Source organism: Oncorhynchus masou, chromosome 24 (assembly GCF_036934945.1).
Source record: "Oncorhynchus masou masou isolate Uvic2021 chromosome 24, UVic_Omas_1.1, whole genome shotgun sequence".
In the NCBI taxonomy this organism is placed as follows: domain Eukaryota; kingdom Metazoa; phylum Chordata; class Actinopteri; order Salmoniformes; family Salmonidae; genus Oncorhynchus; species Oncorhynchus masou.
In genome coordinates this window covers 86276133-86503796 of record NC_088235.1, presented here as the reverse complement: position 1 = coordinate 86503796, position 227664 = coordinate 86276133, and the positions used below count along the sequence as shown (strand labels likewise).

The 227664-nt window shown below is 42.5% G+C and overlaps 1 protein-coding gene across 1 annotated transcript; it reads left to right on the top strand.

The window, feature by feature from the left end:
* Positions 1–52673: 52673 nt before the first annotated feature.
* Positions 52674–217967, top strand: LOC135512905 (probable voltage-dependent R-type calcium channel subunit alpha-1E). Its single transcript, XM_064935404.1, has 48 exons — positions 52674–53146; positions 105542–105811; positions 110948–111053; positions 112223–112362; positions 142786–142889; positions 143487–143645; positions 145721–145911; positions 172706–172809; positions 173094–173209; positions 173344–173397; positions 178234–178323; positions 178695–178904; positions 179119–179231; positions 179934–180046; positions 180353–180484; positions 180975–181044; positions 185599–185716; positions 185832–185899; positions 186010–186101; positions 188850–189734; positions 189931–190175; positions 190383–190494; positions 195888–196017; positions 196988–197047; positions 197380–197486; positions 197719–197730; positions 199287–199383; positions 200969–201129; positions 201308–201445; positions 201945–202146; positions 202650–202814; positions 203365–203475; positions 203585–203665; positions 203769–203888; positions 204084–204149; positions 204284–204375; positions 204464–204626; positions 205255–205382; positions 205697–205793; positions 207461–207566; positions 207696–207803; positions 207922–208022; positions 208122–208228; positions 211728–211872; positions 213770–213898; positions 214460–214604; positions 214849–215030; positions 215150–217967. The coding sequence occupies exons 1-48, from the start codon at positions 52674–52676 to the stop codon at positions 215699–215701; spliced, it is 7470 nt and encodes a 2489-aa protein (XP_064791476.1). The 3' UTR covers positions 215702–217967.
* Positions 217968–227664: the final 9697 nt, after the last annotated feature.

Sequence of the window (227664 nt, the reverse complement as noted above, 5' to 3'; positions counted from 1 at the left end):
TAGGCATAGGTTATTGACCAAAATATGGGTTGATAATTTCAATTAAACTTTGCCATGGTCTCTATGCTACCACCTATTGATATGTAATCTCTCAGGAAAAGTGGCGGTTTCGAAAGGAGTGGGCATTTAGAAAGTAACCATATAAGGAGAAGTGGGGTTTCATAAGTGCCATCCTGTCTTCTTCTTATTTGGCGGTTGGCAACCAACTTTCAGGTGCATTACCGCCACCAACTCGACTGGAGTTGGACCAGCGAAAGGAAAGGTCTAAATTCTATGCAATATTCTCGTCTCCCTAAGGAAACAAAATACATAATTAAATACTTCATCCCCAGTTCTTTTAATATTGGCTCTTCATCCCCATTACTCCTCAAATCTAATAACAATCGCTCCCTTTCCCTCCCATGTTTCTGGCACTGAAATAGAATGTGCTCCACTGTCTCCTTCTCCTCCTGACAATGAGCACACCTCCCAGGTCAATGTTTCCCCACCAATTTCAATGTACTATTGAGCCTTCTGTGCCACAGTTTCAGCTTTGTTTATTACACTTTCCTCCCTTCTCTCTCAGCCTGAGGACCTCCCTGCACCCACCTTTTCCTGAATCTTATACAGGTGCCTTCCCATTCCCTCCCTTTTCCACAACTCTTGCCATTTGTTTTGTAACCTTATGTCCTTGTAGTTTACCCAATATGTCATGGTTAGCTTTTGTCTTTTTAACTCTCCCAACTCTACCTGCATCGCTGCCACCAGGGAGGTCCTGAGTGCTCCACAACATATTCTTAGGGCTTGGGCCTGGATAACATCTAGCTTTTCTAAAGATGTCTGAGCTGCTGATCCGTATGCTACCCTTCCACAATCCAGTGATGACCTTAACAGCACTATATATAGCATTTTCAATGCCATTCTATCTGCCCCCCACTCCATACCAGACAGGCAATGCATCACATTCAATATTTTCTTTCCTTTGACAACTACTCTGTTAATATGCTCCACCCATGTCATTTGAGTGTCAAACCAGACACCCAAACACTCCCACCCTCTTCAGATTCTTTCCATGTAACAAGTATATTTCCTCCCCAACCTCCCTTCTAGAAAAAAACACTGTGTGTTTCTTTAAGGGAAACAGAAGAGGTAAACATAAGCATACATTTAGAAAAGACACAACAGAATGGTTAGATACAGTGGCAATGGTTAGAGATTGTCATAAACTGGCATTGAATTTGGGAAATGTCAAACTAGCAATTTAGGCATTTTGAAAGAAAGAGCTATAGCACCCCCTGCTGGTTGTTCTTCTCAAACATCTTTCAACAAGGAAATTCTTAATGTTGAATAGATAAATCCTCATAGCAGATCATCAAAACAGGATGAAAAGAGTACTTTAACAGCAAAATCCTTGGAGAAGTACAAAGGCCATCACCAAACTTCACAGCTCAAGTCACTTTTTAGGTGCTAGGGGCTGAAATCGAAATGCAGACTATTTCCTTAGCTCTGTACAAAGCAGTGGATGTAAGTGGTTGTGTACTGACACACAGAGGACAATAGCCATACTCTCAAGTTCAAGCCTGAAATCCACTTTAGCAAGTAGTTAGTAGAGTCACTCCTGTTTGGCCCTGTTCGGGGGTGTCCTCGGATGGGGCCACAGTGTCTCCTGACCCCTCCTGTCTCAGCCTCCAGTATTTATGCTGCAGTAGTTTATGTGTCTAGGGTCAGTTTGTTATATCTGGAGTTCTTCTCCTGTCCTATCCAGTGTCCTGTGTGAATTTAAGTATGCTCTCTCTAATTCTCTCTTTCTCTCTTTCTCTCTCTTGGAGGACCTGAGCCCTAGGACCATGCCTCAGGACTACCTGACATGATGACTCCTTGCTGTCCCCAGTCCACCTGGCTGTGCTGCTGCTCCAGTTTCTACTGTTCTGCCTGTGATTATTATTATTTGACCATGCTGGTCATTTATGAACATTTGAACATATTGTCCATGTTCTGTTATAATCTCCACCCGGCACAGCCAGAAGAGGACTGGCCACCCCACATAGCCTGGTTCCTCTCTAGGTTTCTTCCTAGGTTTTGGCCTTTCTAGTTTTTCCTAGCCACCGTGCTTCTACACCTGCATTGCTTGCTGTTTGGGGTTTTAGGCTTGGTTTCTGTACAGCACTTTGAGATATCAGCTGATGTACGAAGGGCTATATAAATAAATTAGGAGTATTTGAATCTCATTATAATATACTATTACATTAGTTGGCTCCAGGATTCTGCTAAATGTCTAGTATTATGTGGAATGTGTTCATTGCACTCTTTGGTACCTATTGCTGAGAAAATAATAGAAATTGTCTGAACATTAGAGATCGTTCACAGGTGAGTCATACATTGAACATTTAAGCTTATGACTATAAGAATTAGGAACTCATTTTAAAACCAGAACTTTATGCTTACCTGTTCATGGGGTGGTTCTACATAACACACAGGGCAATTACAAAAAGTTAATTATGTAGATTTTTTAATTACTAATAAGATGTTGAAAAATAATAAATAACAACTGGCCCATGGGCACTATTTTATGTCTATTACATAATATGAACAATATGGTGGCAGTAAATTACTCATATCCTTTAATTGGCAGTACACTGTGAGTCTCCTGCAGGGACGGCTTCAGGCATAAGCGACAGGTCGATTAAGGCCCCGAACGTTTTTCATTAGGAACTCAGTCGGGTCTCAAGTTAAGAACAGTAGAATACGCCAGGTGCAATTTCTAAATTTGGTTGTGCATCAGCCGTTTTTCTCTTGTAATATCAAAATGAGTAGAATTCCATGACATGGATTATAACGTTGCAAAATTGTTTAAAATTGCAGAAAACTATCTTAAAAACTACAACATTTTCGGTACACCACATGGCAAAATGTGTAGAATTTCAGGAAATTAACTTTGAAACTAAAACTAAACTTAGAGGGATGGCCACTAAAACGTTTTGCCATGAGGTGTGGGCCCCCCAAACCAAATCTCGCTTAGAGCCCCCCAAATGCTAGGGCCGGCCCTGCTCTTGCAGCCCCCCTGTGGTGAACTAACCTGTATGACTACGTGAAACTCAGCAGACTGTCAGTCACTCATATACAGTATCTCTGCCCGGCTCTATCTTTACATCTTCTCATTCACAACAAGGAAATTCTTCGATGAACATGGACATGTCCGTTATCTAAGAACACTTTGTTTTTGGGGGGATTCGAAGATAAAAATGGAGAGACAGCCATTACCTTTAGGTAAAATTGTGAAACTGTCGTTTCAGTTAGAATAAAAGGGAAGGCAAATAGTCTGTTAGAATGTTACACTTGTAGCTCGATCGTCTGCCAATTTCTCAGCAGTCCTCGCAAGTCATTGATATATCATATTTCCCATCTGAAAGCATTGGAAGATCTTATTGTAGTTTTTGTCATGGAGAGTCTCATCATACAACTTTTGCATTGCGTGGACAGCAGGCTATAGGAATGAGTCAAGGTACGTTTTTCATATTTCATTTCTTCATTTACATTGAAATTGAAGAGCCTTGGCTATATCACTTCGGTGAGGTTTCAGAGCTTGATGCGCTGCTGGAGGGAATCTAGTAGTGATTTTGGTTGGCAACCGCTATACATTCTAACGACATTGCACGGGGTCCGCAATTGTATGTATTTTCCAGGGTATTGCAGCATTTTCGCCCTCTAATGGAGAAAATACTTGTCATGAGATGTATTTTTCGTTTTCTTTATCCAATAAATAACAGAGCCTGCATGGGCGGCAAGATCAGTAAACATAATGGGCTACATCTCAATCGCCATATTGTATCCTCAGATTTGGACTTGTTGACTCCCTTTCCTAGACCCCACCTGAACAAATGTAAACTGTAGCCTATGTTAATGATAGCTCAATCTCTGCTTTATGGAGTCAAAAATCTCTTGAATGTCAACACTCACTCTCTGAACTGAAAAAGCTGTGTTAACCATGTTCATTCAATGGGAAAGTCAAGATATCGTACACCTGTTGGGGTCAGGGTTAGGGTTAGCGCCAAAACAAAACAGTTGGACAGGCATTTGATTTCCATAGGGGGCACATTTCTTTCACTGGAACTCTTATGTAAAAAACTTTTTAATGGGTTTTATAGTAAGGCATGTCAGTTAACTGTAAAAATGTATTCGGAGGATCTGAGCCCTGGGTCCATGCCTCAGGACTACCTGGCCTGATGACTCCTTGCTGTCCCCAGTCCACCTGGCCGTACTGCTGCTCCAGTTTCAACTGTTCTGCCAGCGGCTATGGAACCCTGACCTGTTCACCGGACGTGCTACTTGCTCCAGACCTGCTGTTTTCAACTCTCTAGAGACAGCAGGAGCGGTAAAGATACTCTGAATGATCGGCTGTGACAAGCCAACTGACATTTACTCCTGAGGTGCTGACCTGTTGCACCCTCGACAACCACTGTGATTATTATTATTTGACCCTACTGGTCATCTATGAACATTTGAACATCTTGGCCATGTTCTGTTATAATCTCCACCCGGCACAGCCAGAAGAGGAGTGGCCACGCCTCAGAGCCTGGTTCCTCTCTAGGTATCTTCCTCGGTTTTGGCCTTTCTAGGGAGTTTTTCCTGGCCACCGTGCTTCTACACCTGTATTGCTTGCTGTTTGGGGTTTTATGCTGGGTTTCTGTACAGCACTTTGAGATATCAGCTGATGTAAGAAGGGCTTTATAAATACATTTGATTTGATTTGATATTACCTTTTAATATGGCATGAACACAACCAGTCATGATGTTTTCATTTGATTGTCAAACAAATCACTTCATAGGTGGCACTTGAGCTTAAAGTTTGGGGAAGCTTACAATGTATCCTACCATTTCTACTGATCTGCATGACAGTTATGATTTTCATATGAGCATTTTTGTGACAAATGATACAAATCTAAAAGGTAAAATTCAGCTAATGCGAGACCACCTGCCAATGTGTCCATATGGACACACTGATACACCGTGATCCATTGGCGGCTAAAGAAATGAGCGAATGCACGGAACTCAGAGTAGGCCTATAACTTCCATTGTCAACTAAGTAAAAATAGCCAACATGAAGTTGACAAGTAAAAAAGTAGAAAATATCCGGATAAATTCAGGTTCTTTCAGTAGTTTCCATCTCTCTACTCCGCCTGTCTCTGACTCCCTTTCTATCTGTCTTGAACTATCGTTAAGTGCAACATTGTATCAAATCAATCAACTGGGTCACAGGGCTCTAGGTCAGGACCAAATATGTCACTAGCAAACTTGCAACATTGTATCCAATAAGTTATTTGGAAGCCTCAGTTTCCTGCACCAGTGAGCTCGGGACAGAGCTGTTTTGGGGGAAAATGTTCAGGTATTTTATGACGTTTCCACTGAATATATATATATTTTTATTTATTTAACCTTTATTTAACTAGGTAAGTCAGTTAAGTACACATTATTATTTACAATGATGAAGATTTTTCAAATAGTGTGAGGATTGAGGAACTATTATCATTCACAATGGACTTTGATGAGATGTGTGTGAGGTTAAGAAATAATACATGAGAAGCTCAGCTTATTGGTCATGGTGAGTTAAAGGGGATCTGCACCCACTGATTTGGTCTAATTTTTTTGCTTGGTCCTCAAGAAATGCTGGCAGCCATGTCAGAAACCAAATGTGAGATGGTTTTGGTGTGTGGTTTGATGTGGTGTTTCCTGGGTGTGTCCTTGCACCACCAAGACACACCCATCTGGCAGAACCTTGCCCACAGCTGTTTCCCCCTGCTCAATCACAACAAACAAACCTCCTGCAGGTTGAGTTCAATAACTACTGGCAGATGAATGGTGAGATGCCGGAGGAAGCTTTGAATAGGTCAGTTGCTTACAGAGTAATATGGAAGAATGCAATTGCTGAATTTATGTACATATTCTAAACTAAATGTTTTGATAAATTGACACCTGTACCATATAGATTGCAAAATAGTTGGGAAGAGATTTTCGATGTACCGATTCCTTGGCACAAGGTTTATGAATTGACACACAAAATGACACCGGATTCAAAACTTAAAATTTTTCAATTTAAATTATTATACAACATTTGTACAACCAATAGAATGTTATATATGGGGGATACAACCTTCTCAGCGCTGCAGATTTTGCTGCGAGGAGGCAGTCATTAGATAATTTATTTTGGTACTGTCCATATGTAGCTCGTTTTTGATCACAGGTCCAGGAATGGCTAAAGAATTGTAACATTTACCTAGAGCTATTGCTGCAGATAGCAATACTGGCTGATTTGAAAAGTAATAGAACATTGATCAATAATATAATAATACTTTTAGCAATAAAAAATATATTTAATTTACAATCTGTAGAAACTATGAGAATAGAAATGTTCAAAACTTTTGTGAAGCATCACAGCACAGTTAAAAAATATATGGCAAATAGAAATCCAATATGGATGGTGTTAAGAGATAGATGAATGGAGCTGAAGGGTGGGACTAATAACAACAAGATAACACATGTGTCTGTAAAATGTATATAGGTTCAGAACTTTTGTGAAATAGCACAGTTAAAAAATATATGGCAAATAGAAATCAAACTGGATGGATCAGAAATAAATGGGAGGGGTGGACTAAAAGGACAGGACTAAAAACAAACAAAATGTAACTATTGTAAAATAGATTGGGTCCATAAAATGTATATACACGTTTAAGTTGGAAGTAGAAGCCTAAATGTTGTTGTTTATTAGTTTACTCCAATTAAAGGGGGGGGGGGTAGGGTTTGCGGGAAATAATACAAGTAAATATATATTTTTAAAGATATGTAAATGTATATATGTATGCGCATTCGTATGGATATATACAGTTGAAGTTGGAAGTTTACATACACTTAGGTTGGAGTCATTAAAACTCGTTTTTCAACGCCCCACAAATCTCTTGTTAACAAACTATAGTTTTGGCAAGTCGGTTGGGACATCTACTTTGTGCATGTAACAAGTAATTTTTCCAACAATTGTTTACAGACAGATTATTTCACTTATAATTAACTGTATCACAATTCCAGTGGGTCCAAAGTTAACATATATTATGTTGACTGTGCCTTCAAACAGCTTTCCAGAAAATTATGTCACAGCTTCAGAAGCTTCTGATAGGCTAATTGACATAATTTGAGTCAATTGGAGGTGTACCTGTGGATGTATTTCAAGGCCTACCTTCAAACTCAGTTCATCTTTGCTTGACATCATGGGAAAATCAAAAGAAATCAGCCAAGACCTCAGAAAAGAAATTGTAGACCTCCACAAGTCTGGTTCATCAATGGGAGCAATTTCCAAATGCCTGAAGGTACCACATTCATCTGTACAAACAATAGTACGCAAGTATAAACACCATGGGACCACACAGCTGTCATACCGCTCAGGAAGGAGACTGTCTCATAGAGATGAATGTACTTTGGTGCGAAAAGTGCAAATCAAGACAACATTTTGCAACTGCACATGAGGATAAAAATTGCACTTTTTGGAGTAATGTCCTCTGGTCTTATGAAACAAAAATATAACTGTTTGGCCATAATGACCATCGTTATGTTTGGAGGAAAAAGGGGGAGGCTTGCAGGCCGAAGTACACCATTCCAATCGTGAAGCACTGGGGTGGCAGGATCATGTTTTGGGGGTTCTTTGCTGCAGGAGGGACTGGTGCACTTCACAAAATACAGTGCCATGCGAAAGTATTCGGCCCCCTTGACCTTTGCGACCTTTTGCCACATTTCAGGCTTCAAACATAAAGATATAAAACTGAATCATGGGAAGTGGAACAACATTTATTGGATATTTCAAACTTTTTTAACAAATCAAAAACTGAAAAATTGGGCGTGCAAAATCATTCAGCCCCTTTACTTTCAGTGCAGAAAACTCTCTCCAGAAGTTCAGTGAGGATCTCTGAATGATCCAATGTTGACCAAAATGACTAATGATGATAAATACAATCCACCTGTGTGTAATCAAATCTCCGTATAAATGCACCTGCACTGATAGTCTCAGAGGTCCGTTAAAAGAGCAGAGAGCATCATGAAGAACAAGGAACACACCAGGCAGGTCCGAGATACTGTTGTGAAGAAGTTTAAAGACGGATTTGGATACAAAAAGATTTCCCAAGCTTTAAACATCTCAAGGAGCACTGTGCAAGCGATAATATTGAAATGGAAGGAGCATCAGACCACTGCAAATCTACCAAGACCTGGCCGTCCCTCTAAACTTTCAGCTCATACAAGGAGAAGACTGATCAGAGATGCAGCCAAGAGGCCCATGATCACTCTGGATGAACTGCAGAGATCTACAGCTGAGGTGGGAGACTCTGTCCATAGGACAACAATCAGTCGTATATTGCACAAATCTGGCCTTTATGGAAGAGTGGCAAGAAGAAAGCCATTTCTTAAAGATATCCATAAAAAATGTCGTTTAAAGTTTGCCACAAGCCACCTGGAAGACACACCAAACATGTGGAAGAAGGTGCTCTGGTCAGATGAAACCAAAATTGAACTTTTTGGCAACAATGCAAAACGTTATGTTTGGCGTAAAAGCAACACAGCTCATCATGCTGAACACACCATCCCCACTGTCAAACATGGTGGTGGCAGCATCATGGTTTGGGCCTGCTTTTCTTCAGCAGGGACAGGGAAGATGGTTAAAATTGATGGGAAGATGGATGGAGCCAAATTCCGGACCATTCTGGAAGAAAACCTGATGGAGTCTGCAAAAGACCTGAGACTGGGACGGAGATTTGTCTTCCAACAAGACAATGATCCAAAACATAAAGCAAAATCTACAATGGAATGGTTCAAAAATAAACATATCCAGGTGTTAGAATGGCCAAGTCAAAGTCCAGACCTGAATCCAATCGAGAATCTGTGGAAAGAACTGAAAACTGCTGTTCACAAATGCTCTCCATCCAACCTCACTGAGCTTGAGCTGTTTTGCAAGGAGGAATGGGAAAAAAATTCAGTCTCTCGATGTGCAAAACTGATAAAGACATACCCCAAGCGACTTACAGCTGTAATCGCAGCAAAAGGTGGCGCTACAATGACAGTCCATCATTACTTTAAGACATTAAGGTATGAGGTCTGTTTCACCACAAGTGGTGGAGAATGCAGGCACTTCTGATAACGTGGTCAGATCAGGGTTGACGCTTACCCAGTATCAGCATGAACGAGTTGATAGCTCAGTTCGTCCGGGCCCAACAAGCACGACAGGCGGTTTTAGGAACGAACGCTGGAAGAACAGCAACTACAAAACACCAGCCTAGAGCCTTGAGGAAGTCAGGAAGCTGCAAAGAGGAGCGTCTCCTGGATCACATCCCAACCAGTTTTTGATCAAGCTAACAGAAGATGATGACATCAAAACATACCTCTGTACATTTGAACGGACAGCACTCCGGGAAGGATGGCCAAGGCCGCAATGGGCAAGTCTGCTGGCCCTGTACCTCTCTGGGAATGCCCAGAAGGCCTATTGGGACCTGAACAACGAACAGGCGGCTAACTACGACAGTCTCAAACGGGAGATACTCAGCCGCTATGGGTACAGCCTGGCCCAGCGGGCTCAACGGTTCCACGACTGGAGGTTTGTACCCGATGCGAGCCCAGATGAGCGACCTACTGTGTGTCACCAGGGCATGGCTCCTCACCGACTTACGAATCAACTGCACCCATGGTCCCGGTGAAGGTGGACGGACACAACACGGAAGCGCTATTAGACGGAAGCACAGAAGCATGGTTACGCTCGTAACCACGAGCTTGCTGAACCAGGAGACCGAACGGGGTAGGGAGATGTCCATTTCCTGTGTTCACGGTAACACAAAGCGGTATCCCACTGTATGGACCAACATCGTGACACCCCAAGGGAGCTATCAGATGATGGTGGGTGCAGTACCAGAGCTGCCGGTACCTCTCCTAGTGGGATGGGATTGTCCTCTGTTCACGGCCCTATAGGAGCACGAATTAAGGTACAAGCCGGCAGAAGAAGAGAGCAGGGACGACCAATAGCCTGTGCGACCCGGAAGCAACTGGTTAACCAGCATATGTCTACGGCTCCGGAGTCGGAGGGGGCGCAGGAACCCGATCCCCCTGGGGAACCCCTGGAGGAGGAGCCCATCCTCTCCCTCCTCGATTTCGAGGGGCCAGTAGAGACCCCTGCTGGGGGCCAACTGAGGGGACAATTAGGGAAGGCCCAGTGGGAGAATCCGAACTTGAAAGCTGCCGCCGCCCAAGTGATAGCGGTGGATGGACAGCTGCTTCTGGGGGTGAGTGACTGGCGATACCCCCATTTCCAAATGAAGAATCAGGTGTTGCACTGTATCAGGTGTCGCACCAACAGGGGGAACTTCGAGAGGTATTGTTGCTGCCCCGACAGTACGTAGGGACCGTTCTTCAGCTGGCCTACACCCCACCTGTTGGGGGAGCACCTGGGAATGGAGAAGACCCAGGAACGGATCTCCGCCCGGTTCCACTGGCCCGGGATGAGGAGAGCCGTGGAAGACTACTGTCGCAGCAGCCCGGAGTGTCAACTCACTGCCCCGAAAGCACACTTCCGAAACCCTCTGGTCCGCCTGCCCAAAATCGGGGTTCCCTTTGAACGCATCGCCATGGACATAGTGGGACCACTGGTAAAGACTGCACGAGGACACAGGTACATCCTGGTAATAGTGGACTAAGCCACCCAATAAAACTGTCCTTCTTTAGACGAGTTGAGTATCTGGAGCATCAGCATTTGTGGGTTCAATTACAGACTCAAAATGGCCAGAAACAAATAACTTTCTTCTGAAACTCGTCAGTCTATTCTTGTTCTGAGAAATTAAGGCTATTCCATGCAAGAAATTGCCAAGAAACTGAAAATCCCGTACAACGCTCTGTACTACTCCCTTCGAAGAACAGTGCAAACTGGCTCTAACCAGAATTGAAAGAGGAGTGTGAGGCCCCAGTGCACAACTGAGCAAGAGGACAAGTACATTAGAGTCTCTAGTTTGAGAAACAGACGTCTCACAAGTCCTCAACTGGCAGCTTCATTAAATAGTACCCACAAAACACTAGTCTCAATGTCAACAGTGAAGAGGCGACTCCGGGATGCTGGCCTCCTAGGCAGAGTTCATACAAATACATACAAATACAATGTTCATACAAATATTTACACATGTTAAGTTTGCTGAAAATAAATGCAGTTGACAGTGAGAGGATGTTTCTTTTTTTGCTGAGTTTATTTACAAAGAAATATATGGGCGATTGGAAATGATGCAGATAATTTGATTGTAGCTTCCATCAATGTATCTGCAATATAAGACTTGATCTACCCCCTAAACATATTGATAATATTGTATCAAATGGTGTAACAGGTCCATGTAGAATAAATAACCCTTTACAAAATACCATGGAGCAGTGTTACACTAACATAATAATGTGCACCTTACATCTTTCATTGTCATTCCCAGCCAATACAGATACAGAGCCTATCAGTATTTTGTCTGGTGGTAATGGGGCTACCTTGGCAAACATGTCAGAGTGGTCATACCTTCCTGTGTGGTGTCCCGTATACAACAGGAGTTCCCTGATCCTGGTGCAGAATACACAGGGTTTCTCCTTCCCCATAATGACTGATACTATAACAAAAAGACAATACAAATAAAAGTTGTGTCTAGTAAAATGTTGACGCTGAGTGCCAGGTCTCTCTCCATTCAGAGACATCAGTATCAAGCCCGTTTGTCTGTCTGGACTTCAGCACATCATCTTGCAAGTCTCCATGTGCTGGCTCCATACATGTTTCTGTGAACAAATACACACATAGGTACTGTTCTATTCACCTCAATGTGGATGTGTTTAGTGGATGTGTTGAGTGTCAGGTCTCTGCATCTCATGCATCTGTAAACACAAACATAGTCACTTTTCTATTACCAATGGCTGTTAGGGATAGGTGATATCTGACACACAAACATAAACTCTGCAAAAAAAGAAACGTCCTCTCACTCTCAACTGTGTTTATTTTCAGCAAAATTAACATGTGTAAATATTTGTATGAACATAAGATTCAACAACTGAGACATAAACTGTTCCACAGACATGTGACTAACAGAAATGGAATAATGTGTTCCTGAACAAAGGATGGGTCAAAATCAAAAGTAACAGTCAGTATCTGGTGTGGCTAACAGCTGGATTAAGTACTACAGTGCATCTCCTCCTCGTGGACTGCACCAGATTTGCCAGTTCTTGCTGTGAGATGTTACCCCACTCTTCCACCAAGGCACCGGACATTTCTGGGGGGAATGGCCCTAGCCCTCACCCTCCGATCCAACAGGTCCCAGACGTGCTCAGTGGGATTGAGATCCGGGTTCTTCGCTGTCCATGGCAGAACACTGACATTCCTGTCTTGCAGGAAATCACGCACGGAACGAGCAGTATGGTTGGTGGCATTGTCATGCTGGAGGGTCATGTCAGGATGAGCCTGCAGGAAGGGTACCACATGAGGGAGGAGGGTGTCTTCCCTGTAACACACAGTGTTGAGATTGCCTGCAATGACAACAAGCTCAGTCCGATGATGCTGTGACACACTGCCCCAGACCATGACGGACCCTCCACCTCCAAAATTGATCCAGCTTCAGAGTCCTTGCCTCGGTGTAACGCTCATTCCTTCAATGATAAATGCGAATCCGAGCATCACTCCTGGTGAGACAAAACTGCGACTCGTTAGTGGAGAGCACTTTTTGCAAGTCCCGTCTGGTCCAGCAACGGTGGGCTTGTGCCCATAGGCGACGTGGTTGCCGGTGATGTCTGGTGAGGACCTGCTTTATAACAGGCCTACAAGCCCCCAGTCCAGCCTCTCTCAGCCTATTGAGGACAGTCTGAGCACTGATGGAGGGATTGTGTGTACCTGGTGTAACTCTGGCAGTTGTTGTTGCCATCTTGTACCTGTCTTTTGGTGTTTTTCAGAGTCAGTAGAAAGGCCTCTTTAGTGTCCTATGTTTTCATAACTGTGACCTTAATTGCCTACCGTCTGTAAGCTGTTAGTGTCTTAACGACCATTCCACAGGTGCATGTTCATTAATTGTTTATGGTTCATTGAACAAGCACTGGAAACAGTGTTTAAAACCATTACAATGAAGATCTGTGAAGTTATTTGGATTTTTGCGAATTACCTTTGAAAGACAGGGTCCTGAAAAGGGCTGTTTCTTTTTTTGCGGAGTTTATATACTATGGGTATGAGAATTTATTGTAGGGGGGGGTCTGCTTATACAGACGGCTATATTGGTCTGTTAATACAGGACTAGTAAAGGCCCAGTGCACTACTTTCGTTAATATTCTTTTTATTCCAGATTTTTCAGGGGGTGCTTCATCACCCATACTTCCAGCGGCTATGTCTACTTTGCTGAGGAATTAGCCTATTATTTTATCAAGCCAGGTATTTTTTCATACAACTTTTCACATTTCACAACCTGTCATTGTTGCTGAAGCCATCTGTGTCATCAGGGCAGTAACTCTGGTCACTATCAAAGCTCATCAATAAATGAAGGACCCTGGGACTAAACACCTGCCGCTGCAACTGGATCCTGGACTTCCTGACGGGCCGCCCCCAGGTAGTAAGGGTAGGTAACAACACATCCGCCACGCTGAACCTCAACACAGGGGCCCCTCAGGGGTGCGTACTCAGTCCCCTCCTGTACTCCTTGTTCACTCATGACTGCACTGCCAGGCACGACTCCAACACCATCATTAAATTTGCAGAAGACACAACAGTGTTAGGCCTGATCACCGACAACGTTGGGACAGCCTGTAGAGAGAAGGTCAGAGACCTGGCCGTGTGGTGGCAGGACAACAACCTCTTCCTCAACGTGATCAAGACAAAGGAGATGATTGTGGACTACAGGAAAAAGAGGTCCGAGCACGCCCCCATTCTCATCGACGGGGCTGCAGTGGAGCAGGTTGAGAGCTTCAAGACCCTTTATGTCCACATCACCAACAAACTAACATGGTCCAAACTCACCAAGACAGTCGTGAAGAGGGCACAACAAAACCTATTCCCCCTCAGGAGACTGAAAAGACTTGGCATGGGTCCTCAGATCCTCAAAAGGTTTTACAGCTGCACCATCGTGAGAATGGTTGCATCACTGCCTGGTATGGCAACTGCTCGGCCTCCGACCGCAAGGCGCTACAGAGGGTAGTGCGAATGGCCCAATACATCACTGGGGCCAAGCTTCCTGCCATCCAGGACCTCTATACCAGGCGGTGTCAGAGGAAGGCCCTAAAAAATTTCAAAGACTCCAGCCACCCTAGTCATATACTGTTTGCTCTTCTACCACACGGCAAGCAGTACCGGAGCGCCAAGTCTAGGTCCAAGAGGCTTCTAAACAGATTCTACCCCAAGCCATAAGACTCCTGAACATCTAGTCAAATGGCTACCCAGACTATTTGCAGTGCCACCCCACCCTCAACACCCTCTTTACACCACTGCTACTCTCTGTTGTCATCTGTGCATAGTCACCTTAACTCTACCTACATGTACATACGACCTCAAATAACCGGTGCCCCCGCACATTGACTCTATATCGGTACCCCCTGTATATCGTCTCGCTGTTGTTATTTCACTGCTGCTCTTTAATTACTTGTTACTTTTGTCTTTTATTCTTATCTGTATTTTTTTAAACTACATTGTTGGTTAGGGGCTTGTAAGTAAGCATTTCACTGTAAGATCTACACCTGTTGTATTTGGCGCATGTGACAAATAAAAATGGATTTGTTTTGATATCAGCAACCTGGTCTCAGAGAATTTCATATTCTTCTGTACGTTAATCCGAGAGATGTTATTTAGTATGATATGTTACATTTAGCATGGTTACATAAGACAGATGGTTACTTAGCGCAAAAACTAAAGGAGGGTTGTTGGTCGGAGTGGATGGGTAGGCATATAACATGAATGTCTAGCAATACAAGGTTGTGAGTTTGAATCTAATCACAGACAATTTTAGCTTATTAACTACTTTTCAAAAACCTACTACTTTTTAAGCTACTTTACAACTACTTAGCATGTTAGCTAACCCTTCCCCTAACCTTAACCCTTTAACCTAACTCCTAAACTTAACCCAAAACCATAACCCCAGCTAACAATAGCGCGCTAGCTAGAATTCACAACATTTCATACGTTCACAAATTCGTAACATATCATACCAATTGTAATTCATAACATATCATACGAATTGTAATTCATAACATATCATACGAATCGTAATTCATAACATATCATACGAAATGAGTCATGGACATCAAAGTTATACATTCCAAACATATCATAACATATCATACTAAAGGGAGTGTCTCAGATTTATGTACAAACTAATATAAAATACTCGGAGACCAGGTTGGTTTCAGAGGAAGTATCACAAGAGGACTTGTGTCACATGACACACTTTTATTCTGAGATCTTTCCTGACAACCTGTGAAAATAGTAAGTGAACAGTGATTTGAAATTATTTTTGGAGGTCGCTAAACCATTGCAATCACATTGCAGGACATGGTATGATGTCCACTATTGCTCCTTCTGGTAGGTCCCGGTATCCATTCATAACCAGGGGATCAGTCTGGCACCCAACTGTGCACTTTGTCTAACAGAAAAACAGTTCCCGCAGCGCGCCGATGCTGGCCTCGGGGACGACCCGGGGGCCGAGGCGCTGGGCGATCCGGACGGAGGCGATGGAACTCTCTCAACATAGATGGATCTAGAATATCCCTCCTCCGGACCGTACCCCTCCCAGTCAACGAGGTACTGCAGGCCCCACACCCGGCGTCTCGAGTCCAGAATAGCTCGTATCTTGTACGCCGGGGACCCCTCGATGTCCAGAGTGGGTGGAGGAACCTCCGGAACCTCACCTTCCTGTATGGGACCAGCTCCCACCGGCCTGAGAAGAGACACATGAAACGAGGGGTTAATACGATAATACGAAGGAAGTAATAATCGATAACAAACCTTGTTTATTCTCCTCAGGACTTTAAATGGCCCTATACACTGCGGACCCAGCTTCCGGCAGGGCAAGCGGAGGGGCAGGTTTCGGGTCGAGAGCCAGACCCTGTCCCCAGGTGCAAACACGGGGGCCTCACTGCGGCGACGGTCAGCGCTCTTCTTCTGCCTTACACTCGCTTGGCGTAATGACTATTGGACAGCCCTCCAGGTCTCCTTAGAGCGCTGAACCCACTCCTCCACCGCAGGAGCCTCAGTCTGGCTCTGATGCCACGGTGCTAGGACTGGCTGGTACCCCAACACGCACTCAAATGGTGACATGTTGGTAGAGGAGTGGCTTAGTGAGTTCTGGGCTATTTCTGCCCAGGGAATATATCTCGCCCACTCCCCTGGCCGGTCCTGGCAATACGACCGCAGAAACCTACCCACCTCCTGGTTCACTCTCTCCACCTGCCCATTACTCTCCAGGTGATACCCTGAGGTCAGGCTGACCGAGACCCCCAGACGTTCCATAAATGCCCTCCAAACACGGGAGATAAACTGGGGGCCCCGATCAGAAACTATATCCTCGGGCACCCCGTAGTGCCGGAAGACATGGGTGAAAAGAGCTTCCGCAGTCTGTAGGGCCGTAGGGAGACCGGGCAATGGGATAAGACGGCAGGACTTAGAGAACCGATCCACAACGACCAGGATCGTTGTGTTACCCTGAGAGGGGGAAAGGTCAGTAAGAAAATCCACCGATAGATGGGTCCACGGCCGTTGTAGAACGGGAAGAGGTTGTAATTTACCTCGTGGCAGGTGTCTAGGAGCCTTACTCTGGGCGCACACCAAACAGGAGGAGACATAGAATCGCACATCCCTCCTCAAAGTGGGCCACCAGTACTTCCTCTGAAGACCTTGCACTGTCCTAAAAATACTTGGGTGACCCGACGAGGGTAGACAATGAGCCCATCGAATCAATTGATCACGAACAGCCAGCGGCACGTACCTACGACCCTCCGGACACTGGGGAGGCGCAGGTTCCTCCCTTAGCGCCCGCTCGATGTCCGCGTCCACATCCCATACTACTGGTGCCACCAGCTTAGCTGCCGGAGTGATGGGAGTAGGATCGATGGACCTGTCCTCAGTGTCATAGAGTCTTGACAGCGCGTCGGCCTTAGTGTTGAGGGAACCTGGTCTATACGAGATAGTGAAACGAAATCTGGTGAAAAACATGGCCCACCTTGCCTGACGAGGATTCAGTCTCCTAGCTGATCGGATATACTCCAGGTTACGGTGGTCAGTCCAGATAAGGAAATGGTGCTTAGCCCCCTCAAGCAAGTGTCTCCAAACCTTCAGGGCCTTAACCATAGCCAACAACTCCCTATCCCCCACATCATAATTCCGCTCCGCTGGCCCGGGTTTCTTCGAAAAAAAGGCACAGGGGCGGAGCTTCGGTGGCGCACCCGAATGCTGTGAGAGCACCGCTCCAACCCCAGTCTCGGATGCGTCCACCTCTACTATAAACGCCAAAGAAGGGTCCGGATGCGCCAACACCGGCGCCTCAGTGAACATCGCCTTCAACTTATGAAAAGCTCCGTCCGCCTCTGCTGACCACTGTAAATGCACCGGCCCCCCTTCAGCAGTGAGGTAATAGGGGCAGCTACCTGACCAAAACCCCGGATAAACCTCCGGTAGTAATTGGCAAACCCCAATAACCGCTGCACCTCCTTTACCGTGGTCGGAGTCGGCCAATTACGCACGGCCTTTACGCGGTCACCCTCCATTACCAACCCAGAGCTGGAAATGCGATAACCCAGGAAGGAAGCCCATCGTTTGGAAAACTCACATTTCCCCACCTTCACATACAGGTCATGCTCCAGCAGTCGTCTAAGAACCTTGCGCACCAGAGATACATGCGCAGTGCGTGTAGCGGAGTAGATCAAAATATCGTCAATATACACCACTACACCCTGTCCGTGCATGTCTCTGAGAATCTCATCCACGAAGGATTGAAATATAGCTGGAGCATTCTTTAAACCGTATGGCATGACGAGGTACTCATAATAGCCAGAAGTAGTGCTAAATGCAGTTTTCCACTCATCTCCATCCCGAATACGCACCAGATTATAAGCACTCCTGAGATCCAGTTTAGTGAAGAACTGCGCTCCGTGAAATAATTCCACTGCCGTAGCAATGAGAGGTAGTGGGTAACTAAAACCCACCGTGATGGAATTTAGACCTCTATAATCAATACACGGACGCAAACCACCATCTTTTTTCTTCACAAAAAAGAAACTCGAAGAGACAGGTGACATGGAGGGCCGAATGTACCCCTGTCCCAGAGCCTCGGTGATATAAGTTTCCATAGCCACCGTCTCCTCCTGGGACAAAGGATACACATGACTCCTGGGGAGTGCAGCGTTACCCTGGAGGTTTATCACGCAATCCCCCTGGCTATGGGGTGGTAATTGGGTCGCCTTCTTTTTACTGAAAGCTATAGCCAAATCGTCACACTCAGCTGGAATGCGCACGGTGGAAACCTGGTCTGGACTCTCCACCGTTGTCGCACCGATGGAAACCCCTACACACCTGCCTGAACACTCATCAGACCACCCCTGGAGAGTTCCCTGTTTCCACAAAATCGTAGGATTATGAATAGCTAGCCAGGGAATACCCAGCACCACTGGAAACGCAGGTGAATCGATAAGGAACAAACTAATTCGCTCCTTGTGATTCCCCTGTGTAATCATCTCCAACAAAATTGTGGCTTTCCTCACCAGCCCTGACCCTAATGGTCGACTATCTAAAGAGTGCACGGGAAAAGGGGGGTCTACTTTTACTAACGGAATCCTCATCCTCTGAGCGAGTCCGCGATCTATAAAGTTTCCAGCTGCGCCTGAATCTACATGTGCCTTATGCTGGAGAGAAGGGCAATAATTAAGGAAACAAATTAATAAGAACATGTGACCAACAGTAAACTCTGGGTGAGTGTGGTGCTTAGTCACCTGGGGTGACCGAGGAGTGTTCTGCCTGCCTTCTCGATTCACAGATGAATTCCTCCAGCACCGACCAGACGTGTGCCCTCTCCGGCCACAACTGGTACAGGAGGAGCTTCCTCCTCCGATCTCCCTAGACGCGGTCCCTCCTAGATCCATCGGGATAGGAGCAGGAGGGTCAGGAGGTAGAACTGACAGGACCCTTTCAGAACGTCCGCGAGCAGCTAGCAGATGGTCCAACCAGATCGACAGGTCTATCAGTCCATCCAGGCTAAGTGTAGTGTCCTGACAGGCCAGCTCCCTGCGGACGTCCTCTCTCAGGCTACATCTGTAATGGTCTATCAGGGCCCTGTCGTTCCACCCTGCTCCAGCGGCCAAGGTCCGGAACTCCAGCGCGAAGTCCTGCGCACTCCTCGTCCCCTGTCTGAGATGGAACAATCTCTCACCCGCCGCTCGACCTTCTGGTGGGTGATCGAACACGGCCCTGAAACGGCGGGTGAACTCCGGGTAATTGTCCTTCGCTGAGTCGGGCCCGTTCCAGACCGCATTAGCCCACTCCAGGGCTCTACCCGTAAGGCATGTGATAAGGACCCACACTCTCTCCTCGTCCGAGGGACCTGGCCGAACGGTGGCCAGGTAGAGGTCTAGTTGAAGCAGGAATCCCTGGCACCCCGTCACAGCTCCATCGTACTCCCTCGGAGGCGTAATGCGCAGAGCGCTGGAACCGGATCCAGATGGGGGAGATGGTAGAGTTGCTGGTGGGGCGGTCGGTGGGGTAGTAGGGAGACCATTCCTCTCCCAATGATCCATCCTCTCCATCATTTGATCCATCGCTGATCCTAGGCGATGGAGGATGGACGTGTGATGAAGGACTCTCTCCTCCATAGTGAGAAGAGGAGTGGTCGCTGCTCCTGCTGACTCCATATCGTGGTGCGGGCTTCTGTTACGGCAAATGAGTGAGGAGGTGTGGAGTCAGGCGCAGAGAGCAAAAGATGTGGGAAAAAACACGCTTTAATGTCCCGGAAAAATAACATGAACAAAAGTAGGAAAACAAATGATCAGAAATATAAACGGACAGCGCGAAACCCAAAATACAAACAAAATACACTCAAACATAGAACAGACGAACAAGCCCGCACGAAACAGAAGCGGGCTGAACAAACTATATATAACCCTACCCTAACAACCAAACAAGAAACAGGTGATACCAATCAGACAAAACCAAAGGAACACAGAACAACGGATCGGTGATAGCTAGTAGACCGGCAACAACGACCGCCGAGCGCCACCCGAACAAGAAGGGGAGTCACCTTCGGTAATATTCGTGACAGACAGGGCATTTTTTACTAGGATTAAATATCAGGAATTGGGAAAAACTGAGTTTAAATGTATTTGGCTAAGGTGTATGTAAACTTCTGAGTTCAACTGTATATACAGAATAAAGGGTCAGCCCTAGAATTGAACCCTGTGGCACCCCCCATAGAGACTGCCAGAGGCCCGGACAACAGGCCCTCCGATTTGACACACTGAACTCTATTAACAGGACAGAGAAACCAGACACATGCTCAATGCTCACATGTAGCACTCCGAACAAACGACAATGGAGAAATTGACAAAACTCGTAAATTATGGTTCTGAAATATCCCAAAAATTGTTTCTCACATGTATAGCAGGTTGTGAAATATGCAAACAATGTTTCCACTCCGAGAATGAGAACGGTAAATGACTGTAATGAATATATACATCAACAAGTTAATGTAACCAAATGACGGGGATTAACTGTACCTTTACTACAGGTGACAAATGATCAAAATAAACAATCAATCAAAGGGCAAACAATTAACACAGTGAAACAATGAATGCACAAGAATTGTGAAGAGACAGCTCAGGCATTCTGTAACAGTATTTTTTATTGGAATTTCACCATTTTCACCCATATTAAGAGATACATCAACAGAGACAAAGCAACAAAAAAAACAGCACTCACTTACATATACCTGCGTGTATATATATATATATGTACACATAAATGTACACACATACATACATACATACATACATACATACATACATACATACATACACTGCTCAAAAAAATAAAGGGAACACATACATACATCACACAAAAATTATCAATGGAAATCAAATTTATCAACCTATGGAGGTCTGGATTAAAGTGGAAAACCACACTACAGGCTGATCCATTTGATGTAATGTCCTTAACTTCTTGACATACAAAGCCTAGGCTCATTAGTATAATCCCTGCTCAAAAAAATAAAGGGAACACTAAAATAACACATCCTAGATCTGAATGAATGAAATATTCTTATTAAATACTTTTTTCTTTACATAGTTTAATGTGCTGACAACAAAATCACACAAAAATTATCAATGGAAATCAAAAAAATTTATCAACCTATCTGATGGTCTGGACAAATTTGGAGTCACACTCAAAATTAAAGTGGAAAACCACAGTACAGGCTGATCCAACTTTGATGTAATGTCCTTAAAACAAGTCAAAATGAGGCTCAGTAGTGTGTGTGGCCTCCACGTGCCTGTATGACCTTCCTACAACTCCTGGGCATGCTCCTGATGAGGTGGCGGATGGTCTCCTGAGGGATCTCCTCCCAGACCTGGACTAAAGAATCCGCCAACTCCTGGACAGTCTGTGGTGCAACGTGGCGTTGGTGGATGGAGCGAGACATGATGTCTCAGATGTGCTCAATTGGATTCAGGTCTGGGGAACGGGCGGGCCAGTCCATAGCATCAATGCCTTCCCCTTGCAGGAACTGCTGACACACTCCAGCCACATGAGGTCTGGCATTGTCTTGCATTAGGAGGAACCCAGGGCCAACCGCACCAGCATATGGTCTCACAAGGGGTCTGAGGATCTCATCTCGGTACCTAATGGCAGTCAGGCTACCTTTGGCGAGCACATGGAGGGCTGTGCGCCCCCCCCCCAAAGAAATGCCACCCCACACCATGACTGACCCACTGCCAAACCGGTCATGTTGGAGGATGTTGCAGGCAGCAGAACGTTCTCCACGGCGTCTCCAGACTCTGTCACAGGTGCTCAGTATGAACCTGCTTTCATCTGTGAAGAGCACAGGGCGCCAGCAGCGAATTTGCCAATCTTGCTGTTCTCTGGCAAATGCCAAACGTCCTGCACGGTGTTGGGCTGTAAGCACAACCCCCACCTGTGGACGTCGGGTCCTCATACCACCCTCATGGAGTCTGTTTCTGACTGTTTGAGCAGACACATGCACATTTGTGGCCTGCTGGAGGTCATTTTACAGGGCTCTGGCAGTGCTCCTCCTGCTCCTCCTTGCACAAAGGCGGAGGTAGCGGTCCTGCTGCTGGGTTGTTGCCCTCCTACGGCCTCCTCCACGTCTCCTGATGTACTGGCCTGTCTCCGGGTAGTGCCTCCATGCTCTGGACACTACGCTGACAGACACCGCAAACCTTCTTGCCACAGCTCGCATTGATGTGCCATCCTGGATGAGCTGCACTACCTGAGCCACTTGTGTGGGTTGTAAACTCCGTCTCATGCTACCACTAGAGTGAAAGCACCGCCAACATTCAAAAGTGACCAAAACATCAGCCAGGCAGCATAGGAACTGAGAAGTGGTCTGTGGTCACCACCTGCAGAACCACTCCTTTATTGGGGGGTGTCTTGCTAATTGCCTATAATTTCCACCTGTTGTCTATTCCATTTGAACAACAGCATGTGAAATTTATTGTCAATCAGTGTTGCTTCCTAAGTGGACAGTTTAATTTCACAGAAGTGTGATTGACTTGGAGTTACATTGTGTTGTTTAAGTGTTCCCTTTACTTTTTTGAGCAGTGTACATACAGTGGGGCAAAAAAGTATTTAGCCAGCCAACAATTGTGCAAGTTCTCCCACTTAAAAAGATGAGAGGCCTGTAATTTTCAACATAGGTACACTTCAACTATGACAGACAAAAATCCAGAAAATCACATTGTATGATTTTGAATTAATTTATTTGCAAATTATGGTGGAAAATAAGTATTTGGTCAATAACAAAAGTGTATCTCAATACTTTGTTATATACCCTTTGTTGGCAATGACAGAGGTCAAATGTTTTCTGTAAGTCTTCACAAGGTTTTCACACACTGTTGCTGGTATTTTGGCCCATTCCTCCATGCAGATCTCCTCTAGAGCAGTGATGTTTGGGGGCTGTTGCTGGGCAACACTGACTTTCAACTCCCTCCAAAGATTTTCTATGGGGTTGAGATCTAGAGACTGGCTAGGCCACTCCAGGACCTTGAAATGCTTCTTACGAAGCCACTCCTTCGATGCCCAGGCGGTGTGTTTGGGATCATTGTCATGCTGAAAGAGCCAGCCACGTTTCATCTTCAATGCCCTTGCTGATGGAAGGAGGTTTTCACTCAAAATCTCACAATACGTGGCCCCATTCATTCTTTTCTTTACACGGATCAGTCGTCCTGGTCCCTTTGCAGAAAAACAGCCCCAAAGCATGATGTTTCCACCCCCATGCTTCACAGTAGGTATGGTGTTCTTTGGATTCACCTCAGCATTCTTTGTCCTCCAAACACGACAAGTTGAGTTTTTACCAAAAAGTTATATTTTGGTTTCATCTGACCATATGACATTCTCCCAATCTTCTTCTGGATCATCCAAATACTCTCTAGCAAACTTCAGACGGGCCTGGACATGTACTGGCTTAAGCAGGGGGACACGTCTGGCACTGCAGGATTTGAGTCCCTGGTGGCGTAGTATGTTACTGATGGTAGGCTTTGTTACTTTGGTCCCAGCTCTCTGCAGGTCATTCACTAGGTCCCCCCGTGTGGTTCTGGGATTTTTGCTCATTGTTCTTGTGATGATTTTGACCCCACGGGGTGAGCTCTTGCGTGGAGACCCAGATCAAGGGAGATTATCAGTGGTCTTGTATGTCTTCCATTTCCTAATAATTGCTCCCACAGTTGATTTCTTCAAACCAAGCTGCTTACCTATTGCAGATTCAGTCTTCCCAGCCTGGTGCAGGTCTACAATTTTGTTTCTGGTGTCCTTTGACAGCTCTTTGGTCTTGGCCATAGTGAAGTTTGGAGTGTGACTGTTTGAGGTTGTGGACAGGTGTCTTTTATACTGATCACAAGTTCAAACAGGTGCCATTAATACAGGTAATGAGTGGAGGACAGAGGAGCCTCTTAAAGAAGAAGTTACAGGTCTGTGAGAGCCAGAAATCTTGCTTGTGATTTTCTGGATTTTTTTTCATTTTGTCTGTCATAGTTGAAGTGTACCTATGATGAAAATTACAGGCCTCTCTCATCTTTTTAAGTAGGAAAACTTGCACAATTGGTGGCTGACTAAATACTTTTTTGCCCCACTGTAACATAGGTGGGCACACCACTGATAGAACCTGATATTGGGCAGGTCCAAGTCGCCCATAGAACTTGGCAGCTGCAATATTGCCATCTTAAGTCTTGGCTTGCGTTTAATCCATATAAAGGAACTTTGCCAACCATTTACATCCTTTATTACCTTATTGGAGAGTAATACTGGGATCATTTGGATTTGGGAAAAGTAGTCTAGGTAAAATGTTAATTTTCAAGAGGAATATTCTACCCACCTAAGAAATCAGGAGAGAGTTCCAGCGCTCCAGATCCTGTCTAATTGTATCAAACAAGGGAACAAAATTGGCTTTGTACATTTGCTGGAATTTAGGAGTTACAAATATACCCAGATACATGAAACCTGAGGGAGACCATTTAAAAGGGAAGGGGGGAGAAGTATTAGGTACAGAGTGTAGGTTACCAAGTGGCATAGCCTCTGATTTAGTTAAGTTAATCTTGTAGCCTGAGAATTCACTGAATAATTCAATAATATTAATAAGAGATGTAATTGAATTCTCGGGACTAGAGATGAATATCAGGACATCATCAGCATACAAGCTTATTTTATGGTGAACATCACCAATGAGCAGCCCATGTATAGCAAGTGTTACCCTGATGGCCTCGGCCAGTGGTTCCATAACAAGTGCAAATTGGAGAGGGGACAAAGGACAGCCCCGTCTGGTACCTCTGTATATAGAGAAGCTATTTGACCGTAGCCCATTAGTAAGGACAGCAGCCTGAGGATCGTCATGTAAATCTTTAACACATTTTATAAAGTTGTCCCCTAGACCAAATTTATTTAGAGCAAAGAATAGGTAAGACCACTCCACATGATCAAATGCTTTCTCAGCATCTAGGGAGAGCACAAGACCATCCATAGCACTTTGTTGGTAGGCTTGAATTTCATTAAGAAGCCGCCTAACATTGTTGCATGACTTATTGCCCTTAATGAAGCCAGTTTGGTCTCCTTTCACAATTAATGGCAGTGAGTCCTCTAATCTTGTGGCTAGAATTTTAGAAAGCAATTTTCTATCCACATTCAGAAGGGAAATTGGTTTGTATGAGGAACAAGACTCTGGACATTTTCCCTTTTTGAGAATAAGTGATATGTTGGCTTCTCTCAGCGTTTGAGGGAGCTGGTCATTTGAAAATGAATGGTTAAACATATCACGCAATGGCTCAAGGATCATGCCATGGAACTCTTTATAGAACTCACTACAAAACCTGTCTGGTCCTGGGGCCTTACCATTTTGCAGATTCTTAATTGCGAACATTATCTCTTCCTCGGTAATAGGGGCATTAAGGAGAGACCTCTGTTCTTCGGAGATATTAGGGAGCTCAATCTTAGAAAATAAGTTCTCCATTAATTTGGGTGCATTATTTGGCAGTTCTGAGGCATAAAGGTTTGTATAAAATGTCTTAAATTAGTCATTTATCAATTTATTTTCATATAAATGATTGCCATCTGAATCAGTAATAGTAGTAATTGACAGAGTCATCTCTCTTTTTAGCTAGGTATGCCAAGTACTTTCTGGCTTATTGCTACACCTCTACTTCTAGATGTAAATGAGGAGAAAAACACTTGACCAAACCCCCCTTGTTGTAATTTCAGGTGCTCCTTATCATCCAAATGAGTTTCTTGCAACAGGGCAATATCAATATTTTCTTTTAAAAAAGACAGTACCTTCTTCCTTTTAATGGGGTTATGGCTCCCTCTAATGTTCCAAGTACATACACACAGTCTGTTACCCGCCATTGCACCTTGACCATTCAATATCCAGACTGAATCCTACTGTAAAAGTGGGGTAGTACCTTTTTCCATGTGTTGAACTCTCTTCTATCTCACCGAGCATAAACAAATTATATGAGCCCTGAACTTGAACTATACTAAACCCAAAAATTTAACATGTAAAGATCCAAAAGGGGGTTTTCCCACTAGCTAACATGCAGGGGATTTCAACTTTCCAACGTAGACTCTTAAATCCGCATTGCCACTCAATAGCCTCATCCTTTATATATATGGAAATTAAAATCAATAGAAGAAGATTGAGGCTCTTCCACCTAAAACCAAGCCTGGGCACCAATATGGATTCACACATACCTCAGCCTGAGCTATAGCGGCAGTTACTTTAGCAAGAAAAATAATAAAGATACGAATATTACTGAACCGGAGCACGTGAGAACTCACACCACTGTTTTGTGATCAGATTCAACTAAAAATAAAAATGTTATCCAATACTGCGGAGGTGCAGCTTAAAGTTATTTACCCGAGAGCGTCAATAAACACAGCAGCCTCTTCAGGTGTGTAGAGTTTTTTTAGGCAATCCGTTGACCATAATCTTCAATGTGGCCGGGTACAGCAGTGCGTAGTCCATCTTCATTCTCTTGAGTCGAGCCTTCGCCTCATCAAACGCTTTGCGTCTTCGTACAACTGCTGTGGAATAACCATTGAAGAATGAAACCTTTGGACCTTTACGTTGACTACCATCAAAGCCAATGTTTCTAGCCGCATCCATGACGCGCTGCTTGTCGGTGAAGTTGTGGAACTTTATATCCATTGGCCGTTTGCGCTTGTTGGGACCGGGTATCGGTGCTTGAGAGCAATGGGCTCTGTCCAGCTTCACACGACCAGCCTTAATGTCCATTTGTAGGTAGCCAGGGATCCATTCTTCCAAATATTTTACTGAACGTGTCCCTTCAGAATTTTCCGGGAGTCCCACAACATGAATATTGCATCTGCGTCCTCGATTATCCAAATCGTTAATGTGCTCCGCTATTTCACGCACCTGTTTCTCAAGTGCTTTTATCTTAGTGTCCATAGATGTAGTTGAAGTTTCCACTGTAGCAATTCTTCCTTCCGCCTCATCAACACGTTCACAACCCTCTGTAGTTCAGCTGAATGGCCTGCTATTGCTTCCAAGACCGTTCTTATCTCAACATCGATCACTTTAGAAATAGCCGTCAAGACTCACATGGTAGGATAACTTATTTAGCCAATTCTACCACTTTTCAAGCTAGGAGATTAATATAAAAATATAAATTTACGAATGCCACGGGAGCTCGCTGAAACAGTATTCTCTCTACGGCGCCATTTTGGCCCCCGAGCTCAGGCATTCTGGAGAGAGACACTTCAATATCTTCGCCACACACCCCTTCCCTTTTTCTTGTCTCAACATTTTAAATTATACACAAGACACATTATGTAATTTTAGATGCTTTTCACTGACAGCTGCAACTCAATAATCAGCTAGTCCTCTTGCCATGCATGCTGCCCAACTTGCGGGCTTTCCAAATAGGCCTATACACTTGTGATTTGAAACAATCCACAGCTAAATTTCTAAATAAGCTAATGATCCTCTGTGGCTAAGTCATGCTCTCTGGTGAAGTATTTTGAATGATTTTATGTATTTCTGTATAGACAGGAGTACATACAGTGCCTTCAGAAATTATTCACACCTCTTGACTTTTTCCACATTTTGTTATGTTACTGTAAGGGGTGTGTAACTGGTGGCAGGGAAGTCAGACGCAGGAGAGCAGAACTGGGTAATAACCGGAGCTGTTTAATTATCAAGACCAACGGCATCCAGAAATAACAAAATATGGGTATAAAACCCATCGCGCACCAGTCAAAGTGTGCACAAGCACTTACAACAAACAATTTCACACACAGACATGGGTTGAACAGAGGGTTAAATACATGACAAGTAATGAGGTAAATGTAAACCAGGTGTGTGGGAAAACAAGACAAAACAAATGGAAAATGAAAGGTGGATCGGAGATGGCTAGAAGACCGGTGACGTCGAACTCCGAACGCCGCCTGAACAAGGAGAGGAACCGACTTCGGCAGAAGTCGTGACAGTTACAGCCTGAATTTAAAATGGATTAAATTGAGATTTTGTGTCACTAGCCTCCACACAATACCCAATAATGTCAAAGTGCAATTGTTTTTAGTCATTTTTCTAATTAATTAAAAATAAAATCTGAAATGTCTTAAATCAATAAGTATTCAACCCATTTGTTATGGCAAGCTTAAATAAGTTCAGGAGTAAAAATGTGCTGAAGTCACATAAGTCACATAATAAGTTGCATAACTTATAACTCATAAGTCACATAATAAGTTGCAGGGACTCACTCTGTGTGCAATAGTAGTGTTTAACAGAATTTGTCAATATCTACCTCATCTCTGTAGCCCACACATACATTCATCTGTAAGGTCACTCAATCGAGCAGTGAATTTCAAACACAGATTAAACCACAAAGACCAGAAAAGTTTTCCAATGCCTCGCACAGAAGGGTACCTATTGGTTGACGGGTCAAAATAGAAAAAAGCATGTATTGAATATCCCTTTGAGCATGGTGAAGTTATTAATTACACTTTGCATGGTATATCAATACACCCAGTCACTACAAAGATACATGCTTTCTTCCTAACTAAGCTGCCGGAGTAAGGAAACCGCTCAGGGATTTCACCATCAGTCCAATGGTGACTTTAAAACAGTTAGAGTTTAATGGCTGTGCTAGGAGAAAACTGAGGATGGGTCAACAACATTGTAGTTGCTCCACAATACTAACCTAAATGACAGAGTGAAAGGGAAGCCTGTACAGAATAAAACATATTCCAAAACATGCATTCTGTTTGCAACACAGCACTAAAGTAAAACTGCAAAGAATGTGACAAAGAAAATAACTATATGTCCTGAATACAAAGCATTATATTTGGGGCAAATCCAACACAACACATGACATCACTAACAATCTTAATATTTTCAAGCGTGGTGGTGGCTGCATCATGCAAGGACCTGAGAGTTTTTTGTTTGTTGATAAAAATAAATGGAATAGAACTAAGCACAGCCAGAATCCTAGAGGAGAACCTGGTTCAGTCTGCTTTCCAAGACACTGGGAGACAAATTCACCTGTCAGCAGGACAATAACCTAAAACACAAAGTCAAATATACACTGGAGTTGCTTGACATTGAATGTTCCTGAGTGGCCTAGTTATAGTTTTGACTTAAATAGTCTTGAAAATCTATGTCAAGACTTGAAAATGACTGTCTAGCAATGATTACCAACCAACTTGACAGAGCTTGACATTTTGTTTTAAAGAATAATGTGCAAATATTGTATAATCCAGGTGTGGAAAGCTCTCAGAGCCTTACCCAGATAGACTCATAGCTGTAATCACTGACAAAGGTGATTCTAACATGTACTGACTCAGGGTTGTGAATATTTATGTAAATTAAATATAATACTTCTGTGTTTCATTTTTTATTAAATTCGCAAAAACGTCTAAAAACATGTTTTCACTTTGTCATTATGGGGCATTGTTTGTAAATGGGTGAGATTTTTTGTTTTTGTCCAATTTGATTTCAGGTGTATGAATACTTTCTGAAGGCAGTGTATATCTACAATTAAAATATTCATTTTCGGGATGGAAAAAATGCTTTCAGTGTTAACTTAAACAACTAAAACCGATATAAAGTATGTAGAAAAGATGAGGGACCTATATCTTTTTTTAAATAATATAATCTATGAGAACTAACACACCAAAGTAAAAGCTGGACAGTCAGGAACAATGAATTGAGCAGTATTCATTTTGTTATTATGTTTGAGCAGGACACAGCATTAGCCATGGCAAAATGCATAGAATTGCAGGAAACTAGCACATTTTCTCTCAGTTCCATGGCAGAATATGTAGAATCGCAGGAAATTACCTTTAAAACGGCAACATTTTCTCTCAGCTGCATGCGCAAAATGTGTAGATTTGCAGGAAATCAGCTTTAAAAAGGCAAAAGGTCTCTGGCTGGGACTAGGTAGATCAATAGTTATAAATATTTGGTTGGGCTACAACTAGTTCATGGCCATGTGGGACAGACAGAAGCATCACAGGGCAGAGAGGCAGGAGGGAACAGAGAAAATGTCTATCTTCTTTTTCTCTCTCTCTGTCTGTGGACTCTTTTCCCCCCATGCTACTGGAAAGGGAAATTGCAGCACTCCCATCCAAGGGTAGTCTGATTGGAGCATCCTCCAGGGTTTTGGCTGCTACAAACAAATAGATTGACATATTGATGGACATATTGATACACTCAGTCACAAGCACACACACACATACACGCACACCACACACACAAAGCTCTTCGAGACTCACCCAGAAAGACTCAAAGCTGTAATCACTGCCAAAGGTGATTCTATCATGTATTGACTCAGGTGAAATACAAGGAGACATGGTGAGTGTTGCAGCTGTGCGTGCAGACAGGACACTTTACAACAAAAAACATGTCAAATTTGCAGTTTCACGTGTGAAATCACATTTTCACATGTGAAATAGCTGCTTTCACATGTTGAACTTAAAGTTCCCATGTTAAACCATATTTTCACATGTATTAAATGTAAAGTTAACATGTTAATACCACCTTTTCACATGTGAGGAGAATACTATGTTTTCACCTCACATGTCAATTACACTTTCACATGTTAAAAACTTTCATATGTGATAATTGGATTTGCAGTTCCCAAATATGGTTAAAACCGCCGGGTGCGGATGTGGTGTTCGATGAGGATCGTTCGGCTCGGCTTCTCAGAAAACACGGCGATGTTCCAATCGATGAGCTCCAGGAGCACTTGCTTCTGGGCCGGTCCAAGGTCCTCTGCTCGGGACCATTCAACGTCCCTGGTTTTGACCACAACATGGCCAAGGCTGTCCTCACATGCAACCTCTTCAACAGGTTCACATGGTAAATCTATTGGGGTTTCTCTAACCCTAACCCTATCCCCGGCTGCCATACACAATAATTTACTGGTCCCAGCTTCTCTGTCACCTTGTACGGCTCGTGCCATGTTGCCAGGAACTTACTTTCTGCGGTGGGGATTAAAACTAGCACCTTGTCACCCACATAGAACTCTCGGGGCTGGGTACCCCAATTGTAGACCTTGGCTTGGGCGCGCTGGGCCTTCTCCATATGTTTCCTTACCAATGGCCATATGGCTGTCATCTGCTCCCTCATTATCTCTATGTGTTCCACCACGCTGCTTAAGGGGGTCGGCTGGGCTTACCACACCTACTTGGCGAGATCCAGTTGGCCGCGTGGTCTCCTCCCGTAGAGGAGTTCAAAAGGAGTAAACCCAGTGGAGTCCTGGGGCCTGAGGCCACATTAGGTGGGGTAGTAGCTGGTTCCAGTTCTTCCCATCCCGCTCGATGACCTCCGCAGCATTTGTTTGAGCATCTTATTGAACTGTTCGACAAACCCATCCATCTACAGATGTAAGACAGAGGTCCGGATCTGCGATATCTGTAGGAGAGCACACAAATCTTTCATTAGTCGAGACATGAACTCGGTACCTTGGTCAGTCTCATTCGGGATGCCGACCCAGCTGAAGAGGTGGAACAGATCCCGGGCAATTCTCTTGGAGACTGCCGCCCATAGGGGAGAGGGCTCAGGATATCGAATGGCATAATCTACTATTACCAAGATTACCAGTGTCCTCGGGCTGTTTTTATCAGGGAGCCCCCATTCTCCACTCCGATGATCAGTACGGGAACCAGCGGGTTCCAAAAGTGTGCTTTTGGGGTGGAGATTTAACGCTCCGGGCAGCTGCGATAATAGTCTTCACAGCCTGCCTCATCCCGGGCCAGTGGAACCGGGCAGCGATCCATTCCTGGGTCTTCTCCATTCCCAGACGCTCCCCCAACAAATGGGTGTGGGCCAGTTGAAGAACGGTTCCGACATAACAGCGGGGTAGCAACAGCACCTCTCGAAGTTCCCCCTATTCGTGCAACACCTGATACAACAGGTTATTTTTTAATTGGAAATGGGGGTATCGCCAGTCACTCACCCTCGGAAGAAGCTGGCCATCTACAACTATCACTTGGGCTGCAGCAGCTTTCAAGTTTGGATCCTCCCATTGGACAGTCCCAAACTGTCCTCTCAGAGGGCTCAGGGCAGGTGTCTCGGCGAGTCCCTTGAAAACGAGGAGGGGGAGCATGGGCTTCTTGTCCGGTTGTCACGTTCTTCCTGGGGGTGTATATGAACACATTTTTATAAGATTTCATGTTGCCAAAATGCTGTCAGTTCCACTTTAAGCTAACCAAGACCAACAACACAAACAAACTATACATCTACAAGTAGTGAGGAGTTACAAACAAACTATACTAAACAAGTTAAATGTCTTACCTATGATGAAATGTTTTCCACACCGGACCCCACATTTGCCAATCTCCCACTCTGAATAGCCTGAAGCCACAGGGCTCTTCTAGCAGGCCCTATTTGCCTACGTTGGAGCATAGTATACCGCAGGTCAGGATCTTTGACCTGGTTACATGTGCATGGAACAACACAGCAGCTTTTTGCTGTTTTCTTTTTTCTGTACAACAAAAACAATCACTGGGGGTCAATGGGAAAGAATGTTGGTTTTCCCCAATTTGTGGGCATGGTTGAGGGGAATTCCTTATTATTACATGAATATCGACTCGGACTATCAGTTGATACTGTAGAACATTCTAAAATTAAATTAAAAGGATTGCATGACAATATCAGGCAGCCATTGCGAGTTTACCAGTCAAATTGCCAGGGTTAGTGCTTCTAAGGCTGTTCTATTCATTTTATTTCTATACTTTTTGACCCCCTGAGCCCTTTTTGACGCTCCTGAATACCTGCACCTATTTCAATCCAAGTCAAGCACTCTGTATATGTCTGCTTAGTTACAGATGTGATACAGCTTTAGAGTCAGCTCAAATTGAAGGTAGTCCATGAAAAGCTCAGTAACAGCATATCACAATACAACATACAACTTCTATCCAATATCTTCTGCTGAGTATAATAGGGGCATAATAGCTTATGTGAAGCCAGAGCATACACTGTGCAGATAATAATGTTGATTTAACATGAACATTCACTAACCTGATGCTCTATGTTCCTCACGTTTCCTCCAGTTATTTGGGCCTGATTGTTGATGTTGATGTTTTTCTGGGTTTTCACGTGGTCATCATGTTATGTGCCATGGTGGCAAACAAATCGCAGTATCTGAGCGGGGGCACAGACCTTCTCTTTCCATTATCTGCAGAAAGGGGCTTGAGTCTGACAGAAAATTGACATATTTGATTATGAGCCTTTTACTGTATGAGTTAACCTTCTGAGTCAGGTTGTTTATGAACTAAACTGCATTAGTTATACATGCAACTCTACCTTGCTCCCCTTCGAGCACAACACATCTAGGAATCTGAAAGATACATTTGCACTCAATTGACTGTGTGTCAGGAGCATTGGAATTATCTATTTACTTCATCCTAAAACAAGATGTGAGTCATGACTGTGGCAAGTCCCTCAGCAGGTGTACGCTGAATGAAATGGAACCCCATAGTTCATTCATTGCACCGTAATGCTGAGGATTTGTTATGACACAAGGACAGGGACAGGGTGTGCGATCCAAGAAGAGCGTCCAAACATGTCGTTCAATTGGACCACCCACACAGCCAAGTAAGCACATTTGGTTCCTTGGAAGTTGTGGGAATGTATGTTTTTGGTTTCACATTGGTTGTGGGAATGAAGCCATACATTTCCTGACCGGTAAAACTGAATGTTTTTAAACATTCTGAGAACAAAAGTAAACATTTTGTCTGTTCTAGGAACATTTATTTTTAGGTTGCAGGGAGGTTCTGCGAACATTTTACTCTGGTTTCTTGAAATTTTTCCTGGGAGGTTTTATTAACTCTCTGAGAACAGAAATTATATAATAGTTAGTAATAACGCTTCTAGCTTTGGGTTAACTTTTTTTTACTCCAAGCACTAATGTGACACATGGAAATTCATTTCATTAGGCATTAATCATGCAAATACATTTCTTTTTTTAATTGTGATATGGCGAGACAGTGAGTTTCAAACCTATAATATTCTGTTCTCTATCTATGGATTTAGTTCACTGCCCCACCAGGATGATGCTAGCATGCTATGTGTTCACTGTAGTCTATTCAAACAGACCCCATTTTTAAGGAAACAAGCACTCATTAAGATCACACCTGAACACATTTAAGATAGAGGATAGAGAGAGTATTGTTAATGCTGAGAACGGAATGTATATATATGTGTGTGTGTGTGTGTGTGTTCTGAGGCGCAAGTGCGTACCGATAGGACACATGGGGAGGGAGAAGCTCGACTTTGCACCGTCAAAACTGTGATTATATTGGGAAGCCAGACCACATAGTTTAATTAATCCTTTCAAATCAATAGATCAATATATCCCCAAGCAACCGGGAGAGAATGAGCGGTGAGTTATATACAACAGCGAACCAATCTGTGGGTAAAGCGATGCTGCGACTCGAACCCAACAAGCCATGGCTTCCCTTAGAAGAAAAGAGAAAGAACAATTTGGAGATGCAAATGAGAGCAACGAACATCTGAAGGATATCCAGGAAAACATAGCTAAAATTCTCTCAATACTCTGGCCTTCTGGAAATAAAGGTGCAAACTTTAGAAGATGAACTGGACCAGCTATGTCCAGCTATACCAGCTAAGACCAAATAATACGAGAAGATTGTCCCTACCGGAAGACGAGGAAGAAGGATACTTTTTCAGCTAAGTGATCAAGGATCTTGGTGTGAATATATTACCGGAGGATTCAGGATAGTCCTGAATGAATCGTGAATAATGAGTGAGAAAAATGCTAACCTCCTCTGTTATTGTAAGGGTGAGAGTTGACATGTCTTGGGGGTATGATATTTGTGTGTCTAACTTTCCCACTCATCATTATTCACAGTATATTCAGGACTATCCGCATGAATGTAGAGTGTTTAGAAACATATTCTTACTTATAATAAAAGTGACTCCAAAATTACACAATTAATTATTTACCCTTCAAATTTTAAATGAAACATAATACAAAACAAGAAACACGAACACCACAGACAGGAAACTGAAACAATAACGCCTGGGGAAGGAACGGAAGGGGAGTGACATATATGTAGGGTAGGTAATCAGGCTGATAACGATGGTGACCGGTGTGTGCCATAACGAGCAGCCTAGTGAGCTCGAGGCCAGAGAGGGAGTATACGTAACAGTACCCCCTCCCCGACGCGCGGTTCCAGCCGAGCCGATCCCGGGGATCAGGAGAGGACCGGCCACCTCTGCCGAAGTGTGGGAACCAGCTGGCGACCTAGAGGCCAGAGAGGGAGTATACGTGACAGCAACCCCTCCTGGCGCATGGCTCCAGCCGCAGGAATTATAAGTGAAATAATCTGTCTGTAAACAATTGTTGGAAAAGTTACTTGCGTCATGCACAAGGTAGATGTCCTAACCGACTTGACAAAACTATAGTTTGAAGAAATTGGTTGAAAAACAAATTTTAATGACTCCAACCTAAGTGTATGTAAACTTTCAACTTCAACTGTGACATTTAAGTAGAATCCCCCCGAAATAATGGTAATAGGAAAAAGAAAAAGAATAACTCACTTTCTACAGCAATCCTTTACGTGTACCACAACAAATATTAAATACTTAGGGTGCTTAATAATTGACAACAAACAACAAATATATAAAGATAACTTTATTCCATTACTCAACAATATAAAAGCAGATCTAATTAAATTGAGTAACCTTCCCATAAACCTTACAGGTAGAGTAAACCTCTTTAGAATGGCATGGCTGCCAAAGGTTTGTATTTATTTTTGGTAATTGTAATTATCCCACCGAAGACATTATTTTAAAAAGTATACTCGATCATAACAGATGGGCAAATAAAATGCATAGGATAAAAAGGAAACTTTTGCATCTTCCGAAGTCTGAGGTGATTTTAATCTTCCAGTCTTGGAATTGTATCAACTCTCTACCCAAGGCTTTTACTTTCAACATATAGTTATATACACTAAAGAGGAACAATGGGTACATTTTGAAGATGAGCATTCTCATTTTCAAAGGATAAAGCTAAGAACACTTAACAACTTCATAGTTAAGAACACAGTAACAATATAGAAGAAAATGAAATGTATTCTACAAGAGCCCATATCACTCCCTAAAAACACAATCTTATGGAACAATCCTTGGATAGCTTTTCAGAATTCACCGATATATTGGTCCACATGGAAAACTAAATGCTGAGAAACCGTAAATGATTTGGTTTCAGGAAATACATGTATTTCCATGACAGAATTAAAACATTAGTTTGGACTGACCAATGTAGACAGTTTCAGAAACATGCAACTTAAAACAATGACATTTCACCTTGAAATCTTTTAGACATTAGAGCAACCTTGAGGGAATATTATCTAAGTCCAAAAATTATGTTTATATGATAGGGAAGATATGCAAAACCTTGCCGAGAGCATATCCAACTGACAATCTATTAGAAAAAAACAATTAGAATCAAGACTGATGTTGGCACAAGATGGAGGGAAAGTTGGAGCATAACTAACAAATTTACAGCTAACATAAATGTATGCTTAATCCAGGATAAACAAATGTATAGAATGTATTTTACAGGAGGAAAAATTCACTAATTCTACAGCACAACGGCAGTCATGTCTTAAGTGTAAAAATAATAATTACTCAATAATCCAGCGGTTCCCAAACTAGGGAGGTCGCCTGATATGAAAATGGGGTTGTGGGAGAATTTCCAAAATACAACCAGAGCGCGCCCTTAGATCATGGGAAAAGGCCGCACTTGACCGTTGCACTTGAATCATTCCCACGATGAATGGCTAAGCAAGCTAGGTTATGAAACGTCACATTATTGCAGAGACTTTGATATTACCGGCCGCAATTGATATGGTCAAAACAATATGTGGGGAGGCAGAGGCACAGAAACTCACATCAATACCTTTGTCAGATAACACTGTGAAACTAAGAATTGATGCTATAGCTAGCAAGCAAGAGGAAACTCTTACTGAACAGCTCAATAACTCCCCACTTTATAATCTCCAAATGGACGTTAGTTGTGAGGGTCGAGATGGCTATGCATTGACTTTTCTTCACTACTTGTTTAGGGGATACTATTCACAATTAAATTCTGTCCCACGATTCCCGAGCATGAAACGGCACAGGGGATGTTCAGTGTGCTGCATGGCTATATTAATGAAAAACAGATTCCACAGATTTGCACAGATGGGACTCCCTCTGCCATATGGGCCCATCGTAAGATACACCCACTGAGCTATAATGGATACATCAAGAGCAACTGGTGGCAAAAGAGCTGAGCGCAGAACTCAGAGAGATGTATCAGGTGACTTTGATTGTAAACTACATTAACTACATCTACTGGCAAAACTATGTTGAGATATGGGGTCAGAGCATGACAATGTTCTATTTCACACCGAGGCTTGCTGGTTATCAAGGGGGAGTGTCGGAAATATTTTTGAATTGAGAGAGGAATTGTTGTCATTTGCAATGGATGTAAAAAATACTTTCTGTGTAATGATGTACCTATGTAGCAGACATATTTGGGAAACTGAACGAACTGCATGCAAGCAGGCAGGGGAAATACAAAAAAATGTATACACATGAGAGACAGAATCAGCTGATCAAGCTGTCATGTGACTGAATTCTGCAGACATCGCTTTCACGAGAGACTATGGAGGAGTTTTGGTTCATGACTCAAAGCGAAAACTGTGATAACTCAGGAGAGGTGAACGAGTCGCTAGAGCACAATGAACCAAGTAAAGCCACCCCCGGCAAAACCCTTCCCTAATCCGTACGACACTGGGCCAATTGTGCGCTGCACTATGGGACTGACGGTCACGGCTAGTTGTGACACACCCTGGGATCGAACTCTAGGCTGATGTAATGCCGCAACACTGCGATGCAGTGTCTTAGACCGCTGCACCGCTGCACCACTCAGGTAGCCCTGTAAACGTACTTTAAATCTGTCTGTCTGACTATTGCAAGACATGGCATATGGGGGTGCAGTGAGATACCCAATGGGCTGGACAATTCTCTTCATTCATTTTGAAAAAACATACAGTGGGGAGAACAAGTATTTGATACACTGCCAATTTTGCAGGTTTTCCTACTTACAAAGCATGTAGAGGTCTGTAATGTCTATCATAGGTACACTTCAACTGTGAGAGATGGAATCTAAAACAAAAATTCAGAAAATCACATTGTATGATTTTTAAGTAGAACTCAATCAATCCGCCATCATTGACACAATAAAAAAAATCTAATGATTTATTATTGAAATATTGCAATAGCATGGGCGACCGAGAAAAACTAATTGGTACAATGCCAAGTGGCAAACACTAATGCAGGCACAGGGGATGAGTTTGTGAGCATGCGGATCTGGGCAGATGAGATGGAGTCATTGTTTGTGTGGATCTGTAAGTTGTTGTTCGTATGTACAGTATATGTATATGTACAGTGCCTTGCGAAAGTATTCGCCCCCCCTTGAACTTTGCGACCTTTTGACACATTTCAGGCTTCAAACATAAAGATATAAAACTGTATTTTTTTTGTGAAGAATCAACAACAAGTGGGACACAATCATGAAGTGGAACGACATTTATTGGATATTTCAAACTTTTTTTAACAAATCAAAAACTGAAAAATTCAAATCAGTTTTATATCTTTATGTTTGAAGCCTGAAATGTGACAAAAGGTCGCAGAGTTCAAGGGGGCCGAATACTTTCACAAGGCACTGTATATACTGCCTAAAATGACTACCGACCCGTAGCACTCACGTCTGTAGCCTAGAATTGCTAAGAAAGGCTGGTCATGGCTCACATCAACACCATCATCCCATAAACCCTAGACCCACTCCAATTTGCATACCGCCCCAACAGATCCACAGATGATGCAGTCTCTATTGCACTCCACATTGCCCTTTCCCATCTGGACAAAAGGAACACCTATGTGAGAATGCCTTTCATTGACTACAGCTCAGCATTCAACACCATAGTGCCCTCAAAGCTCTTCAATAAGCTAAGGACCCGGGGACAAAACACCTCCCTCTGCAACTGGATCCTGGACTTCCTGACGGGCTGCCCCCATGTGGTAAGGGTAGGTAACAACACATCTGGCATGCTGATCCTCAACACAGGGGCACCTCAGGGCTGCATGCCCAGCCCTCTCCTGTACTCCCTGTTCATTCCTGACTGCATGGCCAGGCACGACTCCAACACCATCATTAAATTTGCCCATGACACAACAGTGATCACCGACAACAACGAGACAGCCTATAGGGAGGAGGTCAGAGACCTGTCCATGTGGTGCCAGGACAACAACCTCTCCCTCTCTTTTAAGACAAAGGGGATGATTGTGGACTACAGGAAAAAGAGGACCGAGCACGCCCCCATTCTCATCGATGGGGCTGCAGTGGAGTAGGTCGAGAGCTTCAAGACCCTTTATGTCCACATCACCAACAAACTAACATGATCCATCGAGAGCATCCTGACTGGTTACATCACTGCCTGGTATGGCAACTGCTCGGCATCCGACAGCAAATCACTACAGAGGGTAGTGCGAACGGCCCAGTACATCACTGGGGCCAAGCTTCCTGCCATCCAGGACATCTATACCAGGTGGTGTCAGAGGAAGGCCCTAAAAATTGTCAAAGACTCCAGCCACACTAGTCATAGACTGTTCTCTCTGCTACTACAAGGCAAGTGGTAGCACCCCTTTTACTACACGAAGCCCTGCTTATCCATCTCGACTGTTTTTTTTTTCTACAACAGGCCCCTCCATCATGTCGTCCCCTGAATGCCCATCTGCTAGCCGTGGCCAGCTAGCTGTCTAGAGCATATTGGACTGTTAGCTGAAGAGATCTATCTGCCAATTTCTTGGGCCACTATACCTATTTTGCCAATTGGACTGGACCCCTTTGATACACGGAACCCTACTAATCCATCACGACTGGTCTATCGACGTAACCGCACAAGGAGGCTATAACAGACTTCCTTCGTTGCGACGTCCCTCAAAGGTTCTTCTGCTAGCTTGCTAGCCCCGGCCTGCTAGCTGTCTGAATCGTCGTGTTTCCAGCCAGCCTAACTACTCATTGGACCCCTATGATCACTCAGCTACGCATGCCTCTCCCTAATATCAATATGCCGTGTCCATTGCTGTTCTGGTTAGTGATTGTCTTATTTCACTGTAGAGCCTCTAGCCCTGCTCAATATGCCTTAGCCAACCCTTTAGTTCGATCTCCCACACATGCAGTGACATCAGCTGGTTTAAATGTTTCTAGAGACAATATCTGTCTCATCATCACTCAATGCCTAGGTTTACCTCCAATGTATTCACATCCTACCATACCTTTGTCTGTACATTATGCCTTGAATCTATTCTACCATGCCCAGAAACCTGCTCTTTTTATTCTCTGTTCCGAAAGTACTAGACGACCAGTTCTTCTAGCCTTTAGCCGTACCCTTATCCTACTCCTCCTCTGTTCATCTGGTGATGTGGAGGTTAATCCAGGCCCTGCAGCGTCTATCTCCACTCCCATTCCCTAGGTGCTCTCATTTGTTGACTTCTGTAACCGTAAAAGCCTTGGTTTCATTTATGTTAACATTAGAAGCCTCCTCCCTAAGTTTGTTTTATTCACTGCTTTAGCACACTCTGCCAACCCGGATGTCCTAGTCGTGTCTGAATCCTGGCTCAGGAAGACCACCAAAAACCATGAAATGTCCATCCCTAACTATAACATTTTCCGACAAGATAGAACTGCCAAAGGGGGCGGAGTTGCAATCTACTGCAGAGATAGCCTGCAGAGTTCTGTCTTACCATCCAGGTCTGTACCCAAACAATTCAAGCTGCTTCTACTTTTAAAAATCCACCTTTCCAGAAACAAGTCTCTCAACGTTGACACTTGCTATAGACCACCCTCTGCCCCCAGCTGTGCCCTGGACATCATATGTGAATTGATTTCCCCCCATCTATCTTCAACGCTTGTCCTGCTGGGTGACCTAAACTGGGACATGCTTAACATTCCTGCCATCCTACAATCTAAGCTTGATACCCTCAATCTCACACAAATTATCAATGTACCTACCAGGTAAAACCCAAATCCGTAAACATGGGCACCCTCATAGATATCATCCTGACCAACTTGCCCACCAAATACACCTCTGCTGTTTTCAACCAAAATCTCAGTGATCACTGCCTCATTGCCTGCATCCGTAATGGGTCTGCAGTCAAACGACCACCCTCATCACTGTCAAAAGCTCCCGAAAACACTTCAGCGAGGAGGCCTTTTTAATCGACCTGGCCCGGGTATCCTGGAAGGATATTGACCTCATCCCGTCAGTAGAGGATGCCTGGTTATTCTTTAAAAGTGCCTTCCTCACCATCTTAAATATAGGCATGCCCCATTCAAAAAATTTAAAACCAGAAATCAAATCAAATTTTATTTGTCACATACACATGGTTAGCAGATGTTAATGTGAGTGTAGCGAAATGCTTGTGCTTCTAGTTCCGACAATGCAGTAATAACCAACAAGTAATCTAACTAACAATTCCAAAACTACTGTCTTATACACAAGTGTAAGGGGATAAAGAATATGTACATAAAGATATATGAATGAGTGATGGTAGAGAGCAGCATAGGCAATATACAGTAGATGGTATCGAGTACAGTATATACATATGAGATGAGTATGTAAACAAAGTGGCATAGTTAAAGTGGCTAGTGATACATGTATTACATAAAGATGCAGTGGATGATATAGAGTACAGTATATACGTATACATATGAGATGAATAATGTAGGGTATGTAAACATTATATTAGGTAGCGTTGTTTAAAGTGGCTAGTGATATATTTTACATCATTTCCCATCAATTCCCATTATTAAAGTGGCTGGAGTTGAGTCAGTGTGTTGGCTGTTTAACAGTCTGATGGCCATGAGATAGAAGCTGTTTTTCAGTCTCTCGGTCCCAGCTTTGATGCACCTGTACTGACCTCGCCTTCTGGATGATAGCGGGGTGAACAGGCAGTGGCTCGGGTGGTTGTTGTCCTTGATGATCTTTACGGCCTTCCTGTAACATCGGGTGGTGTATGTGTCCTGGAGGGCAGGTAGTTTGCCCCCGGTGATGCGTTGTGCAGACCTCACTACCCTCTGGAGAGCCTTACGGTTGTGAGCGGAGCAGTTGCTGTACCAGGCGGTGATACAGCCCGCCAGGATGCTCTCGATTGTGCATCTGTAGAAGTTTGTGAGTGCTTTTGGTGACAAGCCGAATTTCTTCAGCCTCCTGAGGTTGAATAGGTGCTGCTGCGCCTTCTTCACGATGCTGTCTGTGTGGGTGGACCATTTCAGTTTGTCTGTGATGTGTATGCCGAGGAACTTATAACTTACTACCCTCTCCACTACTGTTCCATCGATGTGGATAGGGGGGTGTTCCCTCTGCTGTTTCCTGAAGTCCACAATCATCTCCTTAGTTTTGTTGACGTTGAGTGTGAGGTTATAGCCCTTGGTTCACTCCAGACCTGACTGCCCTTGACCAGCACAAAAACATCCTGTGGCGTACTGCATTAGCATCGAACAGCCCCCGTTATATGCAACTTTTCAGGGAAGTTAGGAACCAATATACACAGACAGTTAGGAAAGCCAAGGCTTGCTTTTTAAAACAGAAATGTGCATCCTGTAGCACAAACTCAAAAAAGTTCTGGGACACTGTAAAGTCCATGGAGAATAAGAGCACCTCCTCCCAGCTGCCCACTGCACTGAGGCTAGGAAACACTGTCACCACTGATAAATCCACTATATTTGAGAATTTCAATAAGCATTTTTCTACGGCTGGCAATGCCTTCCACCTGGCTACCCCTAACTCGGTCAACTGCCCTGCACCCCCCACAGCAACTCGCCCAAGCATCCCCCATTTTTCCTTCACCCAAATCCAGATAGCTTATGTTCTGAAAGAGCTGCAAAATCTTGACCCCTACAAATCAGCCGCGCTAGACAATCTGGACCCTCTCTTTCTAAAATTATCTGCATCACTACTCTGGACGGTTCTGACTTAGAATATGTGGACAACTACAAAACTTCCTGATTGATGTCTTGAGATGTTTCTTCAATATGTCCACATAATGTACCAGTCTCATGATGCCATCTATTTTGTGAAGTGCACCAGTCCCTCCTGCAGAAAAGCACCCCCACAACATAATGCTGCCACCCCCATGCTTCACGATTGGGATGGTGTTCTTCGGCTTGCAAGTCTCCCCCTTTTTCTCCTAACACGTCATTATGGCCAAACAGTTCTATTTTTGTTTCATCAGACCAGAGAAATTTCTGCAAAAAGTACGATCTTTATCCCCATGTGCAGTTGCAAACCGTAGTCTGGCTGTTTTATGGCGATTTTGGAGCAATGGCTTCTTCCTTGCTGAGCGACCTTTCAGGTTATGTTGATATAGGACTCGTTTTACTGTGGTTATAGATACTTTTGTACCTGTTTCCTCCAGCATCTTCACAAGGTCCTTTGCTGTTGTTCTGGGATTGATTTTGCACTTTTCGCACCAAAGTATGTTAATCTCTAGAAGACAGAACGCGTCTCCTTCCTGAGCGATATGATGGCTGCATGGTCCCATGGTGTTTATACCTGCGTACTATTGTTTGTACAGATGTACATGGTACCTTCAGGCATTTGGAAATTGCTTCCAAGGATGAACCAGACTTGTGGAGGTTTACACATTTTTTTCTGAGGTCTTGGCTGATTTCTTTTGATTTTCCCATGATATCAAGCAAAGAGGCACTGAGGTTGAAGGTAGGCCTTGAAATACATCCACAGGTACCCCTACAATTGACTCAAATCATGTCAATTAGCCTATCAGAACCTTCTAAAGCCATGATATAATTTCCAAGCTGTTTAAAGTCAACTTAGTGTATGTAAACTTCTGACCCACTGGAATTATCATACAGTGAATTATAAGTGAAATAATCTGTCTGTAAACAATTGTTGGAAAAATTACTTGTGTCATGCACAAAGTAGATGTCCTAACCAAAACTATAGTTTGTTTACAAGAGATTTGTGGAGTGGTTGAAAACTAGTTTTAATGACTCCAACCAAAGTGTATATAAACTTCCAACTTCAACTGTATATACACACTGTATTAGACACGTATACTGTTCATATCAACAGTCATGTCATGTTTTTAAAGCATGCGGCATAGACTGTTTATGACCTGTTCTACTGTGTTTCATGATTTGGGCTCAGTTCATCAATTCGTAGATGCCTTTGCGGTCTCCATTCTCAATGAATATTCTACATCTCCTGTTTTTGATTTTCAAGAGTTGCTGTGTGTAGTGATGTCAATAGCACTCTAATATTTCCCTATGATGCTTTTTCTAGTAATTACATCTCTTAATTAACCTCAATGTTGTTTATTTGTAAATAATGGGAATAACCTCACATAAACTCGAGCTACTCAACGAGATGTATATACGGTATTTGCATACTGTATGTTTATGTATGCCCATTGAGATGCAGAAAACAATTGAAAGTTGTACATTTTCCCTATAGATGTTGGCCCCAGGCCATGCACCCTGTCACGGATTATAGACAACTGTAATATTGTCGAGTAATTCTGTCAGTGTAGAGATCAAGAGGCCCAGAAGAGAAACATAATATTCTCGCTAGGCAATATTGCTTTGCAATATAAGTAAGAACATGTATTTTTTTTTTGTTCTTTACATTGCTCTCCTAATGTTGTAATTTAAATTTTTTACATTTTATTTCACCTTTATTTAACCAGGTAGGCTAGTTGAGAACAAGTTCTCATTTGCAACTGCGACCTGGCCAAGATAAAGCGTAGCAATTCGACACATACAACAAACACAGAGTTACACATGGAATAAACAAAACATACAGTCAATAATACAGTAGAACAAAAGAAAACAAAAAGTCTATATACAGTGAGTGCAAATGAGGTAAGTTAAGGAAATAAATAGGCCATGGTGGCGAAGTAATTACAATATAGCAATTAAACACTGGAATGGTAGATCGGCAGAAGATGAATGTGCAGGTAGAGATACTGGGGTGCAAAGGAGCAAAATAAATAAATAAATACCAGTATGGGGATGAGATAGGTAGATAAATGGGCTGTTTACAGATAGGCTAAGTACAGGTGCAGTGATCTGTAAACTGTTCTGACAGCTGGTGCTTAAAGCTAGTGAGGGAGATGTGAGTCTCCAGCTTCAGAGATTTTTGCAATTTGTTCCAGTCATGGGCAGCAGAGAACTGGAAGGAAAGACGACCAAAGGAGGAATTGGCTTTGGGGGTGACCAGTGAGATATACCTGCTGGAGCGCGTGCTACGAGTGGCTGCTGCTATGGTGACCAGTGAGCTGAGATAAAGCGGGGCTTTACCTAGCAGAGACTTGTAGATAACCTGTAGCCAGTGGGTTTGGCGACGAGTATGAAGCGAGGGCCAACCAACGCGAGCGTACAGGTTACAATGGTGGGTAGTATATGGGGCTTTGGTGACAAAACGGATGGCACTGTGATAGACTGCATCCAGTTGAGTAGAGTGTTGGAGGCTATTTTATAGATGACATCACCGAAGTCGAGGATCGGTAGGATGGTCAGTTTTACGAGGGTATGTTTGGCAGCATGAGTGAAGGATGCTTTGTTGCGATATAGGAAGCCGATTCTAGATTTAATTTTGGATTGGAGATGCTTAATGTGACTCTGGAAGGAGAGTTTACAGTCTAACCAGACACCCAGGTATTTGTAGTTGTCCACGTATTCTAAGTCAGAGCCGCCCAGAGAAGTGATGCTGGACGGGCAAGCAGGTGATTGCAGCGATCGATTGAAAAGCATGCATTTAGTTTTACTTGCGTTTAAGAGCAGTTGGAGGCCACGGGAAGGAGTGTTGTATGGCATTGAAGCTCGTCTGGAGGTTAGTCAACACAGTGTCCAAGGAGGGGCCAGAAGTATACAGAATGGTGTCGTCTGCGTAGAGGTGGATCAGAGAATCACCAGCAGCAAGAGCAACATCATTGATGTAAACAGAAAAGTAATGCTGAAAGCAGTCTATATACTTGATCATCTCCAGCATTTATGTGTTGAATTGAGCTCTGTTAACATTTCCTGACAGCCTTTGGCCACAGCAAAGGGAGATGAATCAACAGTGGAGAGGAAGAGATGAGACATACATGGTTAATCAGGCTCTGTCGTGGGTAGCAGTTTATTCTCCTCCTCGCATGGCAGCTCTTGTTCTTTTCACCCCGTAATAATTAGCCACTCTTGGATTTGACTTCAAAGTCTTCCGATGAGCATGAAACAGGATTGTATGTCTGTGAGTTTATCTTTCCACTCAGTTTGACGTTATCAGTTGGTAGTTGGTGTAGAAAGCAAAGTGACTGGTGTGAGACTAGGGCTTAGGGCTGGGGGTTTGAAAGTAATGATAATGGTCATGAGGGAGGGTAATGAGAGGTGGTTGTTACACAGCTGTTCAGCTATGATCTACACACAAACACACACACACACACAACCAAAGGAAGTGCCTCTTCCTCTTTCTGTCAGATGTTTTTTTCACCCATTCACATTCAGCTCTACCAACCTAGGATTATATGATCCATGAACAATATGTGTCATCCAGTCTTGCAAACATGTTTGCCTGGCCTATACAGTACCTTCAAAATAAAGTGGGATAAGTCAGGAAACATAAGTGGTGGTTGTTAACCAGTGATCCACAGCCCTGAGTTAAAGAAATACAAACAGTGTTCGCAGATAAGACTTGGATTGACCCTGGTCTGGTGCATTTACAGTTGAACTCGGAAGTTCACATACACCTTAGCCAAATGCATTTAAACTCAGTTTTTCACAATTCCTGACATTTAATCCTAGTAAAAATTCCTTGTCTTAGGTCAGATGGGATCACCACTTTATTTTAAGAATGTGAAATGTCAGAATAATGGAAGAGAGAATGATTTATTTCAGCTTTTATTTCTTTCATCAAATCAAATCAAAGTTTATGTCACACCCTGACCATAGTTTGCTTTGTATGTTTCTATGTTTTGTTTGGTCAGGGTGTGATCTGAGTGGGCATTCTATGTTACATGTCTAGTTTGTCTATTTCTATGTTTGGCCTGATATGGTTAGCCCAATTGAGGTAGTATGTACATGAGTGTATAGTTATAGTGACTATGCATACATGATATACAGAGAGAGCAGCATCAGTGTAAAAAGAGGGGTTATGGGTGGGCTCACAATGCAAAGAGTCCGGGTAGCCATTTGATTACCTGTTCAGGAGTCTTTCATCACCTTCCCGGTGGGTCAGAAGTTTACATACACTCAATTAGTATTTGGTAGAATTGCCTTTAAATTGTTTAACCTGGGTCAAACGCTTCGGGTAGCCTTCCACAACCTTCCCATAATAAGTTGGGTAAATTTTGGCCCATTCCTCCTGACAGAGTTGGTGTAATTGAGTCAGGTTTGTAGGCCTCCTCGCTTGCACACGCTTTTTCAGTTCTGCCCACAAATCTTCTATAGGATTGAGGTCAGGGCTTTGTGATGGCCACTCCAATACCTTGATTTTATTGTCCTTAAGCCATTTTTCCACAAGTATGGAAGTATGCTTGGTGTCATTGTCCATTTGGAAGACCCATTTGCGACCAAGCTTTAACTTCCTGACTGATGTCTTGATGTTGCTTCAATATATCCACATAAGTTTCCTACCTCATGATGCCATCTATTTTGTGAAGTGCGCCAGTCCCTCCTGCAGAAAAGCACCCCACAACATAATGCTGCCACCCCCATGCTTCACGATTGGGATGGTGTTCTTCGGCTTGCAAGTCTCCCCCCTTTTCTCCAAATCTCACAATGGTCATTATGTCCAAACAGTTCTATTTTTGTTTCATCAGACCAGAGAACATTTCTCCAAAAAGTATGATCTTTTATCCCCATGTGCAGTTGCAAACCGTCGTCTGGCTTTTTTATGGTGGTTTTGGAGCAGTGGCTTCTTCCTTGCTGAGCAGCCTTCCAGGTTATGTTGATATAGGACTCGTTTTACTGTGGTTAGATACTTTTGTACCTGTTTCCTCCAGCATCTTCACAAGGTCCTTTGCTGTTGTTCTGGGATCGATTTGCACTTTTCGCACCAAAGTACGTTCATCTCTAGAAGACAGAACGCGTCTCCTTCCTGAGCGGTATGACAGCTGCGTGGTCCCATGGTATATATACTTGTGTACTATTGTTTGTACAGATGAATGTGGTACCTTCAGACGTTTGGAAATTGCTCCCAAGGATGAACCAGACTTGTGGAGGTCTACAATTTATTTTCAGAGGTCTTTGCTGATTTCTTTTGTTTTTCCCATGATGTCAAGCAAAGAGGCACTGAGTTTGAAGGTAGGCCTTGAAATACATCCACAGGTACACCTCCAATTGACTCAAATTATGTCAATTAGCTTATCAGAAGCTTCTAAAGCCATGACATAATTTTCTGGAATTTTCCAAGCTGTTTAAAGGCACAGTCAACTTAGTGTATGTAAACTTCTGACCCACTGGAATTGTGATACAGTGAGATATAAGTGAAATATGTCTGTAAACAATTATTGGAAAAATTACTTGTGTCATGCACAAAGTAGATGTCCTAACCGACTTGCCAAAACTATAGTTCATTAACAAGAAATTTGTGGAGTGGTTGAAAACGAGTTTTAATGACTCCAATCTAAGTGTACGTAAACGTCCGACTTCAACTATAGTTTTATAAACTGACAGTGGCTTTGTTCAATGCTGTATGTGATATGGAATGACTGATTTGTGTTCTCATGCCTACCTATTGATAGAAGTCTGATTTCTATTTCATATAGAGTTCCTTGTTAGTAATGACTATGTTACTACAGTAATCTATTGCAGTGTGTTGATCTCAAAAGGTTTCCCTTCTGCTGTCAATTTGTCATGATTTTTCTGCGTTGTTACCTTCAGTGGGGAATTGTTCATATTATCAGTATACTGTTTTGGCTCTGGTCTATCAAATCTACATAGATTTGCTTCACACTGCCATATTTCTCCCAGCCAGTTGAGCTGGCTTTCCTCAAGCCACGTTGAAACAATTTTCTAATGGATAAGTTAGGCTCCAGATCAATGAATGACTCTGCATTTTTGACATAGCCCCTGTGCCAGAAACCTGAATAGCTCCATTGTTTGAACAAATTCATATTTATTCTACTAGGGTGCTCTTCATTCTGATATTGCCAAACACAAGTGCAGCTAAAGAGTCTAATTAGGCTCCTTGGAGGAGACTTGGCCGCGGCAGGTGTACCGTTTTCTGACTCCGTTGGAGCACATTCATTATTATGCAGCTGCAAGTAATCGGTCTGATTTCACTTTCCTGGAATCCAGTGCTGGTGTCATCAATCAGCCTTTCATTATCTCCAAAAGCCACATAGAACAGGGCCACAAAGAACAGGGCCACAAAAAACAGGGCCACCTAGAGCAGGGCCAGATAGTACAGGGCCGCATAGAGCAGGGCCAGATACTACAGGGCCAGATACTACAGGGCCATATAGAACAGGGCCATATAGAACAGATAGTACAGGGCCATATAGAACAGGGCCATATAGAACAGGGCCAGATAGAACAGGGCCATATAGAACAGTTAGAACAGGGCCATATAGAACAGATAGAACAGGGCCATATGGAACAGGGCCATATAGCACAGATTGAACACTGCCATATAGAACAGATAGAACAGGGCCATATAGAACAGATAGAACAGGGCCATATAGAACAGATAGAAATAACAGGGTCAGCGAGAACAGGGCCAGATGGAACAGGGCCATATAGAACAGATAGAAATAACAGGGTCAGCTAGAACAGGGCCAGATAGAGCAGGGACACTACTTTCACTGCTCAGCGAGCCTTCATGCGGCAGTCAAGTAGGAGTTATGTAGATGGGAATGACTGATGTGAAAATTTTAAAAATATCTGTTGTAATGGTTGCTGATGTGTGACTGACACAGTAAACATTCTGTGTATCTCTCCATTTGACAGGTTTTTGAAATTAAATATCATGGCTGAGGCGGCAGGGTAGCCTAGTGTTTAGAGTGTTGGACTAGTAACCAGAAGTTTGCAAGTTCAAACCCCCGAGCTGACTGTTGTACTGCCCCTGAACAGGCAGTTCCTGTTCTAAAATAATACTTTTTTTCTTAACTGACTTGCCGAGTTAAATAAGGGTAAAAAAATCAAAATTAAAACTCCCTAGTGTTTGGTTTTCATTATACAGTTGAAGTTGGAAGTTGACATACACCTTAGCAAAATACAATTAAACTCAGTTTTTCACAATTCCTGACATTTAATCCTAGTAAAAATTTCCTGTTTTAGGTCACACGGATCAATTTTGTCCCCCCACACCAAATGCGATCACGACACGCAGGTTAAAATAAAAAATAAAAACCTCTGAACCAATTATATTAATTTGTGGACAGGTCAAAAAGCATTAAACATTTATGGCAATTTAGCTAGTTAGCTTGCACTTGCTATCTAATTTGTCCTATTTAGCTAGCTTGCTGTTGCTAGCTAATTTGTCCTGGGATATAAACATTGAGTTGTTATTTTACCTGAAATGAACAACATCCTCTACTCTGCCAATTAATCCACACATAAAACGGTCAACTGAATCGTTTCTAGTCATCTCTTCCTTCCAGGCTTTTCTTCTCTTGACTTTATATTGCGATTGGCAACTTTCATAAATTAGGTGCATTACTGCCACTAACCACGTTCGTCTTTCAGTCACCCACGTGGGTATAACCAATGAGGAGATGGCACGTGGGTGCCTGCTTCTATAAACCAATGAGGAGATGGGAGAGGCATGCCTGCATCGCAGTCTGTGTCAGAAATGGAACTGATTTCTATTTGAGCCCTTGGCAACGCAGACGCTCGTTGGTGCGCGCTAACAGTGTGGGTGCAATAATTGAATAACATAGATATCTACATTTATTTTGCAACGCTCGCGCACGCGACGCAAGCTGTGTAGTCAGCCTGTTAGGATCACCACTTTATTTTAAGAATGTGAAATGTCAGAATAATAGTAGAGAGAATGATTTATTTCAACTTTTATTTCTTTCATCACATTCCCTGTGGCTCAGAAGTTTATTTTGGTGGATGGAAGGTAGCGTAGTGGTTAGAGTGGTGGACTTGTAACCCTAAAGGTTGCAAGATCAAATCCCCAAGGTAACAATCTGTCATTCTGCCCCTGAACAAGGTAGTACACCCTACTAGCACTGTCACCAATTGCCCCACTTTCAGTTGTTTTAATGAGCTGCAACACTAGCTGCATCTAGGATCAATGTGATGGATTACTGTACTCCAAGGCAAAAGATTAATATATTTATTTGTCACAATGTTTTATTTATTCCATCTTTATAATTTAGGTCGTGTCAGTGTGTGCTTCATGATTTCGAAAAATTTGATACTTGATCATTATGGTCATGACATATGTTTTTATTAACAAACTGTTTTCTGAAAAATGATGCTGAACAATATTTACTTCAATTAACCCTCTTCATGAAAGAAAAGAAAACAGTCTGTGTTATCGGAATTGTCCCTTCGATTCCTAGGCAGTCGTGATCAAAGGACTTCCTGGAATCAAAATGACAGTACCATCATCAACTCAAGCGAGTCACAGCAATTTACTAGTGCTCTTTTAACGGTGGTTTCTTATGTCATTCTCAGTAAGGCAGCACAGATGATATTGATTCTTTGCACTCTTGTGGACGTCTGAAGGCCAGCTGGAGAAATATGTATCCCTCTTTATTCACCGTTTAGCTGAAGTTTTTAAGTATTACATAAAAGTCCAATACACTGTTATTATTCTCTGGAGGATAGAGCTTCAGTCTAAAGATGAGTGAGTCGAATCCTTAGAGGACCTAGTTGTGGAAGAACAGGTGTGATGAGTATTACTGTTGCTCCTAAGAAGCATATCACTGAAGATATTAGATAACCACATTTGTTTACTCTCCATTTAATTGGTTCCCATTCTAAGGGGCTGGGGAGCCTGCTACAGCCTTAGTCATTTTAAAATGTTAAAATTAGTGTTTCATTGGCAAATTGCCTGTGAGGCGTTGCTGAACAAATGAACACTACTAAAGCTGCATTCATCATCTGGCCCTGTTGATTCATCCACTGGCCCTGTTGATTCATCCATCAATACATCACATTCCACCATTGAGTGCTCCATCCCTCAGTGTAAGATATCTCAGTGTACACAGTTCTATTATTGAAAATGACAACACTTACTGTAAGCTTTTTATGTTGTACAAAATTTGAATTGGGATCTGTTGAGCTCTCAATAAGTTAGTGTGTGTATGTGAGAATAGACCTCTGCCCTCCCACTGGGAGGTCCTTTAGTAACCCCACCTAGCTTTCCCCATTGTGGTGTGTTAACTCTCTCTCTCGCTCTCCTCTCCACAGCATTATGCTAAGAGCCTGGCCCCAGCATGTTGGAATTGGGCTCCTGTTCAGTCAGTGCTCAGACCCTGGCAGACCACAATGCCCTGGCGGTGCCCCATCTGGCCAGGGGGGGCGTCTGTGGGAGCAGCAACCCACACCAATACATCCTCCACCCCGAGTCAGAGAACTGGCGCAAGCACCGTCTGGGCCTGACCGAGGGTTCCCACTCCTGCTCCCTGCTGGAACCCCAGAGCCTGTCAGACAGCCTGCTTTCCCACACATCCAGCTTCAACACCCTCTACCTCCCCCACAATGCTCATGCCCCCCATGGCCTCTCCCTGGATGTGGCCAGCTCCTACGACAGGGCCGGGGAAGCGCTGGTGATGGACCCGGACCGACCCGTCAGCCCCATCGTCATTAAAAGGCGCCGGGGGGGTCTCATCGAGCAGCGGGACATTGTTAAAGCCCACCAGGCTCACAAGATTCAGAGCACCCCACAGGCCCTGCGCAAAGAATGGGAGTAAGTACTACGTGCCTCTCCTCTCTAAGCAAGTTACATAGTATATACAGGAAGTATATACAGGAATGGGTATATACAGGAAGTATATACAGGAATGGGTATATACAGGAAGTATATACAGGAATGGGTATATACAGGAAGTATATACAGGAATGGGTATATACAGGAAGTATATACAGGAATGAGTCTGTGAAACATCTTTCTATTATTTTTTCTACTTCTATTCACTGATGTAAGTCTAGCTTCACCAAAAAACACGTTTTTAATATCACGTGCTCAAATACAGTGAAATGCATTTCTTGCAAGCTCCATACCCAACAATGCAATAATCAATATCAACATAGCACTAAAATTAACATAAGGTAGAACAAAAACAAAGTTTTATACAGGGTCAGTTGCAATACCTATATTTACAATGTGCAGGGATACTGGATTAATAGAGGTATATACAGTGAGGGAGGAAAGTATATTTCCTGCTGATTTTGTACATTAGCCCACTGACTAAGATTACTATTTTTATTTGACATTTATTTAACTAGGCAAGTCAGTTAAGAACAGCTCGGGGGTTTGAACTTGCAAAGTTCCAGTTATTAGTCCAACGCTCTAACCACTAGGCTATCCTGCCACCCCTGAATGATGCAGAGGATCAGTCTATAATTTTAATGGTAGGTTTATTTGAACAGTGAGAGACAGAAAAACAACAAAATAATCCAGAAAACCACATACCAAATGTTATAAAATGATTTGCATTTTATTGAGGGAAATAAGTATTTGACCCCTCTGCAAAAAATGACTTAGTACTTGGTGGCAAAACCCTTGTTGGCAATCAGAGGTCAGACGTTTCTTGTAGTTTGCCACCAGGTTTGCACACATTTCAGGAGGGATTTTGTCCCAATCCTCTTTGCAGATCTTCTCCAAGTCATTAAGGTTTCGAGGCTGACGTTTGGCAACTCAAACCTTCAGCTCCCTCCACAGATTTTCTATGGGATTAAGGTCTGGAGACTGGCCAGGCCACTCCAGGACCTTAATGTGCTTCTTCTTGAGTCACTCCTTTGTTGCCTTGGCCGCGTGTTTTGGGTCATTGTCTTGCTGGAATACCCATCCACGACCCATTTTCAATGCCCTGGCTGAGGGAAGGAGGTTCTTACCCAAGATTTGACGGTACATGGCCCCGTCCATCGCCCCTTTGAGGCGGTGAAGTTGTCCTGTCCCCTTAGCAGAAAAACACCCCCAAAGCATAATGTTTCCACCTCCATGTTTTGCAGTGGGGATGTTGTTCTTGGGGTCATAGACAGCATTCCTCCTCCTCCAAACATGGTGAGTTGATGCCAAAGAGCTCCATTTTGGTCTCATCTGACCACAACACTTTCACCCAGTTGTCCTCTGAATCATTCAGATGTTCATTGACAAACTTCAAACGGGCATGCATATGTGCTTTCTTGAGCAGGGGGACCTTGCGGGCGCTGCAGGATTTCAGTCCTTCACTGCGTAGTGTGTTACCAATTGTTTTCTTGGTGACTATGGTCCCAGCTGCCTTGAGATCATTGACAAGATCCTCCCATGTAGTTCTGGGCTGATTCCTCACCGTTCTCATGATCATTGCAACTCCACGAGGTAAGATCTTGCATGGAGCCCCAGGCCGAGGGAGATTGACAGTAATTTTGTGTTTCTTTCATTTGCAAATTATCGCACCAACTGTTGTCACCTTTTCACCAAGCTGCTTGGCGATGGTCTTGTAGTCCATTCCAGCCTTGTGTAGGTCTACAATCTTGTCCCTGACATCCTTGGAGAGCTCTTTGGTCTTGGCCATGGTGGAGAGTTTGGAATCGGATTGATTGATTGCTTCTGTGGACAGGTGTCTTTTACACAGGTAACAAACTGAGATTAGGAGCACTCCCTTTAAGAGTGTGCTCCTAATCTCAGCTCGTTACCTTCATAAAAGACAACTGGGAGCCAGAAATCTTTCTGATTGAGAGGGTGTCAAATACTTATTTCCCTCATTAAAATGCAAATAATTTTATAACATTTTTGACATGCATTTTTGGGATTATTTTGTTGTTATTCTGTCTCTCACTGTTCAAATAAACCTACCGTTAAAATAATAGACTGATCATTACTTTGTCAGTGGGCAAACGTACAAAATCAGCAGGGGATCAAATAATTGTTTCCCTCATTGTATGTATAGGGTTAAGGTGACTAAGCACCAGGATATATGATAAACAGAGTAGCAGCAGCGTAAATTATAATTGTAGGTGTGTGTGTGTGTGTGTGTGTGTGTGTGTGTGTGTGTGTGTGTGTGTGTGTGTGTGTGTGTGTGTGTGTGTGTATGGAGTCAGTATAAATGTGTGTGCATGTTATGTGTGTTGGCGTGTCAGTGTGCACGAGTGTGTAGAGTCCTATGAGTGTGCATAGAGAGTGCAAAAATAAAATACAATTTCAACTCAAATTTCCCGGCAGCATCCTCCTTGTGTGGCTGTATTGCCCCCCTAAAAAATCCATGCCTTTTTTTTGCCAAGGTGGCAGTTGTGCCCTTGGGCTGAATATAATATGCTAATTATAATTTCTTTAGCCAATGACCGTCATGTGATCGGGTCCAACTCACAGGCATTTCAGAAAAGAAGTAGACTACAAGTAAATGACTGCAGACACATCGTGGGTCCCTCTTATCAAATTCAGAAGCAAATATTGAAGATATTAGAACGGTCCACATTTAGCCTACTTTTCGTCAGCCAACAAGATGAGTAGGCCTAACAAACATCAAAAGACTAGCCTATGTCAGTCTACTATCCCCCATATAGTTCAAAAGTTGATCTATTCTGTCTGGGACAGAGGTGGGATGGGGTGGTTCCCAAATTAATACAACCATAGCCTATATATTGATGTCAGAATGATTAGAGGGACAATAGAGTGCTGAGTACCAGCACGTTTGGTAGGCTACTAATCAGCAGCATCAGAGTTTGGAGAAACCTAATTACCGTGACTAAGCTGGTGACTGCCATCCTGACTCGTGACCACTGGTTTGGCGATGATACGGTCATTGTAACAGCCCTAATCCCTACCATCAGAAACAATGGAGAAAAATACATCCCATAACATTTAAACATGGAAATTGCTGCTCTGTCATTCAACCTACATTAGCAGCAAATGTGTGGTTTTCAATCTAGGCCTACATTCCATGAGACTTTTGAAAAAAAACATGCAGGGCTCGACATTAACCTGTTCATCCACTTGTCCTTTAGACAAGGAGGTGACTGAAAATGTTGTTGTTTGATGCAAGAAACCACTTTACAAAATAACATTCATTATAATTCCCATACCATTATTACAGAGAATCAGACAAATTATGCTACCCTCTGCCCATTGGCTACTAATCTTATTCAAGACCACTCAAAATACAACACTGCCACTTTAAGATATAAAAAAAACTCTTTACCAGACCGCACACATGTTGCGCTCTTGTAGGCTTACTGCAGCTCTGATTTGTTGCACTGGCCTGTGTAGAGTATGGGCCTGCTTGTCATTGCAGTAGAATCCTATTTTATTCATTTTTATTTCACCTTTATTTAACCAGGTAGGCTAGTTGAGAACAAGTTCTCATTTACAACTGCGACCTGGCCAAGATAAAGCATAGCAGTGTGAACAGACAACAACACAGAGTTACACATGGAGTAAACCATAAACAAGTCAATAACACAGTAAGAAAAAAAAGGAGTCTATATACGTTGTGTGCAAAAGGCATGCAATAAATAGGCCATAGGAGCGAATAATTACAATTTGGCAGATTAACACTGGAGTGATAAATGATCAGATGATCATGTGCAGGTAGAGATACTGGTGTGCAAAAGAGCAGAAAAGTAAATAAATAAAAACAGTATGGGGATGAGGTAGGTAAATTGGGTGAGCTATTTACAGACGGACTATGTACAGCTGCAGCGATAGCAGGTGTTTAATGTTGGTGAGGGAAATAAAAGTTTCCAACTTTCCAATTTTTGCAATTCGTTCCAGTCACAGGCAGCAGAGAACTGGAAGGAAAGGTGGCCGAATGAGGTGTTGGCTTTGGGGATGACTAGTGAGATATACCTGCTGGAGCGGGTGTTGTGTTGGGTGGGTGTTGTTATCGTGACCAGTGAATTGAGATAAGGTGGAGTTTTACCTAACATGGACTTATAGATGACCTGGAGCCAGTGGGTCTGGCGACGAATATGTAGCGAGGGTTGGCCGACTAGAGCATACAGGTCGCAGTGGTGGGTGGTATAAGGTGTTTTAGTAACAAAACGGATGGCACTATGATAAACTGCATCTAGTTTGCTGAGTAGAGTATTGGAAGCTATTTTGTAGATTACATCGCCGAAGTCGAGGATCGGTAGGATAGTCAGTTTTACTAGGGTAAGTTTGGCGGCGTGAGTGAAGGAGGCTTTGTTGCGAAATAAAAAGCAGATTCTAGATTTGATTTTGGATTGGAGATGTTTAATATGAGTCTGGAAGGAGAGTTTACAGTCTAGCCAGACACCAAGGTATTTATAGATGTCCACATATTCTAAGTCGGAACCGTCCAGGGTGGTGATGCTAGTCGGGCGGGCGGGTGCGGGCAGCGAACAGTTGAAAAGCATGCATTTGGTTTTACTAGCGTTTAAGAGCAGTTGGAGACCATGGAAGGAATGTTGTATGGCATTGAAGCTCTTTTGGAGGTTAGATAGCACAGTGTCCAAGGAAGGGCCAGAAGTATACAGAATGGTGTCGTCTGCGTAGAGGTGGATCAGGGGATCACCCGCAGCAAGAGCAACATCATTGATAAATACTGAGAAAAGAGTCGGCCCGAAAATTGAACCCTGTGGTACCCCCATAGAGACTGCCAGAGTACCGGTCAATGTGCCCTCCAATTTGACACACTGAACTCTGTCTGCAAAGTAGTTGGTGAACCAGGCAAGGCAGTCATTGAGTCTGCCGATAAGAATATGGTGCTTGACAGAGTCGAAAGCCTTGGCCAGGTCGATGAAGACGGCTGCACAGTACTGTGTTTTATCAATGGCGGTTAGGATATCGTTTAGTACCTTGAGCGTGGCTGAGGGGCAATAATAGGTAATAGGTAATAGGGGTTGCGACAATGGCGGCGGATAGTTTCAGAAATAGAGGGTCCAGAATGTCAAGCCCAGCTGATTTGCATGGGTCCAGGTTTTTCAGCTCTTTCAGATCATCTGCTATCTGGATTTGGGTAAAGGAGAAGCTGGGGAGGCTTGGGCGAGTAGCTGCTTTTGGGGGGAGGAGCTGTTGGCCGAGGTTGGAGTAGCCAGGAGGAAGGCATGGCCAGCCGTTGAGAAATGCTTGTTGAAGTTTTTGATTATCATGGATTTATCGGTGGTGACCGTGTTACCTAGCCTCAGTGCAGTGGGCAGCTGGGAGGAGGTGCTCTTGTTCTCTATGGACACTTTACAGTGTCCCAGAACATTTTGGAGTTAGAGCTACAGGATGAAAATTTCTGCTTGAAAAAGCTAGCCTTTGCTTTCCTGACTGACTGCGTGTATTGGTTCCTGACTTCCCTGAACAGTTGCATATCGCGGGGACTATTCGATGATATTGCAGTCCGCAACAGGATGTTTTTGTGCTGGTCGAGGGCAGTCAGGTCTGTAGTGAACCAAGGGCTATATCTGTTCTTAGTTCTGCATTTTTTGAACAGGGCATGCTTATCTAAGATGATGAGGAACTTACTTTTAAAGAAAGACCAGGCATCCTCAACTGATGGGATGAGGTCAATATCCTTCCAGGATACCCTGGCCAGGTCAATTAGAAAGGCCTGCTCGCAGAAGTGTTTTAAGGAGCGTTTGACAGTGATGAGGGGTGGTCGTTTGACCGCAGATCCGTAGCGGATACAGGCAATGAGGCAGTGATCGCTGAGATCCTGATTGAAGACAGCGGAGGTGTATTTGGAGGGCAAGTTGGTCAGGATAATGTCTGAGGGTGCCCATGTTTACAGATTTAGGGTTGTACCTGCTGGGTTCCTTGATGATTTGTGTGAGATTGAGGGCATCTAGCTCAGATTGTAGGCCTGCCGGGGTGTTAATCATATCCCAGTTTAGGTCACCTAACAGAACAAACTCTGAAGCTAGATGGGGGGCGATCAATTCACAAACAGTGTCCAGGGCACAGCTGGGAGCTGAGGGGGGTCGGTAGCAGACGGCAACAGCGAGAGACATTTCTGGAGAGATTAATTTTTAAAATTAGAAGTTCGAACTGTTTGGGTATGGACCTGGAAAGTATGACATTACTTTGCAGGCTATCTCTGCAGTAGATTGCAACTCCTCCCCCTTTGGCAGTTCTATCTTGACGGAAAATGTTATAGTTGGGTATGGAAATCTCAGAATTTTTGGTGGCCTTCCTAAGCCAGGATTCAGACATGGCAAGGACATCAGGGTTGGCAGAGTGTGCTAAAGCAGTGAGTAAAACAAACTTAGGGAGGAGGCTTCTGATGTTGACATGCATGAAACCAAGGCTTTTTTGATCACAAAAGTCAACAAATGAGGGTGCCTGAGGACATGCAGGGCCTGGGTTTACCTCCATATCACCCAAGGAACAGAGGAGGAGTAGGGTGAGGTTGCGGCTAAAGGCTATCAAAACTGGTCGCCTCGAGCGTTGGGGACAAAGAATAAAAGGAGCAGATTTCTGGGCGTGGTAGAAAAGATTCAGGGCATAATGTGCAGACAGGGGTATGGTGGGGTGCGGGTACAGCAGGGGTAAGCCCAGGCACCGGGTGATGATAAGAGAGGTTGTATCTCTGGACATGCTGGTTATAATGGGTGAGGTAACCACATGTGTGGGAGGTGGGACAAAGGAGGTACCAGAGGTATGAAGAGTGGAACTAGGGGCTCCATTGTAAACTAAAACAATGATAACTAACCTGAACAACATAATACAAGGCATATTGACATTTGAGAGAGGCATACAGCGAGGCATAAAGTAATCACAGGTGTTGATTGGGAGAGCTAGCTAAAACAACAGGTGAGATAACAACAGCTAATCAGCTAACACAACAACAGCAGGTAAAATGGTGATAACTGGGCAGAACATCTCTGCCTACAAGAACATCTCTTGCATAGTCTGTTTTGTTTCAGTATGCTTCATTGAAAGTGGCACATTTTGCATTTATTTGAGCACAGTAGAGCAAAATGTTGATAGTGTTAACTAAAGGGGAAAGCTCTAGAAAGTTGAGTGAAGTTCAATCTCGTGCTTCTCTGCACGAGCTGATATTTCTTCTGCGTGGCAGTCCAAGGGGAGCTGCACGCTTGCAGCTTAGAGGGAACATTGGATATCACACTGAGTAATATTATCAGGCTTAGCATAACATATAAGCAATAGCAGCAGACAAATCAGGTTGAAAGCAGCATACTGCAGACTGAACACTCTCACCACCATGCTAATACCCAAACCAGCTATAGAGGAGGAGGAGGGGAGACCGGCATCTTCCCTCCCTGTGGTGCTGTGGAATCTGTGATTTCTGACAGTGATGATTGCCTCTCTCTCGCTGTGGAGCAGCCCTCCAGTGACCTTGCCTTCCTCCTCAGCACCCCAGGCACAGGAAGACTTGCCTGGTTGGAGAGGGAGAGGAAGATGGGGGTCTTTAACTGGAGCTGATGGTGTCCTTAATTGCTGCTTTAATTCTCTGCCCTGACCCCTCCCCTTGGTTTTCATTAACAAGGTGTCAGGGGAGGAGGCAGGGAGCAGGGAATCCAGACATGATTTAAGCTGTTGATAGCATCTTGTATGTGTTGTGAAAGTAGAAAATAGATGGTTCATTAATGGTTCATTCCTGCATCATCTGGCCGGTTCAAATGATTGTCACAGTTTGGTTTGTCTTCCAATGTCCAGGATAATTGATGTTACTCTATTTGGGATAATAATCTACCTAGCCAGTCAGGATGTTATTACCATGGCCTTTACCTCTCACTGTCATCTTCTCGGAAGAATTGAATCACCCAAACAACAGTATTGAAAGGCCTAAACTGCAAATGATAATGACAGTACTCTTGCAGAGTTGATCTGACATTTCTTTGAGCTGAGAATTAGGTTGGAGGGCATACAGGAAGGCTATTGGTTGACCATGGTAAATCATGGCTGGATCGAAGTTACACTATACAGTACATTTATGTAATCGTTTCTTTGCGCTTTGACCTAAAAAGAACTAGGAGACACAGCCTTTGAATGACGTGCTTTAATTTGTTCAACTTTTATTTTGTTCTAATGCGTAAATAGCGGAGTCACTGATGAAAGAGCAAACACTAGGCCCAAGACAAGTTGTTCAACAAGTGAGCTCCTCCCCTCAGTGAAAAAATCAACACAGAGGATTTGAAGGCCGACATTCTTGCTGTCCTCAGAGCAGACATTTTATCAATACTCAAGGAGGCGCTCAGTGAGATCGGTACTTAAAGCTCATTAAAGAGCAGTGATACTATCAAGAGGAGTGTGTGGGTTCCCTCTTTTTTCTAATTTTATTCAAATGTTACCATGCACCTCCAAAACCGATAGCTCAGATGTGCGAGTGCCTTTTGAATTTTGAATGAAGTCGGAGTTACAAGCAGTCAAGAATGAACTCGCAAAGCATACAGCATGTCTCTGATATGGAACGAGGCTTGTCAACATGCTCAGACAACACAACTACGCTACAAACCATGGTTAAGAAGCTCGAAACGGATGTGGCCAGCCTTAAGGAACAATGCATACATTTACAAGGTTATACGCGAAGATCCATTATCAGGATCATGGGGGTAGCTGAGGACCCGGGCTCAAGTTCTACTTCATAGGTTTCAAAGTTATTGAAAGAAGCCCTCAAATTGGATAAAGACATCTTTGTAGACCGCTCACACCAGAGCTCTCAAGCAAGAAAGCCTTTCGGAAAACCTTGCGTCATTGTGGCTAGACTGCACGGCTTTCAGGATTGTGGTAGATGTTCTCCAGAGAATTTGGTCGACTTTGATGGAACAGAGTACCCATCTCTAACTTCCCAGACTATGCCCCCACCGTTGTGGACGCACCAACGTTCGGTATGGTGTGGCTTTTCCTGCCTGCCACCGTATAACATACAACGGCACGAGAAAGAGTTCCAAGACCCCCATAAAGCGATGGCATCTGTAAAGGCCAACATTCTACCGAGGTCGGACGAAGCAAATGGCTGAATGTTCACCTGTTTGACGAATAGGGTAATGGACGAATGTGTCTACCACTGCAGACTCGGTTTCTCTTTCGTAGATACTGTATAGCGTTGCCAGTGGTATCAGTTGATATTGTTATTATTAGGTCATGTTAATGCCTTAGTTCTGGTGAGTCAATTCTCTGTTTGTTTTAACGTTTTATTTTATTACCATGAAGCTGCTGAGTTCTACTTCTCGATGGTACCCGTATCCAGGGTAGATAAAGCATAGTTCTATTATTAGGTTATATCATTTCTTTAAAGACGTTGCTGCTAACTTAGTGGTATTGTGGTAAGATGTGATTTGTAAAAATGTATTATACTTTCTTGTAAAACAGCCTAGTTTGGGGTTGTAAATAAGCATTTATTATTTATTTATTATGTGCAACTTGTTTTAAAGTCCTTCACTATTTCAGCAGGGCTCTCTACTCGATATGTTTAATGTTCCCCACTACAAGCACATCATGTGTGGATATCTTTACGTGCGGATTAGTGGTTACCTTGTTCTATTAAGTGATCAGGGTGGGTTTTCTTTTTCATACCAGACTTCAGAGTAATGTTTGTTTATGTTTTTTATTCTTCTTCAACTTTTTTATTTGCTATTTTTGGGAAAAAATGTTTAGTGGATCAATTGTTGTTGTAATCTGGCATCTATCCTTTTCCCACCTGACTATACATGAGAGGGACAGCTGGTTGCTTTTGCTCGCTGGAATGTTAAATCTTTAAATCACCCAGTGAAACGTAAAAGGGTTCTTTCTCATTTAAATCACCTTAAAGTACATATCGCCTTTCTTCAGGAGGCACGACTCCGAACTTTTGACCACTCTCGTTTAAAAGGAGGGTGGATCGGTCAATCATATCATTCCAATTTTCATTCTAAAACTAGAGGAGCTTCGCTAATAATGAGTAAAAACATACCGTTCGCAATGTCAAGTGTAGAGGCAAACTCAGCAGGCCGTTTCATTATTGTAGTAAGAAGACTATATAATACACCTGTTTTCTTGGCTAACATGTATGCACCAAATTGGGATAACAGTGAATTCTTCACAAATGTATTTTCTCGATTACCAAATATGGACACACACCACATACTAGGTGGTGATATGAATTGTTTACTGTCACCCAATCTGGATCGTAGATCTCCTAATGTATCATCTTCATCAAAGACAGCATCCACAATTCAGCTATTTCTTAAGACATATTTTATTTTTTATTTCACCTTTATTTAACCAGGTTGAGAACAAGTTCTCATTTGCAACTGCAACCTGGCCAAGATAAAGTAAAGCAGTTTGACACATACGACAACACAGAGTTACACATGGAATAAACAAACAGAATCAATAATACAGTAGAAAATATATAAACAGCATGTACAAATGATGTAGGATAAGAGAGGTAAGGCAATAAATAGGCCATGGTGGAAGTAATTACAATATACCAATTAAACACGGGAATGGAGGGTGTGCAGAAGAGATGAATGTGCAAGTAGAGATACTGGGGTGCAAAGGAGCAAGATAAATAAATACAGTATGGGGATGAGGTAGATTGGATGGGCTATTTACAGATGAGCTATGTACAGGTGCCAGCTTCAGATTTTTTTGCAGTTCGTTCCAGTCATTGGCAGCAGAGAACTGGAAGGAGAGGCGGCCAAAGTAGGAATTGGCTTTGGGGGTGACTAGTGAGATATACCTGCTGGAATGTGTGCTACGGGTGGGTGCTGCTATGGTGACCAGCGAGCAGAGGTAAGGCGGAGCTTTACCTAGCAGGGTCTTGTTGATGACCTGGAGCCAGTGGGTTTGGCGACGAGTATGAAGCGAGGGCCAGCCATCGAGAATATACAGGTCGCAGTGGTGGATATTATATGGGGCTTTGGTGACAAAATGGATGGCACTGTGATAGACTGCATCCAATTTGTTGAGTAGAGTGTTGGAAGGTATTTTGTATGGCATATCTGATGCGTGGCAGTATTCTTTTTTCCCGTCAGTTCATAATACCTTCTCACGTATAGACTACTTTTTCCTAGACAATAGATTTCTGCCACTTATCACGGAGTGTGATTACCAAGCTATAGTAATTTCGGATCATTCTCCTCTTACTATGAAACTACTTATAATAAATACACAGCCTAATTATCACACTTGGTGGCTTAACTCACTACTATCAGAAGAAACCTTTGTTGTTATTTGGAGCTATTTGTTGCTATTTGGAGCTATTTGTCAAGCTTAATAAACCCCTGGAATGTCTCCTACAAGAGTATGGGAATCAATGAAGGCTTATCTAAGGGGCCAAATGATTTGTACAGCGCAAGATTAAGGAAGTGCAATATTTAACACCTAGGGGAACTTAAAATAAAATCTTGGCTTTGGATATGGCATATTCACACTCTTCATCCGCAGATTTACTAAAACAACGTTTGACACTTCAGACAGAGTCTGAAGAGTCTTTCAACTCGACAAGCTGAAAATCGAATTAGTAAATCTCGATACAAAAATGATGAACATGGAGAGAAATCAGGGAAAGTGCTAGCACACCAGCTGCATCAGAGAACCAAATCAAACCATACCTGAGATAACTGACGAGCTGGGTATCAAATGTATTGATAATTTAGAAGTCAATACATGCTTTCACAACTTTTACTCATAATTATACACTTTAGAATCCTCTGGTAATGCTACCTTACTCGACACCTTCTTTGAGAACTTAGATATTCCTACATTTAAACCTGAGATACCTGCTGAATTAGAAGAAAAGTTATCCGTAGAAGAGATTGTGTTGGCAATTAAATCTTTGCAGTGTGGTAAATCCCCTGAACCTGACAGATTTCCCAGTACATTCTTTAAAAAATTGCGTTCTGTATTTGAGGAATCATTCTCCTCAAACTCTTTGCCCTCAACAATGAGACAAGCATGTATTTCACTTATTCTAAAAAAAAAACAAGTGCGTGTGGTTAATTTAGGCCAATTTCTTTACTGAATTGCGATGTAAAGATACTTTCTAAGATGATTGATTGCCGTTTTGACCATTATCTCTACAGATCAAACTGGTTTCATTAAAAATCGTCATTCTTTTTTTAATATCAGACTTTATAACATACTTTATAATCCCTTTTCATCTGACACTCCAGAGATCTTGTTATCACGCGTTTGATCGGGTGGAGTGGGATTATCTATTTTATACTTTCAAACAACTTGGATTCGGTTCCAATTTTATGTCCTGGATCAAAGTTCTTTACTCCTCCCCTATGGCTGCAGTGCGCACAAATAATAACCTTTCATCCTATTTCCAACTTCAACATGGGCAAGACAGGATTGTCCTCTATCCACTCAGCTGTTTGACATCGTAATTGGGCTTTTAGCCATAGCAATACATAATAACACCACTATCAAAGGTATTTGAAGAGGGAGCTTAGAGCATAATGTTTCACTCTATATGGATGACATGCTATTATATATGTGTCAGGAGAATTCTATACTCCTGTTCATTTATCAATTCAATTAAGTTACCCATAGTCTGTTATATCAGGATTTGTAAGATACTGATAGAAAAGGAAACAGACAGAGGCCCAGTCTAACAAAGTTAAATGTTTATTCACGGGAACATTCTGAAGTCAAGAATACAAATCAATTCATTTTATACTGACTTCTCATGCCCACGCATATACACAATCATACGCACACACATACACACAATCATACACATACACACAAACATACGCACACACATGTCCTGCTACACACACACTGTCTGTCTCACTTCCCAGCCGACAGAGATAGTGACTTTGTCCTTGATACATACTCCCCATTCTCACCCAAATCTCTAGTCAGGTCGGCACCAAGCTCAGACAGTCTGTGTTTAGAATACCATAAAGGCATATTGTTTCACCCTAATTCTGACTAGGACTACACATTTATTGATTATGATTTCATATATTATAATCAATTCCATACAATTATATGTTTCAGGGCGGAACATTCTAATAATTCAATTAACAGACAATTCTCACCTATCAATATGTCTGACCCTTTAACTGGTCTTCCAGAGATGCAAGTTCTACTAATGACATTTGGTAAAATATCCAGGTATAAAAGGTTAATCTACAAAAAAGTTAATTGATGCCTATTAATCCTTCTGCCATGCAAACTTATTTTAGTCATGTACCCTTCAGAGTAACTACACAGAAATGTAAATATTTGGGAATTAGGGTCACACACAATTTCAAAGATCTCTATAAAGCCAATTTCCCAGTGTCACGAACATTGTCTTGAAAATGACCGAACCAAGGTGAAGCGTGGTGAGCTAACATTTTTCTTTATTTTTAAAATTCGCCAACAAAACAATAAACAACAAAAACGAACGTGAAGCTCCGTAAGGCTATACATGCATTAAACAAAGACAACAGGTCTCACCGGACTGAGGAGATGTACTGGAAGCCTGGTGCGTGGAGCTGCCCCAGGGCTTCCCAGGCTGGTAAGACATACTGGAGGCCTGGTACGTGGAACCGGAACAGGTCTCACCGGACTGGGGAGATGCACTGGAAGCCTGGTGCGTGGAGCAGCCACCGGATACACTGGGCCGTGGAGGCACACTGGACGTTTCAAGCGTAGAGCTGGCACAACCTGTCCTGGCTGGATGGTTACTTTCGCCCGACATCTGCAGGGCGCTAGCACAGGATGCACTGGGCTGTGCAGATGCACCAGAGACACAGTGCGCAGAGCCGGCGCAGTACCAGGCTCCCTATCGTGAGCACGGGGAGTTAGCTACGTCAACCTCCCCCGTGTGCCCCCCTAAATTTTCTGGGGGGAGTAGCCTCCCGCTCTTCCTTGCCAGCCGTGATCCTGTGTAACGCTGGGTCCCTTAACTAACTGCCTTCGCCTTCCTCGCTGCTTCCACCTGCTTCCACTGCAGGCGATCCTTTCCAGCCAGGATCTCCTCCCACGTCCAGGATCCCTTTCCTTCCAGAATGTCTTCCCATGTCCACTCTGTCTGCTCCTCCCGGCCACGCCGCTTGGTCAGTTTGTGGTGGGTTGTTGTTTTCTGTTTAGTTGATTTGCCTTACAGAACTGTTCATTTTTTCTCTTTGTTATTTTGTTTGAGTGTTTTGAGTAATAAATCATCTTGAACACTTACCACGCTGCGCTTTGGTCTATGCCTTCTGACGAGAGACGTAACAGAACTACCCACCACCAAAGGACCAAGCAGCATGGCCAGGAGGAGCAGGGATCCTGGACCCGGGAGAAGAATGAGTGGAGGACCTCATGGACATGGGAGGAGGTTATGGCAGGGGACAAGACCCTGCCATGGAAACAGGCGGAAACAGCAAGGAGTCAAGGCAAAAAGGCAAGCACGAGATGCAGCCCCAATTATTTGGGGGAGGGGGCACACAGGGAGAGTGGCAGAGTCAATGTTCAGACCTGAGCCAACTCCTCGTGCTTACCGTGGGGAGCGAGTGACTGGTCACACACCATGCCTTCAGTACGCATCAACAGCCCGGTGCGCTCTGTGCAAGCTCCCCGCAGTGGCCGTGCTAGAGTGGGCATTCAGCCAGGACGGATTGTGCCTGCTCAGCGTTCCTGGCCTCCGGTGCGTCTCTTCGGCTCAGGTTATCCTGCGCTAGCTCTACGTACGGTGTCCCCGTTTTGCCAGCAAATCCCTGTGCAGCCTGTTCCAGCTCCCCGCACTTGCCGGGCTAAGGGGGATTTCCAGCCAGGATGAGTTATGCCAGCTCTGCGCTCCAGACCTCCGGTGCACCTCCACGGTCCAGTGCGTCCTTTGCCAGCTCTCCACACTCACCGAGCTAGAGTGGGTATCCAGCCAGGACGTGTTGTGGCAGCTCCACTCACTAGGCTGCCAGTACGTCTCCTCAGCCCGGTGAGACCTGTTCCAGCTCCACGTTCGAAGCCTCCAGTGATGATCCATGGCACGAAGCCTCCAGTGATGATCCATGGCACGAAGCCTCCAGTGATGATCCACGGCACAAAGCCTCCAGTGATGATCCATGGCACGAAGCCTCCAGTGATGATCCATGGCACGAAGCCTCCAGTGATGATCCATGGCACGAAGCCTCCAGTGATGATCCATGGCCCGGAGCCTGCAGTGAGGATCCATGGCATGAAGCCTCCAGCGTTGGTCCCCGGTCCGGAACCTCCGGCAAAGGTCCCCAATCCGGAGCATCCGGCGACGGTCCGGAGCCTCCAGCAAAGGTCCCCGGTCCGGAGCCCCCGGCGATGATTGATGGTCTGGTTCCGCCGGCGAAGATCTGCAGCCCTGTTCCTCCAGTGAAGGTCCATGCACCAGGGCCGCCACCAAAGCAAAGGGATCTGTGGGTGGAGTGGGCGGAGGGGGGATCTGTGGGCAAAGAGATGCCCACCCGGACCCTCCCCTTTAGAGTCAGGTTTTGCGGCCGGAATCCGCACCTTTGGGGGGGTACTGTCATGCCCTGGTCATAGAGAGGCTTTTATTCTCTATTTTGGTTAGGCCAGGGTGTGACTAAGGTTGGTATTCTGGTTTCTTTATTTCTATGTTTTCTATTTCTTTGTTTTTGGCCGAGTGTGGTTCCCAATCAGAGGCAGCTGTCTATCGTTGGCTCTGATTGGGAATCATACTTAAGTAGCCTTTTCCACACCTGTGTTTTTTGGGGTAGTTGTTTTCTGTATAGTTGATTTGCCTTACAGAACTGTTCATTTTTTCTCTTTGTTATTTTGTTTGAGTGTTTTGAGTAATAAATAATCATGAACACTTACCACGCTGTGCTTTTGTCCATGCCTTCTGACGAGAGACGTAACCCCCCCCCCCCAAATTGTATTTGTCACATGTGTCGAATACAACAGGTGTACAGTGTACAACCTTACAGTGAAATTCTTACTTACTTACAAGCTCTTAACCAGCAATGCAGTTTTAACAAAATACCTAAAAAAGAGTAAGAGATAAGAACAACAAATAATTAAAGAGCAGCAGTAAATAAATAAATAATAGCCATTTGATTAGCTGTTGAGGAGTCTTATGGCTTGGGAGTAGAAGCTGTTTAGAAGCCTCTTGGACTTGGACTTGGCACTCCGGTACCACTTGCAGTGTGGTAGCAGAGAGAACAGTCAATTACTAGGGTGGCTGGAGTCTTTGACAATGTCATGGCCTTCCTCTGACACCGCCTGGTATAGAGGTCCTGGATGGCAGGAAGCTTGGTGATTTACCCGGCCGTATGCACAACCCTCTGTAGTGCCTTGTGATGGGAGGCTGAGCAGTTGCCATACAAGGCTGTGATGCAACCCGTCAGGATGCCAAGGAACTTGAAGCTCTCAATCTGCTCCACGACAGCCGCGGTGATGAGAATGGGGACATGCTCAGTCCTCATTTTTCTGTAGTCCACAATCATCTCCTTTGTCTTGACCACGGTGAGGAAGAGGTTGTTGTCCTGGCACCACATGGTCAGGTCTCTGACCTCCTCCCGATAGGCTGTCTCATCGTTGTTGGTGATCAGGACTACCACTGTTGTCATCTGCAAACTTAATGATGGTGTTGGAGTCGTGCCTGGCCGTGCAGTCATGAGTGAACAGGGAGTACAGGAGGACTCTGAACACGCACCCCTGAGGGGCCCCCGTGTTGAGGATCAGCGTGACGGATGTGTTGTTACCTCCCCTTACCACATGGGGGTGGCCATTCAGGAAGTCCAGGATCCAGTTGCAGACGGAGGTGTCATTTAGGTAGGTTACCTTGGGCACAGGCACTATGGTGGTCTGCTAGAAACACGTTGGTATCACAGACTCAGACAGGGAGAGGTTGAAAATGTCGGTGAAGACGCTTGCCAGTTGGTCAGCGCATTCTCGGTGTACACGTCCTAATAATCCGTCGGGCCCTGTGGTCTTATGAATGTTGACCTGTTTAAAGGTCTTACTCACATCGGCTGTGGAGAGCATGATCACACAGACGTCCAGAAAAGCTGATGCTCTCTATGACTAGGGGGAGTGAGTCTGTACTTGCCTCGAAGCGAGCATAGAAGTTATTTACTCGTCTGGTAGGTTCATGTCACTGGGCAGCTCTCGTCTGCCCTTCCCTTTGTAATCTGTAATAGTTTGCAAGCCCTGCCACATCCGCCGAGCATCGGAGCCAGTGTAGTACGATTCGATCTTTGTCATGTATTGATGCTTTGCCTGTTTGAAAGCGGCAGCTCTACCCTTTAGCTCAGTGTGAATGTTGCCTGTAATCCATGGCTTCTGGTTGGGGTATGTACGTACAATCACTGTGGGGATGTCGTCATCAAATGCACTTATTGATGAAGCCAGTGACTGATGTGGTGTACTCCCCAATGCCAATAGAAGAATCCCGGAACCTATTCCAGCCTGTGCTCGCAAAGCAGTCCTGTAGTTTAGCATTGGCTTCATCTGACCACTTTTTTATAGACATAGTCACTGGTGCGTCCTGCTATAATTTTTGCATTATGTACAAAACAAGTTACGAACAACATGAAAAAAAATGAGCACAGTTGGTTAAAAGTCAGTAAAACGGCAGCAATCCCCTCTGGAGCCATCTTTCTCCTTTCTGCATTATTTGGAGTGGCGCCAAAGGAGGCCCCTCTAAACAGTTCTAAGGGCAACATACTGGCATTTACTATGCTTCTAACTTGACGTCTTATACCATTTAAGTAAAAGGATCGGTTTCCCCCTACTTTTAACCATTGAAAAAAGGATGTTATGCAACATCTCAAGCTAGAGAAAATACGCTACTCCATTAGGAGATCTTTAATGACATTTTATAATATCTGGCAACCACTCCTTGTCACGTTTGTTTGAATGATTGGACCAAGGCGCAGCGTGCGTACAATTCCACATGTTTAATAAATATGAAACTCACCAAACAAAACAGAAGAAAACAAAACGTGACGTTCTGGGCTGCTCACAGGCAGCTACAAAAAAACAAGATCTCACAATCTAAGGTGGGAAAAAGGGCTGCCTAAGTATGATCCCCAATCAGAGACAACGATAAACCTATAAGTATTGTTGTAATTGTCATTGTTACAAATAAATAAATAAAAATATAAAAATATAAAAATGGCCGATTAATCGGTATTGACTTTTTTTGGTCCTCCAATATCAACCATACTAGGCCAACAAAGAAATAGAAACATAGATATGCCTACCCAAGTCACACCCTGACCTAACCAAATAGAGAATAAACAAGGCTCTCTGTGGTCAGGGCGTGACACTCCTATCCTTTGTAGAAGACAGGAACCCATCTAATTTCACAAATCCATAAACCAATCCAAATTCATATTTTGTAACTTTATGTTTTATTATATGTTTGTATTTCTTTTTACTATTTGATTATATTACTTATTTTACGGTATATGCCTGCTTTAAGTCTGGTTTTGGGCTCTATTAGAGCATGGGGGTGTTGGGGTGGGTTTGATTTGATTTGGTAGAGGATCCGTGTGTGTTCTACCCTCTACCTGTTCTGTCTGTTATCTGTAGAATCATAAAAAATGCCAAAAATAAAAATATTTCATAGATGACCAGCAGGATCAAATAATAATCACAGTGGTTGTAGAGGGTGCAACAGGTCAGTACATCAGGAGTAAATGTCAGTTGATTTTTCATAGCCGAGCATTCAGAGGTCCAGACCGCAGGTACGGTAGAGCGATCGATAGAGAGTCGAAAACAGCAGGTCTGGGACAAGGTAGCATGTCTGGTGAACAGGTCAGGGTTCCATTGCCGCAGGCAGAACAGTTGAAACTCGAGCAGCCGCACGACCAGGTGAACTGGGGACAGCCAGGAGTCATCAGGCCAGGTAGTCCTGAGGCATGATCTTAGGGCTCAGGTTCTCCGGGAGGTTAGGGAGAGAGGGAGAGAGAGAGAATTAGGACACCAGATAAGACAGGAGAATTACACCAGATATAACAGGCTGACCCTAGCCCCCCAGCACATAGACTATTGCAGCATAGATACTGGAGGCTGAGATAGGGGTGGGTAGGGGGACACTGTGGCACTGTCCAATGATGCCCCCGGACAGGGCCAAGGCTTTCCACTAGATGTTGGAACATTGCCGCGGGGCATTAGTGAGGTCAGGCACTGATGTTGGTCGATTAGGCTTGAAGTCATAAACAGCTCAATGCTTGAAGCACAGCGAAGAGCTGCTGGCAAATGTAGGAAAGTGCTGTTTGAATGAATGCTTACAAGCCTGCTGCTGCCTACCACTGCTCAGTCAGACTGCTCTATCAAATATCAAATCATAGACTTAATTATAATATAATAACACACAGAAATACGAACCTTAGGTCATTAATATGGTCAAATCCGGAAACTATCATTTCGAAAACAAAATGTTTATTCTTTCAGTGAAATACGGAACCGTTCCATATTTTATCTAACGGGTGGCATCCCTAAGTCTAAATATTGCTGTTACATTGCACAACTTTCAATGTTCTGGCATAATTATGTAATTAATTACAGTCTTTGTTCGGAAGAAATGGTCTTCACACAGTTCGCAACGAGCCATGCTGCCCAAACTGCTGCATATACCCTGACTCTGCTTGCACAGAACGCAAGAGAAGTGACACAATTTCCCTAGTTAAAAGAAATGTATGTTAGCAGGCAATATTAACTAAATATCCAGGTTTAAAAATATATACTTGTGTATTTGTTTTTAAAGAAAGGCGTTGATGTTCATGGTTAGGTACACATTGGTGCAACGACAGTGCTTTTTTCGCAAATGCGCTTGTTAAAACATTTTGCGAAGTAGGCTGTGATTCGATGAGAAATTAACAGGCACTGCATCGATTATATGCAACGCAGGACAAGCTAAATAAACTAGTAATATCATCAACCATGTGTAGTTATCTAGTGATTATGTTAAGATTGATTGTTTTTTATAAAATAAGTTTAATGCTAGCTAGCAACTTACCTTGGCTCATTGCTGCACTCGCGTAACAGGTAGTCAGCCTGCCACGCAGTCTCCTCGTGGAGTGCAAACAGCCATAATCGGTGTCCAAAAACGCTGATTACCGATTGTTATGAAAATGTGAATTTGGCCCTAATTAAACGGCCATTCCGATTAATCGGTCGACCTCTACTGTGTGCACGGGGGCATTGTCATGCTGAAACAGGAAAGGGCCTTCTCCAAACTGTTTCCATAAAGTTGGAAGCACAAAATAGTCTAGAATATTATTGTACGCTGTAGCATTAAGATTTCTCTTCACTGGGACTAAGGGGCTTAGCTCAAACCATGGAAAACAGACCCCCACACCATTATTCCTCTACCACACTTTAATATTTTTTTTATTTAACTAGGCAAGTCAGTTAAGAACAAATTCTTATTTACAATGACGGCCTACCCCGGCCAAACCCTAACATGGGCCAATTGTGACAACAACCTATTCCTCAACGTGATCAAAACAAAGGAGGTGATTGTGGACTACAGGAAAAGGAGGACCGAGCACATCCCCATTCTCCAGCCATCCCAGTCATAGAATGTTCTCACTGCTACCACACAGCAAGTGGTACCAGAGTGCCAAGTCCAGGTCCAAGAGGCTTCTAAACAGCTTCTACCCCCAAGCCATAAGACTCCTGAACAGCTAATCAAATGGCTACCCAGACTATTTGCATTGCACCCCCCCCCTTCTACACTGCTGCTACTCTCTGTTATTATCTACGCATAGTTACTTTAATAACTCTATCTACATGTACATATTACCTCAATACCGGTGCACCCGCACATTGACTCTGTACCGACACCCCCTGTATATAGCCCCGCTATTGTTATTTACTGCTGCTCTTTAATTATTTGTTCTTCTTATCTCTTACTTTTTTTTAGATATTTTCTTAAAACTGCATTGTTGGTTAAGAGCTTATAAGTAATCATTTCTCTGTAAGGTGATGTTGTATTCGGCGCATGTGACAAATAACATTTGATTTCATTTGACTTACTGTTGGGCAGCTCTAGCAAGGCAGAAACTGACTTGTTGGGAAGTTGGCATCCTATGATGCTGCCATGTTCAAAGTCACTGAGCTCTTCAGAAAAGCCATTCTACTGCCTATGTTTGTGTATGGAGATTGTATGGCTGTGTGCTCGATTTTATACACCTGTCAGCAACGGGTGTGGCTGAAATAGCCGAATCCACTAATTTGAATACTTTTGTGTATATAGTGTGTATAACTTTTAATGGAGGAGGAATATGCATGCGTGTTATGTTTTTCCCCCCAGTTTAACTACTGACACTGTAGAATACTACTGTAAAATACTACTGACACTGTAGAATACTACTGTAAAATACTACTGACACTGTAGAATACTACTGTAAAATACTACTGACACTGTAGTATTTTACTTAAATGGTGGTGCGTAACAGTCATCTAAGTAATTATTTACTTTACTTTACTCTTTACTTATTCATCCGTGGAAGATTGAGTTTTGTATTCATGGATGTGTACATTTCAGTGGAATGTTGACTTTGAGGGCAGGGTAAGGAATTCACCTTGTAGATGTAATTACTAATTGACTGGGTCTGTTGAGTGGATGAGGAATTGTTTAAATAGTTTGATAGCTCCCAGAGGCTCCCATAGCAATATGTGTAATACAACATCAAGTTATGGATCTGTTGTTTTCTGTCAGCCAAGTGTAGCTGAGGGATGCAGTGCGCTACTACCTAATAATCTCACACCATCATCACTTATCTGTAATGACTTTTATGGTGGGACTATAACACTGAGTGGCTGCTCACTGGGGTGGAAATGCACATTTATCATCAAACCCAAACAAAAAAGAAAGGCAAGGAAAGGAATGAAAGTGTTTTAGCTCTACCAATATGCTGCCTAATGCCTGAAAACACTCATAAAGTATCCTTTCAGACAGGAAGTCAAGCATACCTTTTCTACTCTGTCATTATGTTTGCTGTGCACCTCTCAAGTTATCCCCATACCCTGAAAGTATGAGTGATTTACCTTCCTAGTTCTCTTTCTCCTCCACACAAACACAGGTAAAGATAATTACAGACTCAAACAACTACCCCTATAGGTTATTATTCTCAAAGGATAACTGCAATATGTGTGTGTGTTATTTTTCAGTTTACTGGGCATGTTGTGTCATGAATAGGTTTGCCAACTTGCGGCTCCTCATGTACAACATGCAGAAGACCAGAGCAAAGAAATTAGAGACATAAGAGGTGGCTAATATGAATATACGACATCAACTCTGGCAAGGCATCAGTCTGTGTTGTACTTCCTCATTCAATCAGATGATTCATATTCATTGGCCGCAAACAAATCAATTAATGTCCCCAATTGGGTGATGGCAGTATGTGGGAGTTACTCACAGAGCCACGAGTCTGGATTTTTATCATCTCAACACTGTCCCTCTTCATTTGATCACTCCTTTGTTGCAGATAATTTTCCTGCACTGCAGGAAATACAAACTTGTCAGGTATTTGAGTTTCAAAAAGGCTTCTAAAGTTTGTCATTTCCACTTAGACATTTCAGACTTGATTTGCGGTAACAAAATTGTATCAACCCCTACAAAAATATATAGTCCACATTATAATTCACATTTCCTGTTGCTGGAGGATTATTTCCCTGCCCTAGCAAACTGGCTCAAATTAAGATCCTACATCTGTATGTGTTATAAAGATAATTGATCAAATGTTCTACTACAACAAAATATGCTTTCTGTTGTCATTGTCTTCAGGTTACAGTGCTAGACAAGCGTAGGTTGGTATCTGCAGAGTAGACATTTTTGGGGAAGTTAAATCAACAATATACAGTTGATGTACTCTACAGAGGAGCAGGAAGACTCTGCCCCCGGACATGAAAGTAAGAAACTTCAGATCAGCATCAGTTAACATAGCACACCATGTTCAATTCTGTTCTTGACCTTGCTACAAATGATCCTGGTCCTGTCCATAACTATATCTCCATAGAAACCACCATGTGTTTAGAAAAATGTTTCTAAGAATATTGGTTCTGAAACGCAGTCAAACGTAATAACTTGCCTCAGAACCTGTAGCTATGGTTACCTGGGACAGGTAGAAAGGTGAGGGGTCTGTTCTAGTGAACACAGCAAGTCCACTATTCTAATACCTTCCTCAAATCGGTCGACTAAGAGTTTGAGAAACAACAGATTTGTGAGACTGTTACCATGTGACCATGAGATTGTGATTGGAAATGGCACATGGAGGTTGCACTCAAACACAGGGTTCTGGTTGATTGTGGTGATGGTATGAAGGGGATTAGAGTTACCCCCAGGGCTCTCACAGTGCCAGGCATGAGCGTAGTGTGCAGTAGGTGTGCTGCAAGGTGGAGGTGTTCCTGTGTGCACAGGATTTGGGTTGACCAGGTCCCGACACAGGGAAACTGAAACCCCCGGCTTGTTTTCTGTCATGGTTTCTCAGTATATCTCTGCCCATTGACCTTGCTTATAGAAATGGCTGCACTTTGTATCTGTGAATGAAACTCTCTGTTTAGGTTATCCTCAGATCACTTTGTTTTGAGGCGGTCGTATAAGCTTGTCAACAGCAGACCCTGAAGGTTGGGCTCAGAGGTCATCTGTAAACCTGTGAACAATATGTAAGACTGACATTTTAATCCAACTTCTACACAGACTACTCCATTGCTTTCAATGATTGCCCTGGCCTCTCTAGATCAAGAGAAGTCATAGAAAAGCTTTAAAACGTCTTTCATCAGCGTTTGGAGCTCTAAGGTGAAGAGTGGGCCAATAGAGCAATAGATTTGGTCTTTATACGACTGCATCTGATACACAGCTGAAATAACTTATTTCTCAATTGTTGTCATCAGCCTATAAATATATTAGGCTGCCTCAGAAAAGCAGCAAAGTGTAAATGTCAGTGGTTTGTCACAGCTGCATTATTTATGTTGACATATTGAGAAGGCCTATTCATCAGCCCTATCTGATGTATCTGGCATCCAGCATAAGGGTAAAACAGAAAATATGTAATAGAAAAGTGCAGGAACGCATTGCCACTGGCTGTATCACAGTAATGTTTTCATTTATATGGTTTAACGTCTTCATTTATGACATACGGACTGTTTGAGCAGGACGGAGAAGACTGTCTGAGTGATGGACTACACTCATATATGCATCTCTGTGGCTGTGGTGGTGGTGCAGTGGTGTTGTGTTCAGGCAACCTGCAGAGTGTCTAAGAATTGATGATCTGAGCCCAAATCATGAAACACAGTAGAACAGGTCATAAACAGTCTATGCCGCATGCTTTAAAAACATGACATGACTGTTGATATGAACAGTATACATGTCTACTACAGTGTATATATACAGTTGAAGTTGGAAGTTTACATACACCCTAGCCAAATGCATTTAAACTCAGTTTTTCACAATTCCTGACATTTAATCCTAGTAAAGATTCCCTGTCTTAGGTCACTTTATTTTAAGAATGTGAAATGTCAGAATAATAGTAGAGAGAATGATTTATTTCAGCTTTTATTTCTTTCATCACATTTCCAGTGGGTCAGAAGTTTCTTTCATCACACTTGATTAGGTGTTCAGGAGTCTTATGGCTTGGGGGTAGAAGCTGTTTAGAAGCCTCTTTGACCTCGACTTGGCTTTCGTACTGCTTGCCATGCGGTAGCAGAGAGAACAGTCAATGACTAGGGTGGCTGGAGTCTTTGACAAATTTTCGGGCCTTCCTCTGATACCGCCTGGTATAGAGGTCCTGAATGGCAGGAAGCTTTGCCCGGGTGATGTACTGGGCCGTTCACACTACCCTCTGTAGTGCCTTGTGGTCGGAGGCCGAACTGTTGCCATACCAGGCAGTGATGCAACCAGTCAGGATGCTCTCGATGCTGCAACTGTAGAACCTTTTGACGATCCGAGGACCCATGCCAAATCTTTGCAGCCTCCTGAGGGGGAATAGGTTTTGTTGTGCCCTCTTCACGACTGTCTTGGTGTGCTTGGACCATGTTAGTTTGTTGGTGATGTGGACATCAAGGAACTTGAAGCTCACAAACTGCTCCACTGCAGCCCCGTCAATGAGAGTGGGGGGAGTGCTCAGTCCTCTTTTTCCTGTAGTCCACAATCATCTCCTTTGTCTTGATCACATTGAGGAAGAGGTTGTTGTCCTGGCACCACACGGACAGAGCCGGTGTAGTACGATTTGATCTTAGTCCTGTGTTGACGCTTTGCCTGTTTGGTTCGTTGGAGGGCATAGCGGGATTTCTTATAAGCTTCCGGGTTAGAGTCCCGCTCCTTAAAAGCGGCAGCACTAGCCTTTAGCTCAGTGCGGATGTTGCCTGTAATCCATGGCTTCTGGTTAGGGTATGTATGTATGGTCACTGTGAGGACAACGTCATCAAATGCACTTATTGATGAAACCAATGACTGATGTGGTGTACTCCTCAATGTCAATTGAGGAATCCCAGAACATATTCCAGTTTGTGCTAGCAAAACAGTCCTGTAGCTTAGCATCTGCTTCATCTGACCTTTTTTTTATTGATCTAGTCACTGGTGCTTCCTGCTTAAATTTTTAGCTTGTACGCAGGAATCAGGAGGATAGAATTTGCCAAATGGAGGGCGAGTGAGAGCTTTGAATGCTTCTCTGTGTGTGGAGTAAAGGTGGTCCAGAGTTTTTTCCTCTATTCGCACATTTAACATGCTGATAGAAATTAGGTCAAACAGATTTAAGTTTCCCTGCATTGAAGTCTCTGGCTACTAGGAGCACCACCTCGTTTTCTTGTTTGCTTATGGCAGAATACAGCTTATTCAATGCTAGCCTCTGACTGTGGTGGTTTTTTAACCTTTATTTAACTAGGCAAGTCAGTTAAGAACAAATTGAAATGCCTTTTCTCCACGTCCTCTTCACGCCAATCACGGGGATCTGGGCCTGTTCCCGAGAAAGCAGCGTATCGTTCACGTCGGCCTTGTCAGACTCGTTAAGGGAAGAAAAGGATTCTGCCAGTCCTTAATCGCAGTCCTGATGTCCAGAAGTTATTTTCGGTCATAAGAAACGGTAGCGGTAACATTATGTAGAAAATAAGTAAAACAATAAGTTACAAACAACGCAAATAAATTAACAAAACAACATAATCGATTGGGAGCACGTAAAATGCCTTCTTATCCGGCGCCATATTACTGTGCCTGTATTTCGTTTTCATGCTTGTGAGGGCCGAGAATCCACTCTCACATAGGTACGTGGTTGCAAAGGGCATCAGTGTCTTAACAGCGCACTTTGCCAAGGAAGGATACTCTGAGCACATTCCAATCCAGAAATTGTTGCAATTTCGATGAGGCTCTCTTGTTCAGATATTGTTAAGTGGGCTGGAGGCAGGGCATGAAAGGGATAACAAATCCAGTTGTTTATGTCATCCGTTTTGGGAAAGTACCTGCGTAATTGCGCACCCAACTCTGGTGCTTCACTATATCACATTTGACATTGTCTGTCAGCTTGAGTTCATTTGCACACAAAGAATCATACAATGATGGAAAGACCAGTGTGTTGTCCTTGTTAATTCAGACAGAGAAGAGCTCCAATTTCTGAATCATCGTCTCAATTTTGTCTTGCACGTTGAATATAGTTGCGGAGAGTCCCTGTAATCCTAGATTCAGATCATTCAGGCGAGAAAAAACATCACCCAGATAGGCCAGTCATGTGAGAAGTTCGTTGTCATGCAAGTGGTCAGACTTTGAAAACTTTGGTCAGTAAAGAAATCTTTAAGCTCGTCTCTCAATAACAAAAAAACATGCTAATACTTTCCCCCTTGATAACCAGAGCACTTCTGTATGTTGTAAAAGCGTTACATGGTCGCTGCCCATATCATTGCATAGTGCAGAAAATACACGAGAGTTCAGTGGCCTTGCTTTAACAAATTTAACCATTTTCACTGTAGTAAGCTGTCAGGCATTCCCTTGATAGCAAGAGCCTCTTGGTGGATGCTGCAGTGTACCCAAGTGCCGTTGGGAGCAACTGTTTGCACGTGCGTTACCACTCCGCTATGTCTCCCTGTCATGGCTTTTGCGCAATCAGTACAGACACAAACATGAGCAGCAGCTACGTTTGGCTACATACAGACCCTTAGTGGAATTCCCGCAAGAGAGTAACGGTTCATGTGATTGGATGTTAATTGTTTGACTAGGCTATCTGTATTTGACATTGTCTTGTTATTTCGCTGAACACGAGATGGTTTAATTTTATTTTTGGCAGTGAAACAAGGCTACTCAGGCGAGAGAAAAAAAACTCACCCAAATGTATAGCCCCTTTGAAAAATATAAATGGACTATTGAAAATGTGAAGAATTTATTATTAGGTTTTAAAAAAAAATGTGAATCACATTTTTAATTGGGCGTACCCCTGATGGCATTGCGCATACCCAGTTTGGGAATACCTGCTTTAGATGTTTATAACAGCTGAATCTGAATTCTGTTCACATTTAGCCTTGAATACAGGAAGTGTTATATTTCTTGAATATGCTTCGCATCATGACAGACCTTTCTCTATTCAGAAGTGATCAAATTGGAGAAACAAAAGGGGCCCAGAAAAATGACGTTTTTTGAAAGGCGCATTCATTAGCTACCACTGCATGGCATTTGCAAGGCCTTTAACAATAGTAGTGAGTGAAGACGTAACACACTCCAGGTCCTATAGCTTGTCAATGTCAGGCATAATGGCAATGTGAAGAGGGCTTAATTATAGGCCCATTTGTTGGAAGAGTCTGACTAATTTGTCATTTTTAGCTGTATTAATAAAGAGCGGTTAGGAAATTGAAAACTGATTTAGACTGGGCTGTAATTATTTATTCTATGGATCAAATCTTACAGACTAATTTGTGTAGAGGTCGAACATTTGAATCCAATCTAAAGGAAATTAAGACAAACCTATATGAACTAATAGTAGGTCCATTTTCACTTTGTGTTTTTACTCTTCTATAGCAAAACCTTATCACCATACTTCTCAGGCCTCTGCCCCACCAACACAGCACAGCGTCTCTAGAGAGAAACCTGTGAAGCATGTCCATGGCCCTCACATTCAATGTGACAACACGGTCATGTGCACTATACTGCGCCCACATCGCTGTCTGTGTTTCATTATTAAAGGGTACCAATTTATTGATATCTCACTGGCTGCAGGCAATATCTTGAAATAACCTGTCAGCCACTGTTTGATGGGGATATTTCAGTTGTAATTTCATCAGTTTCTTAATATCTATGTGTTGAGCAGCTGACTACTCTCAGACACATTTTGTCTTTAAGAATCTTCTCAGGTGAGTTAATTCATAGCTTACTATAACCACTTAATCTGATTTCATTTCAGTAGCTTTATTAGTCAGTCTTTAAAACAATACACTCACCAACATCACAACTGCTACAGACTCCTTTGCACAGAGAATAGACATTAATATGTGTTTAGTGTGATTGAAATACACCCTAGATATGAGCATGCAGCGACAAGTGATTTGTTTCCCATCTAATGATCTCACATCTTGCTGGGTGATATTAAACCATCCAACACAGTCAAAGGCCACATTAGACACACAACTTACTCCACAACTGACAATATTGTTTCAATTACAGATATGCAGCTTGCTTCACCTGTGGGTATACAAACTGTAAAGATGTGAAATAAGATAGCCTAGTGGTTAAGAGCATTGGGCTGATAACCACAAGGTTGCTGGTTCAAATCTCTGAACCAATTAGCTGAAAACTTGTCAATGTTCCCTTGAGCAAGACACTTAACCCAAGTTGCTCTGGATAAGAGTGTCTTTTAAATAATGTAAATCGCATAATAGTTAAGTGAGGGCTTAGTGGATAAGTATTGGTGTATTCTACAGAAGCAGTACTAGGTCCTGAGGCCATTTGCTAGAGGGTCTGTCAAATCAGATTCCATTGGTCACATACACATATTTAGCAGATGTTATAGTGGGTGTAGCTCAATGCTTGTGTTTCTAGCTCCAACAGTGCAGTACTTCCTAGCCTACCTTGGCTTGCTTTCCTAGTCTCATGGTCTCAATATCTGGGCTCTCATGTAAGGTACAGTAGGCTACGTAGTGAATAAGACAACTGTAGCTTTGTCCTAATGCCCCATTTGAGTACTCTCTCCCTCTCTCTCTCTTTCTTTCTCTCTCTCCTCACTCTCACTCTCCTCCCTCTCCCCCTATCACTCTCTCTCCTTTCTCTCTCTCTCCTTCTACATCTCTCTCTCTCTCCCTCCCTCCCCTACTCCCTCTCTCTCCCTCTCTGCATGTGTGTAATCTATCATTTAGACTCCCCAAATCACTAACAAACAAATCTAAATGCTCTAGTGTGGTGACTAATGTTGCTCTTGGGAACTGTTTGACAAATAGCTGACGCACATAAAGCATCAATCCCACCATGTCTTTATCAATCCACCGACATCTCTATATATCTATTTATCCCTACTCCCTCTTGTGGAGCTATGGGGAACTGCTTACAAGAGCACAGGTTGATTTTTTTTCCATTGGAGTTTATTTTTTCAATGAATCTTGTTGCATGCAGCACCAGCAGTCGAGGTGATTTTATATACCCCCAATCAACTGATAAAATGCTGTATTTGACACACACACACAGTGAGTAGGTCTATAATCAAAGAGCAAACATGTTTATCCCTCCCATGTCCTTGCTAAACAGGAGGAGAGGGAGAGCACTGCTGTAATAAATTCTGACAGCATTCATAATAAGCCATTGTCATGATGATTCACAACACAACAGGTTGGGCACATTCATCAGAAAGGAATGGCAGCACTTGAAAATCCATCAGTGGTATTTGCCACTTCTCCTGGACTGATGACACATACAATCCCCGTACAAATGTGGGAGAAACTTTCAGAGTTTATGCTGTTTTATCAACTCCAAAACTCTCTGATGACTTTGTGATTTGATGTCCTTAAGGTGGGGGTGCAGTCCACCTCTCTATTGAAGATAGTAGTTGCATGGACAGAACAAGCCTAATCCCACATCAGTCTTTCATTAACGCAGGGCTCATGCACATAATGCCTCTCTCCCCTGCTCAAGGATGTCAATCACGCTGGGAGATGAAAAGAGTTATGTGAGTTTATTTATGGGTGCTAGTAGATTTGTGAGGTGGGGGAGAGGGAGAGACCCTTAACTCTGGCAAAGACACACAGTAGTCTCTCTCTCTCTCTCTCTCTCTCTCTGCCAGGCCAATCTTCCTGTCTTCAGTTAGGTACCAGCTGTCTATCAAGCCATCTGCTGCCTAGCCCCCGTCTCAACTGTGGAGCTGCCCTTCGCTGGTGGAGGGAGGGAGCCAGGCAGGTTCAAGGTGGGGGCCACCAGTAGGTTGCCTCCTGCCCTGGTTCTGGTGCAGTGGCCTGCAGGGAGGGCTCAGGGGAACAGTTTCTGATTAGCAGACTACTGTGCCGGGAGGGACATGTACAGTCCACTCTGGACAATATTGGATCTGATGTGCTACCAGCATGACAATTAATATAACATTCCTTTCATTCTTTTGATATTTAGTCAGATAGAGATATGATTGTTTCGTTAAAAAGGTTAACTGCAGTGAGAACTTACTCACTATTCAGATTAAACATTGCATATTCTTGGCAGTTTTGATTACTACCCAAATCATACATCATTTCTCTCAGCAGTTTTTTTTACTATTTCTTCACAGTCGTTAACTTACCCTCCTACTTTTGAGTGTAAAGAAGCCTCCTTCATGTTGCCACAACCATTTCCCACGGATTCATTCCTTCTCCAAAATAGAGATTGCATAGCTTTGGATACTGCCTTTGTCTATAGGCCCAGCAATGTGTATAACTAGTGCAATGAGTCTATCCATATGGCAAAAAATGCTGACTACTAATTACATTTAATCTCCGGTATGAATAAATGTTTGTGTTGACCATTTTAGAGACAGTACTTACAGTACTCCACCAGAGGGCGGTAAAAGCTCAGAGAACACCTTATCCCAAGAATTACAGCCACAATCAAAGACAGCCACAACACAAATGCTAATATTGCCACATTTAACTGCCTATAATCTCATGTAAGAAGGCTGATCTGATGCCGTGTGTCAATTATCCACATCTAGGCTACTCAGCCATTGAATTCATTCAGTAAATCAACTATTTCAGAAAAGGGTTAGAGATTTTAGTCAGCCTTGGTTATGGAAGATGGTTGAGAAGGAAAATCACACTGATGATGTTGTGATTTTCATAATATTGATGCATGAGCTCAAGAAATTGAATGAGCTCAAGAAATTGAACATGTTTTGCATGACCTTTGCCTATATGTTGTATAGTGCGGTTCTCTTTCATGAACTCAAGGATCAGCTGTGGAGAAATATCCCAAGGTCTTATTCAAATGATAAGAGTTTAAGATTCTTCTAGGCTGTTCTATAGATAAGTGCTTCATTTGGTCAACAATGGTTTTTGAATGTGAGAATTTAGGTCATACTTTGTGTCTTGCATGCAGGAAGTATGCTATCAGATCAGATGGTTTGAGTTGAGAATGCCTGATAAGGTTGTTGTCCCAACCAACCTTGCAATACCTTTGAGACTGAGAGGGATGTTTATGAAATATTAAACCTGTTTGTTCAAAGAAAAGCAGTACTGTGATGATTTAAAAGGTATGTTGAATTTTATAAATTAAAGCAATGCATGTTAAAAAAAAATCAGATTTGTTTTTGTATTCAAATGTATTAGTTTTCTGCATTGGCAACAGTCAATTTATTTTCACCCCTGCTGGAAATCCATTTTATCGATCGATGTGTCACAATGTGATTCAGATTTGAACAGAAAACACATTTGCTGTTTCATGGACAGCACAAATAATGTTGAAGAGGAATTAAGATTGATATGTTTTTTTGAATATACTATAATATATATGACAGTACCACAATAATGACAGTACCACAATAATGACAGTACCACAATAATGACAGTACCACAATAATGACAGTACCACAATAATGACAGTACCACTATAATGACAGTACCATGGGGACAGTTATCGTTACTAATGCCTTGCTAGTAACGGGCTGAGAATGGGACAAGTTGCTAGGTAACAGTGTAAAGAAAACACTAAACCGCTCAAATCCAGGCTGGGATTGAAATCCTGCAGAAATTCCAAACATATTGCTCTATAAAGTTCTGTTGAAAACACTCAAGCTGAATGAAAGTCAACTCTTTTGATGGTCCAATCATTAACATCTCAATGGTGCTAAAAATAATCTTGCAATCAATTACTTTGTTGCCAGATTTTACATTATGTCATTTACTGTCCTCCACCGTCCTTTTGGTGCTTACAGTACCACTATAATGACAGTACCACAATAATGACAGTACCACAATAATGACAGTACCACTATAATGACAGTACCACAATAATGACAGTACCACTATAATGACAGTACCACAATAATGACAGTACCACTATAATGACAGTACCACTATAACCACTATAATGACAGTACCACAATAATGACAGTACCACTATAATGACAGTACCACAATAATGACAGTACCACTATAATGACAGTACCACAATAATGACAGTACCACAATAATGACAGTACCACTATAATGACAGTACCACTATAATGACAGTACCACAATAATAAGTACCACTATAATGACAGTACCACAATAATGACAGTACCACTATGACAGTACCACAATAATGAGAGTACCACTATAATGACAGTACCACAATGACAGTACCACTATAATGACAGTACCACAATAATGACAGTACCACTATAATGACCACTATAATGACAGTACCACAATAATGACAGTACCACTATAATGAGAGTACCACAATAATGACAGTACCACTATAATGACAGTACCACTATAATGACAGTACCACTATAATGAGAGTACCACTATAATGACAGTACCACTATAATGACAGTACCACTATAATGACAGTACCACAATAATGACAGTACCACTATAATGACAGTACCACAATATAATGACAGTACCACAATAATGACAGTACCACTATAATGACAGTACCACAATAATGACAGTACCACTATAATGACAGTACCACTATAATGACAGTACCACTATAATGACAGTACCACTATAATGACAGTACCACTATAATGAACCACTATAATGACAGTACCACAATAATGACAGTACCACTATAATGACAGTACCACTATAATGACAGTACCACTATAATGACAGTACCACATAATGACAGTACCACAATAATGACAGTACCACTATAATGACAGTACCACAATAATGACAGTACCACTATAATGACAGTACCACTATAATGACAGTACCACTATAATGACAGTACCACTATAATGACAGTACCACTATAATGACAGTACCACTATAATGACAGTACCACTATAATGACAGTACCACTATAATGACAGTACCACTATAATGACAGTACCACAATAATGACAGTACCACTATAATGACAGTACCACAATAATGACAGTACCACTATAATGACAGTACCACTATAATGACAGTACCACTATAATGACAGTACCACTATAATGACAGTACCACTATAATGACAGTACCACTATAATGACAGTACCACTATAATGACAGTACCACTATAATGACAGTACCACTATAATGACAGTACCACAATAATGACAGTACCACTATAATGACAGTACCACTATAATGACAGTACCACTATAATGACAGTACCACTATAATGACAGTACCACTATAATGACAGTACCACAATATAATGACAGTACCACTATAATGACAGTACCACTATAATGACAGTACCACTATAATGACAGTACCACTATAATGACAGTACCACTATAATGACAGTACCACTATAATGACAGTACCACAATAATGACAGTACCACTATAATGACAGTACCACTATAATGACAGTACCACTATAATGACAGTACCACTATAATGACAGTACCACTATAATGACAGTACCACTATAATGACAGTACCACTATAATGACAGTACCACTATAATGACAGTACACTATAATGACAGTACCACTATAATGATAACTGACAGTACCACTATAATGACAGTACCACTATATACAGTACCACAATAATGACAGTACCACTATAATGACAGTACCACTATAATGACAGTACCACTATAATGACAGTACCACTATAATGACAGTACCACAATAATGACAGTACCACTATAATGACAGTACCACTATAATAATACCACAGTAATGACAGTACCACTAATGACATACCACAATAATGACAGTACCACTATAATGACAGTACCACTATAATGACAGTACCACTATAATGACAGTACCACTATAATGACAGTACCACTATAATGACAGTACCACAATAATGACAGTACCACTATAATGACAGTACCACAATAATGACAGTACCACTATAATGACAGTACCACTATACCATGACAGTACCACTATAATGACAGTACCACAATAATGACAGTACCACAATAATGACAGTACCACTATAATGACAGTACCACAATAATGACAGTACCACTATAATGACAGTACCACTATAATGACAGTACCACTATAACCACTGACAGTACCACTATAATGACAGTACCACTATAATGACAGTACCACTATAATGACAGTACCACTATAATGACAGTACCACTATAATGACAGTACCACTATAATGACAGTACCACTATAATGACAGTACCACTATAATGACAGTACCACTATAATGACAGTACCACTATAATGACAGTACCACTATAATGACAGTACCACAATAATGACAGTACCACTATAATGACAGTACCACAATAATGACAGTACCACTATGACAGTACCACAATAATGACAGTACCACTATAATGACAGTACCACAATAATGACAGTACCACTATAATGACAGTACCACAATAATGACAGTACCACTATAATGACAGTACCACTATAATGAGAGTACCACTATAATGACAGTACCACAATAATGACAGTACCACTATAATGACAGTACCACTATAATGACAGTACCACTATAATGACAGTACCACAATAATGACAGTACCACAATAATGACAGTACCACTATAATGACAGTACCACTAATGACAGTACCACAATACTGACAGTACCACTATAATGACAGTACCACTATAATGACAGTACCACTATAATGACAGTACCACAATAATGACAGTACCACTATAATGACAGTACCACAATAATGACAGTACCACTATAATGACAGTACCACAATAATGACAGTACCACTATAATGACAGTACCACTATAATGACAGTACCACTATAATGACAGTACCACTATAATGACAGTACCACTATAATGACAGTACCACAATAATGACAGTACCACTATGACAGTACCACAATAATGAGAGTACCACTATAATGACAGTACCACAATAATGACAGTACCACTATAATGACAGTACCACTATAATGACAGTACCACTATAATGACAGTACCACTATAATGACAGTACCACTATAATGACAGTACCACAATAATGACAGTACCACTATAATGACAGTACCACTATAATGACAGTACCACTATAATGACAGTACCACTATAATGACAGTACCACAATAATGACAGTACCACTATAATGACAGTACCACTATAATGACAGTACCACTATAATGACAGTACCACTATAATGACAGTACCACTATAATGACAGTACCACTATAATGACAGTACCACAATAATGACAGTACCACTATAATGACAGTACCACAATAATGACAGTACCACAATAATGACAGTACCACTATAATGACAGTACCACTATAATGACAGTACCACTATAATGACACTATAATGACAGTACCACAATAATGACAGTACCACTATAATAATAATGACAATAATGACAGTACCACTATAATGACAGTACCACAATAATGACAGTACCACTATAATGACAGTACCACAATAATGACAGTACCACTATAATGACAGTACCACAATAATGACAGTACCACTATAATGAAGTACCACAATAATGACAGTACCACTATAATGACAGTACCACTATAATGACAGTACCACAATAATGACAGTACCACTATAATGACAGTACCACTATAATGACAGTACCACTATAATGACAGTACCACAATAATGACAGTACCACTATAATACCACTATAATGACAGTACCACAATAATGACAGTACCACTATAATGACAGTACCACAATAATGACAGTACCACTATAATGACAGTACCACTATAATGACAGTACCACTATAATGACACCACTATAATGACAGTACCACTATAATGACAGTACCACTATAATGACAGTACCACTATGAAGTACCACTATAATGACAGTACCACATAATGACAGTACCACAATAATGACAGTACCACTATAATGACAGTACCACAATAATGACAGTACCACTATAATGACAGTACCACAATAATGACAGTACCACTATAATGACAGTACCACATAATGACAGTACCACTATAATGACAGTACCACAATAATGACAGTACCACTATAATGACAGTACCACTATAATGACAGTACCACAATAATGACAGTACCACTATAATGACAGTACCACAATAATGACAGTACCACTATAATGACAGTACCACTATAATGACAGTACCACTATAATGACAGACAGTACCACTATAATGACAGTACCACTATAATGACAGTACCACAATAATGACAGTACCACTATAATGACAGTACCACAATAATGACAGTACCACTATAATGACAGTACCACTATAATGACCACTATAATGACAGTACCACTATAATGACAGTACCACAATAATGACAGTACCACTATAATGACAGTACCACAATAATGACAGTACCACTATAATGACAGTACCACAATAATGACAGTACCACTATGACAGTACCACAATAATGAGAGTACCACTATAATGACAGTACCACAATAATGACAGTACCACTATAATGACAGTACCACAATAATGACAGTACCACTATAATGACAGTACCACAATAATGACAGTACCACTATAATGACAGTACCACAATAATGACAGTACCACTATAATGACAGTACCACTATAATGACAGTACCACTATAATGACAGTACCACAATAATGACAGTACCACTATAATGACAGTACCACTATAATGACAGTACCACAATAATGACAGTACCACTATGACAGTACCACTATAATGAGAGTACCACTATAATGACAGTACCACAATAATGACAGTACCACTATAATGACAGTACCACAATAATGACAGTACCACTATAATGAGAGTACCACTATAATGACAGTACCACTATAATGACAGTACCACAATAATGACAGTACCACAATAATGACAGTACCACTATAATGACAGTACCACTATAATGACAGTACCACAATACTGACAGTACCACTATGACAGTACCACAATAATGAGAGTACCACTATAATGACAGTACCACACTAATGACAGTACCACTATAATGACAGTACCACTATAATGACAGTACCACAATAATGACAGTACCACTATAATGACAGTACCACTATAATGACAGTACCACTATACCACAATAATGACAGTACCACTATAATGACAGTACCACTATAATGACAGTACCACAATAATGACAGTACCACTATACCACTATGACAGTACCACAATAATGACAGTACCACTATAATGACAGTACCACATAATGACAGTACCACTATAATGACAGTACCACTATAATGACAGTACCACTATAATGACAGTACCACTATAATGACAGTACCACTATAATGACAGTACCACTATAATGACAGTACCACTATAATGACAGTACCACTATAATGACAGTACCACAATAATGACAGTACCACTACAGTACCACTATACAGTACCACAATAATGACAGTACCACTATAATGACAGTACCACAATAATGACAGTACCACTATAATGACAGTACCACAATAATGACAGTACCACTATAATGACAGTACCACAATAATGACAGTACCACAATAATGACAGTACCACTATAATGACAGTACCACAATAATGACAGTACCACTATACCACTATAATGACTGTACCACTATAATGAGAGTACCACAATAATGACAGTACCACTATAATGACAGTACCACTATAATGAGAGTACCACAATAATGACAGTACCACAATAATGACAGCACCACAATAATGACAGTACCACAATAATGACAGTACCACTATAATGACAGTACCACTATAATGACAGTACCACTATAATGACAGTACCACTATAATGACAGTACCACTATAATGACAGTACCACTATAATGACAGTACCACTATAATACAGTACCACAATAATGACAGTACCACAATAATGACAGTACCACTATAATGACAGTACCACAATAATGACAGTACCACTATAATGACAGTACCACAATAATGACAGTACCACTATAATGACAGTACCACAATAATGACAGTACCACTATAATGACAGTACCACAATAATGACAGTACCACTATAATGACAGTACCACAATAATGACAGTACCACTATAATGACAGTACCACAATAATGACAGTACCACTATAATGACAGTACCACTATAATGACAGTACCACTATAATGAGAGTACCACTATAATGACAGTACCACTATAATGACAGTACCACAATAATGACAGTACCACTATAATGACAGTACCACAATAATGACAGTACCACTATAATGACAGTACCACAATAATGACAGTACCACTATAATGACAGTACCACTATAATGACAGTACCACAATAATGACAGTACCACTATAATGACAGTACCACTATAATGAGAGTACCACTATAATGAGAGTACCACTATAATGACAGTACCACAATAATGACAGTACCACTATAATGACAGTACCACTATAATGACAGTACCACTATAATGACAGTACCACAATAATGACAGTACCACTATAATGACAGTACCACAATAATGACAGTACCACTATGACAGTACCACAATAATGAGAGTACCACTATAATGACAGTACCACAATAATGACAGTACCACTATAATGACAGTACCACAATAATGACAGTACCACTATAATGACAGTACCACAATAATGACAGTACCACTATAATGACAGTACCACAATAATGACAGTACCACTATAATGACAGTACCACAATAATGACAGTACCACTATAATGACAGTACCACAATAATGACAGTACCACTATAATGACCAGTGACAGTACCACTATAATGACAGTACCACTATAATGACAGTACCACAATAATGACAGTACCACTATAATGACAGTACCACTATAATGACAGTACCACTATAATGACAGTACCACTATAATGACAGTACCACTATAATGACAGTACCACTATAATGACAGTACCACTATAATGACAGTACCACAATAATGACAGTACCACTATAATGACAGTACCACAATAATGACAGTACCACAATAATGACAGTACCACTATAATGACAGTACCACTATAATGACAGTACCACTATAATGACAGTACCACTATAATGACAGTACCACAATAATGACAGTACCACAATAATGACAGTACCACAATAATGACAGTACCACTATAATGACAGTACCACTATAATGACAGTACCACAATAATGACAGTACCACAATAATGACAGTACCACAATAATGACAGTACCACAATAATGACAGTACCACTATAATGACAGTACCACAATAATGACAGTACCACTATAATGACAGTACCACAATAATGACAGTACCACTATAATGACAGTACCACAATAATGACAGTACCACTATAATGACAGTACCACAATAATGACAGTACCACTATAATGACAGTACCACTATAATGACAGTACCACTATAATGACAGTACCACAATAATGACAGTACCACTATAATGACAGTACCACAATAATGACAGTACCACTATGACAGTACCACAATAATGAGAGTACCACTATAATGACAGTACCACAATAATGACAGTACCACTATAATGACAGTACCACAATAATGACAGTACCACTATAATGACAGTACCACAATAATGACAGTACCACAATAATGACAGTACCACAATAATGACAGTACCACTATAATGACAGTACCACAATAATGACAGTACCACTATAATGACAGTACCACTATAATGACAGTACCACTATAATGACAGTACCACTATAATGACAGTACCACAATAATGACAGTACCACTATAATGACAGTACCACAATAATGACAGTACCACAATAATGACAGTACCACAATAATGACAGTACCACTATAATGACAGTACCACTATAATGACAGTACCACTATAATGACAGTACCACTATAATGACAGTACCACAATAATGACAGTACCACTATAATGACAGTACCACAATAATGACAGTACCACAATAATGACAGTACCACTATAATGACAGTACCACAATAATGACAGTACCACTATAATGACAGTACCACAATAATGACAGTACCACTATAATGACAGTACCACTATAATGACAGTACCACTATAATGACAGTACCACAATAATGACAGTACCACTATAATGACAGTACCACAATAATGACAGTACCACAATAATGACAGTACCACTATAATGACAGTACCACTATAATGACAGTACCACAATAATGACAGTACCACTATAATGACAGTACCACTATAATGACAGTACCACTATAATGACAGTACCACAATAATGACAGTACCACTATAATGACAGTACCACAATAATGACAGTACCACTATGACAGTACCACAATAATGAGAGTACCACTATACCACTATAATAATGACAGTACCACTATAATGACAGTACCACTATAATGACAGTACCACTATATAATGACAGTACCACAATAATGACAGTACCACTATAATGACAGTACCACAATAATGACAGTACCACTATAATGACAGTACCACAATAATGACAGTACCACTATAATGACAGTACCACTATAATGACAGTACCACATAATGACAGTACCACAATAATGACAGTACCACTATAATGACAGTACCACTATAATGACAGTACCACTATAATGACAGTACCACAATAATGACAGTACCACAATAATGACAGTACCACTATAATGACAGTACCACAATAATGACAGTACCACAATAATGACAGTACCACTATAATGACAGTACCACAATAATGACAGTACCACTATAATGACAGTACCACAATAATGACAGTACCACTATAATGACAGTACCACTATGACAGTACCACAATAATGAGAGTACCACTATAATGACAGTACCACAATAATGACAGTACCACTATAATGACAGTACCACAATAATGACAGTACCACTATAATGACAGTACCACAATAATGACAGTACCACTATAATGACAGTACCACAATAATGACAGTACCACTATAATGACAGTACCACAATAATGACAGTACCACTATAATGACAGTACCACAATAATGACAGTACCACTATAATGACAGTACCACAATAATGACAGTACCACTATAATGACAGTACCACAATAATGACAGTACCACTATAATGACAGTACCACAATAATGACAGTACCACTATAATGACAGTACCACAATAATGACAGTACCACTATAATGACAGTACCACTATAATGACAGTACCACAATAATGACAGTACCACTATAATGACAGTACCACTATAATGACAGTACCACAATAATGACAGTATAATGACAGTACCACTATAATGACAGTACCACTATAATGACAGTACCACTATAATGACAGTACCACTATAATGACAGTACCACTATAATGACAGTACCACAATAATGACAGTACCACTATACCACAATAATGACAGTACCACTATAATGACAGTACCACAATAATGACAGTACCACTATAATGACAGTACCACTATAATGACAGTACCACAATAATGACAGTACCACTATAATGACAGTACCACAATAATGACAGTACCACTATAATGACAGTACCACAATAATGACAGTACCATGACAGTACCACTATAATGACAGTACCACTATAATGACAGTACCACAATAATGACAGTACCACAATAATGACAGTACCACTATACAGTACCACTATACAGTACCACAATAATGGCAGTACCACTATAATGACAGTACCACTATAATGAGAGTACCACTATAATGAGAGTACCACTATAATGACAGTACCACTATAATGACAGTACCACAATAATGACAGTACCACTATAATGACAGTACCACAATAATGACAGTACCACTATAATGACAGTACCACAATAATGACAGTAACTATAATGACAGTACCACTATAATGACAGTACCACTATAATGACAGTACCACTATAATGACAGTACCACTATAATGACAGTACCACTATAATGACAGTACCACAAATGACAGTACCACTATAATGACAGTACCACTATAATGAGAGTACCACTATAATGAGAGTACCACTATAATGACAGTACCACTATAATGACAGTACCACAATAATGACAGTACAACTATATTGACAGTACCACTATAATGAGAGTACCACTATAATGACAGTACCACAATAATGACAGTATCACTATAATGACAGTACCACAATAATGACAGTACCACTATAATGACAGTACCACAATAATGACAGTACCACTATAATGACAGTAATGACAGTACCACAATAATGACAGTACCACTATAATGACCAGACAGTACCACTATAATGACAGTAACTGACAGTACCACAATAATGACACTATAATGACAGTACCACTATAATGACAGTACCACAATAATGACAGTACCACTATAATGACAGTACCACTATAATGAGAGTACCACTATAATGACAGTACCACAATAATGACAGTACCACTATAATGACAGTACCACTATAATGACAGTACCACTATAATGACAGTACCACTATAATGACAGTACCACTATAATGACAGTACCACTATAATGACAGTACCACTATAATGACAGTACCACTATAATGACAGTACCACTATAATGACAGTACCACTATAATGACAGTACCACTATAATGACAGTACCACTATAATGACAGTACCACTATAATGAGAGTACCACAATAATGACAGTACCACTATAATGACAGTACCACTATAATGACAGTACCACTATAATGAGAGTACCACTATAATGACAGTACCACTATAATGACAGTACCACTATAATGACAGTACCACTATAATGACAGTACCACTATAATGACAGTACCACAATAATGACAGTACCACTATAATGAGAGTACCACTATAATGACAGTACCACAATAATGACAGTACCACTATAATATAACTGACAGTACCACTATAATGACAGTACCACTATAAATGACAGTACCACAATAATGACAGTACCACAATACCACTACCACAATAATGACAGTACCACTATAATGACAGTACCACTATAATGACAGTACCACTATAATGACAGTACCACTATAATGACAGTACCACTATAATGACAGTACCACTATAATGACAGTACCACTATAATGACAGTACCACTATAATGACAGTACCACAATAATGACAGTACCACTATAATGACAGTACCACTATAATGACAGTACCACTATAATGACAGTACCACTATAATGACAGTACCACTATAATGACAGTACCACTATAATGACAGTACCACTATAATGACAGTACCACTATAATGACAGTACCACAATAATGACAGTACCACTATAATGACAGTACCACTATAATGACAGTACCACTATAATGACAGTACCACTATAATGACAGTACCACATAATGACAGTACCACTATAATGACACTATAATGAGAGTACCACTATAATGACAGTACCACAATAATGACAGTACCACTATAATGACAGTACCACAATAATGACAGTACCACTGTGACAGTACCACAATAATGAGAGTACCACTATAATGACAGTACCACAATAATGACAGTACCACTATAATGACAGTACCACAATAATGACAGTACCACTATAATGACAGTACCACTATAATGACAGTACCACTATAATGACAGTACCACTATAATGACAGTACCACTATAATGACAGTACCACAATAATGACAGTACCACTATGACAGTACCACTATAATGACCACTATAATGACAGTACCACTATAATGACAGTACCACTATAATGACAGTACCACAATAATGAACCACTATAATGACAGTGACAGTACCACAATAATGACAGTACCACTATAATGACAGTACCACTATAATGACAGTACCACTATAATGACAGTACCACTATAATGACAGTACCACTATAATGACAGTACCACTATAATGACAGTACCACTATAATGACAGTACCACTATAATGAGAGTACCACTATAATGACAGTACCACTATAATGACAGTACCACAATAATGACAGTACCACTATAATGACAGTACCACTATAATGACAGTACCACTATAATGACAGTACCACTATAATGACAGTACCACTATAATGACAGTACCACAATAATGACAGTACCACATAATGACAGTACCACTATAATGACAGTACCACTATAATGACAGTACCACTATAATGACAGTACCACTATAATGACAGTACCACTATAATGACAGTACCACAATAATGACAGTACCACTATAATGACAGTACCACAATAATGACAGTACCACTATAATGACACCACTATAATGTACCACTATAATGACAGTACCACAATAATGACAGTACCACTATAATGACAGTACCACTATAATGACAGTACCACAATAATGACAGTACCACTATAATGACAGTACCACTATAATGACAGTACCACTATAATGACAGTACCACTATAATGACAGTACCACTATAATGACAGTACCACTATAATGACAGTACCACTAATGACAGTACCACTATAATGACAGTACCACTATAATGACAGTACCACAATAATGACAGTACCACTATAATGACAGTACCACAATAATGACAGTACCACTATAATGACAGTACCACAATAATGACAGTACCACAATAATGACAGTACCACAATAATGACAGTACCACTATAATGACAGTACCACTATAATGACAGTACCACTATAATGACAGTACCACTATAATACCACTATAATGACCACAATAATGACAGTACCACTATAATGACCACTATAATGAGTACCACAATAATGATAATGACAGTACCACTATAATGACAGTACCACTATAATGACAGTACCACTATAATGACAGTACCACAATAATGACATGTACCACTATAATGACAGTACCACAATAATGACACTACCACTATAATGACAGTACCACTATAATGACAGTACCACAATAATGACAGTACCACTATAATGACAGTACCACTATAATGACAGTACCACTATAATGACAGTACCACTATAATGACAGTACCACAATAATGACAGTACCACAATAATGACAGTACCACTATAATGACAGTACCACTGACAGTACCACTATAATGACAGTAGACAGTACCACTATAATGACAGTACCACTATAATGACAGTACCACTATAATGACAGTACCACTATAATGACAGTACCACAATAATGACAGTACCACTATAATGACAGTACCACTATAATGACAGTACAATAATGACAGTACCACTATAATGACAGTACCACTATAATGACAGTACCACTCATAATGACAGTACCACTTATATATGACAGTACCACTTGATAATGACAGTACCACTATAATGACAGTACCACTATAATGACAGTACCACTATAATGACAGTACCACAGACAGTACCACTATAATGACAGTACCACCAGATAATGACAGTACCACTATAATGACAGTACCACTATAATGACAGTACCACTATAATGACAGTACCACTATAATGACAGTACCACATAATGACAGTACCACTATAATGACAGTACCACAATAATGACAGTACCACTATAATGACAGTACCACTATAATGACAGTACCACTATAATGACAGTACCACTATAATGACAGTACCACTATAATGACAGTACCACTATAATGACAGTACCACTATAATGACAGTACCACTATAATGAGTACCACTAGTAATGACAGTACCACTATAATGACAGTACCACTATAATGACAGTACCACTATAATGACAGTACCACTATAATGACAGTACCACAATAATGACAGTACCACTATAATGACAGTACCACTATAATGACAGTACCACTATAATGACAGTACCACTATAATGACAGTACCACTATAATGACAGTACCACTATAATGACAGTACCACTATAATGACAGTACCACTATAATGACAGTACCACTGACAGTACCACTATAATGACAGTACCACTATAATGACAGTACCACTATAATGACAGTACCACTATAATGACAGTACCACTATAATGACAGTACCACTATAATGACAGTACCACTATAATGACAGTACCACTATAATGAGAGTACCACTATAATGACAGTACCACTATAATGACAGTACCACTATAATGACAGTACCACTATAATGACAGTACCACAATAATGACAGTACCACTATAATGACAGTACCACTATAATGAGAGTACCACTATAATGACAGTACCACTATAATGAGAGTACCACTATAATGACAGTACCACAATAATGACAGTACCACTATAATGACAGAGTACCACAATAATGACAGTACCACTATAATGACAGTACCACTATAATGACAGTACCACTATAATGACAGTACCACAATAATAATGAGAGTACCACTATAATGACAGTACCACTATAATGACAGTACCACTATAATGACAGTACCACTATAACCACAATAATGAGAGTACCACTATAATGACAGTACCACTACTATAATGACAGTACCACATAATGACAGTACCACAATAATGATACCACTATAATGAGAGTACCACTATAATGACAGTACCACAATAATGACAGTACCACAATAATGAGAGTACCACTATAATGACAGTACCACTATAATACAGTACCACAATAATGACAGTACCACAATAATGACAGTACCACTATAATGACAGTACCACTATAATGACAGTACCACTATAATGACAGTACCACAATAATGACAGTACCACAATAATGACAGTACCACTATAATGACAGTACCACTATAATGACAGTACCACAATAATGACAGTACCACTATAATGACAGTACCACTATAATGACAGTACCACTATAATGACAGTACCACTATAATGACAGTACCACAATAATGACAGTAACTGACAGTACCACTATAATGAGAGTACCACTATAATGACAGTACCACTATAATGACAGTACCACTATAATGACAGTACCACAATAATGACAGTACCACTATAATGAGAGTACCACTATAATGACAGTACCACTATAATGACAGTACCACTATAATGACAGTACCACAATAATGACAGTACCACTATAATGACAGTACCACAATAATGACAGTACCACTATAATGACAGTACCACAAGTGCCACTATAATGAGAGTACCACACAATACTATATTGACAGTACCACTATAATGAGAGTACCACTATAATGACAGTACCACAATAATGACAGTATCACTATAATTTGCTTGAAAATGGAAGAGTAGTTTGACACACAACAGGTGTCATGTATGTGTCTTGAATGAAAATGTGTAGTCTACAGTCACACACTGAATGGCTGATTCAAGGTTTCATGAAGTGATTTTAATGCAAAAGGTGACAATGTATGCAATTGTACAATTGGCATAGAACCCTCTGGACTCCCTGGTTCTACCAATATGCTGTCAGTCAGGTGCCAAGGGCTGCGGACATATGATACATCATCATGTTTTTTAACCTAATATAAAGGATTAATGTGCCTGAAACTGTTATTTCCAAACTATTCCCAACTGAAATTATTAGTTTACCTTTATTTAACTAGGCAAGTCAGTTAAGAACAAATTCTTATTTACAATGATAACCAAGGAACAGTAACTGCCTTGTACATGGGCAGAATAGATTTTGATAGATTTGATAGACTTTTACCTTGTCAACTCGGGAATTTGATCTAGCAACCTTCCAGTTATTGGCCCAACGCTCTAACCACTAGGTTACTTGCCGCCCCATGAATGGTAAACACAAGACTGAAAATGATCAATCTATTCTTTGTTTATTGTGCTACGTTTACAGAGGCTACTAGTCTACTAGTCTAAATACATGTCATACAAATATTTGATAATCACATCCTTTGGAGTATGAAGCATTGTGACTGTGCTGCAAACAATATGGCTCTGTGTGAGAAGCAGGCCTTTGTGGTGGAGATTTGGGAGAGCGAAGAATCCCAGTGTTGGCAAGTAGGATGACAAATCAGACATTCATGGGTGTACTGTCGCTATGGAAACTACTGTTAAGATGACAAGGAGGCAGCATTATGCAGTAGCGGGAAATCTTTCAAGCTGATACTCCTTGGCTTGCTGCTTAATTAAAAAGGCTTGCGTAGGGAAGCAGAGACAGTTGCGTTTAATCATAACTTTGATCCACCTGGAGATGATTAACATCAGGTAACCTGACACTGGCCTGACTCGTCTGTAGTAATACTCTCTCTTTCTGTCTAACAGAGCTGCTTGGCTCACAAAGTCAAATTTAACATTTCCTTATAAACTCCAAATGCAACAGTTTGTAGGTTGTTTTGAGAGTGTATAGATCCGTTGGAAAAGTGTGTTTGCTACTTTAATGCTACCATGTCATGACAATATTTTCAAGCCGGTGTCTGAGCATTTTTTCTCTCTCGATTTTGTGTTATTGACTGCGTCTCCCATGCTTTTCATCACATGCATTCAGTACATTATGAAAAACTGTTGACATGTTGTACACAAACACACATGCTCATAGACACGCTCACGCACGCACACACACGCACACACACCCACACACTTTTGTTTTACAGAGATGTACTTTACCGTTTTATTTAATAATTGGCCTTTCAGAAAAGGCTTTGACAGCTTGGGGAGGCTGGGGTCTTTGTGTTAGGAGAGCTCTGTGGTTATACGGAGAATACCTTATTTACAGAGCAGGTCTATTCTATCCACAGAGCCTGTCAGCGTCAGGATCTGCAAGGTCCTGTCCCCAACAGAGACTTGTTTAGTTCAAGACTTATTTTGACAAACATCAGTCTCATAATCAGGTTTGAGAAAAGAACCAGTTTTTACCTCTATGGGATCGGTGTCCCCCTCCGTGGTACGGTTGAGCTAACGTAGGATAATGTGATTAGCATGAGGTTTTAAGTAACAAAAACAATTCCCAGGACATAGACATGTCTGATATGGGCAGAAAGCTTAAATTCTTGTTAATCTAACTGCACTGTCCAATTTACAGTAGCTATTACAATGAAATCAAATCAAATGTATTTATATAGCCCTTCTTAAATCAGCTGATGCCACATAGTGCTGAACAGATACCCAGCCTAAAACCCCAAACAGCAAGCAATGCAGGTGTAGAAGGACACAATTTACCATGACATTGTTTGAAGAGTGTGCACAGTTATTAACTTGAAAATGTATTAATAAACCAATTGGGCACATTTGGCCAGTCTTTATACAACATTTTGAACAGATATGCAATGGTTCATTGGATTAGTCTAAAACGTTGCACATACACTGCTGTCATTTAGTGGACAAAATCTAAATTGTGCCTGGGCTGGAATAACACATTATGGCCTTTCTCTTGCATTTCAAGGATGATGGTTCAAACAAACAAATACTGTTTTTTTCTTTGTATTATCTTTTACCAGATAGAATGTGTTATATTATCCTACATTAATTTCTCATTTCCACAAACTTCAAAGTGTTTCCTTTCAAATGGTATCAAGAATATGCATATCCTTGCTTCATGTCCTGAGCTACAGACAATTAGAATTGGGTATGTCATGTTAGGCAAAAAAATTAAAAAGGGGTCTGATCCTTCAATGACAGGTGCTTTCATTCTCTGAATGGTCTCATGTATATGAATTTGTTATGTAGCTGTAGGTTTGTGATCCTTTGATCTTAACTAATGGATATGGCAGGACAAATATTGAAAACTAATCACATAGGACAGATAACACAAATCCAATGTGTCTTTAATCTTTAACATTTAACACACCCTCTCTCTTTTAATTAAAAAAGGCTTTAAAATCTGTCTTTAGCCTGTCTCCTACCCTTCATCTACATTGATGGAAGTGGATTTAACAAGTGACATCAATAAGGGATCATAGCTTTCACCTGGATTCACCTGGTCAGTCTGTCATGGAAAGAGTTCCTAATGTTTAGTACACTCAATGTATTTGCACTACATGTTTGATGGACAACGGATAGATTTTCCATTCTCCTTGTGGATTTTGGCTTTAAAAAAACATAAATGTAGCTTCACAATGACACTCTTTACCTTGGACAAAGTAAAGCATGATTTCTCACGTGTTCTATTTCTGCCGTCCATGCTCTGCAGCTGTCTTTTTAATGACCTTGATATGAGACAATACTGGGTCTGTTACTGGATCATTGCCCTCGCCAAAATATTTTTTTAACCAGAGCCTATTGGCCAGACTGTGCTAGTTTAACTCTGCAAAATATGCTTATTAGCCTCTTACCTTTCGCCCCACATCATCATCATTTTAATATCTCCGTTGACGATATTATAAGGCCATGCATAATGATTTCCAAGTCCTCGCACGCGGGTTTCTGTTGGTTCGTCTAGAAAGTTTTAGCTTAATTTCCCTTCTCAGTATGAAATATTTTAAAGTTTTTTTCTTAGCTCTCAATGAGTTTCAATGCTTGTTTGAAATAAGACTACCTGTTTGCTCCACACATCAAAATATAAATTAAATAATCGATAGATATTTTTTTTTAGAACTACCATTGTTTCTGTGAAATATGCTAGCAGCCTCCCCTGACTTGTGCACACTCCACACATCCATTTCCCGTTCAGAAAATACAGCAGCAATACTCCCACTCACGAGGAGATCATGTCCTGAAACAGTGACTTTTACCCAGCAATTATCTTTAATCTTCGCGCAGACTGTCTCATAGTGGAGAACCTACTCGAAAAATATATCACGCCTCCCCTGTAAGGAATTTCTAGCAGGTGTTTGCTCTACATTTTGGTGCGTTGACTTCCACATTATGAAAGTTTTACCTGAATAATATTTACATTAAATATATAGGCTATGCATGAATGTAACTTGCATTAAATACCCTTTATTTCTAGGCTTTGAAGGCCTTATTTAAGGGCAGCTAATATAAACAATTATTAATAACCTTTTGAATTATCATCATGGCTATTACAAATATTGTTTTATTCTCATGGTATTGAATTTGAGACACATAGCCTATTTGAAATGTATGGGCTGGAGATAAAAGGCAAAAATAAGGCAAAGCATATAGTAGAGAGACGCATTTTCTGTGGGTAGTGTAGCCTAGCCCTAGAGCCTCGTGCTTTGCATAACCAGTTGGCACCTCATTGCGGAGAAACCCTCTAAAAAAACTGCGCGGACATGGTGCCTGTACCTTGTACCTGTGTGACTTCCAGTTTAGCTTGTTGCGCATCATCGCATGCCATCTACTCTTTGAGAAGTGGTGGGGTCCTTGTGGCAACGAAAAGCGAAGCAAGATTTTAGAAAATGCAAAAAGTTTGCTCGGTGCTTATTTTTTTGCAGTGGGAATATGTTTATGACAGATGAGCAAGAGAAAATGAGAGAGTGAGGACAGGGATCTCGGTTTATCCATGGACCCATACAAAATACTCTTGTTCTTATCTCTCATGAGAACAAACCTTCGGGAGACGTGACTTACGGTGGTTTTGTGTTGAGAACAGTTCCAGTGGGATCTGGATTGATTTTTATTAAGATTTGTTTTAGTGAACAGATTTAAGTTAGAATTTGACATTTTGAGTCTCGAATGATGTTTTTTTTTATTTTTGCTTATTGGGTTTGAATTTTATTCGGACAATTGTTGTGTTGCTTTATAACCTACCCACTCGATGTAGACGTGCGTCGACTTTTATTCACAAGACGTGCTATAGCCCATGGTCAAAGATGTCAAGGCTTGATTTCTAACTTCAAAACGGAGGAATATTTATTTGTGAACAACTCGACATGGGGATATTAATATTTATCATCACTTGTTGCCTTGGCTAAGGACATTATGATGGACTAAAACAAGTGTTTCTTCTGTCAGATCTGTTGCTGTAACCTACCCCGCCCTGCTTCCCAGGGGCTAACACTTTCCCCTCTATTCTGTTTTCCTTACTCCTCGCAGAATGGCCCGGTTCGGAGACGACGTCCCCGGCTTGTTGGGCTCTGGGGATGGGGGCTCTGAGCGCAACAGGACCCGGGAGGGACCGGCTCTGTCGACAGGTGGTGGAGTGTCCCCTGCCTTCAAACAGACCAAGGCGCAGAGAGCCCGCACCATGGCCCTGTACAACCCCATCCCTGTCAGACAGAACTGTTTCACCGTAAATAGATCACTCTTCATTTTCGGAGAGGACAACATTGTTCGGAAGTACGCAAAGAAGGTCATAGAGTGGCCATATCCTTTGTGTTTAAGTGTAAATACACACACACACACACATTCGACAAAAGTTCTTAACTATATTGAACTATCTATATTAACTATATTGTCTATCTATTATGTTAAACATTTCTCTTATAATAATGAATACCCAATTTGTAAGTCGCTCTGGATAAGAGCGTCTGCCAAATGACTTAAATGTAAATGTACCGTGAACAGTAGAATTCAGCACCATGGACAGCACCCGCAGTGGTTGTTAAACTTATTATAATTCCACTCAAAATTAGGTGAATACAAATATTTTACCTATAGTACCATCTTTTTACAAATTAAGTTCCAAAATGTAACACCTAACAGGTCCACTTCACTGACCACTCACAATCCACTCAAGGTTAAGGCAGACATATTTTAAACCATGATAACTTCCCACTGAGTAAAATTGCTGTTCATGATGCTGAATGATTTCCACAGGAGTTCTGCTGTGTGTCATTGATCAAAAGTCCTACAGGTATTGATATCCCCAACGGAATAAAAGGACACAACCAAATGGAAATGCATGTGATGAGTCAGAGTCAAGAGATGTGTCTGGGCAGAGCCCAGACAACAGTATAACACTGTCAGTGGCCCCTTCTTTGTGGTGCTACTAACACAGCCCTTGTTAACCTGTTGGGATTCAAGCCTCAGTCTCCTGGTGGTGAATTAGCATGATGGAGCACGACAGGACAGGCTGTCATAGAGGCAGGCAGCAGGATGCAGGATAGGTCTGGCACTGTAATTGACTGCCAGGAATGAACATAAATCATGATGAAGTGTTTGAGACTGAAGTCTTGTTAGTTGACAGTGTTTTACTCAGTCGTAATTCTTATAGCAATACAGCTCTGGGTATAGATCTTTATTATCAGTGGATTTCAGATTCCGGGTAATTCTACCTTTACCTTTGCATTATAGCTGATGGGCTTCATTACCACCCTTCTACCTCTGGTCTGTCCATCATATCATGGTTAATTCACTGTGTTGAGATAAATTGATTTACCTAAATTGGATCAATATCCAACGGCACTCTTGAATATCATTTAATGTCACCATTTTCCACTATTCTAGGGTTATTTACAATGGTTGATTGGACTATGAAAATAATGTAATATGGTCTAAGCATATTTCAAAAGATCATAGAGGATTTGTATCAGATTTTAAGGTGTGTATGATGATCAACATGCATGAACAAAAAATGTGTGTTATCATTGGAAGACTGCTGTAGAGTATGTAAGGCTTAACATGCATGGTTGTCTTTGCCTTTGTCTCTCAGTGGGAGAGCGTGACTCACATGTCAGTCAGTGGAAAGTGAATTACACACGTAGACCTCCATTCTGCTCCATGCAGCACTTTCTGTCAACAAGATGCAGGTGTTGTTGAGCGTGATGATCACTGGCTGTATATTTGACGAATATCACCACATTACCACATGTCACTGAGGAGATGCGATGGAGGGATGGAGAGATGGAGAGATGGAGGGAACGAGAGATGGAGGGATGGGAAGATGGAGGGATGGGAAGATGGAGAGATGGAGGGAACGAGATATGGAGGGATGGGAAGATGGAGGGATGGAGGGAACGAGAGATGGAGCAAACGAGATATGGAGAGATGGAGGATGGAGGGATGGGAAGATGGAGGGAACGAGAGATGGAGGGATGGAAAGCGGAGACGGTCACTAATAGCCTGGAAATGACTTGGCAAAACACCAAACCAAATGGATGGCCATTTCTTAGTGAAAAGGAAGCAAAACAATGCCCTTCTGTTGGTCAGCTACTGTTAATCTACAGTACAACAGGTGTCCCAGTTGTGTTGTTATTGTGCTGCCCTGCTGAATGGCTTTTTGATAGACTATTATAGCAAAATAGTCCTTATACTATAATTTTCATGGGAGTTCATATTTGTGGTCTGATTTCCCATTATTAATTCAACATCGAACCCACTGTTTACCCATTGAACATATCAAATGAGATTGTAGTATGTGGTGAGTGTAGCCAACATGCGGAGGAGTTCAATCCATATATTATTGTGACTGCAAGCATATCGTTGTTTATGCAGTTCCTGACTGGTTCTCTGCAGTTTGTGGCTATCTTGCTGTTTTGTTGGGTGGAAATTGCAGAAACTAACCCCAAGGTTAATGTGGCATTGTGTGGGGAGTGTCTCATATTATCTAATTGACTTTGCCAATTTAATTAACAACCATTACATCTAATGACATCTGATCAGTCTGCTGTATCATGTGGTATAAAGTGATTAGAACTGTAACTGAGGATCTCATTCAGAGTAGTTTCCTATCATGATGTGGTACAGCACAGGCTGATGTTGGTGAGCTTTAGATTCAGCATTTAGAGAGCACTGGCAAATATCCAACATGAACCTTGTAAGACATCCTCACTTGTTCACACACACACACACACACACACACACACACACACACACACACACACACACACACACACACACACACACACACACACACACACACACACACACACACACACACACACACACACACACCACTTACACACACACACACACTCTCTCTCTCTGCATGACTTATCAGAAGGTCATGGCTGTGTGCAGAACAACATGCTCCATGGCATAAGCAGTTCTTTATTTTTGAGTGCTCAATTAAAACCAGTGATTGATGAGGGGTTTATTTCCAGGCTTCCGTAACTGGCTTGATGCAGGAGCAGCAGGGTTGTGTCAGGGTCGATGTGGAGGCTGGCAGGGACTGGGTGGATGAGCCAGGCAGGCCTAATGAAATGTGGCCCACTCTGGTGCAGGTGGCCTGGGGAGGACGAGCAGCTGCTCTCCCTGCCTGATGCCCACTGGGAGGCTGCTACAGGAAGTGCCCCGGGGTGTAGATACTCCTTTAATAATTGATCCTGCCCATTGCAGAAGAGGTCTGAGGGGCGTGGAGCTGACGCCACCCTCTGTAGCCACACCCCACCTTTAGCGTCACATTCACTGACAGCAGCAAGACTGGCAAATCACAATTGATCTGGCATTGGCACATCACCACATTTGCCTTTTCTCTTGGTTCCTGTATTCTTGGTTGATCTATGCATCATTTTATTGCGATCATTCAAAATTATATTCGCAAATTTCTTAAGACAGCCTTGCTATTCTAGATCGAATTCCCTCAACAAGTTGCCTTCCATCAATCCAGTAACCTTTACATTCATAAGATAATGGTAATATACTTTCAATCAGAAAGGTACTTAAAAGGCTACCTGTTGTGTTTCAATGTCTTTGTTTACTATTATAATCCATCTACAAGCACTATTTGGCATTTTCTCATGTTTGTTTAAAATCATGTTCCCCTCTTCAGTAACCCAGACTCAGTCACAGTGATTGGTTATTTTCCTCCATATGTGTAATAAGGTTTGAATCCAGTCTAAAAACACAGATGCACCCTGTATCACATTCCATCTCCACTGCTATTTTTAACCTGTTTGAGAAGCGGGAGCCAGAGCAAACTTGTCAATATGACTCACACGTTCCCACGAGCCCTCATTACAAAGTCCCTTCGTGGATAAATGACACAGTTTCCTCAGAAGACAGTTCATGAATGATAAGACTGAATTATACATGTTGAGATAAAAAACCTTGAGGATTCTCCGCAGCCCCATGCCTCCTCAATATAGGCTGATTATAAGATGATACTGTAGATACACCTGTCCCTGGAGAAATCACACTTCTCTCATTGGATGATATAAAAACACATGGCTTTGTGTATGTATTTAATATATTGTGTAAATGACTCTGAGTGGAGAAGAGATTTTAAACACAAATGAAATGAATAAGGCAGGTTTGGATTGTCAGGAGGGTGGTTGCAACATGTGGGCCGTCGCAATAGCTCTGACTGACGCCCATTACATGTGAGCGCTGACTTTTGGCCGAGAGGAGCCTGTTGCCGTGGATACCTCTCTCTATCTCTCTCTTCTCTCCTCCCCTCTCTCAGTGTCAGTGCTCTTGTGTTTGAGGGGATGGAGGAAGGGTGTGGTTGTGGAGGAGTGCCCATAACAGAGAGATCCATGGGAGTTTGGGTCCCATTTTGTGAGACAGTAACAGCTACAGTAGCACAGTTTTCTATAAGTCCTGGTTGAATATAGTTTGTTAAGTGCTCCCATTAGAGCAGACCAGGAAGTATTTAAACCCAGCAGAATGGTAAAGGTGTGACGGTATGGGAGCTTCTGTTTATTTAGTTCTTCAATGCTCAGATGATGAGGGGCGTCCCTGTGTGACCCTCCAGGCAGCAGCTCCAGCTGCCAGCTCTGTTTGCATTGATCTCTTTCTCACTCTCTCCCCCTCTCTCTCCACTGAGGAAATTTAGGCTCCCTTGTTCTCTACCTCTATTTTCCAAACAGCCAAAATAAATCCAGTGCCCACGCACAAAATTTGAGAAATACACATCCTTGGTGTCATCTATGTGCTCCATTTAAACCTCCAACCACCAGGGGTCCCTTGGTACAAGTTGTACGCTTGTAGTAAAGTGCCCTTATTTGTAGGATCAGACTGCTGATCTTCCCACACATCCCCAGTGTGCCTATACTCGCCTCTCCTCCAGCTCTCCTACAGCTTTCAGGGTTATGGCCTGTCTCCTGCTACTGTCCCCAGCTATTGTGCACAGCAGTCTCCTGCCCCTCTCCATGGCAGGCTGGCTGGCTGGTTGGACAGCCTCAGGGCATTGTGAGGAGCTGACAGCCAGGGCCTCTGTGTGCCAGCCAGCTGTATGGAGGAGAGGAGGAGGCAGCAGCACTCTGCCAGGTGCTAGGCAGCAGGCTAGATTCACACTGGTGTGCCTGCCAATGGAGAAGTCAGAAGAATAGATACATCCTGACATTCAATCAATGAGAGGGATTGTCATCAGATGTCTTAGGAGGGTGGTGTTTTAGATAGGGCTGATGATACTGTCATTCTTGTCATTCTATATGGGGATTATTAGGCCTCAGCACTCTATGATATATCTCTCTCATGGTGGGACTGAAATACTGCATTATGTTTTTGAATATCACAGGTTACTGTATTTGGAAAACTGTGCCTTTGAAATTAGATAGAAGAACAGTATTTATGTGAGGTATATTGTGACAAAGGATTCTTCTTAACTTGTTGCTTCACTCCGTTTGAGTACATGATTTTAGCCACCATCATCGCCAACTGTATTGTACTGGCTTTGGAGCAGCACCTGCCTGGAGAGGACAAGACTCCCATGTCCAAGAGACTGGTGAGTCAACCATCTACTAATGCACTGTGTCTTTATTCAGTTATTATCAGTGGGATTCTCTAACCTTACGGAGTCTTATTTAAAAAAACACTAATTACTTCAAAATGTCTTCTTCATGAAGCTTGATATTTATTTAAAACGTGAAATGTTCTCCAAAGATTAAGTGGGTAGTTGCAGCAAAACGAGAACACAAAATCTTGTTTTATTTCTTTATAGTACATTGTTAGCTTAGAAATGAGTATTTTGTGGAAGGCATGTCCCATATCTCTGAGTTACTGTGTGCTGTTGCTGCATTGTTTATTCATGAATTCTGATTTCAGTATACTCATTAAACCAGGACCCAACCGGGCTGTATCCTCTCAGTTCCCTACTGTCTGTGAATGCCCAACACAGAACAGTACAAATAACTGTGTACTACTGTGACATTTATTATAAACCGGGTAGTTTGGGTCCTGGATGGTGATTTGCTGAAATAGCTTTCAGGCGTGTGTATATTTGACAATATGTAATTGGTATGATGCAAAAATACTTGTTTACTGTTTTATTTATGTTGGTAACCAGTTGATAATAGCTATAAGGCACCTCTGGGGTTTGTGGTATATGGCCAATATAACACACACCCCTTAGGCCTTATTGCTTAAATATAACCTGCCTATGGGTGTTTTGGCAAGTCACAGTTATCACCTCTAGCTTGTTAGTAGCTCGTTAGTTTTACAGTTGTGTTTTACAGCTTCCTCCAGTAGAGTAAGAAACTAGCTGGATTAATTGGTTCTCATTCTATAGCTATTAGAGCCACAGCCCTCTTCTATATTATCATGCTAAGTGCATCTGAGCGCATGAGAGTGCTTACCTACCCGCTGAGAGAAAGTGTAATTAATCCTTTTCTGAGCATGTGTAAGGGTTAGAGAGAAGCTCTTGGCAAGGGCAAACAGCAATGACTAGAATATTATTGTTTGTTATGTAGTACCTATATTCAATAGGGTTATAGTAGACACATCTCCTTTTTCACAGATTTCAGTTTTTTTCTAGTGTGAAAGTGTTTTTTAAGTGTGATAAATATGTTCACACACACAATACTGTTATTGTATAAGCCTCTGTTCTGTGACCTTTCATCTTAACATGGCCATTTTGTGCTCTATTTGTCTGATGTGTCCGTTTTTAATTCACAGGAAAAGACAGAGCCTTACTTCATTGGGATGTTCTGCTTTGAAGCTGGGATTAAGGTTGTGGCGTTGGGATTTGTATTCCATAAAGGATCCTACTTGAGGAACGGCTGGAACGTCATGGACTTCATTGTGGTTCTGAGTGGGTGAGTACCCTGGCCACTGAGACACTACAGGACTACTACTGCTGTATTACATTCTGTATTGCATTCTGTATTGCATTCTGTATTACATTCTCCTGTTTTGACACCCTGTTTATGGCTGCTTTCTCAAATAAGACAGTTGTATTGCACTTGCACTAGCCTAGTTCATAAAATATATATATATTGTTAAATTTATTGAATGTTCGTCGATGTACTGGTGTGTTTAATCAACTATTTTATATGTATTAGACTTTATCAGATGGATGGTTATCTGCTGTTAATTTCCTGGAAGGAGTTGAATACATTTCTGAGGCAAATATCGTGGCACATCTTCTCAGTTCTGATGCCAAGCACAAAAAACACTGTCCATATGGAATAATCCAATTTTGCGGAGGCAAAGCTTTAGGGCTCTTGGTGTCGTCCACTAAAATAACACATAAGATTGCAGTTTACCTTTTACAAACAAGGAAAGGAATGAACTGTCTCGACTCCTGGAGCAAATTATTGCAGTGGTCAATGGAAAGGTTACTGTAGGTTATTTGCAGAGTGGCTTTTGATTTACAATACAATACCTAAAAGGGGTAAGGGATTCTCTTGAAAGGCTGAGGTATGGAGGACAAAGACAGTTTATGTTCATAACAGCACTGCCTGTTAAAAACAGGGGGGGGGGGGCAACGCTGGTTCACTTCTGCTCCAAATCAAATAGAAATACACACATACGTTCACAGATTAAATATTAATCCATTCCAAAGTGCAAAAGTACAAAGTGTGGCAAGGCTCTTGCAGAATTGTACATGTTTCTCTGCGTTTCCTTATTAATGGGTGCAGCCTCACAGTGCTGAATGAGACCCAGCCGTCTGCTTAAAGGAGGAGAGGAAAAGAAGGAGAGGAGAGAGGGATGAGGTGGTGAGAGAGGGGTGTCAGACTGGGGCTGTAGAGCTCATTTTGGCATATTTAACAAAAGGCTTGTAACTTAGAATGAATTTGTAGCACACGATAGGTCCAATGAATAAGTCCTATGAGTTATTTTCAGAATAACCAGAGCATATAACCAGCACTCTATTATGGTCAGTAAAAATGTAAATAGGCTCTAATGTTGGAGCGTATGTACAGTACTAGAATCAAAAGAATCAAAGTATGTATTGTAACAGTGTCACGTCTTCTAGGAGTAGTGGGTTTGGAGTCGGGCGCAGAGAGCAGAGGGTTCGGACAACCATATTTTCTTCTGGTACAAAAGGTCACGCCAAAACACTAGGCACATAGCACTGACCGGCCCAAACACAGGACCCAAACAGTCTGGAAAAAATAGAATAAAAATGCACATCCACAAACGAACAGAGGAACAATCCTGCACAAACATAGGCGGGTCTAACAGGCTTAAATAGACATAAATCAAGAAACAAAATAAGAGACAGGTGCAACCAATAAGACCAAACGAACAGAAAAGGAAAAAGGGATCGGTGGTGGCTAGTAGACCGAAGACGACGACTGCCGAGTGCCGCCCGAACAGGCAGGGGAGCCCCCTTCGGTGGGAGTCGTGACACACTGTGAGCAGAGCCCATCTGCTACTGCCTAATATGACAGGCTTGTGCTATAACACACTCCACATATGGCTAAAATCACACTCTTAACATGAAATGTCCCTTGCCTCCTTCCCTCTGTGCTCCATTGGAAGATCCAGCAGACCAACTTTAGTAGAACACCAGAAAACAGGTCCCAGCCGGCTCTCGCGAGAGGACTTCCCTGCCATAGTCAATGTAGTCTGGAGCCTCCCGCGGCCATTTTTGAAAATAGGCCTCCTCGCCACTGGAAAGTCATCCCCTGAGCCAAACTGGTGCTCTGTGGTCATTTGAACCGGTCATGGCCTTTAAGGTATTAAACATAACAGTGTTGTGTCTGACCTACAGCAGGATTCAGAGTAATCACTCAGCGGGAAACTCTGGATCTTTCTGATGAGGCTTGAAATATGCTCTCTGGTTTCGAAGATCAGTGAAATACGCTTTTATGATTTTCTCATATCCACGGGGCAGAGAGTAACAGTGTTATAGTGATCAGATGTTAGGTGGCTCATTTCTGTGATGCCGTGTCCTTAAAGCTCTGATAATGTCTCCTCAACCACACTGCCCTTGACCCCCTCCTCACCCCTCCTCCACTCATCCCTCCTCTCTGGCTGTGTGTCGTGATGTGTGTGTAGATGGTTGTGAGTGGAGATGTTAGACTTGTCAGATAATCCCAGCCAGGTGAGAGGAGGGTGGTCTGGCTATAGCTATTCTCTCTCTCTGCATTAATTACCGCACCACAGCCCAAATTAAAGATTGAATTAAAACACAGCAAGGAGCAGATAATTCAAATTGATTGGTTTACTCCGGTTCACTTTCTCTGTAGACTCCATCTCATCTGGCCTCATTTCCCCCTTAAATGACCTGTCGTGTCTAACCTTTGAGATACATGATTAACACTCTACTCAGACATTTGTCTTCTCACACTGTGTATATTGACATCTTCCTTTTCAGGCTTTGCTGAACATTACATTATTTTCAGGGATAGAGTTGAAGTCGGAAGTTTACATCCACCTTAGCCAAATACATTTAAATTTAAATACATTAAATTCCTGACATTTAATCCTAATAAAAATTCCCTATCTTAGGTCAGTGAGGATCACCACTTTATTTTAAGAATGTGAAATGTCAGAATAATAGTAGAGAGAATGATTTATTTCAGCTTTTATTTCTTACATCACATTCCCAGTGGGTCAGAAGTTTACATACACTCAATTAGTATTTGGTAGCATTGCATTTAAATTGTTGAATTTAAGTCAAACGTTTTGGGTAGCCTTCCACAAGCTTCCCACAATACATTGTGTGAATTTTGGCCCATTCCTCCTGACAGAGCTGGTGTAACTCAGTCAGGTTTGTAGGCCTCCTTGCTCGCACACGTTTTTTCAGTTCTGCCCACAAATGTTCTATGGGATTGAGGTCAGGGCTTTGTGATGGCCACTCCAATACCTTGACTTTGTTGTCCTTAAGCCATTTTGCAACAACTTTGGAAGTATGCTTGGGGTCATTGTCAATTTGGAAGACCCATTTGCGACCAAGCTTTTCCTTCCTCATGAATCCTTCCCATCTATTTTGTGAAGTGCACCAGTCCCTCCTGCAGCAAAGCACCCTCACAACATGATCCTGCTACCTCCGTGCTTCACAGTTGGGATGGTGTTCTTCGGCTTGCAAGCCTCCCCCTTTTTCCTTTTTATGAGTGCATTCATATAAACTTCCAACTTCAACTGTATGTGCCGGATGAGTGCATTCCAGACTCTTGATACTTGATAGACCAATATCTTGTACTTTTAATGTCAGACAATAGTAATGTAATAAAATTCATATAGTGTGGGGGGGAGCAGTCTGCTTCTCAGATCATTTCGCCAAATTCCTCAAGTTGCTTGGCTTACCAGGCATACTGTTAGATGACTGTTTTTGGCAGTAGTTTCTTACCTCACCTGTCAGTGACTGGCTCTTGCCAACTGATCTCAGCTTCCAGATGTGACATTCTTGCGTTTCTTTGGCTTTTATTACTCTTGGTGAACCCTTTCCACTTTCCAGCACTGACCACTAGACAGGTTGACATCTGTGTCATATTTTCTCCACTTTGAATGTACAGAGAGAGTTGAATGATTCATGGACCTGGATGGTAGAAGACATCTGCTTTCTGACTGATAGTAAATCTGGGCACATATCAGCTTCCAGTCAAGCATGACATCAGTCAAGGAAGTCATCAGGTCTGGCATACAGCATGATCAGTGTATTTCACATGAAATGGTCCACAGCATGAATACAGTATGCCCCAATCTCATTCTGAAAACATCCCCCTCTGTGGGGGATTTGATGTAGTCTGGAGGTAATTTGCTTGTAGGTTTCATTGGATTCATTTTGAGTATAATGAAGTGAGGTTGAGATGTTTTTGTTGCTTTATTATTGTTCTGTCCACGGCAACCGTAATGTAATGCAATGAATTTTGCTCCCGCTGTTGTTCTCTCTCACAGACAATCACACTCACAATTCCGGCAGGGGTTTGCAACCTTGTTAAGAAATGAGTGAAGATGATGAGATTTGGTGGTAATAGGGGATGAGTCCTCAGTATCCATTCGTTATTAATTAACAGATGTGCAGACAGCGGTCAGAGGGAAAAGGAACGGTCTAAGGACTCAACATTATATTTCTCTGCAACTTAAAGGATTTTACAGTATTGCTATTCTCTGCTGTAGCCTAAATGTATTTCCTTACGAGTTAAGTGAAAGAGAAAGGGATTTTGTGCGTTCACTTGTGTTTACATGCAGATGTGAGAGATATCTCCAACTGTACTCAAATGTCTTCCCACTGGGCACACCATGTCATTTCAACGTGGAAATGTGGGGAATTTTTGGTTGAGATGTTGATAAATGGGATTTCAACCTTTATTCATCCACTCAACAAGACAGACAGAAGTGTATTGAATTCCCAAAGCGTTATCACTGCACTTTCAACCATTTAAAAGCACAACAAAGTTCAAATGAGAATACAATGTGAGATATTTTGTATTTATGTTATCACTGTGCTTCATCTAATTGCACAACTAAATGACCTGGATTGTAGTTGGGATTACATTAAAAGTACATAGTGCAAGTGATCAAGGCTGTTTGAGATACTGCACAGATATTTATATTGTGAAGATCTCCACAGACCTGCAACCTTTGCATGCTATCTTGAACATGTATGCTTTCTATGATTACATAAGAAGTTGCAGTAATCTCTATGTGGCCATGGATGAGATACACATTTTAAGGTTGACTAAAAACTGTTACATTAGTTTGTAAGATAGCCTTAACTTTAGGCTATTTACTGTATTACAAAAGTCATATTGAATAGTGTTCATGTTGACAATGCAACCAAATATCAACATTTAGAGATGTATCTAATGCTTGGATAGTATCATCTGAGCCAATGGCTTAATCCTATTCTTTAACTTTATTTTTGGTTTAGTTAAGACTGAAGTTAATAGGCTATTTACTGTATCGCAAAAGTGATATTGAATTGTGTTTGGTTGTCAATGCAACCAAATATTGACATGTGAAGGAGATATAAACTACTGGTCAAAAGTTTTAGAACACCTACTCATTCAAGGGTTTCTCTTTATTTTTTTATATTTTCTACATTATATAATAATAGTGAAGACATTAAAACTATGAAGTAACACATATGGAATCGTGTAGTAACCAACAAGGTGCTAAACAAATCTAAATATATTTTGTATATGAGATTCTTCAAATAGCCACCCTTTGCCTTGATGACAGCTTTGCACATTCTCTCAAACAGTTTCACCTGGAATGCTTTTCCAAGGAGTTCCCACATATGCTGAGCACTTATTGGCTGCTTTTCCTTCACACTGCGGTCCAACTCATCCAAAACAATATCAATTTGGTTGAGGTCGGGGGATTGTGGAGACCAGGTCATCTGATGCAGCACTCCATCCCTCTCCTTCTTGGGAAAATAGCCCTTACACAGCCTGGAGGTGTGTTGGGTCATTGTCCTGTTGAAAAACAAAAGAGCGGGCCAAACAAGATGGCATGGCATATCGCTGCAGAATGCTGTGGTAGCCATGCTGGTTAAGTGAGCCTTGAATTCTTATTAACAAGTCACAGACAGTGGCACCAGCAATGCACCCCCACACCATCACACCTCCTCCTCCATGCTTCATGGTGGGAAACACACTGAGACCATCCGTTCACCTACTCTGCGTCTCACAAAGACACGGCGGTTGGAACAAAAATCTCAAATTTGAACTCATCAGACCATAGGACAGACATTCACCGGTATAATGTCCATTGCTCATGCTTCTTGGCACAAGCAATTCTCTTCTTCTTATTGATGTCATGTAGTAGTGACTTCTTTGCCGCAATTCGACCATGAAGACCTGATTCACACAGTCTCCTCTGAACAGTTGATGTTGAGATGTTTCTGTTACTTGAACTCTGTCAAGCATTTATTTGGGCTGCAGTTTCTGAGGCTGGTAAATCTAATGAACTTATCCTCTGCAGCAGAGGTAACTCTGGGTTTTCCATTCCTGTGGTGGTCCACATGAGAGCCAGTTTCATCATAGCGCTTGGTGGTTTTTGCAACTGCACTTGAAGAAACTTTCAAAGTTCTTGACTTTAACCGTGTTGACTGACCTTCATGTCTTAAAGTAATGATGGACTGTTATTTATCTTTGCTTTGAGCTGTTCTTGCCATAATATGGACTTGGTCTTGTACCAAATAGAGCTATGTTCTGTAACCTCCCCCACCATACCAAGGTCACAACACAACTGATTGGCTCAAATGCATTAAGAAGGCACACCTGTTAATTTAAATGCATTCCAGGTGACTACTTCATGAAGCTGGTTGAGAGAATGCCAAGAGTGTGCAAAGCTGTCATCTAGGCAAAGGGTGACTCTTAGAATAATCTCAAATATAAAATATTTGGAGTTGATTAACACTTTTTTAGTTACTACAAAAAGTTAAAGAATTTAATGAAGTTAAAGAAAGGGACTAAAATCTAACTTTAAATGCACTTTAAATAAAGTTTGATTGGATTTAGTCTTATTCTTTAACTTAAATTTTTGGTTGAAATGGAGATGTGAATCCAACATTCAGTATTATCTTTAAGATTACATTTGACATCAATCAAAGATTGAAACCTTAGGCTTATATGTATTGTGTATTTTTAGTTGAAATTAAACAATAGCTGTTGGTTGATAACTTCGCAAATGCTACATAGGCATAAATAGTATTATGAGTGATATATGACTTAGAGAGAGTATGGTTACATTTCATTTGCTATGTTAAACCTATCCTTTGGAATGAATTCAATAGCAACAGTGAATCTATTAAGAGATCTCTCAATAATAGTTCTGACAATAGCACATTGGTTATAGTCATTGACACATATCAAAGCTAAGCAACGCTGATTTTGGTTTAAATCCCGCTGATAGTGGATATAAAGTTGAAGATCTGACGTTGTTTTAAAGGAACAAATTCAACATATTTTATACAAGATTTGTCTATGATGGTTACCATGATGATACGTGGTTGAAATTTCCCCCTGAAAACAACAATTGAGGACTTTTTGCAAATTCAATGTGCACAACATGACCAAAAGTATGTGGACACATGTGTTCGTCGAACATCTCATTCCAAAATCATGGGCATTAATATGGAGTTTGTCCCCCTTTGCTGCTATATATTGTTGCACTCCTCTGGGAAGGCTTTCCACTAGATGTTGGAACATTGCTGCGTGGACTTCCATTCAGCCACAAGAGCACTCGTGAGGTTGGCCGCTGATGTTGGGCAATTAGGCCTGGCTCGCAGTCGGCGTTCCAATTCATCCCAAAGGTGTTCGATGGGGATGAGGTCAGGGCTCTGTGCAAGCCAGTCAATTTCTTCCACACAAACCATTTCTATATGAACCTTGCTTTTTGCACAGGGGCATTGTCATGCTGAAACAGGAAAGGGCCTTTCCCCCAAACCATGAAAAACAGCCTCACTCCATTCTTCCTCCTCCACCTAACTGTCAGATGGTGAAGCGTCATTCATCACTCCAGAGAACGGGTTTCCACTGCACCAGAATCCAATGACGGCGAGCATTACACCACTCCAGCCGATGCTTGTCATTGCCCATGGTGATCTTAGGCTTGTGTGCGGCTGCTTATTCATGGAAACCCATTTTAAGAAGCTCCTGACGAATGTTTTTTGTGCTGACAATTTTTACGCGCTAAGCGCTTCAGCACTCCCATTCTGTAAGCGTGTGTGGCCTATCACTTTGCGGCTGAGTTGTTGTTGCTCTGAGACGTTTCCACTTCACAATAACAGAACTTCCAGTTGACCGCGACAGCTATCTCTAGCTGGGTAAAAAATTGATGAAATGACTTGTTGGAAAGGTAGCATCTTAGGACAGTGCCACGTTAAAAGTCACTGACCTCTTCAGTAAGGCCATTTTACTGTCATTGTTTGTCTATGGAGATTGCATGGCGGTGTGCTCGATTTTATACACCTGTCAGCAATGGATGTGCCTGAAATAGCCAAATCCACTAATTTGGTATGTTCACATACTTTTGCATATATAGTGTATTTTCCACATACTGTAGATCCACGTCATAACATGTTGCAAATTACATTGAAACAACATTGATTCAACCAGTTTGTACCCAGTGGGATGTGTGTTTGTGTAAGCTTAATACAAGGTAAACACAGGAAGTACAGATTTGCCTACCACACTATAGCAGTAGATTAAAAAAGACCTGATTAATGCAGTGAATGTGAGTGGGAGGGTAAATGGATTGCCAATCAAGCCTAACGCCTGTTATCGGCCAGCTGTGGACTGTAGTGATTTAAATGCAAATACAATGTTGCTAATCTTAGGCCTGGTTACAAGTGGAAACGTCCCCAGCACCATGTAGAAGAGAAGACAAGAATCCCCCCATGCGTAATGGTATTAATTGGCACCTTGGTCCTGGTGGCATGCAGCCCCTCTATTAGACTGAGAACACAAGACACTGAGCTCCTCCCTTACAGGCCTCACTGTGACAATGGCACTGCTCTGTGTGTCACTGCTCTGTGTCACAGTGCCGTGTCACACTCACACTGGAAAGAGTGAGTTCATCCATATAATTTACAGTATTTAATTGTGTCTGATTACATCCATTTCTGTAACCTTGACTTAAGCTTCAGATTACTAGAATAATTGCTAGATTTAAGATCTACAGATGCCAGAATACATTTACATTTACATTTAAGTCATTTAGCAGACGCTCTTATCCAGAGCGACTTACAAATTGGTGAATTCACCTTCTGACATCCAGTGGAACAGCCACTTTACAATAGTGCATCTAAATCATTTAAGGGGGGGGGTGAGAAGGATTACTTTATCCTATCCTAGGTATTCATTGAAGAGGTGGGGTTTCAGGTGTCTCCGGAAGGTGGTGATTGACTCCGCTGTCCTGGCGTCGTGAGGGAGTTTGTTCCACCATTGGGGGGCCAGAGCAGTGAACAGTACACTGACAATATTTTGCGAAAGCAGCGGCTACTTTTCCTGGGGTCCACACAAAACATAAAACATGACACAATACATTAATAGACAAGAACAACTCAAGGACAGAACTACATCCATTTCAAAAAGGCACAAGTAGCCTACATATCAGTACATACACACAAACTATCGAGGTCAAATAGGGGAGAGTCATTGTGCTTTGAGGTGTTGCTTCATCCTTTTTTTAAACCAGGTTTGCTGTTCATTTGAGCAATATGAGATGGAAGGGAGTTCCATGCAATAATGGCTCTACAGTATATAATACTGTACGCTTTCTTGATTTTTTTTCTGCATTTGGGGACTGTGAAAAGACCCCTGGTGGCATTTCTGGTGGGGTAAGTGTGTGTGTCAGAGCTGTGTGTAAGTCAGTGGCGGTTGGTGCCGTTTAAGATGAGGGAGGATGCTACATATTTTTTATGAACATGGCCTTATTTCTATTACAGCATATTGGATGACTGTCATTCATATTCCATTCACCTAGCTCAATGCAACATCGGTTAGGCTACTACATGATACTCAAATTTCCCTGTACCCATCATGAGGTTGCTACAACCTAGCCTACGAAGGAAAATTTACAAAAGTAGGTGCACAGGTCGAGAGAACTTTGAGTAATCAAGATGACAGACAGTGACAAATTCAATACCACATTGCACACTCTTGCCTGAATCTAGCTGACCTAGGGTATAATCATTAGTCCAACAACATTAGTCCAAGAGTTTCTAATTTAGGTATGTTTATCCCTGTTGTGTTTTTCAGCCGAATCGGTGCTATGAATACACACCTGATCACATGCAAACACAGTTCACTTTCATACGACACACATACAAACAGCTTGTTGTATTTATAATTCCTTCCTGCATATATCTGGAAGGCAGGGTAGTCTAGTGGTTAGAGCGTTGAACTAGTAACCGGAAAGTTGCAAGTACAAAACCCCAAGCTGACAAGGTACAAATCTGTCATTCTCCCCCTGAACAGGCAGTTAACCCACTGTTCCTACGCCATCATTGAAAAAAATAATTTGTTCTTAACTGACTTGCCTAGTTAAATAAAGTTAAAATTTAAAAAAAATAAAAAATCTATGCACTCTCCTCCTCTGACCATTTCCCTTCGCTTGTGGACTTCAGTGCAGAACACATTGCTCTATATGCCTTAGCTAGACATTTTGTTCTACCTCCCACACATGCAGTGATCTCACCTGGTTTAAATGTTGTCTCTAGAGACAAAACCTCTCTCATCGTCACTCAATCCCTAGGTTTACCTCCACTGTATTCACATTTTACCATACCCTTGTCGGAAAATTATGCCTTGAATCTATTCTTCCACGCACAGAAACCTGCTCATTTTACTCTCTGTTCCGAACGCACTAGACGACCAGTTCTTATAGCCTTTAGCCGTACCCTTATCCCACTCCTCCTCTGTTCCTCTGGTGATGTGGAGGTTAATCTAGGCCCTGCAACGTCTATCTCCACTCCCATTCCCTAGGCGCTCTCATTTGTTGACTTCTGTAACCGTAAAAGCCTTGGTTTCATGCATGTTAACATTAGAAGCCTCCTCCCTAAGTTTGTTTTATTCACTGCTCTAGCACACTCTGCCAACCCGGATGTCCGGATGTCTTAGCTGTGTCCGAATCCGGGCTTAGGAAGGCCACCAAAAATGCTGAAATTTCCATCCCTAACTATAACATTTTCCGACAAGTTAGAACTTCCGAAGGGGGTGAAGTTGCAATCTACTGCAGAGATAGCCTGCAGAGTTCTGTCATACTATCCAGGTCTGTGCACAAACAATTCAAGCTTCTACTTCTAAAAATCCACCTTTCCAGAAACAAGTCTCTCACCGTTGCCACTTGTTAAAGACCACCTTCTGCCCCCAGCTGTGCCCTGGACACCATATGCAAATTAATTTCCACCCATCTATCTTCAGGCCTCGTACTGTTAGGTGACCTAAACTGGGACATGCTTAACACCCCGGCCGTCCTTGTGGAGTTTGGAGTGTGACTGTTTGAGGTTGTGGACAGTTGTCTTTTATACTGATAACAAGTTCAAACAGGTGCCATTAATACAGGTAACGAGTGGAGGACAGAGGAGCCTCTTAAAGAGGAAGTTACAGGTCTGTGAGAGCCAGAAATCTTGCTTGTTTGTAGGTGACCAAATACTTATTTTCCACCATAATTTGCAAATAAATTCATTAAAAATCCTACAATGTGATTTTATGGATTTTCTTTTCTTATTTTATCGGTCATATTTGAAGTGTACCTATGATGAAAATTACAGGCCTCTCTCATCTCTTTAAATGGGAGAACTATACTCTTTAAGTATAGTTTTATCTAAAACTTTTTAATGTTTCATTATTTTTATGAAATTCACTGAGAAGCATGATCCTCCTCTTCCTCCTCTGGGGAGGCCCCAGTGGTGTAACTTGACTATGCAAACAATTTTGAATTTTCAACACTAATGTTTCTTATAAAAAGAAGATGATGCAGTCAGTCTCTCCTCAACTCTTAGCCAAGAGAGACCGTCATGCATAGTATTTATATCAGCATTATAATTACAATGAAGAGCAAGACGTGCCGCTCTGTTCGGGGCCAGCTGCAGCTTTACTAGGTCTTTCCTTGCAGCACTCGACCACACGACTGGACAATAATCAAGATAATACAAAAGTGTCTTGCTTTTTGGAGCATGTCTTTGTTACGGACAACCCACTCCCCATCTTTACAACCATTGAATCTATACTGAACAAAATTATGAACGCAACACGCAACAATTTCAAACATTTAGCTTAGTTACAGTTCGTATGAGGAAATCAATGAATTTAAATAAATAAATCCACGGGATCCAATCAGAATTATTTTTTCCCCACAAAAGGGCTTTAATTCCCCTCCTCTGCTAAAATATATGTTATTAAAGTGACCATACATAATGTGTCCATAAAGAACACATACTTTTGGCTACTCACCGTTGCTCAGCATTGGGGGAAAATATGGAAGACATTTTACCTATTGCAATGTCAACCATAACAACCCAATCAATATGTCCTAACAGCTCGCAGTAACTATTACGTCTGTTAAATCCGATTAGTGTCTTCCACCTTCTTATTGGAAATGCCTGAGTCTCTCTCGGATGTAAACGTCCTCTCAATGAGGTGTTTCCTTCTTTTTCTGTGACTCTGCTCGCCGACAACGATCTATGGGATGGCCTGCTCTAGTCTTTCCGCCGGTGAAGGCGCCTTTCTCCTTGTTGTATACTCCACTGGGATGCCCTTGACTTCAGGTCCTCAGCCGCCTCGTCTGCATGCTCGTATGTAACCGGGCCATTATCCAGAAATACCCACATTTTTTGCCAGGAATGGTGTTTGGAAGTGAATACCTTTCTCTTTAAGTATCTCACCCGTGTAGTCATGATCAAAGAACACTCGTTGGCCTTGGAAGTTAACAGGCTTTTTCCTGGCTGCACGTATTACTTTCTCTTTGATGATGAAGTTTAGGAACCGTAGTACTATGGATCTTGCTGGGACGTCGCTGGAAGGTTTTGAGGCCAGAGCTCAGTGTGCTCTCTTGATTCCCAGGTCAATGTCGTCTTCAAGTATTTCTTTGAATAGACCATCCACAAATTTGGGCATGGAGTCTTTTTCTTCACCTTCTGATACAGAATAAAGTCCAAGGTTGTTTTGACATGAAAATGAATTACTTAAAAATCATACAATGTGATTTTCTGGATTTTTGTTTTTAGATTCCATCTCTCACAGTTGAAGTGTACCTATGATAAAAAATTACAGAGCTCTACATGCTTTGTAAGTAGGAAAACTTGCAAAATCGGCAGTGTATCAAATACTTGTTCTCCCCACTGTTGAATGATCAGTATACATGGACACACATACTTTGTTTAATGCCAGTAGCAGTTCATTGGTCAAAATAGAAAATGGTAGAGGGTCTAGAGAGCTGCCCTGCGATACACCACACTTTACATGTGTGACATTAGAGAAGCTTCCATTAAAGAAAAGTTATATTAGAAAGATAGCTCTGAATCCACGATATGACAGAAGTTGAAAAACCATAACATATAGTTGAAGTCGGAAGTTTGTGTACACTTAGGTTGGAGCCATTAAAACTCGTTTTTCAACTACTCCACAAATGTCTTGTTAACAAACTATAGTTTTGGCAAGTCGGTTAGGATATCTACTTTGTTCATGACACAAGTAATTTTTACAACAATTGTTTACAGACAGATTATTTCACTTATAATTCACTGTATCACAATTCCAGTGGGTCAGAAGTTTACATACACTAAGTTGACTGTGTCTCTAACAGTTTTAGAAACTTCAGAGTGTTTTCTATCAAATGCTAACAATTATATGCATATCCTAGCTTCTGGGTCTGAGTAACAGGCAGTTTACTTTAGGCACGTCAGTCATCCGAACTTCCGAATACTGCCCCTAGCCTTCAGAAGGTCTTACAGTCAGTTTCTTAACAGGTGCATGTTTATAAATAATTGGACGAAGCAATTTCATAAATTCATCAAATGCAATGTCTGGATGCTCGTTATTAATCACATCAATCACATTTTGACATCATCCACATAAGAGTCACTGCAAAATCTTTTGTATGATCTCTTATACACTATTTTAGCTTTATACACTCTTTTAGGCCCAGGGTTTGGAACTTTGTCTTTCTTGGATATAGCCACTATACTGTGGTCACTGCATCCAATGGGTATGGATACAGCTTTAGATCAAAGTTCTACAGTATTAGTAAAAATGTGATCAATACATGTGGAGGATCTTGTTATTGTAGTGTTTGTAGACACCCTGGTAGGTTGATTAATAACCTGAAACAGATTACAGGCAGTGGTTACAAAGATAAGCTTCCTCTTAAGTGGACAGCTTGATGAAACCAGTCGATATTCAGATCCCAAGAAAGTAGACCTCTCACATACACTATCTGTTTGTCTGTTGCCAGTTGGTATGGTTTGTCAAGTCAACCAACGTTTTGTTTCTCAGCTCCTGCATTTCCCCAGTCTCTCTTTTCTCACCCTCCTAGTTTTGACCATTGCCTGTCCTGACTCTGAGCCTGCCTGCCGCCTGGTGCCTTTGTCCCTACTCTGGATTACCAACCCCTGCCTGCCTTGATCTGCCGTTTTGCCTGCCCCTGTTGTTGTAATGAACATTGTTACCTCAACACGGTCTTACCTGAGTCTTACCTGAAACGTGATACTATCAAGCATTTCACACATATCAGTTAGATACTGACTGTTATCACTTTGTGGCCTATACCAACACCCCAAAAGAGAAGGTTTTTGATGTGCCAAGTGAACCTGCAACCACAACACTTCAATAAAATATTAAGATATTTTTGAAGCATTACAGGGATTTGGCACTGAATATATACAGCAACACTTCCCCCATAAGCATTCATTTCTCTTCGATAGGCGTTATTTCCCTGTATTGCTACTGATGCATCATAAAATGAATTATCTAAGTGAGTCTCAGAAATGGCTAATTATGAATGTTATCTGATGTTAGCAAGTTATTGATTTCATTAACCTAATTTCTAAGGCTACATGTATTAAAATGGGCTATTTTCACCCCTTTCCTGGGTAGCTTATCATTATATGGAAAAGAGCAAACAAAGCAAGAGAAAGAAATATACAGTGCCTTGCGAAAGTATTCGGCCCCCTTGAACTTTGCGAACTTTTGCCACATTTCAGGCTTCAAACATAAAGATATAAAACTGTATTTTTTTGTGAAGAATCAACAATAAGTGGGACACAATCATGAAGTGGAACGACATTTATTGGATATTTCAAACTTTTTTAACAAATCAAAAACTGAAAAATTGGGCGTGCAAAATTATTCAGCCCCTTTACTTTCAGTGCAGCAAACTCTCTCCAGAAGTTCAGTGAGGATCTCTGAATGATCCAATGTTGACCTAAATGACTAATGATGATAAATACAATCCACCTGTGTGTAATCAAGTCTCCGTATAAATGCACCTGCACTGTGATAGTCTCAGAGGTCCGTTAAAAGCGCAGAGAGAATCATGAAGAACAAGGAACACACCAGGCAGGTCCGAGATACTGTTGTGAAGAAGTTTAAAGCCGGATTTGGATACAAAAACATTTCCCAAGCTTTAAACATCCCAAGGAGCACTGTGCAAGCGATAATATTGAAATGGAAGGAGTATCAGACCACTGCAAATCTACCAAGACCTGGCCGTCCCTCTAAACTTTCAGCTCCTACAAGGAGAAGACTGATCAGAGATGCAGCCAAGAGGCCCATGATCACTCTGGATGAACTGCAGAGATCTACAGCTGAGGTGGGAGACTCTGTCCGTAGGACAACAATCAGTCGTATATTGCACAAATCTGGCCTTTATGGAAGAGTGGTAAGAAGAAAGCCATTTCTTAAAGATATCCACAAGCCACCTGGGAGACACACCAAACATGTGGAAGAAGGTGCTCTGATCAAATGAAAACAAAATTGAACTTTTTGGCAACAATGCAAAACATTATGTTTGGCGTAAAAGCAACACAGCTCATCACCGTGAACACACCATCCCCACTGTCAAACATGGTGGTGGCAGCATCATGGTTTGGGCCTGCTTTTCTTCAGCAGGGACAGGGAAGATGGTTAAAATTGATGGGAAGATGGATGGAGCCAAATACAGGACCATTCTAGAAGAAAACCTGATGGAGTCTGCAAAAGACCTGAGACTGGGACGGAGATTTGTCTTCCAACAAGACAATGATCTAAAACATAAAGCAAAATCTACAATGGAATGGTTCAAAAATAAACATATCCAGGTGTTAGAATGGCCAAAGTCAAAGTCCAGACCTGAATCCAATCGAGAATCTGTGGAAAGAACTGAAAACTGCTGTTCACAAATGCTCTCCATCCAACCTCACTGAGCTCGAGCTGTTTTGCAAGGAGGAATGGGAAAAAATTTCAGTCTCTCGATGTGCAAAACTGATAGAGACATACCCCAAGCAACTTACAGCTGTAATCGCAGCAAAAGGTGGCGCTACAATGTATTAACATAAGGGGGCTGAATAATTTTGCACGCCCAATTTTTAAGTTTTTGATTTGTTAAAAAAGTTTGAAATATCCAATAAATGTCGTTCCACTTCATGATTGTGTCCCACTTGTTGTTGATTCTTCACAAAAAAATACAGTTTTATGTCTTTATGTTTGAAGCCTGAAATGTGGCAAAAGGTCGCAAAGTTCAAGGGGGCCGAATACTTTCGCAAGGCACTGTACATCCAGCAGTCCATTAATCAGTTGGTGTGTGTAAGTATGTGTGTGTGCTGCAGGGTTGAAACTACAAACCCATTGGCTTGGCTCTCTCATCCCTTCCAGGCTTTTGGGAGGGAGGGTAGACAATGAGCCTGTCATAGCGGATGTAAGCAATGTCCCCACGTGCTCTGGCAGCTTTCATGGCTGGGATAAGTTCTTTCCTCTTCTGGCGCAGAGCTTCGTGATAGTCCTCATTGAGGAAGATATACTGTGCATTCAGAAAAGTATTCAGACCCCTTGTCTTTTTCCATTTTCTTTCCAATTACAGCCTTATTCTAAAATTCATGAAATAGTTTTTTCCTCTCATCAATGTACACACAATACCCATTTTTTTGCTATTTATAAAAAATGTAAAACTGAAATATCACATTTACATAAGTATTCACAACCTTTACTCAGTACTTTGTTGAAGCACCTTTGGCAACGATTACAGCCTTGAGTTTTCTTGTGTATGACGCTACAAGCTTTGAACACCTGTATTTGGAAAGTTTCTCCTATTATTTTCAGCATATCCTTTCAAGATCTGCCAGGTGAGATGGGGAGTGTTGCTGCACAGCTATTTTTAGGTCTCTCCAGAGATGTTCGATCAGGTTCATGTCCGGCATCTGGCTGGGCCTCTCAAGGACATTCAGACTTGTCCTGAAGCCACTCCTGCGTTGTCTTGGCTGTGTGCTTAGGGTCGTTGTCCTATTGGAAGGTGAACCTTCACACCAGTCTGAGGTCCTGAGCTCTCTGGAGCAGGTTTTCATCATGGATCTCTCTGTACTTTGGCCTGTTCATCTTTACCTCGATCCTGTCTCCCAGTCCCTGCCGCTGAAAAACATCCCCACAGCACAGCATGATGCTGCCAACACCAAGCTTCACCGTAGGGATGGTGCCATGTTTCCTCCAGACGTGACACTTGGCATTCAGGCCAGAAAATCTTGTTTCTCATGGTCTGAGAGTCTTTAGGTTTCTTTTGGCAAACTCCAAGCAGGCTGTCATGAACCTTTTACTGAGGAGTGACTTCCTTCTGGCCACTCTACCATAAAGGCCTGACTGGTGGTGTACTGCAGAGATGGTTGTCCTTCTGGAGAGTTCTCCCATCTCCACAGAGGAACTCTAGAGCTCTGTCAGAGTGACCATCAGGTTCTTGGTCATCCCCTTGACCAACGCCCTTCTCCCCCGATTGCTCAGTTTGGCCAGGCGGTCAGCTCTAGGAAGAGTCATGGTGGTTCCAAACTTCTTCCATTTAGGAATGATGGAGGCCACTGTGTTTTTGGGGACCAATGCTGCACAAATGTCTTGGTACCCTTCCGGGGGATCTGTGCACCGACACAATCCTGTCTCAGAGCTGTATGGACAATTCCTCCAACCTCATGGCTTGGTTTTTGCTCTGACATGCACTGTCAACTGTGGGCCCTTATATAGACAGGTGTGTGCCTTTCCATCATGTCCAAGCAATTGAATTTACCACAGGTAATTTGTGGAAACATCTCACTGATGATCAATGGAAACAGAATGTACCTGAGCTCAATTTTGAGTCTCATAGCAAAGGGTCTGAATACTTATGTAAATAAGGTATTTCTGTTTTTTATTTTTAATATATTGGCATACATTTAAAAAAATCTGTTTTCGCTTTCTCATTATGGGGTGTTGTGTTTAGATTGCAGAGGAAAATGTTTTATTTTATTTTATTTATTTAATCAACAAAATTTTGAAAAAGTAAAGTGGTCTGAATACTTTCCAAAGGCACTGTATGCTCCTCTCAAGTTCTTGGCTCTTTCCAGAACAGCTACCTTGTCCTTGAACCTCAGGAACGTGACCTCTTTCGGCCTGGGCCTGTCACCTGGGCCGGTGGTGGGTTTTCCATTTCTGTGGGTGCGCTCCACCTCTATCTGTCCACAACCATGTTTTTCCACCTTGATTATCCCACGAGATAATCTGATTTCTCTGTCATTGTTATCATGGATTCACATACAGAACTGATGTCCTCTCCCAATGATTTACAGATTGTGTTCATTTTGCTCTTCTCCTGTTTAAACTCATCGAGCTGACCCTGGGAGATCTGCAAACTGTTCTTCAGGTCCTGGACCTCTCTGGTCAGGTCGTCCATTCTTTTATTAGTTGACTCCACCAGTATTTGGACAAAACACTTGAAGCTATATTGTTGTTGTTGTAACAACTGCTTGTATAATTATTTTTGTTTGTTTAAATTATCATTCACCTGTAATAGAGAGACACCACTGTCCTCAACGGTGCTCCTGACGTCTTTGGTCTTTATCATGGTAGCAAAGTAGGTTACGCTCTTACTCCCCGCAGTTCCAGACAGGGCAGGTTGCAGGGAAGATTGAAAACAACAACAAACAGCAGGGCACTAGACAGCCACAAGCCCGGGTCAATCCACGGTCCCAGCCACAATGGCTAACTGTATCACGGGCTGCTTTCTAGCCCTCAAGGAAAACCTGCTAACTTGTTTGTTTTAAACTCAAGTCTGCGCTTTGTTCGTCTGTCTTCAGGGACATTGTGACATGAATGATTTGGACCTGCTTCACCTCCATCCAGATCTGGCTGTGTATCAGCGCTGACTTGTGACCCGTGCTGCAGACTGAGACATGTATATGGCAGAGCTTTGAAAAGTGGGGCAATTCAATCCCTGACTCTAGGCAGGATTTACAGCTGTGTCTGAGAGTAAAGGAGAGGAGAGACGGATGTGACGGAGCGGGACGGTGCAGGGGTGTCCACACAGACAGGACAGACAGACAGGACAGACAGCTATCACAGCTAGCAGGCCCATTGTTCTTCCTGGGCTTTATAGCCAGGCAGCTATTTTAAAAAGGCTCCTAATGGGAGAGTTTCTCAGTTTCCGTCCTGTCACAGCATCAGCTGAGAAACTAGCACTGGCAGAGCCGACAGAGCCATAATGAGGGGAAGAGCAGTAAGTATTGGGCGCCCATGGTTAGTGTCACATTTAGGAGTGAGCAGGAGGAGTTCACAGATGAGGGCTGACTGTACTTTGAGTGTGCCGTGGGTCTGGTCACAGCTCCATGAAGGAGTGACTGTGTTATTCAGACATTCAGTCTGTTGGTTCTCTTCACCATGTGATTCGGGTGCTGTGCTGATCTGTTCACACACTATTATTATCTCAGGGCTGACGTAAGAGAGGGTGTTCCGTGACAATGTGGCTCTGGAATGGGCTGGCCAGAGGCAATGCTTTACTGAACCTAAGGAAGGATCCCTGACAGTGTTGGTCTGTGTTTGGTTTGCTATGGTCAATAGGTTGGGTGTTTTACCGGCAATCCCTTGTCACAGTATCTGTCTCAGTGTCGTGTCTTGTCTGTGACATATTCTGTCCTCCTGTCTGGCTGTCTCCTTTTTAGGGTTGACTGGTGATGATCACAGTGGTGATCCAAGCCAAGAGGCAGACACAGGCTTCTATCATTCAGCCGTCACGCACACACGCCCAGGCCCACATAAGCTCACACACACGCACACACGCAAACACACACACACACACAGTCTCAAGAGTCCATCTGCTGTGTGATCCATTGATGAGTATGGACAAGGCAGGGGAGTTTGTGTCTCCTGGAGCAGTGACCATGGTGACCCTCCACGATGTCCCTCTGGTCTGGTCTGACCACCAGGGACAGCATGTCAATAGACTCTGTTTGGAGGTTTCACATAATGCTTTGGGACATCCAACTGGTTCAAGGAATAAATCATTATTTCTGGACAGAAAGAGTATTATTGACCCATTTCTGTTTTTGTGTGGACTGTTTTCACTTCATTCAACAACATTCTGAATTGTGTTAGAGTAGGCAATGGAGTGAACGTGTTTTATCTCTTATTTAGGATTTGTCTAGTGAATGATAATCGGATTGGTCAAGTACCCACGGTGAGCACTTGTTGCTGTGCTTCAAAGAGAGGATGAGTGGGAGAGACACACGGAGAGATTTTAGAGAGCTGTCTGCTCCTCTCTACACAAGCGCACTGGAAAGCTTTTGAAATCAGACAAAACAGTTATGATTTTTAGGGTAGTGTACATTATTACTTGTTAAAGGTTTGGTAAATTGCTGTTAAAGTGTCACAGTTTGTTATATTTGTGAGAGAGATAGGCCTCCTCCACAAACTTGAGGCATTGTTCAAGGTTTGTAAGATGGAGAGAACATTTACTTCTCTAGAAAGAAAGGGGCTGGTTCTCTGTACTGCTTCTCTATATCACAGCATGATACAGACCATCCCCCTTACAGATATTTGAAAATGATCTGGATGGTAAAGGTCCCCGTTTCTGTCCTCTGCTCTTTGTCACCGTGTATTGGTAATGACCTAAATCAGTTTATACTGTATCCTCAGAGAGAAAGGTGAAGGCAGATTAACCACATACAGAACTGAATTATACTCCTCTTGTCTTTGCTCAGTGTCTCTATGGTCCCCTCTAAAGGATGCAGTACCCTGAACTATAATAGATATGACCAGTATATTGAATTTGATCAACCTTTCTGTTTCCCATCTGGTATCAGTGGTCAACATATAGTACAAAAAAATATCCAGCCATGTTGTAACTCTCAGAGGACTTATAGGCTATTATAAAACGGGTGGTTCGAGCCCTGAATGCTGATTGGCTGAAAGTCGTGGTATATCAGAACGTATACCACGGTTATGACACATTTGATATTTTTACTGCTCTAATTATGTTGGTAACCAGTTTGTAGGAGCAATAAGGCACCTCAGGGGTTTGTGGTTTATGGCCAATATACCAGTGTCACGTCTACTCCCGCTCCTCCTCTCTGGCGCTCATTGTTACTAGTTGTCTTATCATTACGCACACCTGTCACCATCGTTACACGCACCTGCGCCTCATGAGACTCACCTGGATTCCATCACCTTCCTGATTACCTCCCCTATAACTGTCACTCCCTTTGGTTCTTTTCTCAGATGTTATTGTTTCTGTTTATGTCTCATGTCTGTACACTACTCGTGTTTCTTGTTTTGTTCCATGTTCGTTTATTTATTAAATTCACTCCCTGTACTTGCTTGCTGATTATTAGTGTACACGTTACAACCAGGGCTAAGGGCTGTTCTTAGGCATAATGCAACTTGACCATATACCACAACCCCTTGGGCCTTATTGCTTAAATATAGCCTGTGCTTTCAAGTGACAACACTGGGATCAACACTGGACTTCTGCAATGTTAAGACCCTTTGGGCTTTGGTTGGTATATGAATTTGAAGATGCAATTTCCAACCAAATCCTACAAGACATGGAATATATTTTTCTATGTGGGTTATTACATTTGTATCCTGCTGTAAAGAAACCAGATGGCTCTACTGTATAGTTCTTCTATTGTTTTGTATTTCTATTTACCTCTTGATCAGACAAACAAAGACACCTGGCATTTGCTAAGGATAATTAATATCTATAGCAGCACAAATGATCAACCTGTGGTTTTATTCCCCGTGGTGTGGATTTGTGGGGCAAGCAATGTTAAGGTAACTCACCATTCTCCCTTTTCCTGTAGAAATGTGTTTTGTAATTGTTTTGGAGTCACATTGTTTCACTGGGACACAAGGTATTTGCTGAAATTGTCCTCAGGGAGCTTCAAATGGCCCATTTAGGTGAAATTGCGTTTTCACTTCTGTAGTATGACTTTTCTAACTCCTCTCAACGAAGAGTACATTTTTTCATTATTGGCTGTATTGATATCCATGTTCTACAGGATACCTTAGATATAGTTAGGGTGTTTGACTGTGTTTGACCAAAGTGTTTGGTTTGGGGACACTGAAATCAAATGGGCCTTCCTTAGCACAGGGAGGTACAGGCTTCCACCTGCTACACACACATCATGGCCTTTGATAGCTGCCCACTACTGGACTGTCTGGAAGGGCTGGTATCCCTGGGTGTGGATCCAGCTCCCACACATATAAAACGTGCCCACAGACTGGGTCAATGCAAAACAAACGACTGAACTCAGCTTCAACTTTTGTTTTTAATGTAGTGGCTTTAGGGCCTGTAGTTGTAGTATACAGTTAGCTCAGGCCCTCTGGTCCAGTGGGAGATTCAGGCAAAGGATACAGGGGTGAGGCTGGGCAAGGGCATTCCTGGGATGCATGGAGATACAGACAGAGATTATGAATTAAATAAAAGGCTATTTGAAGTCTGCATGTGGTAGTTATGTAATGGAGGAAGAGACTAGGCATTAACTCACCCTGCTGGGTCAATATGGAGTGTAATATAGTAGAGACTTTCAGTTTAGTATTGTAGGCTACTAGGTGATACATTAACCATTGATGTCAGATGCCTGAGAGTACAATTTTGGAGAAAACATGATTTCATCCTGGCATCCTGGTGTAACATAAGCTATTTTTCACAGCAGATGGCTGCCAGCGAGAGAATGCTCTTCCAAATACAGTATTTTGCTTAGAAACTGTCATGTGTCAAGGTTCTCTGGTACACTATAAACATATAGGGCAACAGAATTAATTTAGCATATTATGTTTCAGTTTAAATTTGTATTGTCATGTGCACAGGTATGGTGAAATGCCTTTCTTGCAAGCTCTTTCCCAACAATGCAGTAATAAATACACTATATCTACAAAAGTATGTGGACACCCCTTCAAATGAGTGGATTTGGCTATTTCAGCCACACCCATTTCTGGCAGGTGTATACAATCCAGAACACAGCCATGCAATCACCATAGACAAACATTGACAGTTGAATGGCCTAACTGAGGAGCTCAGTGACTTTGAACGTGGCACCGTCATAGGATGCCTCCTTTCCAACAAGTCAGTTCGTCAACTGTCTGCCCTACTAGAGCTGCCCGGTCACAACGTCTAGGAGCAACAACGGCTCAGCCACGAAGTGGTAGGCCACACAAGCTCACAGAACAGGACCGCCGAGTGCAGAACCGAGTTCCAAACTGCCTCTGGGAGCTACGTCAGCACAATAGTAGCTACTATCTTGTCTCATCGCTACAACTCCCGTACGGGCTCGGGAGAGACGAAGGTTGAAGGTCATGTGTCCTCCGATACACAACCCAACCAAGCCGCACTGCTTCTTAAGACAGCGCGCATCCAACTCGGAAGCCAGCCGCACCAATGTGTCAGAGGAAACACTGTGCACCTGGCAACTTTGGTTAGCGTGGCAACCTTGGTTAGCATTGTCATGTTTCAGCATGACAATGCCCCCGTGCACAAAGAGTGGTCCATACAAAAGTTTGTCGAGATTGGTGTGGAAGACCCCTCAGGAAACTAAAAAGATTTGGTATGGGTACTCAGATCCTCAAAAGGTTCTACAGCTGCAACATCGAGAGCATCCTGACTGGTTGCATCACTGCCTTGTACGGCAACTGCTCGGCCTCCAACCGCAAGGCACTTCAGAGGGTAGTGTGTACGCCCGGGTACATCACTGGGGCTAAGCTGCCTGCCATCCAGGACCTCTACACCAGGCGGTGTCAGAGGAAGGCCCTAAAAATGGTCAAAGACCCCAGCCACCCCAGTCTTAGACTGTTCTCTCTACTACCGCATGGCAAGCAGTACCAAAGCGCCAAGTCTAGGACCAAAAGGCTTCTCAACAGTTTTTACCCCCAAGCCATAAGACTCATGAACAGGTAATCAAATGGCTACCCGGACTCTTTGCATTGTGTGTCCACCCAAACCCCTCTTCTACACTGCTGCTGCTCTTTGTTTATCATATATGCATAGTCACTTTAACTATACATTCATGTACATACTACATCAATTAGCCCGACTAACCGGTGTCCCCGCACATTGGCTACCCTGACAATCTACATTGTGTCCCACCACCCGCCAACACCTGTTTTACGCTACTGTTACTCTCTGTTTATCATATATGCATAGTCACTTTAACCATACCTACATGTACATACTCAATTTGCCTAATTAACCGGTGGTGCCTGTATATAGCCTCGCTACTGTATATAGCCTCGCTACTGTTATTTTTCACTGTCTTTTTACTGTAGTTTTTATTTCTTTGCTTATCTATTGTTCGCCTAATATCTATTGTTTACTTAAAAATTGCACTGTTGGTTAGGGCCTGTAAGTAAGTATTTCACGGTAAGGTTGTTGTTGTATTCCTGTTGTATCCGGCACACGTGACAAATAAACTTTGATTTGATTTAATAGGAGCCAAATCTTTTCCGCAAAACTAAGTGATGAACATGTGAACAAGCAGATAATGCACTTTGTCTTCATAAAGTACATGGTAATGAGGTCTTCTGAAATCCCCAGTGAATCAATGCTCAAGGCTTAGCACAATGTTTGGAAATAATCTGCAAGCTCCAGTTATTCATATGAAATCGAGGTGTCGTCATTGACACTTCTGTGTCTCTCTCTGTTGTCTCTCTATCCTTGAGTGTCTATCACTGGTTCTCTATATTACACCTTGTGACAATTAGCTAAGTGTAGATCTGGTGGTGAGGGAATGATTCATAAGACACAGAGGAACAGAGCAGGGTTGGTGTGAGACGAGCCCTCATCAAAACACAAGGCTCTCTCTCTGAGTACTGTAGAGTAGACAGGTTATGGAGCGGTTATATATAGGTGCAAATACACAGAGTGCTGGATAACATTTGGCCATGTGTCTTACTGGTCCATATGTATTACTGGTGATGGCTTATGTCATTGAAGGTCCCCACCACCTTATTTAATCACCATGGTCACCATAGTCTTGCCATGTGAGTCATTGTATTTGTCATTGTATTTGAATATTGTAATATATACTGAGGAGTGATGCAGGCCTGTTGTGACTGGTGTGGATAGTGTGTTAGCATGACAACAGCCCAGGGTCAGGGTGACTGATTGAGACAGCCAGTGTTTGTTGTGTGTCTCTCAGGCTATACAAGGGCCCCATCACACTTACCACAGACACACCATCATGGGCAAACACATAAAAGGTGTCTTCGAGAAACAGTGAAGGCACAAAGGTAGGCCTTGGTTACAGCAACCTGTCAAAAGCAAAGACTTCAATGACGCAGCTGAACTCTCCATGTCCTCCCTATCAAAGTAGTCAGTTAGATAACTTCCTAACCTAGATTTGCCCTCAAGAAATTACAGCTGTCTGTCATTTGACATAATGTTCATGACAGGTGTCAATCATGTCATGATATTGATAGTATTATGACTTACAGTATGTCACTGTCAAGTGACTTATTATTGTTGTTTCTTGTGTGTGGATTTACAGTTGAAAATGTGTCATGCTGTCGACACCAGCGGATCATTATCAGAAATGGAGATAAATGGGATCAGTAATGAGTGTGAATTCTGCAGCTGATGGTCCAAGTGGTGTTAAAAGTGAACAGCTTTTGTTTCCTGGCATGATGCAGTAAAATCAGTGACAATACATTGTTCCCTTGCATGCAGTGGTACCAGTGACAGTGCAACGTCCTTACCCAGGCTTTGTGTTGCTGAAGTACTCCCACACTGCTCTGCTTTCTGGCACAAAGAGATCCATTCCTTCTGGAGCCTCCCACAGTGGCTTCACTCCTCACAGGGTTTTAACATGCTGGATTATGCTCCGAGGTTGAAAACTTAAAAAACAAACACTGTTGCCTCTGAATTTTGTTGCGTAAATTGTATTTGCTGAATGAAATATTAAATTGTAAGAATGTGCACCATCCACATGGATAAGGTTTGTCCGGTATCCAGATTTTCATACTGTCATACCGTTTCTGTATCATACCGGGTAATACGGTATTATAATATACATTATTATAGAGCCACTTGCACACATCATTTTTTAATCAATATTATTTTTGACACACAAAACAATTTAGGCAACAGGGATCTTGATCCAGGAGGGGATTGAATGTCTCTAGTCTGGGTACCAGTCTCTTTAGCTAACATTAACCTCATTGCCACTCCATGTCATTACCAAAGAGACCTTCGTTTCGCAGTGGTTTAAAATACTTAAGTAAAAATACTTTAAAGTACTACTTAAGTCGCTTTTTTTAGGTATTTGTACTTTACTTTACTATTTATATTTTTGACTACTTTTACTTTTATTTCACTTACATCCCTAAAGAAAATAATGTACTTATTACTCTATACATTTTCCCTGACACCCAAAAGTACTCAAGTTACATTTTCAATGCTTAGCAGGACAGGCAAGTAGTCCAATTCACTCACTTATCAAGAGAACATCCCTGGTCATCCCTACTGCCTCTGTTCTGGAGGACTCACTAAACACAAATGCTTTGTTTGTAAATTATATATGTGTGTTGTAGTGTGCCCCTAGCTATCTGTAAATAAAAAAACAATTTGGTTTTCTCATTATAAGCAATTTGAAATTATTTATACTTTTACTTTTGATACTTAAGTATATTTAAAACCAAACTACTTTTAGACTTTTACATTACATTACATTTAAGTCATTTAGCAGACGCTCTTATCCAGAGCGACTTACAAATTGGTGAATTCACCTTCTGACATCCAGTGGAACAGCCACTTACAATAGTGCATCTAAATCATTTAAGGGGGGGGGTGAGAAGGATTACTTATCCTATCCTAGGTATTCCTTGAAGAGGTGGGGTTTCAGGTGTCTCCGGAAGGTGGTGATTGACTCTGCTGTCCTGGCGTCGTGAGGGAGTTTGTTCCACCATTGGGGGGCCAGAGCAGCGAACAGTTTTGACTGGGCTGAAACTGTACTTCCTCAGTGGTAGGGAGGCGAGCAGGCCAGAGGTGGATGAACGCAGTGCCCTTGCTTGGGTGTAGGGCCTGATCAGAGCCTGGAGGTACTGCGGTGCCGTTCCCCTCACAGCTCCGTAGGCAAGCACCATGGTCTTGTAGCGGAGGAGCGGGGTGACGTGAGAGAACTTGGGAAGGTTGAACACCAGACGGGCTGCGGCGTTCTGGATGAGTTGTAGGGGTTTAATGGCACAGGCAGGGAGCCCAGCCAACAGCGAGTTGCAGTAATCCAGACGGGAGATGACAAGTGCCTGGATTAGGACCTGCGCCGCTTCCTGTGTGAGGCAGGGTCGTACTCTGCGGATGTTGTAGAGCATGAACCTACAGGAACGGGCCACCGCCATGATGTTGGTTGAGAACGACAGGGTGTTGTCCAGGATCACGCCAAGGTTCTTAGCGCTCTGGGAGGAGGACACAATGGAGTTGTCAACCGTGATGGCGAGATCATGGAACGGGCAGTCCTTCCCCGGGAGGAAGAGCAGCTCCGTCTTGCCGAGGTTCAGCTTGAGGTGGTGATCCGTCATCCACACTGATATGTCTGCCAAAATACTACTAAAGTAGTATTTTGCTGGGTGACTTTTACTTTTACTTGAGTCATTTTCTACGAAGGTATCTTTACTTTTACTCAAGTATGACAATTGGGTACTTTTTCTGCCACGGGCATTTCAGCAATCTCCATATGCAGCTGGATTTATGGTGGAGTTGCTCATTGGTTGTTGGAAACATCATTCATATTTTCCATGACAAAATGTGTAGCCTCAAAAATAGCATTACAATTAGAATAAAGTGAAAAACAAACATTTAGCTGCTAGCTAGGCTGAAAATCAAAGCAGAGGTTTTGTGGTTGGAATTGCAGTGTGTATTTAGTTTGAGAATTTAGACGTGAGTTAGCAACTTTTGACAGAATGGTTTCGTCTGTACAAACAAAAAATGGTTGCTTAGCAAACGGTATTGAAATCATACCTTCAGTTTTTTTAAATCCCGTGGTATACAGTGTAAACGGTATATTACCAAAGCCTAATGTAATGTTCTCTTTGTACTTTATTTATGCCTTCTGTTGAATGGGACTTAACGGCTACCCATGTACTGTAACTATGTATCATCAAGCTCATGTACCTAGCCTACACGTGTGTCTGCCCAGTGGCCACTCTCTCTGTCCACTAATATAGACCAGACCAGAGTACAGCTCACCTGGCTGGCTCCTCACAAATCACAAGGGTGTCTGCCTGAGCAGGAAGTCCATCAGCAGAATAAATGGGGATTACATTTTTAGCTCCTAGATCCCCCAGTCTCCATAACAACTAAAGAGCAGGCCAGACTTGGTAATGATTTGGAGAAGGGGAGGAGGCTCTGTCTGTTCTCAGCTCATCCTAGATGGAATAATATAATTTCTGTCTCTGTATGGACGTGCTATTTTAAGATCTCTCTCCAGTCTTAATTAAAATGGCTGACACCCCAGTGTCCTGACACCCCAGATGTGACTAATCTTCAGGCTATAATTGGATCTATGCCATATTCAATGTACTCTGTATTATTTATGTGTAACACTGTGTTAACAGAAAATGACAAAACAGGGATATAGCAATTTACTAATGTTGGAAAAAGTACCCCCTTCTTTGTTGTTTCAAGACATCATCTGCAGCTGCACGTCATTTAATCTCTGTATCTCTGAATTCAGACCTCAGGTTGTTACTTTGAAATTTGTTCCGTGAACTAAGCCTTAGCATCTCTCTCCAGTAAGTCCTGCTTGCTGTGTTCAGAGGGGTCCCAGACTACACAACACTGGCGTCCTTTCGGATCTGGACAGAGAGAGGTGAAAGGCAAAACTGAATGAGGGCGAAAACAGTGAGAGGGGTGACCATGGGTTGTCTATCACTCCCGTTATGGTGTAAAGTGAGCCGCACTGGAAGTGTATTTAGAGAGAGAGGGATGAGGAGAAAACGGGGGAGGGTGATCTGAATCCCCCCGAGTGTGCACAGCAGCCTAGTGCCACTAACACGTGAAGGAGAGGAGGGAAGGAGTAATGGAGGAGATTGGGAGTACACAGTAAAAACATAGGCCTCCCTTACATACCTCTCTTCTACCTGCTGTGCTGTATCTACAATGTGTACCCTCCTATTAAGAGGCACATCAGAGGAAGGACAACATTTGCATTTTATAATGAGCTGCTTCACATGTGCTCCAGGTAGCTGCTGTCTGTGGACTGCACCATTTTATCCAGGGGGCTGAAACTCTATGCCCACTGCTTAAAGTATTGAAACTCAGTGGTCTTGTTTTCATTCAGTGTTTTAGTATGTAAGCCACAGCAAGAATACGATTCAATAATATATGTATCTATTTAACAGTTTACAGCATATTAGCCGGAATGTGCATTGGCTTGATAGAGCTGCAGCCTTCATTTCCTTAATAGAATTTGTCAGTGCCTTCCTCCTACGCAGTGCAGCCAAAAAGAAGACTTGTTTTCTCCTGCATTCACTGCCTCCTGCATTCACTGACCCTCACACTCCCTATTATTTGTGTCTGCGTGCAGGCACACCTGTGTGCCTTTCACAAACAAGAACCAGTGAAACCAGATTGCTTGAACAACAGTACCCCCTTCCCCTCCCTGCTCCTCCTGAACCTTCTGAGTGGGACACATCTATAATGGCTGGTGTCATTTTACTCCAGTCTGATGGGAAAACATAACTAATGTGGTTAGCTGCACACATGTGACAGATGACTCAGATGATAAGACCCAGAGATGAACTGCTAGGATAGCTGTTGAATGTTAGCTAAACAGAGTAGGAGCAGAATTACACTAATGGACCATTTCACTGCAATATTGATCTGTCAATCATGTGTGTTGAGTCTTGACCAATGCTATTTTATTGTTTAAAATCAGGAATTTTCTAAGATTCTAGTATTATCCATGAGTAATAGCCATGAATAGTCTTAAGTGTAGACCAATTTGTAAAAGATAACAGCCTTGATAGACTGTGTCGTGTTGTTTTGAGCCAATTTTGTTCTAATAGCATGAAGGGGACACACGGTTCTAATTGCGTAGGTACATAGTTTAATTAGAGCTAATCAGACTGTGTAATGAAGAAGTGTCATGTTTTCCTGGGGAGCTGATGTGATGAATACACCGCCAACAAGTACTTTATTTGGGGGCACCAGTGCCAATACATTACCCTCTCCCCCAACTGTGGTATAGGTTCAGTCATGACCGGTCCTGGACCTGCACAAAGAAATGTATCACACAATGCCTGATTCAGATCATGTTTGACATTACATTCAGACCCCTCTTTGAAATATTAATGGAATATTAACGGTGTATAAATGATTTAATAATTCCCTGTGTTGTGTGTGTGTTGTGTGGGTGTATGCAGGATTCTGGCCACAGCGGGAGCTCACATGAACATCCCAGTGGACCTGCGGACCCTGCGGGCCGTACGCGTGCTCAGACCCCTCAAACTGGTCTCTGGAATCCCCAGTGAGTAGCTTACACCACCAGATGTACTGGGTATCCATGGATCTGCTCTGCCTATCTAAATCTATACTAGTGGAGGCTGGTGGGAGGAGCTATAGGAGGACAGGCTCATTATAATGGCTGGAATGGAATAAATGGATTGAGTCAAACATGTGGTTTCGATATTTGTTTGATGTGTTTGATACCATTCCATTATTCCATTCCAGCCATAGCAATGAGCCCATCCTCCTATAGCTCTCCCCGCCAACCTCCACTGATGTATACAGTACACATATAGGTATCTGCACTGGTTCTACTGGGGTTTTCTGGACCCCTGACTAACCTCAATTTGGAGTCCGTAAAGTTAGTCCTAATGAGTTCTTCTGTTGGCAGAACACATCTGAGTCCGACTAACAACTAGCAGATGCAGTAGTGTCCCACTCCCAAAAGGCAACGATGTCTTAGGGGGATTGTTGTGTTAGCCAAAGTGAAAGTGCTGACAGTATCTGCTTGAAGTGGTTCCCACACTTACCATTTACAAATGTTTTGAGCTGTTACTCATTGTTGGCACTTATAACACATGACAGTTGTCTCTTTCTCTATCTTTCTGTGTGTGACCAGGCCTGCAGATAGTCCTGAAATCCATCATGAAAGCCATGGTGCCGCTGCTCCAGATCGGCCTGCTGCTCTTCTTTGCCATTCTCATGTTTGCCATCATCGGCCTAGAGTTCTACAGCGGAAAGCTCCACAACACCTGTCTGCCCATGCCAAATATCCTGGGTAAGACAGAATATGCATCCCAAATAACCACTCTATTCCTTTTGTAGTGCACTACTTTTGACCAGGGAATATATAGGCTATAGAGTACCATTTGGGACTCACCCAGACAGAGAAAGGGCACTTTGAGCTCCAAGCCTTAGAGAGATGCCATCAAGGCGGCAGTCGTCCAGGACGCACACTGCTCTGCATATCAATTCGGGTTGGTTCTGTAGCTGTTGGTGTCCCTTTATGAGGTTGAATCTGTTGTATTCAGTGTATTTATACCTGTACTTGCTTATAGCCTATGCTTGCATTGAACACCTAGCTACATAGAATTGTTTTAAACAATGCGTTAGTATCGTGCTGTGATCCTTCGCTCTGTTACATGTATACATTTAGGGTAAGTTATCGTAAACATCCTTCAAGCCGATCATTTATCAGCAAGGTTATACTGCGCCTACACAACAAGTGGATTATTATTTCCTACGAGGCTTCCTCAGCTGTAATGATAAGCCATACAAATGTCCTGTGAGTGCTCTCTGCTGTTCCCTCCCACCCGCCCAGTGTAATGTATTGTCAGGGGTCAGGATGACACTAGCTGTGTTACCCAACAGACCTGAAACACACAGTACCAATCCTGACTGCACCTGTAAATGTAACCACAGCCAACATGACTGCCTATGTAATTAAACCCCACAATATAGCAGCTCAATACAGTACCTCGACTAATTGTAAAGTCATAGATGCATGAATCATGTTATAATAAAGTGGGTTACACAGTTCTATTCACACACATGTTTATCTCCTGAACATAATTTGTTATTCAGGTAGTGTGGTCTTTTAACAAGATTACTGGGGATTTGTTCCTTCGGTTTTTTTTTACATTATAGGAACTTAGTTGTCACAGATAGAGAAGATGATGAAGTTATCTTTCCTTCTCAAAAAAGTTGTCCTTACCTTCAGCTTATCTTTTGTCGAGGGTTCAATATCACTCACAGCTTGACTTGGTTATAAAAATGTTCCTTGGTCTGCCATTGACAGACTGTAGGGTGTTTACTCACTGCTGTACAATGTGGAATAAAATCTGGCAATTCAAGAGGGTGCTACAAAATGAATGTCAAAACATAGTTGTCTTTGCCCTATGTCAATATAAATGACATAGAATACATCATTAGATCAGTGTCTACAATATTATAACCTTAATAGACTAGTACTTGACAGTGTTGATGAAATAAAGTGTTCATTTACTGTGACCATTGCTCGTTTAGACTGCGCCGCTTCTATATTTAATGTTGTGATGTTGTACCATTTGGAGATGTTTCCGCTGGTTGGACCAATCAAAATCAACTTGATACCTTTGTCATTTTCATCTCCAGATCACAACTTATTTGATCATGGCTGTGATTGACTGATGTTGGAAGTTAGCTTCCATTCACATGCTATTTGATCATAAACATTCACATGCTACATATTTGTATAGATATTTGTATAAACCTTGAAGGAATTAATCATTTTATGGGTGAACACCCTACAGTCTGTCTCGGTGGTTTAATACAGTAAAGAGTTATATATCATATATATTCTAGTATTCCTTTACTACATTTGAAATATATCCGATTTAATACAGTACCCAATTGTATCAAACAACATACTGTCATTTGTAAGATGACATCACCATCAAGGTTATGCGGAGACCACACTGTACGAGTTAACCTTATTTACTCCCTATTGGCTTTAGAGAGATGATTTATTATAATCACACATTGCACAAATCAAATAGCATATTATTAGTGTCATCTTTCACAAGGGTTCAGGAAAGGACTTTCACACAGAGAGCTGCTGCTGCTCACTTCGTGGATCGAGTCATGCATTACATTACAATCATCATATTGTGCTACTTATTCATGCATCTCCAGTAGATGCAAGTCATTTCTCAGAATTGAGACATTTCTCTGAAGTCATCATATCTCTCATGGGAAAAACACATTCAGTTAGATTGAGTTCAGTATTGCATTGTTTTTAAAATCTTTAGCCTAACCTACACATCCTATAGTGAACAAGTTGAGGAACTTTATTCTCTCTTGTCCCTCTGTCAGAGAATGAGACGGTGGACAAGTCGGAGTCAGAGTTCCCGTGTGGGGTGAGGAAGTGCCCTGACAAGTACGCCTGCAGTGAAACCTGGATCGGCCCCAACGATGGCATCACCCAGTTTGACAACATCCTGTTTGCTGTGCTCACCGTCTTCCAGTGCATCACCATGGAGGGCTGGACCACCGTGCTCTACAATGTGAGTCACACCTGCTTCTGCCATAGATGAGGGAAAAATAAGCCTATTATTTGACCTGGTAATATATTTCTTTGATATACCTCTCCGAATCCTAGCTAGCTGTTTTTACCTGTCATTACTAAAGCTATTGGATATTTGTTGCAAGATGCACTCAAACATCCCTTACAGTAGCTTCCCTGTTCTGTGATTGTGAACACAATTGATTACACACCATACCTGAGAAATGATCGAAGCTTTGCACAACGATAAACAAACACACCATGTAGGCTGCGTTTACACAGATAGCCCAATTCGGATCTTTTGCCCAATTATTAGCAAAGCAGCTGATCTGATTTGTTTTTTTGTTTCTGTTTTTTAGAGGGTAGATCAGCTTTAATATTGAAGATAGAATGTGGTTTCTATCAATGTCGGAATAATTTCCAAACACCTGGAGGTGGGTTGGGTCATTGTCCTGTTGAAAAACAAATGATAGTCCCACTAAGTGCAAACCAGATGGGATGGTGTATCACTGTGGTAGCCATGCTGGTTAAGTGTGCCTTGAATTCTAAATAAATCACTGACAGTGTCACCAGTAAAGTACCCCCACACCATCACACCTGCTCCTCCATGCTTCATGGTGGGAACCACACATGTTAACATACTCTTACCTAAACAAAAATCTCAAATTTAGCCTCATCAGACCAAAGGACAGATTTCCACTGGTCTAATGTCCATTGCTCGTATTTCTTGGCCCAAGCAAGTCTCTTCTTATTATTGGTGTCCTTTAGTAGTGGTTTATTTGCAGCAATTCGACCATGAAGGCCTGATTCATGCAGTCTCCTCTGAACATTTGATGTCGAGATGTGTCTGTTACTTCAACTCTGTTAAGCATTTATTTGGGCTGCAATTTCTGAGGATGGTAACTCTAATGAACATATCCTCTGCAGCAGAGGTCTTTCTTTCCTGTGGCGGTCATCGTGAGGGGCAGCACTTGAAGGAACTTTCAACGTTTGTTAAAATTTACGGATTGGCTGACCTTCATGTCTTAAAGTAATGATTGATTGTCCTTTCATTTTGCTTATTTGAGCTGTTCTTGCCATGATATGGACTTGGTCTTTTCGGGCTATCTTCTGTATACCACCCCTACCTTGTCACAACACAACTGATTGGCTGAAACGCATTAAGAAGGAAAGAAATTCCACAATATAACTTTAACCTGTTAATTGAAATGCATTCCAGGTGACTTCCTCATGAAGCTGGTTGAGAGAATGCCAAGAGTGTGCAAAGCTGTCATCAAGGCAAAGGGTGGCTACTTTGAAGAATCTAAAATATATTTGGATTTATCTAACACCTTTTTGGTTACTACATGATTCCATATGTATTATTTCATAGTTTTGACGTCTACACTATTATTCTACAATGTAGAAAATAGTAAAAATTAAGAAAAACCCTTGAATGAGTAGGTGTGTCCGAGCTTTTGACTGGTACTGTATATTTGTAAAAATATTTTCTTTCTCTAATATTTTCCCTTGACCCTTTCATCCCTTCCCTAATTGGAGTATAATAATGTTTCAAGTTCTAATGTCTCATGCACAAGTGCAGTGAATTGCCTTTCTTGCAAACTCAAAACCCAACAATGCAATATTCAATAACAAGTATTACTAGAAAAAAATACACAAGAAAGTAAGTAAGTAAGCTTACTATATACAGGAAATATTTAGAAAGTCAGTTCCAATAACATATTTACATGTGCAGGAATACTGGAGTGATGGAGGTGGATATGTACAGTATAGGGGTAAGAGGACTTGGCAACAGGATATAAGATTAACAGAGTAGCAGCAGGTTGTATGTGAGTGGGTGTCAGGGTGTGTAGAGTTAATATAAATGTATCTGCATATTATGTGTGTGTGTGTGTGCGTGCGTGCGTGCGTGCGTGTCGGGCCCTGTGAGTGTGCAAAGAGACAAGGTAAACTTAGATAGTCCATGTAGCTATTTTGTTAGCTATTTATCAGTCGTATTGCTTGGGGATAGAAGCTGTTGAAGATCCTGTTGGTGTCAGACTTGATGCACCGGTACCTCTTGCCGTGCGGCAGCAGAGTAATTAGTCTATGGCTTGGGTGGTTGGAGTCTGACGCTTTTACGGGCCTTTTTTTCACACCGCCTGATATAGAGGTCCTTGATGGCAGGAAGGTTGGTGCCAGTGATGTACTGGGCTGTCCGCACAGCCATCTGTAGGTCCATGCGATTGAGGGTGGTGGTATTGCCATACCAAGCAGTGATGCAGCCAGTCAAGGGCCAATGCCAAACTTTTTCAACCTCCTGAGGGGGAAGAGGCACCGTCATGCCTTCTTCACAACTGTGTGTGTGTTTGGACAATTTGAAGTCTGTAGTGATTTGGACACAGAGAAACTTGAAGCTGTCTACCTGCTCCACTGCCACCCATGTCAAAGAGCTCTGAAAATGTGCCCTGGAATACCGTTGGGGCACGCGGCCCTGCGGGTGTTGACCTGATTAAAGACCCTTCTCACGTTGACCTCAGAGAGCGAGATCACCTAATCCTGGGTCGGGTCGGTGACGGCCTCAAGCCTGGCTCGATGTTGTTGTTGTCAAAGCATGCATAAAATGCAGAGTTTGTCTGGTATTTGGCATTTAGTATTTGATTTGGATCCCGATTAGCTGTTGCAAAAGCAGCAACTACTCTTCCTGGGTGTCATGCCCTGGTCTATATTTATTATGTTATCTTCATTTATTGAGTCAGTTCAGGGTGTGACATGGGTTTATTTGTAGTGTGTTTCGTCTTGGGGTTGTGTGGGGTGTACAGATTGGTCTATGGCTGCCTGAGGCGGTTCTCAATCAGAGTCAGGTGATTATCGTTGTCTCTGATTGGGAACCATATTTAGGTAGCCTGGGTTTCACTGTGTGTTTGTGGGTGATTGTTCCTGTCTCTGTGTTTGTTGCACCAGTCAGGGCTGTTTCGGTTTTCGACGTTTGTTGTTTTGTATTGTTCGTGTTCTTCTTCATTAAAGATGTATCGAACGAACCACGTTGCATTTTGGTCCGATCCTTGTTCCACCTCTTCGTCAGAGGAGGAGTTGGAAGAAAACCGTTACACTGGGGTCTACACAAAACATGAAACATAATACAGAATGACATAATACAGAACATCAATAGACAAGAACAGCTCAAGGACAGAACTACATACAAAAATGTAAAGGCACATGTAGCCTACATATCAATGCATACACACAAACTAGCTAGGTCAAATAGGGGAGAGGTGTTGTGCCGTGATGTGTTGCTTAATCATTTTTTTTAAACAGGTTTGCTCTTTATTTGAGCAATATGAGAAAGAACGAAGTTCCATGCAATAAGGGCTCTATATAATACTGTACTCTTTCTTGAATTTGTTCTGCATTTGGGGACTGTGAAAAGACCCCTGGTGGCATGTCTGGTGGGATAAGTGTGTGTGTCAGAGGTGTGTTGTTGTTTTTGCAAATGATTTGGGATTTCCAACACATTAATGTTTCTAATAAAAAGAAAAAGTGATACAGTCAGTCTCTCCTCAACTCTTAGCCAAGAGAGACTGGCATGCATAGTATTTATATCAGTCCTCTGATTACAATGAAGAGCAAAACGTGCTGCTCTGTTCTGGGCCAGCTGCAACTTAACTGGGTCTTTCCTTGCAGCACTGGACCACACGACTGGACGATAATCAAGATTAGACAAACAAGTACCTGCAGAACTTCATTTTTGGAGTGTGGTATCAAAAAATCAGAGCATCTCTTTATTACGGACAGACCTCTCCCTGTCTTTACAACCATTGAATCTATATGTTTTGAACATGACAGTTTACAATCTAAGGTAACGCCAAGTAATTTATTCTCCTCAACTTGTTCAACAGCCACACCATTCATTACCAGATTCAGCTGAGGTCAAGCACTTAAGGAATTATTTGTACCAAATGCAATGCTCTTAGTTTTAGAGATGTTCAGGACCAGTTTATTACTGGCCACCCATTCCAAAACAGACTGCAACTCTTTGTTAAGGTTTTCAGTGACTTCATTAGCTGTGGTTGCTGATGCGTATATGGTTGAATCATCAGCGTACATGGACACACATGCTTTGTTTAATGCCAGTGGCAAGTCATTGGTAAAAATTAAAGAGTAGAGGGCCTAGAGAGCTGCCCTGCGGTAAACCACACTTTACATGTCTGACATTAGAGAAGAATCCATTAAAGAATAGACTGCCAGATGGTGAAGTGTGATTCATCACTCCAGAGAACATGTTTCCCAATTTGTAAGTCGCTCTGGATAAGAGCGTCTGCTAAATGACTTAAATGTAAATGTAAAAGTTGTATTATATAGATAGCTCTGAATCCACAATATGGCAGAGGTTTAAAAGCCATAACACATAGTCAAACACCATTTTTTCCAACAGTTTGCTAAGAGCTGTCAGCAAGCTCATCAGTCTGCTGTTAGAACCAGTAAAGGCTGCTTTACCACTCTTGGGTAGCGAAATTACTTTGGCTTCACTCCAAGCCTGAGGACAAACACCTTCCTCTAGACTCAGATTAAATATATGACAGATAGGAGTGGCCATAGAGTCAGCTACCATCCTCAGTAGCTTTCCATCTAAGTTGTCTATGCAAGAGGTTTGTCATTATTGATCGATAACAATCATTTTTCCACCTCTCCCACACTAACTTTACAAAATTCAAGCTTGCAATGCTTTTCTTTCATTATTTGTTTTTTTATGCATGAATACAATTGCTCACATTTTGTTGTTGGAATTTCCTGCCTAAGTTTTCCCACTTTGCCAATTAAATAATCATGAAAGTAATTGGCAACATCAAATGGTTTTGTGACGAATAAGCCATCTGATTTGATGAAAGATGGAGTTGAATTTGTCTGTCTGCCAATAATTTCATTTAAAGTACTCCAAAGTTTTTTTCCATCTTTCTTTATATCATTGATCTTGGCTTCATAGTACAGTTTGTTCTTCTTTTGTTGAGTTTAGTCACATAATTTCTCAATTTGCAGTAAGTCAGCCAGTCAGATGTGCAGCCAGACTTATTTGCCACTCCTTTTGTCCCATCTTTTTCAACCATAATGTTTTTCAATTCCTCATCAATCCATGGAGCCTTAACAGTTCTAACAGTCAGTTTATTAACTGGTGCATGTTTATCAATAATTGGAAGAAGCAATTTCCATAAATCCATAAAGTGCAGCGTGTGGATGCTCCTCATTAATCACATCAGACCAACAAATATGTTTAACTTCATCCACATAAGAGTCACAGCAAAATCTTTTGTATGATCTCTTATACATTATTTTAGGCCCAGCTGTTGGAACTTTGGCTTTCCTGGATATAGCCACTATACTGTGATCACTGCATCCAATGGGTACAGATACAGCATTAGAACAAAGTTCTACAGTGTTAGTAAAAATGTGATCAACACATGTGGATGATCTTGTCCCTGTAGAGTTTGTAAACACGCTGGTGGGTTGATTAATAACCTGAACTAGAATACAGGCACTGGTTACAGTGTGAAGCTTTCTCTTGAGCGGACAGCTTAATGAAAACCAGTCAATATTCAGTTCCCCAAGAAAGTAGACCTCTGTTTACATTACATACACTATCAAGCATTTCACACATATTATTTAGATACTGACTGTTAACACTTGGTGGCCTATAACAACACTCCAAAAGAAAAGGCTTTAGATGTGCCAAATGAACCTGCAACCACAACACTTCAATAACACTTGACATAAGATCTTCTCTAAGCATTACAGGGATTTGGCTCTGAATATATAGAGCAACACCTCCCCCATAAGCATTTCTGTCTCTTCTATAGATGTTATATGCTTGTATTGCTACTGATGTGTCATCAAATGAATTATCTAAGTGAGTCTCATAAATGGCTAATTACGAATGTTATCTGATGTTAGCAAGTTGTTGATTTCATTAACCTTATTGCTAAGGCTACATATATTAATATGGGCTATTTTCAGCCCTTTCACCCTGGGTACAATGTCACCAATGCATTTTCTAATGTAGCCGGTGACGGAGGTGGTTAACTTGTCCATGTTTTCGGCGGAGTCTCGTTACATAATCCAATTAGCGCAGTCCTGTAGCATAACCTGGGATTCTGATGACCATTTCTAAACGGAGCGAACCGTTGGTTCTTCCTGTTTCAGCTTCTGCTAGTAAAGAGGAAGCAAGAGTATGGAGTCATGATCTGATTTGCCGAGTGGCAGGTGAGAGAGGGCCTTGTATGCTTGCTTGTGTTTAGAGTAGCAGTGGTCCAGGACTTTATCGCCCTTAGTGGTGTTGGAGATCTCTTCATGTTGGAGTCTCTTAGTGACGCCAATCGCCGACAACCAGAAAGGCAGCCACTTGGTGTAGGTTATCCTGCTTGTTTATAGCCTTGTACAGTTCATTAAGTGCCAGCTTGTTATTTTTATTGTCCTGAGGTGGAATGTATACAGCAGTCACGATAACAGCTGAAAACTCCCTCAGGAGGCAGAAGGGTCGGCATTTGACCATCAGGTATTCCAAGATGGGTAAACAGTAGGTCGACACTTCCACCGCGCTGGAATTAGAACACCAGTTGTTGTTGATGAAGAAGCAAACCCCTCCCCCTGTCAATTTCCCTGGCCACACGGTGAATGAACAATCCAACGAGTTCGATAGCTGTGCGGGGTATCTTGTCCGAGAGCCATGTTTCTGAAAAGAAAAGACTATTGAAGTTTCAAGAGTCCCGTTTTTAGTAAATCCATGATCGTAAGTCATTCATCTTATTAATAAGTGACTGTACATTACCCAATAGAAGGGAGGGAAGAAGTGGCCGGTTTTCACTTCACCTTAATCCTACAAGGCCCGACAATTGGATTGGAATTACTTAGAGAACCCAGGGCAGATGAGTCGAAGTAGAAGCCGGAATTGGGGTCAGTAACTGCCATTCTGATGTTCAAGATTTCTTGTCGGTTGTAAGAAATAACAGTGGAAACATTTTGTGAAAATAGAGTAAAAATAAACAACAAAACAATTACAAAATAGCAAAGTTGTGTTGGAGCTTGCAAAACGGCAGCCATCCAATACGATGCCAACAATACATAGGTTTCTACTTCCAGCTTATACATACTATATACAGTTGAAGTCGGAAGTTACACTTATGTTGGAGTCATTAAAACTTGTTTTTCAACCACTCCACAAATTTCTTGTTAACAAACTATAGTTTTAGCAAGTCGGTTAGGACATCTTGTTACGGCTTTCTATGTGTGAAGGAGAGTCGGACCAAAATGCGGCGTGTAGATTACGATCCATGTTTAATAAACTGAAGAAACACGAATCAAAATACAAACACTACAAAAACAATGAACGTAACGAAAACCGAAACAGCCTAATACTGGTGCAAACTAATACACTACAGACATAAGGACACTAAGGACATAAGGACAATCACCCACGATACACTCAAAGAATATGGCTGCCTAAATATGGTTCCCAATCAGAGACAACGATAAACACCTGCCTCTGATTCAGAACCACTTCAGACAGCCATAGACTTATCTAGAACACCCCACTAAGCTACAATCCCGATACAAAACACACCACATACAAAAGCCCATGCCACACCCTGGCCTGACCAAATAAATGAAGAAAAACACAAAATACTTAGACCAGGGCGTGACACATCTACCTTGTGCATCATTTTTCCAACAATTGTTTACAGACAGATTATTTCACTTATAATTCACTGTATCACAATTCCAGTTGGTCAGAAGTTTACATACACTAAGTTGACTGTGCCTTTAAACAGATTGGGAAATTCCAGAAAATGATGTCATGGCTTTAGAAGCTTCTGATAGACTAATTGACATCATTTGAGTCAATTGGAGGTGTACCTGTGTTTGTATTTCAAGGCCTACCTCAGTGCCTCTTTGCTTGACATCATGGGAAAATCAAAAGAAATCAGCCAAGACCTCAGAAAGAATATTGTAGACCTCCACAAGTGTGGTTCGTCCTTGGGAGCAATTTCCAAATGCCTGAAGGTACCATGTTCATCTGTACAAAAAATAGTACAGAAGTATAAACACCATGGGACCATGCAGCCATCACACCGCTCAGGAAAGAGACGCGTTCTGTCTCCTAGAGATGAACGTACTTTGGTGCAAACAAAAGTGCAAAATCAATCCCAAAACTGCAAAGGACCTTGTGAAGATGCTGGAGGAAACTGGTACAAAAGTATCTATATCCACAGTAAAACGAGTCCTATATCGACATAACCTGAACCCTACATAACCCATACAAACCTGACTCAGTTACACCAGCTCTGTCATGGAGCAATGGGAATATAATGTGTGGAAATATAATCAAAATTCACCCAACTTATTGTGGGAAGCTTTTGGAAGGCTACCTGAAAAGTTTGACCAAAGTGAAACAATTTAAAGGCAATGCTACCAAATACTAATTGAGTGTATGTAAACTTCTGACCCACTGGGAATGTGATGAAAGAAATAAAAGCTGAAAAAAATCATTCTCTCTATTATTATTCTGACATTTCACATTCTTAAAATGAAGTGGTGATCTTAACTGATTAATTTTAATTTTTACTAGGATTAAATGTCAGGAATTGTGAAAAACTGAGTTTAAATGTATTTGGCTAAGGTGTATGTAAACTTCTGTCTTCAACTGTACATTTTATGGACACAGTATATTTTACATTAGTTATATATTTTTTTGTTATTTTTAGTCCCACCTTTCAGCTCCCCTCACACCTCCCATCTTTGTCTGAACACCATCTAGTTTAGATTTCTATTAGACATATTTCTTTCAACTGTGCTGTGAAAAAAATAAGTCCTGAACCTTTCTATTCTCGTAATTTCTACAGATTGTAAATTAAAGATCAAATATTTTGCTAAGAGTATAATTATATTATTGATGAATTGACTATAACTTTTCAAAACACCCAGCAGTGCTATTTGCAGAGTTAGCTCCAGATAAATGATGTAAATCTTTAGCCATTCCTGTACCTGCGACCGAAACAAGCTACATATGGGCAGTACCAAAACAACTGTTCAAGAGCTGATCTGATTGTTTGAAAGACATACAATACCAGTCAAAAGTTTTGACACACTCATTTTGAGAACAAGTTATCATTTACAATTGCGACGTGGCCAAGATAAAGCGAAGCAGTGCGACACAAACAACAGAGTTACACATGGGATAAACAAACGTACAGCCAATAACACAATATAAAAATATATATACAGTGTGGGCAAATGTAGTAAGATCAGGGAGGTAAAGGTAATAAATAGGCCATAGTGTTGAAATAATTACAATTTAGCAATTATTAAACACTAGAGTGATAGATGTGCAGAAGATGAATGTGCAAGAAGAGATACTGGGGAGCAAAGGAGCAAAAAAATTAATAACAATATGGGAATGAGGTAGTTGGGTGGGCTATTTACAGATGGGCTGTGTACAGGTGCAATGATCGGTAAGCTGCTCTGACAGCTGATGCTTAAAGATAGTGAGGGAGATATAAGACTCAAGCTTCAGTGATTTTTGCAATTCGTTCCAGTCATTGGCAACAGAGAACTGGAAGGAAAGGCAGCCAAAGGAAGAGTTGGCTTTGGGGATGACCACTGAAATATACCTGCTGGAGCGCGTGCTACGCGTGGGTGCTGTTATGGTGACCAGTGAGCTGAGATAAGGCGGGGCTTTACCTAACAAAGACTTATAGATGACCTGGAGCCAGTGGGTTTGGCGAAGAATGTGAAGCGAGGGCCAGCCATCGAGAGCATACAGGTCGCAGTAGTGGGTAGTATATGGGGCTTTGGTGACAAAACGGATGGCACTGTGATAGACTGCATCCAAATTGTTGAGGAGAGTGTTGGAGGCTATTTTGTAAATGACATCACCGAAGTCAAGGATCAGTAGGATAGTCAGTTTCACGAGGGTATGTTTGGCAGCATGAGTGAAGGATGCTTTGTTGCGAAATAGGAAGCTGATTCTAGATTTCATTTTGGATCGGAGATGCTTAATGTGAGTCTGGAAGGAGAGTTTACAGTCTAACCAGACACCTAGGTATTTGTAGTTGTCCACTTGAATATGTGGACACTCCTCCAACACTCTGCTCAACAAATCAGAACCGTCCAGAGTCGTGATGCTAGACGGGCAGGCGCGAGCGGGCAGCGATCGGTTGAAGAGGGCTTTTCTTTATTTGTACTATTTTCTACATCAAAACTATGAAATAACACATATCGAATAATATAGTAACCAAAAAAGTGTGAAACAAATCCAAATATATGGGCTAGAGCATTAGGGTGGTCATTCATTCTCCTAATCTCCCAGCCAACCTCCCTCCACTGACTCACTACTAACATCTGCCTGCCCACGGACCCACTTCATCTAATCCCACTAAATTACATCCTAAGCACATGGGCATGATTGGGCCGGGCTGGAATGTTGCTAGTAGACATTTAATGCTGACACCATTTTTTGAATTATCAGTTACACTCATTATCTGTATGTTAGATCAGTTGCTTACAGATTGACCATTGTGTCATGATAATACTCGTGTTAGGACATTATAAGCATGTTAGGATATTACTGAGTTCAAACTGGTTCTCTTTCAATTATTAATTTCAATATCTCACATGTGGGATACACCTGAATCTCAGAAGCTTGATGCACCTGAGTCTCAGAAGCTTGATGAACCAATTAAACATGTCTGTCGGAGACAGACTGGATGCGTGGCGAATTAGATGAGCCTCTCCCCTCATGATAAGGAGCCACTCGCCCTCCGTATGGACATTCTCACCTTTGTTCCTGACAAAGAGTACCTACAGTATATAAGCTCTCCTCAGCATGAATTGATCCCTGTTTTCCTGCTTAACTGTTCACCGGTGTGCTGCGAGGTTACACTTCCGAGTGTAGATTTTTCATCTTGTCTTTTGTGTTGGGTGACTTTACCAAAAGGAAAGTTTTCACTTCGAATAAGAATTAGCTTTTCAGCTTTTTCTTTCCTTTGTCTCAGTAACATCACACGGAGGCTACTGAGACTTGGCTATGCAAGGCTGAGCTAACCTGGCTAGCCCGCCGCAAAGCTAGCTACCCTAGCAACTAGCTTTTCTACCTGGAAGGGTAGAATTACAAGCTCGCTCTCTCGTTTATCACAAGCCACTACCGTGCCACGTTTACTAGACCGTAGTGCTGAGCAATTAACAAAATGTAGGTTATTTTTCTTTTTTTAAGAACTAATTGACCGCAGTCTGTTCAATTATTTGATTTCCATTTATTTGTTTATTATTCTGCCCCTGAACAGGCAGTTAACCCACTGTTAACCCACTGTTCCCAGGCCGTCATTGAAAATAAGAATTTGTTCTTAACTGACTTGCCTGGTTAAATAAAGGTAAAAAATAAATAATAATAATTAATTTGCTCAATGCGCACATTGCTCAGTTTCTCTAGAGATCAGAGTCAGATCAATCCTGAACTGTGCGATGCAGTAGGGAGTTGTAGTTTTCAACAGGCCAATATTATGCATAGTTTAGTGCAGACAACATGGTAATTAACCACAATCCATTGTGCACCTACTTGTTCGGTCGGTCTGTGTGTTTCTTTTACACCTGCTACGTTTGGTTAAAGTGGAGCAGACATGAAGACAAAGAGAAGAGACAGAATAATGTGCGATCGAGAGGTATAGATAGCAGTTGCTTCTACCTGAAAATACATGATCTAAGTGATTGATAGTTGGTATTCAGCAGTCATAAAAGTATGCCTTATTTACTACTAAAATAGTGATTTTGTCAAATAACATAGGCTGCAGCTCTATAGAAATTAGATGATGACTTAGAATCAAATCAAATCAAATTGTATTGGTTAGCAGATGTTAATGTGAGTGTAGCGAAATGCTTGTGCTTCTAGTTCCGACAGTGCAGTAATATCTAACAAGTAATCTAACAATTCCACAACAACTACCTAATACACACAAATCTAAAGGGAGGAATAAGAATACGTACATCTAAATATATGGATGAGTGGCATAGATGGTATAAGGTACAGTATATATACATATGAGATGAGTAATGTAAGACATGTAAACATTATTAAAGTGACATTGTTTAAAGTGACGAGTGGTCCATTTATTAAAGTGGCCAATGATATGAGTCTCTATATAGGCAGTAGCCTCTCTGAGTTAGTGATGGCTGTTTAGCAGTCTGATGGCCTTGAGATAGAAGCTGTTTTCAGTCTTTCGGTCGCAGCTTTGATGCACATATACTGACCTTGCCTTCTGGATGGTAGCGGGGTGAACAGGCAGTGGCTCGGATGGTAGTTATCCTTGATGATTTTTTGAGCCTTCATGTGACATCAGGTGCTGCAGGTGTCTTTGAGGGCAGGTAGATTGCCACCGGTGATGCATTGTGCAGACTACGGCACCGTCTGGAGAACCTTGCAGTTGAGTGCGGTGCAGTTGCCATACCAGGCGGTGATACAGCCCAACAGGATGCTCTCGATTGTCCATCTGTAAAAGTTTGTCAGGGTTTTAGGTGACAAGCCAAATTTCTTCAGTCTCCTGTGTGTCTGTGTGGACCATTTCAGTTAGTCTGTGATGTGTACGCCGAAGAACTTAAAACTTTTCACCTTCTCCACTACTGTCCCTTTGATGTGGATAGGGGGGTGCACCCACGGCTGTTTCCTGAAGTACACAATCATCTCCTTTGTTTTGTTGACGTTGAGTGAGAGGTTGTTTTCCTGACATCACACTCCGAGTGCCCTCACCTCTTCTTGTAGGCTCTGTAGTTGTTGGTAATCAAGCCCACTACTGTTGTGTTATCACCAAACTTGATGATTGAGTTGGAGGCGTGCATGGCCACGCAGTCATGGATGAACAGGGAGAACAGGAGGGGGCTGAGCACGCACCCTTGTGGGGCCCCAATGTTGAGGAACAGCATTCTTACATATTCCTTATGTCCAGATGGGATGGGTGTTTACGGACATATTGAATATGTCCGTAAACACACCAGCCAGCTTGTCTGCACATGCTCAGAGGACGCGGCTAGTGATGCCGTCTGGACCAGCAGCCTTGTGTGGGTTAACACATTTAAATGTCTTACTCACATCAGCCACGGAGAAGGAAAGGGCAGGGGGCGCAGTCCTTGTTAGCGGGCCGCGACGGTGGCATTGTATTTTCCTCAAAGTGGGCAAAGAAGGTGTTTCATTTGTCTGGAAGCGAGAAGTTGGTGTCCGTAACGTGGTTGGTTTTCTTTTTGTAGTCCGTGATTTCCTGTAGACCAGGGGTGTCAAAGTCAAATGGACGGAGGGCCAAATAAAAATTTAGCTACAAGCCGAGGGCCGGACTGTTCGAATGTTCATTGAAAAATTTTTAAATGACGCGTCTAGTGAACCTAATTGAACCTACTGAAAACCTAACAAATATATTCCAATATGATCAGATAAATAAAGCAATATTTTCTTATGGCTCTGTCAGTAATCTTTAATTTTCAACAGACACAAAAGACAAATTTCATATAAAAATCTAACATGAACATTAAATGAAAGAAACCGGTTTCAAGGCACCATCAGTAGCCTATATTTTCTATTTTAGCAAAAGTGGGCTAAATTTACTTCAAAGAAAAAAACAATAATAGCAATTTTCTATCATCCACTCAACTGAAATATTTTTAAAATATAATTGGATTGAAATACAATAAAATAAAGTGCAAAAATCTATTAATCAAAAACAACACTTTGTTTAAGGAGAAGTAACATGCCTCGTTTTAATTCCTCTGCCTTTTGTAGCCTTTGTTCCATGTCCATATTCTTGTTTTTGTCCGCGTGTTTCGTTTCATAATGTCGTCTCAGATTATACTCTTTCAGTTTTCTCCACACAGAAGACACACAGGTTTTCCAGCTACCTCCGTGAACATATACTCCGCTCCCACCTTGTTTGAAACCCCGGTTCTCAGTGTCCACCTTCCGTTTTGCCATTTTTGATGGGTATCTGAAAGTTAATTTTACTGTGATGCTGACGACTGCTGTGCCAATAAATATTGAAATGAAGCAGCCTACTGCTGTGGGAAATGTATATTGGTGCGTGTAAAAGATCTGCACTGCCGGCTTGCTGCGGTCTGCGGGCCGGTTCTAATAATAAATCAAGATCATCCCAGGGGCCGAAAAAACCTTCTCGCGGGCCGGATGTGGCCCGCGGGCCTTGACTCTGACATATGTGCTGTAGACCCTGCCACATGCGTCTCGTGTCTGAGCCGTTGAATTGCGACTCCACTTTGTCCCTATACCAACATTTCACTAGTTTGATTGTCTTGCGGAGGGAATAACTTCACTGTTTATATTCGGCCATATTCCCAGTCCTCTTTCCATAGTTAAATGAGGTGGTTCGCGCTTTCAGTTTTGTGTGAATGCCACCAACTATCCACAGTTTCTGGGTAGGGTAGGTTTTAATAGTCACAGTGGGTACAATATCTCCAATGCACTTCCTTATAAACTCACTCACCGAGTCAGCGTATAGATCAATGTTTTTACCTGAGGCTACCCGGAACATTTCCCAGTTCACGTGATCAAAACAATCTTGAAGTGTGGATTCCGATTGGTCAGACCAGCATTGAATGGTTCTAGTCACGGGTACATCCTGCCTATAAGACGGTCGGAGCAAGATGGAGTCGTGGTCGGATTTGTCAAAGGGTGGGCGAGGGAGGGCCGTGTATGCATTTTGGAAGTACCAGCGATCAAGTGTATTTCCCGCGCGAGTGCTGCAATTAATATGCTGATAGAATTTAGGTAGCCTTGTTTTCAAATTTGCTTTGTTAAAATCCCCAGCTACAATAAATGCAGCCACAGGACATATGGTTTCCAGTTTACATAGAGTCCAGTGAAGTTCCTTGAGGGCCATCGGGGTGTCTGCTTGAGGGGGGTATATACACAGCTGTGACTATAACAGACAAGAGTTCTCTTGGGAGATAATATGGCAGGCATTTGAATGTAAGGAATTCTAGGTCGGGTGAGCAGAAGGACTTCCTGTATGTTGTAATAATAATCAAGTCATCAATTTAAAAAAAATGCAATATACACAACAAATTAAATATTGTATTAAAGTAAAGTAATGTGAATGAATGATGGTTAATAAGTGATAAGCAGTAATGGGCAGTCTTTCATTCATTGTTTTATTCTGTGTTGTTACAGCATTCAACACACATAATAAAAAATTGATCAAAACTGAAATCGTAATTTAAAAAAAAAATTGAACTGAAAACAAACTGACCTCAAAAGCACAAATTTCTCCCCAATACTAGACTGACCGTCCTAGCCTCACTGCGAGAGACACGCTTTTGTTCGTTACACTGACTAGTAGGACAGGAGGAAACTCCCCTCACACCGTCCCAGGCAAGCAACTCCTCCCAGCCATCCCAGCTTGCGTGGCAGAAGCCAAACGTAACTGGGACAGACTTTTTGCCAACATGAATGTCAAATACATGGAAGAGCTGGGCCTCGGCAAGCCAGCAGTGGTAGAGTGGCCAAACAACTCAACCCTGCTAGCCTACCAATCTGTTTTGATGCTACCGGATAAATGTCTCTTCGCATTGTATGAAAACGTGGACTGCCCGCTGTTCGCTGGCACACTCTTGGCTGAGGGTGCTGCTTTACTCTTTTCCTCCTCTAACCTTCATACACCCCAATCTATTCAAAGTGAGGAAATGCCTCGATTGCCAGGCAGATCGTTTTCTTGCTGTACGACAAGCCCTGGCAACTCCAGTTAAGTAGGGATCTTTGACCCAAGCAAACTGATATTTTCCACCCTCACCTGGACACCATAACCCTCTGGGCCTGGTCTGTGAGAGGTTAAATCTGGATATGACAGGGTTGCCTCTTGGAGTCATTGAGATTATCCAGAGTGCCAGCCAATGTTACCTCAAAAAAAATGGGGCACTGAGCAAATTTCGGGGTGGTGAGCGCAAACTTGAACGTTGTGAAAATTCTATGCAACTTCCTGGTTGAGTTTACTGTGAGCACTGAGTCTGTACCCACTTTAAGGTACAGTTTTAACAGTGGCCAAGTACGCTACTGTGGCTATTTGATCGTCATGTAGGCTTAACATTGTGGCCTACCATCAAAAGCAATGGAGAAAATAAAATGTTTATATGGAAATAGATGTTCGGTCATTTAGCCTACAGTAGCAGCCAATGTGTGGTGTTCAAAATAGGCCTAAATTCCATGAGACTTTTGAAAAAAAAATACACAGGGCTTGTCTCGGGGCTACTGCATGCCCAAAAACAGATAATTCATTACCAATGCTCTGTATCTGAGGTTTTATGCTTTTTGTAGGACCGCAAAGTTAGTGAGTGAGCTGCATGAACTGTCAGTTCACCATTCGTGCCGAAGGTTTGCCCCAGGTTTTTCCAAGGTTTCCTTGTTGCCCAACCCTGCTTTTATGCCTATGGTCAGCGACTATTACAATTGAGCTTGTGACTTTCCACCCACCGCCCTTCACTTCATAATATTAGAGAACCGGGGTAACGAAAGTAACCCTGAGTTTTACTCTGTCAGGATGGTGTATTGGAGACAGAGGTCAAGTGTCAGAGAGCAGATACAATGAACAGGGTAACTTTTATTATAGTTCCAAAAACGAGAGCACCACATGAAAGAAACACGCTCAAAAAACAGAACATAAAAGTAGAGCGCGTAAACTAACACCACCTAACGTGAAAACAATTACACACAAAACATCATGGGAAACAGAGGGTTAAATACAAGTAGATTGATTGGGGAAATGTAAACCAGGTGTGTATGGAAACAAGACAAGACAAATGGATATACGAAAAATGGAGCAGCGATGGCTCGATAGCCGGTGATGTCGATCGCCGAACGTCGCCCGAACAAGGAGAGGGGCTGACTTCAGCAGAAGTCGTGACATACTCAATGATCTGGGCTTTCTGTTCAGTGCAGCTGATTGATTTCTGATTAGAGTCCTGGAAGCTAATATGAAATTCTGATTCCATGATTTTTCTCCTTCAGATTCAACTAGCAATATGAAATGACTGAGATGATGTTGTTGACACTGCAGAGACTTGTGATGATTCTTACATGTCTGACTGCTGCTTCACAGCTTTTGATTTCCATTTCATTACTGATTATCTTGGGACTCTGAGGGATAAGAATACTCTCCTATATATAGCACACTGTTACTCTCCCCATCTGTTGCTGCCAAATGACAGCCAACAGTTATCCATATTACAGTATACGTAACATAACACTTCCTCAATATTATACTATACATGGATTCAATATGAAAAGGGTACAGCCGCTGGACTAGGAGGAGCAGTTGTATTAGTGTGTTTAGTTTAATGGTTAACTCCCTCTGTCCTCCGTCCATAGATTCGTCAGCAGCATACCACCCTGCATCCCACTGATGGCTTGCTTCTGAAACTAAGCAGGGTTGGTCCTGGTTGGTCCCTGGATGGCACACCAGATGCTGCGGAAAGTGTTGTCGGAGGGCCAATAGGAGGCACTCTTTCCTCTGGTGTATTTTTTGTATATCCCAGTACCCCAGGGCAAGGATTGTGGACATTTCCCAGTGTAGGGGGCCATCTTTCGGGTGCGACGTTAAACGAGTGCCCTGACTCTCTGTGGTCACTAAAGATCCCTTGACACTAATCGTAAGAGTAGGGGTGTTAACCCTGATGTCTTGGCTAAATTCTCAATCCTCATTCCATCATGGCCACCTAATCATCCCCAGCATCCAATTAGCTCATTCATCCCCCACTCCTCTTCCCTGTAACGAATCCACAGGTCGTTGCTGTAAGTAAGAATGTGTTCACAGACAATCTTACCAGGTAAAATAAGGGTTACAAAAATAAAATAATAATAACATTCTGTCTGACGAAGATCATGTCACTGAGCGTTTTCTTAGAACGTCCCCCATGTCCAAACCACCAGTGCCTGACTGGCTGGCTGGTGTTATGTTGCGGCAGGCAACGTCTATTTCTGGAGGGGTGCAGAAAGACAGTGTAGGAATTCCCTAATCTGATCATCTGCCTGCCTAGTTCAAGCAAACTCAATCATGTTCGCTCTTCTCCCTCGGCAAGCTGAATCAGTTCTCATCATTAAAGATGGGATCCGCAGTAGGGGGAAACAGCACCGCTGTCAACCCCACAAGCGTTGTCTTTGTTGCCGAGCTGAGGAGCGTTGTGTGGAGTGGTTATTTTAGCCTGTAAATCTTGGTGGGGCAAACGCCCACCCAAAATGTTTGATGCATGCCAGCAAAGCCACTACACTACAATAAACAGTATATGAATTACACTATAATGGTACCGAACGGTGCCCACAAACTGTTAGGTGCCCACAAACTGTTAGTCCCAACAGCAGAGTCCCAACAGAAGTCCCAACACCTTCCTATTGCTACACCTGGCTATCAGCAGAGCCTTGTCTGTCAGCGAAAAAGTTCATTGCCTTTTAAAAAACATAGCTGATATGGCTGACCTGCTTAAACGAATGTGGTTTCTACTGTCAACTGAGATGGACAAACTATGACATAAGGGGATGACGAGTAGATAAGAGACAATCCGTAATTTCGATAATGACATGAGCTAACAAGGATGGACATACAGTTGTCAATATAACTATTTGTTCAGCAGAGCAACAGAATTCAGAACATGGGCCATCCTTACAGTATTCTCCATGTACACCAAGTCAGAACCGTAGGATAAATAAAGGATGCATATAAGCAGACAACGAAAGCCCTAACAATATTTTATAATTACATTTCTCTAAAACAGGCTATATGTGCACCATCAAGTCAGAACAGTAGGCAAAATTATGAGTGGAAAAGGGAACAAATTATTAGGGTGAGGCACATTGGCTCCTAACAGCTTACCACACAACATACACTTAGTATTACTTTCTTAGCTACAGTATACAGTGCCTTCAAAAAGTATTCAGACCCCTTGACTCTTTCCATATTTTGTTACATTGCAGCCTTATTCTAAAATGGATTTTAAAAATATTTTAGCAATCGACACACAATAACCCATAATGACAAAGTAAAAACAGGTTCTCTGTCAGGGTTTACCAGAATTGGAACCAGAAGCAGACCAGGACAAGGTGAGTATAAAGATGGTGAGTATTTATTAATCAATGAGAACGTGGAGGTAGATAGTTCTGGGTTGAGGAGCGGGCAGCGGAGGTGGGTTGATGGGAGTGGATAGGCAGATCTAATGGATAACAACAAACTGGCGACGAGCAGACAGGGATGGGGTATGGGTTCCGGGTGAATGGCTGTAGACAAAAACAAACGGCGGTAAGTTAAAGGCAAGCAAGACATACAAAACAATAAAACAAAACAAACTCTATAAACTGGAGGCTGGTTTGTGGGCACAACATACTGTTCATGTCTAACGATCCGGCAGGGAATGGATGTCAGGTCAGAGCTTTTGAAGGGGAGAGGTGATGATCAGGACAGGTGTGCAGATTACTGATGGGATACAGGTGCGGGTGAACATCGATCTCCCAACAAGCTAATTCGCACGGCAACCAGACAGGGTGCGTTTCAAGGCACCGGAAACACACTCCAGGACAGAAACACAGGCAAACACAGACTCAGGAAGCGGGATTCGTGACATTTTCAGAATTTCTTTCAAATGTATTACTGTAGTGGCTTTCTTTATGTGAAGGAGAGTCGGACCAAAATGCGGCGTGGCTATTGAGATTCATGTTTAATAAAACGAAGGAAACACGAATCAATACAAAAACAATAAATGTAACGTGAAAACCGAAACAGCCTAAACTGGTGCAAACTAACACAAGAACAGGAACAATCACCCACAAAACCCAACACCAATCAGGCTACCTAAATATGGTTCCCAATCAGAGACAATGACTCACACCTGCCTCTGATTGAAAACCATATCAGGCCAAACATAGAACTAGACAAACTAGACATGAAACATAGAATGCCCACTCATATCACACCAGGGTCAGGGTGTGACAATTACAAATAAAAAAACAGCTATCAAATCAAAACCCTTATTTACTTAGGCATTTGCTATGAGACTCAAAATTGAGCTCAGGTGCATTCTGTTTCCATTGATCATCCTTGAGATGTTTCTACAACTTGATTGGAGTCCACATGTGGGAAATTCAGTTGATTGGACATGATTTGGAACGGCACACACCTGACAGAGCTTGAGAGGATCTGCAGAGAAGAATGGGAGAAACTCCCCAAATATAGGTGTGCCAAGCTTGTAACGTCATACCCAAGAAGACTTGGTGCTGTAATCGCTGCCAAAGGAGCTTCAACAAAGTACTGAGTAAAGGGTCTGAATACTTATGTAATGTGATATTTCCGGGGGGGGGTTTAATTCACAAAAATGTCTAAAAACCTGTTTTTGCTTTCTCATTATGGGGTGTTGTGTGTAGATTGAAGGGGGAAAAACAATTAAATACATTTTAGAATAAGGCCGTAACGTAACAAAATGTGGAAAAAGTCAAGGGGTCTGGATATTTCCGAAGGCACTGAACATATCTCCCTGGCATATTACATAATTTGTTCAGCAGCATACAATACATTTTTGGATTCAAGGTGGCAGGTAGCCTAGTGGTTGGAGCGTTGGGCCAGTAACCAAAAGGTTGCTGGATTGAATCCCCGAGCTGACAATGTAAAAATCTGTTGTCTTGCCACTGAGCAAGGCAGGGTGCGCCGAAGAACCCCCTGTTTTCTGGGCGCCAAAGATGTGGATGTTGATTAAGGTAGCCCCCCGCACCTCTCTGAGGTTCAGAGGACACATTTCAGTTGAATACATTCAGTTGGACAACTGACTAGGTTTTCCCCTTTGCCTTGTGCTATGCTCACCTGAACTGGAAGGTGGTGCTGCAGTCCTTCGTAGGCTAATTTTGTCATCAAAGTCTGCCATTCTCTATAAACTCTGAAAAAAACAAGGTCGAATCATGATGACGTCAGTGATATTCAGGTCAGAGCTCTAGAAAGAGGCCTGAGTTCCCTACTTGCAATTCCGAGTTGGATGACTGTCAGAGCTCTTTTTTTCGGAGTTCCCAGTTGTCTTTAACTCAGAATTCAGATTTCGCAGTTCCGAGTTTCCAGTTGTTTTGAGCGCAGCAGAGGTCATGCTGGATTGACAGCATGGCCAATGTTGAATGTTTATCCTTTTAAGCTTGGACCCTTAAACCTAGACTTGGGACCACACACCCACTCCACTGAATAGCAGGCTAGTGATTGCTTTGCAATGCAATCTGATGTCTTCCAAACCATTCATTGTTGAATTTGCGATTTCAAACTTGTTGTGTAATGTTTATATCCAATGGCCGATGAGCACCAATACGTTTTATCTATAATTTCTCTTCATTACTTCTCTTCATATGACAAGGATTTAAATGATTTTCCAGTAGATTGTCGACTTGATTCATTATGATGACTGCTAGCTTGATAGCTAAGATTTTGAAAGTCCAATCAAAGCTACTGTAGATATAACGTGATTTAACGTAATTTTATCTGTGGCCAGTGACCTTGAGCCGCCTTAGATGGGCTCTTCTAAGATGCACTTCATAGATGTTGTGGTGACGTAGTGTCCCCATGAGCAACAGAACACTGAGCCAATCACGGTGCAACAAGAGAATATCACAAACCTCTACGCTCCATATTCTCCGCTGGCTGCCCCACCACCACAGAAAGCACAGAGCTAGGCTGAACCACCTGCATTTTGGAGCTGCCTTATTCAAGAAAGCAAAAAAGAGACCATGTTTGCATTCAGCCTTATTAACTTAATGATTTATTTAATTATTATAATTTTTATTCTTAATTATTTTATTTTTTTTCATTGTTTGCAAACTGATATGTGACACATATTGATGCCAAAATAACATTCAAAACAGGCCAAATCAGGGGGGAAATTATATGATTATGTTTTTAGCTAAACAGGTGGGGCTCAAAACCCCCCTGAATGACTGGTCATCACTGGTGGTGCGACATGGTAAAAGAAAAATGTTCAGTACATATTGTGCTCTTCTGTCACACGTGCAGGGTTATCTCCGAAGGGAAAAAACTGTGTTTGTTGTTTGCAGTAACTTCATTGTTGATATAATATCACAAACGAACGTGGCTGTTTCACCATTAAGGATTCCAACTTTAATGCCTCTTCCTCTTTCCCCATTCATTTCGCTCTCATGCTAATATCACAGTGGAGTAGCAGCCTATTGAACCCTCTGTTGTTTGTTAATGATGGTGATGCAATACAATGCAATACAACTTCATTCATGGCATGCCTAGGGATATTAGTAACATCAGCATGTGCCTATGTATGCTGATGAATATCTTTATTCAGAAATGACAAACTTCTACTGTGTTGGATAGCATCTACCACAAGTGTAACATTTTGAACATGATAGCAATAGCATTTTGTCAGCTTGTATCTAATTATTTTATTTTCGAGACATTTACATTTACATTTAAGTCATTTGGCAGACGCTCTTATCCAGAGCGACTTACAAATTGGTGAATTCACCTTATGACATCATGGTGATGGCACTGGTTTCAGAGCAAGAATCAATGAGTTGCCAATTGAAGACTGTTGAAGCCCTCTTGCCTTTTTGTGTTGACAAAATGAGTCAATATAGTGAAAAGGGCCTGGACACAAGAACATAATATTTTATCTCATTTCAGCAATTTATCAAAATGCTAATTTGAAAATGAAAATGCCTGTGGCTTTACTCTGGATAACATGCTTGCCATATGCTCCACAACCTCTGAAAACCACTGTCCTCACCAGGTAAATCATACAGTTTAGATCATAGATACCCTGGGATTGAGATTCACGGAAAGATTATCCTAACACATCTTCCGTAAGGTAGTGGAAAATACATTGAATTGATTTTGATTAAAGATGTCATTTCCACTGCTTGACTACCAGTGTAGCAGTGTATGATAGGCCTACCCACAGAGCATAGATGCCAGGCCATACTTTCTGCTCACTGCTTGACTACCAGTGGAGCAGTGTATGATAGGCCTACCCACAGAGCATAGATGCCAGGCCATACTTTCTGCTCACTGCTTGACTACCAGTGGAGCAGTGTATGATAGGCCTACCCACAGAGCATAGATGCCAGGCCATACTTTCTGCTCACTGCTTGACTACCAGTGGAGCAGTGTATGATAGGCCTACCCACAGAGCATAGATGCCAGGCCATACTTTCTGCTCACTGCTTGACTACCAGTGTAGCAGTGTATGATAGGCCTACCCACAGAGCATAGATGCCAGGCCATACTTTCTGCTCACTGCTTGACTACCAGTGTAGCAGTGTATGATAGGCCTACCCACAGAGCATAGATGCCAGGCCATACTTTCTGCTCACTGCTTGACTACCAGTGTAGCAGTGTATGATAGGCCTACCCACAGAGCATAGATGCCAGGCCATACCTTCTGCTCAATGCTTTCACGGCTCTTTATTTAAATTGATGGAAGCAGATGATTTTCTGCTGTGATTATATTATGTTGACTGACATTATGGTGAATGTAATTTATTAAGGATTGAAGAGAGACAGTGGAGGGTAGAGAATGAGAGTCTGCTCTGGTGGTTAAAAGGGCTAGCAGACAAGATAGTCTCGAATACAGTTTACTGTTTTATATTCCTTTCTACAGGAATGCAAACACTGCATGTACGTACACACACAGACTCAGTCAAACACACATGCACATGAAGAGTTTATTTCCAAAACGCTACATCCACCAATTTTTCAGATTTCGTTTTTTTCATCAGTAATGATTGCTTATGGGTTCCTTCATGTGTGTGTAAAATATTACTGCTTTCTTCGATTTGTAATTAGAGATTTATGTATGAAAATGTGTTTTTCTGCAAAACACTATATATCCATTGTTTAACTGGAATGAAATGTTCTTATCCAAAATATTTGACTCTGATATGTGGTTGTCTCACCTAGCTATCTTAAGATGAATGTACTTACATTAAGTCGCCCTGGATGAGCATCTGCAGAATGACAAAAATGTCAAATGTAAATGTTTTCAAGTACAGTGAAATGCCTTTCTTGCGAACTCAAAACCCAACAATGCAATAATCAATAACAATGTATTACTAGAAAAAACACATGCAAAGTAAGAATAGGAAATATAAAATACACAATAAAGTAATTACGTAAGTAAGCATACTATATACATAAAATATTTACAAAGTCAGTTCCAATAACATATTTACATGTGCAGGAATACTGGAGTGATGGAGGTGGATATGTACAGTATAGGGGTAAGAGGACTTGGCAACAGGATATAAGATTAACAGAGTAGCAGCAGGTTGTATGTGAGTGGGTGTACGGCTGTGTAGAGTCAATATAATTGTATCTGCATATTATGTGTGAGTGAGCAAATGATGGAGTGTGTGTGTGTGTGTGTGTGTGTGTGTGTGTGTGTGTGTGTGTGTGTGTGTGTGTGTGTGTGTGTGTGTGTGTGTGTGTGTGTGTGTGTAGGGTCATGTGCAAATATTGAAATAAAAGGTCAATAAATATACAAGGTACACTCAGATAGTCCATGTAGCTATAGTGTTAGCTATTTATCAGTCGTATTTCTCGGGGATGAAAGCTGTTCAAGAGCCCGTTGATGTTGGACTTGATGCACCAGTACCTCTTGCTGTGCGGCAGCAGAGAAAATAGTCTATGGCTTGGGTGGTTGGAGTCTTTGACAATTTTCCTGGGCCTTCTTTTCATAGTGCCTGATATAGAGGTCCTGGATGGCAGGGAGCTCGGCTCCAGTGATGTACTGGGCTGTCCGCACAACCCTCTGCAGCGCCATGCAATCGAGGGCGGTGCTATTGTCATACAAGCAGTGATGCAGCCAGTCAATATGCTCTCAGTGGTACAGCTGTAGAACCTTTTTAGGATTTGAGGGCCCATGCCAAACTTTTCTTTATTTTTTTACATACAGAGCTCATATTACTGTATTGAATTATTTAAAGTAATAATAATATTGTACATTTCTTTATAAAATGTTTAGCTAATTGTTACATTTGACTGTGTAAAACCTACTGTGTAAAAGCTAGCAGTATTACTTATTTGTCGAAGAGTGAAGTGCAAAAAAACATGATTATTTGCCTCTCCGAAATGAAACCATCATGTGATAGATTTTAAATTAAACAAATGTGTGTCTGTCATTGAACAACCCCATGGCTTGATAAGATAGTGAAAAAACACACCAATATCTTTCATAATTTCTTTAAACAATAAAAACTAATTTACCAACATTTCTGAAAGTGGAAACAGTATATAGTGTTTTGGAGTGAAACTCTTCATATGTACACTTACACCGACTCTTAGTCAGTCAGTAAGTCACTCACAAACAAACCGATCCATCCACTTCATTGCAAGGTTGAGTACAGATGCTGCTCTTTATTGTTTTCATTGCATTCTCTGATACAGAATCCACTTACTGCCATACAGGATCCAACCTTCCCTCTCATGTTGGCCCAGAGCTAATCAATACTTCTGTTCTCTCTAGGATTGAGACACCAGCAGGCAGTTGCTGCCTCATCCTCCCTGCTGCACACTATATCCTTCTGTTTTATTTAACACAGATCAAATTGGTTTTCAGTTTCATATATATCCATTATGTTCCCCAAAGTCCACATTCAGTGAAAACCGTTTATACAGTGAAAACCGTTTATACAGTGAAAACCATTTTATACAGTGAAAACCGTTTATACAGTGAAAACCATTTTATACAGTGAAAACCGTTTGTGAATCGTGGACAAAGGGAATTGTCACATGGAGGTAGAGAACAAAATAGGCCCCCTCATTAAGTTATTGAGAGCTCTGTATAACTGTGAAACTGAGGATTTGGGGTACAGCCTAATAGCTTGTTAAAGACTACCACTCTCTGTCTCTGAATGCTGCTGTCTGTAAAAGCACAGATACCCAAGGTGCAACAGCATGCAGACAGTGCACAGCAGGTCAATGGAACGCAAGCCAGTACGCTTTACACTGGCTTTAGTCAGGAGCTAGTCATAGCCATGTTTACTTGTTAACAATTGCTTGGGATCGTGGTAACGCCACCTTTTAGATAATTAAGGGATAGCTCATCCAAATTACCAAATGACACATTGGTTTCCTTAACCTGTAAGCAGTCTATGGACAAGCTAATCCATACCATGCTTTGGTCTTATTTCCCTGGGACTGTTTCCAAATGCTAATGTTTAAGCATTTGTGGCACCAATCCCAACCAGGTCCTATAGCACCGATGTTAGCATTTTTCACACATCGTGTCTAAATCATCCAAAAATATCTAAACTTGATTGTGAAGATCAACAAAGTCACAGATGATTTGAACATGGTTCACACAAAAATATAATATTGGTACCATGACTTTGTGGTATTTGTGCCGATATTCTACATTTTTGTGTGTGTGGAAGGTATCTGGAGCCCAGACTGTTTACGGCTCCGTCTGCAGCTCTGCACTTCCTCAACGCTTCAGGAGGATTGGTTCCTCTCTCATGGCGTCTCACTAATGGATGAATAAACTCTGACTGTAGGATGGAACAGAGCCAGAGACATGCATGTCCATATTGGGCTCAATCCTGTCTTGAGACAGGACTGTAACTTGTACTTTGCACAAATCATGCATTGATGATGATGTCAAAACATGATTTATAATCATGGGTCTCAGGTGCAGAACAACAATGTGGGGCTCCATTTTTTTGTGTTGGTATGTAGTATAACAACACAGTGCTTTCTCCTGGATTCAATAGCTCCTGGTTATTGTCTGCTGTTTGTTTTTTATCTCTCCAGACCAACGATGCCTTAGGCCCCACGTGGAACTGCATGTACTTCATCCCTCTGATAATCATCGGCTCCTTCTTCGTGCTGAACCTGGTTTTGGGAGTTCTCTCAGGGTGAGTCCAACTTAACATTACAGCAGCACTGCGGCACCGCCACATTGTGCCGGGGTGGCTGACATGTATGTTATACACTCTGTTACCGTCTGTACAAGTTCATGTTTTTTTTTCAAAAGGTGAATGCACAATATGCTCTAATTAACTGCATGGGAAGGAGACAAGGTTAGAGTCTCCCCCCTCCACACTACCTCTCCCATGGTGTCTGAATGATGCAGAGAAGAATAAGCGCTGAACAGCAGGTCCCAGAACAGTCATTATCTGCTGTTGTGTTTGGCTTGCAGGGAGTTTGCCAAGGAGAGGGAGCGGGTAGAAAACCGCAGGGCATTCATGAAGCTCCGGAGGCAACAGCAAATTGAGCGGGAACTCAATGGCTACCGAGCCTGGATCGACAGAGCAGGTACTAAAACCACTGTCTGTATTACACTATAGACCCAATACATTTCATGCTTTTAAAAGGTTACCTCAGAAATGTCCTTGATATTTACTTTCATACTGTATGAATCAGACTTCATTGTTGGGTCTGCTTTGCAGAAGAGGTGATGCTTGCAGAGGAGAATAAGAATTTAGGACCTTCTGCTCTTGATGGTAAGAATGGAAAGATGGCCCCAGTGGTTTTATTGTCTTTAGACCCCTGCATTAGTTTACAGTTTATCTGTCTGTACTGGATTATTGGCATTCTGTTTTGTACACATGACTGTCTACCATTCTCATCTGCCTGTCCTCGAAGACAACCACACACTGCAAGCATAACTAAAACATTGGCCGAGACTGAAACATATAATTTGTAGAAAATTGTAATTGTTATTTGTAATTTAATAATATCATATTACCCTATGCGCTGTGCATGATACATACAGTGGGGCAAAAAAGTACGTAGTCAGCCACCAATTGTGCAAGTTCTCCCACTTAAAAAGATGAGAGAGGCCTGTAATTTTCAATGACAGACAAAATGAGAATTTTTTTCTCCAGAAAATCACATTGTAGGATTTTTTATGAATTTATTTCCAAATTATGGTGGAAAATAAGTATTTGGTCAATAACTAAAATGTATCTCAATACTTTGTTATATACCCTTTGTTGGCAATGACAGAGGTCAAACGTTTTCTGTAAGTCTTCACAAGGTTTTCACACACTGTTGCTGGTATTTTGTCCCAGTCCTCCATGCAGATCTCCTCTAGAGCAGTGATGTTTTGGGGCTGTTGCTGGGCAACATGGACTTTTAACTCCCTCCAAAGATTTTCTATGGGGTTGAGATCTGGAGACTGGTTAGGCCACTCCAGGACCTTGAAATGCTTCTTACAAAGCCACTCCTTTGTTGCCCAGGCGGTGTGTTTGGGATCATTGTCATGCTGAAAGACCCAGCCACGTTTCATCTTCAATGCCCTTGCTGATGGAAGGAGGTGTTCACTCAAAATCTCACGATACATGGCCCCATTCATTTTTTCTTTTACACGTATCAGTCGTCCTGGTCCCTTTGCAGAAAAATAGCCCCAAAGCATGATGTTTCCACCCCCATGCTTCACAGTAGGTATAGTGTTCTTTGGATGCAACTCAGCATTCTTTATCCTCCAAACACGACGAGTTGAGTTTTTACCAAAAAGTTATATTTTGGTTTCCTATATGGCATTCTTCCAATCTTCTTCTGGATCATCCAAATGCTCTCTAGCAAACTTCAGACGGGCCTGGACATGTACTGGCTTAAGCAGGGGGACACGTCTGGCACTGCAGGATTTGAGTCCCTGGCGGCGTCGTGTGTTACTGATGGTAGGCTTTGTTCTGGGATTTTTGCTCACCGTTCTTGTGATGATTTTGACCCCACGGGGTGAGATCTTGCGTGGAGCCCCAGATCGAGGGAGATTATCAGTGGTCTTGTATGTCTTCCATTTCCTAATAATTGCTCCCACAGTTGATTTCTTCAAACCAAGCTGCTTACCTATTGCAGTTTCAGTCTTCCCAGCCTGGTACAGGTCTGGTGTCCTTTGAAAGCTCTTTGGTCTTGGCCATAGTGGAGTTTGGTGTGTGACTGTTTGAGGTTGTGGACAGGTGTCTTTTATACTGATAACACGTTCAAACAGGTGCCATTAATACAGGTAACGAGTGGAGGACAGATGAGCCTCTTAAAGAAGAAGTTACAGGTCTGTGAGAGACAGAAATCTTGCTTGTTTGTAGATGTGATTTTCTGGATTTTTTTTTTTCTCATTTTGTCTGTCATAGTTGAAGTGTACCTATGATGAAAATTACAGGCCTCTCTCATCTTTTTAAGTGGGAAAATTGCACAATTGGTGGCTGACTAAATACTTTTTTGCCCCACTGTGGATAACCACACATTATTTTACTTAGGTAAGTGCTCGCGAGGAAAAGTAGGGTTTTTTATTCTCACTGTTAATTTCAGTCTCTCCTGAGGCCTGATATGTATACATTATGTCTCATTGAGTGTTGGCACTTACAGTACAATCTGTTTGGTTGACTCTGTGAAAGTAATTTACTAACACTTTCTCATGACAGTGTAACTACTTTGAGCAGTTTTGTCTCGCAATACTCTTAAACATGTGTGCTATCATGTTTTTGTAATATATCTGGGCTTGTGTGTACTCACGATATACAGTACCAGTCAAAAGTTTGGCTTAACCAACTCATTCAAGGGTTTCTCTTTATTTTTACTATTTTCTACATTGTAGAATAATAGTGAAGACATCAAAACTATGAAATAACACATATGGAATCATGTAGTAACCAAAAAAGTATTGGTAGCCACCATTTGCCTTGCTGATTCCATATGTGCAATTCTCTCAACCAGCTTCATGAGATAGTCACCTGGAATGCATTTCAATTAACAGGTGTGCCTTCTTAAAAGTTTATCTGTGGAATTTCTTTCCTTCTTAATGCGTTTGAGCCAATCAGTTTTGTTGTGACAAAGATAGCCCTATTTGGTAAAAGACCAAGTCCATATTATGGTAAGAACAGCTTAAATAAGCAAAGATAAACAACAATCCATCATTACTTTAAGACAGAAAGGTCAGTCAATCTGGAAAATGTCAAGAATTTTGAAAGTTTCTTCAAGTGCAGTCACAAAAACCATCAAGTGCTATGATGAAACTGGCTCTCATGAGGACCGCCACAGGAAAGGAAGACCCAGAGTTACATCTGCTGCAGAGGATACGTTCATTAGAGTTACCAGCCTCAGAAATTGCAGCCCAAATAAATGCTTCACAGAGTTCAAGGAACAGACACATCTCAACATCAACTGTTCAGAGGAGACTGCGTGAATCAGGCCTTCATGGTCAAATTGCTGCAAGAAAACCACTACTAAAGGAAACCGATAAAAGGAAGATAATTGCTTGGGCCAAGAAACATGAGCAATGGACATTAGACCGATGGAAATCTGTCCTTTAGTCTGATGAGTCAAATTTTGCGATTTTTGGTTCTTTGTGAAACGCAGAGTTGATGAACGGATGATCTCCCCATGTGTGGTTCCCAACGTGAAGCATGGAGGAGGAGGTATGATGGTGTGGGGGTGATTTGCTGGTGACACTGTCTGTGATTTGTCTATAATTCAAGGCACACTTAACCAGCATGGCTACCACATCATTCTTCAGTGATACACCATCCCATCTGGTTTGCACTTAGTGGGACAATCATTTGTTTTTCAACAGGACAATGACCTAACACACCTTCAGGCTGTGTAAGGGCTATTTTACCGAGAAGGAGAGTGATGGAGTGCTGCATCAGATGACCTGGCCTCCACAATCACCCAACCTCAACTCAGTTGAGATGGTTTGGGATTAGTTGGACCGCAGAGTGAAGGAAAAGCAACCAACAAGTGCTCAGCTTATGTGGGAACTCCTTCACGACTGTTGGAAAAGCACGACTGTTGGAAAAGCATTCCAGGTGAAGCCGGTTGAGAGAATGCCAAGAGTTTGTACAATTCTTGAAGATTATAAATACATTGTATAATAATATTGAAGACATCAAAACTATGTAAAGCTGCATCAAGACACAGGGTAGCTACTTTGAAGAATCTCAAATATAAAACATCTTTTGATTTGTTTAACAATTTTTTGGTTACTACATGATTCCATATGTGTTATTTCATCGTTTTGATGTCTTCACTATTATTCTGCAACGTAGGAAATAGTACAAATAAATAAAAGCCATTGAATGACTAGGTGTGTCCAAACCTTTGACTGGTACTGTATATCTATTCCAAAGACATATTTAGAAGCAAATCTTCACAAGAATAGCTATGCCTAAAATACCATTGTTGTTGCTTCTGATGTGGTGCACTTCAAAAATAACTTTGGTTAGGATTATTGAGGACCATGCATGCGGTACCCCCAAAATAATAATCTCTGCTACCTCAATATCAATATGGACTTTTAAACCTACAAGACAAACCCTTGCACAAAGCTATGCCTCTATCAAGTGAAGCATGATTTTTTTTTTCCCCCCAACAAACAAACAAACAAATCGTTTTTATTAAATGTTGATTGACAGCTCCCAAGAGGCTGTCTGAATGGAATACAGGCGGTAACCATGGTGAGGAACAACTTCTATTCTACACTTACTTGCCACCTTTTGTTCCTTTTCAACAACTCAGTCTGACATGAACATTTAAATAAAGCCAGCTATTGTTCCACAAACCACACTTACAAATAAACCACGAGCCATTCTGAACTACAAACATTTAATTTGGTACAAGCGAACCAAAAGTAGCCGTAAAAGGTTCCAGTTGTTCCAGTGGAAACAAATTCAGAAGATGTAATAGCTTTGAGAGAGTGCGCCAGTGTTGCCATAGCAACTCAAATTAAATGTCTGGGTGTCAGCCAGTGTGTGCCTCGTGCAAACACTATTGGTTCACTGGCTTATTTAAAGGGATAATGTCTAGGTAAATATTAATAAATAAATGAGATTCTAACCAAAAGGTGGTGGGGGTGTACGAGGGTTGGCTGGAGGAAGAGTTCAACTTACCCTGATAATTAATGGTTATTTCCACATCAGGCACATATAAAAGAATATGTGTGCATCAATACAGCTCTTTAGAATGCTTATGGTATGATATTGTCTCAAACTTAATGTGAGTGTGGGTGATAGCCCAGATAATAGAACCAACAACAACAACGATTAGTTGAAGTTAAGTTGGGTTCATCATACAGTAATAACAATAGATGCATATTTTAATAACACCATGTTGCTGTAATCTGTTGCACATGTCTACTAAATGTATATGTTTGTACTCTTGTTTTACAATACCCAAAGCACCAAACACAGTGGCATGTAAATGCATTTATTATTTTCACCATTCTCTTCTTGTTAGTAATGCCCTCATGATCTTGTGTGTCTCATGACATGTTTGGAGTGTCAGAAACGTTGTGTTTTGTGTGGGCTTTCTGCGGGGTGACAATGTGAAACCTTTGGCTGCAGTGCTGAAGAGGACCACCATCAAGAGGAGAGGGGTGGATGCCGTCCATCGGGGCCCAGAGGAGGAGCAGTACGGTGACATCTCTTCTGTGGGTGAGTGTGTGTGTGAAACCACTGAAAAAAGCAGTATGTTGTAGCTAACATCCCAAATGGTTGAATGATCTGCCATCAGGCAACAGGCACCCCCTCCGTATTAGACTCTGTAATTACAGAGGAGATTGTCATTGTCGTATTGGGAATAAGACTGGAAATGGCAGCTCATCAGTTCCAGCCATCATTACATGTTACAGTCAGTTGCGAAGCGAAATGGACAAGAAGGCCTTTGGCTCTTTGTTTTCCTGTTGGAGAAATCTATTGTGCAAGTGAAACATTTGACAGAGGAGAGATCTAAAATATTCTGTATTTTTGTGATTGCACTACTAGGGGGATTTTAGTAATGATCTTAAATGGGCTGTCCCCTCCAGGCATCCCGATGACCAGAGCCAGCATCAGGAGTGCTAAGAGAGGACCCACGGCTTATTTCAAGCGAAAGGAGCGTCTGCTGCGTATCTCTATCCGCCGCATGGTGAAGACACACACCTTCTACTGGACCGTACTGGGCCTGGTGGCCCTCAACACACTCTGTGTGGCCATCGTCCATCACAACCAGCCCCACTGGCTGTCTGTGTTCCTCTGTAAGTCACACACACACACACACACACACACACACACACACACACACACACACACACACACACACACACACACACACACACACACACACACACACACACAGGTACATACCATCATCTCCATCCAAAATAAGTCAAGTCAAGTGACATTAATCTTTGAGATGATTGTTTTCTGCTGTGTTTATGAGTGTTGTTGCTGTTGTTGTCTGCATTTCAGACTATGCAGAGTTTCTCTTCCTGGGTCTGTTTCTCACTGAGATGGGTTTAAAGATGTACAGCCTGGGACCCAGACTCTACTTCCACTCCGCCTTCAACCGCTTCGACTGCGGCGTGAGTCCCTTTATTTTAACCAACATGGAGACACCATGCCAGATGGAAAGACGGGAACATACTATAGATTATAGCATTGCCCCCAGTACGAGGGAGTGAGAGGAAATGCTTTACTTAAAATATTGGACAGTGACTTAAAGGGGCAATCCACAGTTGTTGCTTCCATTTTAAGACTTATAAATTCATTATATATACTCATTGATTCTTGAAGAATATAAATACAACATGAGTTTAGTTCAACTGTTGTACCCCATCAGAACCGAATATATACACTTTTTTTACTCCGTTTGTAAACATTGTACATATAAACAAACACTGCATATCTTCAAAATGTGCTTAAAACAAGAATTGTGACATCTTGGATGGTCAGTCCTTGCATCAGTCACTCTGTCTTTGAATGAGTGGCTACATTTCTCCAGACCCATCCCACAGAATTCTTTCCAAAACCGACGTGGGGTGTCTGCTTTGTTATTTTTTCAACAACGAATTGCACCTTTAAAGACTTAATGAAAGTGACACTGATGGGTGTAACTTAGTTAATGAAGTGCAGTAAATGTCCCTGTTCTGTTTCTGTCACCACTGCACTCAGCTGTGAACGGACATCCTTCATCTTTGTCTCTCTGTATACTTACTGTATGTTAAAGGCTGCTGTTGGTGTGCTGGTACATCTGGTGACTATGTTGTTTATGGCTCTGTTGACAGGTGATAGTGGGCAGCATCTTTGAGGTGATGTGGGGGTTCTTCAGGCCTGACATGTCCTTCGGCATCAGTGTGCTGCGCGCCCTCCGTCTGCTGAGGATATTCAAGATCACCAAGTTAGTCCAAGGCCTCCTCATTGGTTTCTAACATTCTTCCTGCAGTATGCAATGAGGCAATGCACTGGCACCTAGCTATCAATGTCCTAGATTATGAAGATGCTGGGTGTCACGTCAGTGTGATATTTGTAGCCTCCTGCTAGGGATAGGATATGCAGATACATATGTTCATATCCAGGCTGGCTAAAAATAATTGAAAACACTCACAATAGCAACATTTAGACACTGTTAATTAAGCAATTTGTCTCTTATTACGACGGAATTCAAATGCACCCAATCCCGCCCCCGGTTGGTTGTGATTGACAGGTACTGGGCGTCGCTGAGGAACCTGGTGGTATCCCTGATGAATTCTATGAAGTCCATCATCAGCCTCATCTTCCTCCTCTTCCTCTTCATCCTGGTCTTTGCTCTGCTGGGCATGCAGCTATTCGGCGGCAGGTACTGTACCATATACACAAGGACGAACTACTACTGCCCATCTGTCAGATCTCATCACAAACTATAATGGACACTGGCAGTCAATGTAATCAAAGTGGATGTAGTACAACTGATTGTTTGATTTGTGTCACCATGACCTTCTCCTTGTGACATTTGATATTACAGAGGACATTTTCATCCCCTGTGGCAATGTAAAAACACCCTGACAGGGCTCAGTCTTTCCCAAGAAACACATCAAGTCTTAGCTGTTGTGCCGCTATGTTCCCACGGATAAAGGACAATTTCTGTGAAACTGTCACTTCAATGAATGCAGTGCATGCCGGAGACGTATGTTGCCTGGTCACTGGAGTACAGAAAAGAAAACAGACTTTGGGGAAAAAGTCCCCCCTCTATTACCGAGAAAAGGAATATGTTTTCTCTCTCTGGGAAAAAAATATTTTAAAATCCTGGCTCAACTCGATGTCCTCTCTGTCCTCATCCTTCTATGCAGGTTCATCTTTGAAGACTACACTCCTACAAACTTTGACACATTTCCTGCTGCCATCATGACTGTCTTTCAGGTCTGGCTCAATTCAATTGTTTTGATTGAGTAAAGTTTTGTGTTTTTGATTAATGTAACAAAGCTTTGCATGTGGAAATCTTAGAGTCCATATAAATATTTGGATTGTCGTGATTTTACAGATGATCTACTCTGTAGCTTGTGAGAGAATCCTGTGATACAGTATGTGGTATTTCCAGTCGCTAGTGAAATTCTACACACCCCTTGCACAATCTTAACATTTTGCTGTCCTAAAATGTAAAAAATGTACATGTATTGATTGTGTGTCTTCACACCCCAGAGTTAAAACTTGGTGGAAGCACCTTTGGCAGCCATTACAGCTATGAATCATTTTTAATAAGATTCTACCAACCTTGCACAACTCTACCAAACTTGCACAAGATGGCGCCGAAGAACATAGCTGACGTTTTACATTCTCCCAAACAATTGTGCAATTTTGTTCTTTTTTTTGTATTTTGTGTAATTTCTTTTTTCACTTATTGTGTACATAATGTTGCTGCTACCATCTCTTATGGCCGAAAATAACTTCTGGACATCAGAAAAGCGATTGCTCACCGGACTGGAAGAAACTTTTTCCTGTAACGAGTCCTTCGAGAAGGATATCCTGCTTTCACTGGAATAGGTCCAGATCCACGCCTTTTGCGCCAAGAAAAGACGCTGGAAAAGGGGACGCAGATCGGGGATCCTTCTGAGAAGCCGGAGACGAGCGAGTAAACACCCAATGCTTTCCATTCTCCTTGCTAACGTGCAATCGTTAGAAAGTAAAATTGATGACCTACTATTATGATTGTAACTGTAACATCTTATGTTTCACCGAGACGTAGCTGAAAGAAGAAACGGCCAATATAGAGCTGGTGAGATTTTCCATGCACCGGCAGAAGAGAGGAAGACAAGGGGTGGGGGTGTGTGTCTTTTTGTCAGTAACGGCTGGTGCGTGATGTCTAATATTAAAGAAGTCTCAAGGTATTGCTCGCCTGAGGTAGAGTACCTTATGATAAGCTGTCGACCACACTATCTACCAAGAGAGTTCTCATCTCTATTATTCATAGCCGTCTATTTACCACCACAAAGCGAAGCTGGCACTAAGACCGCTCTTAGCCAAATCTTTAAGGCCATAAGCAAAGAAGAGCGGCGCTCCTTGTGGCCGGGGACTTTAATGCAGGCAAACTTAAATCAGTTTTACCAAATTTACCAGCATGTCATATGTGCAACCAGTGGGAAAAAAAATCATAGACCACCTTTACTCCACACACAGAGATGCATACAAAGCTCTCCCCCGCCCTCCATTTGGCAAATCTGACCACAATTCTATCCTCCTGATTCCTGCTTACAAGCAAAACCTAAAGCAGGATGTACCAGTGACTCGCTCAATACGGAAGTGGTCAGATGTCGCGGATGCTACACTACAGGACTGTTTTGCTAGCACCGACTAGCATATGCTCCGGGATTCATCCAATGGCATTGAGGAATACACCACCTCAGTCATCGGCTTCATCAATAAGTGCATCGATGACGTCGTCCCCACAGTGACTATACGTACACTCCCAACCAGAAGCCATGGACTACATGTAACATCCGCATCGAGCTAAAGGCTAGAGCTGCCGTTTTCAAGGAGCGGGAGATTAATCTGGACGCTAATAAGAAATGCCGCTATTCCCTCAGACAAACCATCAAACAAGCAAAGCGTCAATATAGGATTAATATTGAATCCAACTACACCGGCTCTGATGCTCGTCGGGTGTGGCAGGGCTTGAAAACTATTACGGACTACAAAGGGAAACCCAGACGCAAGCTGCCCAATGACGCGAGCCTACCAGACAAGCTAAATGCTTTTTATTAATCTCCCGCTCCAACACTGAAGTATGCACGAGAGCACCAGCTGTTCTGGATGACTGTGTGATAATGCTCTCGGTAGCCAATATAAACAAAACCTTTAAACAGGTCAACATTCACAAAGCCGCTGGGCCAGACGGATTACCAGGACTTGTACTCAAAGCATGCGCAGATCAACTGTCAAGTGTCTTCACTGACATTTTCAACCTCTCCCTGACAGAGTCTGTCATACCTACATGTTTCAAGCAGACCACCATAGTCCCTGTGCCCAAGGAAGCGAAGGTAACCTGCCTAAATGATTACTTCCCCGTGGCACTCACGTCGATAACCATGAAGTGCTTTGAAAGGCTGGCTCACATCAACAGCATCCTCCGGGACACCCTAGACCAACTCCAATACGCATACCGCCCCAACAGATCCACAGATGACGCAATCTCCATCGCACTCCACACCGCCCTTTCTCACCTGGACAAAAGGAACACCTATGTAAGAATACTGTTCATCAACTACAGCTCAGCCTGGCTGGAATTGAGGCGCTTGGCGGTGCGGAGATACTCCAGGTTCTAGTGGTCGGTCCATGCGATGAACGGCCGTCCCTCACCCTCCAACTGGTGCCTCCATTCCTCCAACGCCATCTTCACCGCGAGATGCTCACGATTCCCCACACCACAGTTCTTCTCCATGGCGTTGAGACAATGGGAAAAGAAGGTGCAGGGATGTAGCTTGAATTCCAGGGCAGAAGGCTGGGACATGATATCCCCCACACCGACATCCGAAGCATTGGCCTCTACCAAGAAATGACGGAATGGGTCATGATGAACCAAGATGGGAGCTGTGGTGAAGTAATGTTTGAGGTTCCGGAACGCCCGGTCAGCAGCTGGAGACCACATGAACAGAACCTTGGGCGAGGTGAGTGCTGACAGGGGAGAAGTAGGCTGGGGCCAATCCACCACCGCTCTCACCTTCCCGGGATCCATTTGTACATTCCCTGCAGCAATGATGTAACCCAGAAAAAGGAGGATGGAACTCGCACTTCTCTGCTTTTACAAACAGCTGGTTCTCCAGGAGGTGTTGGAAAACCTGTCGGACATGGACCACAGGTTCTTGGGTGGAGCGGGAGAACATCGTTAACTAGAGTCTGGAACGCAGCAGGGGCGTTGGTAAGGCCAAATGGCATGACCAGAAGTAGTAGTGACCGCTGGCCATGTTGAAGGCGGTCTTCCACTAGTCCCCTTCCCGTATCTGCACCAGATGTGTCCCCCTGGAGCAGCTCAAAGGCCAAGGAGATGAGGGGTAGCGGGTATTCACCGTTATGTCGTTGTGACCCTGGTAGTCGATGCACGGGCACAGGGTCTTGTCCTTCTTCTCCACAAAGAAGAACCCTTCACCAGCGGGAGAGGAAGAAGGATGGATGAATCCTGCAGCGAGGGAGTCCCCAATGTAGGTCTCCATCACCTTGGTCTCTGGTCCCGACAGAGAGTACAGTCATCCCCGGGGCAGAGTAGTGCTAGAGTCCTGCGGGTGTCCTGCCGAAGCTGACTGATGCATATGGCCAGCTGTTGCACCATACAGCTCTAGCCCAGGTGAGCGCCGTTCCGGACATCAGCATGATAAGGTACGCTATCTTAGAGCGGTCCGAGGGTAAAGAGGAGGGCTGGAGCTCGAAGATGAGGGCACACTGAGCTAGAAACGCCCGACAGGTGCCCGAATAGGCTCCCGGGAAGGCGGAGTGACCGGTGAGGTGACGCTGCCTCTCAGCCAACCCGCGGAATTGCTCCAGCAAGATGTCCAATGCCAAGTCATGACATTCGGCCAAGGTGTGGACCCCCTCCATAAGGCCACGAAGCAATTCCTTGTGCCTATCAATGGTGGTTCCTTGGGAGAAGATGGCGTTGCGCAGCTGGTCCAAGTCTGCTGGTTCAGTCATGGCCAGTTCGTACTATCATGTTTCAGGTAAGACCTAGATGCAGACAACGTTGAAGTAGCAACAGTTTATTAATCCAACAGGGGCAGGCAAAAGGCACGGAAAAGGTACAAGACGGCAGGCAGACTCAGGGTCAGGACAGGCATGCTCAGGGTCAGGGCAGGCAGAATGGTCAACAGCGGGGAAACTACAAAACAGGAACAATCAAGAGACAGGAGCAGAGTGAAAACCGCTGGTAGGCTTGACAAAACAAAATTAACTGGCAACAGACAAACAGAGCACACAGGTATAAATACACAAGGGATAATGGGGAAGATGGGCGACACCTGGAGAAGGGTGGAGAAAATCACAAAGACAGGTAAATCAGATCAGGGTGTGACAGTATTTTGTGTAGATTGATGAGGAAAAATATTAATTTAATCAATTTTAGAATAAGTCTGTAACATAACAAAATGTGGAAAAAGTCAAGAGGTCTGACTACTTTCCGAATGCACTGTATGTTCCCCTAAGAGGTTGGTAGAATCTTATTCAAAATGATTAACAACTGTAATGGCTGCCAAAGGTGCTTCCACCAAGTATTAACTATGGGGTGCCAAGACATGTGCAATCAAGACATCTTAGCTTTTTTGTTTATTTATTAATTTGGCAAATGTTTTGTAACCTTCTTTCACTTTGAAAATGTGGAGTAGGTTGTGTAGATCTGTATGAAAAAAAACAAATGTAATCTGTTTTTAAGGGAGAAAACTCTGAAGACTGTGCAAGGGGTGTGTAGACTTTCACTAGGCACTGTATATCTAGATCCTGACAGGAGAAGACTGGAATGAGGTGATGTACAATGGGATCCGCTCCCAGGGAGGAGTGAAGTCAGGAATGTGGTCCTCCATATACTTCATTGTGCTCACACTCTTTGGTAACTGTATCCTTTCTCAGCTAGCAAATCACTTTTCACACTGTCAGTATGATTAGATTACATGTCTGATGTGTGGATTTTGTAGATCAGACATGTAGGTCCTTGACATGAATGTGACCAGACACACTGCTGAATGTCTTCTTGGCCATTGCTGTGGACAATCTGGCTAATGCCCAGGAACTAACCAAGGTAAAAATTCTCCTTTCAACAATTCACTAGTCTTCCCATAATTGAAGACGATACCCGCTCTCAACAGCATCTGTGATTATTTATTCTGTTCTATGCAATCTTATATCTAGGACGAAGAGGATGAAGAGGCTGCTTTCAATCAGAAACATGCTCTCCAAAAAGCCAAGGAAGTTGGGGCCATGTCTTCCCTGATGTCATCACAGTAAGTGGTGTGTGTACCCCTGCTGCCTGTTCCCCTTCCTCTCTGTCTCCCTCAGGACTCTAATAGACTGCTAACTAACCGTACTAACACTGTGTAATCCCACCAGAGGCTATTGCTGCAGCACAGACAACACTAAAGGAAGGGAGTGGTTGAGGCTGACAGAACGACAGATTTGTACATTGCCAGCTCAGGGATTTGAACTTGCAACCTTTCAGTTATTAGCCCAACACTCTACCCTGCCGCCCCTAACCAGTGCACCTGGCACATACTACCATACCCTGTTTAAAGGCCCTTAAATATTTAGTCTTGCCCATTCATCCTCTGAATGGCACACATACACAATCATAGCTTTTACCTGGATTCACCTGGTCAGTCTATGTAATGGATGAGCAGGTGTTCCTGGTGTAGTTTGTGTTACTGGTAAATTATAGTTTATTTAGTCAGTTTGATCGAGGCACAGGCTACTGTAATTGGAGCCTTATAATGGAGCCCCAGACAGTCGTAGTGCCCTTCATAATGACGTTTATATTGCTGAAAATATGTACTGGAAACAACTGAACTGAACAACTAAAGAGGTATTGATATGCCCTTCCTGATAGGGTCTATAGGTCTGCTTTAGCTTGTACCTATATAATTTGCTCTAAATTCAACAGTGTGTCACCATGGCTACCGGCAGTCTTCCCAGGATCTGCAGGGATGAGCCTATACCGTTGTCATAGAGACAGCATTACTGGCATCCAAATTAATATATCATTCCCATTAGAGAAATATACTGCAGTACTTAGTCACCCTTACTTTCACAATACTGATTTTTTGTAATCATTATATTTTTGGAATAAGTAGAAGAATTACCATGTGTCAGGAAGTGATCTAGACATGCCATGTTGGGTTATAAGAGACAAGAGTCATAAAGTAATGTTATTTCATCAAAGCCCACGGTATTGATTTCCTATACGAATGGTCTGACACCCAGTCTGTCTGGTGGAAGTGCATGTACTTGGGCATGGTGCAACATAGAGAGATGGTACGCATGTTGAAAATGAACAGCATATTGCATGGTCATTCAAACCACATGCACGGAAAAATAATTTACAAATGTTTCATAATGAAACATTTTGGTCTCATGCTGTGCAGCATTAGTTCTCCTTGGCAATACGTTAGTACAGCAGGAGTAAACGATTAGCAGAGCTGTGGTGATACAAATAGAAACAGTTCTATGAATTGCCTATGTGGAAAGATCAAACTGCAGGATTTTTGCCTCAGTATCTTGAAGTTGTTGGTTTTTCATCTAGGTTCACCCAGGTTGAGGCATAGATATACGTGCAGGGTTTTGCAGTGTACCTTATGACATATTCAGGGTCAGGCACTTGTCGAATCACATTGATGAGATTTGAATACCATAGGGTTTTCCAGCATCTGTGTTTAGAGAAAACTTTGAACTTTGGTAGCATTGCATCATGTCAGTGATGTTTGGGGTGAAATGCTGTAACTGTCTTCCTTCCGGGGGCTCTTGCACAACTGACCTTCAGAGCATGATGATGATGATGATGATGTTGACTAAGTGAAAAAGGTTGAAGCATGTCTGAGTCTCCTGATAATGTAGAGAGCGGTGGGTGCATGTCTCTCTCTGACCAGCATGACCAATGAGAATGTTACCCTGGCACAACTTTGGGGAGGAACGCTGCACACATAATGCAAACTGATATGGTTGCTTTGCCTAAACGATCTCCGTCTCTGTTCTGTTTGTGCCAATGAAGGCCATTTCTGTGTTTTATTCCTGTGCCATACTGTATCTCTGAATGTCTTAAACATTTCAAACTTCCTGAATATTTTATATGTTGCACCTGTTGATGTTAATGTTGTTCTGATCTAATACTGCTGCCATCCTGTTTGTCATGTGGCGCTTTGCCTGGCTAGAGACACAATACAAAACATTTCGGCAATATTCATTTGGTTGAATCATTTAAGAGGATTTTCCTACTTGGTAATACAGAAAATAATGATTTTGGCTACACAGAAATACAATGCAGTAGACTATAGTCTAATAGTGATCCATTGAAATTGGTCATGTGTTTTGAACTGTGTCTCAGGGCCTGTTTTGTCTCTGCTCACAAAAGCACTAATGTCTTGTTTTCAACCAATCGCTTATTGATAACACGGACCACACAAGAGTACAAGTACGAGTAAGTATTAACACTGTCTGTTCATTTCAATTTCAAAACAAACTGCCTGATTTTCTTAACTGGGTAAATCTTCTGTTCTCATTTTATTACATTCCTTGTTTTACTTCCAGAATCTTACAGTACTTGGCTCTGCATTTAATATCAGTTCCACTGGTTTCTACATCTCCCACTTTCATTATAGTTATTACAACTTCCTAGTTACATTTTGCTTAATTTATTACATAACATCTTCATTGATCCAGTGAATTGTTTTTCATCAATGCTTAATTAAAATTCTGGATCTTGTTTACCAAGCTTTGAAAATCAGACTAGATTGCCTTTTCTTGAATGTGTTCCAACTGCTCACTGGTTTTGTACAAATGTTTTATTTATAAATGTATTTTTCACAAACATTTGTACACAATCAAGTAAAATAAATTAAAAAACAATTCTAACACATTTTGGAATTGGTTTAAAATATAAAGTAGAGCTTACAACATTCAGTGTATATCACTGTTTTAGACAAGTACTGTGTTGCTATCTCCCTTACTGCTCATCGTGACAGTGTTGTTGTCCTCTCTCCCAGCAGGAGGAGGAGACCTTACCTGTACAGGAAAAGAGCGATACACAGGAGCCGGCCTGCCTACTCTCTGGAGGAGGCTGAGAGCCTCGCCGAGGGGCCCCCCTGCCCGCCACTGAATTCCTCTAACTCTTTCATGTCCAGGGGAGAGAGGAGAAGACGGATGACCATGTCTGTGTGGGAGCAGAGAACCAGCCAACTGCGCAGGCACCGGCAGATGTCCAGCCGAGAGATCCTCTTCAGCAGCCCCAGTGAGGAGCAGGAAGCGCCCCCTGGATGCCCCCACAACCTCAAAGCCACAGGCACACCCACAGGCAGCCTGAAGCTGGCTGACCCCACGGCTGACCCTACGGCCTTCACAGCTCAGCCCCCCAAGCCCATGGACCAAACTCTAGAGGAGCCACCCCTGTCCATGGGGGTCCTTGAGGCCCCCTTGTCCGTCCCTTTAGCAGAGCCACCCATACCCATCGACAGTCCCCTGCCTGACCCCCCCACGTCCACAGTTGTGACCATTCCGGAGCCAACTGAATCTGAGCCATGCCCAGAGGGCCAGCTTGATGACACCGACCACTGCCACCCAGGTCTCAATGGCCGCAGGAGCCCCAGGTTAAATGGGGAGAGAAGGCAGAGAGCAGTGCGTAAGTTCCGCCCTCCTGCTGGTGACACCCTGACCCCTGACATGGCAGGGATGAGGCTCAGGAGGCCAAGGGGCACAGGGCACCACGAAGCCCAGGTTGGGGCTAGAGGCCTGGACTCACCCCAGGGGGAGGGGAGCAGTCGCTCTGTCAGCAAGGAGAGGAAGACCCCAGAGGAACGACAGGACAAGGAGAGGAGAGCCTGTAACACGGGAGAGACCAGCCAGCCTTCTGAGACCAGAGAAGCTGAACACAGGTGAGGAGGAACTGACACTGACGTACAGCTAGTTCTATTAGTTCAATAAATAGTAGACTGTTTGTATGGTATTATGTAGACAGTTTTCTGCTATGTTCAATGTATCAGACTTCAGGGTGCCCAAAATGCAACAAATCCCCAGTGAATCCAGACTCCAAGCCAAGATGTTGTCCCTTGTCCCTCTGCTCCTCCACAGACAGGGTGACCCTAACCAGGCTGGGGGTCCTGAGCTGCAGAACAGGGAGGAGGGTCCACAGTCAGAACCACCCCCCATTCAGCCATTTCAGGCTGCAGTACCGGAGCTCCCAGAGGGCCAAACAAGAGACAGTGATACTAGTAACAACGCCACCACTCTGATCCAGGATAAGTCCCCTCTGAGCTCCAGTATCTACATAGAGGTGACCAATGTTCAGTCTTCACTAGAGCTCACCCCCATCACAGGTAACACCTTCAAGTGTGTCCTTATTCTATCACATATGCACATTCAGTGTGCTCTACTCACATTAAAAATAGTTCAGCTGTGAGGTGTATGAAATGCCTTGGTGTATGAAAGCCTCCATCTCTTGGGGGTTGGAGATATCTCTGATATCACAGCATGGTACCACAATCAGAGCACAGCAGCACACCCACATTCTCTACCTCTTCCAGGTAACAGTAAAGACATGGAGGCGTCCAAGCCTGAGAAAGAGGAGGAGCAGTTGACCAGCCCAGCCAATATTGTCACGCCTGACAGCATGTTCATCTTCAAACCTGGCAACCCGTAAGTCTCCCTCTGCTCCTCTCTGCTACTCCTATTACATTGTCCTAACACCATCAACCTAACACCATCATCCGAGTACCATCATCCTGACACCATCTACTTAACAACATCATCCTAACACCATCATCATAGTACCATCATCTCAACACCATCAACCTAACACCATCAACTTAAAACCATCAACCTAACACCATCAACCTAACACCATCAACCTAACACCATCAACCTAAAACCATCAACCTAACACCATCAACCTAACACCATCAACCTAACACCATCAACCTAACACCATCAACCTAACACCATCATCCTAACACCATCATCCTAACACCATCAACCTAACATTAAATCAAATGTATTTTTAAGGCCTTCTTACATCAGCTGATATCTCAAAGTGCTGTACAGAAACCCAGCATAAAACCCCAAACAGCAAGCAATGCAGGTGTAGAAGAACAGTGGCTAGGAAAAACTCCCTAGAAAGGCCAAAACCTAGGAAGAAACCTAGAGAGGAACCAGGCTATGAGGGGTGGCCAGTTCTCTTCTGGCTGTGCCGGGTGGAGATTATAACAAAACATGGCTAAGATGTTCAAGTGTTCATAGACGACCAACAGGGTCAAATAATAATAAGCACAGTGGTTGCCGAGGGTGCAACAGGTCAACACCTCAGGAGTAAATGTTAGTTGGCTTTTCATAGCCGATCACATTCAGAGTATCTCTACCGCTTCTGCTGTCTCTAGAGAGTTCTTCTGCTGTCTCTAGAGAGGCCAGATGGACTGGGGACAGCAAGGAGTTATCAGGCCAGGTAGTCCTGAGGCATGGTCCTAGGGCTCAGGTCCTCCGAGAAAGAAAGAAAGAAAGAAAGAAAGAAAAAGAAAGAAAGAAAGAAAGAAAGAAAGAAAGAAAGAAAGAAAGAAAGAAAGAAAGAAAGAAAGAGAGAATTAGAGAGAGCATACTTAAATTCACACAGGACACCAGATAAGACAGGAGAAATACTCCATATATAACAGACTGACCCTAGCCCCCCCCCCCCGACACACAAACTACTGCAGCATAAATACTGGAGGCTGAGACAGGAGGGGTCAGGAGACACTATGGCCCCATCCAACGATACCCCGGACAGGGCCAAACAGGCAGGATATAACCCCACCCACTTTGCCAAAGCACAGCCCCCACACCACTAGAGGGATATCTTCAACCACCAACTTACCATCCTGAGACAAGGCTGAGTATAGTGCACACAAAGATCTCCGCCACGGCACAACCCAAGGGGGGGCGCCAACCCAGACAGGAAGATCACGTCAGTGACTCAACCCACTCAAGTGATGCACCCTTCCTAGGGACGGCATGGAATAACACCAGTAGGCCAGTGACTCAGCCCCTGTAATAGGGTTAGAGGCAGAGAATCCCAGTGGAGAGAGGGGAACCGGCCAGGCAGAGACAGCAAGGGCGGTTCGTTGCTCCAGTGCCTTTCCGTTCACCTTCACACTCCTGGGCCAGACTACACTCAATCATAGGACCTACTGAAGAGACAAGGCCGAGTATAGCGCACAAAGATCTCCGCCACGGCACAACCCAAGGGGGGGGGGGCACCAACCCAGACAGGAAGATCACATCAGTGACTCAACCCACTCAAGTGACGCACCCTTCCTAGGGATGGCATGGAAGAACACCAGTAAGCCAGTGACTCAGCCCCTGTAATAGGGTTAGAGGCAGAGAATCCCAGTGGAGAGAGGGGAACCGGCCAGGCAGAGGCAGCAAAGGCGGTTCGTTGCTCCAGTGCCTTTCCGTTCACCTTCACACTCCTGGGCCAGACCTTACTCAATCATAGGACCTACTGAAGAGATGAGTCTTCAGTAAAGACTTAAAGGTTGAGTCCGAGTCTGCGTCTCTCACATGGGTAGGCAGACCATTCCATAAAAATGGAGCTCTATAGGAGAAAGCCCTGCCTCCAGCTGTTTGCTTAGAAATTCTAGGCCTGTGTCTTGTGACCGTAGCGTACCTGTAGGTATGTCCGGCAGGACCAAATCGGAAAGATATGTAGGAGTAAAACCTTAAAATCAGCCCTTTCCTTAACAGGAGGCCAGTGTAGAGAGGCTAGCACTGGAGTAATATGGTCAAATTTTGGGGTTCTAGACAAGAATCTAGCAGCTGTGTTTAGCACTAACTGAAGTTTATTTAGTGCTATATCCGGATAGCCGGAAAGTAGAGCATTGCAGCAGTCTAACCTAGAAGTGACAAAAGCATGGACTTGCTTTTCAGCATCATTGTTGGACAGAACGTTTCTGATTTCTGCAATGTTACGTAGATGGAAAAAAGCTGTATTTGAAACAGTCTTGATATGTTCGTCAAAAGAGAGATCAGGATCCAGAGTAACACCGAGGTCCTTCACAGTTTTATTTGAGACAACTGTACAACCATCAAGGTTAATTGTCAGATTTATCAGAAGATCTTTTTGTTTTGTCCGAGGGTAAAAGTAGAACATTTGCAGCCATCCACTTCCTTATGTCTGAAACACAGGCTTCCAGCGGGTGCAATTTTGGGGCTTCACCATGTTTCATCAAAATGTACAGCTGTGTGTCATCCGCATAGCAGTGAAAGTTAACATTATGTTTCCGAATGACATCACCAAGAGGTAAAATATATAGTGAAAACGATAGTGGTTCCAAAAAGGAACCTTGAGGGACACCGAAATTTACAGTTGATTTGTCAGAGGACAAACCATCCACAGAGACAAACTGATATCTTTCCGAACAGTTAAGAACTAGAAGCATAAGCATTTCGTTACACTTGCATTAACATCTGCTAACCATGTGTATGTTACAAATCAAATTTGATTGGATTTTGATTGGATTTGGAAGTGAGGGATCTAACATTAAGTAGCCCTATTTTGTGATGTGAAGTATCACAATCTCTTTCAATAATGGCAGGAATGGAGGAGGTATTTATCCCAGTGAGATTTCTTAGGCAAACACCGCCATGTTTAGTTTTGCCCAACCTAGGTCGAGGCACAGCCACAGTCTCAATGGGGATAGCTGAGCTGACTACACTGACTGTGCTAGTGGCAGACTCCACTAAGCTGGCAGGCTGGCTAACAGCCTGCTGCCTGGCCTGCACCCTATCTCATTGTGGAGCTAGGGGAGTTAGAGCCCTGTCTATGTTCGTGGATAAGATGAGAGCCCCCCCCTCCACCTAGGATGGAGTCCGTCACTCCTCAACAGGCCAGGCTTGGTACATAACATCGGTAGCCCTGCCCCCTGGTAAACAGTGTATGATCGCTGGATGATTCGTTTTAAGTCTAATACTGTCGGTAATGGAGTCGCCAAATGACTAGGGTTTTCAAATTGTCAGAGCTAATGGTGGGAGGCTTCAACGTCTCAGACCCCGTAACAGGAGGAGTAGAGACCAGAAAAGGCTTGGCCTCTGACTCCAACTCGAAGCTTAATGAGGAGAACTGGTTGAATGTTTCTGTCGGCTGACTGAGCGACACCGGCTGAGCATTCCTACATCATTTCCCTCCAGAAACCGTGAGAAAGTTGTCCGGCTGCGGGGACCGTGCGAGGGGATTTATACTACTATCTGTACTTACTGGTGGCACAGACACTGTTTCATCCTTTCCTACACTGAAATTACCCTTGCTTAACGATTGCGTCTGAAGCTGGGCTTGCAGCACGGCTATCCTCAACATAAGGCAATCGTTCTCCTGTATATTATGAGTACAGTGACTGCAATTAGAAGGCCTCATGTTAATGTTACTACTTAGCTTCGGCTGATGGAGGTTCTGACGAATCACGTCCAGATAAAGCTTCCGGAGTGAAAAAGTTGAATGAAAAAAAGTAGAGCGAAAAAGGGAAAAACTAAAAAATATAAACGTTAATTAAAAAGTAAAAACCGTAAAGTTGTCAGGTAGCAAAGTAAGGTTAGCAGCAAAACGCGCAGCAGCACGTAAACTAAGTCTGTAAATTGTGACTGGAAATGACAAAAAAAGAGTGTCCATGACAGACAGCCATCATCCTCACACCATCAACCTAACAGCATCATCTTAACACCATCATCCAAGTACCATAATCTCAACACCAACAACCTAACACCATCATCCTCGTACCATCATCCTAGTACCATCATCCTAACAACATCATCCTAACACCATCATCCTAGTACCATCACACTAACACCATCATCCTAGTACCATCATCCTAACACCATAATCCTAACACCATCACCCTAACACCATCTACCTAACAACATCATCCTAACACCATCATCCAAGAACCATCATCTCAACACCATCATTCTAGTACCATTATCCTAGTACCATCATCTAACACCATCATCCTAACACCATCATCATAGTACCATCATTCTAGTACCATCATCTAACACCATTAACATTAAACTATCATCCTAACACCATCATCATAGTACCATCATCATAACACCATCATCATAGTACCATCATCCTTACACCATCATCCTAACACCATCATTCTAGTACCATCATCTAACACCATCAACTTTAAACCATCATCCTAACACCATCATCATAGTACCATCAACCTTACACCATCATTCTAAAACCATCATCATAGTACCATCAACCTTACACCATCATCCTAACACATTGAACCCCCTATGTTTTTACACTGCTGCTACTTGCTGTCAATTATCTATGCATAATCACTTTACCCCTACCTACATGTACAAATTACCTCGACTAACCTGTACCCCTGCACATTGACCCTGTATATAGCCTCGTTATTGGTATGTCATTTTCTTGTGTAACTTTTTAATAAAACATTTTTACTTTTGTTTATTTCGTAAATATTTTCTTAACTCTATTTCCTTAACTACTTTGTTGGTTAAGAGCTTGTAAGTAAGCATTGTATTCGGCGCATGTGACAAATACAATTTGATTTGATCATCCTAGTTCCATCATCTTAATAGCATCAACCTAACAGCATCAACCTAACAGCATCAATCTAACAGCATCAACCTAACACCATCATCCGAACACCATCAACCTAACACCATCAACCTAACACCATCAACCTAACACCATCAACCTAACACCATCATCCTAACACCATTAACCTAACACCATCATCCTAACACCATCATCCTAACACCATCATCCTAACACCATCATCCAAACACCATCATCCTAACACCATCAACCTACCACTGTCATCCTAACACCATCGACCTAACACCATCGACCTAACACCATCGACCTAACACCATCAACCTACCATCGACCTAACACCATCAACCTAACACCATCATCCAAACAATCTAACAGAGACATGATAGAGTTATAGAAACAACACACTCAAATCAGTCTTGCTCTGTCAGATGTTTCTCAGTCAGAGCGGTTGTGTCCTTTGTTCCTTCTCTAGGATCCGCCGGGCCTGTCACTATGTGGTGAACCTGCGTTACTTTGAGACATGCATCCTGCTGGTGATCGCTGCCAGCAGTATCGCCCTGGCTGCAGAGGACCCCGTGTCAGCCACCTCTAACTGGAACAAAGTGAGAGCCAGTCTGGTCACTGGGCTTTACATGGACTCAACAGATGGCTGTTTTCCTCGCTGACCTTGAGCCTCACTATTCTAACTGTCCTTCTCCACAATGGTGGCTAGGCTATTGTCTTTGGTGTGTGGTTGCTTTTGTTTTGCTTTGTTTTCCTCTGCTGTATTATCTTTCTCTCAGCATAACGAGGGGTGCGAACGTGCGCCCACTGACGGGGATTGTGTCTGCGTCTGACACTCTATCTGATCTATATTAGAGTTGTCACTCTCTGCTCACACTGAGGAGCCAGATTGAGGAGAGGAGGGTGTTGTGGGGTGTAGAATCATCACATCACATTCCCTACAGCTGCCTCTGCTTTAGCCTCTTCATACGACAACAAACCAAACAGATAGCACATCATTTTTTTTTGATGCCATTGTTTTGTATGTGGTTACAGAAGTTCCTTCAAGTAAAAACTAATCCTTGGGAATGTGTGCCTGGTGTCTCATATCTGGCCCTGTACAAGCTGAAAGGCTAAATGAAAGCATTAATTAAACTGCTTTGTGAGGGTCTCCCATGGTGACTTAATGGGGGGACTTCTCTGGATGTTGGTGATTGAGGCAGATTGAGTTGGAAATTAAATGGGCCTGTGTGATATGCAAGGAAGATAATCAAAGCACATATTCATCAGAAGGGCGCCACTTAAAAGCATCGTCTTAGAAATAAAAGGCCTTCGGGGTAAATGTAATCAATGTGACCATTAAAGAGAGAAGTTGGTTTCCTAAAAGCAAAATGTGTCCCCAGTTCAGTGGTGAAGAACAGATGCAACACATTAAACATAGTGTCTCAGAGTCTCTCTCTGGTCATAAGTGGGTTTTGTTCTCCTGTAATGTATGAGCTAATGGCAAATAATTAAATGTTCTTCATCAACCCCTGGAGTCCAATATTGTGATTAATGTATTAATATATTTGTCTACTTTTTACCCCACAGGTTTTGCGTTACTTTGACTACGTGTTCACAGGTGTCTTTACATTTGAAATGATAATAAAGGTGAGTTATTCAATCAGCAGGAATCCTGTTTTAAAACGGTGTCATTTTGACATGACAGTGGACATACCATACTGTAGAGGTGTCAGTTGGATTTGACAGATGGTACATGAACATGTTTGCCATAAGCTGTTACCCACTGGGCACACACTGGTTGAATCAATGTTGTTTCCATGTCATTTCAATGAATGACGTCTGTGCCCAGTGGGTAGTCCAGGGGAAATGTAATGTCAGATAGACAGAATGTACAGTATTTTGCGAATTAACAGTGAGGCCCCCCTATGCCAATATTTAGTGCTGTTTTCAAATGACTTAATAAGATGTGTATTTGACAGATGATAGACCAGGGCTTGATTCTCCATGACGGCTCCTATTTCCGGGACCTGTGGAACATTCTAGACTTTATCGTGGTGGTCGGAGCTCTGGTGGCCTTCGCCCTCACGTGAGTCATGTGACCTTGCATATGTTATAACTTCCTGTGTAGTGGTTTGTGTAGTGTACAGTGCTAGACTGTAAACTGCCAGTGTAGCTTGACTGGATTGGACATAGCATAGTTTTTCACTCTGTTTTGTGATATACATGTTTTTCCCACCCTGAGATGTACATGTTCAGTATCATGTCTTTCTCTCTGTCATCCTCTGCTCCTGTGGATTGTGTTGCTGTGGGACTGCCAGGAATGTGTTGGGGTAAAACCACTTTCTTCACTCCCTTTCTTTCTGCTAATGTCTTAACAGTTCTCCACAGCATCCTGTCTTTCCTCTATAGTGCTATGAAAAAGCATTTGCCCCCTTTCTAATTTTCTCTACTTTTAAATATTTTTGATACTCAATGTTATAAGTTCTTCAACCTAAACCTAAAATTAGAATAAAGGAAACTGATTGAACAAATAACACAACAATTACATACCTCTTTAATTGATTTCGTAAACAAAGTTACGCAACACCCAATGCCCATGTGTGAAAAAATAATTGCCCCCTTACACTCAATAACTGGTTGTGCCACCTTTAGCTGCAATGACTCCAACCAAACGCTTCCTGTAGTTGTTGATCAGTGTCTCACTTCACTGTGGAGGAATTCTGAACTGCTCACATGAACTGCTCGTGCCAAGTTCTGCCACAACATTTGGGATTAGGTCTGGACTTTGACTAGGCCATTCCAAAATTTCAAATTTGTTGCCTTTTAGCCATTTTCATATAGACTTGATTGTTCGTTTTGGATCATTGTCTTGACCCAGCTGCGCTTCAGCATCAGCTCACAGATGGATGGCCTGACATTCACCAGTAGAATTATATAATACATAACAGAATTCTACTCTACCACCACCATACTTGACCGTTGGTCTAAGGTTCTTACTGTGGAATGCAGTGTTTGGTTTTTGCCAGGCATAATGGGACCCATGTCCTCCAATAAGTTATACTTTTGACCCATCTGTCGATAGCACCTTCTTCCAAGGGTCTTGCTGATCATACAGGTGCTTTTTGGCAAACTTGAGTCAACTTTTTGGACGAGGTGGGTCCCATTGTGTCTGGCGACGACTTGCCTTAATAGGTGGAATGATAAATTCTGCTCTGTATCAGTGAATTCTGCAGGAGAATGTCAGGCCATCTGCAGCTGGGTCACGCAGCAAGTCAATGATCCCAAACACACAATCAAGTCTACATGAAAATGGTTCAAATGCAACAAATATTGAGATTTTGTAATGGCTTAGTCATTCCAGACCTTATCCTAATTGAGATATTGTGGCAGGACTTGAAACTAGCAGTTCCTGATTGAAAATGTCGCTGAGTTAAAGCAGTTCTGCATACAAGAGTGGGCCAAAATTCCTCCACAGCGATGTGAGAGACTGATCAACAACTACAGGAAGCATTTGGTTCATTCATTGCGGCTAAAGGTGGAACAACCAGTTATTGAGTGTAAGGGGGCAATTTCTTTTTCACACAGTGGAATTGGGTGTTGCATAACTTTGCTAATTAAATAAATAAAGTCAATTTACTTTTTTTGTGTTATTTGTGAACTCAGGTTCCCTTTATCAAATATTAGGTTTTGTTTGAAGATCGGATAACATTCAGTATCAAAAATATGAAAAACTGAGAAAATCAGAAAAGGGGAAAATACTTTTTTATGGCGCTGTATCTCTTTCTGATCAGAGATGTAAAGTACAGCAATACATCTCCTGTAATATGGTTAGCTCAGTGTTGGAGTGACTTTATCAGGTGTTCATTCTATGTGTTTTTACTTGTAGAAATAATAAAGGACGGGACATCAAAACCATCAAGTCTCTTCGGGTCCTGCGTGTCCTGAGGCCCCTGAAGACCATCAAGAGACTACCGAAACTTAAGGTAACCTTTTCCATTTGCTTTCTCAGCAATTGCTTCCCATGTTAACAGTGCCTGCCCCAGTCAACAGTTGGAGGGATAGACTACAGGGCAGCTCTATCAGGCTGTTCAGGGTTTATCAAGGCTGCAGTACTGTCTATGTGTGTGGTATAACGGTATCAGGTCAGTAGCCACTGCCACACATTCATTTAGTCGCACCTATTTCCACATGAGGGTTTCCAGGCAGCAGAGAATCAGCTAGAGAAAAGATTGAGAGATGAGGTGATAAACCTGAGCGTTCGAGCATGAAAACATTTTGTCAAGACTGAATTTCCCAAACCTCACACATTCCATTTCTGCTGGGGGGTGGGGGGGTTTATCTGTCGAGGGGAATGAGGAAATGAGTCCGACTGATATCTGTGTGAGTGGACCAGGGAGTCAGTCAGTCAGCTGATACCAGACACACTGCAATCAATAGACCTGATTGTCCTGGGAATGGAAAGTGAAATAAAGATCTACAGGGTTACAGTCCTCTTCCAATCACTCATGTAGCAACAACAGTTTGGGATCATATTGGACAAGTGTATGCTATTTATACCACTTGAGTTAGAAGTCAGCGTCAAGGGCCTCCCGAGTGGTGAAAATCAAATCACATTTAATTGGTCACATAGACATAGTTAGCAGATGTTAATGTGAGGGTACTGACATGCTTGTGCTTCTAGTTCCGACAGTGCAGTAATATCTAACAAGTAATATAACACCACAACTACCTAATACACACAAATCTAAAGGAATGGAATTAGAATACATATATGGATGAGCGATTGCAAGCGGCATAGATGGTATCAGATACAGTATATACATATGAGATGAGTAATGTAAGATATGTAAACATTATTAAAGTGGCCTTATTTTAAAGTGACTAGTGATCCATTTATTAAAGTGGCCAATGATTTGAGTCTGTATGTAGGCAGCAGCCTCTCTGTGTTAGTGATGGCTGTTTAACAGTCTGATAGCCTTGAGATAGAAGCTGCTTTTCAGTCTCTCAGTCCCAGCTTTGATGAACATTTAAGGCACTGCATTGCATGTGCAGCCTGGGATCGAACCAGGATCTGTAGTGACGCAGCTGGCAGCAACCGGGAGACCCATGAGGCGGCACACAATTGGCCCAGCATCATCTGGGTTAGGGGAGGGTTTGACCGGCTGGGTCGTCCTTGACCCATTGCGCTCTATCGACTCCTGTGGTGGGCTGGGTGCAATGCACACTGACATGGTCACCAGGTGTACAATGTTTCCTCTGACACATTGGTGCAGCTGGCTTCTGGATTAAGTGAGTTTTGTGTCAAGAGGCAGTGCAGCTTGGCGGGGTCCTGTTTCGGAGGACACACGGCTCTCGACCTTCACCTCTCCTGAGTCCGTATGGGAGTTGCAGCGATGGAACAAGAATGTAACTACCAATTGGGGAGAAAAATGAAAATATATATATAAAATTAAAGTAAGCCTCAACAAATCCCTGGCTAACTGGACGAAAGCTGAACCCCCAGTTTTAGCGTATCACTTTCTTTGACACTTTTTCAATTGCCTTCCCTCATGCTTCCTGTGTGTGTAGGCAGTGTTTGACTGTGTGGTGACCTCTCTGAAGAACGTCTTCAACATCCTCATCGTCTACAAGCTCTTCATGTTCATCTTCGCTGTCATCGCTGTGCAGCTGTTCAAAGGGAAGTTCTTCTACTGCACAGACGGATCCAAAGACACAGAGAAGGACTGCCAGTAGGTGTCTGCTGAGCTGCCTGCATACGCTCATACACTGGGCCTTACAGAACACTAACATACTGTAGTTGTAGTGGATGGAGACCTATTGGAGACCTACAGTATGGTCATGTTTTTTTACTGCTTCTTTGTCCACTGAATGTCTATTGTACACTGTGTGTCTGTCTCTTCCTTTCAGAGGCTTCTACATTGACTATGAGAAGGATAAAAAGGAAGTGAAGAGAAGGGATTGGAGGAGACATGACTTCCACTATGACAACATAGTCTGGGCCCTACTCACTCTGTTTACTGTCTCCACTGGGGAGGGCTGGCCACAGTAAGTCTCACTCTCTCCATACACACTTTACACTATGTTACAACAGCACCTTGTGGACGAGTGTCCTGCCAGAGATAGAAAGGTTGGAAGTTCAAACCCTAGCCGAGTTATACTAAAGACTGCAATAGACTAGCTTTCTGTCCACGGGGTGTATTTGTGCCAAACACTACAGAAACAGGAGATTTTTTTTTAAATTTAATAGGCAAGTCAGTTAAGAACAAAATCTTATTTTCAATGACGGCCTAGGAACAGTGGGTTAACTGCTTGTTCAGGGGCAGAACGACAGCTTGGGGATTTGAACTTGCAACCTTTTGATTACTAGTCCAACGCTCTAACCACTAGGCTACCCTGCCACCCCATAGGAGATGACTCGCTGACTCTCTGACTCGCACAAGACTACTTTCTTTTACTATGTCACTACTGTACATAAGTTAGACTGAAATATATTTCAGAAAGTCCATTGCTGAGTACACTGTGGTCTGTCTGTGTGTCTGTCCAGGGTCCTGCAGCACTCTGTGGACGTGACAGAGGAGGACAGAGGTCCCAGCAGGGGCAACAGGATGGAGATGTCCATATTCTATGTCATCTACTTTGTGGTCTTCCCCTTCTTCTTCGTCAACATCTTTGTGGCTCTCATCATCATCACCTTCCAGGAGCAGGGAGACAAGATGATGGAGGAATGCAGCTTGGAGAAGAATGAGGTGATGGAGTCACACACATACACAAACACACACACACACACACACACACACAAACACAGTGAATCATAAAACCAGCAAAATGGAACCTAGACATTCCTTTTTAACTGTAGACTTTCCAGTGATAATCTAGAACACACCAGCTCAGTGTATGTGTTATTGATATGGTTTGCTGGTGGAATGTAGCACACACATCAAAATGACCCCGTCTGCGCTTTTAGATTTAACTCGCTCAGTCTTGACAGGTTATTACACAGAGGAGCACAATGGCTCATGGAAAATGCCTGGTAAATATACAGGAATAGTGAGATTTCCCCTCCAGACTCACATAGTCTCTCCCAACAGGTATCCCTCAGTCAATATTGACCAGAATGTTCCCAGCAGTCCATACAGCAGTGTCTCTACTTCAAGGAGAAAATATAAGGACTTTCCCAGAGCTAACTGCTTCATGCTTATTCCCAACAAAGTGTTCTTCAACTTTCCTTCTTGTCTGTTTTCCCTTACAGAGGGCTTGCATTGACTTTGCCATAAGTGCCAAACCCCTGACCCGCTACATGCCTCAGAACAGGCAGACGTTCCAGTACCGCCTCTGGCACTTTGTGGTCTCCCCCTCCTTCGAATACACTGTGCTGGCCATGATTGCACTCAACACCATTGTCCTGATGATGAAGGTGTGGATAATGATCACATTCAAACAATACACTGAACTAATCCCATTTGTAAAGCAGAAGTCTAGTCCCTGTGGTGCAAAAGGTATTATGGCGCCTGTAGCTGTAGCTGAATGGGGTTGTAAGATGCATGTCCCTCTACTCTGTGCTGTTCTCTAGCTAACGGTCTGGGTTTCTTCCATTCCCGTCCTTGTGAGCATTCAATTTATTTCAAGAAAAGGCCTTCAGTCAGACGGAAGGAGAGGATGACTCAGCCTCTATTAAATATTGATCTATATCCACCGGCTAGTATTTAACATGGCCTCGTTAACTCTGTCTGTACAACTCAGAGGAATGACTCCTTTTATAGCCTCAGCTTAATGTTACGCTATTTATGTATCAGAGGAAATCTGCTATGAACCTGTGGCCATAGATCTACAGTTGTATGGTGATTGAGCAAGATGGTCTGTGTTTAGGTTCATTGTGTATTTTGGGTTGTCTGTGCATCCCAGTAATTTGGGGTCATTCCAATGGTGTTTAATGGTGTCTCTCTTTATCTCCTATATGGTGGTAGTATTACTCTGCCCCACCAGCATACGAGGCTGTGCTGAAACACCTGAACACAGCTTTCACTGTGCTCTTCTCTGTGGAGTGTGTCCTCAAGATCATGGCCTTTGGCTTTCTGGTGAGGAGCAAGTTAATGCCTTACTGTCCATGACATCATGATCTGATCCTGTTTGCAATGCTACTAACATCTACTGACTGAAGAATGGATGTGTTCCCCTCTTCTTCAGAACTACTTTCGAGACACTTGGAATATATTCGACTTCATCACAGTTTTGGGAAGCATCACAGAAATAGTGGTAGACTTGCAGGTAACAAAGCATTACTGAATATCAATCAATGGCTGATTGTGTTACCATTTCTATACAGTGCACTGCTAATGAGCTGTAAACCTACTCTCTCATCTCCCTGAAGTCAATTGAGACCTTCAACATGGGTTTCCTGAAGCTGTTCCGTGCAGCCAGACTGATCAAGCTGTTGAGGCAGGGTTACACCATCCGCATCCTGCTCTGGACCTTTGTCCAGTCCTTTAAGGTCAGCTCCACGCACAGTACAGTACTGGATAGGGACACTTAACACTGAAGGCAGGTGTGTGTGTGTGTGTGTGTGTGTGTGTGTGTGTGTGTGTGTGTGTGTGTGTGTGTGTGTGTGTGTGTGTGTGTGTGTGTGTGTGTGTGTGTGCGTGTGTAACGTCTGTTACTGTGTCATGACACAGGGTTTCTCTTTCAGGCTCTCCCCTACGTTTGTCTGCTCATTGCCATGCTCTTTTTCATATATGCCATCATCGGAATGCAGGTAAGATGTTGCTCACACTCTTTATCTATTCTGCCACTTTCTAAGTTTGTCATTGCATGGTGTGAATCTGTCGTTTCTGTATACAAGACTGAGTCAGGATATATCTCATGATATATGCCTGAATATTCCTCAAGGTTTTTGGAAACATCAGACTGGATGAGGAGACTCACATCAACCAACACAACAACTTCAAGACCTTTTTTGGTGCTCTGATGTTGCTATTCAGGTACAGTTGGATATCCTTCATGTGTCACACAGTGGCAAACCGGGGCTCATTTTCAGTCACTGAACGACACACCGCTGTCTGCCTGCAGGAGTGCCACGGGGGAGTCGTGGCAGGAGATCATGCTGTCATGTTTAGGGGGGCAGAAGTGTGAGCCAGACCCCTTAGCTCTAACATCAAACCACGAGGAGCGCTGTGGAACTGAGTTTGCCTACTTCTACTTTGTCTCCTTCATCTTCTTCAGTTCATTTCTGGTAAGAGTCCTACTCTGACTCCTACTGTCCTACTCTGACTCCTACTGTCCTACTCTGACTCCTACTGTCCTGCTCCAAAAGTCCTACTGTCCTACTCTAAGAGTCATACTGTCCTACTCTAAAAGTCCTACTATCCTACTCTAAGAGTCTACTGTCCTACTCTAAGAGTCTACTGTCCTACTCTAAGAGTCTACTGTCCTACTCTAAGAGTCTACTGTCCTACTCTAAGAGTCTACTGTCCTACTCTAAGAGTCTACTGTCCTACTCTAAGAGGTCTACTGTTCTACTTTAGAAGTCATACTGTCCTAACTCTAAGAGGCTTACTGTCCTACTCTAAGAGACCTACTCTAAGAGTCCTACTGTCCTACTCTAAGAGGTCTACTGTTCTACTTTAGAAGTCCTACTCTCCTAACTCTAAGAGTCTTACTGTCCTACTCTGAGTCCTACTGTCCTACTCTAAGAGGTATACTGTCCGAGTCGAAGAGTCCTACTGTCCTACTCTAAGAGTTCTACTCTTACCAGAAATTAGCGGAAGAAGTTGAAGGAGACACCTACATGCATATATATTTCACTTTCATACACACATACTGTAGTTCCTTGTCTATGACCTCCTCTAATCACTGTTCAGATGCTGAATCTGTTTGTGGCTGTAATCATGGACAACTTTGAATACCTCACCCGGGATTCCTCGATATTGGGGCCTCACCACCTGGATGAATTTGTTCGTATCTGGGGTGAATATGACCGAGCTGCTTGGTAAGTCAGAGGCCCAACAGCAACACAACACATACAAAGTAGCAGCACATATGTGAATTATTTACTATTTTACAGTTATTCTAATGTTACCCCCACCTATTTACAAAGACCACCATATTATAACCCTAATGTCCAAAACATCTCATGATATGAAAAGTATTGCATATTTGGCTAATTGCTGTCCATTGTGTCCTGATGCTTTGCTTTCCAGGTTATTTATCTTAGGGCAATGCTGGCACTTCGGCTCTAGTAAACTTCAGCAAAGCTGAATCTCTATGTTCATTGTTAACTACATAAATGTATGTTCTTTCCAGTGGAAGGATGCACTATAAGGAGATGTACAAAGTAGTGCGCACTATTTCACCTCCCCTGGGCTTTGGAAAGAACTGCCCCTACAGGGTGGCCTACAAGGTTTGGCTCCCCCACCACTATCCCTCGCTCCCTCAACCCCTTCCTATGTTGGGATCCTTGCTCTGCCCCCCGCCCCCTCCATTCCTCTCTACCAGTTACTACTACTGCTCTATGGCCTGCTTTCACTGCTGGAGGAGGCCAGCTCTGGCTCTGCTCCAGGCCAAAGAATGACTGGGCTATGGCTTCAGGATACAAAGAGATGGGTGTTCCTCTAACATACAGAACATTATGCACTTCATTCTGTAGATGCAGAGCAATGAGCTATTGGAACATGTAGTGTAAAGTTAACAACTACACAAAATCAGTTTTCTGTGATACCCTGGCTCTCTGTGCCTGGTTGGATCTGGTACCTCTGGGTTAGCTGACTGGTCCTAGAAGGATGAAAAGTGTTATGGTGGTGACTTCATGGCCTACTGTAAGTCCCCCCCCTGACAAGTGTCAGCAGTACAGGTTTAGGATGTGATGTGAGTATCTGCCAGATCCACAGAGTACCCTACTGTCATTCCTTTGGTCATGTTAGATTTCTTCTGCTCCCTTTTTTCTATGCCAGGTCTGCATAGAAAGACCACAACCTGATCTTATCATTTTCCTCTTTCTGTGTAATGCCATTGAATAACCCTCTTTCTGATATCTCTTCCCTTTTACATATTCCTTTCTTCCTCCATTCCTTGGGAATGCCTTCCTTGCCCTTCCTCCTCGTCATCTGCCTTGCTCCCTGCCTCCTCCCCAGCGGGCGTATTCATTACACTGACATGTATGAAATGCTGACCCTCATGTCGCCACCTCTAGGCCTCGGCAAGAAATGTCCATCCAAAGTGGCTTATAAGGTAGACCAAATACAGACAGGCAAAGTTTCTATGTTAGGTCAATGGAGACGGCAAACTAAAACCTTGCTCTCTGTCATACCGGATCATCCCAATTCCAAATGAAGTGTGGGAAAGGGCTGTTGTCTATCGTATCGTAATGTGTCGCTTGTTCAACTGTAAGAGAATCTACAATGGTGTTTTTTGATTGGTGGATGACAATACGTACATTAAAAAGAAATAAGCATTGTGCTTTTGTGTTTTCTTTTTTTCTATTGGTTTGCATCTTGTCAGAGAACTGACTGAGTAATTAATTGATGTTTTGTGTGTTAAGAGCTGTCTGTGGAGTAAATGGCTTTTACAGTCAGTAAGAATGCAGCTGTTTTGAAATGGGTGCATAAAGCTGACATATACTTCATAGAGCCACACTGTACAGTGTCAGAATGTCATACAATCTTCCTCAATCAGTGTTTCTTGATTACTTCCTATAAGTATATGCATGTGCCTTCTGCCCTTGCACGCTGTAGCTTTTTTTCACATATCATTTCCCTGTCATTTATTTTGTGATATGTGTGCATGTGCAATGGCAGAGATTCACCTACCCTCTTTGTGCATGCTGTGTTGTGAGAGTCTCTTGGCTGATCTTACTATGTCATTCTTATTAGAGTATTGTCTTATCACATGTGTTTTTATCCTTATATTGTAAGTTTAGCTTAAACAGTGAAAACATATTATCAAGTAGAGACTTGAGTACTACATTTAAGACTGCAAATGGCTAGCTCCTCCCATTTGCATCATGTTGTCTCCTGTTTGATGAGATATATTTCCTGCTTCCCCCTCTGTCCCTTCCATGGACACCCTCAGAGGCTGGTGCTAATGAACATGCCTGTGGATGAAGAGATGTCGGTTCACTTCACCTCCACCCTCATGGCCCTGATCCGAACCGCCCTCGAGGTGAAGATAGCCAGAGGTCAGGCGCTAGCTAACATGCTATATACTTAGTATAACCTTGTTGTTTTTCTCTACTTTCTCCACACACTGTTGATCAATTTCCTCCATAAGTTGCATGCTTGATCTGCTGTTGTTGTGGTGTTTCCAGGAGGGGAGGACCGAGGTCTGATGGATTCAGATCTACAGAAGGAGATAAGTGTCATTTGGTCACACCTTTCACAGAAGACCCTGGACCTGCTCGTCCCCATCCACAAAGGTGACCGTCAGAATGTGTGGTCCCACTGGCATTAGTCAATGTAATTGAACTATTTACTCTAGGAGTTATGAATTTCAAAGAATTCCAAATTAGTGACATTATGCTATTGGTCTTCCAGCCAGTCATATGACCATTGGGAAGATCTATGCAGCCATGATGATCATGGACTACTACAAGCAGAGCAAAGCCAAGAAGCTCAGGCAACAGCTGGAGGAGCAGGTATATAACTCTATGTACAGTATAGTTAGGAAACCACCTCCTCTTAAAAGTAGTTTGCATACTCTCATACTGTACCTGTTTCATCTTCACCCTCTATAGAAACACGCTCCCATGTTCCAGCGTATGGACGCGTCCTCTCTGCCTCAAGAGATCCTCTGCAGTGCCAAAGCCCTCCCTTTCCTGCCACACAGCCCTGGATCTGCCCTGTAAATATGTTATTTTACTCATGAATAGGACTGCCGGTGTTCCCCCACACCGGCAGTCATAAGTTATGACCGCAGTTAAATTCCACGTGACCGCTACCCATCCCTGTCGCGGGATCATTTTCGTCAGCAACCGCTGAATAGCATAGCGCAACAGTCAAATAATATTACTAAAAAATATTAATATTCATGAAATCACAAGTGCAATATTGCAAAACACAGCTTAGCCTTTTGTTAATCCACCGGTCGTCTCAGATTTTGAAATGATGCTTTACAGCGAAAGCAATCCAAGCGTTTTGTATAAGTTTATCGATAGCCTAGCATAGCATTATGTACACTTAGCATCAGGAAGCGTGGTCACGAAAATCAGAAAAGCAATCAAATTAACCGTTTATACCTAAAATACTGACGTTTGTTTGTCGCTTTATGTTCAAAAATCCACAGGAAAGAGCGGTCACGTCAACGCAGACGGAAATTCCAAATAGCATTCATAATGTCCACAGAAACATGTCAAACGTTTTTTATAATCATTCCTTAGGTAGTTTAAAAAATATATATTCGATAATATATCAACCGAGTGTGTAGGTCTTTCAATAACAGCGGGAGGAACAATGGAACAACTCTATAGTGCAAAAACTCACTCTGAGAGCCCCCACCTATCCACTTACGCAATGTGATCTTTCACGCTCATTTTTCAAAATAAAAGCCTGAAACTATGTCTAAAGACCGTTGACACCTTAGGGACGCCAGAGAAAAAGGAATCTGGTTGAGATCCCTTTAAATGGAAGATAGGCATGCAAAGGAACAGAAGGGTTTCAAAATAAGAGGCACTTCCTGATTGGATTTTCCTCAGGGTTCCGCCTGCAATATCAGTTCTGTTATACTCACAGACAATATTTTGACAGTTTTGGAAACTTTAGAGTGTTTTATATTCTAATCTGTCAATTATATGCATATTCTAGCATCTGGTCCTGAGAAATAGGCCATTTACTTTGGGAACGTTATTTTTCCAAACATAAAAATAGTGCCCCTTAGCTTCAAGAGGATAATAAGTTATGGTAATCACGTCTTATGCAATCTGGACATGCTTTGATAGTACCCAACTTGCTAACTACCATCAGGTCCTACTGGCCTGGTACTCGGGGCCCTCTAACCACTCTGACATCATCGCAAATGCAATTTAAAATCACAACAAACACTTATCATCAAAACAGTATAGTGCTTTTAAAACTGACTTCACTGTGATGATCAGTTTGAAGACAGAAGTTCAACAGCAGGTTGCATTAAGTGTAAAACATGGTAGTTGTGGATGTTATTTCAAAGCCTAATTACAATGAAATGGACAGCGCTTTCTAAGGTGATGATTCATTCAAAACACCTATACACATATTAGAGAATATACATGTGCATAGACTTATGCGCTCAAGCCTGGGGGAAAAAACGGAATAAAATTATGATTGTGCGGTTATACAATACATAGCCTACCGCATATTACCCATGGCAGAAAAACATGAAACAAAACTGATTTAAAATGTCTGGTGCATAATTGGTCTGGCCTATACTTTAAAATTAAACAAATTAGAGTAATCGCCTTTGAGAGTGGTGGACTGTATTATTATGCATACTGGATGTACTGGTTACCTTATTCTCTGCTCCAAAATGTCTATCCATGATTCTGGTAGAGAGACCTAGGCAATGCTGTTGGTTCATTGTGCAGGGCAAGGCAGCTTACAAGTAGCCTACAATTAAAGTGAATTTGTATTTGATTTTGAATAGCCTAGTAATAGGGATTTAAAAAAACATTTGTACAATGAATTGGGTGGTACATTACCTTTTAGCTACAGAATCTCTCACCACCGTGCATTTCCATCTCCTCCTCTCTCCTTTATTCCTTTCTCAAGCATGCAGTGGGGCTGTCAACAGTTCAGTGAAATATGTTTTGCTTGCGAAAACATGTTACTATTGATGTTCCCGAACAGATTTAATTCACTTGGTATCCCAAATCAAGCACTGGGTAGCTGCAGGAATAGGGTTGGATAGCCCATTGCATACAGAGTTTGGGCGGAATATCACCTGTCACACAGCAAGTGCATGCTCCTCAAACAGTGATGCATGGAGTAAAATAAGTTTACTTATATGTATTTCTCAGCTCCTCATATTAAGCATAGCTCCGCTATAAAACCAAAGTAGCCTACCGGACCAGCGGGAAAGCACACGGCCTCCATTCGCTATTCCAGTGCATACAGATGACATGTATTTTTATCATGTCCTTGTTCCTGCCCATTTCATAATGGGCCATTCTAAATCCGAACTCATTTTACATATTAGTAAAGAAAGGATTATATTGCTTATAGCCGCATCATGCAGCCTATATATGTTTTAATTTCTAAGACATTCTAAGGTTTGGTTCATTCAGAACTAAAGTTGCCAAATAACTCTAAATCTTGTGTATAGGAGGACCTGTTTCAAATGATTTCTATGCTCCGGAATGGTAAAAATATCCTATTTTATTCAGCTAGTTCAATTATATTCTTCTTTCTATAAAATCATATAAAATAATGGAACAGGACTTATAAGCATATCGTGTAAGCTAAATGAACAAGCCTACAGCTTATGGCGCACAGCCAGATAACATACAGTCTGTCACGGCCGTTGCTGGAAGAAGACCAAGGCGCAGCGTGGTGAGCGTACATTTTCCTTTTTATTTCAAAATGTCGCCAACAAAACAACAAACGGAAGCTTACAGAGCATTAGTGCCACAAACAAAGTTAACTACCCACAACGAATAGAGGGAAAAGGGCTACCTAAGTATGGTTCCCAATCAGAGACAACGATAGACAGCTGTCTCTGATTAAGAACCATACCCGGCCAAAACATAGAAACGCAAAATCATAGAAAACAAAACATAGAATGTCCACCACAAATCACACCCTGATCAAACCAAATAGAGACATAAAAAGGCTCTCTAAGGTCAGGGCGTGACACAGTCGGCCTACTCCTATTCTGTTTTCTGAAATACATTTTCTTCGTATCATAATGTTTCTTTAGACTTGACTAAAATATATAATGGAATTATTGTGAAGGTGTATATAAAATTGATTTATTATACTTTTTAAATGTAGATGTTCCAAAGGTGTTCATCAGCAGCTTGTATGTCACTCATATGTGTGGAGGGCTGGAGATGCTAAACATGTTTACATTAATTAACGGTCAATTACAGTGAGACCGACAGTCTTTTTACATTGACATTTTAGTCATTTAGCAGACTTACAGTAGTGAGTGCATACATTTTCATAATTTGATTCTCCTTTTTGTCCCCTTACTGGTCCCTCATGGGAAATGAACCCACAACCTTGGCGTTTCAAGTGCCACGCTTTACCAACTGAGCTTTACCAACTGATCCTGTGTGTGCATGCCTGTAGATGGAGTTAATAGATATGTGTTCATCCTAGATAGGCATGCCTCTCTGAGCGTCTTTCTGGCTTCCTATCTGTTCCATCAGGACCAGAGGAGGATTTGTGGCCTTGAGTCCCATATCCCCTCAGGAGATGTTCATGCAGCCCATGTCCCAGGACCTAGAGGACAGAGAGGAGGACTACCACAACTATCACCACCACCACCTGCTCCACCACCAGCTCCACACACTGGTAAGGACTTGGTCTCAAGTACTGTAACACCCCCATGAACACACTCACCCAACGCACTATAATCAAATCAAAATCAAATCAAAGTTGATTCATCACGTGCACAGTTTACAGCAGGTATAAACGGTGCAGTGAAATGCTTACTTGCAAGCTCCCTCAACCAAGCAGTACAATACATTATGTCACATTGTATGTTATATGTATGTATTACTGTGTTACACACTTAATGGGGAAATAATTGTGTAATAATTACAAACATAATGCATGAGTAGACTTTTGATGGGTAAACCTCCAGTGAGATAGGATGGAGTGAGAAGGGTTGCATTATGGTCTGGTAGGCTGTGGTTGTGATCCAGAGAGATGGGGAGGAGAGGAGTGGGGGTTGAGGCTGTCTTTCCCAGGAGAGGCAGTGTCTGACTGGACTCACTCTGACTCATCCACTCCCCCATCCATCTCTCTGTCACTGTCCAGCCAATTAGCTGTCTCTGTCCACCAATTGTTACCCAAGAGGCCCGGCCCAATCAATATTCTGTATTTTGACGCTAGTTGATTAGTGGGGTGGAGTTGGTTGGGGGGTGGTTGTGGGAGGGTGTTGATTTGTGATTTGTGTTGAAATATTTGATATATGGTGCCAGTATATTCTGATTCATCATCAAACTCTTGTCTGAAACAACATTGTAAAAAGCATTGCTGTTGATCCAACTGTCATCATAGCAATTAGACCCAGAACAGATTGGTCACTCATTTCTGAGTCATGCACACTCTTACCTTACACTCAAAGCCATTCAAACACACACCTACTTTAGTTAACTCTACACAGTCCAAGCCAGTTCTATCTAGCAGAGCTGGTTTGCAGTCGATGATAAGGCTGTCTGGCCCCTTCTGTGTCATTCTCAACTTCACCATGGCAATGTCTCACCATGCTGTTCACTCCACACAGTGTCCCTTTTTTAAGGCATTTATCACTACTCACCCATTTCTTTGAATGGTATCATAATTTCTCTGCCATAGGCTTTGATGAACCATGCGTGTTATGCTTATTTTGCAAGATTGTTGTGATTCTGCTGAGTTTTGGCACTGTGGGGAGTGTGACTTTGACGACATGAAAGCGTGTGACTTTCTGTAAGTGTGTGAATGGAACAGGGACGGAGACGGCGGCTTGTCTCTGGTGGTTTGGTGTCAGCCCTCTTCTCATGGTTTTGTCGTTTAATTATGCTGTGTTGGTATTTGGCACCTTTGTCATCAACAGAGCTATATGCCATATGGCACTCCCATCCATCTCTCTGTTCTTTGAGCAGCTGTACCGAGTTCTGTTGGAGGATACTGCTCATATTTCGTGGTTATGGTTTCTCAGCTCTTCTCAGCTCTTTAGTGAAGAGTGGGGCATTTTGGTTTCCTATGCCTGCATGCCTGTGACTGGTTCTTGCCTCCGCTTCATGGCTTTCAGTTATTCAAGCTCCATTTTAAGCTTTAAGCCGTTGTTGCGCATGTAGACACCGCCCCCTTCCTTCCTTCAGCCCCTCCTATCTGCCCTGCCCCGCCTGGTTGTCAGCCCCTCGTTGACAGTGGTACTCCTACCCACAGTACTTCTGAGCACTCCAGACAGTCACCACTCACACAGGTTCACAATGAATAGTGAAAAATTAATACATTACACTGCCAACACACAGTGCTTTGGCTGCCGTTGTGCTCAGCCAGTGCTTTTAATCTGAGTAAAGAGGGTGTACGGCTATTCGATAGCAATACTGTACAAAATCTCAGTCAGCATACTACATCTGCTTGTGACGTGTTGGTACAGTAGCCCTCTGCTGGTCCTCTGACGTCATTGCTGCCAACTCTGTTTTCACACATTAGAACTCTGCTGTGTTTCTCTCTCCTCCTTCTTTCTCTGACTATATAGGTTCCGGAGCGCAAAGAGTTTAACCGCAACCTTTGCCCCACTAACAGGCAGGATGACCCACTCAGGGTGCCCGGGCGGGCAGTCTCTATCCGAGCCTCCTCTATGCCTCGGCTGGCTGTAGACACACAGGTACCTGTTACTGTATAGCCCCTCACCTCCCCTCCTCTACCCTTCGGGCCTCAGAGAGAACAGGACCCAGGCAGACAGCCTCTGTGGGGGCTTCAGAGGGACTGAACACTGGAGCAGTGCAGCCACATATATACAGCAATCAGCCATGAAGTGGAGGAGGATTGGGTGTTAACTAGGTTGCTACAGTATATACATTTCAGCTGCTACCTTCAATGGTTGTTGACTGTGTGGATGGCGTACTTTGGTGGTTTCTAGTTAATCCTTGCGTGGCAAACATGTCAGTGTGCCATGTTTCCCAAACGTTGTATTTTTAGTCCATGGTAATATGGATAGGAAGGGGCTTTGGGTCCTCGAAAAGCACAATATAAATACCATGTGTTAAACATGGAATGTGTGTTGTGGATGAGAGAAAGTCTTCTGCTCAGAACTCAGATTAGAACTCCACACACTTTCTACCCTCTCGCATTCTCTCAACCAAATGTATATGTGTGTATATGTCTGTATATCTATATGTGTGTGTGTCTGCTGTATGTGTGTATGTGTTTATCTATTTGTGTGTAGGTGGGGACAGACAGCAGCAAATCAATGAAGCGCTCCTTCTCCACTATTGGGGATCAATGTGTGAATGGCCTGTGGCAGGAGGAGTACTCTCTGAAGAGGGTCAGTCCTGACTGTCTGAACAGACCACGACAGAGGAGCATCAGAGGTATACGACACACAGTAACAGTCAGCCACTGAGTTTACATGGCATCTTTTCCTTCACTCTGGTTAAAGCTGGAATGTTTTCAATATGCCTCTGCTTAGGGTCCATTCACTGATCCTGACCCCTTTCATATTTTAAAACCATTGAAGAACAGTGGAAGCTATCAGTTTCAGATGCCCCCTGATGGCTGTGTATTTACTATACTGTGTTCCTCTTCATAGCTCCCCTCTCTCCCCCTGCCTCTCAGGAATCAGGTGCAACCTCAGGGAACCAGTAGATCATGAGCGGGGGCGCTCCAAAGAGAGGCGTCACCTGCTGTCTCCCGACGTGTCCCGCTGCAACTCTGAGGAGCGGAGCCAGGACCCGTCACAAGAACGCAAGCAGTCCCGTTCCCCCAGCGATGGACGCACACATGCCCTCCACAGACAGGTGAGTGTTCTCTCAACGGCCCTGAGCCTATTATTATTCAATTCCTGGCTTTATCTATCAAACACTGTCCCTACTACCATTGAAGCTTGGTTTATGTGTGAGGTCTCTACTCTCTGCAGGGCAACACTTCAGGCAGCCCAGACCTGTCTAGCACACCCCGCGGCCGGCGCCAGCTCCCCCAGACGCCCTTGCGGCCACGCCCTCACATCTCCTACTCCCCCCTGGTGTGCCGAGCCCACCTCTCCCCCCCTGCTGCCAGTGAGGGCAGAGCCCGGACCCAGGAGGCCCCCGGAGAGATGGACGATCCCTCGTTGCGGGAGGAGGGGGAGAGGCTAGCCCCAGAGTCAGGAGCGGGGGTGGGAATAGGGTTGGGTGGCGCAGGGTTAGGGGTCAGTCACCCGCACCCCTCACCTCACCGGTACATCTCGGAGCCGTACCTGACCCTGCACGAGGAGTTACACAGCCCAGACTCCTCAGGCCTGGATGAGACTCTGACCTTCGAGGCGGCCATTGCAACCAGTCTGGGCCGGGCCAACACCATCAGCTCTGCCCCCCAGCTCAGACACAACTGGCAGGTCCCCAACGGACACTTCCATAAACGCCTGGGTCAGGCCAGCTCTGTGGTTGCCTGCGAGCTCTTGAGTGACACGGACGAGGATGACCGCTGTTAGGGCCGGGACTTGTAGAAGAAGAGCAGGAAGATGGACAGCAAAACTGGGTATAAAAAAGACAGGGGTCCTCAGTTTGAAGCACACTGTTAGGTCGTGTACTGAGTGTGCATCTGTACGTGTGTGTATCTGCACTCTTAGAAAAAAGGGTTCCGAATGAGTTCTTCAGCTGGCTCCCGAGTGGCGCAGCAGCCTAAGGCATTGTATCTCAGTGCAAGAGGCATCACTACAGACCCTTGTTTGATCCTGGTTTGATCCCGGGCTGTATCACAACCGGCCTTGATCCGGAGTCCCATAGGGCGGCGCACAATTGGCCCAGCGCCGTCCCGGAGGATTTGGCCGGGGTAAGCTGTCATTATAAATAAGAATTTGTTCTTAACTGACTTGCCTAGTTAAATAAAGCTTCAATAGGATAACCCTTTTTAGTTCCAGGGGGGAACCCTTTTGGGTTCCAGGTAGAATCCTTTTAGGTTCCATGTAAAACCCTCTGTGGAAAGGGTTCTACATGGAACCCAAAAGCATTCTACCTGGAACCAAAAAGGGTTCTTTAAAGGTTCTAGTTAGCACCTTCTTTTCTAAGAGTGTGTGTTTGTAGGAGTACAATATGTTTGTCAAATCAACAAGACAAGGAAGATATGGGGACTGCTGGCATACAGTGCAAACGTTCAGTTGCATTTTGATTAATAACAAAGTTAAATAACTCAAGATGTAAAGAATGTTTCCTCACTTCTTAGACCTATGAAACAGAGTAAGTGTGTGTTCAGTACAGTGTGTAGCAGAAAAATAGTATGTGGCACTGAAGTATCAGGAATGTATTGAAATTGTGCTCTTTTCCTCCTGTAAGATCAGAAGTTCTCAGTTATTAGATCTTTATTGATCATGACACAGTGGTAGGTGTGTAGGGATCTGAAGCAGACATTGGTTGTCACAGACACTGTTTTAAAACAACTCTCCTCTCTCATTTCACACTACGTCAATGAGGTATTTCTCAGGCAGTGACGTCTACTGAATGGTTCCGTGTCAGTCAGCCAATGGGGAAGAAGGTGTCACAACAGAAATGACCGTATGAACCAGTTAACTCACCGATCGTGAGCTCTCACCTGAGAACAAAAAAGGTTGTTGAACAAAGTGAGAGGAAAGGCCTTTGCATTTGTTGTAATGTTCTCTCCAGTAGATATGACGATATAGACGAGACAAGGACCTGACCTTTCCCTGATAGATGCTGTACATTTCCAGAGCTCTGGTGCTTTGATCCCTCTAAAGTCAGGTGTTCCAGCATCATTTCATGTCAATGCTCTAGTTGTCATTTTCAGCCTAAATATGTTGGGTACTTGTGTGCTCTTCAGTGTGTCTCTGGACAGAGGACCCTCTTCCCTGCTTTTGTCTGTCACTGTCACCACACTGGATTACGCATGATGTCCACTGTGAGGCCCTGGATGAGGTCCAGCCCTGAACTATAGACCCTCACTGGACAGCAGCAAAACTGGCCTCTTGTACAGAACAATATGGAAACCACAGACATAGCATGTCCATGTGCTGGATACTACTGAAAAATATAGTCTACAAAGCCATTTTTCCTGTAAATAGAATCAAGTGTCTTGAGGATGTGTTGCCTTTTATGTCATTATGAATACTATCTGTCCTTTGATGCAAATTATTTCAATATGGATGTGTTTATGGATGATTCCTAACTATGATTTATTTGTAAGTTAACTCCCATGGTACTCTGAACGCTGACTGAGTCAATTTTTGCCAACAGGCTTTACAGTGCTGTATAAAAAGAGAGTTTTCCCTGATATAGCTCTTTGTTGTAGCAACATGATCGTGATGGTGATGGCGATGATGACGGTTATGGTGATAGTGATGATGATGGTTATGGTGATAGTGATGATGATGGTGATGATGGTTATGGTGATAGTGATAAAATGTGCCTGCCTGTGAGTAGGGCGACTCAGAGCAGTTGATGGATCCATGTGCACTCAGTGGTGTTCTCTCTCTCATCAGACCCCAACAGAATGATGTTTACATTTTGAACAGTGATTGTTGCCAAAAAGAGAGCTTATATTATATCATGTGCTGTGTTGTAATTTGTTTTGTTGACATGTTTCTGAAATGTGAACAGGACGTATTTGGTCCGATGTTCTGCTGGCCAATATGGGCCCACTGTTCTGTGAAACATGATGAGTTTTATGTTGCTTCTGAATTTCTGGTATAGAAAAGCGTTCTGGTATATATGTAGTATATATAAATAAATACATGTCTAATTTAATGGTTTGTTTATACTATATTTCAATCTAGATGCCTGTATGACTTTGACAAAAACAATTTGCATATCTGTGTTGTGGCAGAACAGAGGGTTTGGTCAAGACGTTTACACAGAACAGACACGGACAGAGAAGGATTAGCTCAGTTTCAAGGGTGTTTATTTAAATAATAAATCAAAAAGAAAAGGGTATGTCTCCCCTATGAGATCAAAACTGCACTCCCTCCTGTTACCTCTGTAACCGTCCCCAACTATACAGGAGTCCTTTCTTCCCCCACTCTCCCTGTGTGCTGCCCTTCTGGCAGCTTCATGGGCCTTGCACAGCTGGTGAGCAATCAGCCCATGAGATTACTCACCAACTCCCAATCAGCCCCAATTAGTACTGGCCGGAGAACCCGTCGAGACCTGGCACGTCCAGCAGATGGAGCCATCGCCTCGTGATGTATACACCGTCTGTCACCAGGCCTCGACGAGTCTCCCCCTGGTGGCTGACGTGCTGTATGTCACCCCCCAGCTCTATCGGGGAGGGGACTGTCATCTGACATATGTATCCCTTCTCGATAGGGCATCCGCGTTTCCATGCTTCGCCCCTGACTTGTGCACAACAGAAAAAGAGAAGCGTTGAAGGGACAAGAACCACCTGGTGACCCCATCGTTTGTGTCCTTTCACCTGGCCATCCAGACCAGGGGAGCATGGTCCGTGACCAGGGTGAAGTGGGTACCTAACAGGTCATTCTTGAGTGTCTAGCACCCCATCGTGTATCTGGGACAGAACAGCCCCTAGTCCCGTATCACATGCATCCGTCTGGACCACCATCGGCACCTGGAAATCAGGCGTTACGAGAATCGGGTGGGAGCGCAGCGCTTCCTTCAGACGGCTGACCACCGCTTCTGTCTCGTCCGTCCATCTCACTGTTTTCGGGAGGCGGGCTCTGGTTAGATCGGTGAGTGGGGAAGTTATAGCCGCAAAGTTGGGGATACACCGGCTATACTATCATGCCAGTCCCAGGAAGGACTTGACCTGTGTCTTGGTGCGTAGAACGGGCCAGTCACGTACCGCGTGAACCTTCCTCTCCTGGGGCTTAACTTCCCCGTATGATCAAATACCCCAGGTACTTCACCTCCTCAAAACCTAGTTTGCACTTCTTGGGGTTCGTGGTCAACCCGGCTTGTCTGAGCTCGTACAGCACCGCCTGGAGGCGCATCAGCTGCTCTTCCCAACCTTGGCTGTAGATGATGATATCATGCAGATATGCCGTTGCGTACTGCTGGTGGGGTCGAAGCATTCTGTTCATCAGTCGCTGGAAGGTAGGCGGGGCCCCATGGAGACCCGAACGGGAGAACCCGGTACTGATACAAACAGTCAGGTGTCGAGAACGCCGTCTTCTCCCAGGAGGAGAATGCCAACGGTACCTGCCAATATCCTTTGGTCAGGTCGAGGGTGCTGATGTACCGGGCCTTTCCCAATTGGTATATGAGCTCGTCCACCCTCGTCATGGGGTAGGTGTCGAATAAGCTTATGTCGTTCACACCCCGGAAATCATTACAGAAGTGGAGGCTACCGTCCGGTTTGGGCACCAACACGATGGGGCTGCACCATGCAATGTGAGACTCTTCAATGACCCCCATCCTCAGCATAGCCTCCACTTCTTGTTTCACGGCCTTCCTTCAGGCCTCCAGAATACGATATGACCTCTTTCGTACCATTTCCCCACGCCAGGTACGAATGTGGTGTTCAATGAGGGTAGTGCGGCCCATCTTCTCGGAGAACACCGCCGTGTTCCGATCGACAAGCTCCCTGAGCTCTTGCTTCTGGGCCGGGTCGAGGTCCTCGTTGCTCGGGACCACCACTGGTACCATTGGCCACTTCTTCAACAGGTTCACGTGGTAAATCTGTTAAGGTTTCCGTCTTCCCGGTTGCCGTACGCGGTAATTGACAGGTCCCAGCTTCTCGATCACCTCGTATGGCCCATTGTTGCCATGTTGCCAGGAACTTACTTTCAGCGATGGGGATCAAGACCAACTCCCTGTCTCCCACCTGGAATTCTCGGGGCTGGGATCCCCGATTGTAGACCTGGGCTTGGGCGCGTTGGGCCTTCTCCATATGTTCTCTCACGACTGGCCATATGGCTGTCATCCGCTCCCTCATCGTCTCCATGTGCTCTACTACGCTGCGTAATGGAGTTGGTTGGGCATCCCACACCTCCTTGGTGAGATCCAATAGGCCGCGTGGCCTCCTCCCGTAGAGGAGTTCAAAAGGGGACAACTCTCTGGAGGACTGGAGTACTTCTCGGATTGAGAACATTAGGTGGGGTATCAGCTGGTCCTAGTTCTTCCCGTCCTGCTCGATGACCTTCCGCAGCATTTGCTCGAGCATTTTATTGAAGCACTCAACGAGCCCATCCATCTGCGGGTGAAAAACGGCAGTCCAGATCTGCTTGATCTGCAGGAGGGCACACAACTCTTTCATGAGGCGGGACATAAACTCCATACCTTGGTCTGTCAGGATCTCGTTCGGGATGCCCAACCGGCTAAAAAGGTGGAACAGCTCCCGAGCGATTCCCTTGGATACCGCCGCCCGTAGGGGAATGGCCTTGGGATACCGGGTGGCATAGTCTACTATTACCAGGATGTACCTGTGTCCTCGTGCTGTTTTTACCAGGGGTCCCACTATGTCCATGGCGATTCGTTCAAAGGGCACCCCGATGATCGGTAGGGGGACCAGTTGGTTTCGGAAGTGGGCCTTTGGGGCAGTCATTTAACACTCTGCTGCGACAGTAGTCTTCCAGTAGTCTTCCACTGCGACAGACTACTGCGACAGTAGTCTTCCACGGCCCTCCTCATCCTGGGGCAGTGGAACCGTGCGGCGATCCATTCCCGGGTATTCTCCATTCCCAGGTGCACTCCCAACAGGTGGGTGTGGGCCAGCTGAAGAACGGTTCCCACGGGGCAGCAATAAGACCTCTCAAAGTTCCCTCTTTTGGCATGACACCTGATACAAAAGGTTATTCTTGATCTGGAAATGGGGGTGTCGCCAGTCATACACCCCCAGAAGTAGCTGTCCATCCACCGCTATCATTTGGGCTGTGGCGGCTTTCGAGTTAGGATCCTCCCACTGGGCCGTCCCGAATTGTCCCCTCAGTTGGCCCCCTGCGCGTGTCTTGACTGGCCTCTCGAAATCGAGGAGGGAGAGGCGTACAGCAGGTCAGCCACCAGGGGGTGGTGGCTGACCTGCTGTACGCCACAGTGTATACTGTAGAACCATTAAAAATATGAATCCTCTTAAATTAAATGTCAACTAAGCTGTGGTAACAAATCATCTTTTGAAAATCGATTTATGGCTTAATTTTTATGTTCAGCGAAAACGCTGAAGGATTATCACAGAATTTTGACTCCATCGAAATAAGGAGAAGAGATATTTATTTTGGAGCAGATGTTTTAGTCTCATCTTTGATGATTAAATGTTTTATTAAACTTATATAATGTATAAATCACACAGCTCACTGCTTAAGATGTAGCAGATATATTTATGATGATGTGGAGAGCTGTCTCTCTTCTCGCTTGGCTGCTTGGCTTTGTCTCGGTATGCTAAAGATAAACCACATGTGGTTTGATATGTAGTTTGATATGGGCGTGTGTGTACCCACAGAGCTCAGGTGAGAGTGGTTCAGTGGTGCGGTAGACAGGCAGTGGTGGAGATCTCTACAGTGTTTGTGAGAGGAGAAGACAATCATGACACCGCTGATACAGTGAGTCACCGTGATCGTGTCCTCAGATCCTCCTGACTAGTCCCCCTGGGATATGATGGGCACTGGAAGGGAACCTGGAGGGGTTGGCATGGCTGAGACCTTGCTGTTTCTCTGGGCAGGACTAGGTCTGTTTGGGGCTCCGGGTGAGGGAGCTTCTCAGGATGGTTCCTCACACAGGCTGTGCCCTGTCCAGCCAGGACCAGATGAGTATGGGGGATGCAGGGGAGACCAAACACCAGCCCTGGCTAAAGGTGAGTAAGGCATCCCAGGATAAATGGGATCTGGTCATGGCAGCAATATATTGTATGTATGTTTGCATGTTTTGTGTATTTACTGTAATTGATACTGAAGGTTCTGAGATTATTTTTGATACTGTGGTAATCCCAGAATTGTGATAATTAATTACAAAAGAACTGTAACAAACATACCTGTGTATAGCAGGCAGGTGTTGTTTTGTGTAATGTGTTCCTTCTTCGTTACTATAACCATGCCAACTTCACCAGAGCCATATATCTATATATCCTTATTGTTCTGGCTTTTGCCACACTGTGCCGTCATAGAGCCACTTAAAATAGGCAGCGAGTTGGTCCATATCAAACATGGGGTTTGCTCTCATGCTTGGGGAGATTCCACCCAGACATTCCATACTGGCAGCAGGTGAGGCTCCAGGCTTTGATCTCACAGAGGGCAGCCAAGTTCTCTCTTCTCTAGGTAGACACAGCAACCTGTTCCAATTATCAGCAGCTAGTATCTCACCTTGCCCTCACAGTGGCTGGCCAAACAGATGTGGGAGAACATGATCACATCCATCTTTATTTTTAAACTAACTCATGAACTCTTATGTACATCAAAGTCCTGCCCTGATCAGTTTGTTTCAATTCCATTGATTGAGGTGATGATGAATACAGTACTGGCTGATGAATTCCTAACATTCATTTCAATCGAAGTTGGGTATTGCCACGGCTATCAATTCATACCCTGTCTCTGAGATGCATGTTTTGTTCCCTTTTCTAGAAGTGGATCTGTTGGACCTCTTGGACATGCTTTCCCCAGACCACTACAATGTCTCTAAAGCAGAGGATGACATGGGCTGCTTGGCCTACGAAATCGGACAATACGCCACCTTGTTCCTCCCCACACACACAGCGTTTGGCTCTCAGTAAGTCATATAGATAAACAGCTTGTGGAAATGGTAACCAGCGAGCTGATGTAATGAGAAAAAGTTTTTTTTAAATAATGTTGAGTTTGAAAGCATTGATGAAATACCTTTCTTAGGGCTGCAATCCCGTTAAGGTGATTGATATGACAACAGCCGGTGAAAGTGCAGAGCTCCAAATTCAAACAACAGAAATCTCATAATTAAAATTCCTCAAACATACATGTATCGTATACCATGTTAAAAGGTAATCTTGTTGTTAATCCCACCAAAGTGTCCAATTTCAAATAGGCTTTACAGTGAAAGCACCACAAACGATTATGTTAGGTCACCACCAAGTCACAGAATTTTTTTTGCCATTTTTCCAGCCAAAGAGAGGAGTCACAAAAAGCACAACTAAAGATAAAATTAATCACTAACCTTTGATGATCTTCCTCAGATGACACTCATAGGACTTCATGTTACACAATACATATATGTTTTGTTCGATGAAGTGCATATTTATATAAAAAAAAATCTCAGTATACATTGGCGCGTTGCGTTCACTAGTTCCAAAAACATTTGGTGATATTGCAGAGAGCTACATCATTTTACAGAAATACTCATTATAAATGTTGATAAATACAATTGTTAACTTCATGCGACGAGCAATCCCGGATCCGGGATCCTATTTATAGCCTCAAGCTCATTAGCATAACGCAACGTTAACTATTCATGAAAATCGCAAATTAAATTAAATAAATATATTTGCTCTCAAGCTTAGCCTTTTCTTAACAACACTGTCATCTCAGATTTTCAAAATATGCTTTTCAACCATAGCAAAACAAGCATTTGTGTAAGAGTATTGATAGCTAGCGTAGCATTTAGCGTAGCATTTAGCGTAGCATTTAGCGGGCAACATTTTCACAAAAACCAGACAAGCATTCAAATAAAATCATTTACCTTTGAAGAACTTCAGATGTTTTCAATGAGGAGACTCTCAGTTAGATAGCAAATGTTCAGTTTTTCCTGAAAGATTCTTTGTGTAGGAGAAAAATGCTCCGTTTTGTACATCACTTTTGGCTACAAAAAAAAAAAAGAAAATTCAGTCACCAAAACGCCAAACTTTTTTCCAAATTAACTCCATAATATCGACTGAAACATGGCAAACGTTGTTTAGAATCAATCCTCAAGGTGTTCTTCACATATCTCTTAATTGATATATTGTTCGTGAAAGTCTGCTTTCTTCTCTGAATTAAATGGAAAAATACATGTAGCTGAGGTTTACGCACCAATTTCGACGCAGGACACCGGGCGGACACCTGGTAAATGTGGTCTCTTATGGTCAATCTTCCAATGATATGCCTACAAATACGTCACAATGCTGCAGACACCTTGGGGAAACGGCAGAAATTGCGGGCTCTCTCCTTGCGCATTCACAGCCATATAAGGAGACATTGGAAAACAGCTCTTCAAAAATTTTGCTCATTTCCTGTTTGAAGTTTCATATTGGTTTCTCCTGTAGCATCAGTTCTGTGGCACTCACAGATAATATATTTGCAGTTTTGGAAACGTCAGAGTGTTTTCTTTCCAAAGCTGTCAATTATATGCATAGTCGAGCATCTTTTCGTGACAAAATATCTTGTTTAAAACGGGAACGTTTTTTTATCCAAAAATGAAATACTGTCCGTAGAGTTCAAAGAGGTTAAACATGGAAATATAGATATACCTCTCGTTAATGCAACCTCTGTGTCAGATTTTTTTTGAACTTCACGGAAAAAGCAAACCATGCAATAATCTGAGTACAGCTTTCAGACAACAAAGTAGCCAAAAAGATATCCGCCATATTGGGTAGTAAACAGAAGTCGGAAATAGCATTATAAACATTCCCTTACCTTTGATGATCTTCATCAGAATGCACTCCCAGGAATCCCAGTTCCACATTAAATGTTTGATTTAGTTCGATAATGTCCATCATTTATGTCCAAAGAGCTACTTTTTGGTCATGAAGCGCCTTCCCTAGTTGCAGACAAAATGTCAAAAGGTTCCTTTCCTGTCCGTAGAAACATGTCAAACGATCTATGGAATCAAGCTTTAGGATATTTTTAACATAAAACGTCAATAATGTTCCAACCGGAGAATTCCATTGTCTTCAGAAGTGAGATGGAACAGAGCTCCCTCTCATGTGAACGCGCATGGTCAGCTCATGGCAGACCTTACTCATTCCCTTCTCATTCGGTCCCACTTCACAGTAGAATCCTCAAACAAGTTTCTAAAGACGGTTGACATCTAGTGGAAGACTTAGGAAGTGCAACATAACCAATATCCCACTGTGTATTCAATAGGGGCTGGGTTGAAAATCAACCAAACTCAGATTTCCCACTTCCTGTTTGGATTTCTTCTCAGGTTTTTGCCTGCCATATGAGTTCTGTTATACTCACAGACATCATTCAAACAGTTTTAGAAACTTCAGCGTGTTTTCTATCCAATACTAGTAATAATATGCATATTTTGGCAACTGGGACTGAGGAGCAGGCAATTTACTCTGGGCACCTTTCATCAAAGCTACTCAATACTGCCCCTGCAGCCATAAGAAGTTCATTTATTGGGTAGATGAGGAAATTCCCTTTCAATGAATTGTCTTGCTCTCAAGGTTGAGATTAAGCTTTGGTGCTGAACCTGAAGTTGAATGTTGACATGTCAGGCACTAAAGCTGAATTAATTTGCCAGCATTGTGGTAAACTTTGCATTGGCTTGTGAAACTGGTCTGGATGGACCCACTCGTCACATTGCTTCTATGTGTTTAAAGGAACAGTATACCCCTTACCCTGTCTGAAACATAACCTAAATTCAATTTCACTCCACTTGGAATGCAAAATAGCCTTATTTGGCTTGCTAATTTGCGTCAGTCACAATGGTATAGACAAGACTGTCAAGTGTGTTTCTGCTTGATGATGCAGTGAGCCTGATGTGTGAGATGTGTGTATGTGTCAGGTTTTCAGATGAGTTGAGCATTGTGATGAGGCTGAGGCTAGGGGGGCTGTGGGTGGAGGAGAGGAGCCTGCTAGCGGTACTGTCAGAGGACGGGGAGGAGTTGCTACAGCTGAGATTGGGACTTGGACTCCTCACCTTCATCAGTACCTGGAGCCGCCATTACGAGTGAGACAGCACCAACATATACATTACATGTGCCATGCTCATGGACACACACAGTCACCAAGTTATCGTTACGCATTGTGTATTTATTCCTCGTGTTATTTTTTTATTTTCTCTCTGCATTGTTGGGAAGGGCCCGTAAGTTAGTGTTTCACTGTTAGTCTACACCTGTTGTTTATGAAACTTGTGACAAATAAAATGTTATTTGATTTCAAATTTGATTGTATTAGATGTTATCCTCACACCACGGGCTATGGCTGATGATGTTGTAATACATGGCATTAGAATGGTTGATATACCAAATACTGTGTGTCCTATTACAATGTTATCAAATTCCGTTGAGCGTATCATTTATTTTGCACTTAAGAAAAAGCTCAGTGACTAATTCTACCTGACATAGACACTGTAGCTCAGGGGTTGGCAACAGGCACCCAAGTAATGTTTTAGGCCCCCAAAGTTTTTAGTAAAATTGCAAAATTATTTTCCGGAACCCCAACCATTTGCTCCGACAAAAATCAGCCTGCGGGTGAATCTAGTTGCTTAATCCTGCTGTAGCTCATAGGCACAACATCCTCTACAGTGGAGTGGCTCTATACCAATTGTCTATACTGATCCACCACACCTCTCTGTGTCCCCCTCCTCTGGGAAGGTTCCCAGCAGGCCTCCTGTGGGATGGCAAGTGGCACTGGCTGGCCCTGTCTGTCTCGCTGTCCAGACTGGAGGTGTATGCTGACTGCAGCCTGCTGGAGAGTATACCCTGGAGGAACTACCCCGGCCTGGAGGTCTCCACCCAGGGTCTCATTCTGCTGGGAGGGGCCACCCAGCCCCACCACACACCCTTTACCGTAAGCCCACTGCTTTTCTGACCCCCGTGCTACATTCCTCACATTGGCCCCAGTCCTCCTCCCACCCCAGGGGAATAGAGGGGGATGCACCAGGGAGGAAGGTTGGCTCAATATGAAGTTCAATGGCACAGAAAAAGGTTTGGCTTGATTGGACTAATCAGTACCCACTGAGCACACACTGGTTTGTGCCATTGAATCAATGTTGTTTCCACATTATTTCAATGAAATTAGTTGAACCAACATGGAATAGACATTGAATTGACCCAGTGATTTATGCTGATTAATCATATCTTCTGGTGGAGTTAGTAATATTACTGTTATTTTACTAATTAACTTGTCTTATTTGAACTGATATTGCTCTTGATGATTAAACTGTTTTACAAAGCATTTAATGCATAATTTGAATTTTGTCCATTTGAATCAAATTAATAAAATTAACATTTGAAGATGTTCAGAGCTTTGTTTTTGAATTTCATATTGGCCCTTTGGGTAGTTCTACACAGTTAAAGCTCTGCCTGATAACATATTAAAATCAATGGAGAAAATCAATTATATTTGGTGGTCCTGTATGGCTTCTCTAAGCCAGCCAAGGTGTGTGGACACAGGCAGGTGTGTGGTGTGGGTGGTCTCTGAGTCCAGCCATCTCAGGAGACATCCGTCATTATGGCCCACGTCAGTGACAAGGCCTCTATGGGTGACGCTGCTGCTGTCTCACTGATGCCCTGCCTGTATAAAACCTCACGTCTCCCCTCACTCTGTCCTTCCCTGCACATGAACAAAGCAGGACTAACACACACCACACACACCAACAACTAGCA

Bases quoted from the DNA above. Each gene is read 5' to 3' on its own strand.
- LOC135512905 (XM_064935404.1), top strand. From the start codon at position 52,674: ATGTTGGAATTGGGCTCCTGTTCAGTCAGTGCTCAGACCCTGGCAGAC. The intron at 142,890-143,486 runs GTGAGTAGCTTA...GTGTGTGACCAG, and splicing joins ACTGGTCTCTGGAATCCCCA to GCCTGCAGATAGTCCTGAAA. The intron at 204,376-204,463 runs GTACAGTTGGAT...GTCTGCCTGCAG, and splicing joins GCTCTGATGTTGCTATTCAG to GAGTGCCACGGGGGAGTCGT.